Source organism: Melopsittacus undulatus, chromosome 2, assembly GCF_012275295.1.
Source record: "Melopsittacus undulatus isolate bMelUnd1 chromosome 2, bMelUnd1.mat.Z, whole genome shotgun sequence".
Lineage (NCBI taxonomy): Eukaryota > Metazoa > Chordata > Aves > Psittaciformes > Psittaculidae > Melopsittacus > Melopsittacus undulatus.
This window is the reverse complement of record NC_047528.1, coordinates 91807849-92096206: the sequence shown is the minus strand read 5'-3', so window position 1 is coordinate 92096206 and position 288358 is coordinate 91807849. Positions and strand designations below refer to the sequence as shown.

Sequence of the window (288358 nt, the reverse complement as noted above, 5' to 3'; positions counted from 1 at the left end):
CCAGTGTACCTGTAGGGTTTTTTCCCTGCTCAGAGGTGAGCGGTGCCAGCGGCGGTCTCGTGAGCCACAGCCCTCTGTGAGCCCTGCCTCAAGTGGACTGGAAGGTCTACAAGGGTAGCACGGAGTGGCCAGGGCAGATCAACCTGTCCATGGAAGCAGCAGCGTTCTTCCGCCCTGCCGTGAGCCCGGCTGTGCTTCAGGTGGCAGCAGGGGTTTCTCTGCCTGCTCCCAGGGAAGGAAGAGAAGCCTCCTGCTCCCCAGGTGCCGTCAGGCTGGCTAGGGAGAAGCCTGGGATGTTGGCAACACCCCAAGGCAAGGGCATTAAAAGCACTGAATGGCCCTGGAATGACATGGGAGAGTCAGATGGAGTAAGGAATAGTTTTGGGTTTTTTTAATTTTGCCAGACTAAAAGATGAAGAACTTCTTCCTTTATTTTTTAAGGGGGAAAAGATGGGGGGAGCAGAAAGGTAGCAATAACTCTGTCTTTCTCTAGTCTCTCCCTACCCCACAAAATGAAGGCATTTTTTCCAAGCAGTGTACCCCAAAGTAGAACAAGATTTTCTCTGGCAAAGATTATTTGCAGTGTTAGCTATTATAATGACTCCAAGGATTTAAGTATTACAGCATCACTGACTTATTAGTGTCATTAGTATTACTAGTCTCTTAATACTATTTCCAAGGTGTCAATACACTTTTCTGAGGCAGCCACATCTTCCAAGGATTTCATCAGTGCCCATTACAACGATGGAAAAAGCCACATTATTCTGACTGCAACTAACACAGCAATTAACCCTCCAGTGCTTCCTTGATGCAGCGATTCATAATGATGAAAGCTCCAGACCTGCTGGCTCCAAGGAGTTACTTTTACTGTATCAACTTTTCACATGTAATAAAAAGTATAGCCACATGTGAAACTGAACTTATCTGTGTACCCCCAGGTTTCAGAGAGCAAAAGACTTCTAAACCAAGTGATGTGATTAGGAGAAATAAGGAAATGAAATCATTTAATGGGAATGTGTAATGCATAGAAGGAATCAATAAATAGTTCCCATGAGTTATCAAAGGCCATTCAATACTTTTTTGACCAAAACTATCTAATCCCTATTCTTTCTGTTTTATTTGTCCTCCATTCTACTGTGTATCAATAGAATATCATGCATCCTGTGAAGATCACATCAGCTGCCTGGTCCCAGGATACAAGGTACTGTAAAAGGGTCAAGTTTTCTTTATGTTACATATCAGATTCTCAGTGAGAACTCTCTGACTTTTTGAAAGTGCTTTAAAGCCTTATTAAGGATATGGATATAAGCTTGTTTCCACACACAGTTATCTTCCTTTTCCTGTTTCTTAATATATGCTATGGAGTAATCATACCTCATGATTGCCCATTAGCAGTAGTTTATCTGGATGCTGATAGATAAAGCAGTGCAGTGTGGTGGGCTGTATGGATGATGAATCATTTAAAAGCAGTTATTTCAAAAGAAAGAGGAGGCAATAAAAGCCTGCAGGCCCTTTTTGTGACACCTGTGTGACCTTGCTCTGACTGAATCTGTTGCTAGACGTTTTCTGACTTACCTACCTGGATTTCTTTCACTACACAAATGGGACAAAGAAACAAAGGTAGAAAACTGTTAGACCTGAATTCAGCAACCACTGATGTTACCATTCATTTGAATGAATCCTGGGCCAAGAATTTAATTCTAAGTGGTTCTCAGTAAACCACAGTAAACTTTCAGAGGACTTGATGGTCAGGGTGAATGCCAACTGACCTCAGCTGCTGAAAAACTCAGAGACATTAATTAAATTAAATTCATTAAATTAAAGACATAATTTGGACTAGCAGATTATTTTAATACAGGGTAGTGTTAAGCAACATCAGTCTTCAGCTCTTTTTGTTTGGTGATGTCTGCCTGAGCTGAAGAAGCCAGCAACCCGTAGTTCACATTAACTTATGACTCTGAACCTCTGTCATACAGTCAGACTCTTTTATCACAAAATATTAGTTCTGACCCTTAATAGCACACTATATTCAACCAGGAGGATGGTCTATCTACTGATATTCACCATTGCTGGAAAAACTGTAAATGTTTCTATGTGGGTAAAAGTCCTTGTGTTGGTGGAAGTTGAGCCAGGTTAGGGAAAGCTGAAGAGGACTTCAGGCTTTACACCATTCTCCTGAAGATCAAAAGAGGTTATCTGTGGAATGGACAATGTTTTACCAGATACTGCAAACATCTAATTTTAATCAGCCTGAATTCTGAAATCATGATATCCCTTAATCTAGTAATTCTGCATGTCATCAATGTGTCTGATGACATGATCACACAAAATCCTATGTCTGAAGATGTTTAATTTGGGAGATTTGGGTTATGGTTTAGATCCAGTTTATACCTTAAGTGCGTATCTCAATATACAGCAGTCTGTGCAAGTTTTCTCAAACTTGCTCAAAAAAAAAGTGTTTTACATAGAAATGTAAAAAATTGTATTGAGTTGCAACAAAGATCCATCTCCTCCTGTCGTCTGTCCCAACAGTGCCAGCAGCTGAGGCTTAAGCAAGAGTAAAAACAGGAAAAGCACATAGCGTTGCTTTTCCGGAATATTATCCCTGTAAGCTGATGATCACAGATTTCTTGTCCCCAAAATGCTGTCTTAGTATTTCACCATAATGACTGTTTCTTTCATTATTTTGTCCAATTACTTTTTGAACTCATGCAAGAGTTTTAAAGTGCAGTCAAGTGTCCTATGGCAGAGGGTAAAGCATTTTCTTTTTCTTAATGTTTTGAACCTGCTATATCCTAGTTTCATTGTGTGTCCCTCTCTTCCTATATTATGTAGTCATTCCCTCTTTAATGTCTTTGTGCCTCTCGTGACCTTTTAATATACACGCAACCTGTGGACAATCCAAAACCACAGAGTTTAAATCTCCATGATATAAAATGGTTTGGCTTTTCATAGTGAAGCTGCATTTCCACCTATTTCCATTTTCCACCATTTTGCACCTATGCAACCTGCAGTTCTCAGCGTAATGAAACGTAATAAGCAAGAGTTCTTGGCAAATGGAGGTAAGTTATTTAATGCCTGTTGAGAATCTGTCCCCATATGTTTAATAAATGCTTTCATTCAATAAGTGTATACTCAGCTTTAAGAAACATGGAAAACTACGGGATTTTTGCATCACGTGCCAAGATAATAATCATCTGGCAAGTTCACTCAGAGTAGTAAAAGGCCACTGAAGCCAAGACTCACTGTTACCACTATAACAGTAATTATTTGCTGGTGACCACCAGTCTTCAGTGAAAATTTCAGGTGCCTCTGGTATTTTTCAATTTTTGCAAAGTTCCAAATGACTCAGGTCCAGCTCTGCTGCTCTTGCTCACACTGAGTTTTATCTGATTGCAAATTAGCCTCAAAAGACTTGAGTCGAAGCAAAAAATGACTCATGCTGAGGAACAGCAGCAGAATCTGATCCTGTGTTGCTGGTCTCTAAATGATTTTTGAGTAGCTGGCACTAAGGCTTTACATATATCTTTAAAATACTGGAGGTCTGGGTTTATTACCAAGCATAGTTTTAAAAAAGACGTATGCTATTTCTATTAGATTCTGTTTGTAAAAACTACCTATTCTTAGGCTGAATAGTGCAACTCCTGAAACCAAAAGTAAATGACAAATTCAGACTTCTGGAATTTTGTGACTTCCCCTGAGAAAATAACTCTGAAACCTCACCAGCCACATCTGTACATGTCACCATCCATTCAATTATTACTGTTTTACTAGACTGCAAGTTATTTTGCCTTACACCCAATGGTTTAGGGAAAAAAAAGTCATTATTGACAATCAGTGATATGGAGGAAAAGTTAATTTGATAAAATGAAAAATTATCTGACAATAATTACAGTTGAAAGTCTTGCTTCTGAGCACACTATGAAAGCAATCTGAACTTCAGACCTTTGTTATTATACCGCTCTATTCCACTGTAGAGCAGACCACTTTGGTCCTGGGAGTTCCAGATGCTGAAATCACTTTTTTTGGGGGGGAAAATAATGTACTAAAAGCATGCTAAAAGCAAAAACCCAAGAAGGATGTTGCTTGATTTTCATTACTAAGGAGCTCATTTGCAGAGAGGAACTGCAGCGAGAGACACAAATAAACTTCTTTCCCCTGTCTGCTTTCAGGACACAAACCCAAAGACACTCATGTGCAGAAAGTGTTATCCTTGTTGCTGGTATAAATTAGAATAGATCAACAGAATGACACCATTTATAACTAAACAAAATTAACACGCACTTCAGGGTGAAGAGATCAAAATTTAAAAAAGGCTTTCATCACAGCAAGCATTGTCTCTTGTAAATTGTTGAACGCCAACTGAAATTGACTGCAGTCAGAGGCATCAGACACTTTAGGGGTCCTAAAGCAGGCACCACTACAGCAGGACCTTTCTTCTTTTCCCTCCCTCACTGAGCACATAAGAAAAATCTCCACCGACTCTCCAGGAGCAAACAGCTTGGCAAAGCCCAGGGACAGCCAAGACATGGTTTTGCCTCCTGGCCCCACTCACCAGGGAGAAGGCTCTAAATCACCCCACCATTGTCAGCAGCGTGGGAGAGCTCTCACTCACAGGAGGGGACACATCTATAGTGGTTCACTGAGTGAAGTGCAATCTGTAGCTCACTTCCAGGTCCTGAGGCAAGTGGCAGTAGGTCAGTAAAAGCTTTTGCCATTGTTTGTTTAGGAATATAAAATCTTCACTCTTAATCATTTTAAGAATTACATTGTCAGGTGAGCAGAAATAAGTTTCAATAGCCTTTGTGTGGGAAACAACAAACTAAACGGATGCTAGCTAACTTGTCCATGGTGGTTTCATGCCCTGTAGTGAAGAGGAAAGGCTGTGTATGTCAGACTGGGCACGCAGGGTGTGTGAGCACAGGGGTATGTATCTGCTCCCCAGACCAAAGAGAACTGAGGCACATTTATTGTGAGAGAGGTTTTCTATGTTCACCCCAGCAAATGCAGTAATATTTCTTTGCTACCTGCTTACAGTTTGATCTTGAAGACATTTATAGAAGGTAGACAGTATGACCCATGTCATATAAAAGAAGAAATGGGAGTACAGTGATATTTGGCCACAAAGCAGACTAGGAGGAGTGCTTGGAAAAGGTTCCCACATTTCCAGTTTCCTTCAGAGAGAGCTGAGATCCCTTCTAAGGGCATGAATTTAAGCCCAGATCTTCTTCACACCCTAGCAGCAAGTCTTCAGGACAGGCTTCATGATGTGGTCTCAAATATCATGAAAGTGAGCAAATATGAGGAAAGCAAGGCTTTGTACTGTGGCAGTGGCTGCCATTACATTTTGAGACTCTGCGGCTGCATCTTCAGCTACTTGGGAAGCCTACCAAAAAAGAATTACAGCAATTGAAAAATGTGGCCAAGAGAACAAGCACAGCTCTTGCTGGATAATTACAAAGTAAATAGGGGTGCATACAGCATCTGCAAATTTTACAGCCATTAAAAGGAAAAAAAAAAGCGAAAATAAAACCACTCTTCTGACCTGTTCAATACACATCTTTTCAGCAAGTGCTCAGAACTGAAAATAACCAAGTTAATTATACTAGAACTAACACTTTCAAATCACATTCTTCTCTAATTTGTACAGCACAGGTATATACTAATTGTCTATTCATTTGCATTTACCCTACATTACTTGATTTTTCAACATGGCAGGTCTTCTGAACCCAGAAAGGAGTATCATTTGAATCTCCAGCACAAGAGCTCAGCTGTAGGGTATCAGTGTGTTGATGATAAGATATTCCATACTTAATATGGTCTGAGTGCAAGGCCTTACAAAGTACCCTGAAAATGCAAGAAATAGGCCAGGTTTCAAATCCATCCGTACTGCCTTGCAGTGACTCTCAGCTGAGTGATGAGTGTGTCCATAAGTGTCAAAACCATGTAAGGCTCATTTCAGAGAAAAAACTGCCAATGACAATCTGCAGTCAGCAAGTTGAAAAGCTGCTGAAATGTGCTATATTATCAAGGATCCATGACAGACAACTATAGGACCTGGCAGGACCTCCGTAGCAAGCAAGAGATATATGCTGGCACTAGAAGAAAACCAGCTGTCAGGAGTGACTCAGCCCAGAGAAACAGGTAACTTTTCCAGAGGAGGGCAATCTGAGGCCAGCAGCTGACCATATAAACCATCTCAGAGGTCTCACAACAAATAGGCTCAGGAAAAGTAGTTCCTGTATTTTCAATCAGACCTTTAGCTGTGAAATTCTTCAGAGTGTCATCACCCTCTTCCTATTTATTGGCTGTGTTAAACCACGAGCCAGGAGAACAAGACCCCATGAGTTTTGGGCCACCAGTATCCCAGCAGCTTTAGTTTTCCTTCTTTCCCATGCCCTGGCAACACTTGTCCCAACTGTCTACAGTCTGAAGAAAGCTGAAAAACAGATAGAAGGAGCTCCCTTGTGGAGAATAACTGGGAGAAAGCGACTGGGAAAATGGAAAGCAAAAACGGAGAAACCAATAGGTCTGCAGGAGTTGTGGTTTCATCTCTGTCAGAAGAATTGGCCCTCCTGCAGCTAAGATGAATGTGGACCTAAGCTTCTCATTGCTCTTTCTGTTTCAGGAAACCAAAATAACAACAAGAACACCTAATTTCATCTGAAACTTGCCAGGAAATTGTGCCCCTCACATTTGGATGTGGAATTTGGCTGAGCAAACTATGTTTTCATCACCTTTAAGTTAGACTATTGCAAGCAATAAGTTCTCAAGCTGGAGTTAACCACAAAAAGGCACTCAGAACCCATAAGTGGTTCATGAGACTTGTCTCCTGAGTCAGACGTGCCAAAGAAAGCACTTCACACCAGTGCTCTGCACTCCCTCTGGACTGCTGGTCCAGTTAAACAACTGGCTTCAACGATCTTGTCTTTCAGCTATAAAATCTTGAAATGGCCCAGGCATGGCTCACAGACCATCTTTCTTCCTCCTTCCTCTCACTATGATCAGTAGGGACAGCAGTTAGCATTTTCCAAGGCACCAAAAGAGATTTAGGAACCTCTTTCTTTTCACATCGCACTGGCTTGAGCTCCAACATCTCTTGGACATTTTTGAGAAAAATGTACATGAAAGGAGTCTGGGAACCTAAAAAGCACAGATCTAATGTGCAGGGAAGAGACATTCACAATTGCTGAGCCCCACTTCAAAGAGGAATGTGGTTTAGTTAAAAGCACGAACTTAGAATCCCATCTCCCTGTGATGTACTTGGCATCAGAAACCAGGTGACAGGCATTTTTCCTGAGAAGAGATAAAGTAATTGAAACCTCCCGCATCCTCCTAAAGCTCAGGCAAGATGACAGGTTGTTGATTAGATTCTCCCTGGAGCTGACTCATAGCTCCACTCTGGAGGGGGGTACTATAGTTCAGTACTTTACTTAGCTTCTCTGCTTCATGCTGAGAAAAAAAACAAGAAGTCCTTTGTGTGCAGAAGTATCCCACAAGACAGGGAGTAACCTTTTCCAAAAGAGTTAAGTACTGTAGGAGCTACATCCTTTCCATTATAGTCTATGTATTGCAGGATTAGCAGAAATATTCATAGTGTGCCTCACTGTATATTTAATCAGCAAATACTCCATAAAAACTCCACTATGCACAGCAAATTCTATTATTCTTTTCCTTAAGTTGAAGCCTTTTTTTTTTGCCTCTTTTCAGTTACCTGGAGATTCAACTGAAGGAGATGTACATGGACACAGAGAGGCACTCAACTCTTTGAATTGAGAAGTGATGAAAAGGAAATAAAGCTCCTTGAAAGTGAGGATTGTAGAACTTGTATATGAAACAAACAGTGCTGGGATAAGGAATAATGAAAGCTACTGTATGGAAGTGAAAAGAAAATGTGATAGGATATCAGAGCCCTTGCCACAAGGGAAGAGGATGAAGCTCCTGAAGCAGAGAGGCGGTAAAGGGAGATATGCAGCTATACAGGGAATGAAGGCCAAGAGCTCAAGATGTGTGAAACATATTTGGCCTACAAAGATGTTCTCCCTCAGTTCCTTTTGGTAGTTGTTCCCCATGACTCACACATCTCTTTTTTTTTGCCTCTTTCAGTGTATTTCCTCATATAACATACTGAATATTGAAGAACAACAGAGCCAAAAGTGTCACCATCACCATGGCTCAAACTGAGTAGAGAGAAATGTAAAGGATGGACTTCAAAACAAACAGGTTATATTTCCAGGGTTCCTATCAGAAAGGTATTTCGATTAAACCACTTATATGAACCTGAAATAGGGGTTTACCCCTATTGCAAAATGTCAAGAAAAAATAGTAAATGCTAGTCTCTCTCAGATAAGGCTGGTGCAGTAGAAAAGATGAAACCCAGTGTACTTCTTCTGTATAACTGTTGTCTTCTGATTTTACACTGCACCTTTCTTAACAACTTGCTCAAAAAAAAACCTTTCAAGAACCTTTTAAGAAGTGGTTTGGATATAAACAATTAATTTGTTTTAGAGTCAAGTCTTCTCCTCCTACTCATGTGAATAGCCAAAGAGACCTACCCTGCAGTCTGAGAAAGCAGAATTTTTCTCTTTAATGTAAGCCCTGTGACTGGTTGAACTGACCTGCATTTCATACACTTCATGTTGTTGTAGGATCAGAGTGGTTAGAGTTGGAAGGTACCTTAAAGGTTATCTAGTTTCAACCGCCTGCCATGGGCAGAGACACCATCCACTAGACCCAAGTTTCTCAAACCCCTGTCAGATCTGGCATGTTCCACATTTGTCCTAAACTCATCTTTTGCATCCGTTCAGAAAAATAATTTTACTTCAACGAGGAGCAGACAAAATTTCTTTTGCTCTATTTATTGTTACTGTCCAATACTTCACTATACAAATAGCCAACTGAAACTAGTATAGTAATGTAGCAAAAGCTGTGACCTTCTGGGTTGGTTTCCTATCAGTGAGTGAACACTGATGTTACACAGGTGAGTAGAGCTGCCTTACAAGCACTTGTTGACCCACCTTCAGTTCCCAGCTGGTGGAAACCCATGGTATCTTTTTTTTGCAGTTACTCTGTGACCAGTTTAGCTTTTGGGGTGGGGGATGAGATGGTGGTGCAAGGGGAACAAGGAGGGCAGCTAGTGGGGTAGAACCTGAATATTTTCCTTCTACAGTTTGTTTCTTAAAAGCTGTATACTTAATTTTGTGACAAGAAATGGCTACAAATAGATTATAGGCAATTCTGTTGTAGGAAATCCAGCCCAAATATTAAGTCAGGTATGTGTGGATCTACCCAATATTTAACTTAAGAGACTGAGGCAGAAGACATGGTCCCTCACTTTTTGAAAGCACTCCCCTAAAAGACAACTACATCACAAAATTAAGAACTGCAGAGTTTTTCTTTAAAGACAGTGCAGAGCTGGTACACTGGGACAAGGAACTGACAAAACTAAGTGCAACAGCAGCATGTGCTAAATTCTGCCATAAAAGTTATGTTCACTGTGAGGATGGGCAGAATCTCACCTGGTGAAAATAGATGCAAATCCTCTTGCTTCATAATGAACATAACTTTCAATGCAATGACTAGAAAAGTTTATTACATTTATATTAAATGCCTCACTTCCAATAAAACAAAAAAGCCAAGCTTAAGGCTGCAGTAGGCACAACATACCATTGCACATATCTGAAGACCATAACACAAGCGAGTCTGCCGGACACATACCAGTAGTGGGTAATAGAAGTGGTCTGTGTCAAGTGAGCTTCCAGCAGCAGCTTCTTTATATAGTCTGCTTTTGCTGAAGCCAAAGAAAAGGTACTGTTGCCGTCAGCATCTAATTTTCTTGTTCAGAACGATTTTGGAAAGCTCCAGGAAAGAGCCCTGGACAATTTGCTATGAGGCCTGTCTCTTTATTTGGCTTAATGCATAGGAAAGATAATGTTCCAGCTGAAGAATATGTAGTATTGATCTGGGTTTTGTGTGACTAATAGCAATACTTTGTTGGATGTAGAGTATTGGAAATGGAGGCTTTGAGCCAGTTCTTTACCAACAGCTTATTCTAGCAGCATGGTGCTGATAAGTAGTGCTAATAATGGAATCTCTATAAGAATGCTAAAACTCACAGCCTGGGATTGAATTCATGTCCTCAAACACTGTAAGTGGATCCTCCTGTATAATTAAATCACCTTCTTTCTCTTGGGAGAAGGAAAAATATGAGAAACCCCTTAACTACCACTACTACTAAGCACACACTTCAGTTTGCTTTCCAACAGGAAAGGATTTAAGGATCTGCCTTTTCTTTCACACAAATTAATTATCGTCTCTTTTATCTTTAAGCAAACTTAGAATAGATCCAAGGAGAACTATAAAAATATTATACTGCAAAGGCAATATTGACACAATTTTTAAAGCTGTAAAAGTCAAGTGATTTGGAATGAAGGTTGAAAAGCTGTCTTTGCCTCATCAATCAGACACAAAGTTTTATGGCAGCACCTACTGCCTGCAAAAGGAGGGGAAGGAAATAACAGCTTTCCCTCAAGCTCGTGATGAGTTATATTTTGGGGGATGAACAGAAATAGTGGGTTTGGTTTTATTTTCTCTTACTTCTGAGACTAACAGTGAAAGGAATTAAAGTCTTTTGTGCAGGATGTAACTGGTTCAGGTCTATTTCCTCTTGTATCCTTTATCCAAGTATGTAGTGATAGCCAGTTAAATTCATACATTAGTATTATCTTTGTGAATAATGTTAACCACAGACATTTCATATTGCACACATTTTATGTGTGTGCATGAGTAAGTGCACTGAAGAAAAAATCATAGAATAGTTAGGGTTGGAAAGGACCTGAAGACCATCTAGTTCCAATCCCCCTGCCATGGGCAGGAACACTAAACCATGCCACCCATGACTCCATCCAACCTGCCCTTGAACACTTCCAGGGACAGACCATTCACAACATGTTTAGGCACCTGTTCCAGTGCCTCACTACCCATACAATAAGGAACTTCTTCTTTGTATCTAACCTAAACCTCTGCTGTTTAAGTTTAAATCCATTACCCCTTGTCCTATCACTACAGTCCCTAATGAAGAGTCCCTCCCCCACATCCTTGTAGGCCTCCTTCAGATACTGGAAAGCTGCTATGAGGTCTCCACGCAGCCTTCTCTTCTCCAGGCTGAACAGCCCCAACTTTCTCAGCCTGTCTTATATGGGAGGTGCTCCAGTCCCCTGATCATCCTTGTGGCCCTCCTCTGGACTTGTTCTAACAGTTCCATGTCCTTTGTATGTTGAGGGCACCAGAACTGCACACAATATTCCAAGTGAGGTCTCATAAGAGCAGAGTAGAGGGGCAGGATCATCTCCTTTGACCTGTTGCACTCCTTTTGATGCAGTCCAGAATACGGTTGGCTTTCTGGGTTGTGAGTGCACACTGAAGCTGGCTCATGTTAAGTTTCTCATTGACCAACACCCCCAACTCCTTCTCTGCAGGGCTGCTCTGAATCTCTTCTCTGCCCAACCTGTAGCTGTGTCTGGGATCGCTCTAACCCATGTGTAGGACCTTGCACTTGGCATGGTTAAACTTCATGAGGCTGGCATCAGCCCGCCTCACAAGTGTGTCAAGGTCCCTCTGGATGGCATTCCTTCCCTCTAGCATGTCAACCAAACCACATAACTTAATGTTGTTATCAAACTTACTGAGGGCACACTCAATCCCACTGTCCATGCCTCTGACACAGATGTTGAATAGGATTGGTCTCAACACTGACCCCTGAAGGACATCACTCATTATTGGTCTCCAATTGGATATTGAGCCATTGACCACAACTCTTTGCATGCTGCTATTCAGCCAATTCTTTATCCACCAAGTGGTCCATCGTCAAATTGATATCTCCCCAGTTTAGAGACAAGAATGTCATGCGGAACAGTGTCGAACGCTTTGCACAAGTCCAGGTAGATTACACCAACTGCTTTGCCCCATTTATCAGTTCTATAGCCCCATCATAGAAGGCCACCAAATCAGTCAGGCAGGATTTCCCCTTAGTGAAGCCATGCTGGCTGTCAACAACCACCTCATTGTTTTTCATGTGCCTTAACATGCTTTCCAGGAGAATCTGCTTCAAGATTTTGCCAAGCACAGAGGTGAGACTGACTGGTCTGTAATTCCCTGGGTCATCCATTTTCCCCTTCTCAAAAATTGAGGTTATATTTCCCTTTATCCAGTGATCAGGAACTTCATCTGACTGCCATGACTTTTCAAATATGATGGACAGTGGCTTAGCAACTTTATTCACCAGCTCCTTCAGGACTCCTGGATGGATTTCATCAGGTTCCATGGACTTGTGCATGTTCAAGTTCTTGAGATGGTCTGGAACCTTTTACTCTCTTACAGTAGGCCTAAGGTCTTCATTCTCACAGTCCGTACATCTGCGACATGAGCGGCGTGGTCAGAGCATTTGCAGGTGAAGACTGAGGCAAAGAAATAATTGAAAACCTCAGCTTTCTCCAAATCCTGTGTAGCCAGTTCTCCCAATAGCTTCCAGAGAGGGCCCGCATTATCCCTAGTCTAGCTTTTCTTTGCTATGTACTTATAGAAGCCCTTCCTGCTATCTTTCACATCCCTTGCCAGATGTAATTCTATCTGGGCCTTACCTTTCCTAACGTGGTCCCTAGCTTCCCGGACAACATCCCTGTATTCTTCCCAGGCCGCCTGTCTTTGCTTCCACCTTTTATAAGCCTCCTTTTTCCTTCTATTTTCCTCAGCAGCTCCTTATCCATCCAAGGAGGTCTCCTGGCCCTCCTGCTGCACTTCCTTCTAGTCGGGATGCAACACTCCTGAGTTTGCAGTAGGTGATCCTTGAATATCAACCAAGAGTCTTGCCCCCCCCCCCCCCCCCCCCCCCCCCGCTGTCTAGAGCTTTATCCCATAGGACCTTACTAAGCAGGTTCCTGAAGAGGCCAAAGTCTGCTCTCCTGAAGTCCAGGGCAGTGAGCTTGCTGCACACTCTGCTCACTGTCCTGAGGATCTCAAATTTGACCATCTCATGATCACTACAGCCAAGGCTGCCCTGGAGAGTCACATTTCCAACCAGCCCTTCCCTGTTGGTGAGCACAAGGTCAAGCAATGCACCTCTCCTTCTTGGCTCCTCTATTACTTGCAAGAGGAGGTTGTCTTCCACGCAATTAAGAACCTCCTGGATTCCTTGTGCCAGGCCGTATCGTCCCTCCAACAAATATCAGGGAGGTTGAAGTCTCCCATGAGACAAAGGGCCTGTGAGTGTGAGGCTGTTCCTATCTGTCTATAGAGAGCTTCATTTGCAGAGTCCTCCTGATTAGGTGGCCTGTAACAGATCCCCACAGTAATGTCCCCCATTGCTGTTCTCCCTTTGATTCTGACCCACCAGTTTTCTTTTAGCTGATCACCTGTCCCTAGACAGAGTTCCATTCTCTCCAGCCTATCACTGACATAAATAACTACTCCCCATCTCCGTCTGCTTTGTCTGTCTCTCCAAAAAAGCTTATAACTTTCCATTCCAACACTCCAGTTGGTGGGAGCCATCCCACCATGTTCCTGTGTTGCCAATGATATTATATCCCCGTAGACATACACATATCTCTAATTCCTCTTGTTTACTCCCTGTAGAGGCATCTCTATACAAAAGCCAAGCTCCACATGAAGTTGACTCATTGGCTGGAGCAGCTGGGATAGCTCTGCATTGCTCCAAGCATTTATTACAGGTGCTGGCAACTGACTGGGGGTGTTGGGATGGATTGATGCCCCCTTCCCCCAACACAGCTAGTTTAAAGCTGCCTTGACCACCCTGGCAAGTCTCCTACAAAAGCAGCTTTTCCCCTTTTTTGTCAGACCAGCTTCAACAGCCTCGAGGAGACCTGGCCTCCCAAATCGAGTCCCATGTTCTAAATATTCAAACCCCTAACTATGGCACCACTCTTCTAACCCTTTATTAACCTGCCAAATCCACCTGGCCTTTTCGAGGTCCTCTCTTTGACCTGGAGGATTGATGAAAAAACTATCTGAGCTTCACAGCCCCTAACACCTTTCCCAGGGCTCTGTAGTCCTTCTTAATGTTCTCCAGGCTACTGAGAGAACCCACATGAACCACAAGAAACGGGTAATCGTCAACAGGACTTGCTAGGCCAGGCAGCCTCTCAGCAACAACCCTGATCTGAGGCCCTGCTAGGCAACACACCTCCCTCAAAACTGAGTCAGGCCAACAGATGGGTACCTCTGTGCCCTTCAAAGTAGGGTCACCTACTACTATCACCTGCCACTTTTTCCTGGAGGCACCAGTAGTGATCCTCTTTACTGGTGCGTCAGCTGGTTGTTCATTTGGTGCTGTGTGCATTTCCTTGTTAGCCCTCTGCAGAACTTTGTTATAGACCTTATACTCTTCAAAGGTTTAAGGTCAAGGCTACAAGCAGGAAAAAGGTGCCCAACCTGTTTAGGTTGCTAGGTTGGGGAGTAGAATTCCCAGATCTGCCTCACTGGGAATTTAAATGAAGAGGGTGGTTAGAAGCAGGTTGAGACAGTCTTTCTGTATTTGGAGGAGGGAGAGTTAGCAGAGGCAGAGTGTAACGTGTAAAAAATTATATCATTTACTTACTTCTCCTTGTAAGGGCTCTGATGAAAGCAGGAATTTTGAAGTTCCCCAGTCTTCCAGCTGTGGCTGTTTCAACTAAGCATAGCCAAGCTGGACTGAAAGCTCATGTGAGTATGGTTTTGGTTCTCAGGTCCTTTTTTGCTGGATGTTTGAGTTTTGCTCTTCCCAGAAGAACCTGAAACAGAAAATATTTTGCTCTGCTCTGCCCAAATGCTCATCTCTTTTGGGGCATTTAAACAAGCTACATCCAAGGACATTTTAAAGCGGGAGGTTGTAAGTAATAACCTGTGATATTTTTGTTGTTTAGGAAGCTGGAGGGATTTTGAGTAACTGATGTATGAGTTGGCACCTATGTTCAGCACATGTTTCCCTTTGAATGTGCTGCACAGCTTTAGGTAGGCTCCTGTATAGTTAGATTTCTGCACCTCTTATGACTCCTTGTCTGCCAGAATGGTCCCAGGCTTCACATTACAGAGGACACCTGGTATGTAACAAAGATCCACAAGTACTTGTATTTTAGTAAGAAGTGGGCTGAAAAAACTTGTTTCCTGTGGAGCAGTGAGCATCCCTGTGGTGTCCCTGTGCTGTTTAGTAAATGCAGTTCTGCTGTTGCTTTTCTTACGTTGGAAGCATTTATAGGGACAGTTTTCTCAGCCTAGCTGCTTTTTTTCATAAAATACTTAGGAACTTCATTCTCAGAAGCTTCTGCTCTCTCAAGTTTGGTTGAAGTTGGCTGGTAAATTCAAGCTTATTGTGGTCAAAGTGATCCATAACGAAATCATAGCATAAGGCACAACCCTCAGGGGAGCAAACCTTCAGTGTATATTCAAACATGGTCCCAATTGCTCTGCATTAATATATGGGAGAAGCAACATCCAGGTCATAGGTTTATATTGAACAATAATCTAACAGACAATGATTGTAATAGACAAATGCAGCCTTATTGATGACATTAGCTATTTCAATCATATAAGTAAGTATACTACTCAGGAACTGAGATGCTGTTGTGTGCTGCTTGAAGTATTGATGACTTGTGAAGGAAGTTCAGTTATTACTTTAAAAAGAAATATAACCTAAGTAGAGGGGAGAGGCATCGTAATCTCTAGGAGGCTTACTTTTGTACTGTATTTGCCTCAAATATAAAATTGTTAACATATTCTTTCCCTCCCAGGGAAGCATAATAGCAATATTAAAGCCGGTTTTACAATTTTCATCCTGTATCTAAATCCTCCCTCATCTTCCTTGCTTCTTATATGAGACTTTTTGCCTGACCTTTTATGCAGTACATATTACTACTCTCTAGACCTCTCTAGCAAATAAACATCCCACACCTGTGAGTGGAATTTTATCTGGGCAGGAAAAATTGGAACTTCTAAAGGAGAAGGGTTTCTGCATGTCTCACCGTGCCACCACAACTCTGAGGTGCATTGCTGCATGAATGCAAGCAGTGAGCTGAGTGATATGCACCATCAAGATGGTATATTGAATAGGCTGCACTGGCAAAGAGCTAGGAAAATAATGGGATATGGTTCAGGTTACTGCATCAGCATTTCCTTCAAGCAAAAATGTAGGCCACTGGATCTTGTTTAGTTAGATGTCCTTATTCTCCTCTGCTGGCTTCTGTAATAACTGTAGAAAGGTAGGCAGTTTTTTAGGGCTTGAAAGTGTGAATTTAATGTCCTCAGTTCTTGAGTTCCCTTGCTAATTACAGCTAATTTCATCGCTGTATATTGGAAAGGTAAGTTTTACCCTAACATGTAAAGGAGAGTAGGAAAAACTCTTACAAGAGAAGCACAAACCAAAACTGCAAAAGTAACAGACTCACAGCACCTGCTTCTGCTCTCTGTGAATTAATAAGTTCTTGGGTTTAATTACAGGCTGGCTCTGTTTAGGTTAGTGCTTGGCAAAGATGTGTTCAATATGTATTCAGGAGTGTGTGAACTAGTTTTCTGGCTCTTTTCATACAGTTTCTACTAGTCAGAACTCTCTGAGCACGTCCAAATACTAGGAAGGCTCTATAGACTTTTGGCAACATATGATGTGAACAAGTAAATGTTCTCAAAACCTGCAGTTTGTACAGAAATAATGAAAATACTATGTGACAAGTACTGCAAAATGAAAATTTGCAAATCTGTGCATCTTTGGCCTGATTTTTATTTTGATATACAGGACGCTGTCCTTTGCTTGTTATTTTCTTCTTGAAAAAATCTGAGTTTTTCACAGCTGAACCTAAAATTGAGTGTAAACTTCTACTGCTGACTTCTGCAGTCATGGAAGGGAAGCCGTTTAGAAGCAATAAATCAATAAGGTATCAAAAAATTTAATCTGCTACTGCTATTTAGTTACAAACGACAAGAATGCCAAATAGTTAAAACAACCGTCTGTGGTCACAGCAGGCTAGAATAGATCTGGTTTTTTTTCTTAGGTAAAAATATAACACTCTAAGATCACTCTTGCTCTCTCCTTCCCTCCTTCCCTCTCTGAATTTGTTCTGACTTCTTAATAATTGGGGGGGAGGGGGGGAAAGGGGGAAAATCGTCATTTGGAACAGCACTAAATAAGGCTAGTACTTCTATGAACTCAGCTGGTGCAGGAGCTGGAATTTTTTAAACCCTGGCTGGTTAAAAAATTCCTGAACAAATATACAGGTTAAGCTTACATATTTCATTCTACAAACAATCAGCTTTATATGCCTTGCATAGAAAAACACGACAAGCAGGCTTTGTTACTCATTCTCTCTCACCCACACAGTTAAAACGAAAGACAAGAAGTGCTTGTTTTCCACCGAGGTGACTTACGCTCTCTGTACAGCCCTCTGACATCCCGGCAACTTGCCTCTACATGCTTCAGAAACATCAGCACAGAAGCTGGTGGTGATAATCCCTTGTGGGCTACAAGTACTAAAGGGTAATACCATCACACACTTGATTAGAGCTGAGACGTACTGCGTTGCAAGGGGAAACGGTATACCCACAGCTGGGAAGCCACAGGCACTGAGTGACATGTTCACCCAGTAGGGCTGTCCTGCTGTATGCTAAGTAAAGAGCTGATCTTCTGTCTGCATCAGCTAATTGATTGCCAACAGTTCTCTCTCATATCATCTGACATGGATCACTAGAAGATGCTGTGGAAGACAAACCCAGTAACTAATAGAGGGCAGTGCTGAAGGAGACCTTAAAAGTAGGAATTAGAAACACATCTTCCCACATATAAATGCTGTAGGCAGATCCTTTGCTTAGGAGGAGTCCTGTGTCTGTAGCCAGCTGGTAGTACATGACCCAAGCTGTCTAAAATTGTCATGGGAGTAGAGGTGTCAGAAAACAGTGTGCCTAACTGTTTGGTGTAGGATACAATGCAGGAATGGGAGCATCAAGTTCAGCTGACTATTTACAGTATCCTAGAGACCAGGAGCCTCTGAGCTTTGAAGTGGTGGTCACTGAGATGGAGACAACAGTGAAGCTGGGCATGGCAACTAATATGGGTTCCCTTCAGTCTAACATACATCAACTCCCTTTTTTACCAAAAACAGCCAAAGCTGTTTCAGAAACAGTACACCTCGGGCAAGTATAAATATTCTTCTCCAGACCCTCCACTTATTTTGATGTTCTGAGAGCTGAACATGATGGGGATACAGTAGAAGGAGGAGAAAGGTTGTAAAATAGTTTGGTGATATAGGGCAATCCTCTTTTTTTTTACTCCCTTTGGGAGTTGCTTCTGTGAAAAACTGTGGTGCAGAGCAATCCCATTATCGGCACTTCTGAAACACTATGGGTATAGTGATGAATGTCCTTGAGGAATAAAGGTTTTCTTTTCTGCTAACCCCTAATTCTTAAATATGTACATTCAGTGACAGAAGACAATATCATCAGTGTTGCAGAGCTGGACTTTGGTGAACATAACAGCTCCCAGTGAAAAAAAAAATGAAGGCTCCCAGGAGCTACGGTTCTTTGTATACACAGTTAACATTTCCCACCATTTTATCTCCTCAACAAAATGAGAATTATGCCTTTCCTTCCCTTGTGGAATACCTTGCAAATTCTGCTTGTCAAGGCTTGGAAGGCAAACTGGTAAGGAGGAACATGAAATGAGAATTTCGCCTGTCCTCAAAACCATGTGAAGTAGGGGATGGATGCTCTCTTGTCAGGCAGCAATACATTGCTGAGTGCGAGCAGTGAAGCCAAGTGTCTCAGAGCAGACTTCAAGAGTCCTTTTCAGTCATCTGCCTCCTACAAAACGGTTCTTTGTACTTTTTATTTTCGGGCGGGGGGAGGGGGGGGAGGAAGTGGCGGTGGGGGGAGACAGCCAAGTACTTTCCCAAATACCCACTAGATGTCAGTGTGCTCTGCCTGTTCAAGTGCCCCCGGCTCCTACGGCAGAGCTCGCTGGTCTCCCTTGTGCCTTCCAGAATCCTCCAGAGCCCCTGGGTGCCGATCGCGGGGCCGGGACCGAGGGCCGGGCGGCTAGAAGATACCCCAGAGCCGAGCTCTCCTGTCACCAAGCTCCTCCAGTTTTCAAGGAAGGAAATTTGGGCAGTTGTGTTGGCGCCGTCGGGAATCAGCAACCGGGTCTGTCAGATAGATGGATGCGTAAAGACTTGATGGTGCCTTGGGATGGCTGAGTCTCATAGATGCACATCCCTTCCTAAAGAAATGGGGTTGAAATGTTAAACTGCCTTGGGGACGCTGCAGACATTGGTATCTGAATTGGAAACTTGTTTGTTTACCGCAAGGCCACATCATCATGAAGCATTTATTAAATGACATATCCAATATTCTTCTTGAATATAAGGCTATAAATTTTCACTCTGTTTTATGAATGCCGCCACCAGTAAAGACTCTTTAGGAAGTGCCAAGTCTGCAAAAGGCAGATCTTTGCATTAGCCATTAAGCTCCTTATCCTTGCCTCCCTGGAAAGGTCATGGATGTTTCAGCTTGATGCGTTTGGTGCAAATCATTTCAAAGAGAGGAACCAGACCAACATTGAATCCAGATGTGGGTTCAGAGTCACCCAGCCTCACTGTCCGTGCTCACAGCTGTTGGAGCTTTCCTGATCCCATGTTCTGGGCCTATCTCAATTGCAGACATTTCACTCTTGATTTATTTTAAAAAAAAATAAATCCCACTGCCACTATATCATCAAGTCTTGGCAGATCTATGAAAATCTTACATGGTTTCAAGGGGCTGACTCTTGCAAAGAATAGTAATATTCCTGAAGTCTAGTATTTAACAAAAAAACACTGGAAAAAACTGTTATAGGTGATGAGGCAAGAGAGAATGCCTCCTTCAGATGTTTGATATACATTTGAACTGCAAGTTTGGCAGAGTCTTCACAAAGTCTGAACAAGCAGGTCAACTATTTCAACATTTATCTATTTTATTTATTCTGTGATGGGTGTACAGGGCTAGCATGAGATTTCTTTTAAGGGAACAGAGATCTGTTCAATGTAAAGCAGATTAGTTGATTAAAATTAAAACTGAAATGCAGCAGGGAACCCAGGAACAGCTCTTACTAGGGTAAGCCAGATATCCACCCTATTGATCTCATCATTACTCAAAACAATATTAGGAATAATTTGTTATCTGGCTAGTCTTACTGAACTGTGCAAGAGTCTCCCCAAGGTGATGCACTAGGTCCCGCTGCCTGACTCATTGAGTACTGCAGCAGACATGGGGAGCAAATTCTGGGTTGGCAGGGGTGGACCAGATGATCTAACAGTCTTTTTCTGGGTTTTTTTATATGTCTCTAAATTGGGATTGAAAAGCTTTATGTTTTAGCAAACAGTGGAGGGTTATGACAAACTTTTTCTAATATTATTCAATTTACTGTACTCTGAATCATATAGAATGTTAGGAAAAAGTCATTCCTTAAGATATATCATTAAAACTTGTTCCTTCCATGAGGCATAGAAATCTTCTTCTGCTCATCATAAGACTGACGTTCATCCTTTTGAACTCTGAAACCTTTGTATGTGTGTGTTACTAGCCAGAGTAATGCACATACACAGTTAAAATAATACAATATTTTTTGTCCCTAATGTTGCTGTGACATGAGTTTTCTTTGGGGAGATTTTCCTGCAGGGGAATCCTATTAACTATGTAGGCTACAGATGTTGACTTACAATGTCCATGAAACAGCAGATACTGGAATAGGTATGAATAACCATAACAATAAATCACAATTGTTTGTAAGGTCAGGAATGGACAAAGTCAAGCAGGAGAAAGCATACTAGTAGTTTTCACTGTGTGGAAGGACTAATGCTTTTGTGACCCAAGGCAAATTATCTGCTCGGACTCTCTAGCACTGAGACCCAAGCTCAGATGACTTCTCATTAATTGCCCTTGGGTTGCTGCCAAAATGGAATTTTCTGCTTCTGAAAACAAATTCCAGCTATTGCCAAGAATGGAGTTTAAAACGGAGAATGGAGGAATTGCACAGCCCTATGGAGTGTCAAGTCAGCCAGCAACAGGGGTGCTTAGGAAAGCTACTGGAGGGCAGAGGCTCTCCTAATGGCTGAAGCACAAATATGTAGATACTGGGGGTTTGAAGAAACTTTATTTGAAACTCTTCGGCCTTCATATTTGACTAGAGGAATTGCTAGGGAAAGGGTTCTCCTTGAGACATTGCACAAGAGCAGTACTGTTCCGTTGTACATTCAGTTGATTTGTTTTGAATCTTAATGATGGTCCAGGAAAATCGAAATCAGCTGAAACCGAGTCGTTTGGAGAGAGTTATGTTGCTTGATGGCAATGACTGGGAGGCAGGATTCCTTCTCACCTGGTAGGCTTGTACCTCAACCAAGGAACACTAGTTGAGCACTCTTTGTGCTGCCATGCCATCTGTGCCTATGGAATTTGGGAAGGGGAAGGGCACATGCACATGGGAACAGCTACTCTTAAAAATCTCTAAAGTAACTCTTTATGGGAGAGACATACAACATGTTGAATGCCATCAGAGGGGAAGAAGAGAGAAACGAAGCAGGTCTCATACATAAGCTCTCTACTCATGTTCTCAGATGTCCATCCCTAAACATCATTTAAGGACCTAAGAGGTTTTTATTCCCCCCAGGCTTTTTCACTCTTTAATTTGCATTCATTTACTTTAAAATGGACAGCTGATCCATCATGGCTCATTTCCCCTTATGCTCCCCCTGAAATGCTTCTTGGAACTACCATATCGCTCTGTCTTAGAAAGGACACATTTGACAAACCTTGTGCAGCACCCTGTGTTAATCTGCTCTTGTCAACCACTACTTCAGTTAGTCAAAAAGATCTGAAAAATATTTATTTCCATGAATCCCAGGTGAAGGGCCCTGATCTCCATGCATTCGTACACAAAAATGGGAGGGTTGTGTGTGTGTCTGGGGTGATCTTAATGCTGTATCCAATTGTAAAGCAGGCAAGCTGGGTGAGGTTTGTAGCACATTAGTTTGAATCTTCAGTTAACAGCAATGGAAATAGGTGCATTCACCCTGAGACTTCTCTCTTGCTTTAAAACAGCCAAATAATCTTCACAGATGTTTGTTGTTTGACTTTCAAATCCTTTTGGTCTTTCTACTAGCTCCAAGCATGACTTGCAAATAAGTTCTTAATATCACCTCTGACCTTCATTTGATCAAGTTATTAATGCACAGCTACTTTAAGTTAAGTGAAAGGAAAGGGTCTTGTGACAGGGAAAACAAAAGGGAAAAGTGCTGTTCTGCTATATGGGGGAATGAAACCATTTTCTATGATACCAGCTAATGTGTGATCCTTGAATGTCCTTTCACATCCCTGGTTTGTTGCTGACTCATTCATCTTCCTCGCCAAATAGCACTTAATCTTTCATGAACTCCTTTGGGGCATTGGTTAAGCCCTTATATTCCACATATATGTAATAAGCTCTGAAAATTTTGTTACCAGATATATTTTTTTGCAAAATAGATTCTTATAACATGCCATTAGTGGTCTGTGACCACAGCTGTCCTTGGCCATGTTGCATTGTCATAGTCGTATGGGTGACAGCTGTCACGTAGTTGGGCTAGCCTGATTCTTTGAATAAACTTTTAAAACTAAAAAGGTTGGGCTCTTCTAAGTTTCAAAGTAAGAAGAAGAAAACCTCTCCTATGTTTTCCCATGGCATTTATTTATTGGTAAGAGAGAAGGAGAGAGAGAACACCAAATACTGTGAAAGCAAAACTCTTCAGTTAACATTTTCAAGAAGGGAGTAAGTGGTAAAGGTCTTTTATCACCTGCAAAGTGCCAAAGTTGCTGTGATTTTACAATCTCTTCTTCTCCCATTATTCTTGCAGCATTAGGAGCACTGCTTTGCAGTACAATCTTCTCCTTGCTTGCGGTTTGTGTAAAGTGGTTCCTTGTGGTTTGGGGGCTGGAAACAGCATCAGAAGGGAGTGGGGCAAGGCAGCTGCTGGGCTTCAGCAACATTCATTCCTGTAGAGGCTCCTGCAAGGCAGCTGCTGGGGAACATGGATGGTAGCTGCATCACATCTGGGAGACCATGTGCTTGTCAGGAAGATGATCACAAACAAGGAGAGTGGCACAAAGAGGTGCCTTTTCTTTCAGAAAACTACTGGCTTGGAGCACTTCACTAACTTAATTAGCCAGGTATGAGCCCTTGTGCCCAGTTGTGTGCACTTCAAGCATTTACTGCTCTGGGAGGTAAATATTTTTTTATATTTCTTCTGATTTTACATTCCTTCACTTATTCTCCATAGCCTGCTTTTCCTCTGGGAAAGGTTAGAGCTTTTGGACATTTCCCAACACAGTTTTTACATTCCTATTAGGTGCATCTACTAAAATGTCGGGGGTTTTTTTTCATTGTGTTTAGGCTGTGTGCCATCGTGGAGTACCTAGCACCCTACTTAATCCAGAGACCTATCTATACTGCGCTGCAGCTGTCCTTTGGCTTACATAGCCAGGTTTTCTTGTCCTAGAAGTGGGGTGCAGGGCAGGCTGACATTATATCTTGATCTCACCCAGTTCTTGGTGATGTAAAAGCCTAGCCAGTTGCTCCCTGGACTCTGTTAGCAGCAATCCCAAGTTTTGCAGCTGAGAAACAGCTTACATGGCTCAGTTCAAAATCTGTTCTCAGCTGTGTGGCTGATTTTAAACAAAAATACATTTTCTTTTCCAAATAAGAGCAGAGCATCAATCTTAAAAGTTGGCTTGGGTGAGAATGTATGCTGGCTTTGCTATAAAACATAATTTCTTAAAAAAAGAATATGTAGGAATATCATTTGCAGCTAAACTGAACAGTATACAGCGTACAGTAATAATGACAATTATGAGTTCTTGGATGTAACAGAGTTCGCAGACTGTGGTGCATATTTAGTAATGTGGTAACTAAGCCACTGATTTCCTCCCACCAAAAGAAGTGACAAACTGACTGTTAGCTAAGTACTGTCAAAACAGTCTTTGTATCAATAGGATTTGCCTCAGGATATCAAAACTATAAAGAAATCTGTAGGTGAAGATCCCATATATATTTTTTTTAATAATTCAGTCTCCTTGGGGGTTATTTGAAATATAAAGCCAAGAGTTTTTGATTTATTTTCTGAATAGTACCCAGTCAATAAAGTATGTTATGTTACCAGACCTACAAGTCCTAATTGCCAACCTAAACAGGCAACCTCATGCCTGTTAAGGTTGGCAGTGCCTGTTAAATACACAACCAGTCAAGCTGTATCACCCAGAAACATAAGAGCAAAGTTGGCATTGGTCTCAATTTCAGTTCTAAGCATTGCAGCACCATGATCTTCTATATTATCTTAGTAGATGCAGTTTGTGATCAGGATTATGCAGAAGTCTCCCTTGTGAGTAATCTCTGAGGCAAAAGTTTAGGGGTTTTTTAGGTTTATTCTTGAGGGTTTATTGAATGACTTTGAAATATAGTGCCTGTTTTATCATCAGAGCAATCTTCCACAAAAGTATATAGGCATATATGAAGGTGTAATTAATGCTGTAATCACTGCATTTCTGTGTCTGAAATTGATAGTTACTTGTCTTTTTTTCTGTGGATCTTTTACAGAAACTTGCCAGTTTTATTGGTTTGTTATTCAGGACAAGCCTGCATGGCATGGCTAAAGATTTCTGAGGCTGGTAGAAGCAGGGAAGCAAAACTAGTTGCAGAATCAGTCCTGCTGACTGGAAGGGTCAATTCCTGCTTTTCAACAATCCATAAGACAGTGGAGGAGGAGTAGAAAAAGAAAACACATCTCTGAGGTACAGCCAATAAACCTCACATTACATGCTGAAATCAAGCCTGTTTTATTGTGATCCTAATCTCAGTCCACCACTTCCACATCGAAACATTACACACACGTCTGTAGAGAGGACAGCTTCCTGCACTGACCAAGGGCCAGTACTGCAGCAGATAAGGAGCATGAGCATGCTTGAGCTGTATTAATCTATTATCTTCATTTTCTTTTTTTTTTTTAAGCATTTGAGTCTCAACCTACAGCAGCTATTCAGACTGTTGGTGTAGTTTGAAGGTTCCTCAGACAGTTCCTCCTACAAAGACCATATTACAAACATTAAATCTGTAATTATATACAAAAATAGATGCTGGGCACAAAGCCTATCTCTAAATCAAACTGGCGTGAGGCAGGGTGGTTTTACTGGAACAGTCTCAAGATCAAGTTATGAACCATGACTTGGCTCAAATTCTTTCCCTAGTCCTCAGTTTTTAGGTTTGATATATACAGGAATTTTGCAAGGACACACTGAAATTTCCAATTTATTTTTATTAAATAGCCATACAATGGAACAGGAAAATTCCGGCAATTCACAGACAAGTCCTGTTATTACCGAGATTTCTTTATGACCATAAGTATAACTATTCTGATTCAATTTGCTAGTCATTTTCTTAGGAAACATAAATTTGAACCTTCTGGTAAATCAGACTGACAATTAGCTAGGATGTAGCTACATAAGTGATGCTCTGATCACTGCCACTTACCATGCTTTGGGTCACAGCACAGAGCAATCTCCAAGTACATAAACTGGTTTCCTTTTAGATTAAATGAAACCAGACAACTGTTCCACTGTCGCTCTTAATGCTCTCCAATTATTTCTACATATTCAATTTACAGGCCCAGATTGAAACTATAAAACTAGCCTGAAGTAAATTCCCTAGAAGCATGTGTCATCTGCACATCAGACACTCACCACCATTTTTTCACCCTATAAATCCACCATTGTCAGGCCACATGCTTGTTAATGTAGATGTAGCCTTAGATTTGCAATTTGACTTGGAGAAAATTTCTGAGACGTCTTCAGATTCAACAGTACGAAGCTCTTGGCAATGGAACCATACTCCTTTCTGACCATTTTGTAATTTAAAAGCTGCCATTAAAATACTTAGGCTTGTGCTGTGCCTTTCATTGTTAGAATTTGCTGAAGATTGAAGGAACCAGATCTGAAGTTTGAGTGTGTGAATTTGCAAGTTGTCTTTTTTGACGATTGATAATGTATTACCACCTAATGATTTCTGCTTTGCTGCTGGTGCCTGAGAAGCACAACAGGATTTGAGTATGTAAACAAAGCTTAAAGGCTTGGATAGAGAGGATAACTGTCCAAAAATAGAAGCTCTGTTGTGCAAGCGGCTATATCTGAATATACTGCAATTTGATTTCTAAAACTTTTGGTGTCTTTGTATCATCAAAGTTTTAAAAGAAAAATTATTTGCAAAACATAAAAAATCTTTGTATTTTAATGGGTAAGACAACTGGGAAGAGAAGCAGTGGGAGAAAGTGGATGAAAATGAGGAAAGTGAGCACTTTATCTTATAGTAAATTTGCTAATGTAATAAGAAATGGGGCAAAACAAGATCAGAGGCAAAAAGCAGAAAGAACTTAGCTGCTTTTTTTTTTGGTGTGCATCTGAATGCAACAGAAGTAACACCCCTTGTCTAGTCTCCAGTTTTTGTTGGCAATTATCTGAGGTATTTAAGAGTCAAATCTAAGCATGGCACTGGGTACAGAAACTTTCAGACAAATCAGTCAGTCAAGTCTTTCTGCCCATGTGACAACATGTCATCTTGAGCTCTTATATAGAATCATAGAATCATAGAATAGTTAGGATTGGAAAGGACCTCAAGATCATCCAGTTCCAACCCCCCTGCCATGGGCAGGGACACCTCACACTAAACCATATCACCCAAGACTCCATAGAACCTGCCCTTGAACACTGCCAGGGATGGAGCATTCACTACCTCCTTGGGCAACCCATTCCAGTGCCTCACCACCCTAACAGTAAAGAATTTCTTCCTTATATCCAGTCTAAACCCCTGCTGTTTAAGTTTCAACCCATTACCCCTTGTCCTATCACTACAGTCCCTAATGAATAGTCCCTCACCAGCATGCTTACAGGCCTTCTTCAGATACTGGAAGGCTGCTATGAGCTCTCCATGCAGCCTTCTCTTCTCCAGGCTGAACAGCCACAACTTTCTCAGCCTGTCTTCATACGAGAGGTGCTCCAGTCCCCTGATCATCTTCATGGCCCTCCTCTGGACTTGTTCTAACAGTACCATGTCCTTTTTATGTTGAGGACACCAGAACTGCACACAATACTCCAAGTGAGGTCTCAGGAGAGCAGAGTAGAGGGGCAGGATCACCTCCTTTGACCTGCTGGTCACGCTCCTCTTGATGCAGCCCAGGATACGGTTGGCTTTCTGGGCTGTGAGTGCACACTGAAGCTGGCTCATGTTCATTTTCTCATTGACCAACACCCTCAAGTGCTTCTGTGTAGGGCTGCACTGAATCTCTTCTCTGCCCAACCTGTAGCTATGCCTAGGATTGCTCCGACCCAGGTGTAGGACCTTGCACTTGGCATGGTTAAACTTCATGAGGTTGGCATCAGCCCACCTCACAAGTGTGCCAAGGTCCCTCTGAATGGCATTCCTTCCCTGTAGCGTATCAACTGAACCACACAGCTTGGTGTCATCGGCAAACTTACTGAGGGCACTCTCAATTCCATTGTCCATGTCAGTGATGAAGATATTAAACAAGACCGGTCCCAACACTGATCCCTGAGGGACACCACTCGTTACTGGTCTCCAGATGGACATTGAACCGTTGACCACAACTCTTTCAGTGCAACCATCCAGCCAGTTCTTTATCCATCGAGTGGTCAACCTATCAAATTGATGACACTCCAATTTAGAGACAAGGATGTCATGCAGAACAGTGTCGAATGCTTTGCACAAGTCCAGGTAGATGACGTCAACTGCTCTACCCCTGTCCATCACTTTTGTAGCCCTGTCATAGAAGGCCACCAAATTGGTCAGGAAGGATTTTCCCCTAGTAAAGCCATGCTGGCTGTCACCAAGCACCTTGTTGTTTTTCATGCCTTCCAAGAGAGTCTGCTCCCAGATTTTGCCAGGCACAGAGGTGAGACTGACTGGTCTGTAATTCCCCGGGTCATCCATTTTCCCCTTCTCAAAAATGGGGGTTATATTTCCCTTTTTCCAGTCATCAGGAACTTCACCTGTCTGCCATGATTTTTCAAGTATGATGGCCATTGGCTTAGCAACTTTATTCGCCAGCTCCTTCAGGACCCCTGGATGGACTTCATCAGGTCCCATGGACTTGTGCATGTTCAGGTTCTTAAGATGGTCTCGAACCAGATCCTCTCCTACAGTGGGCCCAAGGTCTACGTTTTCACAGTCCCTGCATCCGCCCTCCAAGACCCCGACCTGCTGCGGTCAGAGCCTTTGCCAGTGAAGACCGAGGCAAAGGAGCCATTCAGAACCTCAGCCTTCTCCAAGTCTTGTGTAGCCAGTTCTCCCAAAAGCTTCCAGAGGGGGCCTACATTGTCCTTAGTCTGTTTTTTAGCCGCTACATACCTATAAAATCCCTTCCTATTATCTTTAACATCCCTAGCCAAGTTTAGCTCCAACTGGGCCTTAGCTTTCCTAACCTGGTCCCTAACTACCCGGACAACATCCCTGTATTCATCCCAGGCCACCTGTCTTTGCTTCCACCTTTTATAAGCCTATTTTTTCTTGTGAATTTTTCTCAGCAGCTCCTTATCCATCCAAGGAGGTCTCCTGGCCCTCCTGCTGCACTTCCTTCTAGTTGGGATGCAACACTCCTGAGCTTGTAGCAGGTGATCCTTGAATATTAACCAAGAGTCTTGGGCCCCCTTACCCTCAAAGGCTATATCCCATGGAATCTTGCTAAGCAGGTTCCTGAAGAGGCCAAAGTCTGCTCTCCTGAAGTCCAGGGCAGTGAGCTTGCTGCACGCTCTTCTCACTGTCTTGAGGACCTCGAATTCGACCATCTTGTGATCACTGCATCCAAGACTTCCCTGGAGAGTCACATTTCCAACCAGCCCTTCCCTGTTGGTGAGCACAAGGTCAAGCATGGCACCTCTCCTCGTTGGCTCCTTTATTGCTTGCAGAAGGAAGTTGTCTTCCACACAATCGAGAAACCTCCTGGATTGCTTGTGCCGGGCCGTACCGTCGCTCCAACAGATGTCAGGGTGGTTGAAGTCCCCCATGAGAACAAGGGCCTGTGAGCGTGAGGCTTTTCCTATTTGTCTGTAGAGTTCTTCATCCACAGGTTCTTCTTGATCAGGCGGTCTGTAACATATCCCCACAGTAATGTGTCCCATCACCGATTTCCCCTTAACCCTGACCCACAAACTTTCTGTTAACTGATCACCTGTCCCCAGACAGAGTTCCATACTCTCCAGCCTATCCCTAACATAAAGGGCAACTCCCCCTCCCCTCCTACCGGGCCTGTCTTTTCTAAAAAGCCTATAACCTTCCATTCCAACACTCCAGTCAAAGGAGCCATCCCACCATGTTTCAGTGATGCCTATTATATCATAGCCCCGTAGATGTGCCCACATCTCTAATTCCTCTTGTCTATTCCCCATGCTACGGACATTTGTATAGAGGCATCTGATCCAAGCTCCAAATGAAGCCAGCTCAGTGGCTGGAGTGTCTAGAATATTACTGCATTGCTCAGAGTATTTATTATAGGTGCTGGCAACTGACTGGGTGTGTTGGGATGGAATGATGCTCCCCTTCCCCAACACATCTAGTTTAAAGCATCCTTGACAAGTCTGGCAAGCCTCCCAAGCAAAGCCACTCTTCCTTTTCTTTATCAGAGCAGCTCCACCAGCCCCCAGTAGGCCTGGCCTACAAAGGTGGGCCCCGTGTTCAAGACACCCAAACCCTTGACTATGACACCACCCTTTTAACCATTTATTAACCTGTCCAATCCTCCTTGTCTTTGGAAGGTCCTCCCCTGTGTCTTGGAGAATTGTCGAAAAGACTATCTGAGCTCCCGAGCCCCTAACCACCTCTCCCAGAGATCTGTAGTCCTTCTTTATACTCCTCAGGCTACTCCTATCTACATCCCTAGCACCCACATGTATCACTAGAAGCGGGTAATAGTCCATGGGACTTACTAGAGCAGGCAGCCTCTCCGCAACATCCCTGATCCGTGCCCCAGGTAGGCAACACACCTCCCTTGCGACTGGGTCAGGCTGACAGATGAGCCCTTCTGTCCCTTTCAAGGCAGAGTCCCCTACTACTACAACCCGCCGCTTTTTCCTGGTGGCACCAGTAGAGATCTTCTGTACCAGTGCACCAGCGACTGTTTCTGATGCAAGTGCATTTCCTCATCAGCCCCCTGCAGGACAGCAAAGTGGTTCTGGGTGAGTACAGCAGATTTAGGAGGAAGCCCCTTGCTTTTAATTGCTCTCTTCCTCCTTTTGTTGTTGTTTTTGTTACTAATTCCCAGCTTCCCTGATCAACATCCTCCTTCTTTCCTCCATGAGTTAGAGGGGAAGCTTGAGGCCCCTGTGCTGTTTGGGCCTGGAGCAAGCAGTCCTGCTTCCTCTCAGCTTCCCTGACATCTTGAAGCTTACTGACAGCATCCCTCAGCTCAGCCACCTGCTGCAGGAGGACCTCCCATCAGGGAGCAGCAAGTGCAGCCCTGCCCATTCTGCACCTTTCCCTCACAGGACCAGTGCAGGCACTCTCTACACTCCAAGCTCTGCACCGCAACCTCCCCACTTACCGGCTCTGTCTGGGTGCCTACGCTGGCCACCATCGGGGCGGCCAGGGCAGAGCTCCCAGACCGGACCCTGGTCATACGGCAAGTGCTCACCATCCCGCTCCCCTGCCCGCGCAAACTGCTGCGCGAGCTGCCTCGACCCGCTCTGTTCACCTGCTCTGTTCACCTGCTCTGTTCACCACGCTCCTGGTTGCCGCGCTCCCTGGGTAGGTTTTTAACCATTCACAGTTGGTGCCACTCCTCCTGTCTCCGCCCCCAGTGAGTCACCTCCTCGGGGTAGCTGAGCTCTTGGGCAAGTCCTGTCCAGGACTTGAGGCTCCCTCCTCAGTGGCTCTTGTCGCTCTGTGGTGAGGCTGCTGGATGCTGGTCTCCCCCGGCTCCGCTCCGGTGTTACAGGCATCCTTTCTCAAGCTACTCCCCATTCTCTGGCTTATGAACTAAGCAAACTGGGTAAAGCAGTGGGTAGTTTAGACCTACAGTCTTTCATATCACTCAAAACTTTTGTGGCTTCCCTATCCCGTATGTAGCTATAGCCAAACCATTTGTCAAGTGCAAAAGGGTGTTTCCTAAACACATCATTACTATACCCTGGTTAATATGTGTTCTGTGGAGATATCACTTGTCTTGACGGATGCTCTTGCCTGTATATGATGCTATACATGCTCAAAGTCCACATTCAAAGCCTCTTTTCTGCAATTCCTTGCCCTCCTGTACACGAGTCCCAAAACAGGGAACTATACTGCAGCACAGGCCTGGATGAAACTTTTTCCTAAACTGAACTATCCGAACCAGAAGCTATTCCCAATCCATACGTATATGCAGCTGGTATTAGCTCTGAGTTTAAAAAAAAAATAAAAAAAGATGACAAATTGCATGTCTACCAGAAGACCCATGTGTTTGAAAACCATTGCTTTGCTAAACCAAGCTTCTAGGTTCTGCTCTTTTGCCTTGCCTGCTCTCTTCCTTATGGATTCCTCAACCAATCATCACCACGTGGTGCATGCATTTAAAGAACTTTCAGGATTTGCTCACTGATACCTTAACTTATGGCAGCAGTTAGGAGTGGCTTTAAGAGGTAAGATGAGTATCCAACATAACTCACCAAAACCTTTGCTAGTCCTGGTTTTACCTGTTTCAGTAGGTATTTACATGACATTGTCAGAATCTTGAACTACATGCTCAGCAGATGGGGATGTAAAGCCATGGACAACTTTATATTTATGTACTATCACCACCATCAGGTGATCAATCAATGTGCACCACTTACAAGCAGAATAGCCTTAAATTTACTACCTGATTTGCCATTCACTGGAGTATTTTTAACCTTTACACATCAACTTGCTCTGAAATATATAGAGGCTTAATTTACACTTCTATTCATGAAATGAGTCTTTTGTAACAGCCTGTGGTTATACACCATAAGCAACTGGAAAACCAAATCTTTTCTTGGTATCAGTAACAAGATGCCTTTAATTTGGCCAATATAGATTTTAATAACTTGTCAAATAAGTAAATTCAGTTCAGATTAAAAAAAAAAACAAACAAAACAGAAGTCTTTGATTTTACGCAAGTTCTGTGATAACTTGTTAGAGTAACAATTGCTACTATAATTGTGTAAAGCTTGGCTGTTCATCACAGATGTGATAATGTCACAGACCTGGACCACCCTGTCAGCTTGTCAGCTTTAAAATATTACTCCTGGAATAATGAAAAATTGCAGCTTCTCAGTATGGCTTTTTGATTTATGGGCAGTTCCTCAGAGATTGATTGGTTGTTTTGTTTTGTTACCTGGAATGAATGATGAATATTTTAAAAAATACTTAATGTTGGATCCAGTGCAAATGAGATAATTTTACAGTGACTTGTTTAGTTGTTTCCAGAATAATTGGACATTATTACCTGCCCACCATGCGTGAACTATAGGTCTCTGGAGGGGCTAAATAGCTTCAGTTGATGTTTCCTTAATATTTCAATGTAGTTCATCTGCACTGTTCATACAAGAGTTTTTACCAGATGGTTAACCAGCCCTGTAATGACATTTCACATTTCCCGTCTATTACTCACTAATGGAAAACCATACAATTTGATTCGGTGTTCAGTGTAACTTATGACTGACTCACTTGTGTACCTGTAATAAAGAATCATAGCCAAGTGTCCCAGTGAGGTTAAATTGAAAGAAGGTTTGCTATTACCTTGAGTAGGACCAGTACAGACATCTACAACACTGAACCAAATAATTTCCTCTCTTTTTTATGATGTAAGAACAAACTGGGTTTTTTAAGGCTTTTGCTTGAGATAGTTTGGCAAATAAGACAGTTGGATATCTACCCTGAGAGGATTTATTTTTTTTTTAGTTAGTGAAGAATCCATTAGGGTTTGAAACTGCTTTAAAAATTCTGGCTCTGCAAGTGGGTAAGAGAGAAGTAGTAATAGGTAACTGCGAGGACATGAATAGTTGACTTTAATTTCTGAAAAATGTACTGTTTCTTCAATTCCTAAATGTCAAGACAACACTCTCCCCTCTGCTTTGGCTTTCCTGACTCATCTGTGTTATTTCAGCCCCTGCAAGGCAGCCTCCTAGAAACCTAGAGCCACCTCGGGGCATTGCCCATAGCAGGGAACCACCACTGTTTTCTGTCTCATCAGCAGCAAGCACAGCTAGGAACAGAGTTCATCTTGCCTTTGGTGCTGTGGGGGCAGGTGGAAGGTGCAGGCAATATGTAAACCAAACTTATCTCTGTTTCCACCAGGCAGCATTTAGGTTTTTTAATAAGTTTGGGTTTTTTTCTTTCTATAGAGTTTCATTATTCTGCTTTTACAAATGGACCTTTAGATATGCAATGTCCTTGTTTCTGATAACCTATCAGTATTTTGTTTGTTATCAAAGATCTTCAGCATGGATTAGGTAGCAGGAAAAAGCTGCTTTTGAGAAGGCATTCAGAAAACTTGCTTCAAGACATAATCTTGCCTGTGTGCTGTCAGAAGTTGCACACCAGGAACTGGATCTGTAGGCAAAGACCGTTTTCTGTTCCTGGTGTCATTGTTACTCTTCTTTGAATCTGCACTCCTCTGTTTTTTCGTATTTCGTCTCTATATGATTTCTGGTTTGACCTTGTTTTTTTATCTCTGGGTTCTTCACATTGGTTGAAGGCTCCTACACCTTTTTTTGTTCTATACCAGTCTAGTATTGCAAACTTATATTTACTATTTGACCATTCCTTGACAAAGTGAAGAAAGATGCTATTGCAGCAATCAGTTGCCTTTGATCTGTTGGTAACAGGTCTAGCTAGTTGGTAACAGGACTAGCTAGTGGAAAGGAACCAAGATTACATCCCTGGGATCCCAGAACCCAATCTCCCACAGTTACAAACAAATGTGAATTGGACACTTCTGAGAGCCAAAAGAGTCCCAAAATGCTCCTCATGCATAACTAGAAGAGACATGTAGCAACTTCAGGTATTACAGCATGTCTCAAGAAGAGAATGAGGACATCACCAATGTCTTAAGACACTGCTTTAAGTCAGAAAGCTTCCATAATCTGAAGAAGTGGACCATGTATTGATCTGGAAAAAGAGGGAACACCACAGGAAGAATCCTTCCTCGCTTTCTGGATCTTGCCCAAATTGCTGGGTTTTATCAAGAGCTCTCCACTTTTTAGTAACATGATCTAACAAAAATCTTTTGCTCTAACATTTCTTCCCTGGCTAATGTCTGTTTTGCAATGCGGCTACTTGACATGTGAATTGCATTTCTATCCAGTTTTCTTTCTTTGCTCATTAAATATCTGGCTTCTTAGAGTTTTCTTGACTTGAATCTTTGGGATCTTGCTGAGCACAGCTGTCTGTAGGAGTCTTTATGATAAATGCATATACTGGGAAATCATTCTGTTATGAGAACAAGGAAATGGGTGTGGGATGACTGCTGTTTAGTATTTGAATTGTGCTACTTTCTTTTTTTTGTCTCTGTTATCTCCATCCCTGTCTTCTCCTTAAAGGCTCTTCAGGCCATGACTACCTACTTATTGCATACATTTTACCAAATGCCTCATTGGAGTCTCTAAGTGTTGCTGAAATCTGCTGAGAAAATCTGACATGGTAGAAAGCAAAGAGAGGAGAAGATCATATTCAGAGTTGCACCATATTATTTTGATGTCAGAAAGTTGAACTGAAAGACCCTTTTTTCACTTTTCCGTAAAATAAAAAAAAAAAAAAAGAAAGCACGTTTTTATTCATAAAAGAGGCTGCTTCTTTAGCTGGAAAGAATTTTTCCCCGCTCACTAGGAGTATAAATAATCCCAGCAGAAGAGAACAGAGAAGCCACATTAATCATGTATGTATGGATATATTTTATTTCAAAATTATTTTCTTAAATCTAAAAAACATTCATAGCTGTCTTATTCAAGTACAGTAGTTTTCATAATATAGTGGACATATATAAGTATTTATTTATTTCCTTAGAGACCTGGGTTTTAAAACATTTTTCTTTTTAATATCCAGAATTCATGTAAGGTTTAGGATTGACTTAGGTTGAAGCCATAATTCTTAAAACGCTTGTGCATATGCTTGACTTCAGGAATGTAAGTCTCTTTCAGTTCAATAGAACAACTTTGTCTAAGTTATATGCTTAAAGAAGATCAAAGACTGAACCTAACTTCCAAGTAGGAGTTACAAACATCAGTTATAATGATCTAAGCCATAAAAATATAATAAAATAGCCTTTTTAAAAGTGACTGTACTTTCAACCAAGTAAGACAGGATAAACTATAGGTGAGAAGTGGAGCCCAGGTCTGTACTGGTCCTTGACTTATCCCTGCATGAAAACCAGTTTTGCAGAAGTCGGATGAAAAGAGGGGCAACGGAAACCAAGAGGGATGGCAGAGAATGGAAAAATGCTGAATGTGGTGAGGCTCAGAGTATTTCCAGCCCTTTCAACTGAGTTTTAGGCTCTAAAAAGAGGTAGAGCACAGCTGTACACATAACATTCCTGATTGATAGCTCCTTTACAAGCTCAACTTTGCCATACTTGTAAAAGCTTCTGCAAAGATCCCATTGCACCAACTGAGAAGTGTCAGTAAAATTTTGTTTTGACTTGAGAAAATTGCAAGAGATTGATAACCATTTGTCAGAGATGCACAGTGTCTTTACCCACACTGTACCTTCAAGCAAAGCAGGATGGCTATACAGCCTCTGTTTAGCTCTCCAGTGAGGATGAGGGATGTTTCCAGAGGCACAGAAGGGATTAAGCAGACAATTACTGCTGGATGCATCTGGTAGAGAGGCATCCTTTCCTCTTTGTATCAAACAGATTTTTTTTCATCTGCCTTTTCCACAGTGACGGCACAGTGAGGTTATCAAAGAGTTCATGTGGCTGCTGAAGAAGTTTAGGGCTGATTTAAGGGAGAGGGGTGTTGGAAACTTTGAAAACAGATTAATTTCCTGTGGAAATATGTTTTATGTCTTGGTGAAATACCAGGACCTGAACATGCTTCTGGTTTTAATAAAAATGTTTAGAGCTTGGTTTTTGGTTTTTGTCAGTTGAAGAAAATTCGGCCATCTCCACAACTGTCCTGCATTGTGTAGTAGCAGTCATTTTTCTCCTTCCTTGTAGCTGGTGCAGTGCTGTGTTTTTTACTTTCAGCCTGGGAACGATGCTAATAACACCGATGTTTTTAGTTGTTGCTCAGTAGTGCTTACTCTGACCAAGGACTTTCTGAGTCTCATGCTCTGCCAGGGAGGAGGGGAAGTCAGGAGGAAGCGGAGACGGGACACCTGACCCAAACTAACCAAAGGGATATTCCATAGCACAGCACATCATGTCCAGTGTATAAACTGGGGGCAGTTACCAGGAAGGGCTAGATCACTGTTCGGGTTGGGCTGAGTATTGATTGGCTGGTGGTGAACGGTTGCATTCTCTTCCCTTGTTATTTCCCTTATCGTTGGTGGTAGCAATAGCGGTTTGTGTTATACCTTAGATACTTATTACATTAGTTACTGGACTGATCTTATTTTAACCCGTGGGAGTTACATTCTTTCAAGTTATATTCTTCTCCTCCCCAGGAGCCCAGGGGAGGAAGAAAGGGGGGAGTGAGTGAAGATGCTTAAACCACAACAACAACAAAGCATCTTCTCCATGTGACAGAGCAGATGGAAAGTTTGGTTTCCCAGATGGCATCCAGGGATTTTACAGTAATGGACGGTAATTTCAACTGTCTTCCCATGGAGATCTGAGCCATACATGAAGGAGGGAATGAAAGGCTCCAGAAGCAGCTACTGAGCACCATGCTTAATGGTGGAAATGGAGAGGCTCCATAAATACAGCTAAAAGGAAGAGTCACTGGATGTAACTGAGAGAGAGGCTAAGGCCAGAGGGAGAGGAAAAGCAACTGTCTTTAAAATCATGCTGCAGCAGGAGAGTATCTGAAGGAGCACTGATGAGACCACATTGGCCAACAGATGCTCTCTGGGATGTCAGTGACAGCCTGGAGTAGTGGCAAGTACTGCAAAGTGTTCTCTGATTTGTTTTATTACTGTAGCCTTTATCACTAACTCTGTTCAAGTGTATTTCAGTCTGTGAGAAAAGAGACAAGTTGCATTTATTTAGGCATCCAAGGTACTGAAACTTATTTTTCTTCCTAAACATTTTGAATGCAGTGTAAGTGGTAGATTTTTAATGCTATGGGACATACAGGGCTGTACTCCACAGCAGTACTGATTTCTTAGTTCTTTGTTAGAAACAATCAAATAAAACTTGATGAAAAATGTATTGTCTATTAGTTTTCCCAGTTCCTAAATGCCTATTATTTTGCAACTACTTAATGCTTGTTCTAATTTACTCAACAAATATTTTAGTGCTTCTTGCAGTCATGGACTTTCTTGAAGAGCTTGCTACAGACTTTCAGTACTTCCTGTTCAAAAATTGAAGTCTATAGAACAATTGAGACTTAGCACTTATTTAATGTATATTATTTAACGTATATTCTTTGCTACATTACTAAGCAAACACAGTTTTTCAATTCAAGGTGGGAAATGAAGAACAGAAACCCCTGAAGGTTTTCTTCTCCTGAGTAAAGAAATGTTTCTCTTTCTTGCTTTGAGGGTAAGTAGCAAAAAAAAAAAAAAAAACCCAACAAAAAACCAAACAAACAAAAAAACCCAAAAACAACTGAGGTAGGCATGTACTAGCGTATATTTAAAAATTAAAAGAACAAGCCCTTTCCTTCTACATCTTTCAGAGATTTAGTTACTAAAGTCACTGTAAAGATTGTTGGCTAAAAGCATAGTTTCAGCACGTTTACAGGCAAAGAGAGTGTGATAAGAGTAATGACATTGTTTCTGGCTTGTCCCTACCCTGCTTGAGATGCCTAACTTTGAAAACTCTTGTCTTGGCTATGCAAGTTATGGAGCATGATCTACCGGGTGAAAGCTCAAATGTGCAAAGCAGATTTTCAGCTGGTGTGAACTGTCATGGTGCCAGGGAAATAAATATAGTTTTGACAGTCCATATTAGCTGAGTTCAAGCTCCTATTTTGAGGTATAAAATTTGGGAATGCGAAAGAGCAGAAGTGAGGAAGATGATGGAATCTTCTTGCAGCAACTTGTTGCAAAATTCATCCAGGCTCAGAAATAGATGCTTTCTATTTTTAAATTGTGGTTGCACCTGAAAACCCTAACAGACCAAAGTTTGTGTTCCTAGCCTGTGTCTGTAGGTTCTCAGAGACAGCTTTTGCCTCAGAGTCTGTGGTGCAAATATAAGACAAAATATGGTAAAGATTGATACAAAGACATAGTTTGGCACAGTGATTACCCCCCTTCTTTACAGCAGGTTAGCATCAGCACCAGAAGTGAAACCTGACTCATGTGTCATGTTGTGAACTAAGACTGTGTACTACCAAAGGCATTTCCAAAGCCCATTGGAACAGAAATGAAACAAAATGCTTAGGTAATTGTATTTTTCATCTCTCATGTTGTTAAAAAGACATTATCTAGGGGCATGAGGGAACAGAGAATCAAAATTATTTGTGTGAAGGATGGTTTTCTTTTGCTTTTTTATTGCAGTCTTTAATAATTCTGAAAATACAGGTTAATTCACTGTGAACATGTTCTGATCCTGAAGTGGTAGAATTGTATTTTAAATGCTGCAAAATGAGAAAGATGTATTTGGTGTTGAAATATGAATGGAAAAGAAAAATCTCTGACTTCTTGTCCTCAAAGTAAGGTGAGATAACTAACTGGAGGGGTAGGTCCTAAATAAATATTTCCTGCAGATATTCTGCCAGGGGTTTCTTTCCCCAGTGTGGAAGCAGTCTCACAACACACTCAGCAGAGTCATTGATGCAACATGTATCTGTTCTTCAGAGCCATTTTGGTTTTCACTCCTCTTTGGCAAGCTGAGAAAGATATTCTTGAAAATCTACACACACACACACACACCCCTAAATAAATTGTAACTGTTTGAATAATCTCTCACGGAATTCCTGTGTCAGAACAGAACAGGTTTGCCTTGTCCATACTCGTTCTGAGAGCGGTAAGGGGTCAACAGCATGAAGAAGGTGCAAAATGTCTTAGCTCAAGCTGTTGATGTAGTCACAGTTCCTTAGACCTTGGCTTATGTCCTGTCATACTAGACTTTATATGCCTCCCAAAACATGCAAGTCCTCATCAGTGCATCTCTGACTGTTTTTATTATTCATTTAAATCACAGGTGGTATGCTGAATGGGAAAAAAAGAATTAAATAAAAAGAGCAACTCGAAATTATAAACAAGTTTGGAACTCAAAAGAGGGAGAATAAATGAAAAACCTTCTGGCCCAGGACAGCACAGGGACTGTTCTGCAAGCTGCTGATTTTTTCCTAAAATGATGAAGTGCATCATTATGGGAGGAAGAAGCTGAAACACCAATACGGGAAATAAAGTGTTTTCTATAAGGTATGAAGAATGGCAGGTAGCTGTGTTTTGACAGTGTATTTTATTATAATAGAAATTATCCTTTTACATTAGTTCTTATGAAAGTTCATCACTGTAACACCACTACTATACTCAATAATCTAAGCAGCAGACCAATCAATGGGTTCAACAGCTGTTTTGATAATTTTCAAGAGTTTTTGAGTTTTTTCATTCTAAGAAAGGGAAAGTGCTGCAGTCCTGAAAATATCTAAGATTTGCTAATGGTAAAAAATGGGATAAATGGTAAAGTTACTGCATCCATCAGTCAACCACCCCAAAACATTTGCAACTGATTATGTATCTCAGAACCTGGCTGGGAGTCATGAGGTTCCTTGTAAGCAACTTGCTGTATTGTGCCAAATGTAAGAAAACTAGAAGGTACTTCTGAAACATGAGAAAAATACTTTATTGTTGTTGTAATAATAATAATATTAATAACAATAATAATAATCATAATAATAAAAATAATACAGAGGTATGGGAATAGGTTTTGACTAGTAAGTTATTCAGGAAAGACTGTAAATTGCGAAGACCAAGACCATAATAAAAATATCTCATGTATGCACCGTTTCCTATTTTAGTGTCTACAAGTTGCTGTTAAACTGTACTCAGTTTGTGTCTCTTTCTGCTCTTGCTGAAATATTTATCATGAGAATGAAGTGCCAGAACCTGACGGCTTGTCCTAAGAGAGAGAATAGTTAGTCGGGGTTTACTGCAAGTCTCCACAAATGGTGGTCTTCGAGTTAAACACATTTTTCTTCCTCCTCTTTCCCTTTAGTGACTCACGTCTGGTATGTCTTGGCTTCTTAAAGGGGTTTACTACCCCACACATTGGACATCACGCATCCTTTTCCCCTCTCTCTTACACCTTCTCTCTCCTTCCTCCCCCTCACTTTGCTCTTTCAAGAATGTTGGATTCCCATTGGACTTTGTACCATAAGTATTTTTTTCTTCCTGATGGTCGGTTGTGCCCTGCTGCATTGCCGCTAGCAATGGAAGGAGAAAGCTGACCTTCTTGGATGACAGCCCTATGTATGTCTCTCTGCTGCATTTCTAGGTCACTGGGATCTGGGACATGAATATTTTCTTTCTGTTCTGCTCCAGCGGAAGAAAGTTTTAAATTACTGGTACTTTTTTTGTTACACCCTTCCTATCCGGTGCTGTTAGCAAATTACGCTGCATTTCTAGTCCAAGAGGGTGGAAGTGAGCATGGGACATACTTCCCAATTACATTCGTAAAGAATATTTCAAGTAACATGTGCAAGATCATCTGTGTATTGGAAATATGTGGGATTTACACATGCAGTTGTCTCCTGGTAATTATGACTCAGCTTTTGTTTCCTGTGATGCAGACTTTTTCAATGTAATTATCTACGTCAGATGCATTTTTTAAAACGTAAGGCAAGACTTTGGCTATTACTGTCTTCTTTAAACTGATGTCATTAGACTGGTATTCTGACCCTGTGGTAATATATTACCACTCTTTTTTCTTTTTGTTCTCCTCTGCTCAGGTACTTCTGCTACATTAAAATGCTCTCCAAACCCCTACTCATTATCTATTACTTCTGGTTCCAATCAAATCCCCATTAGAGCTGATACAAGTATTTTCAGTAATATCAGAGTGCTTGGAATTGAGCCCCAATTGAAAGAGAAGCAGACATTAGTGAGCTAACAAACTATATCAAATATTGGCTCATGGAAGCCACAATCTTATTGCAAGAACAACCCAGAAAAGAATAGGTTTGTAGCTTTCAGCTCCTTAGCTTTTTGTGCTGCAGTAGTAATGCCATCTGCTTTGGTTTGGGTTTTTTTTAAATATCTGGTTTGCATCCCCTCCATATTGGGCAGATGGTTTTACTTGAAACTTCACCAAACTGTGGTCATATCTTCAAACCACTCTCATCTTGGTTGGAGGAGCTAGTGTAAACAGCAAGCTGGAAACTGTGTGTGTAGTCCTTTTACACTGTACAGTTTCTTCCACTATACAGCTACAACCTGACCCCTATTTTTAAGCTAAGTCAATGGCCTGGCCTCAAGGGAGAGAAGCTGCAGAGAAAATAAATGGTTAGCACTGCAGCCATACCCAGGAAGCTCAAGTCGGGCAGAGGCAGCTTGCTCATAACACCTGAACTGAACGTGTGTGCCGTCTTTTGCGTGAACCATGCAGATTTGTCTCACTGAATTCATAAGCGATCAATAAGCAAAAACTTTACAGGTTCAAATGCAGCACAAAAAGTACAGACAAAAATAGTCTGGAGGGTAGTGAAGAGGAAGTTCTCTGAGAAAATCTTTACTCCTGCTTAGGCTATACTGATACATCAAAGATGTCTTCAGGTCCCTTCATGATGACTTCTTCAGTGCTCATTGAAACTAGTTTAAATTAGTACTTAAAATGATGGGGACATCATAAGTCACATTTAAAATTAGAAGAACATATTGGCCAATGTTACTTTTGTTTAAAAATATTACTAAGAAAAAACGTATCAAATTTCTAAAACCCACCCAGACTGAACTTGATTCCTGGATCATGACAACTAGTAACTAATAACAAGCATCTTATATCCTGTTTCTAAGAGACCCAGGCTATTGTGTATGTTGAATAGTTTCCTGGTCTTGGTTGTTATGTCTTTAAGGCAGTTCAGCAGCTAAAATGCAGATAAACACAATTTAATCAACCTATATATTGGCTAGAAGAAAGAGTAACATAAACAGATGCTTCCAGATTCTTTGTGTGTATACTATGGGCTTTTTTCTTGCACTGCATCTTATAGATACTGGACTTGAGGAATAGGATATGGAACATAAGTCTATCATTCTTACTAACATGATTACGAAAATCTTATTGTATTAGCAGCATTCCAGTTTTACTTACAGAGTGCTTAACTGAATTAGTAAGTTTTATTTTCATGTGAGATACTATCATTATTTAACTCCGTAATTTACTATGAAATCCTTATTGCTTTGTCACAGGAGTTTTATGATCTTTTTTCTTAATGATAGGAGCTGCCTTTGCACCAAGGGAGTCTTGGGTTTTTTTATTTAATCATGGTCTTAAGAGATTTGAAACTTCAGGGATTAATAAAATATCCCCAAAATCATAAAGCAAATCACAGCATACCAAATCATTTCTCCTTTGAGACTGGTGCCAAACATTTTCTGTGGTGTTCCAGTGAAACTGGACACTTCCAGCCCAATGGCTAGTAAAGTCAGCAAAGAAAAGAAAAGAGAGTGACTATGTGACCAAACTTTTATTTTCAGAGCATAGCTGGAATTTCAGCCTTCTCTGTACAAGTCCTTGCCATTACAATTTATTAGATGTTTTATGTAGCAGATTTTATTGAATGATTTAGGTAGTCTTGACTTGATCCTTTCCAAATGTGTTCAACAGTATTCTGCTACATGCAAAAGCATTTTTATATTCTCACTTTCATGTAACTAAATCTCTGAAATCTAGATAAAGTTACCCGCCTGCTGCATATACTGTTTTACTTTCAGAATTAGTTTGGAAAGTCCTGTATGGCCTGGCCTCTGCAGCCCTTTCCAGAAGATTTAGGATTATAAATTAGATTGTCCAACGTGCATCAGCATTTTGAGCCGGAAGGCATGTGTCTGCCAGCAGGAAGAAGAGCGGCACTGGAACCACCAAGCTGACTAAGAGCTATTAAGCTCCTGGGAGTGCGAAGTTGAGGATAAAAGGAAATGGAGAATATGAAAGATGCAGGAACTACATTTTCCAGAGCATATCTTGATTCCATGGTGTATTGATTTGCAGTCCTGGATTTCATCAAATGTAATACCTCAACTTCAAGGTGCTCATGCAACAGGACAGGGGAGCAAGGGAAGACAGCCTGAAGCAGTTGTTCTCTCCTAAACGCAGGGAGTAACTACTTCTGTAGCAAGTGTGTGTTACATATCTTTTGATTTGCATTCAGACACATCCATATCGTAACAGAATTTATCATCTCCCTTTAGAAGGAAAGGGAAAAGCTTTCTCCTCCACAATCTTTTAACAGTAATTCCCCTAAAAGAACAGGTTTGATGAGATATAGAATCTCTTACGACACCCTGCACCACTTTTGAGAGCAACTAGTGCCAGATCAATGGATGTTTAGAAAAAAAATGTTACTTCAAAATACAGGAATGGCAAATAACTTATTTTCAGGTGTTATGAATCTCTTATCTAATGATAACTCAAAAATCATAATGAAGTTAGAGACAAGTTTTAATCTGTTGTTAGTTGTTTTGCTTTAAATTATTTTTCTATCATTCACACATTAATTTGTTAACTTTATACATGCATAGTGCATGCACACACATCTGCACGTATCCTGTTGTCTCAGGTAATTCTGTGAGATCTGCAAGTGCATGACTTCTTACTATAAAAGCCATATTGATTTTTTCCTAAGAAATAAGTTATGCATTTGACCAAGTGTACATGTATCGAGTAATTTTTTTCCCTTTTGTTTAATTGTTTGACACAAAGTTAATAGCACTTCCCATTTCTGGCCAAGCTCTGAAGGACAATTTATCATCTTCTATTTCTCTCTGGAACTCCGACTGTCTGTAAACCGAAGAAGAAATGTGAACTCCATTCCACATAGGGTCTTTCTAACATACCTCTAATATAGATTTACATGACCAGTTGAAATCACTGTTTTTCCTTCTCTGCTGATGCGACACTGACACATACATGTGAGGAACTGTTAAAATCGAAGGAGTGATGGACGTATTTTCGTTTCACTAAGCGTATCTAGACTAACAATCAAAATGTGTTGCTAAACTAGCCTTAAGAAAATTAATTAGATGTTTATTTGTATTTTCTTCCATTAAATTTCCTTCCCAGATTAACATCTATGCAGTAATGTGTCCAATATCCATCCTTCCCATTCAGTTGTTTTATTGGGTTTTGTTGCAGCATTGGATTCCTCCAATCAGAAATTGCCAAGTTCACTATACTGAAAGGATACTTGGTAGGTAGTGGAGAAAAAAATGAAAACAGAAAATTATTTCCCACAGGCAAATTTTGGGGGTTTGATTGATCAGTGCAATGTGATGACTATGTCTGCTCTCCTTTACCTACAGCAATGTTGATAACAATATGTTAACCTTCAGAGATGGAGATCTCACAATTTGGTGAAACACTGGAACAGGTTGTCCAGAGAGGCTGTACATGTCCCATCCAGGGAAACATTCAAGGCCTGGTTGGATGAGGCTCTGAGACACCTGATCAAGCTGAAGCTGTCCCTGCTTGTTGCAGGGGGTGGGACTAGATGACCTTTAATGCTCCCCTTCAATCCATACTGTTCTAGCCCAGCAATGAGCAGGGACATCTTCAATTAGGTCAGGTTGCCCAGAATCACATCCAGCCTGGTCCTAAATGTCGCCCGGGATGATGCATCTACTACCTCTCTGGACAACCTGTGCCAGCATTTTCTTACCTTCATTGTAAAAAAATTCAATGAATTTTGTCTTTGTTAGACATGCTTGTTATGAGTTGAGTGCTCCTAGCATCTTCTAATACATATCTTACTGCTAATTAATCAGATTTCATATAGGTCTATTTATCACAGTGGCTGGAGAATGGTGATGTGGCAAAACTGTTCCCAACTGCTACTACACACCTCTGGATTATCATTAGCATATATGTAGATCTCTTGTGAGATGCACATTGCAGGTAGTCAACAGCAGAGCTCTGGGCAAAGGAGAGGAACAGTAAGGGGGTCACATCAGGAGTATCAGGGATCAATACAATGAAGCTCTTTCAAGTCAACCGAAGAATCATAACTGGATTCAGTCAAAAGAGTGCAGGGAAAGAGACTTTAAGTTGTAATATCATGCAACTAGCATAACTTCAAGAAAACAGTGATTTATAAATGGCAGGATCATGGGACAAATCCAATGGATTATATTTGCAGACCCTAACCTTGCTTCCTTTGAAATCATAGCAAAACTTCTATTGAACAAAAGCTCTATACTTATGAGCTTTCATACATTGCACCCTCTGTAGTGATAGACTACTGATTGATTCCAGTTGCTACTTCAGAATGCACATATAATTTGCATGACTGCACTTTTTAAATAGAGGCCTTGAATTTTGAAATTGTAGATAGTCATAATTATGATACTAAAGGTGATCTGAAGCACAAGCGTAGAAAGAAGTATATAGTCTACAGTTCAAAAGCCCTTCCTGGCATTTTGAAGTTGGCAAAAATTCTTAAAGCATTCTCAATGATTTATTTTTTAATCTTAAACAAATATTTGCAAAAACAGATTTTTTTTTTCTTTAACGTTTTGTCCCTGTAAATCCAAGTGAGTTAGAAGGAAGGATGTCTCACCTTGAGTTAGGAGATCACACTTTGAAAACAAACTAGAGAATGTCCAGCACCCATTCTGGTATGCTGTAGTGTTTGCTTCAAGTAACCAAGGTAAGACTCTCAGTTTGTCATGGTGGATGCTAAAGCAGTGAGCAAACCTTTGGCAGGATAAGAATAGCCACTGTCTCCACAGATTTCTGTCAGTGGTATGTCATTTGGAAGTATTTTAGCCACCTGTGGCTATGCTGTTCTTTTCTTGTTCAACTCCTCTTTTATTTCACTAGCAATATTTCTTATGAGCATTTTTCAATGCACTTTTTAATTATTTGTGGTTGCTAGTACCTTTCATTTTCATTAATTTCAAGTTACCTGACTTCTGGAAGAAAATCTGTTTTCGGCTATTTTGGAATCGTTCCTTAAGGGATGCAATGTGAAAAGGGTAAATGTCAGGTTTATCAAAAACACCTCCCTTTTCAGTTGAATTGAAAAGCATGACAAATGTTTTTTGGTAGTTCTTGTCTTACAATAAATCTATGCATCATTCACTTTTACAATTTTGTTCTATTTCAGTAAACCACGTCCTTCTTGTGTGTTTTTGAACCTTTCCAGATCAGGCACGGGAAGCTGAAGCCTTAATGTGTATATAGCAGGGGGACATTTCTGGAAAAATCTGTAACATTGTTTTCTTCGGGGTCATTGCTCAATCACATATATTGTGTATTTTCTGAAGAACTTTTATGGCAGGTCAGCTTATTTATCTTCCTAGTTGTCTATTTTATTTTGTGGTGGAAGGGCTGAAAGAAAGAGTTAAGAGATCAGTTTAGAGGCTTTATTATTGTTGTTCTAAGTGTTTAAATGCAGGGCTGGACCTTTTAAGATACCATTATCACTGACATAAATACAAATGATGATTGTGCTAAGTATAACCATTGCAAAGAGCAGTCTCAAATTATTATTTAAAATAAATGTGTAATCTTTTAATCACTCTCAAGTTTGCACATAAGAGTAATTGCTCTGGCATGAGTATAAGTTGTCACTATCAAGGCATGCTGTTAATGCACTAATTAGCATAGCCGGAACAATGTTATGAGTTGGTAGGCCTCTGTAGTCTAAGCCTAAGAGTAATTTATGCAGCTGCCATGAAAGTCCTTCTCAGTCTAGAATAAGATATTGCAATCAGGTCCAAAAGAGCAAAAGTTTGATTTTTCAGAAGAAAATCAGTAATCTCAATGCTTCCCTTTAAACTACTGGTAGATCTAATGTAACTTAACAGAAGCAGAGAAGGACTGATTCTGAGACACCTTAATGGTCCTTCCTGAACTCCACTGCCAACTTTATACATAGGTCTGCTATTTTGTTGCAGTTAGTAATTTCTCTGACATGTGGAAAGTACTAAGAAAAGTCTTGTCTCAGATGCTCTAAAAATGGCATTAACTCCTGGAGGATTCCACACCAGACTGTATCCCTGAAGTTTTTGTGGTGGAAAGCAAAACATCATCTGCATGATGAAAAACTAGAGGTCATTTAAGTCAGAGATCTTACTTCTTTTCTGGAATAGGAGATGACATGATCATAAACCTTTGTCACATATTTTTATATCCTGATGTACTTTCCTTTTAAATATTTTTTTTTCCCCAGCATTTATTCTTTTATGTGTTCTTGAGTTTAGACCAATGGACTCAAGCCCTGGTCTAATACCTCTTCTAAAATATGTATTCCACTATTACAAGACCCTGGTTTTTGATCCCACTTCTTCATTTTATCAGATCTACTGGAATCATAATTTCATTTTTGTTGCCATGGTCATTTCCATTTCCATAGTCACCTTCTCATATGGCTTCTCATTATCAACAACAATGTATTTCTCAGAAGATAAGGCAAGGTATTTGAGTTCAAATGAATATCAAATTAATGATATTTAGTGCCTGACTAATTCTCACTGTATGTGGGGTTTTTAATAGAACTTCTGGATGAATCTTTCGCTATTTGGTTTTTTTCCCAAAAAAAAATATAATCTTATCTTTACTCTTGGAAATTCTCACTTTATACTTACATTTTCCTACTGAGATCACAGTTCTCAGCTTTTTCTCCTGTTCTTTTTTCACCATCCTTGCACCCATTTGCATCTAATCTCATTTGGTAAAAAAAAAAAAAATTATTTACTCATTTTGTCTGAAGATTTTCCTTACAAACATTCTCCTTTTCACTAGGATAGACTAGGGCCATTTTTCTGTACCTTTGATTTAAAGAAATTTAAAGCCTCCTCCATACTGAAGTTTCAGAGGCCTTCAGCTGAAGTGGCTCACTGAATAGTCTCAGGCTAGTCACTTTGAATCATTGAGCTTTTAAGTAGATACGATCTCCATTATTTTCTTGAAGGTTTCTATCCTAATTTTCAGCTTTGCCTCCTTTAACGTTGTTCCCCATTTCAGTGTCTTACTGTGCACTGCCAAAGCTGGGTGTGCTTATATTCCTTCAGGGTGTGAAAGCTTTTTCTGAAAGTCAACTACAGACAATTTGACTTTGTTCCCACCTAGTCACTGAAACACTTATTCTGCAGGAGTCACAGGAACATAATTTTTCCAGTTAATTTTCTTAGAGCACTCATCTCACCTCAGTCTGCACAGCGTTAGATTTGTGGAGAGCACTTTTCAGTCTTCTGCTTTTAGCTTTGTATATAACAGAATTAAGGTTTGTAAGCACTGGAGTAAAAGACCAGAAAGATGCAAACATTGGTGTAATACAAATAATGATGCCTTACAGCTCCCAGGATTCCCTTCCTTAGTGCTGATAGGAAATGTGCAAATAAACAAATCTACGTGTTGTACAATGCATGATTTTATAGCCATCTTATGAGCTGGCTTATGGGGAAAAGGGAAGTTTTGAATTGCATTTCATGTATTTACAGATAGATAGATAGATAGACATGTAGATAGATAGATAGATTTACACATGCACACACATATAAGCAACAAGTGCTCACATGCATATCATGCCTATTCATGATGCAAAACACCCAAAGAGGCAGGTTTAGAGTGTCATCAGCATGTGTTTTCATACAAAAGGGAAAATCTGCAATTTAGAAACAAACCCCTGTCATAACAAAATGGTTTAATTTTAGTTACAGGCCAAGCTTAAAATGCACCCAATCTAGGGCAAAGCCCATCTCTGAAGTGCACAGCCTGAGGTAAATTGATACATTCATTCCCAGTGCAGACTTCTTCTACACTGATTATTGGTCTCTACTAACAGTGTTTGCAAAACGGCTTATCTATTCTCCTCTTCTATAAGAGACACTGTTCAAAGAGCTTGAAACACAGCTGCCTCTTTACAGGCTTTACCTAGTTTTCAAAAGGCATGGGATCACGTGGCTGGGGGGTAGATGCCTCTGCAATAGAAAATCTAAATTAATCTTCATAGAGAGTAGGGTGCCTTGTTTGGATCCATCAGAAAAGGAAAGCACTTGTAGGTGAAATCTTCTTAAGACCAAAGTGAAAACTTGGAGGGAACCCTGTGAAACACTGCGCTGCGAGGCTTCCTGAGCATTTCAAACAAAAGAAATTAGCTGTCTGGATAAAAGGTTCCTGGTTTAAATGTGAAAGTTTTCACCATGAAGAGGCAGTGCAATGCTGAATGTCTGAGCTGGCTGAGAGTTTAATATCAAGCCTCTCCTCTTGGCTGTGGCACAGACTCTTTTCTTCCTCGCCTTTTCCTTCAGAACAGGATCCATGATAGCAAATGCACATTTGCTTCGTTCTATCAGGAAATCAAGCAGTGGACTTAAGTGTATTCTAACCTCTGTAAGAAATATTTAAGTAACATCCTGCTTTTGAGTTATTATTTTGGCCAGGTGGTCAAACACAAGGCTGGAAAAAACATCAGAAGGACACCTCTTCCAGTGTTTCTCAGTCCTATTTGTCTCCAGTGCGGGAAGGCTGTGCTGTGGCAGGAGAGAGGGTCTACCAGTGTCTGACACATTAGGTTGTCTTGCAGACCATCACTTGTTCAGGAAGCACAGAGCTCATCCATCTCACCCTGGGCAGTGCTGCCCTGTACCCCAAGACTGGGAGTAGAGAGAGACTGAAGTTGTAGCCAACAGGTGTGGCGAGAAACATCAAGATAACAAAAGAAGATGGGGTGGAAAAAAGGGTATTGCAAAAAAAGGGCAACTTGTTCATACAACCACATAACCTGAAGATTTAGTTTAGCAGAGATCAACAGCTTTGGACTTTCGTTTTAATGAACTTTCATGGGAGGAAAAACTACTTCTTTGTGCAAGACTTGTGAGAGCACAGAACGGTTCTCACTCACATCACTGCTGGCCTGCAGCCTGACCTTCTCAGTTACTCAAATGTACAATAATTTGAGAGGAGAAATTTCTCTTCCTTTTAGGGTTCTGCTAACCATGGATTTTTGGTATCTATCTGAAGTGCTTGAAAGTATAAAAACTACTGAACCAAAGTCACCAGAGATTTTTGGTGCAAAATACACCGGAGACTTTCTGATAATGTAAACAGGATCCTTTTGATTGCCATCACTATGTTGGTTTTCTTTTTCTCAGCCTGTTGGAGAAAGAAACTTACAGTATGATGAATAGGCACTGACTTCTGGCCCAGGCAGTACTGGACATAAAATCTATCTTTTTTTCCAAACTGACTGATGGTTGTCCTTCCAGTTCTGGTGAAATTAGGCTTAAGAAGGGTAACATCACACCAGCTCACGTAGCTGTATCTTGGTGTAAAATGTTAACTCGTGTGGAGATCTGTAGTGTAAGTGGGCAAAAGGGAAGTGATGTACCCATAAGCCTGTGATCAATTACAGCAGGGCTGTGGCTCATCCTGTGACCTGCTATTTTGAAAGTGACTGTTTTGCATATCTATAATTAAGTGTACTATAGACATAGTTGTCTACATTTCTAATAAATTAATAGGATATTACGTATTCTTTTTCTTCTGCCACAACAGCCTGCGTGCTTGTAGAAGAGTTGACCCCAAAACACAGGGTTTCCATATGCAAAGCTCTACACCTAAGATAGTGACAAATGCTTTCCAGAATGCTGTTTTTCTTTCAGAAACAGGTCTCTATTGAGAAGGAAAAAGAGCAGCACTTATGATATGAGTGGGGACCATAGATTAGTGTGCAGGTTCCTCCAGGGGTTTCCATGTTCCATTTTTTACTTCAGGAGGCCTTAGGCAGCAGAAATTGCATGCCTACATTAGCTAGAATCTGTTTCTTCTTAAATTATGTGCAAGAAATGCAACCCAACCCTCGTGTAAAAGACTTGCAACATGCAAGCTCACATAGACCCCCATGCAAAGGAATTTGCTTTTGTGGAGACTAACCAAATGTGTGAAATTATGAAGTTAACCCTGAGCATTAGTGGTGGGTCTTTACCTTCACAGTTTAAGACTGAAAACTCCCAAGTGCTATTTCCAAACACTCCTAAAGCCCACTGGATATGGCTGCAAGCAAAGCAACTTTGCACCTCCAGATATATTTCGTTTCCTCAAGCTTAATACAGTATAATGCATCAGACAGAGGTCTCACTGTGTCTTTGGAAGCAAGACCACCCAGGGCCACCTCTGTGAAATTATGCTGAGTGAATGTGATTTGAGTAGTTTAGTACAAGGTCAATGATTTTGGTTTGTTGGGGGTTTTTTTGTCTTTTTTTCTTGTATCTCTTCTTCTTTCCTCCCATTTCACAATTGTGAAAAAGTCCAGTTTGATTTAAACCCGCAATCCCACCCAATATTCTTCTTTGCACGTGGCAAAAGAGGAAAATGTTTTAAGAGTTCTGCAGTTAGATTACCCTAGATAGTGAATGAAAGTGCTTACAAGTAGCAGTTTTACGCACAGCTGTAGCCTTTGATTTGTTTTAAGTACCTGTTATGTGAAAATTATGCCATTTTTAAAAAAAAGTGTGTTTATTTCTTTTACTTGCAAAGACCGCTGGGAGGATCTGTGAGTCATTCACCATGGAGATAGAAACAACAGGGGAAGTGGACTGTTAACACTAGGATCTCACCTTCTGTCAGATCAGACTTAGCGCAGAATAGGATGGGAGATTTCCATGGGGGTCTGTGAGGTTTGATCCTACGCCAAGGCAGAGCTAAGCTCAATTGCTTAAAGGCATGTTCCTGCAGACAGAGCCAGTATGACTGTTGCCATTAACTTCCATGGGAACACCGTTAGAAATTTCTCTCAATTCTTCCTTCCCTCACTAGCTTATTCTCCCTCTTTTTCTTTATGTCCCATCTTCTTCACTTTGTTTCTGGCCTTTGCAGAGGATGCAATAATTTGGCCAGGGCCTACGTCAGGAGATTATGGGCCCAATGCCTTTTCTCACTGGACTCAATACAAACCTTTCTTATGACTGTAAAGGCAACTTTACTGAACATAAATTATCAGGCATGGGGGATTAGCTGTTGCATTAAACTTAAGTAATGATCACAGGTAAGAAGTAAAAGAAATATTTTTGTAAGTAAGCTCTCTTCTGGAAAGATTTTTTAAAACACCAATTAAGATAAATGAATGATTATTTCAAGTACTTTTTCAGAAGACAGAAGAGATTGTTACTTTCTCATGCACAGAAATTCATTGAATGGGAAATTATCAAGTGCAACAGTCACTGCATGGAGCCCAGACAAGTCACTGAATTCAGTGGCGCCCTTCCTGACTCTCATTTCCTACACAAGAGGAGAACCAGCCTCTGGGACTGAAGAAAGAAAAGATTAATAAATGCTAGAATGAAAGAAGAAAGGGGATAATTGTACTATTTTAACTGTAACACATCCCTCAAGTACTTGCTCTCACTGCTGTTTCTCACAAGAAAATTGCTAAGTAACTTTTGCCCTGTTCACTGCTCAGTTTCTCAGTTAACAGCTCCCTCTACATGGACTAGAAGTGGGCTGTACAGAGCTTGAATCTGCCCCTCCAGCCACATGGAGCATAAGAATTCATGGGGAAATCCATCATAAACCACTCAGCCTTCAAACTGATCCCTTAGTGGGTGTGCTCTGTAAGGCTGCTCCCTCGGCCCTCTTTCATAACCCTACTTTCCTCCTTGCTGCAAACTTCCTTTAAAAATCACCATACCCTTAGTTCCCCCAAAGGTAGTGAAAGTAACAAACCTGTGCTGACCCTATTGGTATTTTGTGCTGGAAAAATCCTGTAGTGTGCTGCTCCTCAGCCACCGTCCCATGTGAAGAGGCCAGTTTCTTCTTTGGCCTCATTCGGCCCAAGAACGTATCCTGTCCAGAAAGATAAAGGAGAGGTAGCTGCATCCTCAAGGAAGGAGGAAGATGTTTCTAAATGGGATTTGCTCTCCTCTCACAGGCTGTTTGATTTTGCCCTCACAAAGCTTCTGCTCTCCCACAAAGTGACAGAAGATTAGAGGGCAAATTCCCAGTATTTGCTAAAGTCCATGTGGATTTTATTTTTTTTTCCAGGAGTCTGTCTTTAAATTAAAAAGTTTGAGTGTTATTTAAGAAATAGCTTAAAGCTTAAAAGTAGCTTTAAATGTTATTTTCTTTCATAAGTATTGGCTTCTTGACTTTATAAGTAAGTATAAGGCTTCTTGTATTGCAATTACAGTATTTTGCTCTAATTTTTTCAGAGTTCGCATGCATTTTGTTTCAATCAAATAGCCCTAGTGGAGTACTTGGCAGCTTTTAAGTACAAAGATATCCTGCTACTTTTATATTTCCATCCATCATCTTCCTCCTCTCCCTCTCCCATTCACATGTTTGTCTCCATCACCTATCCCAACACTTTTGGGCCAGGAGCTCTTTGTCACAGACTGTCTGTCAACCCATGTTGTTTGCACAGGGCTGGAGGCAGCAATACCCAGACCTGGGCAAGGCCTCTCACACAATATAAATTGTAATCCACAGAGGAGACGTCTGTTTTTACAGAGAGCTAATCCTCACACAACCTCCTATGGGGTAGGTATGCTTCTCGCCTTTCAGGAGGAAGGACCCTCTGAGCTCAAAGGCACTGGCCCTAAAACGGGGGTACCTCCCACTGGTGGGGTGCCTGGTGCAATTGCTCCCCAGAGACAGTGTCCATTATGTTTGGTACTGGTATGTGCAATTCTCGCTCCCCCCACATTTTCCAAGTGTAGGGAAATCTTGTATTTAAATGTATCCTCGGTGATTTGGCTGGCTTTTGTGGTTGATGACAGCTCCTTCACCAAGCTTTGAAAAGGGCAGTGTGAGGATTTTGTCAAGCAGCAAGCAGTAACCTACACCAAAACACCTTGAACCATAATCTCTGAGTTTTCTGCAGATGTTAACTTTTAAAGTGTGTTTATGGGTCTAGGTTTAGCCCTACAGTGACTCTGCTGGAGAAGTATTAAACAGAACTCATATGCAAGTTCTGTCATCCTGGAGCTGATGCAGTGCTGCTGCAAGGCTCTGCTTAAACTGAATGCCAGCAGCAGCAAACCCCAGTGGTTGATGATGATCCTGAAAGACATCAGACAGTTACAATAATAAAATCTGTTAAGAGCAGGTACCTTTTCCTGGCTGTATCATTGAAGGTGTGTGTTGGAGAGAAGGGTTAAATACTTTCCATAAGTAGCATCTTATGGAATATGGCAGAAGGTGCTGAGTTCTTGCACTTTCAGATTCTGCTTATCCATGGGTATATCAGACATTGGCAGTGTGCTGTCTGCACAGGAGAAGATTTCATCCTGTAAACATCCCCAGCATACAGATAGGAACTCTTCGCTCTGAGTCTTCTTTTAGACATACAGACCCTTTTAGACATGCATCTCATCGCATCTCTCTTATAGACTGGCAGTCAAATTATACTTCCCATCTACTTCAGCATTTGCAGCTCAGGGCAGTAAAGAAGCTGGTTACCTGGAAGAATACAATACAGTTTTGAGAAATACGTAGGTTTTGATTTACAATTGTTGTGACAGTTTGCTTTGTTGGGCTCCAATTCAAGCAGGAGAGCAGCAGCCAGGAAAGGTAGGAGCAGGCAGGGTGGGAGAGACAGGGGCTGCAGGATGTTAAAACACAGTCAGCATTTCAAGCTCTGCACCTCACAGAACTCAAGTGAGTTTCTTCCCAGAAGCTCGCTGTGTTGCATCTGTTTTGAAACTCTATTTTCCAAGGACAGTTTATATTTTTTAAAAAAAAAACCTTGCTGTATCTGCTCAGAAATCTCAATGTGAAGCAATGAAATAATTATTTTTCCTGGGAATTTTCTTCTCAGCAATTGTTGATTGAAACCTGTGGATACGTTTTTGTAATTTTTTTTATATATGCATGCTGGTTTTCCTTGCCTCTGTCATATTTCCCTACAGTTTCCAGATGAAACTGCCCACCTTTACCCCCTCCTTCTCTTCTCTGTATCTGAAATTTTGTACCACATCAAATTCACACAGGAAAAAATGTTGCACATCATCTGTAGATGAAAAATTACGGCTTCAGATTTTAATTAAGAAATAATTTCTGGTAAATATTTTTCCAGATAAGTCAAGTTTCACTAAGTTATTTGCATGGGTATGTAATAAATTTCATGAAAACAAAAATAAAATTAAAATATGGTGTCATAGGCCCCAGCTCAGCAATGCACTTAGACATTAACATCCATTAACACATGTTTGAGTACTGAATAAATCCCCTGTGGTATTTAAGCTTGGAGTGTAATTTTTTTTTTTATGTCAGATACTAATCTTCCTCAGCAGGAGGAAAAGTATTATATACATTAGATAAGAACACTTCTATTTTCTTTAAAATATATATGTATATATTAGAGGATTGATGCTTATAATGTAAGCCAGTTTTGGGGGCAGGCCAGACTGAAATACACAGCAAGCTATGCTCCAATAGATTTGGAGCAGCAGTGCAGTGATTAATGCCTGTCAGTCAGTGGTGGGAAGGCACAGGCAGGCATGTGGACTCAGAGGGAGAGGTCAGCCACTCTCTCCTTCTGCACCTCGATGGCGGGTAAGCAGTCCTCTGCAAACAGCTCTATGTGAGGAACAAAATGCGGGGAAAGCTCACAAAAGCTAACAGAAGTCAGTGGAGGAGGTTCCTACTGCTGAGGTCAGCCTTGCCAAGCTGCTGTACAGCAGTTGCTGCACAGACTCCCTCACCTCCACCTCAGACTCAGCCATTTGATTCCAACCCAAGATGGATGTACCCATGTACTCACAGGGCAATAGACACCAGCTGGGCTGATGTCTTTCAAAGTCACACTCATCTTAATATGAATTATTTTCCCAGTGATGACAAAGACAAGAGAAGATGAATTCAGCTGAACAGGTCACATCAGCAAGGAACTTGCTTCATTGTTATTAAGCAGGACTTAAGTCACACCTTCCTGCAGAAGCAGTCAAGCGCTTTGGGCATCCTATAGCTGCCAAGTACTCCTAGATTATTCTCAAGCTCTGATGATAAAAATGGGGCGTATGTGTACGATTCTAAATGGTAATTGAAAATGAAACACATTTACTGGCTTTAATGCAAGCTACAGACAACATTGGATTCTTGGTGGCACCTCTTTGAAGAAGTGCTCTTTCAGCTCAGCTTTCGTAGAAATATACAATGAAAGTTCGATGAGAGATGAAAAGACAAATTTCAGTGCTTCCTGAGAAGGGTGGAGAATTGTTTTTCTTAGACAAAAGCCACATGGCATAATACAGCATAACTCTTTCAGTCTCTACCTGAGCCCTGAGAAAACTTGGGTATAAATCGGATAAGCCACTAAATATGACTCAACTCATACAGGCAAGATGTAAAAAAAAATAATCTTTATTTATGTAAAGAAAATTAACCAACAATAGCCCTACCTGCTTCAGCAGGCAACCCTGACTGTTAGGTAATGTCAGGATGTAAAAAGTGGTATTTCAAATGTAGAATTTCCTCTTTTGGTGATGTTTGAACAGATGGTTTTGTGGCAACACCTCTAGGATACTTTTTATTATAATTATAAATATTATTATTATTATTATTATTATTTAATACTAAACTCATTCAGACTCTATGAGGCAAGCCATCAAAAGCAGCAGACTAGTAGGATTGAAAGTATAATCTCATTATTACACTCAAAAACATCTAATAACTGCTCGAGGGAATGATCATTAGCCATCCCAGTATTCTCTCTGCCAGAGCCCAGTACTGCGAATGCCAGGAACATATGCAAAACTCCAGGATATTTAACCAGGGAAAAATTACACAACTGTGTACACAGGTGGAGATGGAGTCCCTTGTATTAAGGGGAGGAGGTGGAGGGGGAAGGAAAGGGTAGGTAAAGAGGAAGTTGTTGGGGTCTCTTGGTGATGAGTAGACTAAATATACAAGGGGATAAAGTGAAGAGGGTTATTTTACACATACATATGCATGTGTGGATGTCAGAGTACCCCAAATATCAAACTGAAGAATCCAATATAGGGCTGTAGCAGCCCTAGTAGCAGCCAGTGTCTCCTTACTGAAGAGTGGTTTTGGTGGGTCCCCTGGTTCTCCCATAGTAAGTGGTACTGGTAACAGCAATGCAGCTGTGGAGGTTCATGTTTTGAACATTACCAGTAACATCTAGCTGCACTCTTCCTCCTCCCCACCCATGTTGATCTTGTTGCTTTAGCTCAGCTCTGCAGGTAGGCTGCTCCAAGCCTGGGCTCTGCAGCATGGTCCCAGCCCTGCAACGCCCAGGCTTGGTTACTCCTTCTCCAAGTGGGTGCCACCTGGCTCAGGTCCAGGCATTATCCATGCATTATCTGAGACATGTTTTCACTGTGCAGCCACCATGAAAAACTAGATCAGCAAGGAAGCAGTCTCAGGGACTATAATATGTTTTGAAGACACTGAGGTTTACCTTCTTGATTACTTAATCACCTACTGCAGTTCTTGGAAAGTCACCAAGCCATTCAGAGCCTTGTTGCTCCATGTGAAGGTTGGAAGGAGGGTGGGAAATTACCCCTGATCTATGAAATATTTATTCTGTGGTAGCAAAGGTTGCATGTGTGCTTTAAAAGAGAAAACGAGGTGGGCTAACTGGCCCAGATTCAGTACAGATATGACTATAATAAGTCTAGTAGCTTGGAGGGAAGATATTGAAGTAGGAACAGATATAATATGTAAAAACTTGCTTCAGTTCATAGCCAAATTGCCACTGGTTTTAGCAGTTCTGGGGTTTTGATTATGTTGTCTCCTGCTACTGTCTGCATGTCAATCATTGTGAATTTTGCAAAAACTCATGCCTAAATCCTCCAAACACTTGTTTTACACCATATTTTAGTCTTTTAGACTTTTTCATATTCTGTTTAGCCTGAGTAGGGCTCTACTAAATCTGAAAAACTGTATTTCTGCTTATGTTGATTAACAAGATGAACCAATTTAACTTTAAGACTGTATTTTTAGGGCTAGCATTTGGGCAAACAGTGGTGGATATAACATAGAAAACAGAAATTAATTCCCAAAAGCACCTCTTTTTACAACGTCATTGTGGGCTTTGTTGACTTTAGGCTGGCTTTCTTTCTGTGGATGCCATGGAATTTGAGATGACTTGAAGCACTCAAATGACCACATTTAAATGTGTGTATTTGGGGGTAAGGGAGGGGGATTTGAACTTAAATCCTAAGTGCTGGAATTAGCTTCAACAAAGCCTTGAGTGTGTTGACTTTCAAATGATTCAGCTGATGGAGCAGAAATTTGTTAGGTAGATCCAAGAGTTACCTATTTTTTAGGGTTCTTTTCCCCCCTGCAAAACATTTATCCCAGCTATTTCAGTATAAGAGAATAAGTGCAATATGTTTAAACACAGATTTGGGCTACAGATTAGTGGGGTGGTGAGCTTCAGGTTCCTTTTGCTGATGTACTTTGGTGAATACTGGACTGTTGGTGCTCTGCAAATGCAGAGCTCTCCATCTGCCCTCAGTCCTAAATCCTGCACACAAGGGGGCTCTAACAGAGAGACTTTGGCAAATCCTGCCACAGAAAATTAAGATATTAGCCAGGGCCCCTTGGATGTTAGTGTTGACAAGACTCAAGTGGGAGACTTTTGTTGTAGCAGAGGTGACAGAAGAGAGCAGAGTGCCCATGCATTGTATCAGATCAGTATGCCTGGCAGGCAGCAGTGTTAAGCACAGCAGCAAACCCATTTCCTCTTCCACTTTTAGAGAAGATGATAACCTGGCATGGAAAGGAGATAGGTAGCTGAGGATGTCAACTGCAGAGAAAATCTGAAAGTCTATTGTTTGGAACCAAAACTAAACTGTATGTTACAGGGAGAAAACTCCCGTCTTGTTAGAACTCTCTTTAGACTAGCTCCATTAATCAGATTAATTGTATAAATTGCTGCAGATTGAATCTGAAACAAACTTGGCACATTGCCTGCTCTTTGAATGGTGCAAGGAAATAAAACTTTTTAACCACCTGTCTAACCTTCTAATCATCTGCTACAACTATTTTTACAGATCATCTCAGGCCTGGCTCTTTCTTATAGGTGATATAAACACCAGTATTAGAGCTGGATGCTGTGTCAGGGGAGCTGTGTGGAAGAGTACAGTTAGTGCTGCATGTCAGTGGGCAGGACAGTGCTGCCTTGAGGGGCTCAGATCAGGGGTTCTCAGGAGGCTGCTCCATCATGCTGACAGTTCTGTCTTCAGTGTAGGAAAGAAAGATGATTCTGCAGAGATCAATATGCCTAGCATCACACCTGGCAGATTTCCTACAGTCTCTGACACTTGCTTCGGAAAAAAAAAATAAATCTCAGCTGCACTTGCCCCTTCCTTCATATGAATAAAACCTACAACTTATGTCAAGTTTTTGCTTTGCATATGCAGTATATACCCTAACTATCTGTATACCTATCTACATATGATGAAGATAACTGTACCTTAATTTAACCCATTGTCTATCTCACCACAAAATCTTCACTGCAATATGATTCATACTAGTTTGATGCACAGTTGGTGTAAATCGCTGTTTAGAATGGATCACAGGGGTTTGGTGCAGAAATCTTTTTCTATAACAGAAAAGGAACATATAATGCAAACATTGTGTGCCTGACATATTTTTATAACAGAGTACTAAGAAAAAACTTGCTACCTGAAATATTTCTGTAAGTCACTGAAGCAAGCAATCCAACATGTGGGTTACATTACATTCAGAGCTGATCTTAGTTTTGTAACACACACTAAACAGCAGTATGTAGGAGGCTCAGGTTTAATAAAACCAAAACTTTCTGTGGTGCATACAGCCAATAAAGATTTAAGCATACTGGGCATGATCAGCATACTAATTGCTGCATTAATAAATCCTGAGGCCTGGGTTGTTTTGAAAGGCAAATAAAATTATTGTAGAAACCTTGAAGAGCATTTACTTAGAAAAGTTTTCATATGTCTGTACTGAGATGTACATGAATGTAAAATATCAGTGATTAGACTGATCAGATTTTTTTTATGTTTATTTCTACCTCTCTGTTCTATGCAATCAGGACTTCGCACATCTGATATTGTTTTGCCCTAGTGTTTAGGAACAAAACATCACCAAAACCAATCATGTTTCTGTAACTACTAGTGATAATGTGGTTTATCTTTCATTTTCACTACTGCACTGAATAAGTCATGCTGCACAGATGAAGGGGTCCTGATGATTAAAGCTGAACAGAGATACCTATTGCACTACAGCACTTCATATTGCAGCCAGAGGCAAAAGGGAACATGAAGGCAATTATCCCAGCATAAAAAATTGTCCCGGGTATTTGTTTGTGCAGTATTTCCCTAGAAACCAGAGAATAGGAGGCTCTTGAGGTGTCTTCTCACATGCAAATGCAACCACAACTGGCTCTGAACTGATGTGAAGTGGTGATTTGAATACTGTCGACCAGCACACAGCTTCTTGTCCAGAGCAAGAAGCTCTCTCCTCTTGTTTCTGCTCCCCAGTTCCTCATTGGAGAGAAATGTTGCCTGTCCCATACAGAAATGGGCTGGGTATCAGTGGAAAGAGGTTTTCTGCTTAGAAAGGGCAAGCTTGCAAAGCTGAAAAGAAAGATTAAAAAAAATAACCCTGAGAGTTTACAGGAGTGTGCATTTCCAAACCTAGTGATGGAAGAAAGATGTCTTCATATGCAAAAAACTGCAAAAAAGTGTTTTCTTTTCATGGGGGCCCCACTTGCCCAGCAAAAAGTGCACTCCACTCATCTTTACTTCTTAAATAAAAATTGTTTATTAAAAGGTTTAGATTTTTTTTAATGAATGGTAAGATTAATGAGCCATGCTCAAGCAGCAATGATTCCTGCCAGCTTGTGCATTAGTCAGCTATTAACATACTTCTTGGGTAATTTGAAGGTATTTTTTCTTAGTGCATTGGAAATCACAAAAGACTCGTTGAACTCAACAGGATCCTTACAGTTAACTTGCCTTACAGTCTGATGTCTGTGGCTGGTCTAATACATTTTGGCATTTTTCTCAGTGGCATCAGTACTTTTAGTAGAGAAAATAAGCAAATGCTCTACAATGGAAAGGGCTTCCTTCTAAAGACACTTCATATTTAGCGCGACAGTCATTCGAAGTATCTCTCTTTCTCCCGCTACTATTACAGGGACTGTAAGAACAGGGAGGTTAGATCTGGAGGCAGAGAAGACAAAAAAACAGATTGCATCTCTTTCCTCGTAAGCTCTTGTCTACCTTGTCTGACACAGATAAGAAGCACGCATTAGAGCTGCGAGTTCTGAATCTCTAGCAGAGTGTTTCTAGCACGCAGAAGATACAAACAGAGTACACGATACTCCCATTGGGAGAAAGTGATGAGCGAAATGTGTTTTGTTATTGCAGTGTCAAAAGGAATCCCCAGTCTGGGAAAGCTGTGGTTTCTAGTGAAAATCAGGGGGGAAATATGAGTGAATAAAAACAATAGTGAGGCAGCTATTTTGGCAATGGTACTTCTGACTTCCTCCAAGCAATTTTAATGAAGCAAAAAGAAAGGAAGTGAGATTATATTAGAGGACTTGGACCTGGACCTTAGATACCAGACATGGCTCTCGAGTCTGCAGCAGGTTCTGAAGGTGATACAGATCAAACTAACATTTTTCTGCCCAGGTTTCCAGTTTTAAAGTGGGGGTAACAAGAAAATTGTAACTTGTTTTTTTTTCTAGCATCTTTTGTCTCCTTTGCTGGTTTTTCTCAAAAGAATAGCCATCTTCTAGTAATCATTTCTACTGTGACCAACAGTGTTGTGACCAGCAGCACTTGGTCTCAGCTAGATCCAGTGGGTGTTAATCTCATAGACTAGGCAATCTTTGATTTTGATTTGCACACATATCAAGCTATATGTTTGCAGTGTCTTGGGTCTTAAGTTGATGGCAGTAATTCTTAGGGTGTTATTCTCTGTCAGTTTGTGTACCAAAGTCCCTTTTCCATGTCGATTATCACATGGTCTTTTCTCCTTCTGAAGCAGCTGCTGTAATAGGCAGAGATTTATTGGCCTCCAACTCAGATGTCAAAGACAAATCTTTCAGGCTCCCAACCATACATCACATGGGAAATCTGCAGCTCCCCAAGGCACCGCTCCCTCCTTTCTTCTGCCTGAGAGCCAAATACAGAGCTCCTCAGGACACCACAGCAAACGTTAAACAGGATACACCCAAAGGACCAGAGAACTAGCAGACCTGTTTCTCATGGCAGAAAGCAATTCAGCCTTCTGAGGATGGTGATATCACTCCCAAAACCCTGCCTGAGTATATTTTCCATGGTCAGTAGCCAGACTTTGCTGCACTATGGAGGAATGCCCCTTTCTCTGTTGAAATGCTCCAAGACATACTGCAAGAAACACTATAAGGATGGGAATAAGTTGTGCGTTACTATACTGCCTGCACAACAGCTGCTGTGGATCCTTTAATGCACAAAATCTTCGGCCAGTTTCCAGTGCAGACATACCCTTATTGTTATAGGTCAATCTCCCTTTTTTTTGATGTTTTCGCATGGTGTATTAAATGAATCCCATTCCTTTTAAAATCTGGCTACCAGAGACGGAGGAAAGTGTTCCACCTGTGCAGCTATTTCCCCAAAACTTGCTCTTGCTGTCTTAGAAAACATTTCAGGCCTCCTGCACTTCCCAAGCAGAATTCAGTCCTCATCCTGTTCTAGCTTTGTGCCATTCCTGGTAAAAGAAGCTTAGCAGTATTTTTTAAATTCTTTGAATAGAGATTGTTTCGTTTATAGTGCTTAATACCATGGCACTGCATCCTGACTTTGGTTGCCACCATGATGCTGCAGCTGAACCTCACATTTGAGCTAGGTTTGGCAAGTTTTTTGTAAGCATAGGTTAATGTTCAAGCAAGCATGAACTAAATCATTACATGGGGTGGAAACTGGAATAAAACAAGATAACAGCTAAGCTTCCAGTTTTAAGCTTTTGTTTTCTTTAGAGACACAAACTCAAAACTGAAGATTACAAGATCATACAGAGGCCATGCCTTATTTTGCACCACAGGTACTGGGTCAGTCAGCCAGAGTAATGAGTGAATCCTAATAAATTAATTCTATTTAGAGCTATAGATATTAGAGGTAAGGTGAAAATCTATTTGCCTAATGGGGTTTACTCTCTGGCCATTCTGGATATATCACAAGAACAGCCTGTTTTATTGTATCTATTTTATCACTTTCAATCTTACTCAAACTCGAAAATCCAAAATTGCAGGGCTGCAGTGACAGATAAAAATTTTAAAGGCTTCTAGTCTCAAATTTTTATTGTTTGGTGTTAGAGTCTGAGTGCAGTCTTATTTTATTTGAGCTGGTTACAAAAACTGGAGGGGAGAACAGAAATTGCTCATGGCATACCTATATAGTGCACAGCCCAAAAATGCCATAATGGCTTGCATGGCTTGGGGAACAGTTCCAAAACATGGTCATACAGTGACTCTGATGGTAGAAGCTGAAATGTGTTTACTAGGAGTTTTTAACTGCTTCTCAGCTTCATTAAGTATTGTATTACACATGTAAGAAGCAAAAAGAATCAGTGCTTATCAGATAAAAAAAAAAACTGATTAAAATAAAAAGAAGCCTGGTCCACTCAATCTCTACTCTGCAAAAACAACATACTACCAGTAGCTGCTTTTAAAGAAACTCTTCAAAAATATTAATGGTAAAGGCATATACCACATATAAGACAGAATGGAAACACTTGAATTTTTGCGTTTGTGCTACTCTAGATGAGGTATCTAAAGTAAACTTTCACCATAAAAATGTACTTACTGGCTTGTAATAAACAACTTCTGTTGTGATATTTGATGCTGCAGCTTTTCCTATATTTGTTTGGGTGCTCTGCATCCAACAAGAATACATTCTCAAGGTGTGAAAAGTAGAAATTAAAAGAAGTAGTAATAAAATTGAAAACAATAAATAATAAATAATAAAATAGAAAAACTAAGGACATGTCTTGTACACGACTGCTTATAACTCATCCATAATGCCTAAATGGTAAGTGATGATGAGTCTTGAAACAAAATATGCATTTAAAATATCTCAAAACAGTACATTTATACAACTGCAGGGGTTCATTTTTTGCTTATTTGTGTTTAGACCACAGTTGGTCTGTATCAATGCCAGCTGCAAAAGTTAAAAAATTCTAAATAACTAACAGGGAGACAGTCAGCTTTAATAATCTGTTATGCTGGATTCAACATATAGCTACACTCAATTTGTGCACCATGTAGTCCTCCCTATGTAAATAGGGAGTCTCTGTAGCCGATGTGCTCCTTTCTCAGTGAGAAAGATGAATTACGTGGCTCAGCTCCATTGGCAAGAAAACATACAGCCCCCACATGTCAGTAGAAGTATCCTCATCACCATTCATGTAAAATCTAATCCCTGCCTGACATGACAGTCTCCAAAGCATGGAGTATTCTCTGAACCACAGCCAATTTTTTGGTCATTCACTGCATCAAGAGCAGCAGTCACTGTTCTGTTTGTGTGCATTATGCCTGAATGTATAAATACACATACTTTTAATGCAGTTACTTTAAAATTGAGAGGGGGTGGAAATCAGTGGAAATCCCTCGTGATTTCTTTTGAGGGTTGATACCTGAAACTTTGAGTTTCATTCACAACAATATGGAAAGTCTAGCAGTCTTGACATGCTTCTCTTTGGGGAATTTTTCACAGATGAACATTTTCCCTAGTCTTATTTCATAACGTGTGAGTGAAATACAGTACACAATAGATTGATAGGGCTGTTTTAAAGAAGTCTTTGTCAAAAGTTCCTGCATGCTTGACCTGTTTCTTCAGTAGTAAGTCCTACCAGAAATGCAATCTGAATATACAGTGAGTAGGACAAATGTGGTTTGGCATAAGCAGCTACAGGTCTGCAGACGTGTGCCCTGATGGGAGGTGAGTGCTAGCTGAATTGCTGCTCAACTCAAAAGGCACCTGTTGAAATAAAATACAGTTAAAGAGCAAAATAGACTGTATTGCAGTGGCAATCCTTAGTAGCAATGTGGAGGTAAGACCACATACATGTCTGAGCATGGACATATGCTTAGCACATGGAAACAGGAATTATTTTCTTTCCACACAAGCTAAGGGGGCAGTTGAGTCCCCACCAAGAGCCCAGGGCTTGGGGGAAGATGATCCAAGGCATTGACAGAATCTGAATCCATATGCTACTGAATAAATGGTTGGGCTAGCATATACTAAAAGTAGTGTTTCAATACATTGATCGAATTTCAAATAATTTCAAATAATTTGAACAGGCATGTTCAAATGAGGTATTCATGAGGTATTTGGTACCTCATGAAAACCTCAGCATGGTCATTTTGGCATCTCCTCTTCCACTCATAGCTAGAAAATTTACAGAACTTGTGAAAGACCTGTGTACATGTAGTACACTTACATGGAAGAGAGACATGATTTCATACTTCTTTGCCTAATAAACACAGGGTAGGTTTCTGAGTGTGATTCAGCACTGTTTAAAAGGAAGTCTCCCATCAATGGCTTGCATGGGTTTCATGGCCCTCTAATCACTGTGGATTCTGGCTTCGCACCAGAACCACTTTTTCTTTCTCCTCTACTGGCTGTGCATTAACACTGGATATTTCAAGCTCACTGAAAGGTTTAGGAAAACTGATTATCTGGAATTAAGCAGGTATACTTAGTAAAAGGGTGAAGCAGAATAAAAAAGAAGTGAGTGCCAAGCTGTGAATGTAAATTTTTCACTTCTTAGCATTAATCTTACTCTTGCCTAAAGACTGAGGCTGAAAAACCACCACAGCCCATCGACCTTGCTTATCAGGGCAAGCAGCAAAGGTAACAGATATCCACTGAGCACTAAAGTGTGATTTGTGGGCAATATTTTTTGTGCAGAGGGTCAGAAACTTAAGGTTACTTTACCATTCAATTCCTCTTTAATAATCATTATTAAAACCAGAGAACCACACAGAAAAGCAGAATCTTGACATCAGTTTATTTACCCTGGACTTTCACAATTTCTTTATGGAAAAACCTTTTAAGAGTTGATTGTCAGGGATGCCCTTTATCACTCAAAACAATTTACTGTCATGCTTGTTTATAGCCATATATTTAGATCCATATTTACAATACACACATTTACAATATATTAGAAAAATTTATTCCATAAATTAAACATTTTTTCACTTAGACAAATAAAACATTGTCAGAGTCACAGTGATATTACAAATACAGCAATTGTTGGTGTCAAATAGGCTAAACCCAAAAACTAATGTGCAAAAACCTCTTTTGTGCTTGTCTAAACCCACTCCTGGCTAACAATTTAATAGACCACAAGGTTTTAGCACCCTGTTGCTAAAGTGGCAAGGGAAGGGAAAGGAAGGGAAGGGAAGGGAAACCTTCTAACAAAGGGCAGATAATTTCTAACCTTTTTTCTGTCATGCACACTAACAACATGCTCATTGGGACGACCTACAGCTCAAGCCCTTCTTACTTGCATAAATGCAAGTACCAGCCACATTCACATGATAAACTGGATGTCTGAGTGAAGGAAGACAGGGAAAAGTGTGGACATGTGTACACATGATTTCTCTTCCCTCTTTTATGAAATGTATTATTTGATGCTTGCAATAAAGGCTGCAGAGGATGTCTTTTTGGGGACCCTAGATGGCAGATTTTCAAATATTGCTATTTTTTTCCCCCTGTTGATCCAGCTAGCAGAATTGCCTGCAAAATGCTTACTGGGAAGTCCGTCTTTTCATAAAGGCAAAGGAGATGTGGGGAAAGGATTTGCACTGGTATTAATTTGACTTCTGCTCAAAATTTCTTGATCCTGTTTGTTTTCCCAAACTGATGAATGTGGAAGCCCACACATGGTCCTGTGAACCGAACTTCACCTACACCAGAGGGGAAAATTTTCTCAATACTGCTGTATTGTTCTTTAAGGAAAAGCAGAAGGCAGCCTCAAAACTGTATTGTAACTGCTTAAGTAGACGAGTCAGATCTTGCAAATAGGAAATAATTACTTGCATGAGTAATTATTATTCTAGTTTGAATGTCTGTTAGCTAATGTTTACTTTTCAACCAAGAGCGTATTATATGTGCAAGAGAACAAGAGACATTTTCTGTAGGCTTCTTTATTTGTAAATCTACTGCATTTTTATATCTTCTTAATATAGGCATGAAAGAGAATTTATTTTGTGCATTAACATTGGGTTTGTATTTCAGCATATCTTACAAGGTATTTTTTTTCTAAATGAAAAATACAGCATTAAAGAACCTTCCAAGCAATTGGTAAAGGGGACTAAAAGATTGGGGTTTTTTAAGTCAGGTTCATACTGCCTCAGTAATCAGTTTTATTTCTATTATCCTCCAGTTTTTAATCCTAGATAAAAACTAAAAATGTGTTTATTTGCCTGGTACGGTCAATATGAATACTGGTAAATATGCATTATTTAATAACTGCACAATCTCACAACCTGCTGACCCACAAATTGATAGCATATTTTTCCTTTCTTCTTCCTTCACCATTGAGAACTCATAAGTATGGGTTTGGTCGTCTGGATGGAGTTCTCATTTTGCTCTGAATGCAGCATTCTGTACTTTTCAAAATTTGCATTAAAATTCTGTAAAGGAACCACAGACGCAACCTAAAGCTGTGAGATATGTAGAATGTGCATCATTCCCAGGTAAAAGTCCTTTCCTTGTCAGCCCACACATCCCTGGCAGTGACCCTTGTGAATCTGCCTGGACAATCTCCAGGCAGCTACAACCCTTTTGCTCAGGAGTTTTCTAAGGAACTTGGGAGAGGCAAATAAGATGTTAAAGCTTGAAAGGAGTGTTGAGGAGATTTATCAATTGGCTTTGAAGCTCTCTATTAGATGGAAAAGCTGCAGTTTTGCAGAATGATTTTGAATGACAAAGAAATACATTTATCCTTAAAAAAAAAAATCTGCAGTAAGGGAGGTTCATAGGTGAGTGAAACAATGCAGTGGATCAGGCTTTTGCAAGACCAGGCAACTTGTAAGATGAATAGGAAAGTTTTTTTAAGTACAAAGAGATGACACAGTGTCTGATTCATACAGGTAAAGATAAAAGAGACAAACAACTTTCTGTGAGACTAGAAATATATAACATTATTATGAACTGCCAGAGGTCTAGTGGCACTTATTAGTCAGTAAGAAGGAACAGTTCCAAAGCAGGACACAAATCAGCAATGGTTACAGAGTACTAATGCACATACTGCCATGAATCATACTTTTTCCAATAGTAAAAAACATATAAGCACTATTCATGTTTTATATACCATCAGCTCTTGATTTTTTTATTATTTCTTAAAATACCATAAAACAAACATGGTCTTTAATCCATCATAGAAAACCCTTGCATCTGATCTTAGTGTAGCTGTTGCCAAATGCGCTATGCAAACATTAAAAAAGAAAACAGTAATTCTATGATAAGCAAAACAGGAAATTGGAGATTGCTGATGATGAAACTGATATCCAACTGGTAATCTGAGCAATGAAGTCACTAAATTTGTCCTGCACTATAAATTTGATTTCCTGGAGCATATTAAATATTTTGGTTAGATTTCTCGGATAGTATACACCCAATACTTTTACCTAAGAATAGTCACCATCATTTTATTCATTTCCCTCAAAATAAATAACATGTTAAAAGCATAATGTGGGAGCAGAAAGCTAAAGCTTTCTCATATTGTAATGTCTGCATTTGCTTACAACAGGGGCTGTTGTGTAGATAACATCTAAGTGATAAAAGGGGGAGGGGGTTTAAGCAGTGCATGCTCTTTACAGAGGCTGCTTGGTAACCAACATTGCATTGCCTCACTGGAAGCTTTATGTTTGTTCAGGCTATTTCATTGAAAAACAGCAAAGAGCCATTCTGGAGGGCGGTGAGGAGGGAGACTCAGAGAGCAGTGGCCAGGGTAGGTGGAATGTAATTACAGCCCACTGAAGCCTTTCCTCAAAATGGAGACAGCAAAGGTTTAAGTATTTTGTGAGCTGCTGCTAATCCTTGAAACTATGATAGCCATTCTCTGATGCCCAACATAGGCCATTTATTTTACTATGCAGCAGTTTCTGAGAGACAGATCATATCAATCAATGCAACTGTGAAGTGTTGTTGGCTTTAGTGAACTTACACACAGTATCTGGCCCACATATTCATAAATAATATCCTGGCTCCACTGTAAACATTGTTTTAATGATCACATATTGCTTGGATGGCTTACAAATGTTTTTAAGGGATGGTCCGCAATGGCTTCAGTCTAAGTAGAGAACTGTATTCTGGAAGTCTTGCTCTCCTGCACCTCTGAGAGACAGAGACAAGATCCAGACTGTGGGTTGGGATTGTCCAAATTCACTGCAGTGAAATGAGGCTGGGAATGGTACCTAGCGTAGAGCTTGCTTGCTGGGGAAATATTTCTGGAGTTAAATAAGAGAGCAGCTGGAGAAGAAGCAGCTGAGATTCAACAACAATTGCAAGAGCAATAACAATTGGCAGCAAAATGTAGGAGGTTAGATCCCAAAGGCAGTGAGTGATATCTGCGGTGTCACCAGCAATGGACAAAGTTTTCTTAACAGAATTTATGTGTGTATTATATGAGTGTGTGTGTATAATTAACCTGAATTAGCCAGCCTCAAAAGACTGAGACTGACCTAGAGGCAAGCGTCCCCTGGATGTGAAGGCTATTCTCTTATTCTACCAGGAAATGAACCTGCTAAAGGACAAGGCAGTGGAAAGGTGAAAGTCATGTCATAAAGACCATGGAACTCATCACTACCACTCTCAAAGAAAGACTAGGTGATGGCAGTTGCCCTGAGGAAAGATGCGATGAAGGTAGACACTGGCAGACCAAGCTTCACATTCAAGGAGGTATGTAACTTACAAAGAGCTTAAATCTGAAACAGTCAAACGAAAGTTGTGAAGTCATCAGGCAACACTGTGGCATCTCTGCCTTCCATTTTTCTGACCAGCAATGACACTGTCAGGAGTCACCCTGAGTGCAACAGAATAATCCCAAAGACACAGGAATAAGAGATTAGGGGTTCAGGTGTTGCTCTCAGTATGTCCCTCCAGCTCCCCTGCCAGGAGCTAATGTTTGTGTGTGGCTGCACAGATGGCATTTCCAAGGGCCATCCCATCCCATGTGATGATGTTAAGTGTGGATGGAGTTAACATTATGAGAAAGGAGAAGAGCATCTTTGTACACTAATTTGTTACTTGAATGAAGAGAGGTCTAAACTGGGACAAAAGAAAGAAAACCAACATGCAAAGAAGTATGAATTACTCTGACCAGCAGAGCAGAGGGTGAGAGAGGTAATTATAAAATCAGAAAAGGAATGAGCTTAGTAATGGATCTGCAGATCCAACCTGGGCTGCGAAATCAGGAAGGTCAAGTGGATGAGTATTTTGTTGAGCAGCTGAAAAAATCATTCAGGGCACAAAGTTCATTGACCTGTGCATATTTTAATTACCAAAAATTCTTCAGGGAGAGAAAATGGGGGGGGGGGCACAGTGTCTACTTTCTTTTTAATCTGTATATTCTAAAAGAAAAGAAAGGTATTAGAGAGGAAGTGTTTGCCTGATGCAATTCCAGCTGCTGGGGAGGAACTGGTTCATGCAGAAGGTAACTTGAGTAAAGATGACTGAAATGACACAGCTCACAATCAAGAAGGAAGAGCAATAAAACGTAAACCATGGATCCATTCATAAAAGTGATTTTCAGCAAAATCAGAGACTTTGTAGGACTGCTTTCCCATGAAATTGGATAAAAGGAATGGAAAGCAAATGGTTCTACAAACACACCACCAAATGAAAAATGAAAAAATGGTGTAAACAAGGCTAAGATGGTCTTTTTGAGTTCTTTTCACAGACCTGAAACACAAGGAGAGAGTGTATCTAAGTTAGAAACTAAATCAGGTACTTCCAGATGAGCACAGAAACACAACATAACCATGTAGTGACAAAGTCATAGAGGCTGAAGCATGAAATTAACGCAGTTCACATGGGACACCAAGAACATCTGATGCAGAAAAACAGAGACAGTGACGGATCACTTGGCACCCTATCTTACAACAGGTGTCCAGTCTGAAAGAGTACATGAAGCATTGATTCAATTCGCTAATCTTAAATTATTAAACTTTACCCAAAGCACTGTAAAAAATCTAGGTCCTCTGGCCAAAAACTCAGTCATTTCTGTGCTGCAGGAAGAGGGCAGAAGAGGATCAATCATACTGCCTCTGCCCCAGGAACCTGCAGTAACACAGAATATCTTGTAACTCCCAGAACATTGTATATAAATGCTTCATGCTCTTGAGAGGAGAGGAGAGACAGTCTTGGATAGTCTGATCTCTGGAAGGGAAATACCCTTCCAACCCAAACCTGGCATCAAGGGTGCAAGTAGGGGGTGGTAGGCAGCAAGGGTGATACTTGCTACACAAGTTGCAAAAGGAAGATCACAGATCAGAATGTGAAAGCTATTGACAGAGGATGTTGAGGAAACCATTCCCCTATTCCAGAACGTACTGGAAGACTGGAAAAGGAGAAAACATAGTAGGTTTATGAGGTGCATGCAAAGGTGTTTGGAGTGGTGTCCCTGGCAGTAGCTGTTAGTGGTCAGTAGTGGCATGTGAAGCTGTGCTGAGCACAGTTTTGCAGAAGTCTGTCCTGGGATATATATATATATATGTCAATGTTTTCATTACTGGCTTGAATAAGCAATGTGCTAATCACACTTGCAGAAGACTCAGGTTTGGGAAGACACTGAAATAGTGAAATAGTAAAATTGAATTATACATATGGCTATGAACCTGAGAAATAGCATTTAAAAGTATTTAATTTGGTAAGAATGAGGGTAAAGTGCTACGTAGGGGATAGAATAGACACAGCACAGGCAACAAACTGATAGATGCTAGTTCTGTAAGAACAGACCTCATTGACCTATGTTCATCAGATGAGCCATGGTCCACTCTGCTAAGGTTGAATGCCCTTCAGGGATTGGATGGGAGCAGAACCTGAAGGGCAGGGGAGGTGATTCAGCCTCTCCACCACAGAAGGAATCAACAGAGGAAATTCAAGAAATAGAAGAGTCAATAATCAGAGATATAGGAGAAGTTATATGAAAGGAGGAAAACTTAGAAAAAAAAAAACTAGAAAAAAGAATAAACATCATTTTTAATTATTTCAGAATTTTCAATTCCTTTATTAAAGGCCTATTAGCATTAATAGGAAGTGGGCTTTTCATTTCCAATTGCTTTTTATTATTTTTTGGTTTTAACAGATAAATTGGACCTATCTGATGGAAAGAGCTAATGAAAAATGCTTTAAAGAGTAGCATCTCATGCATTTTGCTTCTTTCGGAGGTTAGGCTCTTAACCCAGGCTGTTGTTCCTTTCAGCAGTGTAGCAAGAGGTCACTCTCCGCTTTTATCATACAGGCTAAAAAAGAGCAAGAGGTTGCAGTCATCACAGTAACCTTTTGTCCTCTAATTCAGCAGCTGAAGCACTTCTCAGGACACAGGTTGTTCAAGGCTTTCGCAAGACGGTACCGTGGTGACGAAGCTGCTGCTGAGGTTGGACACTTCTCTGTTTGCCAGGTCACACACACACAAAAAGCCTTCAAGAGTCATTGTATTTAGAAGGACAGTGATGTTCTAATCAAGTGCATGGGCTCCTCACGTGGGAAGACAGAGACGGACTTAGCCTAGCTCATAGGCTTTTTTATATATTATGCATGACATCTGCACTGGATAAAATTATTCAGTAGCTCCAAGAAAGGGTCTGAACCCCACCTGCACAGTTCTGTAGAGGCTGCAGACATTCTAGACATTTGCAGAAGGGATTTAGGGATCTCAAAGACTTTATGCGCCTGAAAAATTATGTGGTGAGGAACTTTCTATTATCTAGTCTCTACATGAATGTGAACTGGGTCCTCACCTTTGGATGACATGGATGATCCAATTCAGTGCAGGAACTTTGACAGAAAAAAAAAAAAGAGTAATCAATCTTCACAACAACTTGTGCTTCACAAAACACATCTTCAGTGTTGTCCATACATAGACTAGAAGACAAGCCTTTCTGTCAAAATAGTATTTAAAAAAATACAGCTGTGCATGAAGTCATTCTTGACTGCTGATACTTCTCAGCAATGAATACCTGACCAAAATTTCAAAACAAAAGGAAAAACAAAAAGAGCTTGGATGGTATCCATCCCTTTGCCACATACCCAGTATACTGAAGTGGCATTGATGACTCTCCTAGGGGTTTTGTTTTCGAGACTTAGTCCTATAAGTGCTGGTTTATGTCATGAGGCACTGAGGCCTTCAGAGAGGTAAATAAATGTCATGTCTATTAGTCAGTGCCAATAGCAACTTGATTGCAATAAAGCCTCAGTTGTTGAATGATTTTTCAATTTACCCAACAGTCTCATGATCCTCTTGCTTATGAAGTCCAAGTGCTCCTCATTTCTGAGCAGAGCACCTGTCAGAAGTTATCAAGAAATGGATGAATGAATAGAGCATTTTCATATAGCAGCATTTTAAGCCCATAAATATGAGCACCTATAAAAGAGGAAATTTTGTGTAGAATAGTTAACATGTTTAAATTTTGTGTTCCTTTTTTCATTTTGCTTCCTTTTCCTTGTTCTCCTTTACAGAAAGCTTTCTCATTAGAAAACATCAAAGTGCTCCACACTGGATGAGAGTTCTGAGTATTTGTCTAAATTTGCTTTTTAAGAACTGTAAGTCATCAGACTCTAGAGCTTCAATTCCATGTTTTCAGCATCCTCTGCTGGTGCAGAAAATATATCTTGGATATTTTTGCAGTTCTTGAAAATAAATATATATGTCTTACATTGCAACCTGGAAAATCAGGTGTTAGATCATAAGATATCTTCAAGGTTTTTATCATCAGTAACAAAATATTTGATAACATTTTACTGCCCTTTCTGTGTTTACAGCCCTTTTTCATTTGTTTTTTGACAAAAGTTTGATCTCACGTTCAGAGCAACACCTCCTACTGAAATCAGTGAATACTTTCATTGTGATACAGGCAGGCTCACAGAGGAGCTTATCTAATATCATGAGTTTCTTTTTGGCTGGTTTCAAGATTGATGAGTCCATCCATATGTTCATACTTACAGGGAAGACTTGCTAATGTGATTTTATGTGGCCAACCCAGCTTTCTTCTTTGTCTTGTTTTCACAGCTGTTTGTTGTGTCCAGCTTTATTGCAGTACTGTGGATTTTCTTGGACTGCCTCCGCTAGAAAAGTCACATCTGACTTTGTACTCAAAGACTCATATTTGTTTATTAAAATGTTGCACTCAAGTCAATATTCTGTAAGCATGGCAAGCCAGCTAGGATTTTCCTGTAAGTTATTGGCATTATGTTCAATAACATGATCCTGACAACAGATTTATTGCAACATTTAACACTATGTCAGGTACTATCTTTCTTTAGGCCAAAACCTGATCTATTTTAGTACAATTAAATAGTGAAATCTAAAGGGCAAAATTCACCCTTAGATAAGTGTATTTTCCTGTTGGCTCCTTGTGCCTTTTTCTTGATGCTCAGCAGAATGTGCAGAGACACTTGTTTTCCCATTTGCCTGGTTTACTGCCTGTATTTGCTGTTCCATTCAACCATGTGTTCAAGACCAGGTTGGATGAAGCCTTGGGTGATATGGTTTAGTGTGAGGTGTCCCTGCCCATTGCAGGGGGTTTGGAGCTAGATGATCTTGAGGTCCTTTCCAATCCTAACTATTCTATGATTCTATGATTCTATGTGTCTGACCACTCCTAACATCATGGGGTTTCTATACATTGTAGGAAGACTCTTCTTCAATTGTATGACAACAGACACACAAGCCCGTGACTAATATTTGACTCTGTTTGGTTAAGATGAATGACATCTTAAAAAGTTCTGTCATGTACAGTAATCATTATAACCATGTGGACAGCCCCTTCCTTAGCTTCTTTAGTCATGACTTTTGCCCTTTTTTCTTGATTGATAAGTGACAGCTTTGCATTCTGGACATTGAAATATATATTTACAGTAGTCTAAGAAATTTGTCCTTAATCAAAGGAGGCTTGACTTGCCAACACATCTTTAGAATATTATTGAGTAACTCATTAAAATGTTAATAGCTTCTGTCAGGATTTATTGATCCTGATGTCAGCTTTTCTCAGAATAAGAAATAAAGCTGATTTTTATCTCATCTTTTGGCTATGCTGAGTGATCAGTGCTTAAATAGAATAATGAGAAGTGCTTGAGTAGAATAATCAGCATCTAGCACATGTATCAGTTCTGAATACAGACAGAGACTTTCAGATATGTGACTCTATTTTATGTGGTGTGTGAAATACTATGTATTATAAGGCAAATTAAAAAGACACCTTATATGGATGATTTTGACAAATACTTTTTTTTCTGCTGAAGCAAATAGAAGAATCACATCAAATATTTTCTTTTGGATTAAAATAGATTTTTTTAAAACAGCTTAGTAAAAGTACAAGTGCCCTTCTTGTTCATTGCATTCTAAGTTATGTAAGTTAAAAAAATTACAAATTCTATTCCACTGAATTCCTGTAAGACAAGTAACTGATACAGAATATTTTCTGCTATTGTAACATTGTTTTTATTATATGTGGAACTGAACAAAAGGCTGACTGACCTACTGAAGGAGAAGGAGGGAAGAGTATTTGTTTTTCAAAAGCAGCTGCTAATTTTAGAATCTTTCCCACCATGAGCAATGTTGTCCAAAAAGAGTAAAACAGCAAATCCCATGGTGACCCTAGCACAGGAAGGATTGTCAAGTGTCCAGATGAATAAAAGAAATGAGAAAAAAATCTGTCTTTAATATCTTCCTTTAACATGATTAAGTCTACCTTCGTCAGGACACTTCTTTGAGTAAGTCTACAGGTATTTTACAGCATGTTCAGGACTTTTAAAAGATGGGCATGATGCTGTGATACTTTCCTAATTCAAAAGGACCCTAGAGAAAGCATATAAAAAGCTGTCCCTTAAATAATTATTTAAGTAGCAGCTTACAAGTCAACTCCCTGTAGGCTGGCATGTAAGAACCTCTTTTTCTGTTGTGAATATGCTGTCATTATATACCTGGAAAGTTATAGGTATTTACTAGCAAAAGGACTGGGGAGTTGCAAAGGGCCTAAAAAGTTAGCTAACTGCATTTAAGGTGCAGTATGGTCAGCCTGTGAAAAGGCTACATAATATAAGTGTCTACAACAAAAGGCTCGGCTTTCTGATACAAATTCTTGTGTTTTTATCAAGAAAAAAAAAACAAAAAACACCCCACCCCCACCAAAAAAAAAAAAGAAAAAAAAGACAAGGGCAAGAGCAACTGCCAAGAGGGTGATGAATACTGCAAAATTTAAAAAAATATAATAATTTTAGGATACCCTTGGAAAAGCTTTCTAAATCAGGATGCCTTGTATGGATATTACATAGAGGTTGCAGTCTAGAAGAATTTATAGAATTTATAGAATTTACAGAAGTTACAGTTATGAATGATATTGTTGCAGATTTGGTCAATTTACCTTTTCATTAGATTCGTCAACATAATAGGACTATGAAATCTGGTAAAACAGCCAGATGTCATCACATGTTTAGTGAATTTTAATCTGGTATTTACAGTATTTGAGAATATAATGTGAAAACCCTAAGTGATGCCTAGTCTATGTGACTTGCGGTTCTGATTTTCATTAACACTTCCCTTGTGACAGTTGCCAATAAATCCTGGAATTACTTGCATTCCTTTAAAAATACGAACGCAACAGCTGTAAGGATGCAGACAAGAAACATTATTTGGTATATGATAAACAGCACACATTTCTGAAAGTTGGTGAATCCTTAATGCAAAGAATTGTTTATGCATAACGTGCAATCTTAATAATATTTTTTCCATAGTGACACTTAAACATTACAGTCTTCAATATGCAAACACTAGAACTTATCAGTAACTTCACATTTATGTGTAATCCTGTCTGATACACAATATAAAGTTGCTCACGTATGTAAGTGACTTTAGGACCAAGGTCAGGGTTTATAGAGTGATTTGAGATTCCTCAGGATAAAAAATGCCATCTAAATGTAAAGATACTGTTTGTTAGGCATTAGTGTTTTACAGACAGTAAATTTAATGGGCCTGATTTTCATTTACCTTTACAGTCAGATGAGGGATCTATTTTTGAAAAGTCACCACTGTGGGGGAAGAAAAACAATAGTCAGGAAATTGCTAATGTTAATGTGATGTAAAGTCAAGCAACCATTTAGAATCTCATTTGAACTTTGATTCAGTAAGGGACTGAAACATGTGCTTAATTTTAATCATGTCAGCAGTCCCAAAAGTCAGTGAGACCACTTAAAATTAGGCATATTCTGCCTGCACAGAGGCCTTAGTCAACAGAGTACAAAATACATTAACGTTTCTCGTCCAAATTGCATGTGCTTAGTTCTTAATGGATGGATGGTCTTCTCCCAAAACACAGTGACAGAACAGATATTTAATAGAGCAGGAAAAGTTCTCTGCTGAAGTGAGTGAAACGAGATGATGAGATTTCACTGAGGGAAAAGTCTTGTCCTTTAAGAGGCATATATCTTAGAGGAACTGAGACAGAATCTCACACAAAATCCCTTATGTAGGTGCTCTGAGGAACCAAACTTAGCACCTTTGATGGCTCATACTGGGCACCCACACTCCTAATTTAACTGTCCAGGTGAAATACCTAAAGTAGAAAGGCAAGAAAATTTTCCAAAGATGTTTATCTGTCTTCTGCTACCCCACAAGGCAACGTGTTGTGTCATATCATTGATCTGTGCCAACAGGAAATAATTGCATCAAAGAGTTCACTACAACCATGAAAAACCAAAGTCTGTCTCTGAATTGCCTTCCTTTCAATGGCACTATTCAAATTACCCATATTATTCTTTACTTTGAGAATTAGTCTTTCAAGGGAACTATTCTAAATGTCTACTTAAAACAATATCCACTTGTATGTTGAATTTAAAAATAAAGTGTATATTCTGGCTTTTTATAGCGCATGTTTATAAATAAGAAATTGTCACAGTCCGTATTTTGCACTTTCGTTTTGAAATGTTGTGTGATCTAGAGTTTGATGGGGTTTAGGTTTTTTTGATTTTTTTTTCACAAACACAGAGATCAGAAAGAGCCATTTATGTGCTTTTTAAAGTAATGATGTGCAACTTAATATTCTCCATAACCATTCATATATGTATTTATATGCATGTGTACGTGTAGAGATATTTTTATAGACTGTGAAAATGTGTTTATCCTCCTCTCTTTCAAAAGGCTGCTCACAACAGAAGGGATGTATGCAATTCTTTAGGCATCTGCATTCTTTTGAAGAACACATGAATATATATTTCTGAGACTCAGGGTCTTAAAGAACTGTTAGCCTGTTTTGGGGCCTTTTTTGTCTTTGGTTGGTTGGTTCGTTCATTGGTTGGTTAAAACTGACAAAATGTATTCATTTAGCTTATACATATTTCCCCAGTACACAACTAGATATTGTGTGTGATTATAGATAAAAGAGGAGACTGAGAAACAAGAGTGCTTTTTTAACTTTGTAAGCATTTTTCTGCATGATTCAGGACAAATTTGTAGATTTTAAGACTGGAAGGGATCATTACAGTTTCCTTTTCTCTTTCTCAAAGATCTCCCTGAATCTCCAGTAGGATCCAGACTAGAGAATGCTACCCTTGTGACTTTTGTGTGTTTAGCCTCATAGGAGTGGTATGAAATTTTAAGAGCTCGAAATAAGACTTGGGGGTTTTGAATCAGCACACTATGTATCCACACACCCAAGTTAATTTTAAAGGCCTTAAGTTACAGGAAATTTATCATATTCCTTAGTAAAAATTGTCTTATTCCTAGGTTGAACTTTACATCACACTGCCAGATACCACATGGCTTTGGCATGATAGACAAGGAGCCTCCCTGGGATGATACTTTCTCAGTACCCATTTCCAGCAGAGAAATGGAGAAACTAAGGAATTACTGGAATTCTGTTATTATTCTTAACCTTGGGTCTACTGCATGTTTGTGATTCCAGCCTGATGTCTTTTTTTTTTTTTTTGTTGGGTTTTTGTTTTTTTCTTTTTCACAATAAGAACTTTCAAAATCAGGGGCAAAGTCTCCTGTAGTTGTAGGAAACAGTCAATTAAAATTTAATGTGGTAAAAAACATATCATGCATGAATGCAGACCACATTATTTTCCACTGTTCCCAGGCTTTCATATAAAAAGTTTACTCTCTTAATTCACAGTTTAAAATAGCTTTTGAAAGACCTAATTAAAAGCAGTTAGAATACTGCTTCAGGATATTATTGATGTAAGAAGCTGGTCCAGTGTCCTTACCAGCACCGTGGAAGTTTCTATCCCTGCCAGCTTCCAAGGTCAGGAAGGTCTACAGAAATAAACTAAAAAGCTATACAGTTAAATGCTAAGATAAATACCTACCTTTATCGAGTAATTTACTTATCTTGATCTTTACAAAGCTTACAAATACTACTTATGTAAGGTTTATGCAACAACTTTTGGCTTAAGCAGTGACACAAAGAAATGCTGCTGATAAATATTCAGCTGACCATGGCATGGCCCATGTGGCTTGGTAATCATTCACTCCTTATGCAGAACTTCATATTAAACAAATAATTTTAAAAGAAAACTTAAAAATAGTTTACCAGTAAAGACTGTGAACACTGAAATGTCATGGAACATAATTAGATATATGAATATATTATACAATAGTAATATTGAGAGATACTAAAATATTATACAATTGTAATATTACAAGGATATTTTTTATTCCATATCCTTTAGCTCAAATTTGCTTTCAAAAATTCAGCCTTCTATTTAATCCAAAAAGTTGGATTTTAGGGGATTACCCAACAACAACTCACCTAAAGGGGCAGCAGGAAAGAGACCTTCTTGGGGAGAGCAAACACCTTGTAAAAAAAGGCATTTCTCTTTAAAGCGGGACATTTCCTAGGGTGTCTCTGGTGTGAACATTTACACTGTAAAAACTGCAGGAAAAACCTATGAAGCACATGCAGATTTGCTCTAGCAAAGATGCTTCAGCTAACTCAGATAGAGGGCAGGGTGTCAACTGTTTTGTGTCCCTGAAGACACCTGAGAGTTTTTGTCCATGATATTGAGTGTCTCAGACCAAATCACTGAGGTGGACCATTACTGATTCATTCATAACAGGATGCCACGACCCTGGAAACATTCAAGGTCAGGTCCAATGGGGCTCTGAGCAACCTGATCTAGTTGAAGATGTCCCTGCCCATGGCAGGGGGGTTGGACTAAATGAGCTTTAAAGGTCCCTTCCAACCCTAACCATTCTATGATGTATCATTAATAACAATACCACATGATCCATCCAAGCCACTCATTCATACACAAGTAATCTAAGAATTTCTAACACTGAGCAGTAATTTCTAAATACATTTCTCTCTTCTGGTTGCATAGATGAGGAAGGGGATGAAGGCATGCTTCATTGGATGCTTACAGCAACCAAGCAGACAAAACCGGCGCTATGAAAAGCTCATTGGTTTATTTTATTCACTATCCCATAAAAAGTGGTAATTGACATTTTAATGCGTGACATGTTGCATTCTTTCATAACGCTACAGTAATTGAATACACATGAAACTGTAGTGCACTGAGTGACCCTGGAGTGTGCCACACACCTGGAAGCAGTGAAATTCAATTAATGTGTCATTGCTACTAATAACAGCTACTAGTGAGAACCTCCAGCCAGTTGCTACACCAGAGGAAATAGTAATCCTTGTGTTTAGACAGATAGTATACAGTAAACACCAAGGATCCATTGTTTACATGCAGAGCTGTTTTTGGATCAACAGTTAAAATCTTATTCTCTCAGTAACTTGCTTTTTCATTAAACTGCATGATTTCATTTACCCCTGCACAGCATTTGTCTAGTTTTGTGTGCAAAAATTTGCAGATAGTAAAATAAAATCAGCTGAGACCCATTAGTAGACTAAATCCAATAGTACTGAGACAAAGGTTCATGTAATAAAAAGAGGATATAAATCATATACTTGAGCAGAAAAATACTATGGTAACATGCCCTTACGGATTTGATTTAATCTGTCAAACCCTGGGAAATTTAGAGTTAAGAGCTGAAATTCCTTACTTAATTTACCTTTTTGTTAAAATCAAGTTATCAAAGGTCCTACATAACCATATGCTTATGTAGATGTGAATACCCAAACAGTCTGAAAATTCTTTTCATTTGGTTTACAAAAACAGAGGACATCAAAACCAGAAGTTAATATCTGTGGTGGACCAGAACATAGGCAGGCAGGACTGAAGTCCTTCTCTTGAATATTTCAGCATTAGGTCTGATTTCACTAGATAGTAAACATCAGTCTCTTGAGACAAGTTGTGTGTCATAGGTGCTAAACCCAAGAAATTATTAAACCATTTAACCAAAAGCTCATAGGGAAGCTAAGATTGTTCCAGTATTGCCTGGTTCCACAACATCTCTGTCCTCACTAGGATTACAGAGTAGGATATCAAGTTAAAAACATTACATCATTTGAAAAAGCCTCCAGTGACTGAAAGCCATGTTAATACTGAAGACCATGATATTGATTCATGAGGAGTTTAGCCTCTTCGCAGGAACTCTGTTTGCAGTATCAGACCTGTGTATTTTTACTGGTGTTGAGACAAATCTCAGCGGAGTTGTAGTTTCTGGTTGAGTAATCCCCAGAGATAAAACATCTTATTGAAAATGGGTTTGAACTTCTGCAGAGCTTCACTCCTCTTCTAGAGGATATCATCACCACATCTATTTTATTTCTCCAATCATGCTGTTCTCTCATCTCAGATTTGGTTAAGATTTATCTGTCAGCTTTATCTCCCTCTAAATTCATTTCAGCTCTCTAGATGATTCTCTCAGGAATTCATGATAAATAATATTCTCTGTGTTCTTGCTCCTATTTCCTCTCACTTTGCTTTTATATGTCTCAGTTTAAAGTCTGTTCTCCTGACCTGCCTGAAATCCTATATGTTTATGGAATTAGACTACAAACTTCCTTCATGATAGGTCTCTAACAGTCAGTAAAACAGTGAGTAGGCAGTTGGGAGAATATTTATCTCGCATTAATTGCACAAATATTCAACTCAGTCTACTATCCCCTCTGGTTTTTCTGTCCATGCTGCATGTGTTCAGAGGGTCAGAGACATCAGTGTAATCAATCCCACTGTGAGTATTTGCACTGTGCGATACTTGCAATCTATTCAGGGTAAACAGTTGTCTGCCAATCCCCACCACAAGAAGGTGTCCCATGATATGCTCATAGCATGCCTCCAGTGCTGGAGAAACCCTGAAGTAGAGAAAATTTGGAAGAAAATAAATACAGAAAGGGCTTTGAGTTCAAAAGGGAGGAGAGAGGAGGAAGCACATTCAGAATTTGTCTTTTATATTGGGTAGCAGGAGGTGAAGAAACAAAAGCCTTTCTGAAACCATTCAAGTGATAAAAGGAGTGTTTGTAGACTACAGTATGTATCAGTTTCCGTTGATGGGGGGAATCTGCTGATTTCTCATCTCAGAAAATAAGTACATTGCATGTCTGAAAATGCAAGAAAATTCTACGCTGTTTTGGAAGGAAGGAGGGGTGGAGGGGAGGTGTCTTTCTTTCCATTGTGGCATGGTGTCCACCATTTTGGAGACTTAAGCCCAAGAATCTTATTTGGCTGAGGTTCGTTATATGGAGATAGTTATACGAAAACATATGATGTCAGGAATATTGGAAACTCCAAGTTAAGAAGCACCCAAAAATGGTGGAATAATTTAATGTATTGCTCCACTGTAACATAAAACAGATTTTTCTTGGGTTTGGTTTAGTTTGGTTGGTTTGGTTGGTTGGTTGGTTGTTTAAGGTAGGAAAATACCAAAAAAAAATCTTATTTTGAAGACATAAAGCTTCAAGTGTTGCAGCTCCTTGTAAATAATCCAAATCTCAGCATCATTTCCAAACTCAGGGTTAGCTACCAACCTGCTATGGGACTGGATTCTACTGAAGAGAATGAATAAAAAAGCTGAGCATTGTAACACCCAGGTGAGTGTTTCACAGGGAGATGCTGAGGGAGTGCAATGGTTCTTACAGTCTTTTTCATACATCAGACTTAAGCATCTTCCTCATCATGAGCTGGGATTTCTTTTAACATTTTAATTTGGGGTTTTTTTGTTTGTTTGGGGATGGGGGGAGTAAGGGAAGAAAAAAAAAAGCAAATGCTTTGTAAGCTCTGAGACTGGAAGCAGAGCACCAGTTTTCTTCATCTTCCTGCCAGACCACAGAGTGATCCTGAATTCATGAAATAAGGGGCAAGTTCAATTGCCTTTGAGGAAGTCCGAACTTTTATCTCTATCTTTCCAACAGCAGGATATAAATGGAGTTGAAACTCCCAGTCCTTCCTGCTCACTCCAGACTGTTCTGCCTAGAAAATCTAAAGTAATGGAAGAAAAAAATAGTGTGATCCTATCCTGCTTGGCAGGGCAGTTGGCGAGGAGGAGGAAGTCCTGCACCTCATTCTACTCCAAAGAATTTTAATGTGTTTGTGTTCAGTGTATGTCCTCAAATAATAAACATTAGAAACAGACAAACAAAAGCTCCTTTGAAAAGATATGGAAAGTTTCCCCAGTAAATCCTGATTCTTCTATACACAATTAAATTAATTCAATAGGAAAGTACCCACCTCACACACTCAAGTGAACAATGGTCTGATACCTCTAACATACTCTTAACACACAAGTGTATTGCATTTGCATGGCAAAGTTTTGGTAGTAGGAGGGCTATAAAGGTGGCTTCTGTGGGAAGGTACTAAAAGCTTCTTCTCTGTCCACAGAGCAAATGACAGCCAACTTCAAGACAGACCCACCAGTGGCCATGAGCAAGCCCATCAGTGATGCTGGTACTGACTCTGGGATAACAGATGGGGGGGGGGGGGGGGGGGGGGGGGGGCAGACACCAGAAAAAAAGGAAAAAGAAAAAAACAAAATGTAAGGGGAAAATAAAACTCACAACACAACAACTGTGCAACTGCAGCTGGAGAGCTGCAATATTTTCCTGAATACAGGAGAGAAATAGCTCTGCAGATTCCAAGGTCAGGGCAGAAGGAGGGGAGGAGATGCTCCAGGCAACAGAGCAGAGGTTCCCCTGCAACCGTGGTGCAGCCCATGGAGGTCCGTGGTGGAGCAGATATCCACTTGCAGCCCAAGGAGTATCCCATGATGACGCAGGGGGGATGCCCAAAGAAGGTGTGACCCTGTGAGAAGCCCTCAACAGAGCAGGCTCCTGTCAGAATCTGTGGCCCTATGGAGAGAGAAGCCCACGTTGGAGCAGGTTTGCTGGCAGGACTTGTGACCCCATGGGGTTCCTGAGGGACTGCTCCCTGTGGAAAGGACCCATGCTAGAGAAGTTTGTGAAGAACTGCAGCCTGTGGGAAGGACTCAGGCTGGAGAAGTTCATGAAGAACTGATGCCAGAGGACTGATTCCCATGGAAGGGACACCTGAAATTTGATCCTCAAGACCCTCCTTGTTTTATGCATGAGGACATCTCCTATTGATCATGGAGAGGAAGAAGCTTTCAGCGCATTTTTACAGTGTATTTATTGACTGTATCGGACACAGAACAAAGGAGAGTAGCAGAGAAATACTTGCTTCCTTGGTCTGCATCAGGTACCATGCTAACTCTGCCCTGCTGATGCTGAGATGTGACTGGGGGTGTGTTTGGGGAGCTGTGATGATGAAAATTGGGCTTTAGATAGATCCATAATTAGGCAGCAACTGAGTGGAAGTGCTCAGCATTCCCATTTTAGACTTCAGCATCTGCATTCTTCCTGAGTCTCTTTCTGGATCTGGCTTTGAGCTCTGAAACTGAGAGCACATTTAAATGGCATCCAGTGACTGAAGTGTCTAATTCTTTGGTATTGGTGGGTCTTGGGGATCAAATTTCAGCATCAGTGTCTAAAGGTCAAACAGATCATTTTAGAGGGCAGTATCTTCTGAGTATCTTTCCAATGTTAACAGAAACTGAACTTAGGTCATCTTTGTTCAGTTATGATCGAACATATCCCAAGTTCCCATAATAAAGCATGGAAATCTTGATAATATGAACCCTGACAAAAGGAAGAAGGCATGTGAGTTATAGCCAAAGCTGGAAACAGTAATGAGAAATAGCAGCAAGTTCCTATACTGAGAGTAGCTCGCCTTTCAAATACATCTGATGACTGACTAGCAGTTCAGCTGCAAAACCTGCTGGTGTGAGTTTGTTGAGGGATGAGTTACCAATACAAGCAAATGCCTTGTGTGCCCATGCAGGATGGTTTTGAAATGCTTCAATGGCAAATGCAGTTGCATTGTGGCAATTACTATCCAAATGGCATAACTTTTCAATCTCACTGCTACTGGGGAAGCTCACTGTGACCAGTAGCAAACAACTGTCTGTTTTTATAATGGAAAGACATGAACAGAGGCAGGGAACATCTCTTGCATTCTGCCTTTGGTGAGGTCAGCTCAAATGGCTCCTTACACACAAAAAAAGCCTTGACTCTGCAAGGATGAAGGTTGGGAGACTTGCAACCCATTTCAAACAAGACACTGTGGTATGAGGTTGCCCTCTGCTTTACCTTTTGAACCAAAAAGCATTGCATCCATTGAACCACCAGTTCCCTAAGAGCCAAGCTTGTGAATCTTTGCTTTTCCCATGCCCATGCTAGACCTGTCTAATCATCTCAACCACACTTGCAAGTAGACAGACCCCCTCTTCTCACTCTTCTCAGTGCCTTGCCATGCCTTGCTGAGGCTGCACTGCTGTGATTATTCCATGCTGTTTTAAGCTAGGATACTTGGCTGATAGACTTTCATTTGCAGGGCTAAGATCTTAAGTTCACAAAAGCAACCTTCACTAGAACCTCAGCTTCCCTTCTTCTTCCCTTCTCCCTTGCAATAATGTCCCAGTCCCATGTGAATAGATTAATCTTTACTTAAATTTCTCTGCACATACATGGCAAAATAACTATTTAGAAATAAGCTATTACATGTGTTACAAAGCATTCAATGGGCAAATGCAAAACTATTGAATCAGGATGTAACAACAAATCAAAGGTACAGTAGTTAATGAAAGCATATACATTTGCTTGTGAATGTTCTTAGAACATGGTAAAACATCACATAATTACGTATAGTGTTTTCCATTCATCATTTCTAAATCATGACTAAAGTATTTATAAACTTCACCATAAAGTATTACTGAAGTTCTTATGACAGACATTATATAATATATTGAATGCCAAGAAGCATAAAATACCACCAGAAAACAGAGAGATGTTTTTGCATCAGAATTCCTCTATTCCTCACAGATCCATTACTCATCTCCACTAGATTAGTCACAGTATTCATATGAGCTGAGGGCCATTGAGAAAACAAGTTCAAGTCACTGAACATAACTTTAAAACAGTAAATAAAAATACTTACTTTGACTTTCATAATGTTCAAAGGGTTCCAGACAGATAGAGTAAAAATGCTTCACTGTGTGCTTTTCCTACTAGGTTTTTCCTATTTCTTGATCCTAGAAGCTTCCTCTCTGTGATTAATACATTCCCTCTCCTTTTCCCAAGGACAGGTTTCACCCTTTAAACTCTCTACTGCAGCTAAAATTTGAAATATGGTTTGCAGTTTATATTAGCAGAAGCAAAAGTTTGATCATGAAAGTTTGGTCATGAAAATTAATATCAATTATCTGAATTTTATGAAAATACTTTCAGAAAATTCATCAAATTCCAGATCCAGTTGGAAGAAAATGAATGAATTTTGCCTTAGCAAAATAACCTTATTCTCCTTAAAAAAACTGAAATTAAAAACCCAACCCAAAACTATGAGTATTCAGTGTTTTTAACTTCAACACTTTTTTGCAAATGTCATCCATTTGGATCAGTCCATCAACTCTGACAGCTCCCGCAGTGTTTCATGCCTGTATTATCACTGTATGTTATGTAAAGGCACTGTACATTGTGTACACCTTGTACCCTGATCTACCTCATGTACAGAAAAAATAAATTTACTAGTTCTAAGGGAAAAAAAAACAAAACAAAACAGCCTTATTTCATATTTGAACACCTGATATTTATCTGAATAGTTAGCTCAAGCTGCTTCTGACAAACTTAAAATGCTATCTGAGTAACAAGAGAGCGCACTGAGCTTTCCTTCCCTCCACTCTGATTAGAAATGGGATCCACACCCCAGCTGGATATTTCCAGTTCATGCCCAGTAGAAATAATTTTCTGTCTTATTGCCAAACCTTGTCCCGTGTGGCCAGCAAAGGTTGGACAATAGCAGTAACACAGCTTCAAGTAAAGAGCTGAAAATGATCCCCTGCAACCGGAGGCCTCAATTCTGCATAGTTTAATAATTCTAACACCATGATTTAACTTCCTTTTTTCCTTTCAAGTCTGCAGTGCAAATTAATCGTATTGTCAATGCTTACGTTTCCTACCTCACTTATTTGCAGGAACATGTTCAAGTGGCATACTAGAAGGTTGATCCTACGGTCTATACTTAACTAGTAATCCTCATGCACACTAGTAACCCCATTGAATATCAATATAAGATTGCGGTGCCAAGGAAAGTTAAACAAATCCTGAGGAATCTGTTTTATTAGCATTTATAGGATTTGTGTGTGTGAGCGTGTGTGTGTATACATCCACACATGGGAACAGTAGTTACAGGAAAAAAAATACAAGGGATTCCTCTGGGGACGATAAGAGCTGCTAGTTCTTGAGCTCATACCAATGCTGATGTTGCAGCCTATAAATGTTAAAATATCTGATGATATTTTCTTTCCTGAGGAACTTGGTGGTATTTCTCACAGTTAATACATTAGCTAAGCACATCAGACAAAAGTTATGACCTGCACTGTGCTTGGCCCCACAGCCCTGCTCTCCCCAGCCTGGACCCATCTACCACTGCGTGTATTATATGAACACATGAGACAGAAACCCAGGAAACCACACAAATGTGGAAGACCTGCAAAGGTGCTTGTCCAAAGAGTTGACCAGCTGGTACCGGGACCACTTCCACAGACACGAGTGGATGCCCAGGCCTGACCTGCCTCCTGCCTGAGCCCTTCTTCCCTACCAGCATCCCTACCAAAACGCACCGAGAACTGCAAACGGTGACTGAAGCGCTCCTGGAACCAGCACACACACACATCCTCCCCTCGGTTCCCGGCTGGAGCGGCCGCCGCCGGGCTGGGGACGGGAGAAGAAGGGTAGGGGTTGTAGTGGGATGCCCACCCCACCGCTCATCGGGGGGCTCCTGCGTGTGCCGGGGCCCACTCCCTCAGCGGGAAGCTACTTGCCTTCAAGATTACCCCCTACCCCCAGAAAAAAAAGGCATTAACCCCCCTCCTTTTGAGCTTCTCCTTCAGCGCCTGGCCCGGCATCTCACCTCCTAATGCTGGACACGCGTGTGCTGCGCGCCCGGCGGACCCGCGTAACACCTCACACGCAGTGACATACACAGATACGCACACAAACACACAGAGACATGCACACACGCGAGCCGTGGGCCGTGCAAGAGCTCGGCCGCGCTGCGCAAGCTCCGGTGCCTCCCGGAGCATTGCGAGACCAGCAGAGAAGTAGCTGCTGGTAGAGTTTGTTTGTGAGGTGCTGGAGGCTGGTTTCATCCACACATTTTCGTTTTTATTTTCCATTTTTAGTTTAAACTCTTGGGGGAGGAGAGAGGCAAAAAAAAAAAAAACAACAAACAAACAAAAAACAAAGAAAAAGCCAAAGGTGAAATATTCCTCTGCAACACAGCTCACCTGGGAAAGAAACTCTCGCCTTCTATTTCCCACCCGAGGCAGTTTCCCCATTTAGAATAACGGGAAAATGTTGTTAAGTAACAGTGTGTGTGTGTACGCCCGATTTATGATTCAATAGCGTATCAGCGAAAATATGATCTGTATATTTAAATAATGAATTGTTTTATTTCTTCTCCTTCTTTCTTTTCCTCCCTGGAGGGGAGTTTCTTACTAAAACGGACAGAGGAAAGCCCGTACCAGAAAGTCCCTGCAGCCACTTCGGACTCCCCAAGTTGAATATTGCCAATGCACCTCGACAGGTTTGGGCCACCCTTGTTCCAACCGGGACTTTTCTTTTTCTGTCGGAATTACGTTGCAAACATTCGCAAACCTGCCCGTTCTCTAAATCACCGTCGTTTGTTAGGAACATAACGTGATCCTCTTTCTCTTGCCTTGGAGCCAATTTCTTGTCCCTACATGCTGTTTACAGGACACAGAAACGTCCCGTACAGTTTCTTTCTCGAGTTAACGATTGCGGAGCTTCGTGTATCGGACCCGTTAGGACCTTCTTGAAATATAGCTAGTTTTCAACATATATATACATATATATAAAATAATTTCCCCCGTATCTTTGTTGTTACCTGTGCTAATGAGTCCAGTTTCGGCGACGGGCGGAGGTTGTATTGACTTTTGAGAATTTCCCTGAAAGGCTGCAGTTTCTTTTCGACTGGTGGGGATTTTTTTCTAGATTATTTTTTGTTTGTTTTGCTTGGCGAAAAGTCCCAGACGGAGCATAATTCGGGGGAGAAAAATTAAAAACAAATATAAAACGAAAAATAAAAAAAAATAAAAAAACCCAAGAAAATATAGAGCTGCGGGTTTAATCGCCGCCTACATCTGCCGTCCCCAAAGCCAGAAGTGTCCCCATGCGACGAGTGACCTTGCGGGAGCTCGGCGATGCTGCTCCTGTTTTGCGTGCGAAAAGGGCAGGACAGGAAGGTAAAAACCAGGTCACATCGCCTGGGCTCCCTTGAACAACCTTTTTTTCTCAAGCTTTCCTTGACCTGGAAGCCATCTTTAGCTTAAACACACCCGGGACAGCAGGGCAGAGATCCTTTTCCAGGTCCACTCGGGCACGCCAGCCGACGACGTGCGCGGTGCCGGGTACCTGCGCTGGGAGAGGGGTGGATGTGGGAAGGGACAGGACAAGAACCCGGACGCGCAGGCCCAGGAAATCCTCGGGGAGCCTGTCCTCCTCTTTGGCCCACGTTTCAAGTGGCAAATGCTTGGAGGGGTGCCCCAGCCTCCCGCTCGCCACCCCTAAGAAGCAATGCGGCAACCGGCCTCCCCTGGCAGCGCGTCCCAGAGAGACAACCCTGAAGGGGAGAACCGGGGTAGCGATGCGGGCGCTGGGGGCCACGCAAGTCCCGCTCATGGAGACGGGGCCTCCGCCGGCGGCGGGGAGGTTAAAGAGCGTGGCCTTTCCCTCGACAACGGCGGGCCTGGCCCTTTCTGGTGTAATAGGATAATTACAGAGGGGCGGGCGAGCTTAAGCAAACACACTCGCCCGCCAGCCAGGCCTCTCGCGGGGATTAATATTAAGGACCGGTGCATTGTGTTTTGCAAACGGGCGACCCCATCCTCCTCTCCGCGCCCTCCTCGTGCCCGCGGTTGTGGAGCCGAATCCCTCCGGGCTCTGCCTGCAGCTCTGTCCAGTTCCTCCCTTTCTTAGCACCGAGGGTTTCCTCCACACTGCTTCTTCAGTCGCCGGTTGCAGCCCAGCTCCCCCAAGGGGCACTGGGTAAGGCCGGTTCCCCGTGGAAGTGGGTCTATGTACGTGCGTGTCCCTACCGTCGTGCCCTCCGCAGCATCACGACGATACCCTCGGAGAGCGAAGGGCTCCCACCGGGTAGGAGCCGAGTCAAAGCGTGTTCGGAACACGGCGCCGGCCGGGCGAGAATTAGTCCTGTCTCTGGCGGGGATGGGTGACCCGGGCACCGTTCATGTTGTAACGGCCGCTGTGACAACCCCTGCAAAGGTGCCCCCACCCCCCGCGGTTACAGGCCAGTGAACCCCTTGCGGCAAAGCCGGGGCTCTCGGGGGAGTTTCTTCACCTTCTCCCGAAGAGCCGCTCAGCGGTTAAGCCCTGGTCAGCAGCGGCCCCCCGGGCAGCTGAGAGTCGCATCAGGGGCTGGTGAGCTGCGACAGCCGGTACGGCACCGGCGAGGGGGTCTGCGGGGCAGCGGGGATCCGGAGCTCTGCTCCTCACTTTCCTCTCACCGCACTTAGAAGTGCGAGGAGGCACCCGTAAATATATATGTATGTGTGCGTTTGTAAATGTATTTACTTGCTTACATGCATGTATACATGCATACACACGCGTGTAATATACATGCAGTATATATATATAATGTTAATATATAGTATAAATGTGTGCTATATATGAATATGCATATGTATATATGATACATACACACATAGGTATGTGCATTCAGGTACGTTTTGCCCCTTCTACCCAGAGTGAGAGCAGCAAGGGGAGAGTGCTCAGATGACCTAATGGCGTTACAATGAATCTGGTGATGGAGGCCCCACGCGGGTCACGGCCCCACGCATGCCCCGACCCCAGACGGAAGCCGGGTGCCTGGTGGGGGGATACCAGGGCCCCCCCGGCGCCGCGGGGTCACGGCCGGTGCACCAAGCGCCTACGTGAAAGACGGCAGGTTACGGGGGAAGGAACGGCGGGTCTCCGCCGGCTCTTCACGGCTGCGGAGGGAGGTCGGGGGGAGAGGACTGGGACTGCTGCAGGCAAACGGCCTCCGCCCCCCGCTCCCCCCGCCCCGGCTTTCCGTCCCATGGCAAGTGCTAATTGCGTCTCTGTTCTGGCTCCTCTGTATTTGGGTCCCTCGGAGGGCGCTGCGCGGGAGGACACGTCACAGTTACATTATCCCCTCCCCTCTTGAGGCTCTCCTGACTTTCTGCAGCCTTTGCTAAAGAATTAACAGAGGGGTCCACTTCACAGCTCCTTCTGACCCTGAAAAAAAAAAAAAACAACCAAAAACCAAAAAAACCAAAAAACCACGGAGATACCGGTGCTTTCAGACAAGGAGCGCAGCGGCTTGAATTTCCGAGAGGAGGGGAATTTTACTTTCGATCCTTGCTGTATGGTGAGGATCGCTGCTCCTTGCGGGAGATGAATGTAGCAAACCCTCCCTCTGCCTTTGAAAGGCACGTCTGTGCAAAGAGCCACCGCTTTACAATTTAAATGCCTGACAAATAAGAAGAATAAAAAGAAATAATTTCTGATCTCGAAAACTCTTTTTCTTTAAAAGGAGGGGAAATAAAAATTTTTAAAAAAGGAAAAAAAAAATCAAAACCAAACAAACAATAAATAAATCCAACAGAATCAATCCCGCGCCTTTGCCAGCGCTCCGACTTGTTTGGAAAGAGACAACGCTGAAGTGGCACTGGTCCCAAGGAAAACGGATCCTTTAATTTGACTCCGCATGAGAACCACACTTGGAGCTGGGCGCAGCGGCCGGAGCGGCAGTAGCAGCCCCGCGACCAGCAGCTCCCCGCGCCCGCAGCCCAGCCATCCACTCGGCCCCTCGACCACCGCCGCAGCCCCGCAGGTCTCGGCGCCCACCGCGCCGCGCAGCTGAAGCAGCCTCTCGAGGACGAGGAAAGCGTCGTTCTACCGCAAGACGCCGAGAGGTGGTCGAGAGGGAAGCGTCTGAAGGAAATGCGGGTCTGTGATTTCGGAGAGCTCCAGCCGCCAGCTCCCTCAGCACCGGCTTTGACTTTCGATTAGAGGGGACTGCCCCGCCAGCTCCTTGCTCGTCTCCTCGCATCGCGCGCTCAAGGGACCACATCGTTTGGCACGTCGTTAAACGAGCAGCTCGGTCTTTCCTTTCATTAGTTTTCTTTCTATATTTTTTTTCAAGAGATAAAACGTCCAGAAATGGTCCAGCCTGCTTAACCCAATGACTTCTTGAGTGGACGCTCTATTTTTAGTATATTTTTAATTATTTTTAGACGAGGCTGGATTGAGTAGAAGAAATCCCTTATTGAAGGGAACCCGGTGATTTGTTCCCCGTTGCGCAGAAGATTCTGATTCCAGCTGCAGGCAGAGGACTGGGGTTCCTGTAGGTCTTTCAGCCTCTGTTTCCAAGCGGCAGATATCGCAGGGTCAGAACAAAACTGCCTTCTCTCGAGCGCCTTGCCTGTCGTGGTTGTGGCTCAGAGATCGTCTCCCCCCTCTTCGCAACATTTCTGTTGCTGGTGTTTTTGTTTTGTGGTATTGACTTTTTTCCCTCCCCTTTTTTCCTCCCTTTTTACTTTTATTTTTTATTATTATAATTTGATTTGATTTGGGTGAATTCCCTCCTTCTCTTACTTAAACGAAAATACTAACTCTGAAGCCGAAATCCATGCCCCCTGCAATTCAGAAGAATCGGGTCTAATATGCCAGTGTCATCTTCGCCTTGCAATAGTCGCGATGAAGGAAAAATCCAAGAACGCGGCAAAGACTAGACGGGAAAAAGAAAATGGAGAATTCTACGAACTGGCCAAACTCCTGCCTCTGCCCTCTGCCATTACCTCCCAGCTGGACAAGGCATCCATCATCCGCCTCACCACCAGCTACCTGAAAATGCGAGCTGTCTTCCCCGAAGGTAACCACCCCGGCTCCTCGGGAAGGGGCCGTCCGCCTCCCGCCCGGCCCGTACTGGAGGCATGGGGCAGCCCAGCGGCCCCAAAAGGGCTTGGGGGAGGGGGACACATAATCCGAGACTAGCCCCCTTCTGAAGCAGGGTGTTTTCAGGGGTGCTAGCGAGGTAAAAGCAACGGCGAGTGGAAAGGAGCCCGTTTGCTTGGGCAGAGGCGGCAGCGCTGCTCTCGCTGCCCGAAAGCCAAGGCATGACACAGAGCTGGCGGGCGGGCTGTAAGGAGCAGCCCTGGTCCCGTGAGGCCTAAAGCAGAGAACAGCTCGTTGCAGCCGCACGTGGGAAAACGAGTTCTCTCCCCTCCCAGCCCCCGGGAGCCGCGGACGGCGGTGCGGGCTATGCGGGGACCCCAGCTGGCAGTTATGCCGGGGTGGCAGCGGAGAGAGGTGGGGGGGCGGGCGTATCAGAGCCGTCCGGCTATTCCCTCTCTTCTCCCAGCTCCTTCTTTCCGGCAGGTTCAGCTCCATCTTCTCGGGGGGACAGTCCCGAGGAAAGCGGGCTCCGCTCGCTTCCGCTGTGCCCAGTGTCTGCTGCCCCGGGAGGCAGCAGGGCCGGCCCCTGGGGTAGGCCCCTCGGCGCGGCTCTCCTGTCAGTGCCTAGGCACGGCCGCGGGGAGAGAAACATACTGTGGGTGGTGGTGTTATTTTGTTTTGATTGGAGTTTTCTAGGGGTTAGGAAGCAGGCTGGGAAAAAAGGCACAGTGGCTTCGCAAGGAGGCCATCCGCCTTCTCCCGGTACGGGGGAGAGAGGAGGGAGACCTGTTCGAGCCCAACCTGCCCCGAGCGGGGCCGGAACCCTGCTGCTCCCCAGCTGGGACCATGAGGAGTCGAACCGTGCCGTGCGGTGAGCGCCGGGGGCTTCTGTCGCTCTTCTTGGAGACACGGGGGAGAGGAGGCCTGACACTCCGCTTTGCTTCCTTCTTTTCTTCCCCGGTGTTTGGTAGAAAACAGCCCCGGTTAGCCTCGCACCCTACAGTCCAAAAGGACGCAAGGTCGGGCAGTTTCGGAAGACTGGAAGAGGTCGGCCGGCACCCCATGGGAGCCGTCGGCCCCTCGTTCTTTCCGTGCCACCTCTGAGCCGTGAAATGAAACGCCGGTTAGAGTCTGCGGTGGCTAAATAAAGCCCAGCTCCCCCCTTTGTCATTTGTTTGTGCCTCTCCGGACGGGGAGGGGGGGGATGTTGAAGTAATTAGCAAATTCCAGAGTGCGAAGTCCGCTCTCCGTCGCGGTTTCTAAGGAGCTTTATTAAAAGGCTGCAGATAAAATTAAATAGATATGTATATATATATATATGAAAATAAGCGTAACGGAGGCTGAAAACCCCCACTCCCAAACAGAGAGAAGCTTACCGTTGTGGCCATCTAATTCAGTAATTTCGAGAGCACGTATTAGCCGTGCTACGGAAAGCCAGGGCTCCTTTGGCTTGCGCTCCCCCAGCAAGCCCGGTTAGTGGAGCAAAGGGGAACGATGCGCTGCTCCGCTGCGACTTCCAGCCATTATCCCCCATCGGGGAATTTCCCGATGAGAAATAGAACGTCGTAATTTCGGGGGCCGCTCTCCGGCCCTGGCTAGGGAGCATGCCCTCCAATAGCTTTGATTTAGGAGGGAAGAAAAGTGGCACGTTTCGGGATGCTGCCGGATGTGTCCCTGCTTTTGCAGCCCTACTGATCCTCAAGAGCAACAAAACGACCCCGAGAGCAGGTTTATACCCACAGCTCGGGTGTGCTTTATGTGTCTGTCTTCCTTAAACAGGCCGGGCGTGCGCTTCCGCACACTCTGCTTATTAAGAGGAACGTTTAAATGCATAGAGCGAATTCCTGATCTTTCATCGTCTTAAGTACGGGTGGAAATACGTTTAAAACCAAAGCTTTGCATCCAGGGATGACAGGCCGGAGAAATACTGCCTCCGGTCTCCGAACCGTGCGTTTAGTGCCTGGAGGGTGAAGGGTAGAGAAGGGAGCCGGACAGGTGGCTGCAGTAGGGCGCTTGATGCCGGATGGGGTGATGCCGGACTGCACACAGTCCTGCAGTACCCCAATATCCGTTTCCCTCGAGATTTGTCTGCTGAATGAGGGGAAGAATGTTCTTCCCCCCCATACCCTGCTGGTGGTTTTCAGTTGTCTTTACTGGGGGGGGAGAGGGGCGGAGGCGGGGACCCGAGAGGGCTGCCCGGCTCTGCTTCTTAAATTCTGGGGCAGAAACACCTGGGGAAAACGCCCCTTAGAGCACGCTGGAGCAGATCGGGGGGGGTTGGGGGGGGGGGGGGGGGGTAGGACGGGACACGCGATGGGGATCCAAGTCCGAGGTCCTGGGATTTAAAATAAAGGCGGACAACTAACAGCCCCCTTGCCACCCTGCAATCTCTGCTAACCAGGCAGTGAGAGCCATGCTGCCCCACTCCTCCGGGAGTCATCACATACCGGCTTCCACCTCCTGTCCAGTGCCCCGGATCACCCCAGCCAGCTCCGGAGCATCACCCCTTTAAGGCTGAAGGGAGTTTATTTCTTCCAGCCAGTGATGGGAGGGTAGGGGACAGGCCTGAGACTCCTCCAGCATGTGCTAGGCCCGGGGTAACTGTAGCCAGCGTGATCAGGAACGTTGTCCAGCTGTAAAACTGGCTTCCAGCTCTGTCTAGACTAGAGGGGAAGAGAGAGAGGGAAAGGTCTGTGTTTTCAAAAACTCCAGTGGATGGCTTCCCCTCTCACTTTATTTCCAGAGCAAGCTGACACATAGTTTAGGCAAAGTTTGGAACCCTCACCGCGGCGTCTGGTCGTAGCGCTTCGATGGGGCTTGTGAGGGGGTTCAGACAGGTCTCCCCTTGCTCGCCCCGGACAGGGTTTTCCCAAAGATGCACATTTTGGACTGAACTCACAGGGTTTTTTTTCCCGCGGAGGTGCCCGATTAGGCTGAAAGAAAAGAGATTTCTGTTCCCGTTTCTATTCTTTTCTCCGTTCAAGGTGCGGAGAAGGCACAATTTTTTGCTCCGAGATCACAAATACGCAGTGTCTGTCTGACCTTCAGATTCATGAAGACCAGGAGAGAGCAACCTAAAGCCTCCCCCGCGCTCCCGCTCTGTAAGATCGTCTTCTCTAGTGTTTTGACTTTTTGCCAAGGCATTTATTGCTGTAGAACAAAAATACACCGCGGGACTTCTGTCTTGACTGTCAGTATTTAATGTTTTTGTTTGCTTTGGCTTTGGCTTTGCTGTTTTGTTTGGTCTTTTTCTTTCTGAAAATGAGCTATTGAGAGAAAGAGACGAGAGAATAAATCGCTTTCAAAACCCGCGATTCTCTGCCCAGAGGCAGACTGGTTTAAATTGTGACCCTGCCCCCATCCCCGAAGCAGTTGCCAAAACTGACTGTAAAACTGCACATTTATGGATCTTTAAAGCGGATGGGAACAAGCTAATTAATAAGCGTCACAAAAGATAAAGTGCTCTATACAAAATTACTTGAATAAAACGACAGACCGATGGGTCCTAGAATTCTTCCTTACGCCTATACGCAGACAATAGGAATTACGAGAAGCATCCAGAGTTTTCGGTCCCTATTTGAACCTGGCTGTGAACGTATATTTTAGGAAAATCACTGAGAATTGCAGTTATGTCATCTTATTTTCATACTCACTCGGAAGAGGTTCATTAATGAATTACATAAATAAATAAATAAAACCCCAGCCGACGGCTTGAGTATTCCCTCCTGGAAACCTTGCCTCTATTGTACTAACCGCTAATAGTGGCATTAAAGGTCTTACTACAACAAAAGTGCCATTAGGGCTTCCATGGAGCTGGGCGGCCGTTCCCAGGCGGAGGGAGCCGGCAGCCAGTCGGAACATTGCGGAAACCGACGGTGGCGGCGGCGGTGTCGCTTCTGCCTCTCCCTCCCTGATGCGAGGGAGGGAAGGAAAGGGTCACTGGCATGGTAGCTGCCGTGGACCTGTTTGTCGCGAGCCCGCTTTCAGGCCTGTTAATCCGATCTGGTGCTTCTGGCTTGCCGGGAAGAGAGGGGTTTGGGCCGGTAATAGCAGGATTTGGGTTTGTACGGGTATCCTGGAGGGCGATTTTCTTGTGGGATCATATTTTTTTTTTTTGGTTTCTTTTAGTGTTTGGTTTGTTTTGTTTGTTTTGGGTATTTTTTGTTGTTGGTTTCTTTTTCCTATCTCTAGGACTTGGTTTGGTTTTGGTTTCTTTTCTTTGCTTTCCTTTCTTTCCTTCCTTTAGTACTTTTTTTTTCTTTAAATTATATTCTTGCTCTTTACGCCCACCGCTCCCGTCGCCCAGCCCTCGGCCTCCTTTCCAGCCGGTGACGCTGAAGTTCTCAGAGAGAAGCCGAGTTGCCCGGCACATCCCTGCCGAAGTTAATATACCGCAGCCCTTCACCTTCCCAAAGCGATCCCGGCAGGGGAGCCTCCCCTGCCTAGCAGAGGTTATCCCCGCCGCGGCCGGGGGCTTCCCGTCGGCTCCTGACCCGGCCCGGCCTCTCGGCCCCGCTTATCAAGCGGTGCGACCCCCTTACGCCTTCGGAGATGAGATCCCTCACCCCCTGCTGCAGCGGGAGCTTGGGGCAAGGTGTCAGCTCTGCCGGTTGCCCACGCCACGAACTGCCATACCCCATTCTTCTCCTCATACAACCCAGTGCCTCGCCTAAACGACAGAGACAAAACCAGACCGATGGCAGGGTCCGCCACCTTCTCGTTCCCGGCAAACGCCGGGACTGGCAGCTCGTCCCCCCCCCAGTAATTTCCCTGTTGCTCTCCTTGCCGAGGAAGGCACAACCTCGCCGGGGAGAAATCTCCCCAGGAGAGGCCGCCCTGAAAATCCCGGCGCCTGTAGCTGACCCAAGGTTCTATGTGAAGGATGGTGACTGAACAGCGCTGAGGGACCCCGAGCTCCGGGGGAGTACAGCAGACACAGAGGAAATACTCCAAGTTACAGGGCAATCCGATACTTAACATAATACATCTCTAAGTAATTCTTTTAGCAGAATCCAGATCAGAAAAGCTACCGGGCTTTCAAACGTGTGTGTCTACGAATTTATGTATTTGGAGAGCAAAGGTGGAAGTTGTTCCCAAGTATTTCTAGGTCTTATTACAATTTAACTCACCATTCGCCCTGGAAACTGGGAAACAGTACAAAGTGAATGTTGAGGTACCTTGAAAAACAGCCAGAGATGTTAAAAGGTGGGGAGTGAGAGGAAGTCGTGCCCGGGTTTGAGGAAGCGAAGGGGACGCGTTTGTATGAGAACCACCACGTCTTCCAAAGGCAGAAGCTGCACGAACTTTGGGGGGCTTGTGCAAACCCCCCTCTTTGTCCCTGGGAAGCCGCTGTCGGAGCCAAATCAGCAGCCCTGTGCCTTGGGGGGGTGGGGTGTGTGTGTGTCTGGCGGGCACAGTTGCGATTAGGGCCGGTTATTTCCCCCTTGGTGGTGCCTGCCAGGTACCGCGCCGTGCCCGTCCCTGTCCTCCCCCGTGGGGTCGGAACCAGCGGCCGTTACAGACCTCAGTAAATGGAGGGAAACGAGGAGAGGGACTCTTCTTATCTGTGTTTGCCAGCGGCGGAATGTGAGGAGAGAGGAGTTTGTTTCTGGGACGGACAAGTCACCTTCTCCGCAGGCAGCGCTTCGCCGTGCCAACTCCTACCCACTGGGCCCGGCTATGGCTCCCCGGGCTTCACGCTACCGGCAGCGCCTGGAGCCGCCCCGAGCCGCTGGCCGTAGGCGATCCAATACCCCAGGCACGGCTAAGTGGCTGTGGTCGGGAACCAGCCCATCCCATGAGTGTCTTAGCACTTGCGGGAAAGATGCTCTCCCGCAGGGAAGTGGCTTTCTGGGCCAGCTTCGCAGGTAATTCATGCTACAACGGTGCGTTTTTAAATGTTTCCTTCGAAATGACCTGTCCGGCACGAGCTCACAGCTGTGTTGGATACCGGTGTTCCTTCCCACCGGAGAGCCTTTCCTGGCCCGGCCGCCCCAAAAAATCCCTGGTTTGAACGATGTAGGAAGAGCTCTGTTTGACTCGGGAGCTCTTTTGGCTTCTCTCCAGGCCAGTGAGTGAAAATGTGCCTTATCCCCGGGCTGGGCAGGAGAGGCTCGGCGGAGCCTGTTGCATCCGCATGTTTGCAGGACGTTTGCAAATCTCTCTGAAGACAAGTTAATGGGCGTCAGTCCTTTATCTAAACGGAAGGTTTTATTCGTTTCGTTTCCACCTTTAAAGAGATCTGCTGGTGGATTAAACGATAAAATAGTCGGCTTTAAAATAAGCTTCGACGAATACCAAGCTGATCCAACAAATACGTTTACGTTTGATGCGAGTTCGCAATTGCAACTCCAATTTAGATATTCAAAGGGAGCAAATCTGACTAAGTGACTTTTGGTTGGGTTGTTGGTTTGTTGTTTTTTTTTTTTTGGGGGGGGGGGGGGGTCCGGGTTAGGAAAGAATCCCCAAAGTAGTGGAGAGTTGGGGGATACTGTGAAACCGTACCTGGACGGAGCAGGTTGCCACCCAGAAACACGGGAAACACGGTTCGGTAGTGAAAAGCTTCGTCGTGAGTGCCTGAAAGCGTAAATCTGCTTCGTCTTTATGAAAGTTAGGGCTCATTTCAGGACAGTTTTTATACAGCTATGTGTAAGCCCCTTTGTAGGGTTACAATCCCGTGTTTCGGGATTTGCAATTAGTAAATAGAAGGGCAAGCCACTCAGCACCAGGACAGGCTCTCTTGTTAGATTTTGTTACCGTTTCGGGACAGAGGCTGCAGGATGCCTCTGCCATCCTCAAACTTTCCGCCCCGGGACAAGCATCGTTTCAGTTGAAATAACATTTTGACTGCTCCCTGGAAATTAGGAGCCTTCTCCAAACTGTGAATTGAGAAACTGCGCTAGAAAAGTACTACTTTTCTTTTGGCTCATCAAAGCGTTTTTCTCAGTGCTTGGCCAAGCACTTCTCCGGGTGAAGGGAAAGAGTAATTCCCCGACCCACAGGGAAGCGAAGCCGTACACGGGGCATTTCCTCGGCGCGGTTTGAGGAGACACGCTGAGTATCCAAGGGACGCCCTGAAAGCGGGAAGAAAAGCTCCCGTCTTTTCTACACCGGGGCTATCTGAGGATCCCCTGCCAAAGGATCCCCGGATCCGTGTGGGATTCAGGTGGGGTGTCAGAAAACACTCTCCGCTGCTGGAGTTTAGGGCAGGGCTTCCCGCCTGTGTGCCAACTTCTGTCTCCCGAAATGGAGCCGAGCAGTGCTCCCGCTGCACCGCCTTTTCCCTTGAAAGCTTGCAGCGGGAGGTTCATTTGGAGGCACCTGATCTGTGAGAGAGGACAGGAGGAAAAGCTGGGACTCAGCTTCCTGGCGGCACAGCAGTTTGCAGGGACGCTGAGGGCTGCTTGGTCTAAAGGGAGCTGGGCTGTGCACCCATCGCATGCTATAGACGGGACTCCCATGGCCCCCGGCAGCCAGCACCGCCAGGCTGGCAGCACCGAGCATCCCCGCCTCCCATCTGACATCGGCCCCTCACAGCGCCTCTCTGCTGCAGGGAAGCATGGGAGGGAGCACCCTCCGGGCCCCGTGGCCTTTCAGAAGCCGAGCTGTAGCCCCGAGGGCTGTCCTTTCCCTGCGAAAATGAGGCATTAAATGGATGTGGTCCCATCCCTTTCTCCTCCCTTCTCCCCCCATCTGTGCGCTGTTGCGGGCAACGGCACGCTGCAGGGCCTGCCATCAGGTGCCGCGATGAATCTCCAGCTCTTCGGTTGGCACGAGTAGTGGGGAGCTGGTGCAAGCCTCCCTTGCATAGAAGAAATGCAAAACAAAACATCCCCAGACTTGTCTTTCCGTCCCAAGCCCTTCCCTGGCACAGCTCTACCAATAGCCTCACGTTGTCACCAGGGCAGTGACAGGCGCTCGTCGTCCCAGCTCGCCGGGCAACGCTACGGAGGAGCCGGGTCGGGCCGGTTGGGTCAACGGGGCAGGAGCTCGTCGTGGTCCGGGCTTTCCACGGGCAGGGGCCGTCGGGACGAAGCTGTGCATTCACTCCGTCCCATCAGTGCACAGGTGAAGATGTCGTCGGGGCAGTTTATCGCCAATTGAGCCCCGGCCCTCTTTAACCGTCTCAGCTCCCTCCCCAGGAGGGATCCTCTTTGGCCAGCATGGGAGTCTTCGGCACAGGCACTTCTGCAAGAGTAGAGGGTAGTGGGGTCAGGTGCCGGGGCCCGTCCTGCCGCACTTCCCAAGGGGAGCACGCGTGACCGGGGCATCAGTTGAAGAAAGGAGAGTGTCTCAATTCCTTGTGCCTTCCGTGTGGGAACCCCCGTCTGGTCTGTGCCTGGGGAGGCTGCGGGCGAGGTGGGTGCTTCGCGACCGCCTTCAGGGCGGCTCGTCCCTCAGGTTCTCAGTGTGTGGCCTGCCTTCCTCTTCACTCACCCTAGCCGCGGGGGAAGCGGGGACAGGCACAGTGCTGCTGACAGGAAGGTACTGGCATGGCGGGCGAGGGGAAGCTGTAGGGGAGCGCTGGAAGGCGGCGGTTCTCTGGGGAAAGAGAAAGTTCATAAGTGGGGAAGCCGTCCGCCCTCGGAAATAGAGTAAGCCCTTTCCCACGCGTGTGTGTAGAAGGGAGTCAGCCTTTTCCACATTCTGAACCCTACGCCACGGCCTGGCCCTGCGGGACAAGGGGAGCGAGAGGGTGCGGGCAGCTCGTGTCTCACTGAAAAGGCAGGGGGCCCGGCACCGCTTCCAGCTCTAACCAACTCCTTGGTTCTCTTGCAGGTCTGGGCGACGCCTGGGGACAGCCAAGCAGGATAGGGCCCTTGGATAACGTGGCCATGGAGCTCGGATCCCACTTGCTTCAGGTAGTGGATCACTTTCTACTCTCGTGTTGGAAACCTGGTGTTGTTGTGCGACCAGTCTTCTGCTTCTTCTCTTCCTTCTCTTCTTCCTCTCCTCAGCACCACGACAGGAGGCTGGGTGAAGCTTTCCTCTTACTCCCGAGCCTCACGCTGGCTTGGAGGGGAGAAAAAATGAAACACAAACAGCTTCAGTTATTATATCACTCCCGCCCCTACGCCTTTGATATTAGTAAGAGGTTGCAGCTTACAGTGGCGCTGGTCAGTTTTCTGTGCACAGAAAGTGTCCCCAAGCCGCAAAAGCGATAGCCAGACTCCTCCGAGCTGCGGGCATGTCCCGCCGGCAGCCGCCGACCGGTGACAGAGGGGAGAGCAGTTTAGTCTGGAAGGCCGCCGGACACCCGGGAACGGGATCACCTTTTTCCGCCAGTGGCTCGGGAGAAGAAACCCATGAGAGAGGGCAGGGCTCCCAGGCGAGGGGCGAGCGTCGGGGAGAGATTGCCTGTGGGAGTCAGCACCTGAACATACCGTTGTTCGCATCCCCGCTGATCTGCTCTGGTATTTCTCTGAATTTTCCCCCACACGCAAACCGTTGAATTCCCCTCCCCACACTCCACGTAGGAGAGTTTAGGAAGAGGTAGCCGTAGAAAAGAGGTAAAATACATTTAGCTCCACTTTTTTTATATGTGAACTTCATACAGCAAGGGTACTTCTCCCCCGATTTTAAAGACCTAGTAAACTGTAATCGTTTAATGGCTGTTTTTATTGTGGGAGGTTAATTCCTGGTCATAGAGCTGGAGCTGTTGTAGCCGCTCACTCTGCTGGGGATACAAACCTCAGCACAAGCTCTGTTCGGTTTCTGTGGCAGTTCCCCCCTGCCCAAGTTCGAGCAAGCAGCCAACACCGGCGGAGGTGAAAAAGCAGCTGGGTGGGCTAGTAGCCGGGACCTCGCTGTGCGAGGTCCTCCGGCATTTGAAACTAGTTGTTATCGAAGCCCTGCAAAATGTCACCCCTTCTCCTGCACCTTCGTCAGTGTGATGTCAAGCATGCGTTACTGACCACATACAGTCCATGGAAATCGATAAAGTTCAAAGTTACCTCATGTGGAGGTATTCAGAGCCTTGAAAATGTTGTTCTAAATGGCTGGTGTCCTGCCAGACATTTCAAAATCACTAGTACACCTAGAAAATACAAATCTAGTTATACCATAACTGTTGTCACACTTGCTCCTCCTCCCTGTCAGCTATTTCACATTTTGCCTGGCATTAAATGGACTTCAGTAACATTATATGCTAATCACCTGTAATACTCATTTTACAGTTCAGTTATTTCTGAATTATGAATGTTTCACATTTTAATAAACTCATATTTGCCACAAACGTCTTTTAAAGGTTTTTAGAATGAAATCTTACATGCAAAGTTTCAGCTTCAATATACTTTTCTGCATAGGCAAGTTAGAGACCTCCTGCACCATATAATGCAGTAGTGGAAGCATTGACATAGTTTTAGTTATGATACTGGGTAGCACAATTGCAAAATGACTGTTCAAAAGCAATGTTATGGCTAAGGGTGCAATAATTTATTTCCCATTATAATACTTCTACAAAATCTAATTTATGTTAAAAAAAAAGAGGGGGAATAAAAGTAAAGGCAAGGAGTAATCTGGTTTCAATTAGGTGCTGTACAATTGTTAGTAGGCCAGAGAATAATTTGGAATACTTTCTGATTGGGGCAGCACTGTAAGAGCATGAAGCATACACGATTTTATTGCTTCTCTCCTGGTTCAGTAACTTAAAAGATGCATTAAAATAGGCATTTGTTTTATCTGTGTACTGTAAAAATTACTTTTCTCTTCCCAATGAATTTTCCAGTGATATTCATATGTACCTCAGTCAGAGCTTCCTAAACTGGTTAGTGGTAATGGATACTTTTTGACTGAGGATGTAAGATACTTCTAAAAAAATGTCTCAAATTGGGAACTGAAAAATCAAGGTACCCCCAAACTGATAGTTTGTACGTCCAAATCATGGCCAGTTTTACCTAATCTGTACTATTTGCATCATATTATTTTTCTTGTATGGTTCATATGAGACTAAATTAAACTTCAGTTTTTACTCACATAAGTAATAATCACTTTCCAGTCAATATCCCATCAATATGAATTGGTAGGATTGGATCTCAAGTCTGCATTATGTGTTGCCTATTTTTGGTCCAGATTCACAGAGTATATGGCTATAGCTTAATAAGCATAAGTATCTCTCTTCAAGTGTGATAAAGTTTTGAATGCTGATTTATTTTACTTTCTTTTTCTGAGTTCATGTAGTTACATAGCAGATAGCCCTCTGTTCAGAAAGACATTATTGAAAATACAAAGAAATTTAAAGCATTGCTCACAGTATCATTAAATATTGCACATAGTGGTAAGCTGTGTCTGCCAATTATGCCATAAAAAATGGCTTGTGTAGTACTAGACTTTCCCCTAAGTACCACATAGCTTAGGATTTGTGCTAAGTACTAAAATAACTAGAATCAACAGGAGAATGTTAATGTAAAGTGAAGCAGTAAAGCTAGCATCTGTATGGGGAATGAACTGGGTTTTACAATGTGTGCATGTGTCACAGCGTTTGTAGGAACAGCATCAGATAAAGGTTTCTGTTCCTTAAATTTTGCTGCTATTTGCTGCTGTTGAAGTTGGATGGCAATCTCCCTCCAAAAGACTTAAAAACTTTTTCCACTGTAAATGGTTTAAACAGAGTGCTTGTTTTTTAACCTACATATTTATCTTTCTTTCAGACTTTAGATGGCTTTGTTTTTGTGGTAGCATCAGATGGCAAAATAATGTACATCTCAGAAACAGCATCTGTACATCTTGGCTTATCTCAGGTATGAGTGATTTATTCTGTCCATCTATTAAATACAGATACTAGATTTGGAGCCTAATACTGGTATGTTGCCATGTATATAATGACATTGTTTTCTAGGTGTATTTGAAGGTTCAACTTTATTCTCTGACAAATGGCGTTACTTAAATATTCAAGTTTACTTACAACTACATCATGACTGTCTTTATATCTTTTCTTGTTCATTGTATTTTACTCCTCATTACCTTTAAGAAGGGTAATAAATATTATGATATTGCAAATTGCAGATATATACAGAGCTTGAAACCCAAACCTATTGCCTGCATGGTAATGCTATACATCTGAAATAAAGTTTAGAATTCAAGTCTGTATGTTTTAAATTGTGTAAGATATTGAGACTTGCTATGAAATAGAGAGGAAATCTGATGTGGAACATGAGTTTTATGGTAAATGTGCTTTAGGAGAAAAAGAAAAGGGGGGCAGATTTATGAGTGTTCACATGGAATTCAGGGTAGTTTTTCCTGAGTTTTTCCAGCTCAGTGGTCTTTTCAGTAGAGCGTTTTATATGGTTGTGATAGAACTCATAAAACTCAGTTTACTACTGTTCTGCACAAGGAGTATAAGGGGGTTTTATTGTGTTTTTTTTTTTCTTTTTTCTTAGAAGGACATTTCTAAATTTTTTGCCTTTTTGGGATAGGCATGAGGGCAAATAGCTTGAATTTATTGCAGAGTGTAAGTTTCCATACCTTTATGTGTAAACGTATTGCACAAATTCATTGGTAGCACCTGACAGAAAGCTTGCCAAAGTCCAATAGAAAAAAAACCTAATTAATTTTACTGGGCCCTGGATGGGACTTGCAAGGAACAAAAGTGTTTCTTCAGAATCCATTGTATGTCAAACACTTCCCAAAAATAAAGTGAAGACTTAAAAGCAGAAGGAAGAAGGAGATGAGAGAATGGGATATTCTGAAAATGTTGGGGGAATATGTCTTGTGGCTCTTCAATAAACAGAAAGGTCTGAGTTGTGGATATTGTATGTGTACTTCAACTTTGGTAGTAACTAACATTTTTTTTAGTTTAGAAAAACTGTGAAGTCCTTTGAGTGTGTGTTTGTAATAGTCATATTAGAATTAGTACCTGTGAGAAAAAATAGAACTCTAAATAACTAGAAAATGCAAGTATGTAATCTCAGAAACACTACTTCTAATGGCAAATAAAGTCCCTGTTTTTGTAATCTCTTACAGAAAAAGTAATTTTGAGAACCGGTATTCTATGTAGCTACTTTTTTTTCTGCCAACTTTAAAAAATGTGTCCAGGAAACATTCTTAGTCCAAGCAGTTTGCTCAGTTGAGTATGTTACAGTATAGTATTAGTTGTTTCATAACATTTAATGCATGTTCAAATTACTTTGAATATTGCTTTGTTTTGGATCAAACTCTCCTAGAGAATGGCTTTATTTTCTACTCTGAATCGATAGCCTTATTAACAGTTCTTCTCACCCTTTTTTAAAAGATCCAGCATGCTGCTGACTGCTAGAATAGATTAATTTAGTCAATACAATTGTTCCAAAGCACTGAGTGCTCCCACCTGTCCTTGCTGAAGTAGAGTCTCATTGTTCCATGCTGCTTGCTGTTTGAAGAAGTGCTAACTGATCTTCCAGGTTTTGTCCAGAAATTTTTTTTTTTCTCTTCTTTCCTTTTGAGGAACATCAAATCATAAGATCTTGTAGGTCTCAATATTATCCAGTGATTTGGTAAAATCAAAGAACTATGGGATCAGTAGGACACTAAACAGATTTTGCTGCATTCAAGGAGAGGGGTCTGAAAGCATCACACAGGCTTTAGTCATACTTAGCCCTCACAACCTTATGACTATTTGCACAGACTGAATTCCATGTGCATTGCATATGTAAATACCTATAAACCCTCAGTGCGAGAGGTGCTGAAAATTAGAGGATTTGGTCATATTGCTTAGTGAAGTAAGTTTCATAAGCAAAATCACAAATACTTTACTTTAGTGGAGATTTGTAAAGGAATGGGCTGTATCCTTGAATTCCTCAGAGAGCTATAGATCAGAGAGGACAGAAGGATGTCAAATCTGAAAGCACGTTTTAGACTCTCAAACCACTAAGTTCTCCAGCAGTTTCACAGCACACAGTTTTTTATTTACAAATACAAAATCCCAGCTAAACAAGGCAGTGGGATTTCCCCCCCCCTCTTTCCTCATACTATTTTAGCATCTTAACTCTTTTTGCTATGTCTCAGTGTTCTATTTTTGAAGGGACACTTTTGCTTTAAATAGTACTAGCATTAATACTAGGCTACTCCTATGTACTAGGATATTAATACATTAATGTTAGGATGTTCCTGTAAGCTTCCCAGGGCTCTAAATGAGTTCTTGTTCCTACTTCTCTGGAAATCACTGGGAGTTTTGCCACTGCCATCAGCAAGAATGAGATTGGTCTGTAGAAGCAAATTCTACAAGCCTCTCTCACCAAGTCATAATCCCACACTATATTCTCAACAAGTGCTCTTATAGAGCTCCAGCCAATACAAGCTGAGACCAGAGTGATGATGATTGTAGAAAATCTTTTAGGGTGTGCATAGAATGGCCCTTTTATTAAATAACTTGACAATTAACTAGTCCACACACCGATTTCCAGTTAAAGTGCAATTTGTTTAAAAATATATATTCAAACTGAATTTAAAAAAAATCCATTTAAAAATATTTTGCAGGATATTCCTGGAGACCTACTACAGTAGCCTTTATCTTCTAGTTGATCTTGAATTTAACTTCAGCAGGAAGAAATTAGAGCTTCTGAATAACCCTTCACTGGCTGGTGTAGTTAAGCTAGTTTAAAATTCAAATACAACATTAAGGATTGTTTTTCAGCACTGCTTTACTTATTTCTGTCTCCAGCATCAGCTAATCAGAAACAATACTTCTGCCTAGGCTGCATCTTTATTTGTGGACCTATCACTTAATTTGTGGCTTTGGATTTTGATCTGCCTTTGCTCTCAATTGTAATGATAAATATTGTAAATACTGATACTTAGGACCTCCTCCTCCATCAAATTTTGGTTGGTCTCAGACTAGTGTTGAACTGACTTATACTAGCTGAGAGAGCCGATTCCTTCTCTCTTTTTTTTTTTCATGGATAACAAATAGGTTTAAATTCCCCAAGTATTTTTTCCCTTGGGGTTCAATGACACAGAATGGAGAGGAAAATCCTCTTAGGAAACAATGGTGAAAGATACATACATATATGCCTATATATATATTTGATTTTGAAAGTCTGAAGCTTATTCCAGCTGTTTTCTAGGTCCATGAATGAGCCAAGCTTATCTTTGACTTTTGATAAGTATTGAAATATTTAACCACAAACATCTGAATTTTTCAAAAGTTTATTTTTCTTTCATCAAGTAAGTATATGAAAGGCAAAATATGTAATTATTTGCTCTAGAATCCATCTACTTGGTCCTCTGTGTTTATTATGAATCATTTCTTGGCAGGAAAAAATGTGCAGCTGAGTTACACATAAAAAACCTCTTAGTAGGAAACAGCAATATTTAGTAGTAAGCAGGTATTTACAGATATTAAAAAGCTGCATCAAGGAAGCTGGTTTAATAAGCCTGAGGTTTATGAATTCAACCATATAATTTATTTTTGTAAGTTTTCAGTGTTTCATTGTAGGTTTTAAAAGGGCTTGCATGCACTGTGTGTAGCAGGAGACTGTGGTCAGCTTCAAAATTATGTATACATATTTTGGTTATTTGACTCTTATGTAGCCCCCATCTCTTTTCTGGCAGCTTTATGTTTCCACTCACATTTTTACGGTCAATTTTGGTTTCAGTGTTGTATGTTCACCTCCTGCTGATTTTGCTTGGGTTGCAAATGCATACATCAGAGTAGAAAATATTCCTATGTGTGTAATGAGAAAAACTAGTCATTAGTTTAACAAAGCACTTTAGTTCTGAAATTTAGGTATAAGCTCTGGAAATGAATTGCAGTTTGGATAAAACTATGACCTTGGGTTCAGTCCTGTGAATCCTGTGAACAAACATGTATTTCTGTAAGTAGTCCTTTTGAAATAGGTAGTGACTTTTGGAAAAGCAAGAGAGACCCACAAATTATACTTTGTAAGAGAGTAGATGCACGTTGATGTGGTTATGAATATGCTCAGTAACATCAGAGATGCAACAAGAACTTTTGGATTACTACAGTTGATGCTGCTAGTCAGGTTGGCTGGTGTTGCTTTTGTAAGAAACACCTTGTGTTGGAGGGAGAGGTTTTTTGTATATAACCACCCATAAGTGTTTGTATTTTTTTGGAAGCTGTACTCTCTGATACAACTGTTTTAATTTCAAAGGCAAAACATGCTCTTCAGCAAAATCACTATTAGTCAAAGACAAAATTATAAGAACAGAGTTACAAATGATACTCCTTTAGGTCTGAAATTTGACCACAGTGTTACTTTTTTTCAATGATATTTTTTTTTTCACAGAATCATAGAATAGTTAGGGTTGGAAAGAACTTGAAGACCATCCAGTTCCAACCCTCCTACCATGGGCAGGGACACCTCACACTAAACCATGTCACCCAAGGCTCTGTCCAACCTAGCCTTGAATAGCACCAGGGATGGAGCATTCACAACTTCCCTGGGCAGCCCATTCCAGTGCCTCACAGTCCTCACAGTAAAGAACTTCCTCCTTATATCCAAACTTCAGCTGTTTAAGTTTTAACCCATTACCCCTTGTCTGACCACTGAAGTCTCTAGTGAATAGTCCCTCCCCAGCATCCTTATAGGCCCCCTTCAGATACTGGAAGGCTGCTATGAGGTCTCCTTCAGCCTTCTGCCACCTTCTGCAGCCTTCCCTTCTCCAGGCTGAACAGCCCCAGCTTTCTCAGCCTGTCTTCATATGGGAGGTGCTCCAGTCCCCTGATCATCCTTGTGGCCCTCCTCTGGACTTGTTCCAGCAGTTCCATGTCCTTTTTATGTTGAGGACACCAGAACTGCACACAATACTCCAAGTGAGGTCTCACGAGAGCAGAGTAGAGGGGCAGGATCACCTCCTTGGACCTGCTGGTCACGCTCCTTTTTGATGCAGCCCAGGATACGGTTGGCTTTCTGGGCCTTGAGTGCACACTGCAGCTGGCTCATGTTCATTTTCTCATTGACCAACACCCCCAAGTGCTTCTCTGCAGGGCTGCTCTGAATCTCTTCTCTGCCCAACCTGTAGCTGTGCCTGGGATTGCCCCAACCCAGGTGTAGATCCTTGCACTTGGCTTGGTTGAACTTCATGAGGCTGGCACTGGCCCACCTCACAAGTGTGTCAAGGTCCCTCTGGATGGCATCCCTTTCCTCCAGCCTACCAGCCAAACCACATATGTTCTGGTTTACCAAGCATCTAGGTCAATGAAATGCATGTCACTGTAAGGATTGTTAGAAACTTTCTTAATCTGGTTTATGTGTCTGTAGGTGATTATGATATTTTTGGGGAAAACTATGAACATTCACAGTGTATTTTTTCCCATGTTGTTAAAGACAAAAGAATCCAGAAGCATGACTCACAGTGAGATTGTATGTTCTCTCTCCCCCTCCAGTAAAGTTTGGATATGAGGTGTTACTATAACAGGTCCCCACCTGTTACAATCCTGAAAAGGAACAACCAGTGCTTTCTAAGGAGAACTTCTAAAGAAAATTATATAAATGAATCAAAGTAAATAATCCCTTCCCTTCCATCTCTCTCCTCTCTTTCTCTCCCCCCTTCTTTTCTTTCCATCTCTCTTTATGTTTCTTCATATCTTTGTCTTTTCCCCTTCTTTCTTTTTCTCTCCATCTCTCCATTGCTTTTTTTTTTTCCTCATTCTCTCTCTCTGCCCCTTCTTCCATCCCCCCTTATTTAGTGAAGTTTTATTCTGGTTGAATATCAAATCAGTGTTGGTGTTTTTGTTTTTGCAGGGAGGGGTGATGGAGAGAAACAGTGGGGAATAGATGCTAGAAAAAGAAAGTTAGTTTGCATAGTCTTGGGAAGAGACATTCCATGAATAATGCAGAAAATGGAACGATGAGAAACATTTTCGGAAAAGATTGCTTTGTGGGGTAGACAACTTCATTTATTCCAAAGAAAGGGCAACTCACACATCTTAGCAAATCAGTAGGATTGGCTGAGAATAATAGGTTAAATTACTTCACCTCTCAGCTGTCTCTGATCTTGGGGGCCCAAGGCACATCAGGCCACACCGAACAATTGGGCAGCCTGACACTAATTTAAAACACAGGCTCAAAGAATTGGTTCACTCCTTAAATCAATTACTGCATCTATCTGCAGACTTTTGTTGGTGAATTTCATATGTGGCAAATAGAGTTAGCAAAAAAGACATACAGTACACACTATTCATTTTTTTTGTGTAACAGTTATTATGGGTATGACAGTGGGAAAGACAAAAATATATTCTTGTGTGAGCAAAGTTCAAGTGGGAAGAGGGAATACACAGATATTTAAGATAGACCTAGTCTTTACTGAACATGTTTGCTTAAAACAGCAAAGGCTCAATCCAGTGCTCATGAAAATCTATGGAAGTCCGCCTTTTTAATTCACTGGCTACTGTTCTGAACTCTTCGCACTACTGTGGATTGAGCGTGGTGGATCGTCTTTGAAAAGACACAAAGGAATTGTGTGAGTCTAGTGGTTTGGCTCTGAAATCTCAGCTGCCAGCTGAATGCAGGTGATAGTCTCTGGGAACCTGTAGAAACTTATTTTTTTTTAAATGTCTGTCTTCTCAAGAAACATTAATACCATTCACAGAGATTTTATCCAATTTTGCAGCAATTTAACATTTCTGCAGCTGCTCTAGTTTATCACTTCATTTGCCAGCTCTCTAATAGCATCTCTTCTGTATCTGGATCATCCTCAGAAATTCCCACAGAAGCCCCTTTAATATCAGTTACTGATGAAGGAGGAATTAATTTAGTTTAATGGATATAATTAGGAGCACGGTTTTGGTACACTGAACTTACGTTTTAAAAATGGTGTGTAGTTACCCAGATGTGGTGTATGCAGGTTATTTAAGAACACTTTTGGGATAGGAAAAAAGAAAATTAGCCAGCTGCACTGCTTCATGTGTTACATGTCTCTTCACAGGTGGAGCTTACTGGTAACAGCATTTATGAGTACATACATCCTTCCGATCACGATGAGATGACAGCTGTTCTTACTGCTCACCAGCCTCTTCATCCTCACCTCTTACAAGGTACTTGTGTGATCTGTGACCAAGCAACCACTGAAAAACTAAAAGAAGTTATAACCCTAGGCTGAAATGTGACAAGTTCATATTTATTCAGTATGAAGCTATGTACATGAATGGAGGAGGAGCATGAACTTGAAACTGTGACCCAGGATTTTATTTTGTTGTACTAAAGGGAATAAGGTATCCTAGATTAAATAATGCTTTCCATGTAATGGACTCCAAGCAGTTTTAAACATGTTTTTAGATTTTACTCAGTGATCATTTATCTCTTTTATTTTGTCATCACTGTTGAGGTTGCAGGAATGTTGCAATGGTCTAGCTGTGCACAGCTGCAGCTATGTGGTCTTAGAGGAAAAAAAACCCATCTGGGAAACTGGGAAATAGGAGGACACTTTTAATGTTTTAAAAACAACTGTTTAATCTGAACCTTGGACAAAAAGCCAGACCTAATACCCTCCACTACAGGAAGAGCAAAAATGGGTTTTGTAAATTACCTAGATTTAGAAACTCCCATAAAAAGTGATCACTCCAAGAAAATAGTGTCCTCTTGCCTTGATACTGGATCACTGATTCATCAAGCCTCTTCACACATCCTGTTCAGGTGCTGCAGATGATTCATCCATGTGTATCCACACAGTATGATGCTAAGCCGGATGGAGTGTCAGGGAAGACAGCAGAACTCTAATTGTTTATGTGAATGCCTGAATCAGACTCTCAACCCTGGCTATGCTCAGCCTGGATACATAAATATTAACATAACCCTTTGTGTATTATGTTGTTACTTCAGTGTCGTAACTACTATATAACTAGCAAAATACACTCATCTTTGCACTATTTCCGTAGCTTTTGTTTCCTTGGGGCAATACTTTGAACTTTAAAGTATCAAAAATAATCTGGCTCCCATCATGTAAAATGTGCTTTCACATACATTTCATAAGTGCTTAATCAGTTGGGATCACATTCTTCTAGTTTTTACTGGCCTTCTTAAGGAACATCTCCCAAATATATGAGGAGCTTTGGGTTTGCACTACAGTTCTGTAACATTTCTATACAAGAATTAGTTCTGGTGCCTGTGCATTTTCTGTACCTTGTGATCTCACCACAGTTCTGACCGCTGTGATTTCATCAGCACAGAACCTTGTGCCCTCTGCATGTGGGGAAGTTTAATGTGCCTGGAAGCAGATGTACTCCTCTGAGTGGTGTAAATGGTAGAATTATTTTAGGCTCCTTCTCCCTTCTTCCTCCCAACACCAGCAGAGGTTTTCTTGTTACCCTCGGTGTGTTGAGAACCAAACTCTTCATTTTCCTGGACTTCTCTGATTGAAGTTGTTACTTGCTTGTTTCATAGTTTGCTCATTCCTCAGGCAGGGAGTTTGTTGGGTTTTTTAAATGTTGACTTTAAAGAAACCCAAAGAAGCCCAACATTTTTTTTTTCCTTTTTCCTACCTTATTGATAAACAAAGGTGATACTTCTGATATATACCCATAACTTTTCATACAGTTCTTCTGATCTATACCCACTCTCTTATCGATGGCAATAGCCTTCTGATTTTATTCCAATTAAAAAAAAATTAGTTGGATATTTTTGCAAATTTAAAGTCATTGTCCACTGATCAGAATTAATATTTCTGTGGCAAGTGCACATAAGCTTTCAACTCTTCCTGTTCTCTGTTTAGAATCATGACTCTGGTTTGCTACAAGCAGTGAGATAGCACACTAATAGAGCAGTTCCAGAAAGTTTTGGTTTTTTTGTCCAGAGCTAGAAACTGCCTGTTTCTTGTTTATATTTGGATGTCTCTGGATGCTTATCTTGCCTGTTAGGATTAGTTTTCTGAAACAATCAGGTCTCTCTCATTTTAGCTACTTATGGTCAAATTTATTTCTTAACAAGTTCTCATCATTGTGAAGTGTAATTCTGATCTGGTTGTGTTTGAAAAGACTTTTCAAACCGTTAAATTAAGTACTTGCAACTGTTTCAGTCTGAAGTTCTGTTGGTGGTATAATTAGACCAAGATATATGCCTCATTCTCTGTAGGTTTCTTTACCTCATTCTACATAGATGCTGTTTGTTATTAACATCAAACTCTGCTTTTTTCAATAGTGAAAGGTAAAGAAAAATTCACTTTGAATTGAGATCCATTTGCATATGTTTTGTTTTGTCTAAATTTTTGAGTAGCAGAGGAAATTGCTAAAAACCTCAGAAGAACAGAATGTTATTTGGATTTCTAGCCTTGGAGAAGATAAAGGAGTTAAGCTGAGTTCTGGTTTGTATAGGGATTATTTTATGTGAATCTGCTGTGTGTCTCTTCCTCACATGAGGCATGGGTGTGCATGTTAGTGTGTGTGTGTGTTAGAATATCCAGAATCCGTAGAAAAATCTTTTAAAATGAACAGTGACCAAATATTTATTTATATTTGTCTGCCCTGTGCCAGTGGTTCCTTTTTTTTTTTTTTTCAGCATATCCATTTTATATATATATCTGGAGGTATAACCTGAAACTACCTGGCCTGCGGAAATCAAAGCTGGTTTCCCATTTTTCTTCAGTTAAGCCCTGAAACCTACTTAACAGGAATGAAGCAGATTCTGTCTGTATCTTAATAGGTATTTTGAATATTTAAATAAAACATAGAGTTCTACAAATAACTTAGGACAGAGGGAAGTTGAATGAAAGTGGCTTTTTTTTCTAATAAAAAGGAAAACAGACTTCTTAAAGAGCTTTTTTTCTTTGTCATTTTTATCTCTTTTAATATTTTAAACCACGTATAAATCATCAAGTCACTGGGTCTAATAAAAACTTTCCTTTTATAACTTTGTTGTGTTACAGATCTCTGCAATCTGTGCTATTACTCAGAAGTTAAATGACTACTGCCCTGCAGACACAGACGTTTATAACACAAATTTACAGCTTGGTTCATGCAACTTTATTTGCTCAAGTTGTGTTCTCAGCTAATTCTCAGATATGTATGCACATTTTTAGTTCAATTGCTATTTCAGCAGTTGTTGCTGGATAAGATCTGTTATGATAGAAATAAAATCACAGACATGAACATACATATCTATACTTTGTGATATTCTGTTACTGGTACTGAATAACTCAGACTACAGGTTATTTTTTATCTCGAGTTTTACAGTCTTAGCAAAGTTTGATGTCGTCCCTTTACTGATTTTTTTTCATTTATTTTTAATCTTCTTCATTGTCCTTCAGTATTATCTTCAAACCTTCCCTTGTAGTCCAGTGCTTCATCAGTTCCATAGAAGCTTTCCTGAAAGACCAAACCTGAAACCCATAAGAAAGGTAGATAATTTGCAGCTGCTGAGCTCTAGAAATCTTATTTGTATGAGTTTTATTTCTCAGAGAAATGCAAATTATTGCTCACTGCATAAAAACAGATGTATCACAGAATCACAGAATCCCAAGGGTTGGAAGGGACTTCGAAAGATCATCTAGTCCAACCCCCCTGCAAGAGCAGGGTAACCTACAGTACATCACACAGGAACTTGTCCAGGCAGGCCTTGAATATCTCCAACGTAGGAGACTCCACAACCCCCCTGGGCAACCTGTTCCAGTGCTCTGTCACTCTTACAGTAAAGAAGTTCTTCCTGATGTTAACGTGGAACCTCCTATGCTCCAGTTTACACCCATTGCCCCTTGTCCTATCACTGGATATCACTGAAAATAGCCTAGCTCCATCATCCTGACACCCACCCTTTACATATTTGTAAACACTGATGAGGTCACCCCTCAGTCTCCTCTTCTCCAAGCTAAAGAGACCCAGCTCCCTCAGCCTCTCCTCATAAGGGAGGTTTCCACTCCCTTCATCATCTTTGTGGCTCTGCGCTGGACTCTTTCAAGCAATTCCCTGTCCTTCTTGAACTGAGGGGCCCAGAACTGGACGCAATATTCCAGATGCGGCCTCACCAAAGCAGAGTAGAGGGAGAGGAGAACCTCTCTTGCCCTACTAACCACACCCTTTCTAACGCACCCTAGGATGCCATTTACCTTCTTGGCCACAAGGGCACATTGCTGGCTCATGGTCATCCTCCTGTCCACCAGGACCCCCAGGTCCCTTTCCCCTTCACTCCTTTCCAGCAGGTCAACCCCCAACCTGTACTGGTACATGGGGTTGTTCTTCCCCAGATGCAAGACTCTACACTTGCCCTTGTTGAATTTCATCAAGTTTCTCCCCTCCCAACTCTCCAGCCTGTCCAGGTCTCGCTGAATGGCAACACAGCCTTCTGGTGTGTCAGCCACTCCTCCCAGTTTAGTGTCATCAGTGAACTTACTGAGGGTACACTCGGTTCCCTCATCTAGGTCGTTGATGAAAATATTAAACAGCACTGGTCCCAGCACCTACCCCTGAAGGACTCCACTAGTTACAGACCTCCAGCTAGATTATGTGCCATTGACCACAACTCTCTGCCTTCTTCCTTTCAACCAGTTCTTGATCCACCTCACTACCTGATCATCAAGCCCACACTTCCTTAGCTTATCTATGAGAATGCTGTGGGAGACAGTATCAAATGCCTTACTGAAATCAAGAAAAACCACATCTACCACTCTACCATCATCCGTCCTCCTAGTTACTTCCTCATAGAAGGCTATAAGTTTGGGCAAACATGACTTCCCCCTCATAAAACCATGTTGGCTGTTCTTAATGACCCCCTCATCCTTGATATGCCTAGAGATGGCGTCAAGAATAAGTTGTCCCATCACCTTTCCAGGGATGGAGGTAAGGCTGACCGGTCTATAATTACCCAGGTCCTCCTTCTTGCCCTTCTTATAGACTGGCATGACATTTGCCTTCCTCCAATCCTCAGGCACCTCTTCCATTTCCCACGACTTACCAAAGATGAAGGAGAGTGGCCCAGCAATGACCTCCACCAGCTCCCTCAGCACCCGTGGGTGCATTCCATCCAGACTCATCGATTTATGGATGTCCAGATTGCATAACTGATCCCTAACCCAATCCTCATCTACCAAAGCAAACTCCTCCTTTGTCCTGGCTCCTTGGGGCTATAGGAATCTGGGCCCCTGGGGAGAGTCTGCAGGAGTAAAGACAGAGGCAAGGAAGGCATTCAGCACCTCTGCCTTCTTTATATCCTCTGTCTCCAGGGCACCCACCTCATTCAGCAGTGGGCCTATATTGCCTCTTGTGTTATTTTTATTTGCTATGTATTTGAAGAAGCCCTTCTTTTATTTTTTTTTTTGTAGTATGGGTTTCTCTGTTTTCATTCAGATAACAGAGCCTCAGAAATGTTGCATTAGTCTAAAAGGCAAAAGCCTTCTTAAACTATAGCTTTTATTCTTTTTTTCATATTTGCCTTAGACATTCTAATGTTTCAGGTGCAACAAGGCACCTGAGCACACAGAGTAGATACTTTCTTTTTTTTTTTTAAGGACAGTAAAAGTTCCTGAATAATCATATGCTGTTAGACTTCATAGCAATATTAAATGGAATAATATTTGGGAAAATCAATGTTGGTGAACTGGCTGTCGAGTCATCACTCTTTAGACAAGTCCAGTGTGGCGTTGCAGCAAGTTATGCTGAGGAAAGGTTTTGGGGCAAGAAATTAGAGGGCAACAATGCTGAGAAGCATCTAAAAGTCATAAAGGACAAACAGCTTAGTGTGAGCTCCTCTTGTGAAGCTGTGGCAAAAGGGGGAACAGGAAATCCTTGGGCATAAAACCAGGGAACTAGTGAGGAGGAATAGCAAGGATGAATAATTGTAATTTTGAATGGAATGAATAATAGTATTAGTGAAATGGACACTGGATTTTTCTGTATGATTCTGTTGTTCACTTCAAAAAAAGAAAAGGCGAGTTAGTGAAAGTACAGAAGAGAGCCACAAAAATGACTGAAGGACTGGAAAGGCTTATAATGGGAGATGAAAGAATACCATCTGTTTGGCTTATCAAAAAGAAGAATGAGAGGTGACTTGATTACTGTTTATGCATACTTCCAAGGGAAGAAAATACTGAGAACTAAAGGACTGTTTTAGAGGAAAAAATATATCAAGGGCCAATGTCTGTGAACTGAAACCACAAAAGCTCAAATTAGAATAATATACGCATTTATAACTAGGAGTTTGATTAACCACAGGAACAAAATACTGAAGGAAGCAATGGTTTCTTCCTCTTTTGATGTCTTCAGATCAAGGCTGTATGTCTTTATGGAAGATATGCTTAAGGCAAACAGAAGTTACTGAGCTCAGCACAGGGGTAACAGACTGAAGTTTAATAAACTTCATTGTACAGGTTTATACCTATGATCTAATGCTTTTTTCTGGCCTCTAAAGTGTGCAAGCTATGACTCAATGAAAGCCTTAAGCCCCATGATCTGTGGAGGCTTTGGAGAATTTCAGCTGTAACTTACAAAGTCTTTAAACTGCCTTTTTACTTGCATGATCAGCATTGAAAATGTAAAGCAATATGTACTGATCCCTTGCTATGAAAGAAACCAACAGCTGGACTTTCTTTCTGAGGGGATCTGGAGCTGGAAAAAGAATAATCTCTCTCACACAGACATTAAAGGTAGGGTATGCCTTAGCGAATCACCTCACATGAGACTTTAGGCCAAATTTGCACCAGTTGTAACAAAACTAATCCATTCTATTCAACTGGGATAGATTAGCAGAAAAAAAGAAAATAATCTGATCTTTTCCAAATGACGTGAACAATGTATACTGGCTATGCTCAGATCTCAGATGACTTCATTGCCCCTTCATTCCTTCATACCATTCCAAACATTGCTTAATGTATTACTGGTCGGCAGCGTTTTAGTGAGTTCTGGCTTAGTTTTGTACCTGTGAAGCCTTACACATCAGTTTCCCACTACCTACGCCATCCGTATGTGTTTCATAGGCTGATAAAAGGATTCTTGGTCCCCTATCCTAGTATATGCAACACTTAACTAACAGAAATTGGGAATTGTTCCAAGATGTAGGGCTGCAAAACTGATTTCTTAGGATGTAGAGAAGTTGTGTTGATGTGTGCTGTCTCTTCTTGTGCACTTAGAACTCTGAAAGACCTTCTTTTTTTGTTGCTTCAAGAAATAACAAAGTTGGTCCACTGGATGCGATTCTCCTTCTGGAGCAGAAGATAGTCATCCAGCAGAGTGGTTGGGCTCCAAAATGTGGGGATATTAGTTTCTGAATCTTGGAAGAATTTAAGGTTACATTTATGACTGACTGTAGAGACCCAGCGCATGCTGCATATCTCCTCTGCTTAGTGCAGGAGACCTAGTAGGTTGTGGTGCCATGCAAGCTTCTGCCTAGCCAATAGCTCCAGAACCTCACGGAGGCATGTGAGGCGTTTGCCCTCCACTTCACCTCACTTCAGCTCACCTCACCTCATCTGTAGCGTAAGACTAAATGTCTGTCAGGCTAGCAAGTCTAAGCTGCTACAGCTCAGCAGCAAAGCATTCTGGTACTAGCATTGTGGGGGATAAAACGTTGAGAGGTTTGTGAAGCAACTGTTACAAAGTGCTTTGTCCAGAGCTGATAACCATTTTGAATGTGTCTGAATTAGTGGCTGGCTTTCACGAACTGAATGTTGAGGACTGCACTGGGATTACTGACTACACCCGTCTCCCCCTAGCATGCTCTTTAGAGGAAACAACATACTGACACAAGCTGGGATGCACATACTACAAGAAGTCATGACCTTAAGAACTCAAATGATGTTGCTGTCAAAAGTGTGTCTGTACCAACCAGATTTTTTCCTTTAACAGCAGCACAGAGTGGTAGGCTTGTAGCAGCAACATTTACCAGACCTTCTGGATGTTTTGGGGAAATGCTGTACCTTCTGAACCCAATCTGTATGAATAAATAAGGAAATTTTAGTCATGAAATATCAGGGTAGTGCAAGCTGGGTACGATTCGTCAGTCCATCTGTCATGAACTGCAGCAGAATGCAAGCAAGCAAGTGAAATTAGAGGTATTTGTACCTCACGTTAGCTGAGACAAGCAATGAAGCAACACTGAAAAGGATTCAGCATTGTGTGCTGCTCTTCCATGTGTGTATTTGGAGTCAGACATTGTGTGTCTCTTTTATTAGTTTCATATGCTTTTTCTGATATTTCAATCCTTTAAAATGTCTATAGCTTTCCAATTTTTGCTGACTTGCACACCAAGGCACGGTATACTAAAAGCAATATGTATTAACATTCCCCAGAGCAAACAAAGGGAAAGAGGAATACTGTAGTTTTTGTAGACATTCCAACTGTCTGCAAATGACTTGATAATTTTTATATGACTAGTTAGAACCCTAATGTAAATTACACAAGAAATGTGGCATACATTGTGCCAGGTTTCCCACTCCGGTTGATGCTTTAAGGGCTCCATTTCAGTCAGCTGAGAAGTAAATACCTGTGTATACTTTTCCTCTCCTGGAAGAACCTCTTCCATACATACGTTCTGTCCAATATTAAAAAAAAAGAGAATAGAAATTTGTACATCTGGAAATTTATTTTTTTATCCTAAGTTTTAAAGAATTTTTTCTAGTGCTACATACACAAAGGACAGTGTAACAGGGAGAAGGGAAAGTATGTCTAACCATTTTGCCTCTTCTCTCTTACTTGGAATCAGTTTTGACCACACATACCAAGGAAGGATAGGGGAATGTTGTTTTCTTATGTATCTCTGTACACAATATTTAATGTTGAAGAGTTGTCTCAGTTACAACCTCAGTTTTGCCCTGCTCTTTCTGGCATAGCAATAATAAACAGTCAGTATGCACTAGGCTTACATGTCTAACTCCTCATTTTCTACTAACTCATCTCCAGGCCTGCTTCTGAACTTGTCATAAGGAAAGTCTGCCAAAGGCATTTGCAAGCCTCTTCTCATGCTGGCCCTGTTGGTCAATCCTGGATTCCCAGCTTTAAGGACTACCTTAAAACTATGTATGCTATCACACAAGCATTTCTTTTGTATGTGCTGTACAGTGCTTTTACCTCTTATTTGTTCTAGAAGTTGGTGTCACCCTCATTCAGAATTAAGGGGTTGAAGCTGTGGCAGTATCTTTCCTGTGTCTCACAAAAGCCTTGTTTTGCTTACAGGAGGCTAGCCAAGATACTTGCATGTTCTTCTAGTCAGTGATATGCTGTGTGGGACCCAGATGCTTTGCAGATTAAACAAGAATAAGAGTAGAACATGTGGGACTCCATAGTATAGAGGGGGTAAGATGAAAATAACCAACTGAAAAGTCAAAAATATGCAGAGTGTTTGGGGGATGGGCCATAAAGTGTTATCCAGACATGAACTTGTGGTATCTGTGTTTCCACCCTGTAAAGCTGTCCAGCAGGGACATAGAGTGCAGTTTATCACACCTGTGCCTTGTCTCCAGAGGAATGCACTAGCTTTAGCAGGCGCATGTCTCTACACCAGCTGGATTGGAGGGAAGGTAGAAACAGGTGACCACATACATAGTGCTTTGGTCTAAATGTGCCTTTTGCGAATAGGTTTTCTCTCCCACATCGTAGCTGAAATTTGACATTGCACCCAAGCTGCCATGTAGAGCACACATGAATCATTAACTGTGTCAAGAGATCCCAGTTTTAATGTGGCTTTGTATCTTTTTGTAGTGACAGATGAGACATGCATTCTTAAATCTTAAATGGTGCTGCAGTGTACCATTTGCAGGCCAATATATATTAACTTGCAAAGTGGCTCTGCAACAAAACAATATCATATCTTGCTTCTGTCAAAAGTTGTGAGCTTTGGGAAAGAAACATAAAATAGTAGTTTTTACCTTAGGGAAAATAGAGGCATGAGAATTGAAGCTGTAAAAACCCCTACAATGGTCTTTTTTCTTAGTCCACTGTGAAAGCAGTATACAAACCACAGAATTTTGCGACTGTTTTCTTTCAAAAGAGATGAAAGATGTACTGGAAAGCAAAGATGGATTTCATAGTTGTACCCCCAGGGATGGACAACTCTGGCTTCCATAAAGCTTACCATAATTTCACAGAAATGCTTGGAGAATCCTGTTTGGCAGTCATGTGCAATATGAGTGAAGAAATGCATAAATTCTTTATCCAAAATAGTAAGAATAATTTTATTTATCATGATATTTATTCTGGTATGAAAGCAAGAAAGTACAAATCACAGAGTCACAGAATCCCAGGGGTTGGAAGGGACCTCGAAAGATCATCTAGTCCAACCCCCCTGCAAGAGGAGGGTAACCTAGAGTACATCACACAGGAACTTGTCCAGGCAGGCCTTGAATATCCCCAACGTAGGAGACTCCACAACCCCCCTGGGCAACCTGTTTCAGTGCTCTGTCACTCTTACAGTAAAGAAGTTCTTCCTGATGTTAATGTGGAACCTCCTATGCTCCAGTTTACTGCTGGAAAGTAGTGAAGGGGAAAGGGACCTGGGTGTCCTGGTGGACAGGAGGATGACCATGAGCCAGCAATGTGCCCTTGTGGCCAAGAAGGTAAATGGCATCCTAGGGTGCGTTAAAAAGGGTGTGGTTAGTAGGGCAAGAGAGGTTCTCCTCTCCCTCTACTCTGCTTTGGTGAGGCCACATCTGGAATATTGCGTCCAGTTCTGGGCCCCTCAGTTCAAGAAGGACAGGGAATTGCTTGAAAGAGTCCAGCGCAGAGCCACAAAGATGATGAAGGGAGTGGAAACCTCCCTTATGAGGAGAGGCTGAGGGAGCTGGGTCTCTTTAGCTTGGAGAAGAGGAGACTGAGGGGTGACCTCATCAGTGTTTACAAATATGTAAAGGGTGGGTGTCAGGATGATGGAGCTAGGCTATTTTCAGTGATATCCAGTGGTAGGACAAGGGGCAAATCTGTACGCTTTGTAGAAATGGTACTCAGTGATGTGAGAAAGACCCCATAGACAGCAAGGTTTTTCTATGTTCTCATTCACAGGTTGCTGTGTTTCAGCTTTGTGAGGATATTAATACGAATAAGTTTGGGCTAGGATTTGAATTAAGCCATGCACTCTCTACCTCATGTATAGCTTTTACTGAATCTTCTCAATTGTGTTGTAGCAACACTTCAAGGAGGGATCCTCTGTATAATGATCAGAAGATACAGTAATATATAGTAGAACAGAAAAACTTCTCTGCATCTGATGAGGGAAATATAGAGTTTGGTTAAAAAATAAACAGTGATTTATTTGAAATTGGCATCCTGAACATGGATATGGACTCTGATTTGCAGTGCCTCCCCCTATAAAGCTCATTACAAGTGACATGTCAATTTCATTAAAATATCTGCTAGTAGACATACTGAAAAAGTCAGAATCTCAGTAACCTCAGTTACACCTTTTCAAAGAAGAGTAGCAATAAAGATAGAGAAATCTGCTCAAATAATACAATCAAGTTGATCAAAACTAGTCTTTTACTTGCATCAATTTTCATTTCCGACTATTACCAATCACCCAGTTGGGTAAAAATGGAAAACTGGAATTCTAGGATGAAAACTGAGAGTCTCACCATTCATTCTTGAACAGATTTCAATGAAAGTTTGTGGAACAGTGGAAAGAGGACAATAATTTTCAAATTGTAAACATTGATACAGGGAGGAAAAAAGATAATCAGAAATCTGCTATCATCAGTAAATCCAAGTAGTAACAAATGTTGGAACTGTTTGGAATTGAAAAATAGAGTTTCGATCATGTTCCACATAACTGGATAAAGAAAAGCCCTATGCCAAAAATGAGAGGGTAAACATTAAGAAAGAACCCTAAAGCTCTGCTTTTCATCTCTAATTCCTGTAGCAGATAAATACAACGTCAATAAGTTCTGGTAAATGTTAAGAGCTTTACTAAGATGGTTGGTCTGGTTTTCAAGAAGCTATCATCAGAGCCTTTCAAGATACTTAGTAATTTAGAAGTGGGGCCAGAGGTTTCTTTTTAACTATAGCAGCTATTGAGACATTTTCTTGACTCACCCTCTGAAAAAAAAAAAAACCACTTGAATAGAAGAATGCACAAACTTTGAAATTTATACAACTCACTTCAGAAAAGAAGAATCGATTTCCCAATTATCTTGAAATTCTTTGGGAGAGGGAAACAAGTCATGTCTAGGTAAAGAGGGAAAATGGTCGCTGGCATAGAAAGTAATAGGGAAGATGGGAAAAGCAGATCCATTCTGCAATACTTACACCCGTAAAGGAGAACTTCAATAAAACCTTTCATAGCAATACACAGCTGTTTGTCAGAATTAGAGATGGCTGTAGCAAATGCTAGAGAAGGTGCAATTAAATGGGCAAATTTTGTTGTATGTAGTGGAGTTGTTGGAAGAGTAGATATTTCAGAGAAGTAGTGCTGAATAAGGGATACAACAACAGGGAAATTTAGCATGATTTGCTGTAAAATTGGCCATCACCATGTGGTGACTGCTCACTTTTTTTAAACCTCAAGGGGCTGGGAGAGGAGTGGCTGGAAAGCAGCCCTGCAGAAAGGGATCTGGGCGTGCTGGCTGATGCTGAGCTGGATATGGCTTTGGCAGCCCAGAGGATAAACCGCATTCTGCAGCGCATCAAACACAGTATAACCATCCAGCTAAACCAGGCAATTATCCCCCGGTATTCAGCATTGGTGTGGCCTCACCTTGAGTGCTGTGTGCAGTGTTGGGCTCTGCAGTTTAAGAAGGATGTTGTCCTGGGTTCAGCCCATGACAGATGGGTGAAGTTCCTTGAACACATCCAGAGGAGGAGAACAAAGCTGACGGAAGGGCTGGAAGGAATGTCCTGTGAGGGGCATCTAAGGACTTTGGGTTTGTCTAGTTTGGAGAAAAGTAGGCTGAGGGGTGACCCCATTGCTCTGTACAGCTTTCTGAGGAGAGGACATGAAGAGGGAGGTGCTGAGCTTTTGATATCTGGGGATAGCATGTGTGGGAATGGTTCGAAGCTGCATCAGGTGAGGTTTAAACTGGATGTTAGGAAGTATTTCTTTACTGAAAGAGGTGGTTGATACCCCAAGCCTGTCAGTGTTCAACATACAGTCTTTAATTACTTAAGAACTAGTAGAACTTAATTGGCTTCCATTCCTCTCTGTTTCAAACCTCTTTTAGTTTCTTGATAGCCTAAGTTTCTTTCTGTCATTTACATGTTCTGTGCTTACATGTTTGCTTGAAAGAAGGTTAACGATATCAGTAATTACGTTACTATGTCTAGATGCTCTATGTTGTTGTATTTTTGAATTTTTTCAAAACTTCATTTTGGTCACTTACCTCTTAAGAATAAATGGTTACATTCACCTTTTACTTAACCCTGGAGTGAATATTTTACATTTGCGGGGTTTCTATCTTCTTTAATTCGAGAGTTTTCTACATCCCTGGACATCTACAGTTATTCTGCTTTTAGAGCAGGTGCTGGCTATTTAAAGCTACAGGCTTTTTGTCCAGCTTCATAACTGAGCTTTCATGCCTAATATCTCCCCACAATTTTGTGATTAACCTCTGCAGCAGGACAGCATGTATTAGTAATCACTCTTCTCACAACTCATCTGATTTCTCCTATTTGAATATTCAACATCTCTCTCTTGGCTTGCTAAACATTTAAGTACCTCATTTTCTTTCTACATTCTCTTCGTCAGAGTAGACCACCTTAATTGCATCAGATACAGCCTGGATGTGATGTTTTAAGTTTTGCATTATATTGATGGATGTGTTAACATCCAGCAGGAAGCCGGGGTCTCTTTATTTCCTAACCAGCTTTACAATTACAAATTTACTTCAGTTCTTTTTTTGCTTTGCTACCCCCCTTCTGCTACTTTGCAGGTTATTGAGGAGTCACACTGGCAAAAGTGTCAGTTAATATGAATACTAATTCACACTGTTCACAGTCTTGCACATCTAGGCTTTTTATATGACAGTTTTGGTCTTACTGCTTTTTCATATTTTGCAATCTCCTGATAAGGTCTGGAGATGTTTTATTGCCAGTAGGTGCACACATGCATGCATGTACACAGAGCCCACTGATGACAGATCAACACAGACAGAAGAACAGTATTTTTACAGGCACCACGTGCACACTAATGGCACTCACGTAAGCATGAATAATATAAATGGTCTGGTCCTGCTCTTCCTTGTCATTGAGTCAGTCTCAAAGCTTGCTAGTAGATTTTGTGCACTCACGCACACACCTGCAAGGATCTCTCTATGGTAGCTTTTGTGTTCTTCAACTCTAATCCTGCAAACAAGATGCCAGATGCCATGTGGCAGCTGCACATTATTCATTGGGCACCTTGACACAGCTATGAGCCTTACCCAGCCATTGTAACAATCCCAGCTGTAACACTCTGCATCCACCTGTGCTATAGACATTCTGCATTGCTAAATAACTGCTTTAACAGTTCTTATGGTCTCAGACCATCTGGGAATGATCAGTCTCTCCTTTTCTCCCTTAGATAATTCCTGTTGCCCTTCTCCCCAGGAGGCAACTCTTGCAGCACCACTGGGCTCCCACACAAACACAATCAATCACCCTTAATACACACAGGAGGAGGAACACTTATCATTATGTATACATTATTTGGTCTGTTCAGGTAAAGCAGGACATCAGTCAGGACCCAGTTTCTTTTTTGGCCACATGGACCATCTCTTCATTCGCTTACTTAAGGCATTTTCATATCAGCTAGATAAAGACTCAAAAATGGAAGCTGAGTCCCAAATTACATCATAGGTAAATTTTACCTCTTTAGACTGCAGGTATATGATAATCTGATTTAAGAGACTAGTCTTTGTTGGTTCAGCAACACATCACTAAACCCCTATTTATTCAATGATCATTAATTAATAAACACATCTTATTAAATTGCAGGTACAGATTTTTGCACTTGGTTGCACATAACAACAAAGCTACTGATTATTACCCTTCTGTCTATTGAAACACAATTCTATCAGCCTTTCCTCCCCATACCACTTAGAAGTAGGGGGCAACTCTAGTGCTATTTACTCTGGCCTCCTACACCACACAACATGTTTACCCTAGAATTGTTTTAAACACTCTACTGGTTTCCTAGAGAGCCTGTAACTAGTTACAAGGACTGGCATTCAGGGGACCTCTTGCTTACAATCTACCATAATGAAATCAGAGATACAAGATCTCTTCTAAAATAATGCAATAATGATCAATTTTCAATAATAAAAGTAAAACACTATCCTACAGTCTAGGTACTACTCTAGTTTTATAGATGCCTAGAAACCATGGTGTGTTTCAGAACCTATTCCTGTGGAAGAATGAAGTTAGAGATGGGTGTTTCTGATAGCAATGCACCAGTCTGCAGTAACATTTAAAAATGAAGTAGACAACAAATAGAAGGCTAATGAATAAGGTGCCTGGAAGGAGTTTGTCACTGAAAGAGAACCTCTTTGGTCTTGTGGCAGGACATACGAGAAGTTTAAGGCATTGCTTCCATTTCCAGTATTCATCTTTTTTTACAGAAGAATGAAAGTCATTTAAATTGCTAGCAACTGAGTCCATGTACGAGGATGGTCTTTATATGCTCATTACGTGCATTATTTTTCTCCCTTGTGCCCCTTGAAGGGAGAAAATTATCTTTATTTTGTGTGCATGGGACTGTGGCAAAAAGAGAGCAAGAACTAGTGTTAAGTCACACAGAAAATCTGTATTGAAGCCATGAATTGCATGTTCCCAGCTCTCAAATCCATTCTTTACTTGTGAGATCATGCTTCAGCAATAGTAATCTGTACTGTATGGCTTCCTCCCACCAAGCTGTATACATTTGTATTTAAAACTCCAGTAGATATGCCAGTTCATTTAAGTGCCTGCTTTTCCCCACATGGATCTGATTTGCATTAGGAAGATAAATGGAAAATTCCCATATTCAAGAGGGCTGATTCTAGTTGGGATGCACTACACATCACACTTCTCTCTTCACTAAATCCTTTTTCTGTGGTTGTATCTTCAGACCATTAAACTCAGAACTTTATATAGAGTTTATCGGTTCCAGGTAGCAGTCTGAGGCTCAAGCCAATGCAGGTGTGTGACTAACAGATGTTAATTGGGTGATGGATGCACAAAAATCAGGAACATAACAATTAAATCAAATTGAAGCAAGACTCAACCTGTTTACAGTGGACTTTGGATCAAACTCTGTGGGGAATTAGGAGGTAATACACATTACAACAAATCTGAATACCCCTCTACTTCCCTGATTTTTCTGTTCACAAACGTACCAAATGAGTTGTCTTTTCCTGATGCAGTTGTGTTCTGCAAAACCACAACTTTCAGTAAAAAGAACTGAACTAATGAATGATGTCTGGACTGTTACCGAGAATAATTAATGTTAAAAATAATGGTAACTTCTTCTTAACAGAAAATAAGTGTGTACCTGAGCAATATTTAACTTTAGACACTTCTGGAGGTTACCCATGAAGACATTTGTTTAAAAGTAATCTACCAAGGTGGTTTTGAAAGTCGATGAAACAGGTAATAATATTGTATACGGAGGTCAGAAGTTCTCCAGTCTAGGCATGACCATCAACATATACCCAAATTACTACAAAACCAATGAATTTTCTTGTTTCCATTCTACTATTATTTTGGAGAGTACTTTCATTTACCTGCACTCCAAAGGATACATTTCCTTACCTTTATTAATTTGGGCTGGTACCCAGATGTTCAGAAACAAGGTGATTGCCTTATGAATGGAGGTAAAACCAGATATCTGGAGACCTAGTCATGCTGACTTGTACAGCTTTCACAGGGAATCGTAACATGAAAGTGAAATAAATTCTGAAGGCAGAGATTGAGCAGAAAAGTAGAATAGCTGACTTCTGTCAAAGGATGAGACATAAATACATCTATTAAATAATGAAAGGCAATATTATGGACAGTCTTGAAACCTTCAGTAATAAATGATCAGTGTGGTTTGTGCTTTCAGAATATGAAATTGAGAGGTCATTTTTCCTGAGAATGAAGTGTGTCCTAGCCAAGAGGAATGCAGGATTGACATGCAGTGGCTACAAGGTAATGTATATAAGCTTTTCAGCCCCCCTCTTAGTCCCCACCCTCAAGTGTTCAAGAAGAGACAAGTTGATTTATGTAGTGGTTTTTACCTATGTGTAGCTGAAAACAAAATCTGTGATGGAAACAATAAGAACAGGTCAAAAAATTGCCACTGCTGATTGCAGATTCCCTTAGTAATGCAAGCCTAGATTCTCAGTGTGTTTGCTTTCGTGGCACATTCCCATGTACTGATTCCTGATCTTCAAGACTGGGGAATTGGCTGGAGGACAGCCATGGACATGCAAGGATAGCACACAGCTGGGTATTATTTCCCTGTGGAACTGGAGGCAGGTGATGCAGGAACTTGGAAGTCTTCCTGCATCCCTCTGCCTTGGTGTTACTGTGCTCTGGCTGAGCAGTTACCTTACCATACTAGTCACTTCACTGGCATGACCAGAATTACCTCAACATTAATGAGACTGTAATGTTACCACAAACAATCATTACTATCAACTTGGGGTTGAATTGCACCAAACCACCAAGTCTGTTTATAAATCTTACCACTTGTGTTAGTTTTCTATTTATTACATTAAATGAGAAGCCACAGCAAATGCTGAGATTCTATAATAGCACCTGCCATTCATGTAGTTCTTATTTTCAGCTCCACAGTGTGCATTTGCTGCTCTTTGAGCTGCACAGTATAATTCCATTCCTTAAACATCAGGAAAGAAGGTACTTCATATGCAGTCTGGTGAGGATTCGTTTTGCTCAAGTCATACAAAAACAAAAAGGAAAGCACACAAAAGAAGCAGAGCTCTTTCAAAGAATGTGTTCAAAGTCCAGGCATATATCTGTCTATTTACACTGCTATCTACCTGGTTAGACTGATAATTCTTCATTACATGGACTCATGTTTGCTCAGCTGCTTCCCAATAAGAATGATTCTGTCCCAAAGCTGAATTGGAAATCAGGCAAAATAGTCTGTAATGGTGGTATCTCTGTATGTTTGTAAGTGGGGTTTTTTTCTTCTTCTTTTTTAATTTTTATTTATTTGTTTTCTCCCCATTTATAACATAGGGATCACCTTTTTCTTTTGCTCGCTAGTAAAAGTTTACTCAATTAAATATTTGAGGGTGTATTTATCCACAAAGAAGTTGGCCTAAATTTATTTTCTGACAGCACTTAGAGTCAGGACTTAATAGTGTTGAGAACACCACCTGATTATGTGAAGCACAGGAAAAATTCATAAATCAAATAGTATGGGAATGAGTAGGATCTGAAGAGAGATCTTAAATAAGTTTTGCTTGCTACTGTACTTTTGCTAAACATACTAATCACTTGGTGATTAGAGAGGAAGAAAGAAGTTTATACAGGATGAACCCATTTATAGGTGATTGCTTAGTAGGTTGTTCAGGGGTACTAAATACCCCTGAACCTAAATATCCCTGAAAGTAGAAATTAATTAATTTTCACTGGACACAGTTAAAAGTCAAGCAAACACAGAATTAAGCTGAATGATGTTGTTTGGACTAGAAAATTGGAATGAGCACAAATGATTTCTAACCATCAGCACTACATTAAATAAATCTTATGTTCTGGATAGTCCCCAGGTTACACTTTCACCATCTCTTTAGCTGACATACTGAATTTTTACAGTCTAACACTGAAGTTATCACTCCTCTGATTAGGAATTGTATATGTGGATTCAAAAGTCTGCTCTCAAGACCCTGGGCTTGGTCATATATCAAAAGAACATCATCTGAACTTTACTGGACAACTTACTTAAACTCATTTCTAGTGCATTTACACGTACAGCAGTTAATTTTTATAAATGTGATGCATTAATCTTCACTGGAGTTTTAAAGTGTCTGGTTTTCATCAGAATAATAACTCATTAAAATATAAATGCTTATATATACCTCTGTGTGTGAGAGAGAGAGCCATTTGAAAAAGCAGCTTCCATATTTTTTGATTAATAACAAGAATTCTGACTGTATCTATGAGAAATCTATATTAAAGAGAGTTTAAAGTATTAACTAGAAAAAAATTTAGATAGTCACCAAAGAGCATGTATTTTAATACTGGATTAATTGTCATGAGACAGGTTAGTTTTACCCTACTGATGATGTGTTGTCACAGTAGTAATCCTGTTCAGTAAAAGAGGAACCGCAGGTTCAGACCCCTGGTGTGTGCACTTGGCTAAAGAGCCACTGGCGCGAGGCTACCATCTGTGGGCTTATGACTGAATGCCTCTAAGTCAGAATCCTGCCTGGACGTAGCGATACCACAACACTGCTGGCGCCTTAGTGGGCTCATGACAGCAGTCACTCGATACTGACCCAGAAAATGACAGTCTTGTTCAGAACATAGCAGAAGGAAAACTACTATCTGGAAACCCAGGCTGATGGAGCTCTCTAGCCTTGTATGGGCTTCCATCTAAGAGAAGGACACTCTTATAAAACCTACGACCTGCGGACTTTGCTGTCACCATCCCAGCTTGCTAGGCCTGGCAGTTAAACCTCAGGTGTAAAGGGGGGCCAGTTCTATACAAGCTGCACCTCACCTAAACAATCCCCTGTGCAGGCTGGAAAGGCTTGGCTCTCACTTGTCGGTATGGACAGGTGAGGGTCGAATCGGTAGGTGACAAGGTGCGTGGGAAGCTGCAGATCCAACCTTGCATGCGGGTGGACCAGTGCATGGGTAGCTTGAGATTACTCAGGAGATGACAGTCCTGGTCACACACTCCCTGATTGCCTAAGCACCCTTTTCCAACCAGATTTGCATATCCCACTCGCCCTTGGTCACCGTGCTAAAGTAAGGGTGGTTAAAGCCCTTCCCAAAATCTTCACTCAAGAAGCCAAGCCATCAATTAATTGTGCTGGCAGTAAACACAAGACCTGCATTTACTGTGTTTTAATCTCCATTTATAAATTAACTGCACTTCTGAATCCTTAACAGACTATGGAGTATGTAAGTGTTATAAGGGTGTATTGCTTTGTAACCTCATTGAAACTGGGTGGTCAGCTGGCTTGCAGCCTCTTCTATTATCATCAGATATTGAGTGTGTTTTCTTCTCATGCCAGGTGATCCACTGCAGTGGCTATTTGAAGATACGACAGTATATGCTAGATATGTCTCTGTATGATTCCTGTTACCAAATCGTTGGACTGGTGGCCGTAGGTCAATCTTTACCTCCCAGTGCAATCACTGAGATCAAACTTCACAGTAACATGTTTATGTTCAGAGCAAGTTTGGACTTAAAATTAATATTCCTAGATTCCAGGTAAGCAGCTATTTAATTTCCAGCATAAAATGTTTCCAAAATCAAGTGTTATCATAAGCTACAATGGTTTCCAAACAGATCAAAATATCCATGAAAAAATAAAGCAATCCAAATTAGATCCATGACACAAAAACCATATGGGTCTTCAAAGCCCTCCAAGTATCTGGATAGACCATACTTTGTCTTAAATACCAGGATATAAGAGCATGTACAATTTAACTTATAGTTACAGTTTTAGAAAGCCAACTAGAGCCTTCCTGCTGTGTGTAATTGATAGATGAGTAGTAATATATTTTTACCTTAAAGAACATACTAAGCTAGCAAAAGGAATAAGGATGTACCATCATCCCCCCCCAAAAAAAAGCAAAACAAAACAAAACAAACAAGCAAAAGCCCCAAACAAGCACAACTGAACTGCTTTCTGAGGTCATCCAGAAAGCTTTTGACAGAGTAGTAAGAAAAGTCTTCTGCACTTCAGTGTAATGCCTTAACAATGAAACCAACCCTACTAATGGGGTTAGAATAAAAATGAATTGGCTACATGAAAACACTGCCATCTTACACAAAACCTGTCAAAATGGCTGTTGCTGAAGAAAGAGAACCTTATTGTCACTGTCAACTTATGTAGCTCACATACCAGCCAAGAAGAGCACAAAACCAGAACTGAAGGAGTTGTCAAATGATTCGTTTCCCTTTTTTTGAAACATAGTATCTTTTGGTATACAATGACACTTTGTACTGTGCAGTTCCAGATAACTTGAGGGGAAAAGCTCAATTCCCATACAATATAACAGATTTGGCTATTGACAAGATAATCTTTCTTCAAACTATCACTACATGTGGAGCAGTATGTCACATACTCTGTCATTTCTCTGGCATGCGGGATTTGCAAGAGGCAGAAATGATATTCATATGTAATAGCGAAAAAGAGTCTGTATCCAGTGAGGAAATTTTGCATGGCAGGTCAGCCATGCAAGAGCATGCTCTTTGGCCATGCTGAGTCAATGAGATAGTGGGCCATCAGCTGCTAAAATACAAAGAACTAGTTGTTTCTGGAATCCTTCCTTTTTTTTGGCATGCTTTAGTTAATGTAACAGCTACAAAGAAGCACAGGGGGGTTAGCAACATGTCCTTGCACGCAGAAAAAAATGAAATTATGTGCCTAAGAGGAACTGCCTGGAGACATAGTGTCTTCAAAGGAAACTGTATAACCAGAGGTGTTGACAGGAGCACAGAAAGAGCCAGCGCTGTTGCATGTAGCTGGGTTTACCAAAAAGCAGATGAGTGTCTGTGCACAGGACGATCAGGGGTATTAAGTTCTACCGAAGCCTGTTACTCTTCCAGCTGAACAAACCAAATTATATTTGCTCAGAGCAGGGACATATTAGGAATAAGACAAAACTGTTTTCAGACTTGCTTCTGGTATCCATACAAGGAAAACTGTTGCTAAACCTTTAGAGGTAACAGTCACAGCAAACAGGCCAGTATGAAAGCCATTGGAAGAAGCAGTTAAATAAGCCTTTCTAGACATCTGAAATATGCAAGAGTTCATTCATCAAGATCACTGGAAAAGGGAGACACTTCCCTCCAAAGTGATCTGCTGCTTCTGAGTTTCATGGTACAGCCTAGGCATTCACTGCTATATGGTTTATAAAGGCTTTAAAGGACAGAACTGATCATTGAGGCAAACTCTGTTTCCTTTCATGTGCCCTGTCACAAGCAAAGAACAATCTTTAGAGCCCAGGCTCCCTAGCGTAGCTTATTGATGGGCTAGGTTTGTGTTAAGGAGGTTGAGCAGCTGAGTTTGTTTCTAGATTCAAAGTTTTCAAAAGTTTGGCTGTCATCGAAACAGTTAATGATGGGGTTTTTTGGCCCATGGGAAAACCAGGTTCAAAGTGAGGCTGTGCCTCCAGAAGAATTAACACTTGGCTTAGGTTTATGGCATTTTGTTTGGTTTTGGGTTACCCGTTTCTGTATGCACTAACTGAGTGGGATGAAACTGCTGCCTTTGTTTAATTGCACTGAGGGCAGAAGGAGCACTGAAACTTGATCAGGATCTTCCACCGGTATTTCACCATGCTGGTAGGCTTAAGTGAGAATTTGGGCCCCTAGAACTGTAAGCCACACTTGCAAGGGATAGCACAAAACGTAGAGGAGAAACACAAGCATATATTCATATATCCTGCTGCAGAAAAAGACCACATGTACTCACCCCACTGTGGCAGTCCCTGACTGAAGCAAAGGCATTCAAGTGTTTCCCAGATAAAGGCATAGCTAGGGGAGGTATGGATGTAAATATACTGTATTTATAATACATCAGACCATGAAGAAATTATTGTTTTTCCTGGTTGGTTTTCAGTTTCCTTCAGAAGAATCCTCCCCCTCAGTGCTCTCTCTCAAGTAGAATGTAAAGTCCCCGGTCTTTGTGGAGCCCACATGATTGCTGAACATTAGGGTACGAGTAAACAGGATGCATAATAGTCACTAAAACTTAATTTTAAAAAGTAATCAAATTGTCTGCTGCCCCCAAATGACAGATGTTGCTTGAGACCCATCTGTTCATTTCTGTAGACACTACTGTGTTATTCTCTGATACAGTGTATCTCATCAGTGTTTCAGACTTGTGAATGTGCTGACCATCCTCACTGGTTGCACTAGTTATAAAGAGAACTGTATCCCTTCTGAATCAATCTAAACTGGAGTACAGCCTCCCAGACCATATCTAAGGCACTCCAAGTCCATAAGTCTAGACTGGAGCTAGTCCCAAGTAAAAGTCCCAAAATTAAACTATGCAGATGCAGCTGCTGCTGCAGCAGTAGATCCCCAGCAGTAGCAATTTTACTCTACAGATAGCCTGCTAACGGACTGTGTTGCTTATTATTGCAGACATGCTTTTGCATGTTCTGCTCTGTTCTGCCTTTTTAGGAGCAGAAAGCCCAGGACAGCATAAAACATCCCCAGCAACACTAGGTAACCAAGCCACATTATGGCTGAGTTGTACTTTGTACTTTAAGGATTTTTTTCTCTAGCAACTATGCTGAATAAACAAAAGTCCATTTTGAGCCATGAGGTTTGACTCTTCAGGTCTGACTCAGTGTAGTTTGGGTCTTTAACATCTGCAGAGGTGCTGTTGTTTCAAATTTGTTCCATTATCCCATTTCCCATCATAGGACATTTTTCTGAAGTCTACCTTCAGCCTTCCTTTTCTTAGTTTTTGATCCTCACAACTCCTTGTCTTTCCACATTCTCATCTGGAATAAGCTCCTGCTTCCTTCTTCTGTTAGGTGTTAACCTGAATTTATTTATAGACCATGATCACAGCTTCTGTGGACTAACATATATGCTACATTTTTATATTTACAAAAGCAAACAAAAATGTGTCAGCAGTCCACAAAAGTAGTTCTATTGTTTCATGAATGGCTCCTCAACTGGATCTTTGTGCAAAGGATCATGCATGGCAGTGGCAAAAGCCCAAAGTGGAAATAAGTAAAAGAACTTTTTCCTGCCTGTGTGTAAGGCTGGCCAGAGAATTAGTTGCACCTTGTTTTGGCTGGGTTGAGAGGGTTTATTTTCTTATAAAGATGAGGATTCTATTTCCAAAACTAACATTTTGTCCTGCAATTTTAGGCACCTGATTTGTTGGCACAATCAAATGTTAGGTTAATAAAACTGAATATTCCTAGAGTTTTTGCTTATTATGGAAACTTCCATTTCCAGGGTGACTGAATTAACTGGATATGAGCCCCAAGACCTGATAGAAAAAACCCTCTACCACCATGTTCATGGCTGTGATGTGTTCCATTTGCGATATGCTCATCATTTGTGTAAGTAAAAAGAATGCTAGACTGAAATATATGAAATAGAGTGAGAAGTTATGCAGAGAGCAAGTGCTATACTGGAAAGTAGAGAAAGCTTTCCAAACCTTGACTGGAGATAGATTTGCTAAAGTGCTTGGCTGTCACTTAAGGAAACCATTAGTTTTGCAAACTAATACGAGATACTCAACATGCCGTGCTTGGGTGGGGGGATAAAAAGAAAAAAGTATCTGGCCACTTTTATCTCTCAACTTAAAAGATCTGGGCTCTTTTGAAAACTTGGGTTTGGTTCTGGGTGGTGAACTTCTGAAGGGAAAAAACCAAGAGCAAGTGAGTGAGTGAGAGGGGAAAATCTGAGCTTTCCTGGCCTCTGTTGCTGAAGTAAAAATTACGCAACAGCTCCCCGTGCCTCTGAAATATGTTATTAATAATCGTCCCATGTTTGAAGTGAATTGCAAAACCAAAACTTCCTTAGATTAATATTCATTAATAGCATGTGGGTGAGGTTTGGAGAATGGAGTGTCAGGAAAAAAAATTACACATTTAATAATTTCCCATCTTCCAACAGAGACACTAATAATATCTTCAAACATCTGGATCTGGGAAGTAGTTCATTCAGTAGCACATTAATTTGAGAAGCAAATTGAGAGAATAGCTGAACTCTGGATTTGGCTCAGTCTATCGCAGCCCATATGATGAAAAGATGACATCCAAAAACCAATGTCAGTGATTTTTTTTTTCCAGATTGCTCCTGTAGGCTAAAAGCAGCCAGAGTCAAATCCTTCTTTCAGGCTCCCTGAAGGAGAAAGTAATCGGTTCTTCCCCTTAATATGGGCTACTCATGGGGATCTGGAATATAAAGGAGGTTGTAGCTGTATTTGGCAAGTCAGTTCTGAGATTTGAAATGCCAAATTCTGATGATGGCAGTGTGTATTACACCCGGGAAAGCAGAAGCTGGTCTTCACAGCAAGTTCATATTTGCTAGAACACCATTGAATGTTCTGGGTTATTGCAAACTTCTGGAATGACCAAGGTACATAGTAATGTCCTGTTGGGGGCATTCTCTTTGTAGTCACCTGGACGTGACTGTTGACCAGTATAAAATACCACTCACTATCTTCACAAGACTATTTGGAATACCTATGTTAACCAGTATAGAGATGATGTGGTTATAACCGCAATCATCTCTGGGGAAGAGTTTTCCATTTTAGAACAGAATGATGAATAATTTTCTGTGTGTGGCAGAAGACTTGTACTTTGGCTGCCAGTTTGATCCATGTACAACTGGAGTTTTAAATAAAGAGACAAAACATGTTTACTGAATTACATCCTCCCCCCAAAGAAAAAAAAAAACCCTCAACCAAGCAGAATAACTAAAAGCCATTCTCTAGGTACTCAGTCTGAATTACAAAGATAAGTGGTTGTAAGTTTAAAAACAAACAGAAGAAAAATGTGAGCCATATGCATAGAAATTTATGAATGTTTCAAAGCAAATAAATGCCAAGAAGCAAAAAATAATGGCTATAGCTTGGGCAACAGTGGGAACAGCATACAATCATGGTTAGTATACCAAGTAATAGGAATTATTAAAACAGATGTAAAATGTACAAATTTCCTCTGGGGATCACTGTTATAACTCCCCCACAATCCATCAGTAAATGTCTGAGGAATGTGAACAGTAAAAGGTTGGCAAGTTTGACATCCCATTTTCTAAAGCAATCTGATGATTAAGTGTCATCTGATGAAGAAATCTGGAGAGAAACATCTTACACCTAATAACGGTATTAAGGGAAGAAAAGAAAGAAAAAGAAGGAAAAATAAAAAAGGAAATCCTAAACTAGGGTAAGCAATTGCTTTTTCAAAGAGGAAAAAAAAATCCCAAACTGAGGACCTAAAACAACTGAACTTTAAGTTGGGCAGTGCAGAGAACAAAACAAAGGAAACAACGAGTAGAACTAGTTAGAAGGGATATAACAAGAACATCAGACCATGAAGAAACTGTAGATGTGAATATTTGCCTAAGGGGTGCTAGTAGCACACAGTGCTTCCTGTTTCAAACATCTGATTAGCTTCCAGCTATATGAAAAAGCTTCTGGTGTTTGAACTAGTGTTTTTTATTTCTGTAACAGCATCAATATACACAGTGTTTGCTCTGCAACTGGGGAAATGTGGCCACACAAATAACGAGTCCCTGCCTCAGGCTATTGCATTCTAAAAGACAGGATAGAAAATCTGTTCCAGTACTGACAAAATATCCCTCTGTTCCAGTACAGACAAAATATTTTTCTGCCCTCAGAGAAGCCACTTCATTTGTACCATTATCTTTCCGTATGGATGATTTTGTGCATCCCACATGTTATAACATCATTGCTTTTCCCACATAAACTTTCTCAAAAGTCAATCTCTGTGCCTTGGCAAGGCAAACTCAAGCCCAAGCCCAATCCCCAGTCCCAGCTCCAGCCCCAGCCCCAGCTGATGTCATCATCACACAATTTTGCTGCTTCCTGGAAGTCAACCTATGTATTTACAGAACCTATCTTATAGCAGAGCACAGCTTATACTCTGTCTGTGGCATTAAGTTCACTTTTACTTCCAGAGGAATCAGCCTTTCTGACAGAGCTCCACAGGTTTTAAAGAGGGCAGAAGAACTGTAGAAGATTCTAAATCTGCCTTAGAAGATTCTAAGGCACCATCCACTGACCATGCTGCCTGAGGTCTGGGCCGATGACTTGCCAGACTGTGTGTGCCACGGAAGCTAAACTAGTAACTTCTGCGAGCTTGGAACCAAGAACTCCATTTCTCTTAGTTGTATCCTTAAATGCAGACTAGGAACTCTCAGCTACATACCCATAAGCCTGAAAGAACATTTTAAAATAGCCATCTATGACAGATCAGACAGACCAGCCCAGCCAGCCCAGGGCCTTTTTCAGTTTGCCTGCTAAACCAGGAGGGAACCACAGCAGCGGAACACCCAGTTACAAATGGCACATCTAAAAGCCAAGGCTAAAGCCACTGAATCCTCCTCATTTGATTGCAGTGGAGGCCACCAAGAAGCTTCAGCCTGCACAGATCATCTTGGTAGTGAATTTACCTCACTCCCACTTCTGAGGTTTCTCAATCAGCATCAAACATGGTAATTTAACACAGAGCCAAAGGGAAATTGACCTCATTTACTGTATCAGAAGCATAGCTACTGTCCCCTAGCCAAGGTCAGACTTTCCTCAGATTGCTAAAAATGCAGGAGACATGGAGTCCTCCCCTGTCCCAGGAGAAACATTGGTTTATCCATATAATTAGGAAGGAAAGCTGAACACTGTAGCTCTCTGTGGTTTTCACATCTTTTAAAACACTGTCTTAACTGGAGAACTAAAACAGGGATTTTAAAAAAATCAGTGTGAGAAAGTCAAAACTAATCCCAAAGCACATGGAAGAACTTTGTTATAGCTAGAGATCTGTTACAACATTAATTTATATTTTGGAAGACGGAGTAGTAAGGCATTTTGAATTCGAGGGAAACCTGACCATGAAACTAGCATGAAGACAGTTCTGAAAATCCTAGACCACATTAAAAAAAGTATCTGTTAGATGATCTAGGCCAAAATGTGAGCATTGGTCTATTCACATTATTCACATTACTGCGGTCTATATTTTACTATTACTGCAGTCTCTGATTACTTTTGAAATTACAACTCCATACTCTCCAAAGTAACAACTGAACACAAAAAAAGGCAATCCTGTGATGATGGATAGCCACATAGTTAATTACCAAAGAGTAGACAAATATCCAAAGATCATGCACATTTTAATTCTCAATTTAATATTCAATGTCTTCCTTGTCAGAAAAATCTCCTATGAGTACTGTTTATAAAGGCCATACTGTTTCATTTCAAGTGGTCATTTGCTCTACTAGAGTTGGCTTAAAGCAAAAGCTGTTGTTCATTTTCCTTAGTTTGTATCTGCTTCTGCACCAAGCATGTACCTTTAGGGAACAAAATTACAGAGAGCTTTGCTACTAAGTTCAGTCTAGTAAAAGCCCTACATTTGCAAGCCCTACATTTGCAAATTAATTTATTCTATGTCTTAATAATGTATTGTATAAAGAAATTGCTGCTATTGATCACTGGTTTTGAATATAGTTTAGGTAGCAAGATCAGTCCCTTATTTCCTAGTTTAAAATAAATAATTGTGTGGAAGAGTAAGAGGAATGCTCCAGGGGCACACAAGAGAAGAATCACCTTTGAAGGCTGGGCATTATCTGTTAGTGAATCATTAGATAAATGCCCGGCACTGAACCAGAAATATCTGTGGCTAGATTAAACATTTAGACATGCTACACAACTCTTATTATAGCATAGCCTTATGCCAAAATATCTTTGTCCACAGTGAACCCGAATCTGAGTATAGAGGATTATATTTTTTAGTGAAATCTATCAGATAACTGACTCGCCTCTCTGTCCTTATCTTTATTTGTGTGCTGAAGAACCAAATACCATTATAAATTTACAGTTTTAAACCAAACTTCAAAATGTAGAGCTTACAGAGGAAAAAAGCATCCTATCATAAAATACATTGCAAAATACACAATAATCCATCAACCTATGAATGACAAAAACACTTCCAAATACACTGGAAAACTTCAAGCTTGGTGTGTCCCCTTCAAATACTTTTGCTGCCTTAAACTTTTCTTTTTCAGTTAGAAGACTAGAAACAGTGTTTTTGCAGTCTAAGTGTAAGGGAGCTGGGTGACAGGGAAAAGAAGGAAGACAAACCTTTATAGTTTGCGACATACTATTTGTGAAAAATAAGGTTACCTTGTGAAAGGGGCAGGACAGATGTCTTTGCAGGGGTGCTATTTAAAGTTTGGTGGGAGAACAAGGAGGTTTAAGGGAGGGAAATGGGAGATAAAAATCCCTTCCTTGTAGATAAATCTCTCCAGGAAGTGGTCACAAGGCAAAGCAGTAAGAAATGCTTTTTTGTGTTGTACTCACAGTGTTGGTGAAAGGCCAAGTCACAACCAAGTACTATCGACTACTGTCCAAGCACGGAGGCTGGGTTTGGGTACAGAGCTATGCTACTATCGTGCATAACAGCCGGTCATCACGGCCTCACTGCATAGTGAGTGTCAATTATGTCCTTACGTAAGTCAAAATACTTTGTACCATTACGTGTTATCAGTAATTGATTAATTTCCTGTGTTATCAGTAATTGATTCATTACTAATTAAATCCTTTAAGTCTGCTTTACTTGTGTAGCATTCTGTGCTTGCATATTACGGCCACTTTCTTCTTCTCATGTCTTCCCTCTTTAAGTTAGATTGAACTAAAAAGAGCTAGTATTCTTGTTGGTTATCTCATACATCATATGCTTGAATGTAATTCTACCTGTAGCTGTTTGCATTAGATCTGGGCACCAGTTCTGTAATTGGTGTCAGAACTGTGCTGGGGCTGTCCAGACACAGTAACAGCTACTACTACCCAGCAGAGGTTACAATGTCAAGTCTGGGAAACAGAGATATGTTAGGAAGTATTACTTCTTTCAGGAACAGTTGAATCACTAAGGATTCTCTCACTTGCCTTGGTTTGCACAGATACTAAGTGTAAAAGTACATTCACACAGTGGCAAGTAGCTCCCACTTGTGAAAGCACAGCTCTTTGGACCTGCAGTGTACGGATTCTAGTTCAAGTCATGAAGGTATTACAAAATTCCTATCCTGATATAAACCTGTGAGAGACAGAAATCTGTATTGAATGAGGGAGATGAGTAATAGTGAAACAGGCTGTGACTGAAAAGACTGTTTTGGGAGGGGGAAGAAAAACAGGGATAGTGGGCACCCCTTGTGCTGAATAGTGTAAAAAAGCAGAGAGCTGTACACTCTTTTCTTTTTACTAGACTGGTCCATTTCTCATCTGGACTGAAAGTAAGATCTGCTTGCATGATATATATGGTAGGATCATGTGTGTTTGCATATTGCAAAGCTGTCTCTGATAACCTGACTTTGGGGAGTCAACACATATGAGTTGCGAACCCATAGGGTTTTTCCTTAAGCTCAGCCGTAGAGACACTGGCAAATGCTGCCCTCATTTCTGTACAGATGTGAGAGCCAGCAGCACAAGGGAAAGACACAGCCCTGCAACCTGCCTGAGTCCCAAGAGCTGAGGCAAGTGATTTGACTAAAAAGGAGGACACTGTACCAGGAACAGAACAGCATATTCTTGAGTTGAATTTACTTCCAGGTTATCCCCCATTAAAAATTGATGGAAATGTGTTCTGGATAGAAATTAAGAGAGAAGTAGGGAGTTTTACTAGTTATCCTTTCAAAAATATGCTCCACTGTTGATATTGACAAAACCAGGGAAGACCATTTAAACATCAGAACTGTTTCAAATAATATTTCCAAAATACTATCCACAGTCTTTTCTTTTTTTTAGCCTCTTTTGTACAAAAAATCTGCCCTGTCTGTGAGGCAGAAAAAACTGAACTGAGCAGAAATGAAGGTCTAGAGACTACCAGAAAAATGACATTGCACCTCATGTGATCTAGATACAAGCACATTGTGCTGACGGGAGAGGAACATGGCTCCTTTTCCTTTTCTCAAGGATAATTGTGAGAGCCAGAGCAGAGACCAATTCCTGATTATTTAGTAGACAGATGAATTGATCTGTGTCTCTCCATTAGTTGACACGGCTGTAATTCCAAACTGCAGGGTGCCACCGATAGCTGAGAAGCTGACATAGCTTAGGTTCAGAGAGTGGAGACATTTAGTACAAAGATGATAATGTGGCTCCCAGTGGAACACTTGTGATAGACTTCTGTGGGGATGGCCTCAGACCATAAGATCTACTGCCTGCTGGCATTCACATGCTTGCACTGCAGACTCAGTGAAAATCTTTGAAGAATGAAAATGAAAACGTTGTGAAAGCTAACATGTATTTTCAAAGGAGTTATTTTGGAATTATGCTGTATGTTTGAGTATGCAATTTATTAGACTGTTCTTTTGCAGAGATATTGAGTATAAGGAACTTCAGTTGTCACTGGACCAGGTTACCATTTCTAAATCACAGTTTTCATGCAGAAACTCGGTATCTACCTCGCAGGAAACAAGGAAAATAGTGAAACCCAAAAGTAATAAAATGAAAGCAAAACTCAGAACAACGCCTTATCCACAACAGGTAACTTTTTCAGCAATATTTCTTTCCAATTCTTGTAGTAGAGTGCTTGAGGGAGGATAGACATCATCCAGAACTGAACTTACTCTATGAACTGACTATAGTATGCTCTGCCACAGGAACTCCCTTGTAGGCTGTAATGCAATTAGACTTTTTTGTTCTTGGGATGGACAGCACATGTATGCAAACCAATGCTGGCAAGTGATACAAACACAAAACCTTTTGGATATGGAGTATGTAAAGTACTTCAAAACCAGTGTGCTTTCTTGGTAACAAGAAGAAAAACATGTACTAAGAATAGCTATGTTGTGAAACTGCTGCTGTAGAATGCATCTTATTCACTGTTGATACACAAAGTTCTTAGTGTCACATAGGTACTAGCAGTTTCCTTGTGCTGGAGAACATGTTACAGGAATGAATCCTAGCAAACAGAGCATTGAGTGGGATTTGGGATCTCTCTCTGTCGCTGGGTGAGCTAGAACCAGATATGAAAGGAAACTGTGGAGACTGTCCATAAAACTGTGTGGGTGAGACTTACACCCACCACGAGATATTCTGAGACTTTGCAATGAACATTGATGGAAGGGGCTACTGTTACCTTAAATTAGCAGTGAGTGCAGCTAGTATATATATTGCATTCAAAACAGCAAGAGCCCAAAAAGCATTTGAAGCCTCGAGAGGAGGGTGGAAGAAAGTGGGAAGAGAAAATTACTGTGATAGAAGCTGATCTGAAGGACAGGTTTTGTGTTCCTACCATTCTAAATCTTGTCATGCCAACATATGCAAAATCATATTCATGGTCTGCTACTCCATAAATCAGTGATTTCCTGTGCTTTGTGACAAACTTCTACCCACTAACATTTACAAATGCCTGTACTTCATAGTTAAATGCAACTGGCAAAACTATCAAATAAACCCTTAAAATTAAGATGAAAAAATAGGGGGGTTTTTGTTCTCATGTTAAGTGAAAGTAGTTATCATGATGACAAGGAACTTCAAATGCACTGGTAAGCCAGTCCCTCTAGCCAGTGAGATTGGAGTTCAAGGAGGCCCAGCTCTGGCTGCCTGTATGATATGTTACACAGTTTCATATTAAAGCTAGTCATTTAACTCTCTTCCCCTCCCTTTTTTTCTTCTTCCCCCCAGCAATACAGCTCATTCCAAACAGACAAACTGGAATGCAGCCAGGTGGGAAACTGGCGATCCAGCCCTGCAGTGAATGCTGCCACCATTCAAGAACAAAACTTCCATTCAGAAAACAGTGAACTTTTATATGCCCCGTCATATAGCTTGCCTTTCTCTTACCATTATGGACACTTCCCTGTAGATTCTCATGTCTTCAGTAGCAAAAAGCAAATGCTGCCTTCAAAGTTTGGGCAGTCTCAAGGAGCACCTTGTGAAGTGGCTCGATTTTTCTTGAGTACACTGCAGACAAATGGAGAATGCCAGTGGCATTATGCCAACACCTTGGTACCCAACAGCCAGTCACCATCAAAAAATCTTCCTGATCAGCCAGTGAACATCATCCGACATAATCTTGCACAGAGTTATGAAGGTGGGTGTCACTTAAGAAAATAAGAAAAGCTGTGGGGTGTCTGGGAAGGATCTGTAATTGTAGTTTGGAAACAAGAATTACAAGGTGTTTAGGAAATATGGAAAATCAGAAACAGCGAAGTGTTACAACCCCTATGTTTATAGTATTTATATCCCTCTTCCAATTGCCATCAGTACTTGATTAGGAATATTATCAAGGCAGCAGTTGCAAAAATGTAATCACCAGAATCACTTTTAGAATAGTGCAGAAATAACACCTCCTTTAATATCAGCACAGTTTATCTTTGTGTTTGCACTATCAGTCAGAGTTATTCAGTGCAATTGTTCCATTAAGCCATCTGAATTCAGAAAGAAACAAATATACTTCTGATCCTATACAGACTTTAAAATAAACATAATCTGTTTCTATAAAAACTGAAGGCTGCCCTTTCTGAGTATGAAGCCATTTTGTCTGTCTTTACTTTATAGTTACTACAGTGAATGAGTAAAAAAAATGCAGTCTTCTGCTTTATTCGAGAATGTCTTCAGTGTTCCTCCCCATCCAACTGCATTTTCACTCATGCAGATGGTCAGCTCAAATAACTAAAGACTAAAGACACTGGCTTCTCTGAGATGACAACCTACAAGAAATAACCTTGCAAAGCCATAAAATAACATAAGCAAGCTTAAGATACACTCTAATCTTCAGATCTCATATACCTTACATCTATCTGTATACACCATTTTGATTAGTTAAAGAATCATTGATGAGGACTGAGTGATTGACATATTGTTACAAAGTTAGATGGAAACACTCCTTTCTTCTAGCCTCACTGAGGATGGGATGGAGGTAGTAGTGGAAATTTAAAATAAAAATGGTAGAAAAGACAGGCTCTTGATTCCTGAGTACCAGCATTAGAAACATGACATCCTGGATCTGAAGGGACTATCTGCCCATGTTAAAAGCTGAACTTGCTACATCAGACAGAAAACGGTATCAGACATTGAATGTGTCTCCCACAGAGGAGCAAATGACTTCTGCCCAGGGCTTTGTCCTTCACAGGGTCATTCAGCCTCACCTAGCTGATCGACCTCACCTCACTGGCTGTAGCATTTTACTTTACTGCTCTGTGTTTAGGTTGAAAATGAGCAAGACTGAAGCTCTTCTTACAGCCTTGTGCAGGTTAAGTGCTTTTCTTGAGCTTATGGTCCTCTGATGTGCTGGCTGTCTTTTGTCGCTGTTGTGGACTGGGTGTGAAAAACAGTAGCTTTAGTCCAAAAATAAGAAATGGTTTTGTCCTTTCTAAAGATGCTGTGTCTTTGTGGAAAAGAAGAAAAGGCTCTATCTTTTGAGAATATGTATAAAGACTGAAGTAAATCCCGCAGCTCTCCAGAAAGTCTGCAGGAACAAAGCTATCCTAGGTGTATAGAAATCAGCCTGGCTTTTCTTCTCTGCTTCCAGACTAACAGATGCCGTGAGACTGACCGAGAAAGTAGATCCACCCCTTGCTGGTCAGAGGGTGCCATCAGATACACTGAGAATGGATGTGGAAAGAACAGCCTGTTCAGAGAACAGTCTGTGAAACTGATTGTGGCCATACTACTTGCCAGAAAAACCCAGTGAGCGTAGCAGCAGACATGCAGTTTACTGTCGGTTGGTTGGTATGGGCAGATAACTCCTAGTAAACATAAAGCCAGAAGGATTGCACGGGAACACTGTTAAATATGTTAGGGTAAAAAAAAAATCCCAACAAAAAACTGCAAGCAACTAATATTTTTCAGTTTCCTCATGAACAGGAAAATGGAGCTGTGATGCCAGGTAGTTCTTACTTCTGGTTCTACTTCTACATAGATTTTGTTGCTTAGGTTGGAACATGTGGGTTCTCTTTTCAGTACAGATGTAATGGTTCCTTTTATGATTTTATAATGATTATGAGATCAGTAAAATGAAGCATTTCAATGGGTCTTTACTTATTGGACATTTGATGAAAAATTACTTGGTACAATTAATTCTCTGTAAAAGCACTTAAAATGTACTGTTTTGGAAGGAAAAATGAATATGGTCAAACTCAGGCCTGGTCAGAGGTCGTTGCTTGAGTTCAAACAGTGTTACAAGAGAGGAGATTAAAATGGAGCCTCCACTGCAAAGAGGATTTATACCTAATTGTTCCAGAGTCTGTTTCCTTCTGAGGTAGGACTAGCCCTGTTGTACTTCTGCTGAGGCTGATGTCAGGGAGAAATCTAAACCTTTGGAAGTGACTTTTTGCTCTGACTTGAAAGGGGCATCTGATCTTCCCTACATTGTCAACTGCTGCTTTTTCCAGTGGTTCACTGAAAAACTGACAGCCAGTAAGCTTCAAAGCAGAGTGGATCTGCTTAGCGTCATTATCTTCAATCCAAAGGCAATGCCAAGTATGACATCTGGCAACCGGGTTGGATGTAAGGGCTATTCCACATCATATCCATAGAAGCATCTGCCAAAAATGCCGTAGGCCAGAGACATTTTTGTCTATGGAAAATAGCTTCTTTTGGAGAGATCAGAGATTTTAAGATGATCATGCCAAGCCGTCAAAGCTCTGGAAAAGCACGTAGCAGATAAAACTGCCTGCAAATCAGATGCTGCTGCCTCAGAATCTGGTTTTGAAGCTTCTTCCACTTCTTTCCAGCTGGTCTAGTCATCAGAAAAGAAACACGCTTCAGAGAAGGCAACCATATTCTTAGCTAGGGAAGTTTCCTTTGTACATTTGACAGATAAATTTCTATAGTACCCACTTCTCATCAAGTTATGCTGTGGACCAGTCTGTACTACCTGTGTGAAGCTTGGTGCTGCTAATCATGCCAAAACTCAGGAAATTATGAAGAATACTAAGAAAATCTGTGAAAAAGCCCTGGTCTGTTTTCCTCCCCCAGACCAAGTCCACAGGTTCAACCAGTGACTGCCAGAAGAAACACATCTTTTTTGAAAAGTGCACTCTGCTAGAGACAAAGAGGTCTTGAAGATCATGTTGCCTTACTATTGTTTTTGGAGGGACAATAATGGGGAACGTAATAATTATAACATCAGCTCATGCCTCAGATGATTTTAAATTAAGAGTTCAGACCAGGACAAAGCAGAGATACGGAGCTAATCTAAAAAAATGTTATTCATGGGCATGGACAGTATTGAGACCTGTTGTATCTTTGCCTTGTTTGACACAGAGGAATATCTACATGCCTTTCTGACACAGGAGTGCATGACCTCAGCAGTACAGCTGTTCTGCTCATTGGTCTTCAGCAAAACTCAGAGCGAATGGGTCTCTTCACTAGTCTCTCTCGTACAAAGGATTAAGAAATATAGGCTACATGTCAGCATTCAATTGTCTTTTCAAAACATACAGTAATTGTCAGATTAACTCTTGTGTGATAAGAGTAGATCATAAAGCCCAAGAAAAAAATATGCAAGACAAAACATGTATGAAGAGGGCTTCAGCTATATCCTAAAAACAGCCAATGGTTTTCACAGCCAGGATTCAAAACTCTGCTGGTAAGGACTGCACACGTTTCACATAACAACCAGTGCTGAGTACCAGTCTCCCTTTGCTTTAACCTGGTTCCAAGATGCCTTTCTTTCATTCGTACTGAAATACAGCCAATAAGAGAACAAGGAGCAGCTCTGCCTGTTAATGTCTTGGTGCAGAAAGGAATGTCTGTGAATGAAATACTTTTCCTGCAAGCATCTCTCCTGATTGAGCACCATCTGCTCTTTGACTGCATTGTTTAAAAATGAGGAGGGAATGCTCCTCATTGCACACTATGTTTCACAAAGGAAAGATCACCCTAGTATATTGTAACTATGAATGGACATGTTTTAGACAAAGACCAATACCTTCTGGAGTAGCCTTCCTGTTCCCACTTGGATGGTTGGATGCTGAAATCTAAGCAGGCTGCCAGGTGACGGGGCTCTTATCTCCAGGTTTTCCCTCAACTTGCCCAAGCTGTACCCTGCATGCCAAGCAGGAAAGCAGAGCTACTTGGCAAGAATTATCGAAGACATGATGTCTGAAGGACTCAATTTGTGGTTCCTATTGCAGTTGCAGTCTGCTCTGAATGAAGTGTAAATTAGTATAAAAAGCCTTCTGGAAATGTGCAGTATATCTACCTTACTTGGTGTGGCTGAGTTACTTTGGCAGAAGAGTGGTCCAGAAAGCAACCCAAATTAATGCATTGACTTCAAGGATTGTAAAGCATTTCCAGTACTGGAGAAGTGCAGAATGTGTGGGATCCCCATGCACCTGTTGAGGCAGGTACTCTGGCAACTGCCCATGTACCCGATGGATGAAGCAGTCCTGGAATGCTGCCTTTCTACAGCAATACAAAGAGCTGGTCAGCTTTCTAGTAACTTCTGTAAGACAAGCTCTGCAGCAGGAGTCTGTTACAGGGCATCCTTGGGTTTTGTCTGCAAAGAAAGACAAAAGGAGATTTAAGTCTAGCTCCAGCAACTGTTCTGAAAGTAGGTGGACAGAAATTACTATGCTCTGTTGCACTGCAGACACAGTTTGCTTAACTGTCTGGTCTAACTCCACAGATGTGCTGACAACCTTAATGGAAGCCTGCAAACAACTAACCGGATGCTTACCTTCTTCCTCAACAGAAGAGATGAAAACCAGTTTTGAGAAATGGATAGAACAAAATAGATAGTATCCTGTAAATCTCCCAAGTATGCAAATTACTTCTTGGTATCAAGAAGGCAGACAGCAGCCCAGCAGAATTTGAGAATATAAAAATGAAGATAACAAGACAGGGGCCAGTGGGTTGCTGTGATACTTCAGCTTCTTACAAGCCTGGGCTCTAAAAATGGAAAAGCAGAATCTTTTGCTCAGAGGCTGGAGAAGGGCCATAAAGCAACAACACTCTGTGCTGCAGTAAGAGAACAAACCCATCACTCCTGTGAATGTTTCAACTGGGAAAAACACTAAAATCAGTATACCAGATTAGTTAAGCCATAATAGTTATAAGGCAGTAGCTCTCAGCATGCATATTTATTTCACAGTAAAAATGCCAAACACAGAGTTAAAATAATAGCAGTGTAATTACACTGGTAAAATTTCCAAGCTACACTCAAGTATATGGTTGAGCTCCTGTTTTGATTTGTGATCTATGAAAGCCATTTTTCAACAGCTGATGAGAATTCAGTTTACTTAGGCCTCCACATATTTATTGGTACAAAATGCATACATAGAAATTAAAAAGAATAACTTGAAGGGTTGTTGTTTCTAGGAGGGTGGTGGGTTGATCAAGAAGAAATTGGATCCAGATTCCTGTTTAAATTCTGGTGTTAATTATGTGGTGCAATTCCCTCTGAAATTGATGAAGCTTTGCATATAAAAAAGGTACAATTGAGCTATTTCTGCTTCCTCTGTTATACATGAAGGCTTTGCCAGTCTCGTCTAGCACAGGGAATATTTAATTACTGGCAGCTACAGTTACATCAGCAACCACTACAGGGCACCTCCAAAACTTTTCAGATGTTGAATAAATTTTGTAGAAAAACAGCAAATCCCTTTTACAAAAGGCACTTTGGTGTCCAGGGCTTTCAGTGAGCAGAGCACAGAACAGAATTTAGGTTTAATGTGAGAAATTTGCTAAGTAAGTGCCTCATTTAACCTTTAACATAAAACTTTCAAATATGCCTTACAGGAGCAGTATAACTGACAAACTGTTCATACAAGACAGGGCACAAAAAGTACTGCTAACCTACTTTCAGCCATATTGTACAGGAGTAAACCAGTGGCTTTCTCTCTTGCCGTTTGTAGATAGGAGTGTACAAAATGGAAAAACTGGGTAAGCCAAGCTAAAAATGATAAAACTAATTCAAATTGTTTCAAGGGTTCAGCTACCATGCAGAAGCATGAGAGAAAACTGAGATTATTCAGTAGAGTTTAGAGAACAAGCCTGAATGGAAATCCTAGATTCACACTCCCTTGAAAATTTAAGAATCTAGCTTCTGATTTTCTGCTCATACCCAGTTCAGTACTCCCACACTCACACAGACATTCTCAGTGTATGTTGTAAATAAAATTTATGTTATACACACAGCTTTATTGTGTGATAGTTCCTTAAAAGGAGAGATACAGCATTACTCAAGAAGTATTTATGTTGCTTTTCAATAGGTGTTTTTCATGTCTGATGATAGTTTTTCAAAGAGAAAAAGCAAAGGCTTTTTAACATGACACACTCTAGATATCAGATACATCACATATACAAGACATGAATTAGATACTGACACATCAGCACCTAATACTGCACACTCTCTTCTTTCCTTACAAGGAAAGGATCTGATACACTTCCAAAGTGACAGGAAGAATAAATTCAGTTTTGCACTAACCACCAAATCTTTGACATGTAATTAATGCTACCCATCTTTTGGTAAATTATGTGATAAATCTCTGAAAAAAAACTTACTTAAGGTCAAGATTTTTAATAACAGGTAACATTTCCAAATACTTCTTTGGTTTAATTTCCCTTATTTAACTATGTTAATAATGATAGCTATTTATAATTATTTAGTCAAATAAACAAATGGACATGTCACATGGAAAACCTTTTTGGAATTGATCAGCACTGTTGGCATTTCTGAGTGGGTTGGTTTTGGGGATTTGGTTCTGGCTTTTTTTTCAACTTTTCAGCACTCTTTTAAGGAGACTTACCCAAAGCCACGGAAGCAAGTGGGAATGTCTCTGACATCTTCCTTGGGGCTTGGATCTAGCCCAAACCAAACGGGTATTACCGTTCAGTTATAAAAAGTGTTAGAGTCTAACTATTATATGAGCTCACTGTCAGTAATTAACATGTTTTCTCTTTCCTGCAAGTGCCCATATCAAACAGAAGATACAGCCAAGAAGCACTATCCGACAACTTTACAAGCTGTGCAGCACCCATGCCAGGCAGCAGATACAAAGAAGAGATTTACGATTCTGGCATCATGAAACCCAACAAAATAGACACCAGGATGCAGCCACCTCACCACCTCATTAAAGAAGAAAACAAATTAGCTTTTAACAGAGACCTGCAAGAAAAAATGAGCATTAATGAAAGTTCTTTTTCAAATGCAATAGCCAACTCCTTTCTGCCAAAATCAGAATGTTTCCAGTCTAAAGCTATAGGACAGTTAAGTCATCTCCTGCCAATGCCCTCAGTATATGAGCAAACAAGAAGGATTTGTATGAAAGAACCCAAGTATGGGCACATTAGTCACCATGCTACAAATCTAGATGAACTGGACAATGATGAGAGAATGACTGTAAAGCTTGATCATGACTCTGAAAGTGAACGTGTGATGGATGTGAGACCCTCTGGACAAGTTCCATTTGTGCTTCTAAATTATCACCATGTTTTAGCAAAACATGGTACATTTCAAACTTCATCATGTACAGCAACAGGACATGTAGGAGAAAATTATGGATACAATTCCGAGGAAGTAAATACATTTATTTACAAAAACCAAAGCCCCTCATCAGCTTCTTCTCCAGAAACCCACAGGGAATCTGCACTACCCCATTATATTGGAACTTCGGTAATAATAGCCAATGGAAGGTGACGGTAGTAGAGGAATACTTGCATTTTGTTGAGAAGCCAAACTGTAATGATTTGCAAAAAGCATGAGAAAACATGGTTACATTTACTGAGCATAGCTGAAGGGCAATGAGGGACAGACTGGTGTGTTCCTGGCAAGCCACAGTGTAACACTACCTTCAAGGTCAGGAAAAAACTTACTTCTAGCTTCCATGCTTCCTTGTCACAGATAAACTTGGGTGCCAGTGAGAAGACAGACATGTTACAGATCTTATTTTTGTTATTTTATAGTGTGCAACAAAATTAAATGATAGGTGTTATATGCAGAGATTTATATAAAGAACACTTTTTTCCTTAACCCCTCCTTCTCAAAATACATTCAAGATTTTTTTATCATTGTCATAAACTTTACACTCTAGTTTAGTTACTCTCGACAAATGGTGTGAAACTTTACATCAACTCTCCACCTATGTTAAACACCCTGACAAACGAACTTTATTTAAAGAGTGGTGATTTTCAGTATCTGTACTACAGATGTACTAACTAAACAGAACTCAGCTTTGAGCAAGTTTATTTATTAATTATCCAAAAGTTTTTAAACTAATAAAATCTGAATTTATTTAACAAGGATGTCACCAATCTCAGATTGTTACCACCACCATTTACCTTGACAAGGAATGCTGTGACAAATTAATACATACAAAGATACCTATTAGAGGGTTACAGGTCTTGTCACGGCAAATTGGGACAAATCATGTAGCAAAAACTAAACACTATTCCCCATAAAATGTTGTAATAAGAAACTTTCAAAACGTGTGTTTCACTGAGTGTTCTGGGAGAATGCTGTGCAGATTTTCAAACCAGGTAGTCAAAAAATACATCTTGATAATAGCACCAGAAATGTTTTGTTTATAGTCAAGGGAATAATGAACATTTATGCTTTATTTTATACTTACCAGTAGAGTAGACTTCTGAAGTTTGCAAGGTTCGGCTTCTAACACACTGAGCTTCCTTAGGCATAAATTTCATTGTCAGCATAAAGGTGAGATTATTCGACTGATTCGTGCACTTCACAAATAATGCCAGCAGACAGTCCGAATTTGGAAGGCCGAAAGTCATTGCACAGCCACAAAACCCCAAATTGCACTTGAAGCAAAGCAGGGCCAGAGCACACCAGGGCTTGGGACTGAGCACTCTGCAGGTCTCCATTTGTGCTCATAAACCACAGTGGGAGAGAACCATACAGCACACATTGATGTTTTGTCCAGCCTGTTAGGAATAGATTCTCCCCTTTTTACTTCTTTGTAAAGTTTACAAGTGACATATGGGACATACGGATCCATCAGTTCTTAACTGACAACAGCCAGCCAGTTCTGTTTTTCAGTCACTTCACCAAACATTGTGTGCTCTTGATAACACAAGAATGACTCCTTAAATCAGGCTGTAAATACCAACAGTAAAGGTTGTTGTAGATGCAGGTCGGTTATTGGCCCAGCTCAAGGCTAATTTACACTTTTGAATCTTTCTCTCTTTTGTCAGACTCTCTCTAAAGAGACCTCCCCTGAGGAAAACGCTTACCTGGCTAGTGCAATATGGAAAAACATTTGCTCATGGATTGCATGTTGTCAGAATGTATGTATGCATGTAATCAAATACACACCTCTAAAAATCACGTTCTCCCTCTTTTATATGCAGCAATAATATTGAGTCACCTCCAACTATGTGTGAATATTTATTGCTAAGAGTACACAAAAATACTTTTCAGACATACATTTGAAATTACCATTTCCAGTATTTGTATTGCTTCCTATTATAAGGTTAACAGAGAAGGCTTTATTATCAAGTTCAATTTGTGTTCACTTGGAAGTTCACAGTTGTCTGAATTTTTCATGCACTGAAGAAAATAACTTGCATGAAAAATATAACAAAAACCCCCTCATCAGCCACTACCAGAATAGAACCGAAGCAGTGCATTCACTTGCTCAGTGTAACTGAGCACTCCTTGGTCCATCTAACACTAAAGAAGTGAGCAAGCCTACAGAAATATTATGGGTGAATGACAGAAATATTATGAGTGAATACTATTGTCATTGTGACTTCATACATTGAAGCAATGAGCCACAGGTTAGTTTTTACCATGGCTTTGGGCTCATAGCCTTCCCAGCCAGGGCCACTAATGCATGGAGCCACCTCCTTAAAAGATACAATTATGCTAAGACCTGTATGTTAATTTTGTTAAATGAAAACCATGCCCTGTAAAGGAGTAACTGACATTGTTAGCATCATTAAAAAGAAACCTGATGCACAGCTTTCATGCTACACTTTTCTCTGTACCTCATTAGTGGCATTGCTGCACATAGGGTTAATCTAGTGGGTTTTTCTGTTCTTGCAAGTACTTCTCACTATAAAAACATGTTTTCAGGAAGGCACAAATTAGGCTTCAGTTAAAAAAATGTCATTGATATTTTTTAGTAAAATACCACAAAATATTTTTCCAGCGTCTACCTTGTTATTCACACTTCCAGGCTTTATTCAATAAGCCTGAGCAGAGGAGGTGTTCCATCATTCTCCCACAGATGTTTTATGGCATGTGATATTCAGGTACATGAACTTTCCCTGTTGGGCAATAACGAAGCAATTACACATTCACATATGATAATACAGGGTAGGGTTTAGAAAAGACCTGCAATTAAAAAAGCAAATGAAATGTGTGAAACATTTTTCCTGCCACTTCAGAACAGAAACAGCAAATTGCATGTTCACATCTGGAATGTGAATAAATTATATTAAGAGAAAAAAGATTACTTTAGTCAGTTAATTTACAGATGTTCATAGCAGACTTGTAGGTCAGAATGCGGCACAGCCATGACAGTGGTGATGGTATTAATAATTGGAAAAAATTATGTTACAGAAGTGGAGTGTGAATTGGAATATATTATGAAAAATAACCTCATTTCTCTCTACTGCACTCATCTGAGCCACTACAGACACCTCTGTCCTGTGACTAGATAGGATTTGAACTCTTAGGGGAGTTCAGATTGAGCAAATAAACGACAGGGAGAAAGAGAGAAAGAGAGTGAGAGAGGGAATATTCTACCAAAACTCAAAAGTTGGAAACATTAATCCCATGCTGAGGTCTCAAAGTTTTTATCTTATTAGTAGAAACACCACAGTGTAAATAATGTGATAAGGAAACAGACTTCCCTCCAGGTCATGATAGCTCTGTAATCTGAAAAAAGATACTCAAGGAATCTAATGAAATGAAGCACAGCAGACAGCAGATGTAGAACAGGAGAAGGTATCACTGAGAGAAAGTGCCAATGAATGGGAAACCTGCCAGAATACCAGCATTTCTCTAAACAGGACACCAAGTACTTTTTTCACCATTTCAGTCATACAAAACAGAGAATATGTTAAAATGTTATTATTCCATTTTTTTTCCTAAACATTAGATCTTGCTTTTTTATATGATGCAGATAAAAGCTATTTGGCAAATGTAGGTGAAAAAGCACGCAAACCAAACAGCCTATTAATGCTCAGAATTATATATGTATTCCCTAAAAATGTAAAGCATTTTTGCTTATTTATTATGTAAAACAAAACCATTAAAATGTTAATAAAATCCTGTAGCCAAAGGAAAAGTGAGTTGGGATTTCTTTTTTTACTACAAAACACAAGGTTGCACATAATGTTCCATATTTAGAAATTTATTTCAATTGCAATGCGTATTGTATTTAACGGTTAATGTACTGTAAAATAGAAGGATTTTTTTTGTTTTTACTTCCTGTGTTATAGCCATGTTGCATTTTAAAGGCAGACTCTTGGAGAATTGAAACCACCACAGAATGACTAATGAGATGTGCTAATGCAAGAGGCTCAGACACATCAGTTCATGAATCTTCCCTGCAGTTCTTTTCTCGCAGTTGCGTGTTACAAGCGCACAGCCCACCACCGTTTCTTGACCTCTCTTCTTTCCTTAGTGCAGATTTAATTTCTTCAGTGTCTGCACAGTGCGGTGCATCATGGCAGTACCTTGCGCATGCAAATGCTTTTATCAAACCAGCTACCCCCAGGTATCAGCTCTTTGCAGCATAAATCTTTTTCATGACAGATATTAAAAATCACTTCAATTTTTTATATATATAGAGCTACTGCATATATATATATATACTGCAAAATAGTTGCAAAGAGCAATTTTTTAGACTGCTGATGTCTTGCAGCTGAAGCAGAAAAAGAAAGAAAAAACCCTGTTGTACAATGAAGCAGCAGCACAAAGAATTAAATGATGTAATGTTATTTTGAGGTAATAGCCCTTGATTTGTTGGATATATTTTAAAAAACACTCTGAAGTCTTATAAAGGCTTTTACTAGAAGTGAGATGTATGGCTTGAACTCTCAAATGTGAAGTACGTTATTACTTTTTCAAACCTTTGGAAACAGCATTGGCACTGACTGGACACAACCTGCTTACTCTTCTTTCTGAGCACAGACATGTGCCAACACACTTGGCCTGCTCTGCAGAAGTTTTCCTATCAGTAAGCAACCCCTACAAATATTTTCACAATGTGTAATAAGAAATGTTAAAGCAGAGTCCAGGAGGAAAAAAATGAAGTCACAGAAACACAGACAGCGTAATAAATGATTTTTGAGAGCACTTCATCAAGAAAATAGTTTAAGATATGACATCACCTCACAACAAAAGAGGTGTTTTACCAATCTAGACAGTTGAATGAAATTAAATATTTTCAGTGCATCATTTCTGGATCTGGGGTTGTCTGATTCTCTCTGTATTGATGTCCAGAGGTGCTCTACACCACATTTGTCTGCCATATATAAAGAACAACAATATCAACAATTTTCATACAAAAATGTTGTGGCTTTCTGGGTGTGTCAAATTTGGCTTAACAAGAGTAAGATAATAAGCTGTGCTCCCTATCTACCTTACAGTGAGCGTGGTTCAGGGAGGTTCACTGTCTGTCTCCAGGAAGAGCTGACACTCAGAAGGACCCTTGACAAGCGCTCACTACACGACGGGAACTTTCTTTGTGAAGTTCTTTGGTTCTTCTGGAGGAAAGGTCAGGTGTGTACCAAACGCTTTGTCCACCCAAGGCTGTTTCCTCGGGAAAACAGGTAGTTTTATACTAGAATAGGCCACTAAAAGGTAGAGGCAAAGCAGCAACATTCCCACAGCAGCCAACTATGCTTCGGTGCATCCATGTTTGGTTAGTTCTCATTTGAAGAAAGAAAGTTTAATGTCAAATTTATTTCCAATGCAAAAATTTTCTGGAATCATATTACAACTCACAGTGAGAATAGAACTAGCTTTTCGTTAAGAAGGCTATGAAGAAATAAAAAAGGAATAGCAGCCAGGAAATAGTGAAATGTTTTACTATTAAGAATCCACCTGCCTGCTGCTCAGACACTGTGGTGGTGCAACTGAGTAAAATGTTTGCAGGTCCATCCTACCCTTCACACATGTTTTACGATCCTTCCCCATCGTTCCCTTACAGTACTTGTCCCTCATGAAGGGAAAGTGTGTTTTAAGGGAACAATTAGAGGTCACACATCATTATAACCAGGTCATACATTGAAACCTGGTGCCTGACCTGGTTATTCAAAGATATCTCTACAGGCACCCATCAGTCTATCTGGAACATGAGCAAACTTAAAGGTGCTTCATTCAGGCACACCCTGCAGTACTGAAACAGATACAGTGGTTTAGCTACACCTATTGGATTGAGGTATGGATCTAAAATTTTGTAAAGTTCTGTGGTTGGTAAAACAGTACCAGGGCTATGCTTTCCACAGCAACCTGCAGCAGCATGCTGCTTATATACTGCTTGAAAGAAAAGCAGGAAAGAAGTGAAGATGCACAAGGAAGGTGTAAGTGTGCACACCGACCCCCCTTTTTATATATGTATATATACATGATTTCTCCATTTTATTTAAACTTTATTAACCAAACTCAACTTTTATTTTATTATAATATGCATCAATATTTAATTCTGAAATATAGCTGCCAAAAATTAACAGCCCAAAGCAGATTTGAAATCATCTGGTGGGAAAAACTGAAAACTGGTTTCCACGTGTATCATTTCAGCTATGCCCATTAACAGCTGTTTGCACTCCACTGTCCAGTTCTATGAAATATTGGTGTGCTGTCTCATATGATAAGGATCATGAAAGGAAACAAAACAGCAGGGTACGGACAACCCAGCATACAGACAAATCTCCTGTGATATGGAGCGTAACATTCTAAATGTAATAGGGACAACTTAATTTCCAGCACTTGCTGCCAAGCCACCTAAGCCCTAATATGTGAGGATTTCTCTAAATTACCGTTACAGACTAGTTTCCTTGTTTTACAACTTTTCTTGACTTTGTAACTGAAACAATCTACTAACATGTTCAGATCGTTTATGAGGTGAACTTTAACCTAAAAACCCCATTTCTGGCTAGCAGACAGAAGTCCTTTGTGGAAACCAATTTGGCTGATCCACCTTCAGTAGGGACAAAGTAACATAATAAGCAATGCTGCCTACTTGAGGAAATGAGGCTGGCCACATCACACCTATGCCAAACTTTTCATTTGCAGAGAGCTGTTTGAAGTGCTGTGGTGGCCAAGCCTCCTGGGGTAAATTCACCTTGCCTGGGAGAAAAAAACGACAAGCTGCCATCATGCAGAAGCTCCCACATGCCTGCTTCACGATGCCTTCCAGTCATGGCCAAGCTGTTACACCTAACCTGTAACTGTGTAGCCGGCCCCAAAGTGAGCTGCTTTCAGGTCAGCAGGTGTTAAACCTTTGCTTTTAATGATTAGCAGCAAAACCAGATGCTCTGCCTTGGGAAAGAGGGTGACAAAAGAAACAATGGAAGATAACTGGGCACAGATTAACTGTAGGTTTTCTCTTTATCTCTACTGTAGTAGTTGTTTATGGCAGGCATTTTAAGAGCTGAGTATTTTTTTTTATTTATTAGCTTAACTTCATTGCTATTAGAACAGAATCATTATTAAATTTGAAACTACTGAGTTAATTAAATTCTAAACTTCTCTTTCCTGACATGGGATTCTACAATAACCAGATAAGAAGGTTGCAACTAGGTGATACAATACTCCAGTGGGCTATTCTTAAGGGGGGTAAGGCCTCTTGGAAGACTTGATTCGAAGGACATATGAGATCATCTATTTAAATCAAATTGACTAAGAAAAGCAAAATACAAATAATTTGGATAACCACACACAGTTCTTAAGTGCTGATGAAAAACCCCAAAAACTCAAGGCAGCCATGAGAGAGTTGCAGACCTGAGATCAAAGCACAGGATGGTAAAATGCTGTGCAGGCCCACATGGAGATGAATCAAATCAGCAAGACTTTACACTTAGACCTGAAGCTGAACACAGTGTTAATCCCGGTAATTTAGAAATATATGATGAGCTCTCCTAGCTGTTTCCAAGGCAGGCAACGCATAAACCAGAACTTAGTTTAAAAAATATAGTAAAAATGTAAAGATTGTATTGTATTGTGCTAAAGTACAATAAAACCACAGAGACACAAAAAAGAAATATTTAGACACTTCAGTTTCTCAAATACAGAGTGTAAATGAAAAGAAAGGTCTGTATTCCTTTGCGATGAGGCTCCTTTTAAAGAATAGATGCTTACAAAGAATGGCAACATAGATGTGTTTCAAAAGAATAAAGGCCTTCAGCAATGAGATAATTAGCTCTTCTTAACTGTTGAAGTTTCCATGCCAAAGAACAAAGATATCAGAAAATCAGAAGGAAAAAAACCCAAGCTATTAACTACCCTTCCCACCTTTAAGTTTAGCTGCTTGGTGGCAAATACAAAAAAAAAAGCCTCCCTTTGCACTGGGAGCTCAGAGGGCTATTAATGCTTTGGGACTATGAGGTTTCTCAGCATGTCAAAAGAGTTGCCATCGGGGTGCACAGACTCTACACCCTTGCCTTCTTCATGAACTTGAAGGAATCCATAATCATCTATCCCAACTATCCACGCAATCGGGCCCTCCTCACTGTGGAGACGGACTTTCTTACCACTGCAAATAAGAGAACCAGATGGTTAGAGATTAATTGATGGACACTGCACAAACAATTAGAAATAGTTTAGAGGACTAATGTCTAGCAGAATGTTTTCATTTCCCACTCCACTGGTTTTTACAAAGAATGATTTTCAGCAGCATTTTCTATCTGCTTGATTTCTTTCCGTGGAATTAACAGAGTTGGAGTAAATCTAAGAGCCTATTTTTTCTTTAAATAAAATACATGAGTACAGCAGTTCACCACTAGCTTAACAAATCATTTCCAATTCCCTTTGTTTTGAGTTGATATGAGCAAAATACCTAGAATAGTTTTTTAACTTGTGCTAGCCAATTGATTTTACAATGTGCTATTTTTATTCTCCCTTAAAAAAGGGGAAATCCTACTTGGGAGTATATTTTAACTACTAATCATTAGTATTGAAGGCAATCTGGTGAAAAAAGAAGAAAAAGACAAGATACCCATGAGTTCTTTCCAACTTCCTTAGCAGAATGTTAAAAAAGAACATTATATTTACCTGTGTACCCAGTACTTGTAGTAACAGGGAAGAACTCCGTTGGGCCCTTTCTCCTGAAAAATATCTATAAGCCTCTCTAGCACAGTTACAGTTCTTGCAATAAGACAGTCTGCAGTTAAAGGCTTCAGATTTTTCCCTTCATCCTTATTAAATTTTGTGATGAGATCATTGATGCATATGGTAGGGTTGCTGTTATTCACGTTAAATCCAAAGCCTGAAGAAAACAAACCAAAAGAAGACAGAATCTGTAAATACTAGTACTTTGTTACTACCAGAAAGACAGTACTTTATTCAACTACTTGATACAATTGTCTCTAAGGATGCTCCCAGTAGCTCTTTTTCTTCAGTCTTTTACACCTTTAAATTTCGCTACTGGGAAATCCAGATTTTACTTTGCCCTTAAAATGCCTCGTCAGAATTGTAGAAGCAAATCCAGTGCAGTCTTTCAACAACCATCCTACCAATGAGGATTAGGAAGATGGTAAGTGGTAATTTGCACACTGGTTACAATAACATCAAAGTGAGAAATGTTTCTACTCCCTGTAACCTGACAGGTCATTAGCTAATCGAGAGTAAATCATTGATCATGCTCTAAGACAGAGTTTTATCTTTCATTCTAAAATTTAATTAAGAGACCTTTCTGCTTACTACAGTCAGCTGATTGCATTTTCTGAAAATTAAGCCTTTTTACTCTGCTGATAAGCCTTGTTTGGCTTGTTCTGAAAAGCTCAGAAGATCGAACTTTGCTATGTAAGACTCCAGTTTGCTTAATCTATCATCACAGCATATCCTTTAGAAGCCTTAAGTCTCTCACTGAATTTCTCCAGCTACAATAATGTTGGCAGAAAGCCTTTTTATTTAAATATGGCTCTTGGGGCCTTTTTTGCAGCCTGCTGAAACAGGCTTTGAGGGATGTAAAGAAATATAGTGTATTACCTGTTTATTTTTTTCTCCTAATAATTTGGATTTTTCTTTCCTCACACATTTGGGATAAAACTCCTCTCTGTCAATCAGGCTTAAACAAGATACACTTCCATCTGCAAGGAGGTCCAGAGGCACAGTTCTGTAACTTTGCTATTTATGAGACTAATCTAGAAGGATCTCTTCAGTGAAAAGGGTTTTTTGACTTTTAACTAGCTGAAGAATGCACGCAAAGAATGTCACAGTGATACCAGCATCATTGATCCTATGGAAATGAGGTGAATTGTATTATTGTAAAGACACAAAGAAAGAAAAATGAACTGGAAGATAAAATATGTCATGCCAGCAAAAAACAACTCAGCTGTTTACACTCAGATACAGTACAAGTGAAGAGAGAGTGACCGTGGTCACCAAGCTGTGACTGGTACTGCCATAGTGCATAATGGGGCTTTGAAGTCCATCTGCAGGCTCAGGGCACTCAGTCTTGTATATATGAAGATCACTAGTTAGCAATCCAAAAATTGAAGCAGACATGAAAGACATTGAGATGATGAGCTCAGCTGAGGCAGAAGCATCTGGGAATAAAGACCACGGCAAAAATTTAGCCAGTTAATTTGAAAAAATATCAGTTGCTCAGGACTCTTAGGGCATCTCTGCCCATGTGAGACTGAGAAAGAGAAGACTGTGAGAAGACTGAAAAAGAAACATTTAGCACTGATCTTGCAGTGTGCTGATGTGGCTAACACATCTTCCAGTTCTAGAGCTAGCTCTCCCTTCAGCAGCTGTTCACTGTTTGGATATGCCTTAGCTGCATACAGGCAGACAGAGCTCTTGCAGGTCAAGCACATTGGCTGTCCCTTGCATTCCACTTGTGTTTGGCTACTGATGACTGTTCTGAGTCTGGCCCTTCCATTAACACAGTATATTCTCCTGCAGAACTCTTCTTCCAAAAGGCCTGAAACAACTAAGTTCTTAAAAAAACCAAAATCAACCCACCAAACAAAACCCAAAACAAAACAAAGGATCCATTTAAAAAAAACCCACCATGTTTAAAAGTATGAACATGAACTGTGTCATCTATGAAGCCTTGAACACATGGCACAAGTGAAAAGGCAGGTTTGTCTTTTACCTTATTCTCTTGAGGTACTTCTCAGAGCAGTGAAGCCATATAGATGATCTTTGCTTTTCATTATATGAGATACTCTTCATGAGTGTCATGTCAAGAGTGATGTCTAGGTAAGGAATCTGCATGGCTGTAGAAAGGGGATGATGCATCTGGCTTACCTTTCCTGCTGTGAAAGTTTGATCTCATTGCAACTACTAATACAGGAACTTATGAGTCACTTCTACTACTCTCAGTGTCATACATCACTGAAATGATATAAAGATCCTTGACTTGAAGTGGAAAATAAGTTTCAATATTAGAAACTTTCAGGTGAAAGAATATTGATGAAAATGTACATCTTTGTATATACTCAGACCTATCACCACCAAGATGACTCCTATGGACATCATAGGGAATGCATACAGAAAGTTTCCTGAATTTGAATGTTTGGTGTTTAGGGTAAGAAACACAAGGTAAAACACATATGTATTGTGCAAGGAGATATCTGAAAAGATGAACTATTTTTGGAGCCATTTTTGCTTTTCTTTTGTTAACCAGAACAGGCTCTGGAAAAACTTCTGGAAGTAGTAAATGGTTGATGGGGCACAGAGAGACTTTTTAAGTGTCACAGTGCGACTTCCAGTCTGTACATGTACATTATTTACAGACTGAGGATATAAAAATTGAACTGAAAATTTAATGGCTGGGCATGTATGTTCCATAGAAGGAGGTATCATGGCCACACTCTCTTTGCAAGATATTTTACTTATCTCCTGTGCTACAAACCGAATATTATCATCTTCTTTAACCTTTATGACTTGCTAGGGAACTTTCATTTAATTTTTTAAACATAGCAGAGAGAATTGTTTTTGGAACCAGAACTTAGAGCTTTGCTGGCAGGTTTCTAAGCTTGTCTGAGAGATTTGTGCTGCTGCTGGTTAGGGGAAAAAATTCCTTAACAAATAGCAGGATGATTATCAGACTTGAAATGATAAAAATATCTTGATACTTATTTGTGCACCTAAATGTTTTCCCCTGTTACAGCACTGGGTCTTGCTGGAAAATACAGGTACAGTCTTTCTGAAAATGTTTGTGCTACCTTTTTGGAACCAGCTATCCAGGTAGACTGTTTGTCTTACAATGCACTAAAAGATTGTCGCTCTGCTTTCTGACCCAGCCTTCCCAAATACTTTTAGAGAGAACTAAAGAAAGTGGTTAATTAATGGAATCATTACTTCACTGTTGCTTCACTAGCAATATTCCAGTTTCTAGAAAGGTATCAACAGGAACAAGTTATGAATTAATGTTGGAGATATTCAAGGCCCGCCTGGACAAGTTCCTGTGTGATGTACTCTAGGTTACCCTGCTCTTGCAGGGGGGTTGGACTAGATGATCTTTTGAGGTCCCTTCCAACCCTTGGGATTCTGTGATTCTGTGAAAGCATTATCTATAAGTAGCTCTTTTTCTCCTGATTTAAAAGGCATGTTCTTTATTTGTCATGTTGCAAAAGAAAAAAAAAGAAAGAAAATTGATAAAAATGGATATGTTTTTCAGCATTCAATATTCTAGTTTTGCAATAGACCAAGGAGGACATTTTCTCTATTTCTTGAAATGCTCTTTCTCTGAACTTCACTACATCAGCCCAGATGTCTGCATTTATGTTTTTCTTGCAATGCATACAGAATTAAGAAGAATGAAAAACATTTATTTTTTGTGCTTCCTTTTGATTTAGAACTGTTCTTTACTTCCTTATGTCTGCTGTCATTATATGTTCTTGTCCTTATTGTTTGAACTCATAAAGACATTAATCAGAAATTTCTTCAGAAAAAAAGAAAAAAAAAAACAAAACAGCAAAGAAGAGTTTGAAAATAGGCATTTACCAATAAGTATATGAAATGTTGTTTCAATAAGTGTAGAGTTTACCAGAACTCCACCAAGCTTAATAAGATCGCTGTAGTAGATATCATTTGGCCATTTTACTCGCAGATCAATATCCTAAAGAAACAAAAAATATACATTTAAGAACACTTTGCCCTCCGATACTGATTATAAGAACACAGATCATTCATCACTCCAGATTCTATAATTTCTGCACTTCTTTGTCACACCAAATGTGATACTGCCAACTGCTCTTCCTAATGAGTACCTATTTAAGTGTTTCACAGATGTTACTGAAAAAGTCACACTAACATGGTTACATGGTTTACTAAGGAGGTTTTCAGCTGTCAGATAAAAGTATCTGTTTCTTGAAAACAAACAAAAAAAAGGCTTAGAGCAACCAAAAGGGGCTCTAAGGATACCAGAGATTTTAAGTCTCAAAATTGTGAGGTTTTATAGAGTTCATTTCCTTCAATATCTGTTCAAGAAGGATGCAAACTCTGGCAGCCACTATGGCTCACTGCTGACAAACAACCAGGGTAAGACCACAATAACATCAACATGGTATTTGAGAATCCTTGCAGAAACCAGACAAGGAGATAGTAACATCCTGAATTTCAGAAAGGAGAAATTCCAGTTCACAACTATGTAAATACTTCAGTAATGTCCTAACCATATTCACGCTTTCAGCAGCTATGCTCAAGCAACACCCTGGAGCTGGAAACACAAACTGCTGCGTGACACCATTCCAGTGCAATAGAGAAGGTTTTGTTGAAACCACAGAACTGAACTGAACTTTGCACTGGCTACTTAAATACAAAAAGAAAGCAAATGTGCTTCCTGCAGTTTGAAAAACTGCATATGACTGTATCCCCAGGGGCAAATTATGGGAGGTGCTCCAGGACTACAAGAGCTGCATTCCCTCCTATTGTAGATTATGAAATCCCTTTACAGGATGTGTGAAAACTGCACCTGGGCCCATGTCTACTTTCCTGACAGATTTAAAAGGCCAGAGGGGAGTCCATTACACATACATTGACAGGAAATACTACCTGATTTTGCTATCAAAGCATTCTAAGAGAGAGTATCACCAATTCATATTCATTATGGAAAATGACTTCGCAGTGGGAAAAGATTTATAGAAGACTCTTGAGACATGCAAAGTATGACATAGTTAAACGGTATTATCAGTGTTAAGAAATCTTCTGAAGGACTATTCAGTAGGTCTTACTTAAGGAAAACATACACCTGTAAGAAAACCAGACACTAGCTCTGCAACTGAAGTGACAACAAGCAACAACTGGATATTCTCCCGGTGTAAAACACAAAGCGGAGATTGCTTGGAATTACAAGGTACTGCACGACTATCCATGTGTCAAAGAAACAATGGGTGTCACAAAATATATTGGAAATGGAGCACATTATTATCTTTACTTACTAGAGAGAGATGTCTGCTATTCTCAGAATGGGAAAGCAAAGCATTCTCTTGATAGAAAGCCTATTTGCATTTGCAGCACTAACATTTGACAGTGAAACCCAACTGAGTGGTTACAACCAGAACAAAGGCCTCAGTTTCTGCCTGTTTAGTACAGACAACACTTGTGGCAAACCTAAAAATGATGACTGAGACACAGGTGTTTCAGTATTTTTAATAGAAATCCTGAAATGGACTTTGAGCTTAGCAAACAACTTTACTGTGCTAAAATATTATTAAGATTCTGACATGCACCCACGAAGGCATGGAAATTTGGAGACAGAATGCAAGCCCATTGTTTGCAGCTACTGTAGTTTGCATGGTATGGGTGGTTATGTGACATAAAGAAAAGCCCTGCATTACCTAAGTCAAAAGGGAAAATTTAAGCATTGAATTCCCAATAAATCTTTGCATTTCCTTGTTTTAACATGTTTGAGTCCAGACCCTTAGCACTGGTTTCACTCACTGTCTAGGGCAGATGTACTATCAAAGATATTCAGTAGGTTAGTCTTGCTCAAAGTGAGCTATGTATTGTACATTTGCTATGTACAGTACATGTTTTATTGGTACACATTATTTTTATACTAATATATAGTACTTCAGTCTAAACCTCTAACCCTTTCTCTCTTGAATGGAATAAAACAAAAAATGCCATAGTATACCAGGGTAGGTGTTCAGAAGCAAAATCACCTCCGTTCATAAATTAACTCCTTCCCCAGTCAGAGTCGTATTTTATAAAACTAAATCTTGCCCTTCTATTTTTAAATGGTTAAATTATTCACTGTAGCCAAATATTTTATATTGCAAATTTTTGCCTGAAGCATTTTGTTTTTATAGTCAAGTTATGAAGCACTGAAGTTAGAAGGTTTTAATAGGAAGGCTGACAGACTCTAAACTACAGCAAAGCTACTGGGTGCCACTATAATAAAGTTCATGTGTAAATGTGTATAAGTCATTGATTTTCTGTAATATAGGAAACATATGCTTTAGTTAACTACTTCTGTAAAATACCAAAGTTTTATAGTTAGCAAATATTAGGAAATGGTAACATAAAAAAGGAGATATATGAGGTGATGAAGAAGACTGGTTCTTCATTTTAATACTGATGACAGGACACTTGATTCCCTCTTGAGAGCAATACTCCTAAGTTCTTGCTTTAGAAATCAGTTTTCAACCTTAAACAAGGGTTGGAAAAATCCTTTAAAAGGGATAAAGTGACCACTGAAACAGCACCAACCAAAAATAATAGAAAAGGATTTGTCAGTTTTATCCATTTTCCCTTTCTCCTTCTTCCCCAACTCCTTCAAAATCAAAACAAATTAACTCAATTGTTCGACAAACAACATTGGCATTTTCTTTACTGCTGAATACTGAGTCTTAAGTTTCATAAGACTGAATGAAATGAGTGCAGTATACTTAATCAGCTCAGTAAAAGACAGTATTCATCATATATATACTAGATTTCCTAAAACACATAAATAATAAAGCATGTATGAAGGCTAAGTTTACCACTATATTAGTGCTGAAAAACTATATTATGAATTCAGTCACTCTACACTTAAGACATAGTTAAAATATGAATTTAATGAAAATGGAAACAGGAATTTTGAGATAAATTAGAATGACATACCTCATATCCTGGTATTGATCTAACTGACTCTACTACTGCCAAGGACACCAGGTGTTGAATAAAACAAATTCTCTGGCCCAAGCTGGAATGTAGAGGAATGGTGACATGCAAAGTGGATAGCGCACAGCCCACAGGACTGAGCCAAACATTTCCACCACGACCTGGGAAGGGAGAGGGAAAAAATCAACTGAAGAAAAAAATACTTATAAAAAAGGTAACCGTATTAATCACTGTGTAGACAACTAGAAAAGTGACAGACATAATAGTATCCATCCAAGAATCTACCAAAAGTCCTGTAATGGGGTTTCAAAACTAATGTTGAAAGAAAAATGGTTAACATGCAAACCTTTTTCCTCAAAAAAACCAGCAGGTTGTTTAACGTGTATACTGCTACTCAAATTCCTAGAATGTCCCAAATGATTGGCTTTCAGGATTTTCCTGGTATCTTGCAACGTATACATTTCAAAGAATCTTGCTTTGTTATCTGCAGAAGTGTTTGTGAAGATGCTCTATGCGTAGCTAGAAATCCATCTATAGTGTGAATCAACTTGACGCAAGCTAGATCTGTACCAAAAGCCAGGTAAACACCTTCAAGTAGCTCTATGCTCCAAAGAGCTTGTTAGGCTGGATGCTGGTTCTTCTAATAAAATGAGTATTGACTCTAAATCAGTGTGAGCACCCTCCTGGGAAAGGGACAGAACTTGTGAAAGACTGTGAAAGCGACATGACAGTTCAGGCAAATCCTGCAGACTCCAGGAACCTCTACCTCAGAGCAAGTCAAGACCCAGTCTTGTTCCAGCTAAGTCAAAAAGGAGTTCTGATTTGGAAGCCTGACTTGTATTACACTAAATGTAGTGACGGCAGTTTCCATGGCTGGGGAGACTTTTTGGCAGAAACTAGAAGACTATTAAATCATTTCTGCAAAAGCCACCAAACATCCTGAAAATGTTTACTTTGGTCTCTATTAACTTACATTTTGAGTTTGAATCCACAGTTCAAGTGGGAAGAGAAGAGTACAACATTATTCTGTAGTTTATATTGTCAAAAATACAATGTATCTTTAAGGCTAGGTGACATTAAAATGTCGTATCTTATATATTTAATACACATTTATAAGCACTAGAAGGAAACTTACTCACCTTTCCCTTGTGTCTGGCGAACAGCAATAGCTATTAAACCCATCTCCTCAGGCAACTCGAACATTAACCTGCCAATTAGGAAAAAAAAAACCCCATGCTTATCAGCTGAAACACTAAGCTACATTCATGAAAATCTAGGCTTAAATATCAGGTAATATTTTATGTTAACATTGCACTACCATTTATCCATTTTCAGTTAACATTTATTCTTGACCAAAAAGCATTAGAATATTAAAAAAAGATTAACTGAAAAACTGTAATGTAAAACATTACTATATCTATTACATTGGAAAAAGTTATAGCCATAGGTTATTTAAGGTGCCTTCTGATAACATATGTTTTGTATTTCTTTACATTTTCTTGAAGTGCTTATTTTTTGCACGTCACTATCTTCAGTAAGTGACAACTAGCAATTCTAGACATTTGTTTCTACTTACAGCAAATTTTTGCTCATACTACAGAATATAAGAGCAGCAGTTTCTGATTATTTAGAAAACCAATATGGTGGCAATAAAGCAGTTTAAAAGATACACTATCCCCTGAGAACTAATTATGATTTAACTACAGTAAATAAATCTACACCTTCTGAGAACTCTAGAGAACACTGGCTTATTTTAGGCTTGTGTTCTGCTTTTAAAATAGTTTCACTTAAAAGAATACTAACTTTCCTCTGGGGATAAGTAGAAAGTGCACTTTAACACCACCAAATGAGTCAATGCTAGACTTGGAAAAAAAAAGAAGAAAAAGATCTACTGTGAGAACTTCATTCAAGCCACTTTAAAACAGATTTGAACCGTATTGAGATCCTCCTCCATTTTCAGGAAGAGTTATTTAACAGATAAAACATATTCAAGATGTTGCTAGCAACAGAAACCCAGAAAGTGATGTATAGTCTAAAAGTCTGCTTCTAACATGGCACAAATACGACATTGTTCATTCATATAAAAGCAATCTTGTCTTGCAGATAAGTGCAGTCCAAGTCTGCAAAGAGTTTAAAATTATTTCCTCTGAATTTCAGATACGTATGAAAGGTGTTTCAAGTTCTGCAATCAAGCAAGTAACCCTAGGCAGCAAGGACCAGCTGCAAGCGGAAGTGTCCCCCTGCTTCCTACATCTATATGCAAGCTACAAACTAAGTAACTATCAATTTCTCCGGCTTCATGGGTCAAAAACCAGGGCTTCAATAACTCTTGAGACTGTATCAGTAGCAAAATGTAAGAAGGATCCTTAAGGTTTCATAATATCTTTTAAAAGGCTGACTTGTTTTCATGATGATCAGAAATGGTGGTTATTGGAGGAGCCAAGAAGATTCTGGACCACAAATGCCTTTGCTAATTAGAAATAATTGAACCCAAACTGGCAGAAGCTGTCATACGCTCCACAACGTTTTCCCACACTACTACTCCTCAATCAGACACTATCAGAGAGCAATAGTCAGATCTCTTTGCCAGTCCCCTTCCAGTTAATGTGAAATACAGCTCAATAGGTCTTTCCTTTGGACCCTACAGATTACACACTGATACCATGCTCACCTATCTACCTCCAATCTTTAACATTAAAAATATACCTCCTCCTTTGCTGCCACCTGACGAAAATCCTCTGCAGCTCATGAAGTTTCAGCCCTGTCTTCTGGGAACAGTGTGATTTCAGTTACAACACCAAGTTCATGGTTTTGTAACAAGAAAATCTAATTTAAATTTGGAAGTACAGTTAGAAAGAGATTACACTGGTTTCTGTTACTTCTCCATTTACAGATTTGTTTTTAAATAGGTAAAAAGAAAAGTCATGTGCTGCCATGATGGGATGAAAGTAATCAGAGCAGGAAAAAAAAGTTAATTATGAATCCAAAACTCAGGCTTCTAGAACAAAGGCATATGATTAACAGAACATCTGAATTTAACTATTAGAGACTTGGCAGCAGGTAACAACATATTAAATGCAGAGAGTTTTAAGGGCCAGGAAGAAATTCTTTAATGGACACAACGTGGGGAAGTTAATATCCAGACTGATGCAGCAAGAGACAGATAGATTTATTTTAACTGCTTCCTGAGATGGTGCTGGAATTACCATGAAAACTATGATCATAAAAACCCCCACACAACTGCCGTGTCGTCCCCCCCCCCCAACCTCCCAACTTCAGAGCTTTGTAAATTGTGTGCGCTTGTTAGGTTCTTTTCTGGGAAAAACAACTCGGATTTCCCTTACCAGAAGGAGTAACTGTACGTGCACTTTTTTACATATTGACTTCCCTTCTTTGCTTTCAACTTAATCAGCTGCAGATTTAACAATTTCATTTTTCTGCAGAGTGACTTAATCATAGTGCTCACCACATTTCCCCCACAAAATTTTTTCCTTCAAGAAATTCTCTGTTCTTTTTCGGGCTCTTTAACTAACTTGCTGTACGTATAAGTCAAAAGACCACACTAGATATGAGAGTAAGGGAACATGAAACATTTCAAGACAAATTTACCCATCAGGAGGAATATCAGATGACACCTACATGACTGTAGAAGATGATAACAGAATTTCATGCAATTTTATATAAAAAAAGAAATATTTCTGCTTTGAGCATTTTTGTGGTATTTTCCAAAATGTGAGCAAGGCACTTGTGGTATTCAAGAATATTAAACCAGCTGAAATATTGAGAGAGATTCTTGCACAGTTTTCCATACAAATGTCCTTCTTCTGCCCTGTAGCGCATACTATGAATGCTGTCAAAAGCAATAAATAATACTTGTTTTATAGAAATTTCAAGTCTAAGGAGGACTCTGTCTCCATGGCTAGTCAACACAATGACTTTTCTTCCTACATGAACGTAAAATAGGAATTGAAACCACAAAAACTATGTTTGAATAATGTTAAAGGCCTGACAACTATAAATTTCATTGATGTTGTGGGTTTAAGATTGAAACTCTCATTAATGCATCCTGCTGTGTTACAGTATTGCAGAGGTATTACAACAGGCAGCATTGCATTCCAGATGTTAAAATACCTGGGCACAAGAGAGTAAGTTATGAACAGATTTATCCCTTTACTTCAAATTTCTCATCTGAAAATCTCACTCTCAAATAGCTCGTTTATAGAGTATTATAAAAGCAACATAAAAAAGCCCTTATAATTTTTAGTCAAATGGTAAGAAATACACCTTTTGACCAGTTTCTTGTATTATTTTGAACAAAAAGGTGCCCTGAACACTTGCTTTACCACTTTATATCTATTGTTTCTGTCCATTATGTTCAATTTCAAAATGAGCAGTTTGCCTACTAATATTTCTTCTAAACTCTCTTCCATTGCCCTCCATGTCCTTTCCATAGCCCTCAACTACATGATGCTATGTCTGATTCCAAGTTCTGTGTGCTGAATGGCCTGCCAGAGGGTGTGCTGGCCAAGCAGAATAGGTAGCTAAGAACTCCTTGCTAGCGGCACTGATCTGTGTCTCCCCTACTTGGTAGCCTGTATTCATAAGAACACAAATACCTAAAGCAGCTCAAAAATATGGAAGTCTTCTGTAAAACGGGCATTAGACTCACTGAGAGCTGGGGGGCTATGATCAGAGGAGAAGCCACCAAGAATGACACCATGGTGGGTGTCTGTAACATTCCACTTAATCAGAAGTAGAAGTAGTCTTTTTGGACAACTGCAGAGGACATCTGCAGGTCACAGATTCTGATTCCTAGGGAGAGACTCCCATGTCCCAGTATCTGCTAATGGGCAAATTAAATGGGATGCAAGCAATCCTGCTGACTTGTGGAGGATGCTAAGGACCAGCTTTTAACACAAATATCAGATGATCAACTAGACTGATCAACTTGATCTGCTACAAATAAGGGAGAGCTGACTGGGGAGGCGATATTCTGTGACAGCTTTGGCCGTAGCAACCATGAACCAATTCCGTTCAGGATCTTGAGAAGAATGAAAAAGGCAAGTAACACAGTGCAAACCCTGGATTTTGCAAGAGCAGAATTCAGTTTATTCAGTGACCTGATAGATGGGATCTTATGTGAGACAGCTCTGAAATACAAGTGAGGTGAACAGATCTCATCTTTAAAGACAAAATAGCAGTCCATCACAATACTGAGGAAAATAAGCAGATGAACAAGGAGTTTGGTTTGGCTAAAAAGGGAATTCATGACTGAATGAATGTTCAAAAGAGATGGAAGCAAGGAGAAATGCTACCAAAAAACAACAAAAACAAAAAAGCAGAAATATTGCATAGGCAAACAAGGATAATGTTAGGAAAGCCGAAGCTGAACTACAGTAGAGATTGGCAAGAAACACAGCAACAAGAACTTCTGCTATATGATAACAATAAACAAGGAAAATGTGGGTTTGCAACTGACTGAGGCAAAAGCACAGTGGACGCTTATAGCACTGAGTTACTCAATGCATTCTTTACCCCAGTCTTTAACAACAAGGTCTCCCAGGCCTTTACACATACTGATGGGGTTCAAGGAGAAGAGAAAACACCAAGAGTAGAAAATAACTGATTTCATAAAACTCTTGTGAAATCTTAATTCACAGAAGTCCATAAAAGCAGATGGGGTGCACCTGAGAGTGCTGAGTGCTGGCTGATGGCACACCAAGGCTGCCTTCTACCATTGTGGTCATGGAGATCAGAGTAAGTCTCAGATGAATGGAGAAGGGCAAATGTTGCAACCATGTTCAAGATATTCTTTCACAACACCCTTGTATCCAGGTTTGGCCACCGTGGTCTAGATGAATGCAGTACCAAATCAGTGAAAAAGTGACTGGATTCTGTGATTGAAAAGTAATGGTTTGTAATCTACCTATAGGCTGGATACAACTGCAGTTCCTCAAGAATTTATCCTGAGACCTATCCTATTACTATCTTAATATCTCTGCCAATGACCTGTAGGAGGAGATGGCATGCATGTTAATCAATTTCATGATTTAACAGTGAACTATGAGGATAACTGTACATTGGAATAGGGTATCCGGAGAGGCTGTAAGGTATTTCTGTCCCTAGAGATTTTCAAGATTTGAGTTGAAAAAGCCCTGAACAAGCTGGTCTGAATACATTGTTAATCCTGCTTGAAAGGAGGAGTTTGAGCTACAGATGTTGGGGTATACCTTCCAATCTGAGTGATTCTTTGACTCCAGGAAATGTACAGAAACTTGGATTTTTTTGTGTTCCTAGCTGTCCTTTAAGTTTGGTTGAAATCAGTCAGAAACTAGCTATGAGCTACTAATTACTAAATTAGCAATTTAGCCCAAAGGTTGCTCACTGGAATCTCATTCTCTATCCCAAGTAGGATCCTAGGCTAAAGTGATTTTCATACTCTTGTATGGACTAAATACTTAGTTTTATCCATCTTCTACTTTCCATGCAGTATTTTATACATGATCAGGTGCAATATGCAAGATTGACTCCCACAGCTGAGACATGTAGAACAACACCTAAACTGTTTATCCTATCGAGGCTTATTTAAATGGTAGGAATCTTACTGCTCTGTACTGTTATAACTTTGCCTATATCCACCAGGCAAAATATGTGCCAGAATACACTATTACATGACTGTGCTCTTCTGTTCTATTGCAAAAATTAATAGCTTCTTTCACTTTATAGTGGGTTTCCTTATAGCAATGTTAGTACAGAAAGGACCATTTACTGTCAAATTCTGTCAGAATTCCTTAGATACATTAAAGTCCTACATCAGTGAGAAGAAGGATGAAGGATGTCCTGGTTTCACCTGTAATTTTTTTCCTTCCTAGTAGCTGGTGCAGTGCTGTGTTTTGGTTTCAGTCTGAAAACACCGCTGATAACACACTGATGTTTTAGTTGTTGCTGTGTAGCAGTTACCCTGATCAAGGGCTTTTCAGTCTCTCGTGCTCTGCCAGTGAAGAGGGGCACAAGACGTTGTGATCGAGCAGAGACAGGACACCTGACCCAAACTAGCCAAAGAGATATTCCATACCACAGCATATCCCCAGTATATAAACTGGGGGGAGTTAGCCTGAAGGGCAGATTGTTACTCAGGTCGGGCTGGGTATTTGTCAGTGAGCGGTGAGCAATTGCACTGTGCATCATTTGTGTTTACTGGTTTTTCCTTTCCCCTTTTAGTTTTATATTATCTCCCCTTGCTATTTCCCTTATCATTACTATTAGTAGTAGTAGTATACTGTACTTCAGTTATTAAAGTGTTATCTCAACTCATGGAGTTTACATTTTTCTGATTCTCTTCCCTATCCCACCCAGAGTTGGGGGGGGGGGGGGGGGGAAGGAAACTAACTGTGGAAAACTAACAAAGATTTGGAACTTTGGATTTCTAGTTTCTTGTACCTTGCTTCAATAAATACTACAAAAAGATTGTCCTATACCAGTCATGACATCTTCAGCAAGGAATAATCTATCAATAATAGGAATAACATAGGTTAGCAACTTACATATACTTCCATTAGTTGTTTAGTCTTTGAGCGCAGTGCCCTAAGAACTGTATTGCTTCAACTAAACTGCAGTACATAGGAAGACTGTAAGCACAGCAAAGCCATGGCAGTTACTTTTCAGCTGGGTCAATGCTCTAATCTGGCTCAACATAAATGAACACTGCTGTTGGCAAAAGGGAAGCAACAGTAAAGGAAGCCAAAGGATAGGAGGGAAGACTAAACCACCTCTTTCTTACCACCCACATACTTGATTTAAATTACTGTATTATGCCCTCAGAATAGCAAAGCATGCTTTGCTTGTGGAATTACTTTGAGAATCCGGCATGCTGAACAGGCAGGGTAAAACTCTACCAGTAAATGCTCATTTTTAATGCTCACTGCGTTTTTCAGCTGGTAATTTTCTTGTCTTTCTATTTTTATACCAGGTATTTTATAATTAGTCCTTTGTATATGTTTATAGGCTTTTCCTCTTAAAAAAAAAGAAAAAGAGAATTTTAAAACACAGTCCCATACAGCCAAAGGTGTCAGGAAACATACCCAAATAAGAAAGGACTCCAAAAATCGGTTTGCCAACAAAATGCCAGTAAAATTTGAAACCTGGGTTCAGACACACTGGTAATGTTCCAAAACTGAAAACTTAAAGAACTTCTTTATTCAGTAAATCGCCTTCTCTGTGAATATCATCAAGACCACAAACTTATAGTAAAAGAGGGAGTTTCCAAGGGAGATGTGAGAAGAGTTTAGGAGTTTGTTTCAATTTTTTAATTTGAAAAGCAAAAACCTCTACTGTTTTGAACAGTTTATTTATTTTTTTCCTATAGTAAGTAATCTTTTAAATTCATTGTCTTTATTTGAAAAGGCTAACTGAAGTATACTGAAAAGTTAACATAGGGCAAATGGAAATAAAAAAGATTTCATTAAAAAGTAAACTCCAATGCCAAGATTTAAGAAGCAGAATGGTTACTGGAATGCAGTGAAACATATTTATCAAAACATGTTAGAATAGAGTCTTCGGAGTGGAATAAAAAGATAAAACATATTGATCAAACCCAGATCTAACCACTTTTGTCCAAAGCAAGGCACAGTACAGATGCTATAAAAATTTTAAAACATAGAGATCAATGCAGCCTGTGGTGATGTCACTTTTAATGGCAATTTCATCACACTTCGTTAGATACACAAACTTGGGAAGTGGGCCGTGTGAAACTCATGAGGTTCAAGAAGGCCAAGTGTAAGGTTCTGCACCTAGGCTGGGGCAAACCAGTATTGATGCAGGCTGTATTGATACAGGCTGGGAGATGACGGGATTGAAAGCAGCCCTGTGAAAAAGGACCTGGGGGTACTGGCATTTTCAGCCTAGTCAAAAGTATGAGCTGCTTCAAATATATAGAAATACTAAAGTTTTGAATGATTTAAACCTTGAAACATGTCTACCCATGGCAACATTACCAGGCTTCCGTATGCCTCAGTCTCCCCTTGAAGTGTCAGGTTTCACTAAGGAGCTACATTTACCATCCTATTTGGGGTTCCTCTTTGTTAAGCTATGCAATGCTTCATAGGGAAGGCGCTTCTGGATGAGGAGTCTGGTTACCAGCCAGAGTAGCAACATGGGCTATCCTAACTAGAGCCTTCATAAGGCATAAAAGACATAGGCACTTCAAATTCGTTGTTGAGCTGACTTGAAATGAAGCATTGAGCTGGGTTATAAATCCTGAACATTACACTTCAACATCCCTAAATAGAATATCTTACCAATTGCTTGTTCTCTGTGTGAAGAAAGAACTCATGACACATTGTTTTTTTTCTGATTCCAAGTTGCAAATCATGTTAAAGATAGTAATTCAGAAAAATGATTGCCTTTTTTTTATGGTGAAAGAAAAAAGGCAATAAACACAATCGCTGAACTCAGTTGGCTCTGTATTCATGTGTCTAATGATTAACACACAAAAATGCTCTCATCAAGTACCAGTCTTATACTAGCTCTTCCCTCACAGTGCCAACAGAAACCACAAGATTTCTAAATTCAGTATTAAAGCATACAGCACTTTTCTCCTGCAAGAGCCAACATCCAAAACCATATAAATAAAGAACAGAAAAGTTCTGTTGTTAAATATTTTTAAAACCCCTATTAGACTGTGCCAACTTGAAGGCAGACTCCAATAGTTAATTTCATGGGTGATTAAGAATGAATTTCAAAATAAGGAAGTTACTTTATGCTGGCCACAGTATCCTCTGTAGACTTCAGAAACAGTCATCATAATGTAGAATTTAACCGCAGACTCAAAACAAATGTAGCTGATATTCATGTCCTGAAACAGTGGATTCTCTTTGTCAGGGTGGGCAGGAAAAAATCCAAAGATCGCCATGTAGCCTTTTTACTTTATATTCTTCAAATGTAAGAAAAGCAGTAACTTCCTGCTTCTGTAAAGTTAACAGGAATGCCCAGTTTAAGACAATAAAATATGTATAAATACCTTACCATGAGGGGTGGATGAATGGGTAAAGCACTGAGCTGAAAAGAGATGACATTCAAGTGGGGAGGGCTGCACAACCATCTTGAATCATGTATCTGGATCATGCCTACTTGCTTAAGCAGTAGTTTGTAGACGGCAAGAAGCTGTATAGGTCCCCAGGTAAATCTATACTTGGATCTTGGTATCTTGCCACTTTCCTGAGCAATAGCATTTGCACATATTGGATGATGAAGTCTGAATATACCAAATACTGCCAAATTAAAAATGCCTTTCATTCTGGCATAACCTTAGTAATCTCAGGAATCACTTGCAAGTACTGACAAATGTAACATATCAAATTCTAACTGTATATCACTACAAACAGCATTTCAACTTTCTTGTATGAAAACCAAAGAAAACTGACAGCTCATCCCCTGTCATTTCTCCCTCTCCCCCACCTCTGTATCTCAACAGCCAGAATCTGGTCACAAGTCCTGCTGTCCACTACTAGCTCTCAGGGGATGTGCTTGATGACAACACGCCATTCTTGCATTTGCTTGCCAGATAGGTAATCAGTACTCATAAAGTAAGAGTTGAAACCTGTCGTAAATAATTTCTGAACCTCCTGACAGACCTCTGGGTCCTCCTTCACCTGTTGTGTGTTGCGTGTGTGTTCTTTAGCTGTAAAATGAAAGCAAAATACAGGTGTAGAAAATAAACTTTCTCATTCAGCTTTACTGATACATTTCTACAAAACAGGTGTTCAGTAGACCGTGCAACTTGAATTGAGTTGTACTAAAGCTTAGTAGATGTGAGGCCTTAGTAGAGATGTTCTGGCTAGTAGGTGCATGAGCAAAACAATTCGATCACATGCAACAAAAGCAAGCATCAAAGAGAAGGAGGAAGACTTGGAGGATTAGTTATATGATACTATGACTCTTAGCAGTACTTAACACTACTCAAGCTGAAATTGTGAGCAGACATGGTGGCATTTTATTTTAAATGAAACAGTGAGGTCTTATGCAAGGTTAGGGTGGTCTGGCAGTAAATAATTCCTTTGGCTCTGGAGATGGAGAAAAATCAGCTGGGAAGAATGTCTTAAATGGGATGCATCAGCACGCATATATATATATGGTACTATGCAAAACCACTCAGAAATAGTCAGAAATTAATAAAATAAATAAACATGTAGAAGGAAAAGGATCAGTAGTTCACACATCTATGCAAAGTAAAAATCCACCCCATCAGTAGTAGGTGAGCTCCTTCTGCCCATATTTATAATCATACCAAAATGAGTCGCAGCTGCATAGAAGTAAACTGAAACCCTACTCTAACAACAGGCCAAGGCTGACAGCTACAGTGTAAATCTAAGATACAATCTTACACCACAGTCACAGAGGATTGGAAGTAACCTCAAGTGCTAAGTCTTTATTCCTTCCTTTTCCATGTTTGGTAGAACTTTCTCCACACTATTCATAAAAACTCGTAATGACGGAGTAGCAACAGCTTGCTCAAGCAAACTACTTTTCTTCAGCAATTTTAAAGGAAAAAAATACTACATATGCATTTCTGCTTTAAAATGTTGCCCCACATCCACTGAAAATGGAGAAATGCTTATTCATTTTCTCCATGTAAGGAACCAATGACTTGATTAGATTCTTTATATCAGTCTTGTCTTCTTTTGATGAAAGAAACATAGTTCTTTTATATCCCAGTCTCCCCACCTAAGGAGTCACGTTTCCTAAACTCAACCAATTTCTCTGCTTTGCACTCTGCCCAGCAAATCCACACCTTTTGAAGCTTGGTGCTGAAAACTGGACCAATAACTCCAGCTAAGCACTCCCAGCGTTGAGTAGAGGTGAAAGGATTACTCTGTACATTTTATATGTAGCACATTTTTAAGCACTTTTATGTGAATATCAGTCTCAGTCCTCATCTCCTTTGTTACGACAGTAAATTTGTTTTGTAACCTACATTCAATTGCTGACTCAAACTTCCAGAACCTCTCTTGACAACTGATATCCAACCACCCTATTTTCATTTAATGATTTGCATCTGATTATTATTACTCTATGTCACACTTATCCATAAATAGCTGCATCCTAAAACAAGATCCAATGGGTCACAACCTGCTTTAGAGTTGGAAGCTCTTTGGTAATGTACACTCCACATGGGTCTTAGTTTTAAGAAGGGTGTTTAAACACTTCAGCTGTGATACTAAGGAGTTAAGCATCTAAAGGGAGAAAGATCACTGAAGAAAACATTATCACCTTTCCCTTTCCCCACTAATAGAATTTTAACAAGAAACTCTTCATGGAATTAATAAAGTTGCAGTTGTAAATGTCATGTGTTTGCAGTTGTCTGTCTCCTTCACATTTCACAATGTACTTAGTGTTGAATATAACTGAGAAAGAATAAGGTGAGGAAATATTTTTCCTTTCAGCTGATTTTCTTTTTTTTTTAAAAAAAAATGACTTTTTCAACAAGCACTCTACAAACAATTTTGACTTTTCAACCTTGGACATAAGACTAACATAACAGAACACTCTATTCCTACCCATCCAGGATAAACCTGCAAAATTCATCTTCATATCAGCCTTGTATTCTTTTGTAGGACAATTTCTCTATTGCAGCAAATATGAGCTTCTTGCATTCACTTTTGAGACCCTTTTCACTATAATTATATCTAATATCCCATAGTCATCCTGTCCCTGTAGGTCTTTTTCCCATTCACAATTTGTAAGCTCTGGGTCAGGAACCATCATTTTGTGTTTGTGTAACTTGTAGCCTCTGAGCCTTCACTTGGGTGGCTCAAATGATTCAACAAACAAAATTCAAATGGGGCCAGAATTTACATACTGTAGGTTGACAAGGTCAAGTACAGATAAAACACAAGACTTACTTAGACATTAGTGGCACATCTTTTATCTTTGCAGACCATCTATCACAGGGAACTGATTCTTTCTCACATACAACATTCACACTAGTATTAGCAGAACAGACAGAAAGAGCTGATTTTTGAAACAAAAAAAGAATTTACTATCACCCAATATATGGGTTCTTATCATGAGCATATTCAGATCATAAACATACAGATTTTCTGGAATTCTAGGTACATTTTTCTTGTAAAGAGAGTAAACTGTTTCAGGTATCGAGTTGCAGAAGCGTTACACTAATTCCATGGCTATACATCAGAATGCAAGCAGAGCCTGAAGTTTACTAACAGGCAAGATATATGCTAAATGCTCAGCCCAGGCAGAGCACTTTTACACATCAGATACTGCTATGCAGCAAGAAATGGAACATTGATTCCAAAATCAGATGCAGACATGATCAAAAAGACCTCTGTCAATATGCAGGGCAGAACCTAACTCTCTGATGGAGTTTCTTGTTATATGGATCCTGAAAGCTGAGACATGCAGCAATGCAAGCCAAAGACAACAAAAGGAGCGCAACTCTCAATTTGAAATTAGGAGGCACATATTTACAGTGTGACACTACCTGGAAATTCTCTGTGGTTTAGCAACAACAAAAGATGAAAAGACATTCTTTTTAATGTACCGAAATCTTCACATCTAATGCAGCAACTGAAGGCTGGACTATCCATTTTAAAAAGCTACTATAAAACCCGTGAATAGTAAAAAAATTCTTCTCTCAAGTTACATATTTCAAGTAATAAAACTTATATTAGCTATTCCAATATCAGATAAATAAAGTGGCTTCCAAAAATCACTAAACACAGTCTCAAGTTCTCAATTTTAAATGCTTTTTTAAAATCTGTCAAGAAAATTTCCTGGAAGTTAAGATAAAATACATCTTTGATTATTTATCACACTCTATCCGTCCTCTGACATCAACATTTGCTTGTGTTATTGAAGATAACACAATTCCTATATTGTGTTATTGAAGATAGTAACACAATTCCTGTAATTTAATTTCCTTTATTCATTAGCTTTTAGGATACTTCACAAAGAAAAGATGACTGAATTTGAGAAAAGAGACCATAAAATATAGAATGTGACAGCAGAAGAATGCTCTATTTTTCTGTCCATTAAGCAAAACTCACTATAACTTAAGCAGTTCTTCTCAGGTGGAACAGACACTGTGAGGGTAAGTCCAAACAATGCCTGTAAGATCCTATTAGGTGCACATAAACACACAAAAATTAACTCATTCTAGCAACTGAAAAAAAAAAAGTTTGCAGTCAAAATTAAGTGACCCCCCCCCAGCTCCCCTTGTGTTGGCAGTGCACATGAACATCAGTAAACTCCCATGGGCCTTTTCTAGTGAACATTTTTTAACAATCCAGTAAATTGAAAGAAGTAATACATAATATAATTACAGATGTGTCTTCCCAAATAATGCATCCCAAACAATGCAAAGTTATTTGCATGGCTGACTGACATCTCTGAACTGTATTTTGATGGTTTTGGTTGTCTTGCAACTCAGTGAAAACATTATCTGTGAGGCAGTTTGCCATGAGGCCTCATGAAATGCAGCTGTTCATATGGCTGCCTTTTTCCCAGACAAACTGGGATTAAGTTTCTATTGCCACAAAAGCTCTGTAGTCCTGACGAGCATTTTTCTACCCTAGTGTTAGGGGCGTGTATTGAGCTATCATATGAGGATGGCATGCGCATCGCAGAGTTCAGTTTAGATATCACTTAAGCAGAGAAAATTATACATATATATTCAAGTATATACATATATAATCACAGAAAAGAAACAAGAAGCTGAGTAGGACAAACTCATCAGTATCAGTCTGCACTTCATAAGAAAAACTTTGTCAATCAAAGTGGAGGGGAAATAACACTGACATTTTGATCAAAGTCCCCCTCTTCTAGCAGTTTTGACTATTCAAGATTGCATGCAAGGAATAGATTAAACATTGGTTTCAACCTACTATTATTAGATAAAATCAATTTGATTTGTCTAGATGTCACTGCTTGCTATTCAACCCTACTTTGACAGTATGGGATCTTCCCATAAACAATTTTTCATATATGCCTGTGGAAGATCCAAAGTAAAATCATAATTTTTGTGGTTCTGTTTCCCCATGTTAGTATGCATTTAATCATTATTTATCTACAGTGTTTCTAAGAGATTTTGGAAAGCTAAATGATAACTATTGGTGAAACATTTCAAAACCCACAGAGGGATGATGGTATAAAAGCACAAAAAGCATAGCAGCACCATTTCTGAAAAATGATACAGTTGGTGACTTAGATACATGGGCCACTACTGGTCTACTACTCTGTGCTGCTATTCTGCATGAGTACTGTTATGAAGAATTTTGTGTGTTCATCAAAGTATCTCATATGAAGCAATCTGAAGGACATGCCTTGTTCAGGTTCTGAACTTCTAACTTTGCAGGCAGTGAAGGCCTGTGTGCACTATTTCCAGTCCCACAGGTGACACAAATCAATAACATGCATTTATAAAAATCAGAGACAATAGCACAACAGTCTAAGATTGAGCTGTAACTCACATGTTTATCACATACCCCATGGCTGGGGATTAAAGCCCTTAACAAATCAAACAGTGGATGTGCAAATGACTGCAAAATTATTATAGGAAAAGGTTTTATGTAAAACATTTTGTTCTCCCATAACCACATGCATCATGTGCAGAAATATGACATTGTTGCATGCACTCAAATATGCTGTGTCTTTGCCTTAGAATACAATGGGTACGGTACTCCTGGAGATGTTGTCTACACAATCTCATATCCATGCAGTAGAGATCCAAGACTGAGTACAGCAAAGCAACTTAAGCTAAACTACACATTAAACGATATACAAGCACAAAAGAAACTATTGACTTTGTCAGGCCTTCCCACCCTTACAAGAATCTCGTCTTTGGTAGCTAATCAAATGTTCAATCACTTTCTTCAGGGTGAAAAATCAAAAAAGTGAACTTTCATGACATTTCTTCCTTTCTAAAATACATATTTGACACTCATCAAATCAAGTTTGAAAGAATTATTTTGACTTCTTCTGCTTGTAATGACGCAAATGAGATCAAATACATCTGTAACCACCGAAGATATTTCAAATGCATTCCAAGACACACAACCCAGTCCCAATATACTGAGACAAAAAACATGTACAGCTACTGCAAAAAAATGCTTAAATCTCACTCCAGTCTGTGAAGTTACAGACAAAATTGAACAGAGGTTCATCTCTGTGCAGAGCTGTAAGATACTTTTGGGTCTCAAAGGTTTAATTATTTGTGAATCATGGGCATATTACAGTGCAAGCATCCTTTGGAGTAACTATTGTTAACTTCATTGCAATACACAGAATATTCTATTTTCATCCTATGGAATACTTTATGCATGGTATTACAGTACAGAAATACAAGATCCCTGGCTAAATGCCAGCTATGCAATTACTTTCTGGTTATCTAAAATTCCAGTGCAATTGCATTTAGTGATGGTAGTGGGCGTGATCCATCCTAAATGGTTGCCTGTCTCCACTTCTGCTGAAGGAATACCCTCCTTAATTTTTAAAATAAAGGTATCTCACTTTATTTGTGAGAAAAAATTGAGAAATTTGCACATTCAACACCTTAATTTTTAAAGGTACAGAAACAAAGAAACAAAGCTCAGTGGGAAACATCGTACTTCTACTCATTGTATGAAATCACCTCAGCAACAACCCACATCAACTGTTTGTCAGCAAAGCACAATGTAATCATCCTTTTCCTAGTAACGAATTTGGAAAATATTTTTCAACTGAAAACTGCAAGAGAAGTTCAGGCTGAAAGTAATTACCCTCTCCAAATTATGGAGACTTCACTTTGTTACTTATTATACAGTAAAACTGGTCTCTGTTTCAAAGACACTACAGTTTAAAAATAAGACGAGAAGACAGAACAAGAATAAGATGATGGGCAAAATAACAGGCAAAGATTAACTTTTTGTCTGAAAGATGTTAAGGCTAGAAGAGACTTTTCAAGACCCTGAAAGGAAAAACTGGTCAAAACCTCAACATCAAGTTCAACATGAATAGTCAAAAAATTACTTGTACATTTAGGCTCATAAAATGAACCTTAAAATATATATTTTTTTCTTTTTCTGATATACTGATTAACCCATACAACATTTATCATAATTAAGAAAAATATACTGCCTCAGGGGTTGATATGCTCTTTTTCTTGCTGCCTTCCACTGAATCTAGGCTTCAGTTTGTGGACTGGACATCTGAAATCCAGTCTTTCAGATATCTTAATCTAACTTCAAATATGAAAACAGAGCAAACAAAACGCACATAATTATTAAGTAGTTGCCATTAGGTTAAAAGTAGGACTTTAAATTTCAAGGTTTACATATTTTCTTAGTTCAGCAGTAAAACTGCTTATTTTCAGTTCCACCTACATATTTCCATCCTTATCTTTCAGAATTTGAACTTATAAAAACATACAATAAGACAAAAAGGCAACTGGAATGGAAAAAACAAATTCCAGAAGATAATAACTGGCATCCTACAAATAACAAGCTGGCTTGACAAAGCGCACTCATGCTTTTCAGGAAAACAGCACACATTCCTGTCTAAATCCTTACTCAGCACATATTCTGTGTTCTGAGCTGTACAAAGCTGTCAGAACAATGTACACAATGTATCATGATAAACATACATGTACAAAACCATTAATGTGATATCTTCACTGTAAGACTTCCAACACGCTTTTCCTCTATGAAAATGGATGGTGTCTTCTTTTCATCATACAGAATTACGTGAATGCAAGAGCTCTAACAGCGAGCCACCATTTGTAACAAGACGCTTCAATAGTGACAGCAGACACACAGTTATTCGTTTCTATTTTAAGAGCACAGGCACCTGCAAAGTGTGCCGAAAAAGAGATACTGAATAACCTGTCCTGGCATGATTCTAATCTAGTTCATCTCACAAATCATTACAAAGTAAAAAGAAAAAGCCTTACTCTCCAGGTTCAATCCTACGTACAAAATTAAAAATGAAAAGTTGCATTTATTAACATTTACATAATATTATTTTATAGAAATCATCCTTGCTTTTAGTCCTGTTTTCAAATGATATATATTAGCTAAAAAGGACTAGAAAATGCTACATACACTTAAACTCTACTTCATTTACACATCTTCAGTATGAGAAGCCTCTTTGGGCCAGCTTTTTTCCCCAAAGCAAAGTTCTCATAAAAGGGACTTATGACAACAACCTGTCTCTTTTCTTCCTCAAAAGACTCTTTTGTTTATATTATAATTTTATTTAATTTTGAATGTAACCAACTTTCAAAAAAGTTATTTCTTTAAGATACACTTAAGACACTATTACACATATAATTATCGGCACTGGTTCCTTTAATTTAAATTACTTATAAAGAAGTTGGGTGATCACTGTCCTAAAACTCCAAGGCTCTAAGGACATTAAAAAAACCCACCAAAAAGTGCTTCTACAAGTGTAACAAACAGTCCTTTTTATTTCACCTGTGCATAACACTGTTAAGTTGTAACATCTATTATAGCGTACAGTATATACATCAATCTCAAGAGTTAATCTAGGAGAGTAATAAAGCAACGCAAGCACAGAAACCTTTTCTTACACAGGCAGAAAACAGCTGTCAAAAAGCTACAGTTTTGTAAGGTAACTATTTTAGTAACAGTGAACATTTACGTGTTCTGAGACTTGTTAACATCAAAACAGCAACACTAGAGAAATTATTTAGCTCATCTCAGCCCAGGTACTCATTTTGGCCCTAAATGTTACTGTAAACAGTAATTATTTATACCTTCAAATCAAAGAGTCTTCTCAGCACAAGAGACTTCCCAATCCCCTCCCGATTTTGTCTCATTGTGTGTGTATGCACATACCCTTATATGTGCACATATAGTTACTTCCAAATATAAAAATATAAAGGACACATGAATTTTGAGCTGTGTATTAAATAAGAATTCCATATTTTCAGCTCGTTCTTCCCATAAAGCAATACATGCCCTTGGTATTAATTGTCTTAAATTCCCATCATTGTTAAAGCACAAAATATAGTTAGCTTACATTTCATCTATTAATGCCTTCACATCCTACTGAGCTTTTATTTTCACTAAAATCGTTCCTATCTTTAAATAAATTGTGCTAGCATGTCTTGTGAATATTTTTCTTGTTTTAATAAGTTACTTTAACAATTATCTCAACTATTTAAAATTGAGAATTTTAAGAAACAAAGAAATACTGCTATTCTTTGGGAAAAAAGAATAAAATCTTTATTAAGCCTGTTCCTTATAAAAATAAGCTTCAAGTAGTTAGTTTCTTTTAGCTCTGTGGTTCACAGCATCTTCCTGTGATACAACAAACAAAAAGTTTCTGGGATCTATTCTTTCCATATTCAGAATTCCTTGTATATTTGAAATAAAGTTGTCTTACTGGTAAGTTTCTGCACACCTACTGAAACAGTAGTTACAGTTTCAGTTTCCTCCATCCCCTGACTTTCCTGTTAATCATCTACATCTGCAACTTTAATCCCTGCTGAGCATTCCCTTATCTACCCAGCTCTTGCAACTATTACAATAGTAAGACACTTTTCAATGTAAGCAGTATAATGAGAGCTTCTAAGGAAAAAACCTGACACTCTTTTCACTTTAAGATGGGGCCCTAGTTTTTTATTTCCCTTTCTAATTGGTAATGAGCATATAAGCGTCTTTATATGTCAATTTTCAGGTTTTGAACACTAAGGGAAATCATTAAAATGCTGCCTTTTCCTCCTGCAGTATTAACTAAAATCCTGCCAGTGGAAGAGGACCATCAACTGAAATTGTCAATATAAACCAAAGGATGTGGATCCTTAGGTTCTAGCTCAGGTGTAACTTTATTTATTTGTTTGGTTGGTTCATTTGTTTGCTTGTGGTTTATTTAAACTACTGATTACCACTGAAAAGGGCAAACAAACAGTTTCATTGCTTCAAGTGGCAAGTTTTCTTGAAACTTTATTATTACTGATATTCTGGAATCTGCTGCATTTTGCTTTCAAAAATTTTGTCTACTTAGTGGACCTCTTTACTTGGAGTTGCTCATATAGCAATAAACTACTCACTTTCAGCTCCTTGTTTGTGTGCTATTTATACTCATTCTACAAAATACTTCCCTACATCTGTAGACATGTAGCACTCATAATTTATATACAGTAATTAGTAACTCAAGAATCTGACTTTTAGAGAAATTTATCAGCTAGCACTTTACATCCTCTGCTCTACATTACAGCTAAAGGCCTCCAAGGTAGCCACACCACTCTCAGAAACTTCCCTCTAATAACTCTGATATGCATTCTGCATCATGAGTTGTTAAGAAAATACCACAAGATCTTCTGATGAGAACAAAGAATGCATTGCAAAGCATCATTGGCCTCCACTTTTATTTCTGAAGACTAGCAAATTTTCCACAAAATACCCAGAGTCCAAGGCAATCCCTCCCGGATCAGAATCAAGCCTCAGAAAGTCTATCAATTTTCATGTTCGTCAACACTAGGATGAAAAATATTTTTCCCTCAAAAATCACAGAGCATTCTACACAGAAGAAGAAATCTCTACATCCCTCAAAAAATAAAACTTCACTGTAATGCTGGCAGCTTTCCACAACAGATCATGCCTTGCCTTCCTTGCCTCTAGGAACCAAGCACATGTTTAAAAAAACCCCAGTGTTTGGGATCAGTTCTTGGGTGCTTTTTAGGCTGGCAGTGCATCAGGAAAGAACATGACCTCCTCCGCTCTGTGGCAGGTTAAGCAGTCTGATTGAACATTGCTGCTAATTAAGAGCTCTTGTTGTTTGGCAGGACCACCAGAGTACCTTCTGCACTTGTTCATGACAACAGCACCTCTTTCAGAAATTAACTCTTGATGAGCGCAGACAGGGGGCCCAGCTGGTTCTCCCAAATCCTCCAACTATATAAATGAAGCGTAATAAGAACACTGGTGACTAGCAAGGGAAGAAAGGCTATTCGTGACCTCTTTTTAAAAAAGAGAGTATACTTTTACATTGACTTAATTTTCTACACTGGGGGTAGATAATGCAGCTGGGAACTGTGTGAACATAACTGAAAATCACAGGAGGTGATAGTGAATAATTTGGTAAGAAATATTTTATTAGACAAGCTAAAATACAATTTTGTTCACAGAGCTTTCAAAACAATAAATAATATTCAGTAATCAGGCTACAGAAAGAAAGTTTCACAACAAAAGCTAAAGATGAAAAAGAATAAGGTTTTGTGAAAAAATATCCATGTTATTAAAACCAATTTGGCATTTAATTTCTAAATTTTTAGGATACATTCAGAAGTGCAGCTTTGTATTATTCAAAAGGGATGTTCCACATGCATAAATAGTACAGGTTACCCTAAAAAACACATAGAGGGCTACGTTATCCATAAAATACAACCCACTCCAATTCAATGTTAATATTGCAGCACACAGAGTCAACTGTCAAATTACTGGCATCTCTGCTGACGTTTCTGCAGGTTCGCATGATTTTGTCCAGCTGAAGAGATGCTCCCTGAAGACTTGGCATGAAACACACTAGAAGAGCAATAGCAGGAAGCTTGCCACTATCTTTGCTGTACTTACCCTGCATGGGATTTCAGATTTCAGGACAACTTGCCTAATACTACATGCAAACAAAATTTGTTAGGTGAAGTCTACAGATCGACTTCCAAAAAAACCAAGAATGGATACCAAACTGATAATTAAGTAGCAGAAGTACTGTCTATTGATATACTAAGATCCCATGGTCACAAAACAGTGATTTTTTGATCCTTTGGATTTTTTCAGAATCTGATCTTTGTGCAAAGATCCTATGCATATGTCAGCCTTAATTTAGTCATTTAGAGCTGAAGCTTATGGAGATGTAAGAATATTTTTCTTTAATAAAAAATAAATTATTACTATTTTAAAATATTTAGATCACTATGGCCTATTATATTAAGTAGAAATTAGAAATAATTACATACAGAAATAATTACATATGCAAAGTGCTTGACTGCACCCTTCTGTGCTAAACACTAGCAATCAGATATGACAAAAGAACGTGAAAATCTATGATGATTAGAAACAATCATTTCCCTCAGCTAAAAAAGTGGATTTTAAAACAAATCAGTCCTTGTATTTCTCTTCTCTCACCCCACCCCTTTGGTTCCATCTTGTATGAAGCCTTAAATTCAAGGTAGCTGATGTCAGAAAATCTGAGGAGGCACAATATATTTGTTCACTTAAAAAAAAAACAGAATTGGGAGTGAAATAAGAACAGTAATCAAATGTTTTCATAAAGCACCGAAAGAAAGACATCTTTAAATGTGTTTCCCTGGTATGAAAAATACCACCAGAGACAGGTAGAAGGACACATATGCACAAGATGTAAACTGCACATTTTCTGTGACTGTAAAATTTTTAACATACTTGCTTAATTATTATTGGGGTTTTTATTCTTCTGAGATGATTTCTAGTTCAAAAATATTACCAAAGATTCAACCTAAACTAAGATTAAGGATGCTTCCCTCAGTGGTCAGCGTACTCAGGGAGAATTCAGATTAATCACAATATTTTAGTAGTTGTAGACTGCTACTCCAAACCTCAAACTGTGGTGGTATGTGTGTATTTTTTAAAGTGCCTCAGCCTCTGAAACCCTGCAAATACATACTTCAGTTTAAAAATCAAAACAGCAGCAATGACACATCCATATGTTAGTTGGGAAAACATGACCCAGAAGTCCAAATAAGTACCCCCATGGCTATTTTTTTTAATCTGAGTGTCAGTGAGTGTACAGAGTTAGTACCAATATAATTTCTTTTCCTTATATGTTGCTAAAAACCAGGAGAGAACTGATTCTCTTTTCCCTATTGCATAGTTTCAACAGTCTCCTTACAGCTGTTTCAACATTTTTCTTCTATGTGAAACCGAGCATCGTCAAGCCACAGGAGGAGGTCTGGAGGGCAAAGAGCAAGTACCTATGAATCAGTTGGATCAGAAAACAGAAACATGAGCCATTGTTACTAGCTGCAACTATGGTAGAGGTGTACAGAAGCACAGTAGGTTTTCACTGACCATTTTCACCTGTGAAATACAGCACTAAGAATGGAAGCAGCCTATGATGCCCATCTTTCAGTTCAAGCTTTCCCACAGGATTATGTAACTGCTCTCTCTCACAATTTCTATCCCAAACTAAAGTCTAATGGGCAATGTTTGATGGCAGCAATAGAAGATATAATGGAAGAATTTTAATTTAGTTTCTCAATAAACCTTTTTAGCTTATAGAAGGGATTGTAATTAATATTAAAGGCCTGAGTAACTGTAGAGGATTGCACACAGAATCACCTTTTAACAAGTAACTTCCATTCATACCCTTTACACTTTTTTACCACAGCTTTAGGAAATGTTTCCTATTCATTATGACTCCTGTTCTGTCAAATGATCTCTCCACCTTTTCTGGATAAGGGCAAAGGGGGAAAGGAAAGCTGGATACTGGATCTCAGACCTTCAGTAAGGAGCATAATTATGTGTTGTAGCAGGTATCAGATTTCCTCAAACAAGCCCTTTTTCCAAAATCACCAATTGGTAAGTGCTCAAAGGCAACACAGCCTCAATTAAAGGTATCTTTAAGCCATCTGTTAGTTTTGGGAAGAAGGCAATTCAAGTCTCCCCACACAACCAGTAATTCTTTATGCGATGGGAAACAGCTGTATCCAGGCTAAAAGAAGGTATATTCCACAAGCTGGAACTGTTAAAAGAAAGAACAGCCTTAAAACAGTTTTTTTGAACAAATGTAAGAGGCAGGTAATTGTGAGAGGAAAATTTCAGAACCTAACTACAGTGGCAGACATTGAATATACAGCCCAGGGCTGGAGGAGGGGATTGAGAAATGCCTTTTATTCCAAAAAGCATAAAAGATATCCAAAAAGATAAAACTATGGCACTCCATATGATGTTCTAACATATGTTAGAACATTGTACTGTACATGAAACATGCACTGCTTTACATAGTCAAAATGCTATGCAAAGTAATAATTACAGCCTCAGTTAGTTCATCAGTGGATTTCTACCAGAATTCACAGCACACAAAACAAATAGCTCTTCATAGCAAGTAGGCAAATTTAATGTGTGTAACTGCGTATATACGTTCAAAGTTATATTTCTAAAATTAATGTGTTTGGGATTTTTTTATGGATAATCTATTGGGAAAAAAAATAAAAGAAACTCTGGGGCAACACCATAGTTAAAGGATCAGGCTCTGCTCTAACCGATTAAAGGTTCATTTCTTCTCAAACTTTAATTTCTTCCAGCATCAGAAAGACCTCCTTCAGGCAGCATTTTATCTTCTACTTTCATGTAAACATCCACCAAAAGCTATGCTAAACTGTGTTACACACTGCAGAATGATTCTTTCAAACCTGGACATAATACCTGGTGAGTCAATAATGTAAGAAAGACAGTACTATGTTAGAGCAAAGATTCAGCTAGGTTAGCATCCAACCACAATAATGATCCAAAGCACGGCCAGGGTAGAAGAACTGATGGGAGCAAGCACAAAGTCGTATCTTTCCAGGACAGTCTTCCTGCTTTTAACAATTTGCAGCTCAGAGGCTTCCTGAGCCAAAGGTGGTATCTTTACATGTCAATGGGTTTCTTTTCTATGAATGTGTCTGTGCAGTGATTTTATTTGCATTTAAGGAATGACTTTTACATCTTTCTTTGTCAGAAAAGATATACTTTGTACACGCACATTGCTCATTACATACCTCTAATCTCTCATTTGAAGCTGGTTTCTTTCACATACTGAGAGTCCACTTCTCTTAAGTCACACTCCTACATTCTCCCAAAACAGGCAGAAGAAGTGACTGAACCTTGGAAAAGATACCTATCAACAGTTCATAGAATCATAGAATGGCTAAGGCTGGAAAGAACCTTCGGATAATCTAGTTCCAACCACCCTACCATTGACAGGGATGCCCAAGGCTCTGTCCAACCTGGCCTTGAACACTGCCAGCCCTTGTTGGTGATCACAGTACAGGATAATCTCAGAAGACTTGTGGTGGTGTACAAAATCCTACTTTATGGATAAGCATTATTTCTTACGATAGATGGCCATTACTATAAATAGTGAATTGCTTTATTCAATTATGTAATCCTAAGGAGACTTGAAGCTGCAAAAGAGAGTTAAAGATGGAGTGAATTAAGAGTTGAGAGAAAGCAGCTCAACAGTCAACACAAAAGCTACTTAGTACCCTTAATTTGCAGAGTGCTAGTAGCCATCACTCAGGAATAGGAGGGATAAAGGCTCAAGGGTGACAACACTACATCACTTCTTTTCATAGTATATGTAGAACCCTGAAGACGTCATCATGGTCATCATGTAGCCAATCATCCTGTGCAATCTTCCGGCAGTTTGAACCCACCCAATCTAGTTACTGAATTGTCTTTTGAAGATTCCCAAGTTTGTTTTCATCTCTTTCCAATCATGAGTATTCAAGACTGCACATAATGCTCAGGAACATTTTCACTAGACAGGCACAGACAACGGAATATGACAAATCAGCAAAGACTGAATTACTTGTAGTTCACAATTTACTCCTCCAAAAAATAAGAGATCTGTATCTCCAAAATGTCCTGTCAAGATCTACTCACAGCAATGATAATGCATTTCTTCAACAAAATTATTCAACTCCAGATTTGCTTTTTATGACGACTCTTTTGTTGGCATAATACAAAACAAATAGGTATACTAGGTTGAAATGCTCCATGCTTTTCATGACATTTTCTGAAAGCTAGTCCAGACCGGTATGTTCTATTTAAAGAGTATTCTTTACTTTTTACTCAAATTAATTCACAAGTGTATTTTCTAAAACAAAATGCTGAATGAAGATTCACACTACTGACTTCAATGTTAGTCAACATTACTGAAATTCCCTGTAAATACAAATGAATATTTTAAATCAAAGCATTCAGGCAGCATTTTATCTTCCACTTTCATGTAAACATCCACCAAAAGCTATGCTAAACTGTGTTACACACTGCAGAATGATTCTTTCAAACCTGGACATAATACCTGGTGAGTCAATAATGTAAGAAAGACAGTACTATGTTAGAGCAAAGATTCAGTTAGGTTAGCATCCAACCACAATAATGATCCAAAGCACGGCCAGGGTAGAAGAACTGATAGGAGCAAGCACAAAGCCATACCTTTCCAGGACAGTCTTCCTGCTTTTAACAACTTGCAGCTGGGTTTTGGCTTGTCACCCTCAATTTTTATTCTTTGTTTCATGCCATTGAGCACTATATGGGTACCAAAGAAGGAAGAAAATACCTGAATTCAGAAAACTGGTAAGGTCATAGAATCATAGAATAGTTACGGTTGGAAAGGACCTCAAGATCATCCAGTTCCAACCCCCTGCCATGGGCAGGGACACCTCACACTAAACCATATCACCCAAGGCTCTGTCCAGCCTGGCCTTGAACACTGCCAGGGAAGGAGCATTCACAACTTCCTTTGGACAGCCCATTCCAGTGCCTCACCACCTTTACAGTAAAGAACTTCCCCTGTTTAAGTTTGAACCCATTACCCCTTGTCCTATCACTACAGTCCCTAATGAATAGTCCATTCCCAGAATCCTTATAGGCTCCCTTCAGATACTGGAAGGCTGCTATGAGCTCTCCACGCAGCCTTCTCTTCTCCAGGCTGAACAGCCCCAGCTTTCTCAGCCTATCTTCATACAGGAGGTGCTCCAGCTCCCTGATCATCCTCGTGGCCCTGCTCTGGACTTGTTCCAACAGTTCCATGCTTCTCTTTGCTTTTTTAAAGTTTACTTATACAAAAGGATGAAGATCCAATATTAGTAGATTCCAAAACCAAAAAAGGGAGTTCCCAAAACTTTTGAAAAATGAGAAGACATATTATGTAACTTTATAATTGATTCTATATATTACCATGCACCAACAGTCTTGTTATCAGAAATGATCTAACCATCCAGCCATCCCTGCTCTGTATTTATGCAGGTGTGTACCGTTGTCAGTTTCAGGAAGATGTGGGCAATTAAATTAGAACACTAAGTAGCATCCTAGGGATGGCCAAGAACTACTTTGTGTGTATTTACAAGTTTTATTCAAGTGTAAACCTTTTATATTGAGTTTCACAGCCCAAATCCTACAGCTGAGGTACAGCTCAAAACAATTTCTTAAAAAATAAATTTTTCCTTTCTCCAAAAAAAGGGTACAATATCAAGGCATAAATATGTCAGAAATTGAATTTATCTTCCTACTTGCAGTTGAGGATTTATTTTTGCACTCAAATGGAATACCCAGTAAAAAAAAGTTTTTGAAAGTTTTCTAATCTGTACTGCTAGCCTTCTGGTAGAGTCTGCTACTGAAATACATTGACAGCAAAAATAGATTTTGTTATATTAATATTTATATTGTTGTATTTTCTAAAGTTTGGAGTTGTAAAGACAAAATCTTTGATTCTCCACTATAAATACTTCACCTGATGTTTGGCCTTACCTATCTTGATGTAAATATCATAAGAAATGATGAGTTGAAATGATTTTAAATCTGAACTTACATTTTCTCTTTATATTAAGCTATTATTGGATTAAACATCTGACACTTTAAGACCAAATATGACCAGGTAAATATGGAGACTATATTCACTCCTGACAGCTCCAAAACATACATTCAAATTATATTATACATAGTTGGAATCATAAAGTTCTGCACAGAGCAAGTTTTCTGAAAGGGAACCATCAAATAACAGACCTTCCCTGGATAAAGGAAGCATTGGTACAGCCCACAAATCATGAAAAAAAAATAAAGTGTCAGGTTATGCTGAAGCTAGAAAAGGCCCACAGATTCAGTACCAAATTTAACCCATGCTGTGTGTATCATTGTACAATAATATTCACAATGGCTAAACTGATTTGGCCTAGCTGGTGGGGAGGGTTACAAGGACCTTTAATCATCTCTGACCTTAAGAAAAAAGAGGTCCGTGGATGAAGCTCAAGTCATTGCAACAGAAAAAAAAGATTAAAAAAAAAGAAGACAAAAAAAAAAAGAAGACAAAAAATGGAGCACATCTGAACTCCGTAAAAGACTTCACTGCTTTTTCAGGGAGAAATGCAGTCAGATTTGGATACTTATAGGCTTCTGGGGACAAATTTTACCTAAAAGAGTTTGAACTCTTGCAAAGCAAATGTGAATCAAATTTTTTTTTCTTGTAAAATAGTTGTATGTACATTGTACTCATGAAAATTAAAGTAGAAAAGGTGAAAATACAAACTGTAAAAAAGTTTAATTTCCTAGTATTTTTAATTTTGGTAGTTTAATGAATCTGCACATCAAAAGTGAATTATAACTAATAGCTTTCTCTTGCATTTTAATATAAAATAGACAGCAGTTACCTTTAAGCTAATTCACACAGTAAAGAACAATCTGGTTTTGTGCTTCACTTGGAATTCATACAAATATCTATGCTGTTAAATACCAAAAGCAATTACCACTCCATCAGAGTAATTTACTTTCAAATGAAAGGAATAATTTCATCAAGTTGCAGCTGCAACTCAGTTACACTTTCTCAATATTTGTAGTACTTTGTTTTATTAGTTATCCTTATCCTGCTCTTGCTACAATACTTTACCCTTCAAGCCCCCTGCACTTTTGTGTAGCTCCAAATAAAACATTCTATATATCCATAACGGTCCAAAATCAGCATAGCCACCAGTGAAGGGTTTTTTCCATATGTATTTATCTCCACCTTTAGCAGCTCTGAAAATTTGACAAATATGCAGTCACACAAGAGGAAAATGAAAACCAAGATATCAAATTATCTTATACTCTGTGTGTGTGATTGCTCTCACTGTGCAGTTACATTGATGGTTAAAAGACAGGAATTTTTTGTTATATTGCAGGTTTTCAAAGTATAGTTGTGCCATTTGGAAGCTGCAATTGGTTAACGAAGCTACATTTAATTAGCTCAACTTCCTTGTAGATCCCATCAAACACCACTATTTGATGCATTCTGTAAGATGACCAAGTCTCCTACAGCTGGCGAAGTGTAACAATGAAAAGGCATCTATACTTATTTCTGGGAACTGAAATGAGCTGTTTTAAGTGGAGCTTTTCTTCCATTTTCTGTGGCTGCACTGCTCTGACCTTCCCAAAATCAATCCTTTGCGGATTAACATGTAAAGCAGTGTCGAATTAATTTCAGAAAGCGAATATGAGATCAGCCTGGGATCATACAAAACATCTAACTCCTAAATACACTAATGCTTCTAGCCGCTCAATGAGAAGCTGTCAATAAAAAGAGGGAGGGGGTAGTTAGAAGGATTTGAAGCGTGGAGCAATCTATCAGGCTAGTTAGAGCTTTGCCTACTTCTGTGGCATGGCTAATGCATTCCTCTAGAAGTTAATCCTATTTCTAAAGACCCTCCCGTGAGGAGCACATAGGCCGTGCCGAATGAGAACTAAAATGCATTAAAATTCTCAACAACGTCACCAAAAGGCACACTAGTAGATTCCGAGAGTTGACAATAAGATGGTTCATTAAAAGTGCAAGGTCTTAAAGAACCGACTTTTGTTACAATATGTCAGATAGAAAACATTCAACGCCCCTCTTCTGATGCACCTGCAAACAGCATCATCTCCTAAAAACTGTTAAAAATTTCAGATTAATAAAAATAAACATATATTAATGCTACCATTGTAAATAGAAATTTTCACAGTTTCCATGACATTGCAAATCCACTGCAAAAGAGGACAGTGAAGCCTCCTTTAAGCAACTATTTGCATACAAAACTTATTTAGTATACAGCATATGCAGATACAGCATATGAAAATATGTTTAGGTTTGTTTGTTTTCTTCAAAAAGAAATAGAATTAAATTATCAAGCTACTACCTGTGAAAATGGCACGTCTTACACACCAATGTTGAGTTTTATAAATGCCAATAGCATCGTCAAATACACATTCAGTCTGTACACAACCATACAGTTAGACGATTTTCAGATTTTTAAACTGAATATTGTATCTAAGCAATTTAAGCACCTACAAGCAATAAAACAAGGAAACCTCTGAACAGGCTCAATATCATCTGGATATCTTCTGCTCTGTGGGCTGCAACATCAAAAGTCAAAGTTCTAAACCAGAATACTTATTCATCAGTAAAGACAGAGAATAAAAAATGGGAACCAAGAGAAAATACACTTAGCTCATATTTTGAGGCAAATTTTCTTAGTAATTATGAGAAGGTAGTGGAACTATATTATCTGAATTTAGATTATGCTAATCTTTATGAAACAAAATTACCAATTTCCAGATCAAAAAAATAACAAAAGGCAATACAAACTTGTTTACCATTGCTGTCTTGAGGTTGAAGTACGATTGGGAGAATCAAAAAGCAAACTTGTTGCCTCATGTATATGTAGGATCTTTTGGTGTTTCCAGCACCAAAAATATAAAATAGAAAACATAATAGAAGTAAAATATAATAGAAGTAGGTTAAGAAGTGTGCAGCAATGTCACCAAAACTGGATTAAGCAGGTATCTTGACAAAAAGCACACATTTTAGAAAAAAAAAAAAGCAAAATATTTTAGGAAACTGTATTTGAAACATGCATTTTGTATTATCTTTCACTTCTCAAGGTTTAGGAAGTAAAACACATGCTCGTCACTCCTAATTTAAGACTACATAGCTCATAAAATTTATCACTAATAGTGAACAATACTTCACAGAATGTTTCTTGATTGTCAAATTTCAGAAGAAATCTTATGGTAAGAAAAGGCCCGTTTCATTTGTAGCCTGATAAAATCTGATACACGATAAACGTAGAAAAAAACAACAGAGCTGAGTGTCCTTTCCACAAGCTCATTTGTGATCCTCTCATCATAAATACATGCTGTCTAGCATGGTGATTAAAATGTGCTATGATTTTGCTAGCACAACCGATCAAGAGTTCAACCGCCTTCAATTCAGAAAAGGAATGGAATTTAGTTTTTTAGGCCAAAAGACTCTGGCAAAAAGAATTTATGACTGTTTGAGATCATACTTCATCTAGCTGTTTTTTAGTCAACACTATTCGTTAAAATGCCTTGCCGACATCTACGTATAAACAAACTTAGGATGTAATATGCAAGACAAGCGAGCAATTCAGCAGTGGGCAATTCTCATTCTAAGCAGGGGGAAAGGATTTGTACCACCACATTTTGCTAAGCTGTCACACAACTAACATTCGGTTGGGTCTGCTTTTGTGATATAATCCTGCAATCAGCACACAAGCACCATCTTGAAGATACTTTAAGAGAAGATGGAAAATCCAAACTAATATTTTCCGCTATTTCTGACTACTACAAACTGACCTACTTAAAGATGAAAAAAAAAAATAAAATCGTTTCAAGGCATTTTTTTCCCCTCAACCAAAATGATGTCCATTTAGTCTTGCAAAAAGGGAACTGAAGGGCTAGTGGAAGATTGCAATGTTGACATTAAAATGTTTCACACTCTAAAATCACAGGAAATGAACCAAACGCATAGTTTCCACAGTACAATGGGCTGGCCTAAGTTGCCTAAGCTTAATGGGATAAAGCGTTTGCTCACAAAAATAACTGTATCACGAGAAACAGCTACAAAAAAGGCCATTAGGAGCAATTAAGTAAAAAATAAAAAATAAATTAAAAGTTAATGTAGTACTCAGAGTTGCAATTAAAAAGCGAGGACTGCCTTTTCACTGAAAATCCTATAGCTGAATAGCTCTTAACACACACTTCTATCCAGAAAAGAAGGTAATGGTTTTTTCACATTATTTAGAGTAACAAAACTTTAAGAAGTTATAAAAGTGACACAATGCTGGCAATTTTTAACAATTCTATTACAGAACCATAAAGACAATTTAGTGAAGGCAACCTAAACAACATAATGTTAATTCCACTTCAGCTCACCACTTTCTCCTGTTCCATAGTTATTTTTGTGGCAGTATTTATTTCCTTTTTTGGTTTATAAATATTTATATAGAAACTTAATGTGTCTCAGCCTTCCAGAATTTCCAGATTCCATCCTTAATATTTTGTCAGAAGAATTCCAAAAGGATATTATTGATCAAAAGTAGATGGAAGCAATAAATATAACTAATTTGTATAGCATAGCACACATGTATTGGTTTTACTTAAAATACTACTGAAAAAGGAAGTTGGTAAAAATTTAGCTCTGCTAAATCTTTTATATCATTTTCTTTGCGCAAAAGATACAAAGCTTGAAACTAACACTTTATGATATGTGAATACATTTGTGAAAGAATATTATGAGAAAACCTGTACAAATCTTCATGAAAAAAAGATGTAATAGTTTTCATCAGGACAACATTGAAACCACACAGTATAACTCCTAGGATGAAATAAAGCTTAAGTGAGAAGAACATAACTGAAGATTATGTTTATTCTCCTTTTATTCGTTTATTCGCCTGTTTATTTGCCTTTTATTCTCCAGTTTGAAATAAAGAGAAAGAAAAATGAACAGAAAATATACCTTCTAATAAAATACTGCTTACTGTAAACTTGATTTTTTTAAGGGAGAGGCAAAGAACTAGAAAGGGGAATAGAACTGCAAACCATAAAACTAGTAAGATAGGAGTTACACCACAAACTTATCTATCTCAAGTCTGATGTTAAACCAAAACTATGCCATGTTCTTGGAAGTCAGCTCATGGGAATGCCTTATTTTCTCATAAACTAAAAGACACACACAACATGTAAAAATGTTCCTGTAGTTACAGAATACGGTTGTGCTGCTGAGAAGTCAGTGATTTCATACAAATAGACTGAAAATCAGATTTTGAAGGAAGTTACTGCTGCTGAGAACCTGACAGTGCTGCTTCCAGTTGCTAAACTGCCAATATATTTTTATGTCTTAACTGCTAAATCAAGGAGTAAAATTAAATTCCATTAGGAATGAGGAGGTTATTCTATCATCGTGTAAGTAAAAAGTATATTGACCAACAATATATAGTAGATCTAGAAGGTACTGCCCACAATAGTACAACATGGAAGAAGTAGTATATATACAAGTCTAATCTTTTATAGCAAATATTTTTGAGGTAATGTTATTGTCAAACAAACAGATATAGACATAGATCAAGAAATACAACATAGTTTCTTTTTTCCACATTTCTAATATTTCAGGAAAATTAAAGGCTGTATTTTAAAAGTATGTAGACAATGGTGATATAATTTTCAAGACTTCTTTTTGCACTGCTTGCCATTTTCCACTTAGTTTCCCATACTAGAATATCAACTATTATCAGGTTATGAACATAAGCCTATTACAGGAAATAAACTACTGCTATCACTGAAAAGAAGAGGGTCATCAATACCAGAAAGGGTAAGTTATTGAACTGCATTTGGTAAAAGCACACTTACAATTACAAAAGATATCAGATGGGACCGTATCAAGACCCTTTTTTTCTGCCATACTTAGCAGAAATGTTACTGATTTCTGTTGCATTTTGACAGCTGCATATCATTTTCACAAAGCTCTCCAAAGGGCAGAATAACCAGTCCAGACTCTCAATACCTTCCTGTAGGGCTCTTCCATAACCAGCCCTGAAAATCTTCCAAAACCAGGAGAAACCAGGAATCTTAGTGCTTATTCCTTAGATGGCCCTAAGCAATGGACTGCTTTTTCCCAAAGATACCCTTACTGCTGTAGCACTCTGATATTTAACAGAAAAGCAGATTCTATGCAAAACATACAGCTTTACACAGCTTCAAACACATGAAGCCATTCTTACATTTACATTGTGTCAGAAGAAATTATACTACCGTCTTTACTGCTCAAACTGCCCAGTTATGAGCCAGTATGACCCTAACACAGCATAGATGTGTAAAATACACATACGTATATTAATGCGTCTAAGTGTATGACTTCAAGATACCAAGCATCTAAACCATTCACATGCCTAAAAAAAAATACATCCTTAAGCATTTCAGTGTACAGGAACAGCTACAAGTATGTTTTTATTATAATATAACCAAGTGAATTTCATAATGCTTTCTATTTAGTGTTCTTCAACTCCAATCTAATATCAAAATACTAATGTCTAAATGCTCATTTTAAGGTCTACAGCAAACACAGCATGGGAGGATCTGCTCAGACTTTTATTCCAAGGAATTTCGAGACAGACAGATGTTCAACAAAATCCAGAAAATGCTGCTTGATGGATTGAAAAGCATTTCTCTAAGTGGATTAAAAGACTGCAAGAGTCAAGATGTTTCTATTTGTGCTCCACACAGTTATGCTCTTTAAAGAGACTGTGTTAAAACTGTTACCATGGAGTCTATATTCTAAGGTTACATGTTGACAAGTATGTCATTAAAAAAACAGCAGACACTTCAGTAAGAATCTGCTCCTGATCACTAAAGCCAAGCTTGTTTCAGAGAGGTTGTTCCATCCATGTGTTTAGCACATTCAATTCTTATCTACTTAAAAGAACAATCATAAAAAGCTTTTTTTCCATGTGAGGGCATAAACCATATTAAAATCAGATTTCTACTGCTTCGCCACGCTGCTTTTAGTAATTGAGTACCAACAAGCAGTTTTATCTAGCAATATATAGCAAATCCATCAACAGCCTGACACTTTCACTGACTTAAATCCATGCTTCGACTCCAGCTCTTACAACAGAGCAAAAATCTGTTTGCTTTAACACCCAATACAGTAAAATAGGAATTCTTCCAAGGGGTTGACAGTGAGTCTGTATTTGCAAAGGCTTCACCAGCTCAAGCCTACTCTGCATGCACCTCACAGTCCTGTCAAAGCTGCACGTGCAGACCCATTGCTCTTTTGTTTTATGCTGAAGATTACAACAGATCAAAGGACAACTCAGAGCCAGGCAAAGTCTCTGTCCATATAGCACTGCACATGCCAAGAGATGAGTCTGCAAGTGAACTAGAGCCCAATGAGGGCTTCCCCTTAACTACAAAAGCCCAGCATGTGTACATTTCAAGTTAGCATGCTGACAAAGAATGCTATTTGCTTCCTTGACTCAACAGGCATTCAATTCACCTGCTAAACTATGGGAAAATATAAGAGAGCTATCTTGCTTTTACTAAAATGCTTGCTCTCCATTAGCTAACTTAATTTATGGTTGAGTTTTTTAGCAATAACAATACCAATGACGATAGCGGACTTCGTGCTTCATCTGCTAGAGAGATTTTCTGTTTAACACATTAAAAGTGGGTAAAGAAACAATTTATATTATTCTATTTAATTCTGAAAAAATACTGTGTTCCACTTAGGGGAATTAATGCCTTAAGCAATAAACAGAAGTATGCAATAAATGGCATATGTGGGATCTATTAAGCTAAGTGCCTCACTGTACCATCTAAATAACCCTCTTTTAGAGTTTCAGATTTAAAACTTTATATATAAATGATTTCTAAGAATATTTATTAAAAAAAAGAGAGAGATTAAAATAGACTGTGGATTAAATAGCATGTGCTGCTACTGAGGATTTAGTCGTGATGCTGGTCTGACTTTTGATCCCCCGAAAGTTCATTTTCCCACCCTCAGAAAAATTACTGGTAGTATGAGATAGTGTTACTAGATTAATTGCCCATTAAAGCAGGAACCTGTTTGAAGTTTCTGCACAATCTATTTCTAGCTTATGTAGGCAAGTAAGCTTAAAGGCCTTTCTAGCTTACCCCCTCTCTCTCCATTTCTGTGTTGCTACCATATGTTTTGCTGTGCTGAGGATTTGCTGCCTGCCTGCATGATCCAGTAGGTTGGGTTGATCTAAGCTGCATGGATGTTTCCATCTTTCTCCCACCTCCTTGCAGCATCATTCTGGAACAGAAAAACTACCCAAAGAAGATCAGCCAACCATGGAGTCTGGGCTTGGCAAACAAACCTTTAGTCTGGGGGAGAGGCAGCTGAGGAACTGCGAAAACAGCACACTAAGGTCTTTCCTCACCATTATTTGCAACCCACTCTCCAAACAGACCAAGAAACTGGTACCTCCCGCCAACAGGACAAAACCAGTAACCTTGTGCTGGACCCTGACTGCAAGAGGTCCTACAGGTCACCATTAAGCCTGCTGTTTACCCTGTATGTCAGCCTTCTTTCTTATCCACTGTTCTAGTTAAGTAAGAGCAAGACACTGCACAGGTAGAGATATAAAATCTCAAGTAATTTTGTCTTATTTTACATTTAGTACCATCCAGACATAGCTTGCAATTCACATTAGAATATTACAGAATTGTAGCAATGGTTTACAGTAATCGGGATAGTACTGATCTCCTTGATTAAAATCAGAACAAATTCCCAGTCCTAAACATTAAATATTATATTACTTTTCCTATATATCTGTAAAAAATGTAATACATTGCATCCTAATATACATCCATAACTGTTATGTCAAAGATAGATTCTTTAGATAAGAGCAACATTTTCCAATTATATGCAGAAAATTAATTGCTTGGTTTTTGTCCTTTTCTTCCCATAAATGCCTTAATGGATAAGAAAATATATTCCTTCAGCCCCAAAAAAAATTTAAATGAGCAGGGATTATACCAACAAACATCAATATTAATTCAAAAATGGATTATCAATTAAAGATTTGAAGTACATTAGCATTGATCTTCAGCATGAAATAGTTGTGATCAATAAGCTAATCTGTAAATTTGATTAATTGAGTAAATCTTGTTTACTAAAGTATTCTATAAGCATAATTTACAAATATGAGATTAAAATCTTGCTCTTAACTAAAAAAAAAATAAAACTATCATATCTGTATTTAGACAAGAATGAAAAAACAGGATTTTCTCATTCAAGAATATATTCTTACAGAAATGCAGAAACTTCACTGGCACACAGCTGGCAATACACAAATCAAAAAATGTCCTCTTGACACTAAGGAAATGGGACTGACACACAGTGAGCTTGGCCAGTGAAATAAGAAATATATAACAGGGTAATAATCTCTTCATTTGTTTTGTTGGTTTTGTTTGTTTTATTTTGTTTTTCCCAAGAGCTTGCTCATATACAAAGTTGTACTGCTTTACAGCTACACTGCTAGACAGGAAAGGGAAATAAGAAAAATTGGTGGAAATATATCCTCATACCTACATAATTATATTTATTCTAGGAATTATATAAATACAACTACATTGGTTAAAAAAATAAATCATCCCTCTGACTGACAGGTTTAAATAGGACAAAACTGTTTAGATCAAACCTTGGTATTTAATGTGAGACTTTAAACCCAGTAGGTAGACACTGCTAACTGAAAATAACTGACACATGAAAATAACAGGTAGTGAGATATGGTATTTAATTCAGGCCAAAACCCCTGAGATTTTATTAAGAAGAAGTGACCTTTTTTCTAGTTGTAGGTATCAACATTTTAGTGAGTAATTAAAAGGCATAGAAACTTTAATTTTAAACTGCAATTCTAAGTTTTGTGATGGGTCAAGTTGAAATGGTTGCACTTTAAAACTTATGAAATAGCCTTCCTGAAGACAGATAAACGAGGGGCACTAATTAAGGACAACTCCATGTATTTCACACAGAAACACAAAATTCTGTTAAATTCTTTTGTTTTCTTCTTAACCCTACCTGGGTGATAATATCACTTGATTTTTTTTTTTATGCTGTCATTGCTACAAACTCCTAAATAATGGAACCAATAGGCCCTGGAACACAACAGATTCTATCTGTTGTATGCTATCAAAATCCATAAGAAAAACCCTGTCATGACACTTGAGTTCCTCATACATATTGAAAAACATGAATACATGGAAAAAAAGATTCTTTATCATTCATTTCATGAAAAGAAACCAGTTATAATATCAAATCTTAACACAAACTTCCATAAGTAAATTCAGTATTCAGACTGCTAAATATTTATTTGTCCATCTTTAACTCAGTTTACAGGCCCTCTAAAATACAAATGAAATCTCTGTAGTCAACCACATCTGTAAGAGACCGGTAGGTTTTTGTAGCCCAGTGTCAGAAGAATGAACCTCTGAAGTGTATAATCAGTCCGATTAAACTGCATTTCTCTCAAAATTACTTGGTATCTCTATCATTGCAGGTAACACTGGTTGTGTGTAAACAGCAAGTAGTGCAACACAGTATGAGCAGACCTGCAGAACAGAACAGCTGGTGATGAGGATGCAACATCCTCGCTCTAAAAAGGTTGAGGGGTAGATTTTGTAGTAACTCTAGCCTGCTTCCAGGACTGAATGCCAATGACTAGTTGAAACGTGCTAGCTGCACTTCTAGAGCACATCTTTTGGGTATGTTTAACCTGAGAGGCATCCAGTTCATACAATGAGAACACTGGAACGTGAACCAAAGAGCAGTGAGTGAGTGTAATCACATTCCTTTCAGAAGCTCACTTCTGATCTAAATAGGCAACACAGATGCACTCACTGCCTTTCCAGGGCACAGCTCTTTCAAATCAAGGCTCCACTTGCTCACAAAATGAGCAAGTGGAGGGAAAACAGATTTTATATGGAATTCTTTTAACCAGTTTTTCGGCTGCATGCACCACAGCTTACAGTATCTCCCCAGATAAAAATGTCAGCTACAAGAGGTTAAATGTTAAGAAGTTCAGGTATCATTAAAAACATAGAAACAACTGTATCTCCCTTAGAGAATATATTTTTAACATTATGACTTTTAGAACTGCTGGATTATTGTAACAAGCATAAAACCAGCAGTGTATTTACTGAATTTTCTTACTTGCAGTTTTTTAAATGCTTAACCAAATTTTGGATTAATTTTTAAAGATGGACAAAAAAGCCTCATGGCTGGCATATTCAATTTTAAATGGAATACAAGAAACTTGAATTTTAGAGTTTTCTCAAAGATCTATAATAGAAACCAGAACTGTATCTCAGCTTAACTAATGGATGCTGCTATAACTCTCTGAAATAATCTCCCTAAATCTCTGACAGAATATAAAATATTTTGAAGTCCCATTTTTCCTCTCAGCAAAACTAGACCATATGAGAATAACTAAGAATTAGTAAGATCAACAGAGGTCAAAACTAAAGAAATGAATGTTAATTTTTACACATTGAAAGAGCTGTTTTCTCACAGAAGCGTAATTTTAGAGAAATTTGCAAGTCAACTGCAATCATGAACATTCTGTCAAACTATATAATGAATGCTACTGTTTTCCATATAGCCCACATGAAACCATGAAATTCTATACATTCAGTCAGACTTTCTACGGTGTACACTCAAAATTGCTGCTTATTTCCTCTACAGAATTTCGTGGGTCTTTTTATATATAACAGTGTATAAATTTGTAAGGAAAAAAAAGTTATCTCCTAGAAAAACAAAAGCTCTCTTTAACACATATACACTGCTTATCGATGCACTTCACCATCTCCTAGCTTCTCAAAATAACATCTCACCTTATAGGTTTGACTTCAGAGGAAAATAAAGTTCAGGTTCTTAGTTCATGCCACTTGATTTGATGCATTTGTAAACCTATAAAGGAAAGTTGATCGCAATAGGACTTGAGCCCACCTTCATCTCAAAACACTTCATAACAAAAAAATGTCTGTGAAGAATAAATACACATTTTCTCCAAATAACTTATCTGTCTTTCCTTATACAACCTATTTGGCTATAAGAGCATATAAGTGCATTGGTACAGTGATGCCTTCATCTTATAAGAAGCCTTGTAATATTTTTTAAACTTCAGTATCTCAAAATAAAACCAAGTGTCCAGGGCTCAACATCTTGCCTATAGACAAGAAAAGGAATAGCTTTAAAGCTGTCGAACTGACCCACAACTATCAGGCTTCCCCAGGAATTGCAGTAACATCATGTTACCTAAGCAAGTACTGGAATGACAGAGAAGAGGAAAGGCAGAAAAAACATTACAGGAGAAAGGCAAAACTAGCATTATTCCAAAATGAAGTGGTTTAATCATATTTACTAAAGTAGCTCATGTCAGAAAATGACGAACAATTAGCACAGTACAATGCATACATAAAGCTATAGTCAGAATGGATTTATCAGTTATTAATTGTAGGCTGAATACAGCTTTTACTTAGGATAGGACAACTGATTCAATTACAAACCTGTAAAACATGATTGGGCTCTACAATACCTGTATGTGAAAAAATTTCTCTATCATTCATTAAACAAAAATTTGATGGATAAGGGAAGGCCAACATGGGTATAACGCTCAGCTCCCCAAATTGCGTCCATTCTTCTACCTCATACCTACTCCCACAGGGAGCTCAGTATTCAGACTTCGTATTGAAAATATATATCAACAATAACACTGCTACTATAAAGGAAAGTTGTATGAATGCTTGTCTAGGAAAAAAGATAAATCAGACTGCTCTACATTATTTCATATTTTGTTGTGCTTTTTTTTTTGCTGTTTGATATTTCTGTGATTTTTCTTGAAAAAAGACCCTATTTTGAACATTAAACCAGTTTTACACTTTTTACACACTAAATACATTTAGAACTCTCAAACAGGCATCCATTTATTTTTCTTAAAGTAAGAAGGGCATTAAATGCATCTTCAGTGTCTACAGAAACTAGAGGTGCAGAAAAAGAAGTTACAACGGAATCTTCAGTGACTTATACATAGTTCACAGAAGTGCTCACTGTTTCTCCAGGCTGTACAATGTGCTGTCTAAGATCATAAAATAATTTCAGATGACTTATCTGTAATCTAAAAATAAAGTTTAAATATGTATATATATACACATATACATATATATATCAAATCTGTTTCTCATTCAGATTTAATGGAGGAAAAGTTGAATGGATGAATATTTGATCTAAAGTCTATCTGCAGTATTTTATGCATTGATTTACATCAAGAAAAAATGTGCAATTCTTTAATTACAATCTGGTACATATATGGAGGGTGATTACTTATTGATAGTGTCTATCGAATGAGTTTAATATTCACATATAATATATTACCTTAAAAAAAAAAAAAAGGAATTTACTCTAGTAATGTATTCCTTTGATATCAGCACAAGCTTCCATTTATTGATGGTATTAGTGCAAACTAAAGACAGAAACATTTCATAAATACAAGTGGAATTCTAAACAATATTTTTGTGTATTTTTCATTGTCTTAAAATCTGATGACTTTTACAGAAGACTGACATTTAGAATGAGTTCCATTACAAAGTCACAGGTGCCAAGGACACTCCAACGAATGCAAAATATCAACTGCAAAACAGTTTCCCAACAATTCCTATGAGAAAGCCTGAATTTACTCAGGATTTATCCTCCTGCATCCCCTGGGCACATCCATATATCCTCCCCCCTTAAAGGCTACATCTAAAATCTAAAAAGCATTATATAACCACTAGACTGAAGTCAAACTTCGCAAAAAAACTTGGATGTTTTCACAATAGGAACCTTTCTGGTCTTATTTTAATGGTAAGAATGTTTTTCCTTGACAATTTTGATTAAATTTAGATTAGCTTACTTCAAAACAGAAGGCTGACAAAACCAAGCAAGTAAAAAGTGAAGCTTTTTCTGGTGAAACAATGAAAAAACTTTTAAAAGCTGAACTGCGTATATCATTTACTTACAAAGTATTAACTCTACTGTTTATTTTGAAAACATATTTTAATTATAAAGGAGAGATATTGGAAATGACTTACAGTAGTAAACATGCAGTTCCTCCATTTCATAAATTGAAGTATCAGTGAAAGGATCTTCACCACATAAAAAAAGAAGTGGTTTGCAGAATTGCCTCTGTGTATCAGCTGGTTTTCATAACCGTGTTCTCTATTTTTAAATTTGTCTACATAAACAATGAAAAAAAGTCTCCCTTGCGACAAGTCAAAAAGGGTTTTTTTTTGGCATCTTGAGAGAAAACCTGTTTCATTACTATCCATATGATTTCAGGTCCACATAAAGAATAGGAAATAAGATGGTTTACATTTTGTCCTTGGAAGGAAAACAGGACTTGAGAAATTGTTCTAGTTCTTTACAACAACAGTATATCTACACAGTCATTATGTAAACTCAAAAAATTTTCTAGTGGAAAATCAGCTTTTGTGAAAAACAACATATTGGAACATTCTTGAGAACAATGATAATAGCAGTACATTCTTGTACTTTCATCTTAATTTGTCACTGCAGAGAAGGGAAGATGTAAAAAGTTCCTTTAATTTATTCTTTTTTTTCCAATCTAGAAAGCTGAAAAGTAAGGGACTACCTTAATGACAGCCCTTGATATTTCCTTGGACAGAAAAGACAACAGACCCCAAACTCTTTCTACATCTGGTAGAAATCACCATGTATTGTGGGACTGAGAGCCCCAAATCTTTTTCCAACTGTATCTTTCTAAAAAGTCTCCCTCTACCAATCTTGCTGCTAACCACAGAAAATCATGGTTACAATAATACTTCTTGGTAATATAGCTCCATACAATTAAGACTAGTGCCATGGTAAGTTTAATAATGTTGATCTAAGCATTAATTCAGCATATATATAAGGCAGCAAGACACTTGGTCACAACTCTGTAATAACGTAGTTCAGCATCTCAAGTTATATTCCACAACTCAATAGTAGCACCATCAGGGGATGTGACACTTCATAAGAATTCCCTTTCCTAAACTTGTTCCTTCCCTTACTCTCAGGGAGAGTTTACGATGCTGTACAGCCTGTACCTATGGTATTGTCAAAACGATATAGCTAAAATCCATTCTATTTAGACAAACTCTGACTGATGCATAATGCAGTCTTCTTTTCACCGGTCTGAAAAGACACAGGGGATGTTGTAGTAAGCTCCTGTACTTTGTAAAAGCTAGCAACTGCTTTGGGAGCTAGCAGAACATTTCCAAAAAGATTCTTCTCTTTGGAAAAGACTTATCTGTCTTTCCTCTGTCAGTGACTTATCTCCAATAAAGTCCACATGGAAACAACTGGAGTGGAAACTTCATTGGCAGCTTTGCACAGCTCTCCCCCAATTGCATTTTCCATATTACATTTTATAAAGTAGGAGTTAAAGAAAACTTTTAAATTGTAGTTTATTTGAAAAAAAAATGAAGCTACGAGAGCTATGAAGGCTGGCAACCAACACAAGGTTAAAGCTGAACCTTTACCCTAGCAGACTGTCATAACAATTTCTTTGAAAAGAGTGCTATATAAACTGAGCAAGCAGACAGGTTTTTGTGTTTCTCACATAAATGGAAACTATGTCATATAAAAGAACTTTAATGGGCAAATGACACTGTTTTTTTTTGCAGCAGAGTTTAAGATTTTCTTCCTTTCAATTTTCCTTTTTTCCACTTGAAACACGCATTCTATCATGCATATGAGCAGCAAAAATGGACAAATGCTATCAAAAGTTTCAGTTTGCACACAGTATTTCATATTCTGTTTTTTCACCATCCACCGCATTTTGTCTAGTGTTAGTGGATGTATCGGTACTGTGATGCATTTTTTAAGACTTCACAGGGAAAAACTATTACATTACTCTACATTTGGTGGAAAAAATTGATTCTTTACAAAAGATATGTTGTAGAATTTATTAAAATAAAAGTGCCAATAAGATTTTACTTTAATACCTAGGGGAGAAATATGATCATCTACACCAATAAGAAAAAGATGCATGCACTAGGTGCTCTACTAATTGCAACTGCTTTGGTGGGCAATATCATTGGTGAAACAGATGTTAGGGACCTATTAACAAAAGTTTTTCAAACATCTGCTTACAATTTTAAGGCAATTGTAAATACAGCACAGAAGGTCAATTGGGCTCATTAAGGTCTATGTGCAAATCTACTGCTGCAGGTTTCTTTTTAGCTAATACTGACTTTTTTTAACACAGGAAATAGAGTTTAATAGCAACTTGTGTCAATTTTGATTGTGATTTCATACAACAACAAACAACAATCACATGCCCTGTGCTTCACCAAATAACCCATTTTCCTTCCTCTTTTTCCTCTTTACCTACAGCACACTGCCATAGTTCTATGAGGTGAAGCATAAAGTAAAAGAAAGGTTATAAACTGGGTAATTATGGAGAAATGATTGATTTTACTTTTAAACACCAATTATGAATCTTGTTAGGAAATTTTCATTTGTTGGACCGAAGACAAATGAGTTTTGATTACAAAGCATGGTTATAATATGCAAATTATTCTTAACAACTGGAGTCAGTAGCCCTTTAAGTGTCAGAGCAAGAACACAGATGTTCAGTAAGTCTAAAACATGTTACTGACTGGAAATACTCTTCATCAGTCTTCTTCAAAATGGAACAACCCAGTAACACAGTTTTCTGAAGAACTGCTCAAGACATAATTCCCTGACGATAGCCCCAGCAACTGCAGTAAAGAGCTAAAATCTTTCCATTGCAGCTGTTCATTAGTACTCCAGAATTCAGGAACCCTAACTTGCCCAGAAATTTCAAAGATTGCCTCTTTGAGAAGACACCCAGTAAACTTTGTATCTTGAGCTATATAGTGTGAATTAATCAGGTGACTGTGCTAAACATAAGAAGGGGAAAATGGATGACCCGGAGAATTACAGACCAGTCAGTCTCACCTCTTTGCCTGGCAAAATCTTGGAGCAGATTCCCCTGGAAGGCATGCTAAGGCACATGAAAAACAACAAGGTGGTTGATGACAGCCAGCATGGCTTCATTAAGGGGAAATCCTGCCTGACCAATTTGGTGGCCTTCTATGATGGGGCTACAGGACAGACAGGGGTAGAGCAGCTGACATGTTCTACCTGGACTTGTGCAAAGTGTTTGACACTGTCCCTCATGACATCCTTGTCTCTAAATTGGAGAGACATCAATTTGATGGATGGACCACTTGGTGGATAAAGAACTGGCTGGATGGCCACATGCAAAGCATTGTGGTCAACGGTTCAATGTCCAGCTGGAAAACAGTAACAAGTGGTGTCTCTCAGGGATCAGTGTTGGGACTGGTCTTCTTCAACATCTTTATCAGTGACATGGAGAGTGGAATTGAGTGTGCCCTCAGCAAGTTTGCCGATGACACCAAGCTGTGTGGTTCAGTTGACAAGCTGGAGGGAAGGAATGCAATCCTGAGGGACTCTGACATACCTGGGAGGTGGGCTGATGTCAACCTTATGAAGTTCAACCATGTGCAAGGGCCTACACCTCGGTTGGAGCAATCCCAGGCACAGCTACAGGATGGGCAGAGAAGAGATTCAGTGCAGCCCTACACAGAAGCACTTGAGGGTGTTGGTCAATGAGAAAATGAACATGAGCTAGCTTCAGTGTGCATTCACAGCCCAGAAAGCCAACCGTATCCTGGGCTGCATCAAAAGGAGCGTGACCAGCAGGTCAAAGGAGGTGATCCTGCCCCTCTACTCTGCTCTCCTGAGACCTCACTTGGAGTATTGTGTGCAGTTCTGGTGTCCTCAACATAAAAAGGACATGGAACTGTTGGAACAAGTCCAGAGGAGGGCCACAAGGATGATCAGGGGACTGGAGCACCTCCCATATGAAGACAGGCTGAGAAAGCTGGGGATGTTCAGCCTGGAGAAGAGAAGGCTGCGTGGAGACCTCATAGCAGCCTTCCAGTATATGAAGGGGGCATGTAAGGATGCTGGGGAGGGACTATTCATTAGGGACTGTAGTAGTCAGACAAGGGGTAATGGGTTAAAACTTAAACAGGTAAAATTTAGACTGAATATAAGGAAGACGTTCTTTACTGTAAGGGTGGTGAGGTACTGGAATGGGTTGCCCAGGGAGGTTGTGAATGCTCCATTCCTGGCAGTGTTCAAGGCCAAGTTGGACATAGCCTTGGGTGATATGGTTTAGTGTGAGGTGTCCCTGCCCATGGCAGGGGGGTTGGAACTGGATGATCTTAAGGTCCTTTCCAATCCTAACTACTCTATGATTCTATGATTGTAAACCAGATCTGTAATAGTTAGAAGTTCTGGGAAAAGGGCCCAATGTGAGTAGCAACCTGCAGCTGAAAGACTTCCTGAACCAATTCAGTTACATTCCCAAGAACCAGTTTTCCACCTGGAACAATATTGATTATACATGGGAAAAACTCTTTGGAATACACAAACCTGAAATATTTCAACACAGGGAAGACATTTATGAAAAGGAGGAGGAAAAATGCTGTGATGTAGAGGTCTCTCACTAAAATCAAAGTCTGCATTCTTATAATAAAGCTCATAAATTCATGGCAAGTGCTTATCTATTACAAAAGAAAATTAATTATTTTGCAAAAAAAAATTATAAGCCATTTAAAAAGACTATTCTATTACCACCTGCTCTACTTCACCACAGGAAAATTAATAATGCTGTAGTAAAATTGCATTCGAAAGCTTAAAATTTTGTGGCTTGTACCAAATGTGAAGAAGATGCCACTTCAGGTACTTTGCTGAACATTTTACAGCAAACACAGCTTAGGAAATAAACACTAAACGGTACCTCCTACTATCAGTAGTAGTACACAGTTGGAAAAATTAAAAATAAGCTAAGTATAACATAGATGAAAGTTTAACATTTGTGAAAGTTCTTTATTTCTGCAACCTTGAAGCCGTGCTTATGCAGATCTGAAAAAGTTATATGAGCCCTTCTTGTCCAAACAACAGCTAAATCTGAAAGCAAACATCAGAGCTTTCAGAAAACATTCCCATCAATAAAGACTTGTCTTTACTCAGCTTGGCCCAATATTGCCTGCTTTAAAAACTTATCACCCTATCCATCTTCTCTGTGACTTACTAGAAAGGATATTTTCAATGTCTTATGAATTTTTTTCCAAGCCATTTTTCCTTCAGTTAGCATTTAGAAGAGTCTAAATGGACTGTGGATTTCTTTATTTCTTGTAAAGGAAGTGGGTAGCTTTATTTTGTAGGGCTGAGGAGTCTGAAGATTACCACTGATAATCTGTAAACTAAGCTTTTCGATTCATGTGATTTTTATCTTCAAGTTAAACTTAGCTGAGCAGAATGTCATTAATAATATACTTGAGACTGAGCAGGTAATAGAATTAACATTATTCTTTGTAAAAATGTACAACCCCATTGTGGCAATTCCAGAGACTTCAGGTACATTTCCTACCATAAAAAGGAATGTTCAGTGACATAAACTACCCCATTTCCAGTCTTCCCCTCAGAATTCAAAGCATTTTTAAAATGGTTCGACTCAGAGTGCAAAGCTACTTTTAGTGGCTTAACCTGCTTTTATGGAACTGATTAGAATATTTTTCTTCCCTGGGGAAGTGAGGAAGGAGAGAGAAGAAAAAGGAGTAACATTTCCTAATAAAAACAGAACTAGCAGCACCTACACATAAAGACTTGGAAGAGAAGAAAAGCTATCATTACCACTTCCACCTATTTTTTTAAATTTCCCATTTCAATACTGATCCAACTTTGCCTATGCAACTTAAAATGGGAAGCCAAAGAAGGTAAAATCCTTACATTTTACTAGGAGTTAAATGAAAAAATGTATCCCTTCATTATACCACTTATATTCATTGGATATTATTCAGTACCACTTAATTAAAAAAACCCACAGGCTTCCAAATCAAATCCCAGAAATCCCAAAGAAACTGGGTGTGGGAAATGCACGATCTCACTAGCAAAAAAAACCCAGCACAAAGGTAACCCTGATGATGAAAGGATTTGCTTTAACCGAGGAGGACATAAAAGATGAAGTTCTACAAAGACCATTAAGTATTCACCATCTCACTGCAAATTACACTAAACACTTGGTAAAGAAACATTTGGCAGATGTCAGCAATATGTAAGCCAAACATGTTCCTTACATTGAAGGATAATGTAACTACAGAGAGGGTTTGTTTTGGAACGATTTCTATAGCACAAAAATAATCTGGCCTTGTCTCCTGGCAAGGCTGGATTTACCAAGGAAGGAACAAGAGAGAACTATGACTACTTATGTGACAAATCCACATTTCTGCCATTTACATACTTAATATCACTTCTGAAATAAGATATTATACACAAATATAGATAATAAAACATTTAGCTTTAAAAAAAGACTGCGATAGATCTTTAAAAACTCAAATATTTATGTAACCTCTTGTTTTAACAAGTGCAGTATATACACCAGTGGATATACACAGCTACTTTCTAAAGTTAAGATCTTCCATAGTTTGAGTTCTGCTGTTCCACTATTATCTTTTGCAGGTTTTAAACTACATACCTAAGTGTGATTAAAAAAGTTAAAATGGAACCTAAACCCAGTGAAATCGGTGGGATTTTCTTTTCCTTTCAGTCTCCAAGTAGAAGTTTTTGCAGAGGTGCACAGGTTCACCCCCCATTATTAAAAATGCCGACTTGAACATTTAATGTTAATATTAATGTACTGTTAGGTTCCATTTTAGGAAAACTATGCTTAAAAACAAGACAGAAAGAAAGGCATGTTTATAATTAAGAAAGATATCCTTGGCATAACTGAGCAGGCTGTCAATGAGTATCACTGCTAGGTAGAGCTTTTAGATTTCTTTGCAGTACACAAATTTTCTAGAACCAAGTCAGATCCTTGCAGCTGATGTAGTTAGTAATCCAAGAGTTTATGTGTGCAGCAAGCTAAAGGCAGCAATTGAGATTCATGTGAGATTCCCAAACTTGCTTTCACTAGTGAGCTCAAGTATCTGCAAATAGCAAGAAAGGCAGCAAAATACAATTCTCAAGCTAACTCAGGTAAGGAATCCAGGCTCAACCAGGTATAATAGTGTTGCATATGCTGGTTTGAAATTAGTTCAGAGAATCCATAAAAGCTTGGCATCCAGACTGATTTGACTATACACCTACCTGATGGCAGATAAGTCATTCCGTCATGTTGGTATTTTGACTAAGAAAGTCATCAAGAGTCATTCTATTTCCTCTTCTCTGGTTGTTAAATCTCTAGTTCTCTCTCTGCCCCCTCCTTCTCTCCTCTAATGTCAGCAGGGTATCATTTGCATCAGCACACATTTAATATTAATTAAATCAACACATTTTAAAGTAGAGGATCCACCATAAAGGATTAATACAGATTTGCTCTGCTTCAAATTTTTGAAATAAAGTGACTGAATTTTAAAATTGCTAATTATCTGTTACTGTCACCTACACAGCTACCAAGCTTCACATAGCTTACTGAGACACTTAACAGAAATGCTATTGCCTTTTATCATTGTAATATTGTCATCTTTTTAAAACACCATGGCTCTAATCCTAGTAAAAGAAATCATCTTGACAGCTCTGCTCCTCTGTTTATTGCATGGTTGCACAAGTGGCAGCTTCTTGAATAAAACTTTGCAGCTATGAGTTATCTATCTGGAACTAAAGTAAGTAAGATGAATTTCTATTACCACATTCAATCCTTTGCACCAACTCACAAGCATGAGAGATGTAAATGGCAGTTAAAATGATGGTGTTTGAACTTTCACATGTATTTGTGAATGCTGGAGAAACAATCAGGCTTTTTCCCCAAAATACACAACCCATACAGTCCCTCCTTTTCCTGTGCCCCATAGAGCAGAGTCCTTCACTCTCACCTCAGTTGGATGCCTGTTCAAGTTCTAGTTCAAATTTCCCAAACTCATCTGAGAACAAGGTAGCTGAGTTCTCACCAGCTGAAGATTTACTCTTGCTGGAGCTGACCAAAATCAAGCAAGTGAAAGTCTCTATAGCTTATCAGCTTCAGAAGCTCACGTAGGCTGGCTGTTCAAACACTGAATTGCAATTACAGCCCACTAATCTCCATTCGGAAAGAATCAGCAAGTGGACACAATATCTTCCAAACAGAAGACAGCCTTCTCCCGAGAAACACATTTAAGAGCAGGAAAACAGAGTTTTATCTATTTACAGCAGTCTGAATTAGGCTGCTCATTATGCCTCTTGAAATGGCTGATGTTCTACTGTCTTAGGGCAGCTGAATTTCTCACAGTTAGCACTTTCTAAACGTAACTTCATCAATGTCAGTTCTATGTATGTTCCCACAAAAAAGGCATGCTGGATGTACCTGACAGTTCAAAGACTTCTCTGTTAGCTGCATTTTCCCAGAGAACTAGACAGGTAGTTTCTTTGGCAATCTTCAATTTTTCATTGGGCAGTACTTCAAAATGGTGGCAATTATCTGTAATATTCATTCTTAAAAAGGACAACTAGTGTTCGCATCACAGTAAATGAGCAAAAGCTATCACACATCAACCTTTAAATTACCTATCAGTAGCAGCAGTGCCTGAAAAGGAAATATTGCATCCCTAGCAAAACAAACCAATGAGCCACCCACATGAACCAGCACTTACCCAACACAGTGCAAATGAAATAGTGGTCTATAGTCATCCAGTCACCTAACCACAGTAAGGAAATATTGTTTCCTCCGAGGAATTCTTTCTCAAGGTCTCTGTTTAAGCACTTCATACTTCCATAATTCTGTCATAAGTACTTGGCAGAAGCTGTAATACAAACATAAAAAATGGCAACCCTTACCAGATTACAAACTATAGTCTCTGAAACTTGGGCCTCCAGAGACATCTATTTTATATAGCAGTTTCATATGTGTGGAGATGTATCCAACTGGAGCTGGAAGCTACAATTGCCAGAAGAACAGTAGCCACTGACTATATTCCTAATTTTTGGCACCACTGCTATTTGAGTGTATTTCAGGAGATATGCAGTGACAAGGCATAAAAATTTCAGGCAGCATTTCACAATGTTCAGAGAGTTTCCTGGAAGACCTGTTACCCTTTCCCTCAGCAGTATGTCCAAGGTGTTGTCTTGCCTGATTTGATGCATGAGGGATTTGGGGGATAATTTCTCACCAGAATTTTAAAGCTGATGAAACTAGACCTAGTGCTGTTCTACATTTAAAAAGATACTTGAAATGACCAAAGACACATATAGGATAGTTTGAGAAAGCTTCATTTATTGCTTGCAGAACCATGCAGAAAGACTGCAGAAACAGTTCCAGCAGTGGCAGTTTTCTGCAACATCACTGCAGAATTAAATTAGAACCTGTTACCAGAAAACCCACTTCAATTAGGTGGGAAGTGGGTCAAAGGGTGCAATTTGCATTCCTAGCTGAGCTTCCAAGGCTTTCTTCTTTCTTATGCTTCTGTTGTGCATGACACAAGTATTTAATTTATATCAACAGTGCCACTACGCTTTTGTAATCATTGAAGTGCAACTAACCAGAAATCTCCTACATTACAAATCAAAAATAACTTAGTTTACATCCTCTCTGTGCTGCTTTGTAGAACCCACAGTACTGTAAGTATAAAAAGTACACATCATATTGTGCCCTATTGAAAAAAATTCAGTGTAACACATTTTTTCACCATACTCTACAAAGCTCTTCACATCCACACAAACTTTTAGTTTCCATGGGGACCACACCTATTCAACACATGCAGCCTAACAACATAGATATAATTTAGAAAGATGCTTGCTGACCATCACATTCAAATGTAAAAGGATGTACGTTTGGCTTTCTCCTTTTTTATCTCTGTGATAAGATACTATGCAAGAAATTATTTTTTTCTACAAACATTTATGCTGGAGTTATTTTGCAACTTTTTTCAACAGCCTTTTTTATATCCATTTTACAGCTATAAAATCTTCCATAGAAGAAGCAACTTGTCTGATGTCATTTAGAATTTGAGACAGAAATTTCGTTTTAGTCAGGGTTTTTTAGCTGATTTTGAAAGTGAAACCTAACAATTCAAACTCTCCTAACTGTTGAAATAAAGTGATATTTTAGTAATTCTCTGAATTATGTTCTGTCAACACAAGAAAGAGTTCCCACAAATTTTTTTTTTTCAATATTAGCCTATCATAAACCTCACAATGCATGGAGCAGTAGAACTAAAGGGTGAGAACCAAATTATATTTTATTTTTCTTAAATATGTTATAATCAAATTTTTTTCGTAATTTGTCCCTGAAAACACACAACATGATAGTTGCATGTTAAAAAGGGCTAGGGAAGACCCTTGAAAACTATTCTAGCTAAATTCCAGAACAGGACCAAACTTGCTCAAATCCCAAGCATCAAAAATCAGAGTAACATTTTTTTATTAACTTATTCACAAAACCACTTTGTAAGATTAAATTTTGTCATATAAAAGATTAGAAGTAAATACTTGCTTCCTTTAAGAAGTCTTCACATGCTTACATTATTAAAGTTCTCTACTGCAAATACATTTTACATACTAGTGCACATAAACACATTATAAACAAAACCTCTTCTACCAGGTATGTTTTTTAAAAATACGTAAAACCTGAAAATAAATATATGTAGAGGGCTAATGTCTTTTGTTCTGGAAGCAAAATTATGCACTGCATGGATAAGAAAGAAGAAATTACTGATGAAATCCCAAGCAGGACTGTTAAATTCCCACATTAGGGAAGGTCCAATTATATTTTCAGTTAGAGCATGTAGCTTTGACTCATATACTTAGATCCTGCTGAAAACAACTGTAGGTTTAAAAAAAAAGAAAAAGAAAGTTGGAAAGTGGCACAAATATGACAGGTAAATTTAAACACAACTGCTGTACCCAGTTCTACTTTGTAAGTATCCTTAAAACCACACATAGCCTCAACAAAAAGTTATGTGATTCTACATGCAAGTAAAAACATGAGAAAGTCAGTCTTGAAACAGCAGCAAGATTACTGCAGAGAAAATATTACACTGAGTACTTTATGGCCAGTACTATTTCTGGCATTAATTTATGAGTCCACTTCCTTGCAGGACTGTTGTAGCACCTTAAATAGAAGGCTTTGAATTATGAGATAGAATACAGTGGAAAGAAAAAAAAGGCAAGGCAAGGGGATTCTAATTTCAGAAACAAACAAAAATTGCAAAGCCAAGTAGATTGATTGCAATCACAAAAAAAAGAAGCTGCTCTCCAAGGACAGGATAAAGGCATTTGTTGTTAGAGGATCGGATCACTTGTGCCATTTACTTATACAAGCTGCATATGACTGACAAACAGTAGCCCAGACTCCTGAATGACCAAAAGAACTACAGACATGGATATAGTGAAGAACAAAGCAAAGCATAAATATGTCATAATTTCTTGCATGTAATGAAAAATTTTTGAGTTGATAAAGATGAAAGAGCAGAAGAGGATTTCTTTTCCCCTGTAGATGATACTCACCAATTATGGTCTGGCAGAAGAGAAGCAATAGAAAGAGGAGAAATTTAAGGAGGGAAACAGGTTCTAGTCAGTAGATTTTGACAAAAGACTGAAACGGTTATACACTCATGATTATGGATTGGCTGAGTCTGAAGGAGAAAAATCTGTAGTAGAAGCAAATAAGGTATCCTGAGAATTTCTTGATTCTGCTTGAAACACAAAACCCTAAAGTGAGCATCTGCCATACAGCTGGTGCTTTAAAACAGACGTAGGTAAAATCAGAGTGGACATAAAACTAGCTCACATATTCTGAAACCAAATCCAACTCAGATTACTAGCAAATAATGCAGACACCACACATATCCTAGTAACACGAATATCAGTGTTTCAAAACCACCCTCCAGAATGTGTTCACACAGAAAAAAAATTACATGCAAATGTAACTAATGCTAGGAAGACCTAATATACTATGTAATATGGTCCATTGCAGAAATCTATGCACAAATGGCATACACACCAATAATCACCTACTTAGGAAAAACCACATCTAGGGATCATATTCCTACCCTCCTTGTAATGAGGTGGGTATGAGCCACTGCATAAGATGGAGAGGTGGTTAATGTATTTTGAAACCTGAAAACCAGAACGAAGCACCTCAGATTTACTAGAACACATAAAACTGAAAACACAGACTAGGCAAATACTTCTGCCTTATGGCTCATTCCCTTGATGATATTAATATCACACAATAAAAAGAGACCTTTAGAAATAGTGAAGTACATGACAGATCAAAAACAAAACATTCAAAGTTTGTGATTTTTTAAAAATTAAAAGGCAGTTCATAATACACAACTGCCACAATTTAGCATTTTTAATAGATACATGGTTGAAGCTTGTAAAGACATTCACAACAAGATTTTTTGTAATTCTGTGTTTAATTAGGAAAAAAACACTCTAATTTACTGAACAGCAGTTCACTTGTGTCACCTAGCACTGTACTGGATATGACTGCCAGCTGGCTCCACAGCCAGCTAGATTTGGGCGAGTAGTCCCAGCAGGCTGGCCTGCAAAGCTTCCTGGCATCTCTTCTGTGAAGCCCACAGTAGGGTGCTGTTGTACAAAACTGCCAACTTTCTCTTCAGCCAAGTTAATATGTGAAGTTTCCCATGCCAGCATCCATTAGATACAGAGTACAAGATAAACACATGCATAAAATATTAATCTGAATTATGTCACAGTAAGAGGCAAAGTGAAAAAGAAATCATAGCATACTTTGACTCGTTATATTTTTATATTTTATTAATTTCTGATCTAGTAATCTGTAATCTGAATTTAGTTTAGGCTTTACTTGTATAGTTGCCATCATTGTAAAAAGATCATCCTTATTTCCAAGAACGTGTGCTAGGTGCTAGATAAATGCAGCTGCACAACTAGCCAAGTAACTGAGAGAGCCTGGTTCTGGATCTAGAAAATGCAACCTCCTTTTCTACATTTCTTGTTCTAACATCATCTGAAGATATTTTTTTACAGAACTGAATAAAGTGTGCATCTAAAGTACAGGAAGAACTCTGCTGAGGTTTTTAATTTAAAAGCTACAGACCTCCATCACTAGGAAGCCTCCTTGACATGAGTTAGAGAACAGTTAAATAAAAGGAAAATTTACATCCATAATCTTGGAAAATCTAGGGTTACTGCACTTTATGAGCCATGTCTAATTTGTATGTGGCACATGTGGTATAATAGATATGATATACAAGCAGGCAAATATTTGAAGTAATAAGTATTTCCCAGTGTTAAAATAAACACATCAGCACTTCAGATTTTTGCTCAGCAATTCTTCCTCAGTGGAAGAGGAAGCAGGGAAGGAAGGGTACTTATCTACTTTACACTCTACCACTTCTGATTTGTCAGTCACTCACTGAGATTTTTGGTTTCAAATCCAAGTAGAAAGCATTCCATTTCACTTGGTTCATGTTCACAATATTTCACTGTTTAACTTGGCAAAATCTCAAAACAGAACATTTTCACCCTTCTTAACCTCTCCTGTTGGCACACCAGTTTATTAAGCTAATGCCTCATAGCAAATTACCATTTTCCCTCTAAGCCAGTATAATTCTGTTTTCATGAACACCCTGTATTAGAGCTTCAGCAAACTGGAGAATATTTGTTCCTTATTCACAGGTAAAGGGTTACAGTTTTTGTTCAGCTGTACCCCAGTTAGTAGCAAAACATATTTTGGTAATGACTAAATGTTATCTGATGACCACCGAATGATGAAACCTCCAAATAGTACATTAGATAGAAAACAGGTTATCAGATAGAATCCTAATGTTCCAACTACCTGCACTCCCAAAAACACCTATTACACTTTCTATGTCCAGGCCATGTTGAAATGAAAGCCAGAAGAGTCTGGAACAGTAACACCTTCAGCAAGGAGCTAATGATGACCAGAAGACATTCTCCCAGACTGAACTGTTATGTTCAACACATAACAGGACCTGCTTACTAGTCGACCTGGACTTCATAAAAAAAGAAATCTTGATTTTTACTCAAACTTCACTTTTTCTCCCATTTTCCTTTCATCCTACTTCCAAAAATCTGATTGCCTTGCATCTAAAAATCTTCACAGTGAATGATTTCCCTGTTCCCTTTACTAGTTGGTTTCCACAGAATCCTGTGTTTTCTGATGAGGCTTGCAGAATAGTATCAATTGGTATTAAATATACAATATTTTACACCTATTCTTGTGGATGTCCAAAAGACATTTGTATGTATCTTCTTGTCTACTCCTATTCCTGCATAAAACAGTAGGAAAAAGAAAATTGTTGTTTATGCAACCCATAGCTGAAAACAGTTCAACTTCATGTTCATTCTTTCCTTTTGGTTTTAAGTTTTTTTAACTATTTCTGTTGTTAGTTAAAAAGAAGGTGGAACTGTGCTGAATTTCATACTTGATACTAATGCTTAGTTATACTGTGAAAACAGTCAGAAGTTTGAATCCGTTCTCTAGCATAATAAACGTTTTAACTGGTTTTTGAAGAACAAGCAATGAAAAATAACAGGAAAAGTAAAGAAGGCAGCATGCAAATTCCTGTCGACACACATCAGAAGTATGTGTAATTTACACATTTCAAGTCAGCTGTCCTCTTTTTAAAGTGTTTAATCATTACATCTTACTTGTTCCAAACCATGTGCAGAACTGCAGAATTTAAAGCAGGCCAGTGAAGAGTTTTAAGACAATAAAGTATAGGAAAAGCTCAATTGAATACAGTTTACCAAGACATTTTTTTTTTCCAGCATATACCAGGTCAAGATCTGAGTTCCTAACTGAAATAAGACTGATTCCTGCTCCTTTTTTTTAACTTATGAGTCAGCAACCACCAGAATTATTTTAACATAAAATTACATTTAAAAAAAGACACAAGTTCACAATTTCTAGTTTTAGTGTTTCATGCTAATTAATTAAATTGTAGTAAGTTATATCTTACCTATCCCAAATGTGAAATCAAATAAAAAACTAAAAAATAAGGAAATAAAAATTACTGATAAAAGCAAAATACTGGAAACATGTGAGGAAAATACTGGGAATAGAAATAAGCATAATATAAAATCTTCTTTTCATTGTCCACAAAAGTTAAGCATGAATTTGCAATCCTTATCTATAATAGAGATTAAGAAATAGAATGAGAGTGCCTCAAAATTTTAATGTGTTTTGTATACCTAAAATTATAATGTATAAATTACTAGACCAAATTAACACCATTTCATAATACCATTTATGGTGCATGTGAAGGCCATGTTTGGCCGTTAAGCAAAATAATTCTTCATCTTGCTCGACCAGAAGGGTTAAAAAAACCCTGAGGAACACAGCATGCAGTGAAATACCTATGACAACATATTCTGTAATCAATTTCCAGCTCTGTGGCTACAGCACATGGCTCTGTGGAAATCTTGAGTTAATCAAACAAACTTCAATTCCTACAGACAAGCATAGTCAGTTCCACTGCAAAGGTGATATTCTGTGCCTGAATGTAGTTTTCTAGGCTGTTTCCATACAGCAGATATTTCAACCAGCTACACTAAAAATCTTTAATTGCATTGTTTCTTAGAAGTAAGAAGCCTCTTGGGATGATTCTGTCCTCGTTGAGGGTTTACAGCATGCTGGTACTGTGGCATGCAAAGGCATCTTCCATCTATTTTTTCTGTCTGTACATTGTCAGTATTCTGATGGAGAAAACATGCCCCAGAAGAAATATGCACTTAGTTCCAGAGAAAACCACATAAATCTAACCACTGAATGGCAGCAGAATGCTACAATGGAAACAAAACAACAGGACAATAAGCTGGAGTCACAGCGTTCTACTGATTTTCCAGCACTCCTGTTAAAAATTCTATGCTGCCTGTCCACAAGACATATATAACCCACTCTCAGGCGTTTTTCAAAAACCTTGGCAAAAGATTATTATTTCACTTTTCGTTTTTTCAAACAGACGGATAAATAGTGAAGGAAAGCATCAATCCCTGCTAACCTGACACGGTGTACTAACTTAAAATTATTCTCTATCCAATGATTTTTACATGATGTCAACTACTACTCAAGATTTTAAATGTACATTAAAGCAGGTGGCCACTAGCAATTTCTTTTGTATTTCACATCTGGCACCATACTCCATGTAAAATACACATTATCTTTTGCTAATAAATCAAGACTTGAGTGAGAACTCTTTACCTAATTTCCTGTCTTGAAATTTAAAAGCTCTAAAATAATATTTTTTCTTTTTTTCTGCATCTATGGACAACATTTTAAACTATATAAGCCTGACAGATAGCTTATTGAGATCATATTAAGCATTCTTCTGTATTACTACACAAATGTATGAACTTGACAAAACTACTGTTTCAGAAGCCAGCAGCACAAACAGCTTATCGGAGGAAACTGGTTTTTAAAACCTTAAGAAAATAAATAGAAACATTTTTCTTTCTCCTAGGGCTTGTTCTGGTTCCTCAGAAGTCCCTCTGGAGAGGGTCCAGCATATGGCCACAACAATGATTAGGGGTCTGGAGCATCTCTCTTATGTGGAGAGAATGTGGGAGCTGGGCCTGTTTAGAGAAGAAAAGACTGTGAGAGGATCTCATTAATGCATATAAATATCTCAAAGGTGGGTGGCAGGAGAAGGGTGCCAGACTTTTCAGTGGTGCCTGGCAACAGGACGAGGAGCAATGGCTATAAACTAAAACACAAGAAGTTTCACCTCAACATGAGGAAGAACTTCTTTACCTTGACAGTGACAGCACACTGGAACAGGCTGCCCAGGGGGACTGCAGTCTCCCTCTGCGGAGACATTCAAAACCTGCATGGACACATTCCTGTGTAACCTGTGCTAGATGACCCTGCCCTGGCAGGCCTAGATGATCTTCAGAGGTACCTTCCAACTCTAATGATTCTGCAATTCAACAAGGAAAGAAAATATTTTTGGTGCAAGATCAGTACTTCATCAAAGATCTATATCCAATGCCAGTAATACACAGTTTGAAAACAGCTTATAAGCCTGTTTGATACCCCTGACACCTGCATTTACATCAGTACATCACACAACTATTTGTTCTGAGGGCATCAAGTCCTGGTTTATTCTAGTGAAGATTGAAATATTATGTTTAGACCCTAAAGCATTATCTGCAAGTTATTCCTTCAGTATTCGTAAATCTCAGTTTCACTGCAATGATTATATTGTGCAATACGCACCCTTAAAAGGAAGCTGGCTCTGTAGCAACGAGTCTGCAAGACCAAATTAGTTTCTCCTTTAGACATAAGAGAAAATCAAGTTTTATATTTAAACAAAGCAACTGATTATATGGGAGAAATATTCTAGTTGAAAGATGATGCAGCAGTATAAAAATACATTGTTTTCTTTCACTAAGTCCACAGCCCATTGAAGTCTATCAATAAATTTTAGGGACTTAGAAAAGGGTGAATGAAATTCCATTTTGGGATTTTAACTGCCTATGTGGGGATTTGAATAAAGATAGTAAGTTAATGGATAGAAACCATCACAGTCAGGTGGAATGAATTCTGAAGCTCTTCTACTGTCATGTAAAATACCCATAAAGTACAATGTGATATGTTGCAAACTGCATTTTTAAAAGCATGAAATATAAGCAATTTGCAGGATGTTGATTAGGTATTATCATGATGGTGTGACAGATTAGAAGGATGACTATAAATAAACAAAGTAGGACATCATGATTTGCAGATTCAATTATGATTGTAAGCTAAACTATCATTTAGCCTCAACAAAATAAAGTGCTTCCTTTTCCTCATACTTCCTAATTTTCAAGGAAAAAAAAAAAAAAGAAATGGAACCACCACGTGCTTAAGTGGAGTTATTACCAGCCTTTATGACTTTAGAAGAAATCAAACCCAGTGTAAATTATCTTTTAGTAGACAGTCTTTCATTTGAACAAGGAAGTACGGGGATTGATCAGTACTCGGTTTGCTAAGCACTCTGACAACATGTAGAATTTTCCCTAATTAATATTGCAATCATCCTACATCCACATTATTTCAGCTTAAGCTTAGCATATTTGCTAAAGAAATAGTAAAAAATAACTGTTTCCCTTGAATGTCTTATTTCTATTTCCTTTTTTTCTGGGTCTCAGCCTCTGTCTCCCTACTTTTTTTTTTCTCCTCTTGTTTTCTCTTCTGAATGCCTCTTCATCTTCCTCTGTGAATGGACAGACTGATGATACATTCAAACACACACCTAATGAAAAATGGGGCAGTTTATAGTTGTATTCTGCAACTACTTAATGTAATATGCCATAAAACTTTGTGTTAGGGAAGAAGCCTTTAAAATACTTTTGTGGGATTTTTCATGTTAGACAGTATCTTCAGTAAAATAGTGCCATTTCAAGTTTACAAAAAACATTTGGAAGTTCATCCATATTTAACATTTAGGCAACAAGAACAATGCCAGTAAATCCTTTTGAAAGCAACATGAGGTACAGCATTTTATAGCAATCCTGGGGATCACAAAACTGCTGTGGGGGAACCTCGCTTTTTTTACACACTATTCTAGAGGCCATGACATTTTAGGCTAAATGATATGAGGTGTGATAAATGCAAGCCTTCGTTTGAATACAAACAGATTCTTAAAATATTTTAACTAGGAGTATAAGTGAAAATAAATTAGGCCAGTGGGATTTAGGTAAAGAATTCAGATTCGGTGGGATTTTCTTAGTTTACTGCTTAACTTAGAAATTACACAAGCTTTGAAAGTTTCTGGCTCTGGAAACAATCAGGGAATTATTCTGAAATTAAATCACTATCTTCTGACTGGCAGTATAAACCAAACAAAAATCAGCGTATTTATTCTTAACAACACTGGAACAGGTGCTGCCTAAACTTCCCTAAACAGCCATGCCATAAGTTTCTTAGTCCTCACCTCAGTTTCATACGGTCACAAATCCAACCTCTTTTTCTTCTTTCTTTTTTTTTTTTTTTTTCCTATTAAGGGCATAGAGATGAAGAGATGGAGATGTGCAAATGGAAACTGAAAGCCATGATCTAACTTTGAATTTCTAAGAAATCTGATTATGCTTTTTTCCCTGTGTAGTAAGAATGAGATACGGGCACCTTGAGAGAATAATTCAGACTTTGTGCAACTGCACTTTGTTATAGTTCAGCATTCAGATCTTTATTGTTGCTTCAAATAAAACTAGTTAAAGTCAAAACTTAGCACACAGCATGTTTGTCTCCATGGCTAACAATAGTGATTCTTCCCATAAGCTTCCTAAAACAATCAGACAAAAATTACTCTCTAGGTATAATTCCAAGGCTGAGGTAGGTAGACCCTATGCATCCCCTAAAGCAAGTCTAATGATGAGGAGCTGCCAAATCAACACACACTGGGCTCCACTTCTCTAGAATTCCCATTTTCTGAATAAATGGGGAGTCTGTTTGGAACTTGCATGTGCTGAGTATCTCCAGCACACCTCCTTCATAAGTTAAGTGTATAGAACATGTCCTATGCCCAGCCAGCTAGATTCTTTATTAGTTCCTAATGTGGGTTTTTCTCAGCCACACATAATTTGGGCAGCTTGTTAATCAAACACATTATCAAGTCACTTAGAAAGCTAAATGCTATTCTGTTTTATTTCAATGCAACGTCTTTCATTTATTCTTTTACTAGTCAGATGATTATAACAATTACAGTAAAAAGGTATGGGAGAGAAATGCAGATCCACTTGTCCAAACCCCAAGCTACTCAATGAGGTTAATTAGGGAGGCGGGGCAGTTGTTTCATCTGACCACATTATCAACATATCTAGTTTTGCTATGCCTTACCCTCCCCTTTTTAAGTCAATAGGTTATGTTCGACACTGACTTATGCCTGTCTTTGAGTTTTATAGCTTATTGCTATAAGCACATGACTTTGTTAGAGACTATATTACGAGCTTGGACCAGTGGCAATAAGATGGCAGGTCTCTTGGCACAAAGAAAGCTATTTGATGAATGCAAGGATAGCCATACCTGATAAGTATTCTCACTGACACTACAGAACTGATTATTCTACTTAACGATATGCTGCAAAGCAATGACTGAAAAAGCACGAAAATCTCTCAATAAAGTGCAGATATTAATCTGTAAGTGCTTTGGGGTAGTTTAAGCTCAAGCAACATTTCTTTTTATTAAATAGAAGTTAAAATTCAAAGACAGAATTGTGACAGAGTCAGCAAACAAATAGTGATAATACGCATGTAATATGCTATAATTATAAATATAGAAAACAATATATTATATATTATTATATATTGTATTCTCTTACATATATACTGCTTCAAGTTAATCCTCTTCAAAAAAATGTTATGATTTGTAACTTTAGTGTTCAAATTTTTCATCTTAATATGAAAAATCTGTTTCAAAATGTGTGCATGAAAATAGCACCATGTAAAACAAAACAGTAAAAAGTTATTGAAACATTTCCATTCTTTAACTCTCATTTTAACTGTGCACTCTTATAGGGTTTCCTCTCATATTTAACAAATGATGAGTGCTCCAAGGCTACATGTGTATTCATAGGACAATGCGAATTGTTCAGGAACTTCCAGCAGCAGGGTAATACAATATACTATAAGAGTTCAACATGGGTTAATTGCTCTGCAAAACGGGTATCTTTTTTTTATGACTCAATCCCCTTTGGGAATGCCAAACCTCCCCCTGCCCTGACAGAAACCTTGCAAGCGGGGGGCCCACTTTGTTAACAGGAAGAGTATCTACTGATTTTACATAACAAAAAAATAAAGAGAAACATATTTTGCCTTCAATTCCATGAAAAATCAGACACACAAGGTGCGTGACATGAAAATAGGGACCTAATTGTTTAGCGCCCTAAAGAACTGCTCACAACAGGTGGAAAGAAAGGCACGGAAAATTGATGCAAAAGAGATGACAAATCCTAATACAGAAATCTTTCAGCAAGCATGTAATGAAAAATGGTATTGCAGAGAAGAGTCTGGGAATGGCACAGAACCAAATCAGTGCCAAAAACTTCCGAATTCCTCCCTTTCTACAGGCAAGGAAAGAAACACACTGTTGGCTTTATTACAAAAATTTGTGCATGATCTTTTGTTATCAGCCTGAAGGACAGCTTTGTCTAACACTGAATGATGCAAAACACTACCAGTAAGTGAATGGAAAAATAAAGTATGAAATATTATACATTTAAACCTAAATTAGAAAAAATTACTGTTGAAATTAATTTAAAAGAAACAAACATATTCTGTTATTTGAGTTAATCTGTATTCACCAAAGGAAGGCACAAAATATTGAATACTAAAAACAAAAAAAAAACAACCAAGGAAAACAAGCATGGAAGTAGTTATTCCAATGCACTAACTTCTTTCTTTTAAGATTAAAAAGCCCTTCAACCCTACAAATAAAAAATAAATAGAAATTCAGAAGTTAGTAACCCAAATTACATGAAGAACAAAGGAAGATAATATTCTGTCAAAGCTAACTTGAATGAGAGGAAGGTAGATTAAAAGCATAAAATTCCTTGAAGAGCAGGTCTATCACCACTAGTATCTAACTTTACGTTTTAAGCTAGACATTCATTAAGCAAAGCATTCCTTTTCCACACTACAGTTTAAAAAAAACAAAGCAAGGGATCTAATATTTTAAAAGCAATTTGTGAGAGTTTTCTGCACAAAGAAGTACTCATTATCCAAACCAATATCCTATTTTTGGTTATGTTATCTGTAGAAAAGATTATATAAATTATATTTATGTAATTTATATTACAAACACCAATTAAATACAACTGACTGATTTATCAGCACACATTTTTAAAATACCCATCAGCAATGGTTGTTTCCTGAGACAAAGGCATCGTTCTTGCCCACCATGGTATTTTCCAGCTCTCCAACACACATTCTTGAGGGACCAGGGCACAGGGTTTTACTTTTTACAAGCTGTTAATGCTGATGATAATATTTATTTCTATCAGACTATTAAAGTACTAGGATAGTCTTGCCATGCTAGAAGAAAAATATTACTCTTTGAAGACTTTGTACTTCAAGAGACAAAACCACAAGGCCAGTGACACAACTTGCAGTTGGTTTTGACTATTACAGCAAAATGGCTTCTTCCACCCACCTCAGCCTAGATTATGAGACATGGCTAGCTAAAATAATATTGAAAGTAGTAAAAAATTTCATAGCTTTCAAGAAAATGGTTGATCAAGTTGAGCGAATAGCTGTAAGAAGAATAATTGTAGCTCGGAGTTACAGTCCTTGTGGAATTCTGAGGCCAGAATCTGAGAGGGGAGGCTTTAAACAGGTACGCCTGATGATGGAATGAAAACAAGTAGTGTGACACTATGGCGTATTTTGCGAAGGCTATGTTAATGCCAAGTTTCCATCTTCGAATGACATTTTAACCCACTCCCCACAACTTACCTGATTTTAATTTGGGGTTTCTTTCAAGTATTGTTTAAATAGAGAATAAGGGAGATCACTGAGGTGCATGGAATGACTAAACATGAGGCCAGTGTGTTTACATAGAGTAAAACATCACAAGGATTTGGAAAAAGTAAAAATCACCAATACAAAATACAGTTTGTCAATCTCAACTTGTTCAATTGTGCCTCTGAAGTGCCATTCCAATCTCCTTCAACTATACTCTTCACTACTTCATACCTGTATTAGCACACACATTTGAATACTACTAAACTAAATACAACTAAAAGAGTTTTTAAAATAAAATTATTTGTAATGCTCACTTTCCAAAATTAGAGCTGTAGTACAATTTTTAAAAACTCAACAATATGAATCTAGAAAAGCATAATAAAAACTAAAAGGGCACCAATGATGTAAAGGATTTTATTTTTCAAAGTTCTTAACTGTTTAGATATTGTGTATTTAAGCTGACATTTTACTTAAATATCCTATTCAGCAAATATAAAAGCAACTTCATCCCACATTTCATTTCCACTAAAATTCACTGGTTCTGTGTCAAACTCTTCCTAACAACAGCACTTCATGCTTCCTAAATACTGGGGAAAACAGATCCACAATGGCATTTCATATAGAACATATTACATGCTGGCTTAATCATGTATAAATCAAACTGCCAACTAAAATGTTAAAACAGATTATAAAACACTGTTAAGAATAAAACTGAAATGTACCTAATAATTTATTTCTTCATTAAATACTTGTGAAATCATTCCAGCCACTTGGAGTGTGGTAGAAATGCTTCTTTATCAATTTTAAATCTTGTGAATCTAGTAAGAATGTCTCTATAGTGTAACACTGTATCACTATACGAGATGTATCCTCAAAAGTAATAGTTTTATCTTAAATCACACAATCCCAGGCATACTTTGAGGAGAGGAGAAAGAGTAAGAGAAAGTGGAAATGTTTCTGGCCAGCTTAACCTGTTCAGGTAGCATTAGGAAAAATATCTTCGGAGATAATGTTTCTGAAATGAAACTTAGAGAAAGACTTTCCTTTTAGAGGAAAAAACAAGGGAGCTTCTAATCTTTGGTAAGGATTTTAAATTTTAGTGTAAGAAACAAAATTAGAAATACTTCAAAAAATAACCTCAAAAGATTCAAATAGAGCTTTTAACATAAACCATAAAAGCAGTATTAATAATTTAAAACTATATGACATTTAAATAAATCTTTATTTTGCAATTAGACTAGTGCCACTTAATTTTAGATACCTACAGGTGAATTCACACTGTGTCTATTACCTTACAACACATAAATGTACACCAGTGATAATACAGTGTGTATGTTAATACACAAACCACCAAGACCTGCCATCTGGAGAGCTAATGAACAATCAAGGGATCCCAAATTAAACTACAGAATTTTCCCTTAGAATCTTTAAGACAACACTGTCAAGTTCAATCTATTCACTTAGCCTCCAGAATCAATTTTTCAAACTTTATGACAAGTCTAATAGTTTCCACCTGTTTCTTTTGCTTGACTTTTGACTGGCACGTTACCAGCCAGGGTGGAAATGCAGACAAAGACCCCTATTAGGCTCCGGCTGTTTCTCTACTGTGAGGTTGCTCAGCCATTAAATTAGTTCCAGCCCACTTTCTGCTTCCACGTCTTAATTTTGGGGGTACGAAGTTTGGGGAAGTGGTAAGGAAGAGAGACAAAAGTTTGACATCCAGTTGGTGGGAAAGGTATAAGAAAATCTAAAATAATGAAAGTTAAATGCTAGATTTATTTATAATATACTTAACAGTTTAGTAACTAAATTTACTACTAATCACACTAATTAAATTCTTGAGGTGCCTGTATCATATTTTCAATCATCACAACCTTGGTAAAATTTGAGAGACCCTGAGAGAGTCTATCATGTAACAAGTGCTTACTGTAACACATGATTACATATACATGGTATTGCATTTTTTTCTGGGAATCAAGATCAATCAATAGGTATCTATTTTTTGTCCAAGCAAAGAAAACTTTTTTTTCCAGAGACAGAGTCTCCTTTCACTCAGAGTTGTCAATTAGAAAAAGTCTCATACACATAACCTAACAAATTCATATTGGTTCATTTGGAAGTATCTTAAAAACCTGAGAACTTCTTTCTTGAATAAAAATTACTTAATAGTATTTACATTAATTTATAGTGATTTATGAAATGTTATCATATGTGAAGTCTCTCTTTGCTGAACTGCAAGTCACACAGACTACATGATTCTATTGTCCATGACAACAAAGTATTTACAATAACGTCAAACATAATACTTACGACAAATATTTTAACTTATTAAAACAGAAGTAATTCTGTAAAACAGATTTAATTGTTCAAATTATAATCTGACTAGGATCATCTTCCCACTATAAACTACTTAGAGCCATTTTAACTGAAAACTGACTACTCAAACTGCATTATGATGGGAAAAATCTCGAAGACTCAAATCTGTAAAGACTTCATTACATTTGGACTACCTCAATGTAAAAAAGCAACCTGAGTGCGGACCACTCTGCTGGTACAACACCTTAAACGTAAGAGAGGTTCCACAGTCATTGAAAAACCAAGACCACTTCTCTTAGCTCCCTTGTCTTTCTTGATAATATAATCACATATAAATTGGCCAGACATGATTCTATTTAGCCTGTGACATCTAAATAAATTCACAAAACCCTGAATTATATACTTCATCCTACTGTTAATAATGTTACTGAGAACCATCATCAAAACCAACCATCTGAGAAGAAAGGTCTTGACCTATTAGATTATCACTTTGCTGTTTTCTTCACAGTACTTGTACTTTCAGTCCAGTGGGCCGAACATGTTGTGAATTATTAAAAATTAAGAAGAAATTACTACAAATGCTTCTATAAAATAACTCTTTCCTTTGTGGCATCTTATTCAGCAAGCATGTTTCTCTGTGTCCAAAAGCTATTGCAAAATCAATTGCAGGATGAGGATGTAGATTTGGGGGAAGGAAAGTGGCAAAATTAGACAGAAACATTTTAACAATGTGTGTGCACATAAGTACACATGCACTCACAGAGAAAAATTTCCAATTAAAATATTTTTTTAATTCCAACTGTCTCTAAATCACAATATTTTAGCATAAATCAAAACTGATGAATTCTTTCATAGTGTCGACTCTAAGACTATGAACTGATTATATACTGTTATAACTCATCCTCATTTACAGATTTTGTGTGCATATATTATAAACTAAATCACCTTTATTATTTGCAAGAAGGCATATTCTGTGACTTTTATCAGTCTCACAATTTAGGCTCTCTAGCTGAGAACTAAATCTGTTATTGCTGGTTAACTAATCAGTTACAATAACATTCAAGATTATTTAACTGATTATGTTGTTTAAAGAAAAAAATCCAAAACAAAATTCCCAAGGTTATTTTCAACAGTAAAATTAATCTGCAATTTCTGTAGATAAATTAACAGCGATATTCAAAAGTAGCTGCCAATAAAGGTTATAGCTGCTGGTAGAAACACACATAGAATAACCTACCCTGAAGAGCAACAACTTCCGTAAGACTATTTCATGAAACGTAACAGTACAGTCTTTGTACATAGACTCCAACCTCAGATTTAGTAACTGTGATTTTCATACCACTTAATCCCATTCAAACTCTAATGAACTACCTTTTCAAAGGCATCCCACAGCTCATTCACAAAAGGGTCATCTATGTGATGATGAAAGAATGCCTAGCATAACCCTAATCAATGTTTAAAAAAATCCAAACAAACCACTAAAGAGCATTTCAGTGAAATACTCAGTAAAAGGAATAAGAGAAAACAGTAACATTAAAATTAAGGTCACAATCTACTTTATATTACTTTTTCCAAATAACTAGCTTAGAAAACAACTTGTACTAGAAAATGCATAGAAACTCCTAAACGTATATATTTAATACCTTGACCTTTCCTACAGTGATGTTCATGCTTTGCCAGAGAAATAATGATCAAACTACGGTATCAAGAAAAAGTTTTCACATACTGATTTTCCCACCCTTTATGCCTTAATATTATCAATTAATACTCTGTGAATACAAAGATAAGCAAAGATATTTTGTGTCCTATCTAGAATAGAACAATCTTTGTTTGGTTGGGGTTTTTTTTTCTGAACATCATGTGTGACTATAATTGTGAATTCCATATCAGAAAGCTTATTCAGTATGCTCTAGAGCACTTTCTTACCCATCTAGAAGATCCTGTGTTGTTGTAGTAACTTCACTAAAAAGAAGAATCTTTCCAAGCTTCTTTGTTTGAAGATTCTGTTGATATGTCTTCAGGCTGAAATATTCAGATGAGAAGCTTCCTGTCTCAGTGATGACTGGCATGAGAGATGGTGTTATCTCCATTTTTGATTCACAGGATGAAACAAATTTAAGAGACACCTTGCTGGATGTTCTTATTCCTTCAGCATCTACGTTTCCCTCAAGCCATTTCAGAAAAGCAAGATGGATTTCCTGTAGCCAAGGGGAAAAAGAAATAAGGCATAGAAATAAAGACCACCACATGTGAAGACATACGTTCTTCCAAAAGCATTTTTATTGAAGCCATAATCTTCTACTTCAAAATAAGAAAATGTATTCAATTTCCTCCTCTTTTTCTGCTTGCTCTAGTCCAGCCTAGCCTGACTACTTGATACTGTCATCCTAGACTTGAGAGTATGCTTGTTTTCTGGAAATCCTTTAGTCCATCGCTGACTCAATTTGAAGGATAAAGCTGCAACTAAGAAAAACTTCCTTATTTCTCAGCAGAATACTTGCTAAAAGGGCTCATATCTTCAGGTAATAGATTGTCACTACTATTACCTTAAATATACACAAAAAGTAGGTATTAATTAGCTGGCTAAAATAATTAACTCAAGAATGCATACAACTAGGAAAATTCTACCATTTATGAAATGCAGTTAGGTACGCTCTGTTGTCCTGTCAGTGGCATAGCTAGCACACAATTCTGTGCAAAAGATTTTAAATGTGAAATATAAATATATATACACATATAATTTTATGTATTAAAAATTAGATTTTTCTGTCCTTTAGGTTGTTTCAAAATACACTTTTATGAATGTGAAGAGATTAATTACTGGGATTGTTACCTGTCTGGTGACACCCTGAAACAACTGCTCTACATTCATAGAACTCTTTCTGGAGATATCTAATTCTATGTTGAGTGTTTTGCTGTGAGATGCTTGCCATGTCTTTAGAAACCATAAGTTAACAGTTCACAAACACAGGTGAGGTGGGCTGATGCCAACCTCATGAAGTTTAACCATGCCAAGTGCAAGGGCCTACACCTGGGTTGGAGCAATCCCAGGCACAGCTACAGGTTGGGCAGAAAGGAAATTCATGGTAGTCCTGCGGAGAAGGACTTGGGGGTGTTGGTCAATGAGAAAATGAACATGAGCGGATTCAGTGTGCGTTTACAGCCCAGAAAGACAACCGTATCCTGGGCTGCATCAAAAGGAGCGTGACCAGCAGGTCAAAGGAGGTGATCCTGCCCTTCTACTCTGCTCTCGTGAGACCTCACTTGGAGTATTGTGTGCAGTTCTGGTGTCCTGAACATAAAAAGGACATGGTACTATTAGAACAAGTCCAGAGGAGGGCCACGAGGATGATCAGGGGACTGGAGCACCTCCCATATGAAGACAGGCTGAGAAAGCTGGGGATGTTCAGCCTGGAGAAGAGAAGGCTGCGTGGAGACCTCATAGCAGCCTTCCAGTGTCTGAAGTGGGCATGTAAGGATGCTGGGGAGGGACTCTTAATTAGGGACTGTAGTGGTCAGACAAGGGGTAATGGGCTGAAACTTAAACAGCAGAGGTTTAGACTGGATATAAGGAAGAAATTCTTTACTGTTAGGGTGGTGAGGTACTTGAATGGGTTGCCCAGGGAGGTAGTGAATGCTCCATCCCTGGCAGTGTTCAAGACCAGGTTGGATGAAGCCTTGGATGATATGGTTTAGTGTGAGGTGTCCCTGCCCATGGCAGGGGGGTTGGAACTGGATGATCTTAATGTCCTTTCCAATCCTAACTATTCTATGATTCTATGTTGGCACTTCTTACTGCTAAGCATGTAGCTTAAATTTCTAATAGCTCTTCTAGAATCAAAGTTGTCTTTTGTATGATATATGAAACCATAAAAATTGTGATTTCTATTCTACTGAAAAAAATGTACTAGTGATTCTTGCCCTCAAATTTTTCAGAGGAAGACATCTGACTTTTAAATAAAAAAACTTCTAACCAAACATATGCTCCTCCTTCCCATTACTGCCATATCTGGGAACAGGAATATGAGTGTTCCCTGAGTGCTGAAGACAGGACTAAGCTCTCTTGCCCTTGCCTTGAGCAAGATGTTTCTGAGCTCCAGGCCAACTCTTTAAAACCCACAAACCACAATTAAAAGCAAACTTTCTATAAATTGTTATCTATCCAAGGAATTACTCCAATTTTCCAAATCCCATTGTTATACATTAAGAAGGAGTGAGAAAAGTGGTCCTGTTGCTAAACACCTTTCTATAGATTTTCCATCCTCAGAAACTACACATTCTCAAGTTTCACATGGACACTGCTCCTTGTGTAATGTTCTTTGTATGCTGAATGTCAGCAGACTTACTGGTTTGTAGCCCTGTAGTATGGGTAGCAGAGCATAACATGAAGAAAGCAATAGTCTCTTTCCAAACGCAGTCAGGCACTAGCTTTTAAGTCCCAGGGCAATCTAAGAGTGACTCAGTAGCTAAATTTTAGTTGCAGAGAAATTATTTCTCTTTTTTTTTTTTAAGCTTCATCTGAACTCTTTCCCTCTAACTTCCGGTATAAAATATACTTTATTTTCTTCCTTTTTCTTGGGTTTTTTTTTTTGCATGTGCATTGTAAATGATGATGTGGCATTAAAGGTTTTATGAGCATTTTGTTGACTTGGTCTGCACGAAGCATTTTTATCTTTAGTTAGTGTAATATCACAGCTTTGACAGACTGCTACTAAATTCATTACACACTATCCTTCTTGCTTTACACACATAACAGTAATTCATTAACTGTAACTGATACTTAAAAAAATTATAGCTTTCATTCTTGCCAGGTAGCATATGGAAAAACCATGCTTAATTAAAACGTGCATTTTCTTATTGCTTCCCAAACACAGAAATTCACTTAGCATAATTGAGCATGCTCCTAGACACAAAACCATAATTTTAACTCACATAAGGACAGATGTACAGAACTAAAGAGACAGACATTAAGTTGAAAAATAAAGGTGCTTAAAGTTTACATACTAAACAAACATGCAAATACTTGATACTATGTGCAAGAAAGTCTGGTGTGCTTTTGCTACAGTATACCTTCTGAAAAGCCTGAAATAGCATATATGTATGTGATATTACATTATTACAAATATGCCACACAATTCCTACCATTTATCCTCTTGAGCATATTCTTTTAGGTGGAGTTTTTTCCCCACAGTTTTTAGGATTACTTCTTCATTTAATTTTCTTGTTTCTAACACATACTGAACCATTTAAGAATTGTTACATGTATATAATTATGAAGCTATTTTTTTCCTGATGTACACATTTATTGAGCTGATCAAAATATAAACATGATTAATACATAATCAAGAACAGCAACTGATTTTTAAAAATTCCTTAAAAAATATGTGTTTACATTTTTAACAAAGCAAAGTTACAAGTGCTGTCCAAGTACATACTAGAAAAAATAATTTTCACTGTAAGAACCTCCTTCATACAAAGTTAAAGAAACATTGATGCTGAGTCAATGCACCTTGGTACCCACAATTATACTGGCACACAGAGAAGTACATTTTAGCATCATGAAAAAAAATATATAGGAAGTCAGGGTTAACCTCTGCTTCAACTCCATTTAAAAGGAATATGATCACATCAGAACCTGAACTGTGATCTGTTGCGAAGTTCAGGATTCAGTTTTGAACACAAAACCTATCCCCATTTGCGTCTGCCGTTCTGCAGCAACCTCTGGTGGACATTTAAATTAAAAGCGTTGGTTCAGGAACCGTCTGGCCTTCCACACCTCTGGGACCAGACCAGGTGTGGCAAGCAAGGCACCTAATACAAGATAATGGAATACCCAAACTCCTGGCCACTGTTTACCCTGACCATTATTAAAATCCTAAAACATGCAGGTAAGTAGCTTTAAATGAGTATGCAATAAAAAAAGCCATAGCAGTTACATATTCACGCACTGACAACCATATCCGCAGCTGCTTACACATAGATTCATACTAAAATCTGTATTACACATATTATCAGAAACATACTTTCTAAGTATTCTCCATTGATCAGCATAAAGGTTTATTAGGGGTTACTGTATCGGAGGCTGGAGGTCTGACACTGCAAATTGCTGAACTAAAGCTTAAACAGTAATTGTAACATAAAAGAAGTACGAGTACAAGCTGTAAATTTTTTTATTATTTAACATCTGCTTTCTATGATTTTAAGAGTTTTGTCAGGTGTGTGAAGGAACTGCTATGTAACTGAAGTTTTCTTTTGCTGTTTAAAATTCTTCTTATTTTCATAATCATTAGTTTCACTTTTTCGTAATGCTTACTTAGCAGTTGAGATTGAACAAAAAGGAGAATAGACATAAGAGACAAAAACCAGCTGCATACAGACCCTTCTCTGTTGTAGTATAAAATAACAGAAAATTGCAGCTCCTGATGGAGAAGATTTTATTTTCACCTGGGCTCTATCAACCTATGAGACTTATACAAAGCACATGAACTTTCAGTTATAATGGTTCAAAATAAGCTCAAATCCAAGACTTTATTCTTACATTCTATTTATATAGAATTTTAATATATTTTTTTTTATTTTTAGATGTATGCTTATACACACACAGAGACATATGCAAGTATCTCTCTCATTGGGCATATCTGGGAGCTAACCTTTTCTACCAAACTCTATGACAATAGGTCTTCAGCTCTGTATTAACAGAATTCTTTGTAAGAGAAGGATCAGTCAAAGCCTAAATTCATTTGGTTTCTATTGAAAATGTGGAGCCAAAACTAGATGAAAGCTAAAAATACAATGCCATAAGCCAAACAAATATTATTCATCAGTCACCTCTCCTTTCTTGGAAGGAAAAATGAGAATTTTAACTACTGATGCTCTACCTGATGACACAATATTGTGACTATAATACAATACTCTGGTTTAGTTATTGCTTTTTAAGTGAGGCCAATTATTCACTTTCTGGATACATAGCTAGAAAATGATTTAACAATTTTTCTCATTCCTTTGCCTAAAATGTAATCATTTCCAACAAAATACCTCTCATTTTGCTTCACTGTACTTTAAAAGAGTATGCAGATGATGCACTGATTCACATATTAGCAGTTGATGTACTGATGTACTGCTATGTTTATAAACCTCAAAAAAAGGTGAAGATTACACAGGCATACTGTACCACTCTTTTACAGAAGCACATGAACAGCCCATCTGAAGCATAACCAAAGCCATTTATAGACATCACACCTTCAATATGAGTAACCTGCTTTTTTTTTTGTTAAATTAGCTGTTTTCAAATGAGTATTATTCAGTTTAAGAATTACCTCAACTGTATCTATTTCCTATGATCTCTATAATAGTACTGATAGAAAATAACATTTTAAGAGTGTGCAACATTTGGAATCTGATTTCAACTTTGGAATACAAAAATACATTCATGTATATACATATACACAAAAAATACATCCTCCTTGTATTACACAGCTTTGCTCAACAGCCCTCAAGTTTAAAGGTGTGAAATTAGCCACTGGAGAGCTTCCATAGCATCTCTTGAATCCAACAGAAACAAACTGAAGTCCAACGTGGTAGTAAGCAGTAGGCTGGTGCCAGCAAAAAACACATCCACAGTGGCAACTCCAGCCCCAAATGCCAGTGGCTTAGGAGGCCAGCAACAGGAAAAGTCAGCTATCAGCACAAGAGGGCAAGGTTTTGGCTGACATTTCTGACAAATGAGGCACACAAAATGCTTTTCTGATGCTGCCTGTGTTTTTACTTCCTGTAATAATGCAGTACTTCTAGATCTGAAGCAGATGACATAGTCATAACACATCCATAGCCCCATTTTAAAATCATGTTCATACTTAAGTCAATATAAAAACATGCTGAAAATTAAATAAATATTACTGTACACCAAAAAACCTTACTGTAAATATACAGAAGATGCAGAAAAAATGTGAGGTTAGATACTATTCTTGCTGCTTTCAAACCCTCACATACATATATTAATTTTTCCTGAAATTTTGGAAAACATTTTATAAATACTAAGTTCAGTACCATGGTCATTCATTAAAAAGCTATTATTTTCTTTTACAAGGGGCAAGGGGAGAGACAATGAACCCAGTACAATGCCCTTCTCTTTAGGAAAAGACTGAAGAACTTAAAACCTGGATAAATTAGGTGAGGAAAGATGACAATCTCACAGGCCTGCTGTAATCTTCTCCATAGAAACACACACAAAGATGAGAGAAAAATTGCTCTTCCCTCCAAGGAAAAACAATACTGGCAATTAAGTTGTAGTGGCCATATTCTACTAGTTCAGCAGGACTTACGAAGGCTGTAGACAGCAGATATATTATTTGTGCTTGTGTATCAAAGACAGTATCTCTAACCAGACAACCTGGTTAAGAGATTTCATTAGTCATAATCGTTGTTTCAATACTGTTCAAATGTCACTAATATGTAATAATATTATCAAACTACTCATCAATGCCTGCAGTGCTGAATAGTTGCCCTTTTAAACTAAAATAAGTGTAAGCCTGAAAATGGGTTTTGTAATAAAATAAACAGAACTGTTAGACACAGAGGCTATTTACAACACATTTAAAACCTGACTGGAAATATATGAAGTACTCAAATTTATTTTCAGAAATCATATCAAAGACATTTAATATTAACTACATATAATTAATTTCAAAGTTCAGACCTTGTTAAAACCCTTGAGCAAGCTAGATAGTTTCCCTCCACAGCCCCACTGGCTGATTGCAATTTATCTTCAGCTTACTCACAATATTTTCATTTTTGACTTGTTGTTTTGCATATTTTACTAATAGGAAGACATATTTTACCTGAGGCTACTCCTCTAGGCTAAGTCAGAGCAGAATCTGTTCATCTATCTTGCTCTGTTCAGCACACAGAAGGCCATTATTTTCATGCTTAGTGTTCCAGTTCATAATATAAAAATCTTAGGAAGGAGAGAAATCCCCAGTTCTCCACTCCCTCCTTTCCCCATCCCCCAAAGAACTTCATAAAGATTTTATTGTAGCACAACCAAGGTGCACTCTCATTTCATGTTCTCACGAACTTCTGTAGTTACTTGGCTGACACTTGCTATGCATTCTCAAAATACTATATAAACAGGAAATCTGTTTCAGTTTAGTAATAATCATTTTGTATTTCCTAAACACAAATACTGTGCAAAACATGAGTTGATTGTGTAAAATATGGAAGGGCATTTAGAAAGATGGCAAGGCTTGGTGACTTTTTTAATTCACAACCAACTGGATTTTTAGGAGTCCCTAGTGGTTTGGGTAGTTAATTTAGTCTGCAGTATACTTTCGCAAAGAGAGGAAGAAAATGCTAATAATTTCTGAAAGATCATTCCAAAGACCAAGTTCCTTATTTTTGTCTTCACACTTCAGTGTGTTTTTAAACACAGGCATTATATCACATAAGCAATTACACAGTGCATCATCTCAGCAGCATGGGGGGTAGACACAGTCACATATAGAAGTGGGTCCATTTTGCCAACTGATATGTGGAATATCTAGTCCAAAAAAGGGAAAGATTTTTAACCAAGTGTTGCAAGGTATTCTTATCCTTTCCATTGCAGTTACATGTGTTTGGACATGAAGCATCTTAGATTTCAACCCATTCCCAGTCTACATGTCCAGCAACTGCGCATAAATCTCTGCCTGAATTTGAATCTAAAAATAAATTTAGCTTTAAAAAGCACTTATGTAGATGTAGGCAGAGAATTAATTTATCCAATGTTCAGTCATTCATTCTAAAGACAGGCTGAAGAGCCCAAGTCAGAATTTACCCAATAATGAAAAATATATCAGATGTTACCTTCTGTAAATAAAGCAAATGCTGTCAGTAAGGATAAAAATAAGACAAAAAGAAATTAACTAACAATGAGAAGGAAAAATGGTCTTAAAGTTTTTTATATCAGTATCTCTCTGCTGGGTTTAGTACAGTGTTAAGCTTAGGTGCTAGGTGGCTAGAAGGCACATGCTGTCATTCAGAGATCCAAAACAAATACAGGAAATGAGGCACTCACATTTTTTTTTATTGTTATATATGTACATATATATATATATTTATATAAAAAACACTTTAAAGGGTGGAACAATAAAAAACCAGACCAAAACAAAAAAAGTGAATGCATAGTGCCCAAAGCAGAACAGAATTGGTTTCCCAATTTAGACAAAGTACTACCATTTGCAGTCCCTGACTATGTAATTGCCCTTGTGGCTGCAGGACAAGGCCAGCTTCAGGAAGGCTCCACCACAATGTCTTCAACAAGCCAGAGCTAAGTGGAGGAACAAGAAGGACAGCAGAGCAATGCTGTAAGGTGCATCCTGGCTTTTGCTTTTCTTACTCAGCTGCAACAGAACAGTCTGGAAGCAATCTTCCCAGCAGCTGCTCTCATCAACAAACTGTTTATTGTAAGAAAGTGGCTGGGTCAAAGGCTAAACGTCATCCAGAACTGAAAGCATATCTTTAAAAAAACCTGAAGCCATCAATGCATATGAAAAAAGCATATTGCATATGAAAGAGAACCATATTCCATCTGAAAGGCCAAAAGTCTTCTTAAACAAAAACTCCTTAATTCTGTGAAGCAGTATTTTATAATGCTGCACTAATTTACTGTGGCTTGTGCTGATTTTGAGACCTTTGCAAGGTTTCTAACAAAACCAGAAGTTATTTAAAATTCAATCTGTGTTTTATGGGAAAAACAGAGTTGTATTAAAAAAAAATACTAAAATATTTTATTAGTATTTCTTAACACTGAATAAGTTAGCTCCATATTGACATACAACAACAGCAAAATAATTACTTTTCAATGCATTACAAATGCACCATTTACATGTTACACAAGTTGAAAAAACAGGTTTAGGCTCAATATCAGTTTTACAACAACAACAACAAAATAAAACAAATTGCAGGTTTTATGATGCAGGTAGCAGAGCACGATGACGTATTAAACGTGTATTAAATTCTTTGCAAGCACTTGCCAAATCTATTTCAAACTTTATTTGAAAATTTTCAAATTAATCAATCCATATTCAAAAAGTCAAAACTTCTCCCAGAATTCCCAGTTCTGTCAAGAACCACTGGAGGACCGAAATTCACCAAGTTTTAAGTCAAGCATAATTTAAAAAATTGTAATTGCATGTAACCATGCAACTACATTTTAAGCACGTGAGCACACACAAATAAAGGGACAAAGAATGTATGTATCAAACCCCTCCCATACTTGGCGTAATTTAGTAACATCCATAATAATGTTCAAGTTTAAACTCAAAATTACAGGATAAAATCCCATTTAGGACTTTGCAGCTCTTAATCTAAGAAATTAAACAGTACATGACCACCTATGCAAGGCAAACTGGTATCATAACATAGCATAGTAATTGGGGTCCATTTGCTGCACCAGACTATAAAGCTGACTTTGAGGGTAAAGGATCAGTAAGAACAAGGTCTACCTTTGACATAACAGCACTACGTAACACTTCACAAAAATGAGCGTTGCAATCAAAGGGCTGATAAATCAGAGGACCAGAAGGTGTTGATTTATCCTACCAGAAAAAGCCGTGATAAATTACGGTCTGAGCATTTAATTCTTTGTGACACCTACTTTGTAAAAAAACTGTTGTTATTTTTTTGCAGGAAAGGGTACAGTAAATTGAGCACATGTGCAACTGTGCTAAAAGTGATTCTAAAGAAACCAGGCAGAAGGGAAAAGACATTCCACTTTTGCACTAAAATTTGAACATTATGCATATTAAAGTAGTTTTAAAAAAAATCAAAGTAATGTTTAAGAGAATTAATCAAGATATAAATCTCCTAAATGCTGTACACATTTATCTTAAATTACTCTCAAAAGTATTCTGTATTGACTAGAAAAAAAACAGAAGAATTTTGTTCTCAGCTAATAGGGCAATAAATTAGATGCAATATATTCAGCTGGTAAAACCGGCTCTGTTAAACAGCTATCACATAGTAGCATTTTTATTTGGTACCAAAACTTTTTTTTTTAAACAGAATAAAATTGTTTGTTGAAAATCTTGGAATCAGTAGCAGAATAAGTAAATAAAACTTAAGAAAATATTTTTTCTTAGTATCAATAATACACAATTCTTAGTTTAAGTTTTTCCATCAAGTTTCTTTTGCCTTTCAACAGGTTTCTCTACATAAAATGTCAATGAATTTGGTGTTCATGAATATGAAATAGCAGAAAAGGAGTCAAAGATTCTCCTCTTAGCACTGCAAACACGCTTCAAAATCAAACGACAAGTTTTCAGCTGTACCTCATTTTTGCCTCTTCTGAGCAAGAACACCCAATTCTGTCACACTGTGGGGGGTTTTGAGCTTAAAGAAATGTCTGGGAAATATTAGGGCGAAACCACAACACTTTTCACATGCACCACAACTCAGAGACTACAATACCGTTATGTCCCTAAAGTTGCCCAGCTAATGTTCAACATGTATCATATATTTCGTAATCCTTTCTAAAGCATATTCAGGTTGACATAACACTTTATAAATAAAATAATAATAATAAAGATACTAAAAGAAACATCTTAGAAAGGAAGAATTTCTTGGAATTTGTATGCTATATTGTCAAGAACATGCATGTTATGTTACTTACAGTATACCTACTCTGAAGATAAAAAACAGTATTAAGATAACAACTACTTTTACAGTAGCTAAGATCTCCTTGCTAATCAAGGATCCTAGAAAAATATTAGCATGACAGTTTGAAAGTATTTTGAAAAAAAGTAAGGCAATGTTTTTTATTTAGCAGAATCTATCAAAAAAGTTAATCTTTACGCTTTGTAAGTACATCAGACATAAAACTATGTAAAATTTAGACGGCAAATCAAGAACTCTAAAGGAAGCATCAATAATATTCAGTTTATCACAAATTAATGATTTTTTATCATAAAACATGGGGTAAAAATACAGCATTTATGGCCATGTACTATAATGCCAGGTTGTAAGAGTGAATGATACAAACTAGATTTACAGTTAGCTGCATGTTTTCTATTGCATTGTAATTTTTCTCAAGAACTCTAAAGGAAGCATCAATAATATTCAGTTTATCACAAATTAATGATTTTTTATCATAAAACATGGGGTAAAAATACAGCATTTATGGCCATGTACTATAATGCCAGGTTGTAAGAGTGAATGATACAAACTAGATTTACAGTTAGCTGCATGTTTTCTATTGCATTGTAATTTTTCTCTCCCTCTTTCAGCCCTTTCAGATTCAACATTTTCCTCCACTTGAACTGAAACCTTTTTCAGAACAAGAGATGCAAAAACTTCTCCTCAGAGGAAAAGCAAGGAGACGGTAAGCCAATCATACACCTTCCACAACTGTAAGGGTCCTCATATACATGCAGCTTCGAGGATTAACCTCCTTAGACAGCAACTATCTGAAAGCATTTCTGCAGTTGTTAAAGACAAATGGGGGTGGGGGGGAGGGGAGGGCGGGGGAAGGGAAAAAAAAACCACACCCCAAAAAAGGTTTAATTTGTCCTTTAAAGGTCCTTTAATTTGCCCCTTTAAAGGGATGAGGCCCAACATTTAGACAAACCCTTTAGCTGCTCTAGGGCTGAGTTCACTTCAGCGAAGTCATATACACCACTATCTTCTACTCTAAAAGACCATGATTGGCATAGAGAACTTGCAGTATTGCAGATAATGAAGCAAAGTCAAAGCTCATAACTGAAATTCAGGGTTTTAGGAGTAACTTTGGGAAACAAGGAACTCAAGCAAGTAAATAAGAACAGACTTGAGATTGAGGTAGTATATGAGGAGTGGTCAAGAGAAACAAATACAGGCAGTCAGAATTTGTCTTGACAATGGCACATTCTTTATTCTGAAGGACTTTAGATCCCTTTGACTTGTCTCTGAGAATAACCACCTGTTTCTGTGCTTAGGGATATATATGCTCTATTACTGATAAAGGAGTTGAGGAAAGACCCAATCTGTCAATCAAAATTTTGTAATTTTACTTATTTATAATTAAAAAGTGTTAATGTGAATAATAACACCTCATGTAAAGTGTAGCCCAAAGAGAACTTATTTAGTAAAATCTAACCACGATGCTTGGAAACATGCTCTTGCATTGGTTTAAGACTCAGCTGAATAGTACACCTGAAAAACAAGATGGTTTTATTTTTTAGACTTTTCTCATTGAAATTTAGGTAAGGAAATGTCTTGGGGGGCAGTGGTCTGGAGGAGACAACAAAATATACCCTTATGGAAATACTTGTTGAAAGCTATGTAAATAGTAAATGCTTGCTGCATATGGTCACTAATGTATTCTACTTCAAAGGTTAGCAACTGCAGGGCAAACCTCAAACTTCTGACATGTTATAAAAGTTTTCAAGCAGAGTAACAGTAGAGTTTAACATAATTTTTCATTCTATCTCAAGTAGCCAGTGAGTGGAAGGGGATTCTGGCTCTCAAAATATATGGCTATACTGTGCACTTCCTAGCTCCCAACTGACCGTAGAAAGTGGTATAAGTGAAAATTTTGAAGCATGTTATAACAGTAAAAGGAAAAATAGCCAAATTCTGGACAAGAAAGTCTTCCAGAAATAAGGATTAAGACTACAACAGTCTACCCAGACTACACTTCTGAATCAAGAACCTGGTCAGAATGAAGCAAAACCTTTAAAAGACTGAAAACCAGCTCTGCGTATATTGATACTGAAGATGAACTTTTAGCTGATTAATATGAAGCACCTATGTTGAAGACCCTTAATTAATAGTCCCAAACCAGAAAGCTAACTTCTAAAAACAAACTGTCTTGAAGGGAAATGTTTCAGGGCTTACTTCAATCAGTACTTAAAAAAAAAGAAAAAAATAGTTTAAAATGCAGAACAGTTCCACACAAAGTAATGAACTCAAGCTACAGAGAAAATCTGTATACTCAGTCTGTAACACTTAGTGATTATTTTATCCTTGGTTAAATAGGGACAATTTGGGTCTCTGTTTCTTAAATGTAATAGCTGGGAAAACAGGAGACTGAGCACAGTAATTATCGTTCGATGAGTACTTTCAGTTCGTCAAGCTACTGTTGTTACATAAAATCAGGAATGTGACAGTCACCGCAAAAGAAACATTCTACCAACAAATTATCATATGCTTGTAAGAGAAAGACATCTTTGAGCAGATGGAGAAATTATTTTGTATGGAGCAATAAGGATAGCAATACCTGTAGCAGGGTTTATTGAAGTTCAGAAATTTGCTATTCTTGGATGGCTAATTGGAAACCATCATTAGACAGAATGGATCACATAGAATAGAAACAAGTTTGAAAATTTTTAGAGAAGACTGAAGTCCATTCCTCCCTCCATGAGGAAATGTTGGCTGCAGAGATAACAAAAGCACGTTCTTATCGTGGCTAGCCACTCACACATACCATTTGGCTAAAATACCACATTAAACATTGTTGCTTCCCAGATGTTGCCTATGGCTAAAATAGGTAGAAGGAAAAGCTTCCCATAACTGCAAGAGCTGATGAACTTCTCTTTCAAATGACAAACTAACTTGTAGCAGAAAAAGGCAGCTCTTTGTGAAAACTGCTACTGATCAAACAGTATCAAGCAGCAGCAATTATCAATATGCCCCTTTAAATCTGTACCTTTCCTCCAGCAGTGGCCAGTAGCAGCCGTATGAAAGAACACAGCAGGCATAAAGTAACTATCTCTTCCTCTAGCAAGCTACATGATAAGGAAGGTGAGTCAAACAGCATATGCCTCACAGCTCCAGTGAAGTATTCTCTCATGAAAGACAATCTTTGGAAAACAGTCCAAAACATTAACTGAGCATCTTTGATATCAGGAAAATAATAACAGAAGTATTCTAGAGACAAAAGTACAGCTGCTTTTTTTTATTTTTTTTTTTTAGTATTTCTAATAAAACCTCAGGAATTCAAATAAGCAGCCCAAATATTTATGGTAATATGCATCTCATAATGCTTATGGTTACTTTGGGAAAGTGCCCTTCTCTCTCTATAGGAAGCAAAAATTAAGATAAGGATTTGCTTTCAGCTACTCTCTTTTCTTCTCCATCAGCTAATACACTGTACTAATATACACGTAAAGCCGTCAAAAAATGGAAAACTAATTAGATAACTTTTATCTCTGCAGCTGCTGTTCCTGTCAGGTAGCTGTGGTACATGAACCAATTGTAATACCTACAGTTCCAGTTTAAAAAGAACAAAGTAAATTTTCGAGACCAGAAAAAAATGCATGGATAATTGCTTATTCTATGTAATGAGATCCAAAGTCAAACCCTACCATATGTAATTTTTTTATTTAAGTTTTGACAATTATGCACCAAAACAATTATTTTTTTTCCTCATCCTGCAAAAAAAATTCAGAAATACCTCCCAGAATTAGTTTTTGTTGATTTTGACTATATGGAAATGTTGAGACATGCTCTCATAAAATAGTTTTCTCCATCTTAAAGTTCAGAGGATCTTAATACGTTTTTCAATTCCTCAAAGTTGTCTTTATACAATAGGTAGAGAGCAACCAGGCACCTTTCTTTAAAGCAGAGGAAGTAGTGATAGACCAATATTCAATTGAAGAAAGTGTTTCTTTAAAATAATTTTTATAATGAGAACAATGTAACTTTTTCAACTGAAGTTATGACATAATTCATCAGTTGAAAGTTACAAAGAAATGATGACCAATTACTCTCTTGCAAGTGTAACATCAAAAAAGATTACAAAAAAGGTAACATGCATACTATTCAGTAATATACATTACCTCCATAATATCCCTTCACATTTGTATCATAGAAAATAAAAATCACCTTATCTTTATTTCATTTCTCTCAAGTTGAGAAAACATGTTACTCATTTTAAAGTAAGCCTCTATTGAAGGGCAAGAAGCTGACCAAATGTCTAGACATGGGTTGTTTGTCCAAAGAATGTTTTGAGACTTGGCAGGCTGCATACCCACTTCTAAAGATTCAAGTTATTAAATTATCTATTGTTCTGTCTTTAAATCTTTGTTTTCACCATGTGCAAAACCTGTAAATTTATTATGGCCACTATTACTCTTAAAGTGCAGTACTGATTCTTACATTAAACAAGTAGGGACAGACTGTACTAGCGTCCTCAATACGGCTCCTGCTAAGGCTTGGCTTTAACAATTATTTTAATCATACATTTATTCAGGTTTTACAAATTCAGAAGGTTATTTTCAAATGTTTTCTTAAGCAGTACTTGGAATATTTCTTTAAGAAGTTCGAGAGTACATTTTAGTACATACTTCAGAAACAATACTTCAGAAACAATACACACTAGATAAGGAAAGTGATTCTCAACAAAACAAGCTGTAAAAATCAGATGTTGTCTTGTGCCTTACATGCTACTGAAATGATCAGTCTAAAGTAGCAAAATTTTATAGCTAAAATTATTAGATATGCATTATAATAGCTAGCAGCTGTAGGGAATGCTAAAAAATGCAGTAATATGAGTTGTTTTCTATATAGTGAAGTCTTGCTTCTTACCTCTGCCTCTTCAGCTGTTGCCCCATTCCCCTCACTCCTCCTCCCACACAGTGTCTGTCTTCTCTTTCATCTGGTATCAAACTAGTTCCTCTAGCTCTTCCTCCTGAGGTTTTTCTCTCTCAAGAAAGTTCTTACCCTCATCAGTCAAGGAGCATGCTCCAATTTACACACTAGATGTTTAACTGCCATCTCAACTTTTCTCAGGGCTGGAGTTCTTCAGGACCAGTCATTTTCTCTGGGCCTGTGTAACTTTCATAATTTCTACTATATAATGCACTTATTAAGTAAGGGGTAAAGAAACACAATTTCTGAAACTTGAGGTGACCAATATAACTCATAAGATTATATACAAACTTTTAAAAAAATATACATATTAAAACACATATGCAGATACAAACAGACTTATACAAGTCTGTATATATGATTACACATAGACGTAGTGCCATACTTAAATACAGAACTTCAACACTGTTGTAGATCCTCTAGTGTTTGCACAAGGAAATGCTGGCACCAATAAAATGGCGACCAGCTGAAATTCTTAAAATTGCATCATGTAATCCTGTGAAGCACAGCTCTGTATAATCTCACTTTGAGAATATAGGTTTCTCTGACAGACCCAGCTACACAGCACTTTTACAGAGCTACTTTTACTGGCAGAAGAGAAGCACAAGTACAATGAAAACAGACAGAAGATTTATTCCGGTTTGGGTTGTTGTTGTTTTGTCTTTTTTTCTTCTGAGAAAACCTTGCTTCAATATTCATGCAAATCCTTTGTAATTAAGGTCACCACTACAACTGCCAAGTAACCAAGTACAGTGATTTACTGAACTGGAACACATTCCACTTGTGAAGACCAACTACAACCCAAAATAAAAAACAAAACCAAAAAACCTTTCATATAAGAGTTGTAGTAAAAACTACAGCAACTTTCTGCTTTAAGCTAACAGCTGTTTTTTAATCAGCTTTTCATTACAAGAACTGCATAATCTTGGCCAGATAGTCACATGCCAAATGCCATTCCCACTGCACCTGGAATTTCAGGATTTCTTCAACATATCAGAAACCCCAGATCATTTCTTATAATGAACTGTCAAATGATAAATACAACAGAATTCTCTAAGTCAGTCCCTTCCCTATAAACTGCTGATACAAGTCATACCTGATAAATTTTTTTTTGCAGTCTTTTTTTTTTTCCTCTGATGACATTATTGTGCAAATGAATTGTCAAAGAATGTTAAGTCAGAGAAATATATCCACAAGACCTCAATGTGGTAAACGCACTGTTTCAAAATCAGCTGAAGTTTGCAGTTCTATCTTTTTTTGAAGAGAAATATAAAAAGACAGTTCTATTTCTTCTTGGTTATATATTTTTATTTGACTTCTCTCTTTGATTATAATATATAATCTTTTTTCATGTAGCCATAATTTGCTTAAAAGATAGAAAAGAAGCACTAATTAAATTGTTAGATAACCATTATAATGATCTCTCATTGTGGAAATGTATCGTCATTTCTGAGCAATGGTAACATGATAGCATCTCACAGGACTCCAGCTGATGCCAAGCCTGTTCTCATTTCCCCAGTCTCACTTACATAAATTAGCTACAGGCCCCACCGAAAGTCAGAGAATCTCAAGTTTTTCATGTTTGGAAATACTCCACTTTTGTCAGATCTTTACCAGTGAGGTCACACTAAATGAATTAATGCCAAATTGCCACGGATCTCCAGAGCATTTGTCACAAGTTATGGATACTTGCTATCTAAAATCACCCATCTGCTCAAAGGCAGTACCCTGAACCCTGACTCTAAAGAGGTTTATCGGTTGCAACTTTTGAGTGCTGAAATAAAATCCAAGACCAGTCACTTTAATTACAGCCTTCACATTAAGATAGAATGTATGCCTGTGTTAGACACAGAGCCAACATGAATTTGAATTAGTCTGTCACTATGGATTTTACGTTTCTTGTTTACATTCCTATTACAAACTCCCAAGACAAACTGAAACTAAGAAAACTCAGTCTCGCACACTGGAAATGCTCTATGCTGAGTGACCTATAGTCAAGAAAGTGTACTCAACTCTAAGGCTGTTCTCTATCATTACAGGAGTGAGAAGATAGCATAAGACACGAAGCAAGCTCACAAATGTTTTAAATATACATGCGCCATTCTGAAAGGATAATAAAATTTTCCATTCTCTAAAGTACAGAAAGAACACGCCCACTGAAGAAAGTGATTGTGAAGTGTCATGCACACTGACTTGAAGCAAGCCTTGAAACATGATAGAATACACTTCAATGAGTGGCACTTTGGTCAGATGCCAGCACATAATAATTTCGTATCAGTGTTAACTCTACAATAAGATTAAATGCTACTCAGGACAAAAGGCACTAACTTCTCGTTCTCACAGCAGCATAAAGATGCTTTATATTGAGACTGCTATAAACAAGATATCCTCTTTAATTTCTCAAAGCTTCTTGCATATTCCAAATGATTGTCAAAAACATTTATCAAATCAATATATAGCCAAAAAGTTGTTTACAAACCTTAATACAAGTATGCTATTCATTATTACATGCCTACAAATGTGATTCATGGTTTAACATGTTGTTTAGCAGCATGCTTGCTGCTATCATATATGAAGGAAAACATTTTTAACTAGAGAAATATAAAAGGGAATGTTTGCCAGATTTCTCTTTCCCCCTCCCACAAATATTTGGTAAATATTCCCTGAAGATAAACAACAGAAAAGCAAAAGGTAGCTTTAGCAACTGCATTTGGAGTCCCCTTCATCCCCCATCAAGATTTCTTAACTGAAAATATTTTAATATATTTTAATACTACATACCATTGATTCCTCTGCAATTTAAAACATTGTTTTAAAATTGAGGAAATACTACACAGGACAGTCACTGCAATCATGCAAAGATATTTTAATGCAAATCTATATACAACATACTACGCATAAAATGTTTTCCACCCTTTCCTTTTCTTTTGCTTTAACTGTGTTCTCTACACCCGGCTCATAAGTGACCCCTAGTGCTAAGACACCTTCCTCTCACTAAAGGATCTGTAAAAAAAGCCAGCAACAGTATCCAGCTTCTGAGGGCAACAGAGATCCACCGTGATTTTAATATAATGACAACGCTAATATAGGTTATCTGGGGAGGGACCCTGATCAATACTGGAGTCTCATCTTACTGGCAAGTGCAGTGAAACCTGCAGCATGCCAGCCTTTTTCAATAAACAGCTCCAGGAAGAAGTCTGAAGAAACTTTTATGAGTGAACAAATTAAAAGATAATTTGGCCTTCTAATTCATGCAGAAGCCAGCATGAACAAAGCTCAATTGTCAGAGAGATCCTGAGCCTGGACCACAGAGTTAGCACCCAGGAAAAGCAATATCTAGTGAACACTTTAATTTTGTCCCAAAAGTTAGTAAAAAATCTTTTATACTGTCATAATAATTTTGCACTGTAAGATTGGTTTCCTACAGTTAACTATAAGGCTAGTTTCCTTTAACTGTGCCTCATAGTTTAACTTCAAAAGTCCTCATTGTCTTTCCCTCCATGCCTTCTACATACAGTCAGTATTACTGTTTCTGGTATCTCTCACACCTCCTCTTCTCTCTCTGTCCCTGAGCCTTTCTCAACAGGATCAGCTAAATACTTCACACAGCATCGGAAAAATATTTTTTTAAAAAACAAAACAATTTTTCAAGGCAAGATGTCAATGTAATGGTTCTCCCTGATCCAAGCAAGCTGTTTGTATCTGAAGAGAAGCAATTTTCAGCCTCTGGAGGGGGAGGGCTGCTCCTTTCTGTAGGCAGTGAGACCAATAAGGCTTCAGTCAATAGCAGAAACCTGAAAATTCAGATATAATTGCCCTCCCCTGTGCTACTCCCTTAAATGGGGGTGATGACGTGTTACAAGAAGGCCCTAAGAAGTTTTTGCCTCTTCACCACCACTTGCCCTACCAGTTGGAAGGGAGCAGAAGAGGGTGGTTGTTTCTGTCAGAGTGGTGTTTAGGCAGACTGGCAGCTCCACTGTAGTAAAAACTACAGCAACAAAGCTGTTAGTCTTTATTGTCAGGCAATACTGACAGGCTGCCTTGGCATATAACTAGCTTAGAAAAGCATCCTGCCCTGGACTGTATGCTATACAATTTGCTATAGAAAATCAACTTTTAAGCTTGTACCTCCATCAAGTAGCTTGAACACAAAAGTTTAAAATTTTTACTGAAGAAATGACAGATCTATTAGGAAACTGCACTAATAAAGGTATGCAGAATAATAGAAGACTGCAGGAAAAAAAAGAAAGAGGTAGTAAAGTATATCAGACCCACTCCATTTACTACATGACTGCATGATGAGTGCTATAAAACTGTTCACTAAGGTACGAGAGGAAATATCACTGAGGTACAAGAACCAGTATCTTCTTTCCCATCTGCAGATTTCCTTCTCTTTCCATTTCTACCCATCCTCACTTACACTGCACATACCTTCAAGTAGTTCATCCTCACTCTGTATGCTAGAGAGGGTAAGGGCAGAAAACAGAGAAATATCTTTCCCCTCAGTTTTAGTTTGCTCTACTAAAATAGCACAGATCAAGAAATTACCCTATGCTTAGTAAGCCACAGTAACCGACCATAATAATTTATTTAGCCATTCGCAAGCGTAAGGTAAAAATACATCATCTCTACCATTTATTCTGCCATGCCATTGAGTTCTCTTTTTATGCTCAGCACTATGACAGAGCTGGTGTCCAAGAAGTCCCTGTGCAGCTTAAGCACTTCAAAGACTGGCTTTTTCCATGCCGAAACTACACAGAATTGTGCTGGCAAACTTCTTACCTCTGGAAGTGGGCACAAACTAGGAGCCTGTAGGCACTCACACCTCAGACAGCCATTCTTCTGAGAGCTAATGCCACCGTTTCTGCTTTCCTCTGACCAAGAGAGCTCTGAACTGTTAAAGCAGGAGAAGGTCCCTGCACTATCTTAAGTGCTGATGGAGGGGAAAACAAAATAAAGGGGGAAAAAAAAAACAACCAAAAAAACCCACTAAAAAAACAAACCATCTGGTCCAAAGAGCCATTCCTTTCAGAGCCAGGCAACACCAGCAAGCAGTAGGGGCTATTATTAGAATCCAGGCATTGATAGATACAATGAGCTTTTCAATTAATGACAACAACACTGAAATAGTTTTGGTTTACAATCTGTGTGGTTTGCAAGTTTTGTTACAAAGAAACAAAAGTTAATTTGAGGAGGGCAAGTGGAACAATACAAACTGAACAAAAGCACACTCATCCTCGCTGCACACACATGCAACTCAAAGCCTTGCAAGCCAACAAATAACTTTGAATTTATTATGAAAAAACCCTAAACATATAGAGTTAAATTATAAATATTTTTAATTAATAGTACTTTGTTATCAGTCCTTGGATTATGTTTTAGATATAAATTCTTCAGGAAGCCACTGAAGAGAAAAAGCATGCTACCTGCCAGAAGGTAAATGTTTTGCCAAATGCACTTCATAGCCTAACCAGTCTAGCAGAAGCGCAGCTTTGAACAGCAAAAAGAATTCCACAAACAGCATACCTTAAATCTGTTTCCCAAAAAGAATAAGCTGTTCCAGTGAATACACATTTTTACTGGTACAGATGCATTTACATCGCTGTATCTACCTTTTTATTTTCCTGAAGCAACTTGCCATAAAAGACATTTTCATTCCTAGCCAAGAGACAAAGTTTCGAAGTTTTTAAGTGCAGACAAAGTTTTCTGGCAACAATGCACTGTTCATTGGAAATAATACATACAAACTGTTTAAAAAAAGTTAAAAATGTAGACACCACTTATCAGTGATAACAGAATCCTTTCAGACTGTGCTTTTCATTCAACTTTTTTCCCAGCTCTTGGGTTACTTTTTTCACAGCAGTAACTTGGGCTACTGCTTTTGCTAGAGCAAAGAGCAAATTTCCTTTCTAGAATAAACTCTTCCAAAGGACTCCTGCTTTTTGTCCTACTGGCTCAAAAGGCAGGGACAATGCTTAAATCCGTATGCTTTGAGGATGATAGGAGAAAATAAGCAAGTCTCCTTTTTTGTAGAATATTGTTTTTTTGTTTCATTTTTAAGCATGAAAGCTTGTCTAGCAATAAAAATAGGGCTTTGGGGTTTCAGTATAAACTACAGATAATTCTAGTACCAGAAATTTAAAGACAACTCTGAAGTTTCACACTTGTTTCACAAATTCTACAATACACATTAATATGCATGGAAATACTTCAGCAACAATTGTCTCCAAATGTACCCTGAAATCTAGGTTCATTATAGTGTTATCTGAGAGTTCAAATTTCCCATCCTCAAAGAAAGATTCAGTCAGTATGAAGTAACTTCATACTCTCTTTGCTGACGTAATAGACTTGGAATTTAAAAACAGCCGATGCCATCACAGAGTCAAAACTGTAGCTCAAGAAATGTAAATTTGGTCCATCTGAGCTCTGATTGGGTTGTACTGTACTGAGTTATTCAAATACACAAACCTGACTTCACGCTGTATCATCCTTCTGAGCACAGTATTCTGTATCCCAAAGTGTCCTTTAAAGGAAAGTTTGAAATTCAAAAGGTACATTCCGTTGCACTTTTTAATTATTCTTTCTGCCCCCAACAAACAAGAGTTAAAACCCCCAGCTTCAAACTTCAGCCAATATGTTCATATTAACCGTTTATTATTCTTGAAGAATGTACTGTTTAAAAGATGGTTACTAGCAGAGCCAAAGTAATAAAGTCTGACTACATTTCATCATTTGGCCACCACCCATTTGGAAGATGCTGATAAAAGTGACTCAGCCTAATACACCTTGAGGAGTTAGTAGTCAAGTTTAAGAGGCTTCAGGTTGGTAAACATGTGGGCATAATAAACTTCCTAATGGTAATAATCACTATTCTGACAAATCTCTCCCATTCTTCAAGGAGCAAATTCTTGTTTTGAAGTCTAGAAGATGTTATGCTGAAACTTACAGCAATAAAATACAATCCTAGCATTTACGTCTGAAAAATTATCCTTTAAGATGGCAGTGTAAAAGAGTAAATATTTGAGTGTTTAAAGGCAAAGCTGCAGAAAAAATCAGATCTCTATGCTTGAAGCTGCCACTGAACATATGGGTGCCAGACAACAGGCTTACAGTGATCACCATTTGTTTCAACACTTTGAATTCACCCTGCACCACATTGACACAGAAGTTTCTTTTTACAGCAGTGTAAAAGTCTACAATTTGCTTAACTGCTTTACATCAGATCAAGGGAAAGAAAAATAAAAGTTGCTGTGTTTCAATACCAATACTTCTCTAAAATTACATTTAAAACCAACAAGTTGTACAGCTTTAACTATTAACAAGTAAGATGCCTTTCATGCTATATTGCTCTTAGTTCATACAGACTTCATTGTTGTTGCAGCACTGTATCGATATAATATGGATTTTTCCCAGTTAACCAAACTTGAAAATGTCCCTGTGTGTGTATCTGGAGCAAACAATTCTTGCAAGTCTTAGTGCAAAAAGTCTTGTGATGAAAGAATTAACGCAAGTGCTGTTACTTTCCAGACTCCCTGCCTTATGTTTTATTTACAAGAAAGATTATTAGGAATAAAACGTGCACACTGTGATAGAGATCATTCAACACCAACAGCAGCAAGTACTAGCCGAGGTCTGACTAGTACAATTTTACATGTAAGATCTGGACCTCTTAACAGATGGACATTATCATCCATTATTCAGATGCTAGAACTTTTATTTGAATTTGAAGCCATAATAATGGCAGTTCTGCTCATATTCTATGGTCTTCTTTTTAATCCATGTAGTAAGATTGTGATTTCAAGATACACGATAGCCATATAAACTGGAAACTAAACCTTCAAAATGTGAATCCTAAGGAGGGGAAAAAAAAAATTAAAAAAAATCAAATCCACCCCTCAGAAGCAGCTCAAAATTGCATTGCAAAAGGCACCATCCAAGACCCAGAGAGCAGACAGGAAGATCTGAAAGTCTTAATAATCAAATTTACAATGATTGGAGTAATAGATTTGATGTGATTATTAAAAACATCATAACAATGATGCAAAAAAGATACATTGTTCAGGAATTGTCAGCAGAGGAAAAGGCAAGAGAAGCTACTTACATAATAAAGTTGAAGTTTTATTTCATGTCCACAATACAGTAGAAAATAGGTCTGATAAAAATTCTAAAGTGACAAAGCAGGAAAGAGTGTGGCAAAGAAAAACCAAAGAAATCACACAGAACAGGGCACAGCTCTACTGTAAGTCAAAGCTTACAGAAAGAAAAAAAAACCCAAACAAAACAAATTAACACTTTAAAGAATTTTAAAATTACGAAAAAAAAATCTGTATTTTTTTCTTAATGGAGTAGAAAATGCAGAGTAAAATGAATTATTACTTCTTCCACATTAGCAAAAGGAGCTTGTAGTTTCTAAATCAATTATAAAAATCTGACCAGGTTAGGTCTACCAGCATTTTTTTTAGATGTAACAGTACAGATGCAAGCTCCAGTTTGGGCATGAGGAATCATCAATGAACTGCCAACTTCAAGAAACAAGAATATTTGCCATTCTTCCATTTTTGAAATCGCAAACAACACATCAAGCTTGCTCAATTATTATTAATTTCTTATAACAGGAAAGCATAAGAAAATAATCTAATTTTTTTTTTAAAGTTATTTTTGCTCAAGTCAATGAGCATTGCTTGGATAATCTCTGAGGGAAGGAATATACTATTCAATACACCCTCAGTGGCTTTCCATGTAGTCATAAATAAGGAAGTCCAAAAGTACTACAGTTTGCAAAACAGCTTCCTTCATTTCCTGTACTACTCGACTCACTCTGACATTATACAAACCTAAGTATTTCCTTCAAATTATTCACCTGTCAGGTACATTTCTGTACCTTGTTGCTCTCTATGAAAGTAAGATGACCTATGTAGAACATGACATAAGAAGAAAAATAAATAACTTTTTAGATAGCTAAACTATTACGTACTCATTTTTTATTTTAATATGCTGCCTCCTTATTATTAACAGAGGGTTTTACACACACATTGCAACTTCCTTTCACACAATATTCTGGAAGCACGTTGTGGCTAAAGTGAAAGACATTGACAAAACGAACTACACACACCAACACAGAAAAACTACCATTAAAAAAAAAATCTGTGGAAAAAACAGGTATAAACCTTAACACTATACATTGCAAAAATCTTTAATAGATGGCCTGCAACCCTACGATACGCCACTAGATGGCGAGTTTGGACAGAAATTTGCTAACTGTTCATGGAAATTGCAAGTGCATAGGAAAGAAACAATCATGGTAAAAGGGTGAAGGTGGAGAACAAAAAAGGAAGAGTTAAATAAACTACAAGTCTTCTGTACAGAGCACATTTAATATTAGGCAAAAAGGTTTTTTTTTTCACATCTGTCACACAAATAGATAATCAATTCTTACTGCTCACAGACAGGGAAGAACTTGTTTCACGTTTGGTCACAGACAGCAGCATTGGCTGTAGCAAGTACAAGAATACAAAATCTGGAGGAAGGCTGAAAGTGAATCAGCAATTAGGTCTTGGGAAAGCAGACTTCAGCTTATGTGAAGAACTGCAAGTTAGGAACCACAAAGGGGTTGGAGGTACACAGCATATCTGTAAAAGAAGGACAAGAAAGCTGGGTTCATTCAGTTTGGCAAAGAGGAGGCTAAGCAGTGATTTACTAACAGTCTGTAACTACTGAAGAGAGTTAAAAGAATGACAGAGCTAAATACTACTTTATAGTGCCAGACAATATAATAAAATAATAGCCATAGACTGCAGCTTGAGAGGTTCAGGCGGGATATCATGGAAAAAGTCTAAAAAAAAAAAAGATCAATAGAATGGAACAGCAGCACTGGAACATGTTGCACAGACAGGTTGCACAATGCACACTTGGAGGTTTTCAAGTTTCAATCAAAGGGCATGGCTGACCTGATGTAGCGCTGGCAACAGCCCTGCATCAAGCAGAAGGCTGGATAGGAGCGTTTCCTATAATATTTTCACCATTGTAAAGCGGAGATGGATCTGGCAGAGTCTGGCACATGTGAAAGGGCAATCATTCAAGCAGAATAACAACAAAAATTCCCAAAAAAAGCCAACAACAACAACAAAAAACAAAAAGCTCTCTGCATTTTGCCTAATTATTATCAATTGTTACATCCAACCTGAGTTGTTAGACGAAGACATTACTTAATGTACCAGCAAAAAGTATGGGCAGTATCTTCAGAGACACAGAAAACAAATACAGATCTGAACTTACAGATACATCTATTAATAGTATTTTAGTCAGTTTGGATCTGCAACTGACTTGCCTGCCATACAATGAAGTCACATATCACAGAATCAGAGTATGGTTTGAGTTGGAAGGGACCTCAGAGACCATCCAGTTCCAAACCCCTGCAATGGGCAGGGACATCTTCCACTACAGCAGGTTGCTGGAGGCCCCATCCACCCCGGCCTTGACCACCTCCAGGGATGGGGCAGCCACAGCTTCCTTGGGCAACCTTTTCCACACATCCTTCTCCTCTCTATAGTGAAGGAAAACTACATTGTTTCTGTCTTTGCACACCCCTTAAGGACTCCAAAGCAACATTCACCAATTAATCACTCAAAACATAATTTGTCTCTTACAAACTTGAAAAAATATCACATATTCCCAATCTATAAATTGTGCAATGCTTATCACACCCACCTTTCAAATTAGCAAACAGTGTTTTGAAAAGTACAATCTAAATCTGAAAGATCATAATTTACTTAAAAAACATTTCAGCTGTAATATGTCACTTGGTTCACTGATCGATCTTGTATCCAAAAAAGGATGTGATATTTGATACTGCTGGAAACAGGCACCCAAGGAGGAGCTTCTATAGCTGAATTCCCCTAAAGACAGACATTAGCATTTCTGTGCTAATGTAAGAGTGGTACAGAAAAGGAGCAGAAATCAGACAAGTACAGTAAGAGCAAGTATTGACAGGGCTAAATGGGCTGGAAACAACAACATCAAGGAGCCTGAATAACCTGCATTGCGTTTTAATAACCTATTGCTTTCACCCCCTCAGATCAATATTATATAGTCCTCATGTATTTGAAGTCATGTTAAAAACAAACAAGTTAAAATTACTGCTTTATATGTTCCTCACAATTCCTCATGAGAATGTCTCATATTGAGAAGTCCAGAACAGCCAGCAGACTATTTGAATTACAAGAACCTGTTCTATTTCCAGGAAACATTACAACAGTCACAGGAATAAAAAGCTGTTCATTCTCTAATCACATACACTCTACTTGTTCAGCTCTTTCAGCTTTGGTCTGCCACACCATTCTCCATAATTTCAGCTTGACCTTTTGCTACCTGCCTATACAGAACTTTCTACCTCATTTTAAAAGAAAACCAAATCTTGTCTTTTAAATAAGTTCTTTCTGTAGCTTACCACAGCCTTGTGCTTTGATATTGGAGAAGCATGCAAATAAGCATGAAAGCTCTTAACAGAAATACGGCAAATATGCCTGATAAATTAACTGCACAATATTCCCATGTTTAAATTCAAAACTACTGCTGGCAGGTAACAAAATACTGACAGAGTAGAAATTAAACTTTATGCTTACCTGTGGTACATAAGTAAATATCTCCAAACAAAAATACTACATAAGAAACAAGGTATATTTAAGTGAACACTGAATTTGTCTTGTAGCATAAATCTCAAATAACTGAGATGCAAGCAGAAGCCTTACCTCATCAGAAGAGAGAAGATAAATGGGTGTTAACACAGGAACTTTACTCAATTCACAATTCAGGCCAAGTGATGTCAGGATCTCCTTGAGAACTTCGTATCTCTTGGTATTGCTTATCTTAAGCAAATTAAAATCCTGTTCAGTTTGGACATCCATAGAATTGATATCCAGTTCCAAGTGTGCCTGGCAGGACACGTGCAGAGGAAATGAAGAAAAAAAATGCTGTTGGTATTTGGTATTACATGTTTTAGTTTAGAGCTAAGTATAACATTATCAAAAGCAGTTTTGTCCTGTGATTGCTGAACTATCCAGTCACTAGTAGAAAGGCTGATGGAGCTGGGCCTTTTCAGCCTAGAGAAGGCGAAGGGTGAATCTGAACAACTGAAAGGAAGGTGTCAAGAGGATGGGGCTCTTGGTGGTGCCAAGCAATAGGACAAGAGGCAATAGGCATAAACTAAAACACAGGATGTTCTACCTGAACATGAGAAAGAACTTCTTTACTATGAGGGTGACTGAGCACTGGAATAGGTTATGCAAAGAGGTTGTGGAGTCTCCTTCCCTGGAGATATTCAAGAGCTATGTGGACACAATCCTGAGTAATGTGCTCTGGATGACCCTGCTTGAGCAGGGAGATTGAACTAGATAATCTGCAGTGGTCACTTCCAGCCCCAACCATTCTGTGATATTTAGAAGCCTTTGTACCCTACCATATGCATATCGACTTAATGAAAATGGCAAGCTATTATCTTTACTAATTTTTCTGATTTTGCACATTTTAATCATGTTCTTCATATTTGATCAACTTTATTGAAATTCAGGTAATATGCCAAAAAGGGGGGGGGAGGGGGGGGGGCAGGGAAGAACAGAAAAAAGGGAAACGACAAGACTGTGACAGAACATTTAATGGCTGATATCACTGTCCTCTGAAGAGAAAACAATAAGGCATTTCAAATCCAGACTGGAAGTTATTTAAAATTATAAAATGACACACTAATCCTGTTAATCTGATTTTTGAAGCTATACTGTAATGCCCTTTTTCTGCGGAAAACCTCTGCAGTATTGGGTTTTACTGCAGCAGAAGGGTCAATTTAAACGGTAGAGCAAAGCAGGTTTCACCGGGGAACTTGCAGAAATGGATAGCAACAGTAGCTAATCAATTTTCTAGTACAAGCACACAGCACATGGGTGGCACAGCTTCCTACATAAAGCTATAAACATGCTACTATGTATAACAGAGTTTCCAAAAAGCTAGCAGATTTAATCTGATAAACAGACAAAAACACTAAGAAACCCGATGAATATTTCTACGTTATGTAATTGCTAGAAGAGTGTATGCTACCTGATACATGAGCAGTTAAATTTGATTACTATGGGCTCCTGAGAAAATTCTCCTGTAACTAAAATATTGGTAAAAAAGGGTCCTAGAATCTTCCATAAAGTTTGTTCAAGTGTGTCTCCACTATATTCCTCATCTACTTAAAACTGGTAATTGCTCTGTTTTTCTCAGTGTGCTGGGACAGAGTAAAGACACAGTAAAGGAAGTTATATAAGTGTGAATAACCATGCTAAAAATAGAATGTTTACCTCTGCTCCTACTGAGGCCAACTCAAAATATGCAAGATGTCTTCAGGCTGACTTTAAAAGTTTTTCTATAAAATGGCTGAAATCAGTCTAAGTTTAATAGCACAGGTCATACACCCAGATAGATGCATACCATAGCGTATAAACTTACTTTCTAAACTCAATGGTACCTCTTAACAGCTTTCTTATCACTCAAAACATTATTTAGGTTATCTGTGACTATTTACATAATCAGTGACCAACATTTACCTTTAACACATCCATGGAAGTGTCTCACCCATTATCCAAGAAGACAGAGTAACAACAACAAAAAAAGATTATGAACATTTGAACTTAATCTGTTGTTTAACTTTTTGAGGGGGTGTTGGTTTTGTTCAAGTTTTTTTTTAACAGAGATCACAATACCATAACATTGGAGAGGTACCTATTTGCTGAGATATTATTATTATTTAAGTGGAATGAATAACATTTTGGCTCATTCTAGCCTCCCCCACTTCTGTTCCTGAGGTGCTCTGAACTATTTGTTAGGTGCAGGATGTTAAATATTTAGAAGTTTAAAGCTTGAAGGAAGACTCAGAAAACAAAAAAGCAGGTTTCCAGCAGACCAGATTCTCCCCCATAACCCCCACCCAAAAAAGGAGCATATACTAATGGCTGAAAACATGTTGAGGTTAACAAAAAACCCAAGTTTTAGAATTTTAATTTTGGTAGTTAATAGAAAAAAATACATTCTAGATTAGTAAAAGGTTGTGGGTTTTTTTAATGACAGAATAGCAAGGCCGACATCATAAACCTAATATCCATCCAAAAATTAGCCTTAATCAAAGTGCTGATAAAGAAAACAATGGCTGGGTTCACTTTATTCATAACACTGAGATGCAAACAGAATATACTTGACAGTGCTAGCAAAAAGAGATCCAACAGACCTAGATCAACAACAGTGTTTCAGTGCAGTCAGAGACTAACCTTTCTTGTGTAGTTACTTGCTCAAGCAAGAATTGTTGGGCATTTTTTCTAGATATGACATGCAACAAGTAATAAAGGCTGGGACTTTCTCATTCCCTAGTCAGATTTCCAGAAGTGCTGGCTACCATAACCTTAAACCTTAAGAAAAGATGTCTTTCAAGTTTCTTGCTAGTTTTATTTTACATCCTCTCCTTACTCTCTGCTTCACCATAGTTCGTATTTTCATAAGGATGTCCCTTTTTTTATCTTGCTAGTTTGAGCTTTCACCCCAAGTCCATCAACGATTCAGCTCTTCCTCTTCCCACCTCCCAAAATCTGCAAAATGCACAGCTGTATCACTGCCCAACCTCTAGCAGGCAGAAAAAGGTAGCTCTGCTCTTGAAGATGCTTGCTCACTGTGCAAATCTGTTCTCTGCCACCAACTGTGGTCTACATGTGCACAGCTACATGGTGAAAAGGAGGAAGTGAAACAGCAGTGACATTTCTCTAACATTCTTTAAGTTTTCTCAGGATCAAGTGAAAGACATTCTGCAGAGTCCTTCCTTATTCATTCACTGAGACATCCACCTACACCTCCCTTTGACAGGCATCCCCAAGAGCACACAATGGGAACAACCGAACTTTTTCAGCAAATTAATGCTTCTGTATACAGTACCTGAGAAAGAATGGCTTCTCCTCCACTGTCTCCATAAGACAGATGAACAATAACTGTGTCTTTATCAGAATTATTTAACCGACTTAGTATCTTTACTTTGCTTTTATCTTCCTTCATCACTTCCTCAAAAATACAGCCACTGACCAAGAGATTTAACTTCATTTCAGTGCTGTCCATTTTAGAGACTACTAATTCATGAACAGCCTTCTTCAGTTTGTTTTTTCTCTTTATTTGTATGCCATCAAATGTAAGAGAGGAAGAAAATCCTAGAATCTTTCCACCTTTAGACAAAAACTTCACAAATTGTTTGTGGTTCTCTTCAGAAATAGGCTCATCTGTGGCAATGATCAACAGCAGTGAATTATCAACCCACGGAGCTTTCAGAACTTGCTCTTCATGCAGCTGGTAGATGGTGTAGCTGTCTGCATCAATGCATTCTTGAAGGATTGATTTTACCTGCTCAAATTTCACTTTTGCAGTTTCAGAGCCAAGATAAATCAATATATTAGGGGGCTTTCCAGCAAGGTTTACTCTCTTAATTCCTTTTGCCAGAAAACCATCATTCTCTTCTAATGTGCTATTGCAATCATCAGAAAGTTCCGGAATGTCTTCTGCAGAGGCATATCTGACTGATTCAATAGTACTGTTTTCAAGTTGCAGGCATTCATGACAGCTGGAAAGATGCAAGTGATGATGTTCTCCAGCACCTGTCTCTTTGTCAGATAAACAGTTGGATTCATCTTCAGGCTCACTTTCCTTCTCCAGCATGGATTTCTCCTCTTCACATTGTCCTGCAGTCTCTGCTACTCCTAATCCTGATTTAAGAGTAGTCCCAAAAGTAGCAGCAGGAGTTACTTCATCCATTTGTGTACTGCTTACACTTTGCTCTTTTGCAGATAGCTCCACTTCCACCAACTCCTTCAAAGTAGATTCCTGTAGGTGGACAGCTGAAAGAGTTAAATAATAAGAAAAACAGGTTATCAAGGTGATATTAAAAGAGCTATGATAAATATCAATACTATGGCAGGATTTAGATTTAATTTCACAACAAAAATTCTATAACAAGCAAGAATTTTTTTTGACACTCCAAACCCTAGTCTTCTTCCCCAATGACAAAATAAATTTGCACTCATGACACAAGTCGTTTACTCTAATGACTCTTTGTTTCAGGAAAGTCTTACTAAGAGCACAATAGTTGAAATTTATATGGCACATTTAAACAAAGTAACATTTATTGTGAGTGCAAACATATTTGCACAAAATTAAAACATGACAAGTACTGCACACAATGAAGATGTATTCTTTACAGAAAGACAATCAACGGGTGAGAAGGTGAGGAAGTTACCAGAAATTCATCAATTTACCAGCTTGTTATTTTGCCTGTCCCTCTGTCCCCAACAAAGGACACAATGAGGCAAGGAAAGAACCTTTGGAAAAAATACTGTTAAAGAGGGCATGGTGCAAAAATAGCTTGCTGTTATTTTGAAATGAACTATTTTGAAATAAGCTAATCAAACTATATTGGGTAAGATGAAAATTTTGAACTATGCCTTTTGCACTGCTGAAGGCTGCAGATAAAAGCCTGGAACAAATTAAAGGGAATGAAAAAAATCTGAACAGCTTTCAGTCTGTAGAAAGGGAGACATATGCACCATAGCAAGAATTGGGAGCTGAGAATCCAAGGGGAAACTAGCAAATAGGAAAAACTGTTAAACCTTCCTCTTTATCCCGCTGGAAAAGGATGGAAATGCAAGGACAAAAAACTTCTGGCAAATACAAGTGAGAAAAGAAGGGCAAATATGATTATTACCAGTGTGAAACTTGCAGAGCAAACTAAGTAACAGGAGAGAAAAAAAATATACTTTTCATAGAGTAATTTTTTTTCAGCTGCTGAGCCATGAAAATATTTCAAGTCAAAGTTTGCCAAATTTCACTGAATCTCTCTCCACTCCCATAAGGCCAAAGAAACTTACTATGGTTTTATTTCTGATTTCTCAGAAAAATTCAGTGAGAAACTTTCTTAACAAAACAGTCAACTGACACACAACACCAGCTCCAAGATTAATCACCTTCTTCACTTAACAACACTTGTATTCCCTTGAAACTATATCCCCTTTGCCTAGTTTGAAGCAGAAATGTGAAGCAAGATTTTTTTCACAGCACACAAGAATTTCATAGCCACCAGCCTATATCCTATTCTATCAATTCAGCCTGAATGAGCCTGTTCTACTGGAGTAGTTCTAGCCTGCACACAGTACCTGAGGCAAAATGAGCCAGAAAGCATTCTGAAAAGTAAATGACTGGGACACTCAGCTTCTACCTGCTCCTGCACGAATATTTTTTGCAGAAAAACACCAAGAGACAAAATTTCACATCATATACCTTTGTGAGCATATTCCTACCCTCTTGCACACTGTCTAGCTGCTCTTGATTTTGGCATTCCCTGACTTCTGCCAAAGCACTATGATCTAAATTATTGATATGCCTTATTTAGGGGAAGGCTGGGGACAGGGAAAGGTTTCCTTCTGTAGCCAAAATCATTATTTTTTATTCTACATGATTCAAAGTTTTATCAAGACAACTGAGAAGACACAACTAGGCAGGAAAAATGAGACTGCTGATGAATGAAACAAAGATCTCATCATACTGAAGTTAACTATTGGCAGTAGCTTATGCAGCATTAAATAAAAAGAAGGGGGGTTATTCAAAAAATGTTTTGATCCATTTTTCTGTTATTTCTGTTGCTGCATTTGTAAAGATGTAGAGATCTGTAAAGAGACCAACTCTCTCAAGAAGTGGTCTAACTTTTCAAGGATCTCCATATTTGACAGTGTAAAATACAGTAGTGCTACAGAGTAACCAACAGCCCAGAATGACAAGAGGAAGCAAACATTGTGTCAAAATAAATGCATGGTACAAAGACTACATGCACAGTCCTAAAATAGCTATGAAACAAAAATATTCTACCATTAAAAGCAATTCATGAAGATACTTACAAACAATCTTGTGTGGCACCATTCCATTATCCATTTGAAGCCTGTCTTCCATGAATGCTATTCCAAGGTTACTGAAATTATCTACACTTGCTTCAGCAATTAACTTATAAGGCTCACCAGGTTTATAGGCCAATGGTGAGCAATAGTCTGACCACTTCACAACCTAGAATAAAGCATATGCATGTTTCTCAGTTTGAAAAGGTTACAGAAAAATATCAAAATGCCAACAGCATTATGAGTCTGTAAGACAAACTGCAAATAAAAACTCCCCTTCATTCCCAAAGGATTCTGCTATGGAAAAGCAGCACAACAGTAGGCAGAACCAAAAGAGGGATGTTATCAAGCCAAAGCAGTACAACTAGCAAACCCAAGGACTGGAAGTAATTGTAAAGAAAGTACTTTTAAAAAAAGGGTAGCTACTAGGATTATAGAATACTAACTTGGCAGAATCAGTTTTAGGACTTGTTTCTGTGATGCCTAATGTGTTTAAAACAACTACTGCATTTAATAGTATCATAAGACAACACATCTCAAGTAAAGAAGGCTTTCAGTTGAGAGTTCCTCTCACAAAAAAGTGCACCCTTCATGACTACAAAGGCCAGTGTATGAGACTGAATACAACCAAAAGAACCTACTGAGGAAGGATCATGTAGAAAGCAATGCCTGCTACAAGATTCAGTCCTCACAGAAGTAAACGAAGCAACATCCACACCAAGTTGATAGCAAATTGGGAGTACAAGCACATCTTTCCTAAAGATAAGGTTATAAAAGCTTCAAGTAACACAGAAAAAGGCAGGGGAACATTACCCCATTCTGTAAATAAAATTCTGTTTGTATTTATTTCCGAGACATGGCTTTCAGCACAAATTCAAAAAAAAAAAAAAGCTGATAAAAAGAGCAAAAGTAAACTATAGGATTTTAAAAAGCACACACTCATTATCAGAAGTGTAACTGGACATGTAAGATTCAAAAAATTCTACTCTCTAGAAAAGAAGCATTGTGAAGATGTCACACTTAAGATCATTTTCTTCAAGAAGGTTTGTTAAACCCAAACTACACTGCTGTGCTATCTTTGAGAACAAGTTCAGCTACAAAGGACAAGTGGAGGAAAAGAAAAAAGAGTTTTGGTTTCCTTCTGAAAGGCAGACACATTAATAAAGACTACAAATCTGTCTGCTGACTCATAACTGAAAGTGACCCCTTCTAAACCTTACATTTATAAAACAGTACTAAACAAAACAACATTCAGATAATTTACAAACACAGTGATTTGAGTCAATTCTGAAAACAAAAACTGAGTAAGGCCCCAATTTCATTAAAAAAGCGAATGCTACCTCAGTCTTTATCCTTTATAGGATACACAGACCAACTGTTCTCCTTTGAAGGCATTTTCAGAGACAATTAAGCACCACCTGTTCTCATGACCTTAAAGAAAAATTAGCTTTTGCCATGTAATATGTTCCAACACTAGAAGACAAAGCTCAATTCCCACATGGCAACTCCAGTACCTTGATACTGTCATCACCAAACCACTTTCATGAAGTTCACCCATCACAAGATGGAATACTGATTAAACACGGTAAGAAAAAATGCTTCTTCTGAATGCACAAAATGAGAAAGAGCTCTTGGGTATTTTAGTCTTTCAGAATTAGACTGTCAGCTAAATTTACCTTTTCATCTACTGCTGTTAAGTGGTTTACATAATATCCAAAAGAATCTATTTCCAACTTTTGACTTTACAGTATTTCCCAAGGGAACAAGAAGAAATAAGAAACTGAGATTTCATATATCCGTAATGGTCAACCTTAAAAGTCTCCTTTCTAAGTCATTCTCGAAGACAAGTTTCTGATTAGCACAGTCCAAATGAGACCATCCAGGCCATACTCATATAGGTGACCTTTGGATATCTCACAAGAAATCTGGCTGGGTATCTTCTGATACATTACCTATACTAACCCTTAGTGAACAAACTCAGTCTCAGAAAGAGAAAAAGATAACAGTACATGGACAGTGTGTTTGTGTTTACCACAAGGTCAGCTGCATGCTTTAACTTATGCATTACACTACAACTCTAACACAAGAATGAGTAACAGCTTCAAATCAGACACTCCAGAACACACAGCTGGTGAGAGACAGCCCTCAAATTCATGACAGATGTGTCACTTGGGTCCCAAGTGTCTGGATCACTCACTAGTAAAAACAACTCTCTTGTAAAAGTAAAAGTAAAAAGGTCATTTCCATGTTTGTACCACAAAGAAATACCACCTCTGAAGTTACAGGATATATTTCTGGGCACACTAGTATTATCCAGTTCTGAAGCAGAATGAATTCTCCATCTGGAAGATAGTTATACCAAACCCCAACAGATATGAATCACTGTTGTTGCAACATCAGTCAAGACTTCACCCCCGTCACTGTGGATGTCTGACCAAGTCAGCCAGAACTGCCCCAGCCAGTTGTCTTGAGTGTTGACCTGGACAACATCATTACTTTCCAGATGGAAGGTATTTCCAACTGTGTTCAGTCTACTGGTAGAACACCCACAGCTTGAAATGGAACTCTTCAGTTGCAATCATAAGGCACAAAACTCTAAGGGCCTGCTGCTAAGTGTTGGCAATTCATGATCACCAGTGACAAACATGACACACATTTATGACACAGGATACCAGCTTCCTTCTCCATTTTATGCAGTACATAATTCTGAGCCACTCTCTGTGGTAGAGGGCAAAGGATTTTTTCATAGCACCAAGTAAAATATGAGACATGGTAACAAGTAAAAAGCAGTGCCCTGGTTTCAGCAGCATGCAGTTAATTTTCTTCCTAGTGGCTGGCATAGTGTCATGGGTTTTGCATTTAGGATGAGAATAACATTCATAGAAACAACTAAAACATAAATGTATTAAACAGTGCTTACTCTAAGTCAGAGACTTCTCAGCTTTCCATGCTCTGCCAGTGAAGAAAGGCACAAGAAACCAGGAAGGAACATGGCAAAGACAGCTGACCCAAGCTAGCCAAAGGGATATTCCATACCACAGAACATCATGCTCAGTATATAAACTGGGAGGAGTTGGCTGGGAGGAGCCAATCTCTGCCTGGGTTGGGCTGTGTGTTGGTCGGCTGCATATCACTCATCTTTCTTGGTTTTTATCCCTCTCTCTTTGCTGTCTCTTTTAATGACAATTCTTGTTATATCTTATTTTAATTATTAAACTGTTCTTATCCCAACCCATGAGTTTTACCTTTTTTCTCAATTCTCCTCCCATCCTGCGGGGGGGAGCATGGAGGAGTGGCAGCCAGTGAGTGACTGCAAGGTACTTAGCTGCCGACTGGGGTTAAGCCACAAGTAGTTTTTGCTGGCTAGTGCAAGCAAAGTGAATACACAAAAGAACCTCACAAAGTAAGGCTTTTGGCAAGACATATGACCTATAATCCTGCTCATGCAATGATCCATTTGATTCACAACAGAACAAAAATCCTCAGAATGTTTTGAAACAGGCCAAGCTTTCCCGCTATGACTAGAAATCATCAAAATTCTCCCAGAATACAGAATAAAAGGCCAGCTCCTAGCAAGAGATAAGAAATTATTTATACTCCAATTTTCTGGATCCACCACAGTTGGATCCAGTCACAGATCACTGATAAGCCATTCTTTGTAGGGCTTTCTGTTTAAAAATTCTCATAGTTCACAGAAGCAACCTACTCTTATAGCCCCTGTCTATGTTGACAGCCAGACATAGCAGAATTCAGAGTACTTCACTACATGTGATGTGTACACAGAAAAACAACAAACAAAATAAACCAATAGATTTGGTCTCCTGCCTGGACCATCGCTTTTGAACTTGATATATCAAATTAATTATTAATATCTACATAAGAATGCAAACATTTTATATGCTAAAGAAAATGCAAACAAAACGGACAAGATTTAACAAGCCCACCAAACAAAAAACTCAATAGAACAAATCAGAGCTTCAAAACAGATGTTTTGTGGACATTTCTGCTACAAAAACAAACAAAAATAATCCCCCTCCAAATCCCCCCCCCCAAAAAAATAAAACCAAAAAAGTAAAAGAACCAAACACACACACACACACAAAACCAACACTACAAAAACCCAGCAACAAAATAACTACAAACAAACAAAATCACACCCCCCCCAAAAAAAACCCAACCCCAAACAACTCTCCCTTATGAGTTGGTCCAGCATACCCCAGGTGCATACTAAAACAATATATACAGCACAGCAGATATCCTGTCTAATTTGTCTCCCAGCAGCAGTGAGCACCTGGATGGATTCCACAGTCTTATATCAAAGGTAATAAAAACATTTACAAACCAGTGTGGCTACTTCCCATGTGCTCCAAAGAAAAATGAAGCCAGTGGAAGCACAGTCAGAAGACTTCAGCATAAAACGTGTCAGTGTTCTCAACAAGCTGTCAGTGCCTCCAGTCCTCACACTCTGAACTGCATAATGATTTTGCCTGATGTACCACTTCACCTGGACATCAGTCCTCTAGAGGTCAAAGTCTAACATGCTTCAAAAACATGTCCTGTTCTAGAACAGAAAAGCATCCATGGTGGGTGAAGGTACTAAAAATTGATTGCAGGCACTGTGCCCATTCCCAGTCTGACTTTCTGTTCCTGCACTCAAGTAAGGTAAGTGTATTTACTAACGACTCTGCTCGTGATGTTCACTCCAGCAGAGGATTCTTGGATTATCTCCCAGAACAAGTGAGCTAGGAAATATATATTCCTCATCCAGGGAAACAGACAGGCAGCAAGCACCTGTGTATGTGACAGATTTCCTTTAACTCTAAGAATCTTGAAACCTGATGCCAGAAAGTAAGGATGCCAGGGGATGGCAGGGGCCATTTAGGAAGACACCTTACGGACTGCCCCAGCTTGTGGCATAGCCTGTTTAATATGTGGGTTCTGTCGATTTTATGGTACCCTAAGGATCAGGCCAAATGTTTTATTACTGCCCACACAGAAATATCCTAGTATATATGCCTTTCCACTTCTTCTCTTTCTAGTAGGCAACGGGGTCCATTCTGCCCTCTTCATTAAGGAGAACATACAGCTCACACAACTGTCTGCCTTAGGAAGGATTTAGGCCAACCTGTAAGGCTTGGAAGATTTTTCCACCCTGGAAAGTAATTTTATCTTTTGCTTTGGGTTACAACCTTTCTCTTCCTTGAGACCTGCATCCAAGCCTAGGCAGCAAGCATTCCTCATGTGAGGAAAAAAGCAGTAAAAAAAAACGAGTAAAATGTAGGGCAGAGAGAGACATTATCTCAAGTTCATAGCATGTTTTGATAGGGCTTGGATACTATTCTTATGCATAATCGGTTTAGGGATATTATATATTCAATAATTCAAGTTTTAGAACATCGTTGTCTAAATCCACATCTTCAGACTTTCAATAGTAGTGGAGAAGTGGTGGAGAAGGCACTTCTTAGATTTTTCGAGTATTCAGGACATGAATGTTTTATAAGTATGCTTCCCATAAGGATTTCAATACCAGTTTAATTTCAATTTGGACACCTCAAAACCATTTTACAAGTATTATCCATTAAAAAGCTAACACAATTTAGAAATTCCAACCAAGAAGTATTGCCACTCCCCCACTGCATTTTATAGAAAAGCTCAAAGATTGAAAGCTTAATTTTGGCCTTACTCCTGCAGGCTGACAAAATAATCCAAATGTGTAATACTTTAACTTGTATTTATAAATCACAGTGAAAGAAAGGTTGCAAGACAGACTTCTATTTCACTTACAACTTTTCACCATCACTTGGTGAAGGCTTGAAAAGCTCTTAAGGAATCATACAATATGCTTGTTTCTTACTGAGGCATTTGTTTCAGCTAGTGTCAGAGACGGGATACTCAGATAAATGGACTTTCAAGCATTTTTCTTCATATTCATATACATACATACATAGTGTATCTAACCCTATGTGCCTTAAGCAAAGTTACACTGGAATTCTACAGTTCTCATCCACAGCCAGGGAATTAAAATAAACTACTAAAACAATTGCAGTAGAATGTCTATTGGTCTGTTTAAAGCATAAAATGTAACTAGAGTATTAAAAGTGATTAATTTAATAAAAATAACCTTTTTATTTCCAACAACATTATAAACATACAAAAAAAAATCTATCTGCCATTGATTTTTTTTTACCTTCAATTGTTTTACGCTTATTCCAACCAAATGGCCCATCTGTACTACTTTCTATGCAAGAAACAAAGAGAACTACTTACCTCTTTTGAAGAGCCAGGTACTTTCTGCAAGTTATCTGTCCGAGCTGAAATGCTTTCTGTCACAAAAGCTATATGTCCTGCTTTAAGGAACTTGTCAGGACAAATAAAAGGAGAAATGAGAAGTAGACTCCACCTGTTTAAGTCATCAAGGAACTGAAAAAAAAATGAAAAAAAAGGAAGAAAAATAAGTCTGTAGAGCAAATATCTGATTTAACAATTAATTTTTAAATTATGCCCAGCCTAAATTAAAGTCTGACCCTTCAGTCTTACATGAACCATTTCACATTCCCCATGAGGAAAAATAGAGATAAAGGTCTGAACCATTAAGTAGGAACATATCAGAAGCAAAACCGAAAGCAACAACCTCAGCTTTTAAGCTAATTGAGACTCCAGCTTTCAGTTTTAAAAGAGCACAAAAGTGAGTGGGCCACAGGACCACTGTACCATCAGCACTGTGACTTTTGTAGGCCATTTGCCACCAGCAGCATCCCTCATTCAACCCAGTCCTCCTCTCATTCACACAGCAGTTCACTCTGCTTCTTGCTTCTTTCCTTCTCTCTTCATCCCCCAAATACACAAAGCCAAGTTTCTGTTGCCTTGCTTCTGGTGGCTGAAGGGCACTATCTGCTACTTGGCAGGGAGTGAGAAAGCAGTCACAACACACAACCTGCCTGGTCAGATACTACAGCCCCTCTACCTGGACAATAGAGGGGCAGAGGGGCAGAGGAGTCCAGGTGGCATTCATTCCAGTTGGGTAATAATCCTCCAGGAAACATACAGTCCCACTGCTAAGCCATTCACACCTTTTCTACAGCCATCTGACAAAAGACTAACCAATCTGTGAGTCACAAGTGACCCAAGAACTATATACTACATAGGTCTGATTTTTAGATCTAATTTACAAAGTTTCAGGACTTCCTTTGTGAAGCCAGTTATAGAAAGGCATTTCTATTTTGTGGGCATGTACAATCTCAGAAAAATTCTTTAAAAAGTGACTTGAAAAATCCTAAGAAAATTATTTGAAATAAAAAGAGAAGGTACTTCTTTATATATATATATATATATATGTATATATATTAAGTCCCTATGCATTTGCACCAAAATTACAAATTCTGTATGTAACTAACCTTAAAGAAATAACTCATTCAAAATAAATTTGTCCATAAGGTAGTCTATCCACTTATCAGACCACTGGACAAACATTTCCTTCATTAAATTATAAAAATGTTTCTTCTCTCGTCCTCACAAAGGAGCAAATAAAGCTCAAAAGCTGGAATCAGCAGACCAAAAAACAGGTTTAATAACATCAAAACTTCTCAATATGTAATCTGTTCCCAGACATCAACTTTCATAGGATGTAGATATTGCACTGAACTTACTTTTCTGCCATATTTTAAAAATGGCAAACATCAGAAATTGGTATTTTGCTACTACTATACTAGAAACACGTGCTTTGCATGTCTTCAGTAATTTTATGTGGGACCGGGAGAATTTCCCTATAACACACTAAAGATGTACATCACTCCACATCTAAAATGAAACTGCACAGTATTAAGTCTATGGGGATGAGCACAGAAGCTGTGAGAGTAAACATCTTCCACAGGAAAGTGGACTGAACTACTGAAGCTTTATACTTAGGTACAAAATTTTACGAAAGATCAAACAAAAAAACCCAAAACTTTACAGATTAAGATAAGATACCAGCAAGATGTAAATTGTAAAGATGACACTGATAACAGTGCAGAGGCAGTTATACCTACTCAGAAAGCAAAGTCATTTAGCTAGCTACCTAGAAGCCAGAAAAAGCACACTAGTTAACGTTTTTCACTTTGCAGTGTTCACAGATGATGTAGAAAGCTTCACCATGATGCTGCCTCTATCTTTCATACAACCAACCTTTCTATACCACACTACCAAGGTGCAGCGTGGTAGGCATCTTCTGCAGAGATTCTGAGTCAAACACAACTGGTAAATTTCAATACATGTTTTTAAAAGGCAACTACATTTCAATAACAACATTGGCTTTATGCCAAACTTCAAGCCAAGCTGTAGCTCCCTAGAGGGCTTCCCAGCTCCCAGTGAACACAAATAAACTGACAAGCTTATGAAGTCAGTCTGCATGAATAACACTGCAGACATAAAAAAAAAAATGTGCTTATTATGCAAGGACCAAGGAGAAGCTATTTCAGAAATGCGCAGAAGTGGAGCAAAGAGCAGCATAAATTAGTTGAAACTTGATTTACAAAACAAAACAGAACTCCTCTAAACACATGGACTGCTATTACTGGTTTTATGAGTATTATTTGGTTTATGAGTATTATCTAGTATTGGTTTTCTGAGTATCCTGGTTTCAGCTGGGATAGAGTTAATTTTCTGCCTAGTAGCTGGTACAGTGCTGTGTTCTGGATTTAATATGAGAATAATGATAACACAGTGGTGTTTTGGTACACAGTACTATAAGAACTGCGAGGAAGAAAATTAACTCTATCCCAGCTGAAACCCAGACAATGAGCTTTCTCAAAATGTGAATTAAGTATTTAAGTTTGCTGTAAGAGATTCTGAAGTAGGAAATAATCGGCTCATTAGAGAGCAAAACCACTATTTTTGAACCAGCTCCATTAGCATTTGTGATCTTGTTTTCCCCACACTGAAAACATCCTCTTTACCCACTGAATTTATGAAACTCTCTGCTTCTTAAGAGTAGCACTTAGTCAACAACATGCTTCATAAATACATTTCAGTAACACACATTTAAGTAAGATGTCTAACCACTGAAATAACTTCCACAAACACACATATAAAGAATAGCAAAAAGGAAAGATCAAGAAGACTCCTGTCCACAGGAGTTTTGTTATTTTGTAACTAAACTAGACAAAGCCAACCTCAATTTAAATAACTCAGATGTCTGGGGGAAGTGCTGCAGGCGCTCTGCTTCTAAACCTGAAAGTCAGGAGCAAGCTTACTTTCAGTTTTACTTCATATGATGGTAAGTGAAGCATGGCTCATGCACAGTATTTTTCCACTGTCGTGGGCTACCACAGACTCACCCCAGCCTCCTCGCTCACCAGCCATTTGGGTGGAAAAAGAGGTATTTTTTCATGAACGATGGTTTTCCTGTCGTTTTTCTCACTTGCAACAACGTTCTAGTTCTCTGTAACCAGAAGCTCAATCGGCTCCGTTTTAAATGTCCGGCGTAAATCTCAAGTGCACTAACACAGCATTTATTTTTAGACTAAAGCCCTCTATGTGCTAAAAGAATGTTACAAATATGGAAATACTAGCCTAGTGCTAGTATTTCCAGTGCTGTGGAAGTACTAGCCCAGCCAAGTACTCCTACTGCCATAGCTGTGCTTACAAAGCTGCGCTTTACATACGAAAAAAACACTCCTCAGCCCACAAGCTGAATGTAGTTACCTCTCAATAGTGCAGAGAAGCAGCTACAGACTTATTAAGGATTCCTACCAAGGCCTTCCCCTGACAAGCAGGGCTGTGACAGGCCTGGGAAACTACACGACTTACTGTTTTTGCCGATGACAAGCCGCAGCTCGCCACTGTCAAGCTCGCTGTCACACGTCCAGAGGGAAAACGCAGCCCAAACCCCACCGCTGCGGCTCCCCTTTGCCCCCGCGCTCCGCCACTTCAGCCCTCGGGTTGCGCACAGCTCCCTCCTCACCGCGGGGCAAGGCGCGGCGACATCGGTCCGCCGGGGTAGGCGGCTCCCCGTTGCCACGGTAACGCGGGAGGCCGCTTCCCGCGCGGCACCTTCCCCTCCCGCTTGGCCCCGGGCAGCGCCAGGTGATGCACCTCCCCAGCCCCAGCGCACGGCGCGGGGCGGTACCTGCGTCTCGTCCGTGAAAAAGACTTTGTTCCCTATCCTGAGGCAGACTCGCTCCTCGGGCGGCACCTGCATGCACGGCCGCCGGAGCGGCGGGGTGCCGGCGCAGCAGCAGAAGGTGAAGGAGCAGCGGGAGCGGTGTAGGCGGTGCACGGTGCGACGGATGAGCGCTGCTGAGCAGGATCCCCAGCGCGCCCATAGGTAGAGATAGCACAGCGTGATCAGCATGGCGCGCACCCCCGCCCCGCCCTCGGCCCCGCCCTTAGCCGCGCCCTCAGCCCCGCCTCTTCTAAAGAGAAAGGGGCCAGACGGTTGGGTGCGCCGGCCGGCCGCTCTGATTGGCTGGCGGCCTCGCGCCCTCTGCGCCCCGCCCCTTTTAAGCCTTGGCAGGGGTAGCTGAGGAGCTTCACGCCACTGTCGTCCGTAGCGGGAGGGGAGGATGGTTCGGTGTGTGATGGTGACCGCTGAGGTGAAGGGGCGCCTGGTGCTGCTTAAAAAAACAACGTTCTGCTTTGAAACAATGTGTACAGGGGCAAAAAGTCGTTAAAATTATTAAAGGAGCCTATAAGAAAGATGGGAAGAGACTTTTCACAAGGGCCTGCTGCAATAGGACAAGGGGTGATGGTTTTAAACTAAAAAAGGGGAGATTCAGGCTGGATGTAATGAAGAAATTCTCTATACTGAGAGTGGTAAAACTCTGGCACAGGTTGACAAAGGACGTGGTGGGTGCATCATCCGTGGAGGCATTCAAGGCCAGCCTGAATGTGTTCTGGGCAATTTGATCTAGTTAAAGATGTCCCTGCTCATTGCAGGGGGGTTGGACTAGGTGTCCTCTGAATGTCTCTTCCAACCCAAACTATTCTATCATTGAAAAGGGCTGGCCAGAGGACTTGTCTCTTTGCACCATGTTAGCTGTTCTCAGGCTCCAGTGTGAAAGGCAGTGAGGAGGAGCTGTCTATGTCCAACTGCCCCTGGCACCACAGCCTTGCTCCTCAGGGAATCTCCCAGCTTTTGCTCTCCAAAGCCAACACTATCCTGTTGGGCAAAGTTTTTGTATGAATGCAACAGTTCAGTGTCATCGTCAGGGCTCATGGGACCTGCCCTGTAAGTCACACAAGAAGCCATCTACGGCATGGATGCAGTACAGGGAGCTGGACTCACATCTGCACTACAGAGACTTGTTTGCTACCCCATCAGCTGCATTTGACCTTGCAGCTAAGAGTCACAGTAAAGCAGTAGGAAAAACAGTAAGAACCAGAGTATTCGTTGCTTCTTTCCGTGCAGCAACAGAGAAGGGCATCAACTTCCTTAGAAATGTCCCCAAACTGCCACCTGACCTTATTTCAGGGTCCACAGTTCCTAGAAGAGCTGCACCCCCTCCAACACAGACGCAAGTGAAGATACCAGACTCCAGGTCCCACGTATTCCAGTGTAGCCACCAGAGGGCAAAGCTGGCGCAAATGGACACATCTGTTTTCAGATGATTAATTGGATTCACCAAACAAGAAAGAGTCAAGGCTCAGCCAGGATGGTCACTGAAGCTGGAGTCAGGGAATAAAACTGTAGGACTTACATGTGCTATGTGTGCTGCAGACACATCTTGCCACTATAGAAGATGAAGCAGAGGTACCCTTTAGTCCTCTTACATCAATGCATGCAAGTTATTAAATAATTTCTATATTCTATATGGAGGTACTCACAACATTGAACTCTGTGAGAAGAACACATATATGAGTCTGATCCTAGCAGATTTTAGTGGGTGAGTGAAAGGAGAGGGAAAAAAAAAAGCAGAGGAAAAATGCAAGAAGGCTAGAAGAAGCCAACACATACAATGAAAGTTGCAGCTGGCTAATACGTGATAATTGTTTCCTGAACAGGGCATGAAGCCACGTTATTTTTTGGTATTCCAAATTCAAGGCCTTGTATGTACTTGGAAATTACTACAATAGGTATTCTAAAAGAAGAATTTCCTAAATAGATCTCCAACAACAACACATTGTCATTGTAGATAAACAAGGAAAATATCTGCATCAATATGAAAAATACCACCCGCCATTTTTACTTCTTTAAGTCTGCAGAAGCTTACCCAAAATGGTAGGAATCACTGACATAATTTTGATTTCCACAATGCATGCAGAAACAGGCGACTGTTTCAGTTGGAGGGTCAAATCATTGAAATAATTCTCCATCTCAAGCATCAGAAATACCAGCCTTGTGCTGCTGCTATATCCTGTACATATTCCACAGAGAGGAACAAACTCTCCAGTGGTCCTAACTTGGTACTATACACTGCTCCTTTGTGTGACCTTATCTTCTGCAGGAAGTCAAAATACTTACCCAGGTACATCAAAAGAAAGAAAACAAGCTAAGTATACAACCTCAAAAGAAAGCTCTCAGCTTCGGAATTTACTTTCTCTGTAAGAGTTCAACAGCACAAGCATTGCTGACCTTTAGAACACACTGCAGAACAAAACTGTTTATTTAACCTTTGCATGATGAGGAAAATGCTTTGCTTAATCTTGTAGTGGCATCAAACAGAGTTAACAGTATTTTGATCCTTTTTGATTTTCAGGTTCCCCTCACCTGGAAAAGTTTATGCATAAATGAGAAAATTGGATCAAAACTTCACAATGCAAAGGAATCTAAAGCAGAACAACATACAGGAAAACCAAGTACCATTTTAAGACAAGTTTCTATGTATGTTGGCATGTTCTCAATTGGAATATTTTGAAGCCATAAAGTTGCTGCAGGTTTTCTAGTTTCTAATATAGTGTAGCTGATACTTAGTCATGACAAGCTGTGATTAAAAGGTTAAGAATTTCAGATTCAGAAACATTCTTATTTTATTATTATTGTGAAGGAAAAGCCTTGTCTGCACAAGGAAATTTACTAAAATAGGTATTCTAAAATAATTATGTCAATCAGTTCCTCTCTATAGAAGGGTGGAAGGAAGCCTTGGGAAGAAACAGTGAGTAATGTTAACCTTCAGACTTCCCAGAACACTTAGAGTTTTTTCATAGAGAAAATATTACAGAAAGATGTTGCAAAATGCTACACATACACACAAAAAATTTTTAAGAGAATCTGAAAAACCTTGAAGAAGAAAGTGAATAGGCCACATTTTGCATTTCTGCCCACAAACTTGGAGAATTACCCCCACCCAGTGAGAGTGAACAGCTAGCTTCAAAGGGCGGGAAATCTCCCTTAACTCTTCAAACAGTCCATATGGGAAGGCGGCCAAAGGGGGCCACTCAGAACAGTGAGACAACTGTACCATGTAACCCCAGCGTAGATCAGTGTCTCTTTTTTACATTAAAGCAGTATTATGAGACTGGCTTTGCTGTGCTTCATGGATGGCTCAATTTCCTCCTCCCTCTATTCCATAAAAGCTTTTCCAACAATTTCTCTTTGAGGACCTTTGCATGCTATTAGTGACTAAAAATTCCTATGTCACATTGTTAAATACTAGGTATTATTAAAAATTATAAATGCTGTAGAGCTATCCTGTTCCTTGACTATGCCAATTTATATTGAATTCTCATTATTCTTGCAAATGCACAAGTGCTTTCACAAGAAAAATAAGTAAAACAGGTTTTCCACAAAGATAATAAACTTCTTCTAATTAACACAAAATAATTATCTTATAGCTTATGTCTCTTAAGAAAACCAAGTTTATGAAAGTTTATCTCAGGTTGTATCAGAAGTCTGAAAAATACTCCTGACTTCTGGGAAAAATTGGATGAGCGACTGTAACAGAATCAGTGTTTTCTGATTGTGAAGTTTTTTCACCAAATACAACATCTTGTATTAAAACTGAATATTGCAAAAATTTTAAGAACTATAGTAGTATAGTTGTTAAAGTAAGACAGCTATGACTGGCTTAACTGCTACCCTTGTTTTTCTTTTTTTAGAAACTACAGACAATACATTATTACAGCTGCTTATGTTTTACTGGAATCCACAGATCTGTAACCTGGTTTTAGCTAAGGGTTTCCATAAAAATGCCAGTTAAAGCTGTGTACTTCAATTAATTAGTACAATAGTGTAATACTGTCCCAGTTTTGGCTTACATTTTTTCTACAGTGTCACATGGAATTCTATTACATGACATTATAGCTTCATTAACAAAATAATATTTTCAATAATTCCGTAATAAATTTGGTCTTGCAGGGCTTTAAAAACAGACTTACTTGAGGATAAATTTGTATTTTCTGGAGAGCTCTGTGTTAGTAGTTTAGGCTTTAGTCCTGCACTAATATCCATGTTGGCAGATTCTATCCAGAGGTATAAATCAATTATCCCCACCTAAGTATCTGATTGCAAGATCAGGACTATAGACATCAGTTGTGTAATGCACACTTCCCTTTAAAATATCAAGTTAAATTTGGTCTAAATAAAACTAAGCTGATGAAAGTTTATACATGTATTTCAGACTGAAGTTCAGGAAGGTATTTAATTACAGTTTATGTTACTTAAGAAGTCTGCATTTTTTTCTGAGGACCCATTCTGCTATTTAAAATAATTTTGTTATTTGACTAAAATTCACCATATTCTTTGTTCTAATAATTATACTGATTTTGATATATAGATGTTTAAAATTATTGAGACTATGCATATATTTTCTTTTAGATGTGGTATTTTTTACTTAGTTACAACTTTACAAACACCCCATAGCATTTGAACATTGAAGGGAGTAGATTTAGACTTTAAATTCTCTATTACAGATTGTCAGTTCTTCCCAGAACAGCATTTAATGAAGTTTAAAACATGTCTACTTGTCACACGAAGAAGGGATGTTTTAAAGAACAGGAAAATTTTAGAGAATCATAGAACAGTTAGGTTTGGAAAGGACCTTAAGGTCACCTATTTCCAACCCCCCTGCCATGGGGGGACACATGGGACACAACACACTAAACCATATCACCCAAGAAGCCATCCAACCTGGCCTTGAACGCTGCCAGGGATGGAGCATTCACAACATCCCCAGGCAACCCATTCCAGTACCTCACCCCCCATACAGTAAAAAACTTCTTCCTTATATCTAACCTAAACTTTCCCTAAGTATAAACCCATTCTCCTTTGTACTGTTGCTACAGTCCCTAACGAAGAGTCCCTCCCCAGCATCCTTACAGGCCCACTTCAAATACTGGAAGGCTGCTATGAGGTCTCCACACAGCCTTCTCCACGCTGAACAGTCCCAACTTTCTCTGCCTATCTTCATACGGGAGGTGCTCAAGCCCCCTGATCATCCTTGTGGCCCTCCTCTGGACTTGTTCCAACAGTTCCATGTCCTTTTCATGTTGAGGACACCAGAACTGCACACAATACTCCAAGTGAGGTCTCACGAGAGCAGAGCAGAGGGGCAGGATCACCTCCTTCGGCCTGCTGGTCACGCTCCTTTTGATGCAGCCCAGGATACGGTTGGCTTTCTGGGCTGCAAACACACATTGAAGTTGGCTCATGTTCAGTTTCTCATTGACCAACACCCCCAAGTCCTTCTCTGCAGGGCTGCTCTGAATCTCTTCTCTGCCCAACCTACAGGTTGGGTATTGCTGGGATTGCCCAGACCCAGGTGTTGGAGCTTGCATTTGGCTTGGTCGAACTTCATGAAGTTGGCATCAGCCCACCACACAAGCGCATCCAGGTCTCTCTGGATGGCATTCCTTCCCTCCAGCATGTCGAACAAATCACACAACTTAATGTCATTGGCAAACTTGCTGAGGATGCACTCAATCCCACTGTCCATGTCACTGACAAAGATGTTGAACAAGATCAGTCCCAACACCGACCCCTGAGGGACAACACTTGCTACCAGTCTCCAATTGGATGTTGAGCTGTTGACCACAACTCTTCACATGTGGCCATTCAGCCACTTCTTTATCCACCTAGTGGTCCATCCATCAAATTGATGCCTCTACAATTTAGAGACAAGGATGTTGTGCGGGACAGTGTCGAATGCTTTGCACAAGTCCAGGTAGATTACACCAACTGCTTTGCCCCATCCATCAGTTCTGTAGCCCCATCATAGAATGCCACCAAATTGGTCAGGCAGGATTTCCCCTTAGTGAAGCCATTAGGGGAATCTGCTCCAAGATTTTGCCAGGCACAGAGGTGAGACTGACTGGTCTGTAGTTCCCTGGGTCTTCCATTTTCCCCTTCTTGAAAATGGGGGTTATATTCCCCTTTTCCCAGTTGTCAGGAGCTTCACTTGACTGCCATGACTTTTCAAATATGATGGACAGTGGCTTAGCAACTTCATTCACCAGCTCCTTCAGGACCCATGGATGGATTTCATCAGGTCCCACAGACTTGTGCACATGCTGGTTCTTAAGATGATCTGGAAACTGATCCTCTCCTACAGTGGGCCTAAGGTCTTCATTCTTACAGCCCCTGAATCTGCTTTCCAAGACTTGGGTAGTGTGGTCAGAGCATTTGTTGGTGAACACTGAGGCAAAGGAGACATTGAGAACCTCAGTCTTCTCCAAATCAAAGGCAGTCTGTTCTCCCAGTAGCTTCTAGAGAGGCATTGTCCCTAGTCTGTCTTTTGTTTGCTACATACCTATAGAAGCCCTTGCTATTATCTTTCACATCCCTTGCCAGGTTTAATTCTAACTGTGCCTTAGAATCTTTTAGCCTATTGACAATGTCCCGCAGCTCAGTCACCTGCTGCAGTAGGACCTCAGCCAGGGCACACTGAGGGCAGCCTTTCCCATTGTGTACCCTTGCCTTGAGACACAAGTGGAGGCACTTTCTACACTCCAAGGTCTGTGCTGCAGCCTCCCCTCTCACTGATTCTGTCTGGGTGTCTGGTGTGTTTCCAAGCAGGTCATTAAGCTCACTTTCTACCAGAACTGGGCAGAGGCAGTAGCATTTTCTACTACTGCATGTGAAAAACATGAGTGTTTTTCATAAAAATAACAGTTTGCTCAGACAAACACAGAAGTTTCCTCACTTCAGATGGGATCCCAGCTGGGGCTGTCTTCTGCAGCCTACATCATCATCTCCAATAAACTCGGTGACTTTCCCTTTCCCCTCCAGTAGATCACCCAAGAAATAAACCTATGGGAGGGAGACCAGCTCTCATTCTGCATTTCAGGGATTTGAACAAATGTGTTGGGGGGATTTGTTGCTAATCTCTAAATCTCTGCCCTCTATAAAGTACCCTTACATGATACTTAGCTGAGGGTTTCAAAACTGTTCTACCCACCTCAGTCAGTTACTTGTTTTTCCTGAGTGTTGCAGGGAAAAGCTGCTCATGTGGTTTAAACTGAATTGGGATCAAAACACCTTATTGAGCTATCAAGAATATGGAATTAGGCAGCAGTCAGCAAAATGTTGCATTCAAGTAGTAATACAAGTGGTAAACCCCCAAATTAAACACATTAACATAAATAAACACACACAAATATCTAAACATCCTGTGTAACAAACACAGAAGAGATTTCTTAAATTCTTCATCTTTCCAAGAAGAAGACCTCACCATAAGCAGCTCAGTAGCAAATGCTACTTGGTGTATTGATAAGGAATGATGAGGAAATCCTGTATGCTCTCCACTTTTCTGCAAAGTTCATGTAGAGGGAACCAAAACCCCTTTCCTTTCACCTTTGGGATCACTGCAGCCAAACAACTGTACATGGTATAAAAGCC

General features: G+C 39.2%; 2 protein-coding genes across 4 annotated transcripts; one reads left to right on the top strand and one right to left on the bottom strand.

Moving 5' to 3' along the window:
* Positions 1-93520: 93520 nt before the first annotated feature.
* On the top strand, positions 93521-156756 carry SIM2 (SIM bHLH transcription factor 2). Its single transcript, XM_005151675.3, has 11 exons — positions 93521-93868; positions 102670-102752; positions 105540-105629; positions 112753-112861; positions 129723-129808; positions 132871-133070; positions 136788-136894; positions 141876-142023; positions 143886-144054; positions 145198-145606; positions 152433-156756. The coding sequence occupies exons 1-11, from the start codon at positions 93694-93696 to the stop codon at positions 153158-153160; spliced, it is 2304 nt and encodes a 767-aa protein (XP_005151732.1). The 5' UTR covers positions 93521-93693; the 3' UTR covers positions 153161-156756.
* Positions 156757-160626: 3870 nt separating this feature from the next.
* Positions 160627-280939, bottom strand: HLCS (holocarboxylase synthetase). Of its 3 annotated transcripts, none has more exons than XM_005151676.4 (11): positions 280715-280939; positions 276877-277029; positions 270616-270778; positions 267620-268566; positions 264418-264600; positions 236996-237267; positions 169855-169922; positions 168716-168876; positions 165614-165728; positions 161708-161921; positions 160627-161189 (listed from the first exon to the last, which is right to left on the bottom strand). In XM_005151676.4, the coding sequence occupies exons 1-11, from the start codon at positions 280937-280939 to the stop codon at positions 161021-161023; spliced, it is 2670 nt and encodes an 889-aa protein (XP_005151733.3). In that variant the 3' UTR covers positions 160627-161020. The 3 variants fall into 3 exon arrangements, with proteins under 3 accessions (XP_005151733.3, XP_030907082.1, XP_030907083.1); XM_031051222.2 differs by lacking the exon at positions 280715-280939 and adding an exon at positions 280396-280529; XM_031051223.2 differs by lacking the exons at positions 276877-277029; positions 280715-280939 and adding an exon at positions 273530-273632.
* Between the last annotated feature and the right edge of the window lie 7419 nt (positions 280940-288358).

Coding starts and splice junctions, on each gene's coding strand:
- SIM2 (XM_005151675.3), top strand. CDS start 93,694: ATGAAGGAAAAATCCAAGAACGCGGCAAAGACTAGACGGGAAAAAGAA. Junction 93,869..102,669: donor GCGAGCTGTCTTCCCCGAAG/GTAACCACCCCG, acceptor GTTCTCTTGCAG/GTCTGGGCGACGCCTGGGGA. Junction 133,071..136,787: donor TTAATATTCCTAGATTCCAG/GTAAGCAGCTAT, acceptor TTCCATTTCCAG/GGTGACTGAATTAACTGGAT.
- HLCS (XM_005151676.4), bottom strand. CDS start 280,939: ATGCTGATCACGCTGTGCTATCTCTACCTATGGGCGCGCTGGGGATCC. Junction 277,030..280,714: donor TTTTCACGGACGAGACGCAG/GTACCGCCCCGC, acceptor TTTTTTTTTCAG/TTCCTTGATGACTTAAACAG. Junction 161,922..165,613: donor AACATTTCATATACTTATTG/GTAAATGCCTAT, acceptor TGTTTTCTTCAG/GCTTTGGATTTAACGTGAAT.